The sequence below is a fragment of the Agelaius phoeniceus genome, chromosome 23 (genome assembly GCF_051311805.1).
Source record: "Agelaius phoeniceus isolate bAgePho1 chromosome 23, bAgePho1.hap1, whole genome shotgun sequence".
Classification (NCBI taxonomy): Eukaryota; Metazoa; Chordata; class Aves; order Passeriformes; family Icteridae; genus Agelaius; species Agelaius phoeniceus.
This window is the reverse complement of record NC_135287.1, coordinates 6,362,310-6,608,496: the sequence shown is the minus strand read 5'-3', so window position 1 is coordinate 6,608,496 and position 246,187 is coordinate 6,362,310. Positions and strand designations below refer to the sequence as shown.

Here is a 246,187-nt window from a genome sequence, read left to right as displayed (position 1 = left end):
ATAGCACCTGAATTCACTGCATGGTTGAGCACAGAATTAAACAATCCTGAATTATGGAGCACAGAAATGTCACAGCAGCTCCTGCAAAGAGCAAAGCAAAAGCAGCTCTGGAACTTGTGAATCATCCCTGGTGCACGCACAGAGAGGTTTTAAACTCATTTAATTATTTTGGGTTGGAATTCTGCTGTTTTTCCCCTGTGCTGGATTAATCACTGGTGTTGTCAGTCTCTATTACACAAGATTCCTGTTATTTTTACATGGTTTCGATTTTTATTTAGTTCTTATTTTATTTCTTATTTTATTTCTTATTTTTATTTTTTATTTTTAGTTACTTTTAAGCTATTTTTCGATAATTTTAGCTATTTTTATCTATTTTTCTTCCTGCCCATCAGGCTTTGAAATGATTTATTTTAATTCCACAGCAGGTGAACAAGCAGGCACTGATTTGTCAGTGAAACCCATGGCTAGCAAGTCAGATAAGCCAATTTTTTGTCTTATTTCTTTTTTCTTATGGTAAAATTTCAGAGAAATTTCTCAGCAAAAGGAGCCACAAGTGGAATATGCTGAGTGCAAATATTTGATGAGCCTACATTTGAATTAAATTGAATTTTACCCCACCGAATGGGCTGAAAGAACAGCCCACAAGCTCTTATTTTTCCCCACAGAAACTTTCCTCTCCGGGTTTCACTCAGAGCAGGATTTGGCTCTGCTGCAGGAGGTTTTTATTTACACAGCCCTGGGTTTACAATCCCGTGAGGAGGAGCTGTATAAAGGCTGAAATAATCTTTTATCATTTCTGGGGAAAGGCTGGGCACCAACTCTGGGACAAAGCCAAAGCACCTGGCTGGATTCCTGTGTCAGAAAACCAAAAAAACAGCCCCGAAGTTTGGTTATTTTGAGATAATCCTGAAAAGCAGCCGAGTCACAAATTAAATTTAAACAAATGAGGATGGAGGCCGAAGAGAGCTCAGAATTTCTCCAAATGCCACGGACAAGGCAGTGACTGGAAGGGTTTATTTAAACTTAGGCTTTGTAGTTGTGTTGTTACAATGGGAATGTTTAATAGATGGATAGATTAAAATACAAAAATAAAATAGAATATAAAAATAAAATAGAATATTAAGGTAATATTTTAAAATATACTCTCTATTATTTTAATATATGTTAAAATAATAAAAATAAAGTACAGTATAAAGATAAAATATAATATTAAAGTATTTTAAAATACTTATTATTTACATATATGAAGATAATTATAAGATAGAATATAAAAATAAAGTATGATATAAAATATATTAGGATCTATTATATACTATTTTAACATATGTTAAAATAACTAAAATAGAACAAAAAGATAAAATAGAATATAAAATTATATTGAAATATTTATTATTTTAATATATATTAAAATAGAATCTAATAAAAACATAAAAATGTTTTAAAATATGTTCTAAATTATTAGAACATATATTAGATAGTACTATACAATGATATATAATATATATATATGTATTTTCTAAATAGATTTTATATTCTTTATTATTATTTATCTATATATTTACATGTATATTTATAAATTATAAATCTATATATTTACATGTATATTTATAAATTATAAATATATATATTTATATTTATAAATTATAAATCTATATATTTATATTTATATTTATATTTATATTTGTCTTTGTATTTATATTTATATTCAATGATAAAATATAAATTTTATCTCTGCAGCTCTGTTTCTAAGGGAGGGGGTGATGTGGGGAGCTGAACCCCACAGTTTATTTTTCAGTGAGGGAATGCAGCTGAGGTTTTTGGGTTTGAGCAGACTGGAGGGAATGAACGGGAGGAAAGGAGAGGAGCGGCCTCAGTCCCAGGACAGGTCCCCAGGGTGATTTTCCCTGCGTGCACTCAGCAAACACCGGCTCGACCCCGAGCTCCGGGACCTGCTGGGTTCCGCAGAACTTTATCAGCCATAAAATCTCCCCAGGGGCTGCCCCGGGCTGTGAGCGAGGATTCCATGGAAAGGGCACAGCCCCTGGCGGCTCCAGCGGCGCTCCTGGGTGTGGAACAGAAACCGGGAGCCTCGGAACCCTGGGGATTCATTTCTGCTCCCTGCTGTTCCTAGAGCCTCTCTGTTCTTCATTAAAATTCATCGTTTCAGTGATTTCATCACAGCCTCAGCAGAGCTGCAATTAAAAAAACCCTTTTAGTCCTACAGATCCTCCAGAGAAGGAGCAGAAAGACTGGGCCCTGCAGTGCTTATACAGATTTATATATCGAGAAAAATGCCAATCACTTCTTTTTAAAATTGTAAAAGTTTAATGGTAATAAGATGGTTATAAAAATAGCAATATAATTAGAGTGATAATAATTTGGACAATTTGGATTAGGACAATATGAGACAATAAGTACAAAGAGTTATGGACAGTCTGGGTAACTTTTCTGGGCAAAATAAGCCCGAAAAAGGGCCCACATGAACAGAGGATTAACCCTTAAAAGCACCAGCCTGTTGCATATTCATACACCTCATCCATGATGCAGAAATTCCATTCAAACACAGGATTCTGGCTGGGCAGTGTCAGCTTCTTCCTCTGAATCCTGACAGCTCCTCAGGGCTGAGCAAGGCAGGCAGAAGTTCATTTCTTCTGATAAGGGAGCAATGAATTCCATTTCTCTGAAAGATTCAGGTGTCCTGTGGCTGCTATCTCAGTGAGAGTCCTTTCTTTAAAATAGTATCTTACACAGCACAGTTTCTATTTTAACATTTTGTTATAACCTAAAATTGTATTTAACAGTATAGAACACAGCATACCTTTCTAACACAACACACATAATATTCATTTGAATATTTGCAAAAAGCCAATCATAACATACCCATTTTTCACAGGGAATTAGGGTTTGGTTTTTTTTTTTAATTTATTTTCTTTTCCTGCCTGTGCTTTGCTTACAGCCCTGGCATTGTTCTCTGCCTGCCACGATCTCTTTTAGTGGGCAGCATCCCCCCTGCTCCTCAGCTGAGGATTCTGGGCTCTGGGAGGCGCAAAAATTTCTTTGAGCAAAATGCAGCAGCCTTGGGGAGGAGTCTTTGGAGCAGTAACTGAGACTGTGCAGCAAATCAGGGCTTCAAGGACGCTTTTTGTGAGGCTGAAAACCAAGCAGGGGCTGGGTTTGTGCTGGGGGTGAGGTACCAGGGGTGGGGATCCCTCCAGAACCTTCTGCCAGGAATTTGGGTCCTGTTTCCCCTTGGAGTGACAGGAGTTACTGGAACTGGGAAATATTGGAGTTACTGGAACTGGGAAATATTGGAGTTACTGGAACTGGGAAATATTGGAGTTACTGGAACTGGGAAATATTGGAGTTACTGGAACTGGGAAATATTGGAGTTACTGGAACTGGGAAATATTGGAGTTACTGCTGGCACTGGAGGATTTCTGCCACCCTAAAAACCAAACCAACAACAAAACCTGCCCACATTTCTCAGCTTCCAAGCTCTGCTTAATTTGCCTTTTCCATGGTGTCCCTTCTGCTGGGAGCTTAGTGTGAATAGAAGAGTACAGAAAAAAAACAAGTTACTGCATGAAATAAATGTATTTATTGACAGGAAGGAGCGTGAAACAATGTAAAGCAATTAACAATGCAATTAATGGCTAACTGTGGTAGAATATACTGTAGAAGCAAGTTTATCTCTGAGTATATTGAATAAATGATATCTATAACAATAGTTTAATACTCCTGTCCTTTCACCTGAATGGTTCCCATGACTACAAGATTAATGTTGGATTATTAAATGAGAGTTTTCTATGTTTTTTTTTAAGAAAAACTGTGAGAAAATTCAGGTTTTTTCCTCTGAAGATGTTCATGGCTGCTCTTCTCTTTGTTCCACACTCTGCTCCACCCTCGTGATGTGGGATTTCTGGGTTGGTTTATAATGAAAATAAAGAGCTGGGTCTGACCCTTCAATCCCACAAATGGAAGCTGAGCTAACCCCGAAGTTCCTCCTTAATTGTCCTCAAATGAATAAAAAGTTCAGTGAGAGTTAAAATGCAAACAGAAGGAAGGATGGGCAGTGGTGGAGGGACAGAGAGAAATATTCAGAGGGGAAAAACATCCATAAAACCTGGGACAAAAAGGGAAAAAGAAAATATTTAAGATTATTAAAACACAAGGGAAAGCTTTGGAAGGAGGTGGATGAGTTATGCAGCTCCTCATGAGAATAACAGATAATATATAGAATTTTTAATGAAATACTGAAAGATTATGAATGATTACGTCTCACTCAAGCTAAAGGAAATACAAAAGAGAACTCTTCAGCTGTTCAGGGCATCAGAATCATAGGATATGACCCAAATCCCACTGGAATTCACTTCAACACTGCCACTTCTCCAAGTTAATTCACCTTGTGCAATGTAGCTCTTGGAGCTTAACACTTAAGGAAACCCCATAACACAAAAATAACCTTTTTTTTTTTTTTTTTTACCACAAGAAACAAATGCAAAGGGTTCATTAAAATCATTCCCCAAAGATGCTGAGTACTTAACACTGGATCCTGCAGTGGTTTCACGTGGAAATCTCCCATTTTCCTCCACAGGAGACACGTGAGGAGCTGCTGGATCAGTTTTTGGTTTTGCTTTTAGGTTCTGTAAAAGTAGAATTGCTCCCTATGTAGCAAACAGGGAAGTTTCATAGAAACCAGCAAACTCGCAACCAGAAGTTAAAATTAAACGAGAATAAGTCTGGGAAGAAGTAATAAATAATAAAAATTATCTAGTTTATAATAATTCTACTGAATAACTTGGTTTTCTGGCAGTGCAGGATCATTTCAGCTCCTTGCTGTGCTCCCAGCTTTGTTTAAAGAAGTGATCCTTCAAGAGCTGTTCTAGATTTAAATTTTATAAAGGTAAAATTCTCTGTTAGATCAGTTGGAAAGGAGCTGATTCGAAACACTTTGTCCCAGACTTCACCTACAATCCACTAAGGGTGCAAAATTCTGATTGCATCAATAAAAAGCTTGATTTTTGTTGCAGAAACATGCTCAGCACGATGCTTGATTTTGGAAGGACTTCACCTTGAGACTGCTTTAAAGTGTGACCGCTCCAGCCTTGGCCAAATTCAGGGCCAGACTGCAGAAAATATGAAATATTTTTAATATTGAGGCTCTGAATTCCCAGAGCTCATGTTTAAAATCACTGAGATTTTCAGTCTATCTGAATGTTGGAGTGCATAGATCAGTTTTAGGCTGAAACCCCAAGATTAAACCCTGGATAGTCAAAATCTTTTTTCTTGGGCTAAACACCTGCATGAAAAATCATCAGAGCTTCAGACCTGAGCAGAGAAGCACAAATCTGTGAGAAAATGAAGATGCAATTCTTCCTGGAGCACCTAACACTGAATTCCTGCCACAACCTGCACTGAGGATTTCCCTCATTTATCAGCTTTTTTAATTCTGGGTCCAGGTGAGATCTTTCCAGCAGTCAGTTCAAGGTATAATATAAAATATTCTATATTTTGGTGTCTGTCCTCTGCAGCAGGTGGCCCAGCAGGTGCAGGTGGCGAGAGCTCTCAGCATTTCCCTGCAAGGCAACAAAGCAGCAAATCTCAGCCCAGTCCCAGCCCAGCTGTTCCTGCCAAAGCAGGAATAAATTCCCTCATTTTTCTGGCTGGTTTTGGGGGAGGAAGGAGGTTTGCAAGGAAAATGAGGGAATTCAAAGGCTGGGATGAGGTGCTGAGCGCTGTTTCCAGCAGCTCCATGCTGTGGAGGTTTGATCTCGATGATTTTGGGGTTTTTTTATCCATCCCAAATGATTCTGTGGGATGGGACAGGACTGAGCCACTCCATCCCAGCTGCTGAGACACACAAACCCCCAACTACCTGAACTCCACCTCCTACCACAAAATACCTTGGAGAAGGGCATCAAGGAGGTCTGAGGATGACAAGGAGCCAAGGCCAGGTGAGTTATCTGCAGCTGGGGGAGCGGGGATTCCTCTGGGAGCATCCAGCAGGCTGCAGCTCTGGGCAGTGAAGAGACCAGAACAGTCCATTTCCAGCTGAACTGCACTGAAATGATTTTATTTTTTTTTTTTCCTCTCTGCTGGGTTCTGGGAGAACCTCAGTGACTTGAAACGGGACTTTAAATCTGTATTTCTAATGGAAATCTTGTTATATTATTGCATTTATTACATGCACTCTGGTGGGAACTCTTATCTGACCGAGGCAAAAAAGACCTTGTAAAAGATAAAAGAGATGTAACATTTTTTTTTTTGTTTTTAAGCACTGAATATTTGCCTAATCCTGGAAATTAATCTTGGAATTAGACATTGCCTGTGTAAAGCAGCCATGGTTACCTCCTGAGGAACATCCTGTGCCTGGGCTTTATGAGTCTGAAGCAAACACATGAGCTCTGTGTTCTCCTCGAGCTTCAGGCAGGGGGTGGAGGTTGGACACGAGTGCAGAACCTGCAGATGACAGCAAATCCCGTGGTTGCACAAGGACAGGAACACTTAAGCCAGGCTGGAGATGTGCTGGGCTTGATCCTCACCTGCAGCTGGGGCTTTGCTCCCATCTGGAGCAGGCACAGAATCCCCTCCAGGATCTGGGCTCTCCGGAGCCTCAGGACCCTCCCGGCGCCGCTGTCCCTGGCAGAGCTCTGGGGCTCTGTCACCAGCACAGTGTGGGCAAGGGCAGCACAGAGCAGGGGGGTCAGACCTGCGTGGGACACCATGGCACAGTCAAACCCAGCGCCTGACCCCTGGCAAATCTGCATTTTAGGGATTTGGGATCTAAGCCAAGCCCCGTGCTGGAGCTGTGCCTCTCACCGTGGTGGTCAGGCAGATCCACTTCCACACACACCCCATTGCTCTTGCAGCTTTTCAGGACCTGAAATGAGGAATACCCAGGTGATTCCTGACTTTTGGCAGTGCCAAAAATACCCTTTCCTCCCCCAAATCCCTCATAAAAATACCCTTTCCACCCCCAGATTGTAGCCATGATATTTTCTGAAAAATCCTTTCTTTAGGATTTTTTTCTCCTGAGAAGCTGAGAGGCCTCAGGAACAAAATGCAAACATTGATTATCTGCTGCTGTGGAATGCAACAGGTGCATCTGGGATTGGGCTCATGTGGTTGTTTCTAATTAATGGCCAATCACAGCCCAGCTGCCTCGGACTGTCTCAGTCAGTCACAAGCCTTTGTTATCATTCCTCTTCTATTTCCTTTATTTTATTTCTATTTATTTCCATTAATTTCTATTTATTTTATTTATTAATTTATATTCCTTTATTATTTTTATTTATTATTTAAATATTTTTTTTTTTTTTGGCCAATCACAGCCCAGCTGGCTCGGACTGTCTCAGTCAGTCACAAGCCTTTGTTATCATTCCTTTTCTATTTCTTTTATTTTATTTCTATTAATTTCTATTTATTTAATTTATTAATTTATATTCCTTTATTATTTTTATTTATTATTTAAATATTTATTTATTATTTTATATGTATTATTTTATTTCTATTTCTTTTATTTTATTTCTATTTATTTCCATTTTCTATTTATTTATTAATTTATATTCCTTTATTATTTTTATTGATTATTTAAATATTATTTATTATTTATTATTTTCTGTTTATTATTTTATTTCTACTCTTGCTACCCCTTCTGATGAAATCCTTTTTTCTATTCTTTTAGCATAGTTTTAATATAATATACATCATAAAATACTAAATCAAGCCTTCTGAAACACAGAGTCAACATTGTCATCTCTTCCCTCATCCTGGGACCCCTGTGAACGCCCCCACACCAAATCCCTCTGTAGCCACATCAGAGCAGAGCTGCATGGAACACCCTTGGTTATTTCCAACACCAGGAGGTCCATGAGCTGCTTTTAGTCCACCTTGGCCCCAGCAGAGCCCCCAGTTTACCTGCAGAACCCTCAGGTAGCCATTCTCTGCACACAGGTGCAGGGGAGTTTTCCCAGCGCTGTCCTGCTCGTTGACGTTGGCTCCCAGGGAGATGAGGTCGCTCACCATCAGGTGCTGGTTCTTTTCTGCAGCAAGATGTAAAGCAGTCTGAGAAGGGAAGAAGGGCACAGAGTTGCAGTGGAAGGCAAAAAAAAGTTTAAAAACAACAACATTTTTTAGATAATAAAGTGAGGAGTTGGGATTTTGGGGTTCTGTTCCCACTTGTGCTCCATCACTCCCTCCCCATTCCCATTTTCCCCTCTTTTCCAGGACACCAGAACGATGTTTGGTGCTTGGCTGGCGTTTGACAGAGGCTTTCAGGGGATAAAAAATGACTTTTTTTCCATGGCAAATGAGCCTCCTACCCTTTCCTCTGCATCCTTCTCGTCAATCTTGTTGAGGGATGCAAATCTTCGGGCCAGGGCGAAAGTCAGAGCCCTCCTCCCCTGGGCAACAGCCTTGTGCAGCAGCCTGGAAGAGAATTCAGTTGGGAACAAGCAGAAGAGAAAGGAGGGGTTAAAACCCCCCAAAGGGAGGGGTAGAAACCCCCCAAAGAAATGGTTGAAACACCCCAAAGGAGTGGTGAAAACACCCCAAATGAGGTGTAAAAACACCCCAAAGAAATGGTTAAAACCCCCCAAAGAAATGGTTGAAACCCCCCAAAGAAATGGTTGAAACCCCCCAAAGAAATGGTTGAAACCCCCCAAAGAAATGGTTGAAAGCCCCCAAAGAAATGGTTGAAAGCCCCCAAAGAAATGGTTGAAAGCCCCCAAAGAAATGGTTGAAACCCCCCAAAGAAATGGTTGAAAGCCCCCAAAGAAATGGTTGAAAGCCCCCAAAGGGAAGGGTAAAAAACACCCCAAAGGAACAGGGAGAGTGCATTGTAAAGCATAAAATACTAATGCTGGAAAAATGCTGAAATTTTGGGATGTTTAAGGGTTTATTGCTCTCTACAGTAAAAGTGCAGTTGCTGATTTTGTCTGCAAAAAATGGGACAGAGAGGGAGGGGTAAAACCTGTTGCCATTTTCATCAGGAGCCAGCAGCTCTTCCTCTGGGATGTTCCTCAGCAAATTCTCCTCCCTGTGCAGCTGGAACTGGAAGAAGGAGAGGGCAGAGAGGTCCTGCCTGGTGAAGGAATTTGGGGTCGGCCTCAAATGTCCCTCCACATCTGGAGATCCCCTGGGAGCTTCCAGCAGCATCTCTGCCAAGCTGGGGACTGCAGGCGTGTCCTGGGGTGCAGAGTTCCTCAGGAGACATTCCTGGGGTGAAAAATTCCTTGGGAAACCCTTGTGGGATGGAGAATTCCTCAAGAAAGCTTCCTGGGATGGAGAATTCCTTGGGAAACCTTCCTGCAATGGAGAATTCCTCAGGAGACATTCCTGGGATAGAGAATTCCTCAGGAAACCTTCCTGCGATGGAGAATTCCTCAGGAGACATTCCTGGGATAGAGAATTCCTCAGGAGACATTCCTGAGATGGAGAATTCCTCAAGAAACCTTCCTGGGCTGGAGAATTCCTCAGGAGACATTCCTGGGATGGAGAGCTCTTCAGGAAACATCCCTGGGGTGCAGAATTCCTCAGGAAACATTCCTGGGATGGAGAATTCCTCAGGAGACATTCCTGGGATGGAGAATCCCTCAAGAAACCTTCCTGGGATGGAGAGCTCTCCAGGAAACATCCCTGGGGTGCAGAATTCCTCAGGAGACATTCCTGGGATGGAGAATTCCTCAGGAGACATTCCTGGGGTGCAGAATTCCTCAGGAGACATCCCTGGGGTGCAGAATTCCTCAGGAGACATCCCTGGGATGGAGAATCCCTCAGGAGACATTCCTGGGATGGAGAGCTCTCCAGGAAACATCCCTGGGGTGCAGAATTCCTCAGGAGACATTCCCGGGGTGCAGAATTCCTCAGGAGACATTCCCGGGGTGCAGAATTCCTCAGGAGACATTCCCGGGGTGCAGAATCCCTCGTGAAACCCTCCTGGCAGCTCAGGGCACCATCCTGCACCCACCAGCCGCCCCCATTCCCGCCTGTCCTGGAGAAGACCCCAGGCGAGCCGGACCTCTGGGTGCTTTCCTGCTGACCATGGAGGGCAGGCTCCGCCTGTCCCCTCAGCATGGGGTGGAAATCTCTCCCGGAGGAGCGGGGGTGAAGCTCTGCTGGTCCCTGCAGGCCCCCGTGTGCCTCCCTGCTCTGCCAGCGGCAGCTCTGCAGCTCCCGGCTGAATCCCTGCCAGAGCCCGTCTGGCACGGGGCGCTGGGGCTCCTCCCCGAGCTGGCTCTGGTTCAGATCCTCCTGCAGCACCTCCACCAGGATGTCGAGGTCCTCCAAGCCTCTGGGGCTTTGCCCAGCGCTCTGCTTGCTCTGAAACAGCAACAGGAGGAGGAGGGAAGGGGAGGGAGGCAGACATGAAGTGTCCTGTTCTCCCTGGGTGATAGAACAGGAATTCTGCCCCAGGAGCCTGGCACAGAGGGGTTCAGGGTGTTCTGCATACCTGTCTAAGCTGTTTCTCTGTATAAGGGTGAGATCTCCTCTTCTCTGCTGGAAAAAAAAAAAAAAAAGGGAAGGAAAGGAAAGGTTCAGAGCTGAGGAGAGGCACACACACAGAGCAGAGATTGCCACCAGTGCTGCCCCAGATAAGAGCCAGATAAGCCAGGCAGGGTGGTGATGCTCAGCTGGAGTGGAAGGGACCCAGCAGGGACCACTGAGCTTGGGACAGGAGTGCTCTGGCTCTTTGGGTACCTCACAGGGATGATCCTGCTAGCAAAGGAGGCTCAGTTACCAAGTGAGGCGTTTCCAAACCTGTTTTTCCTGAGGATCCTTTGGCTACCATCTTCACTGCTGAGGCTTCCTGAGGAGACAAAACCACCCAGCTTCAGTGTGAGGAGCTTACAGGGAGGAGAGATGAAACAGGGGCAAATACTGGGACATGAACAGGGTGCAGTTGCCTCCTGGGCTATGGGTTCTGCTCAGCAGGGGCTGCAGATGGACAGATTTCCACGAGTGGGCAATTCATTCATGGCAGCTTTAAAAGGATCTTTACAGCAGCCTGGGAGTTGATCAGCTCCTTGGGCTGCTTTTGCAGGGTCTGGAGCAATATTTTTGCTGTTTATTGGGCCATCTTTGCCTTGACTGAATGATGCACAGCACCCATGGCATGGATGGGTTCCTGCTGCCACTGCCTTGGAACTGCCCCTAGCCCAGCCCTGGTTCTGTTTGAAATTTGGTTTATTCTCCACTTTTAAAAGCATTGGTGGCTGGAAGAGGCAGCAGCTGCAGAACAGCCAGTGGGGTATGGCTGTGTGCCCCAGGGTGCTGCAGGAACCCTCCCAGCCCTGGGCATTTCTCACCTTGCCTGGAGCTGGGTCCAAGCCTTTGGACAGTCGGATTTTCCTCAGCAGTTCCCGCACTGGCATCTTCACTCTCACACCCATGTAGCGCTTCTGAGGGGGATCAGAGCTAAGTTCAGAGTCTGGAAAAGTCACAACACGATGCTGAAAGTGACACAATTGTCTGAGCTGCTGGGGAAGGGTGGGAGGGCGAGGGCAGCCTGGGGAATGGGCTCTGATCCCCGTGCTCATCATCACTTGTGGGAAATTTCCACATCTCCCTTGGCTCTGCTCAGTAACTCCTTCAATGAATTCCTTCTCAGTTTTCCTGCGTGCCACAGAGCGTGGATTTGCTTTTGGGGAATGTGGATTTGCTTTTGGGGAATGTGTCAGCAGTGTTTAGGTGTCTGCCCCTCTCACACTCTCATTTTCCTGTGTTGTGGTAAATCTGCCTTTGCACTTTCCTGTCCTGTGGTTTGTGAAATTGTTATCACTGCAACAAGGAGCAGAATTTGTTCAAAATGAAGATGGGGATGCTCTGTCCAGTGGCTTTGCCCCGTGGCTCTCAGTGTGTTTGGGAGTTTTTGTGTCCTTCAAAGTGAAACAATGATTTTCTGCACTGAAATGGAACAGTTACTTGAGAATATACCTCGTTGTCCAAACAGGCTCTCTCTCTGTCAAAACAAGCTGCTCTGTGATTGTTTGTGTTAGGTCTCCTTGCATCTGGTGCCTGCATCCCCAAACTTGAAAGACTTGCCCAGATTAGGAGCTTAAATCCATTGGCTTTTGAAATACCTTTTATGTAACTCTGGCATTCACATCCCTGCCTTGTGTGTCCCCCTGCCTGGGATAACCTTTATCTAAAATTCATTCAGTAACAGATATTACCATTAAAAAATTACAGATTTCATGCATCAGATCAGGGCTTTCCCAATGAAATATGAAAATGAACAATGGAGAGAGCCCCAGCTCCAAGGGAAGCAGAGCCTGGGATCCTGAGAGCAGGAGAAACTTTCTGCTCCCACTGCAGCTCGTGGCAGGAGGAACAGAAACAGCTGCTTGTGATCAAACACAATTCAGGATGAAACAACTCAACAGCCTGAAATGAAAGAGGTGCATTGGTCCAGAGGCTGCTGGTGCTGTTAAATCAAACAGGAGCTGCCTGGGCCAATATTCCTGACCAAAATCTGTGTGTGGGATCCCCAGGAGGGGAAGCAGGGGAGCTCAGCAGATGGGAATGGAGCAGCTCCTGGTGAGAGGAATGGTGGATTTGTCTTTCCAAACCAGCTGTGGGGCCACTGGTGGATAAAACCAGCACTGGGAGAGAAAAGAAACAATGGGAAGCATTCCACTGATTGGTGAATGGAATAAGAGATTTTCTTTTACAAATAAACTTTAGGTTTGCTGAGAAACGAAATGAGACATTGAGAGATGAAAGAAACAATGGGGAAAAAAAACTCCTAAATTCCCTAAGAATTAAAAATGAAAAGGGAGGGTTATACATTAGAGGGGAATCTTTGGGATCAGGTGTGGTGGGGAGTCTGAACCTCTCAAGTACCTCAGAAATGGGGAAAACCCCCTAAATTCCATAAGAATTCAAAATTAAAAGAGAGGGTTGTACATTAGAGGGGAATCTTTGGTATCAGGTGTGTTGGGGAGTCTGAACCTCTCAAGTACCTCAGCCAATGGGGAAAAACCCCTAAATTACATAAGAATTCAAAATTAAAAGGCAGGGTTGTACATTAGAGGGAAATCTTTGGGAAATCTCTGGTATCAGGTGTTCTGGGGAGTCTGAACCTCTCAAGTACCTCAGAAATGGGCAAAGAGAGAAGGGAAACGTGGCTGGAAATTGGGATAAAAAGGAGGCTGCATCCTCCAAAACTTGGAGAGACCCCAGGGGATGCCCCATGGCCTCTGCCTTGATTGGAATAAAGCCAAAGGACTCCTCTGTCTCCTGTTTGGACACCAACCTCTGGTGTCTGTGGGTTCATTTTCCTAACCTGGGATGGCAGAGAGCAGCAATCCTGGCAGGGGAACCAGCCCCACAAGATGTGGTTTCTTGTTGCGTGATTTTGTTTCCCAGCCCTCCAGCAGGAGGGAGCGATCCCCATCCCAGCAAATGGAGCCTTTGGAATGGAGATGGGGCTGTTGTTCTGTGCTGAGACTTCTGGCACTTCTCAGTGTTTAACCTATCACTGAATAATCAAAACACTGAACTCTCCAAAAGCAGAGTTTGTTTCTAGAAATGATTATTTTTTTTCCATAGATTGGTGTTTTGGCAATGAATTATTTACTGTTTGGAGAGCATTTTAAAGGTTACCTTGAGAAGCTTTATCACAAGCTGGTAAGATTGCTATGTGTTGTTATCTGGGAAGAGTTTCCAGTGACAGATCAGACATTTCCTAGGAACTGAGGGACTCTGCAAAGGCAGTGATTCACCAGCCACACTTTGCTGTGACTTTGAAATGTTAATAACTCAGAAGGTCACATCTATTACCCTGCTGTTAGCTCAGAGCCAAACTTGCAATTCAGAATGCAAATGAGCAGCAAAGCGCTGGAGATGGACAGAAAGGAGGGAACATTGGGCATCCTTTGGAATTTCTGACCTCAGCAGCAGAACACGGCAAAATCCAGCCAAGCCTGAGTGGGGGGAATCTGAACATCTCTGGGATTGCTTTGTGCTGCTCAGAGCCCCAGGCCCTGCCAGCTGGTGCAAGAAGCACAAAGTAGGGAAGGGGAATAAAGATTTTTCTCTTACCAGGAGCAGCAGGCATCCCTGGAGGGTTGCATGGAGGAGGAGGAGGGTGGTAGATCTTGGGGCTTGCCACGTTCAGCTCAGTTAATCCAGAGTCTGGCAGAGATGGGCTCTGCTGGAAGCAGCTCTTGGGACTGGCAGTTTCTCCAGGCAGGGGAGATCCCTGGCCTGGGCTGTAGCCACAGATTTCACCTTCTTCACTCATGTTTTGGTTGACAAGCAGCTCAGGGCTCATGCAGACTGTCTGCAACATCTCCACTCTGTGTGTGTTTGCAGAAAAAGATGAAAGAGAAGAGGGGAGGGGAAAAAAAAACCCTGTTCAGTTGTGTTAAAAAAAAAAAAATTAAAAATCAATCCAGTATCACATGGAGACCGTGGCAATGTAATTAATCCTCCAATGTAATTAGCTGAGTCCAGCTTCCCTCTTGTCTTTGGAGCAGCAAGTTCCAGCAGGGGAAGAATGAAAGCAGCCTTGGGATCCCAGCAGGCACTGGAAGCAGCTTTTGAGAGTTTCTTGGCTGCAGCTCTGCTCTTTATACTCAGGTATGGTTTGGAGGATGGCAGCCTGGGAAGGCTCCACCCTCTTTCCTTACAACCTGAGCAGCTGATGAGGAAATGAGTTTTCCCAGGAAAAAGCTGAGCTTCAAGTTGATTTTTTTTTCCCCCCTGCTGTGAGAAACAGAAAAAAAAAACCCCAAAAACTGATTTACTGGGAAGGGAAAAGCAACCTCTGACTTGGAGTTGTGCAAGTGAGTAAAGTGGTAGTAGATCCTCAATTAAATGTTTTGGGAATTCCCAAAAGTGCTTTTCTGGCATAGTGGGTGAGTTTTGTTCTCAGTAGCTGGTGCAGTGCTGGGTTTTGGATTTAGCAGGAGAATATTTGCTACCAAACTGATGCTGCTGTGCTTGCCCCAAATGAAGGAATTTTCCCAGACAGGAGGTGCAGGAGGAGTCCTGAGGGAGCAGCTGACCATGGCCAAAGGGAGATCCCATCCTGCAGGAAAATTACCCAAGATTTAAATTAAGGGACTGAGGCACCAGTCTCAGGGCAGCAGCTGGAGAGAGCTCTTGTGTTTATTGTTTTAATTGGAGTTTACTTATTTATCTCTCTGATAATGAAATTATTATAATGAAATTATCTCTCTGATAGTGAAATTATGTTAATTTCCTTCTAGTATTCATCTATTAAACTGTTCTTATCTCAACCATGGCTTTTTTACCTGCTCACAGCTCTCTCCCCACCCTGCCAGGCACTGTGGGGTGTGTAGTGCCACAGGGGTTAAGCCATGACAAATGGGGACACTTCCTATAGGAAATCTATTTCCTTGTCACCAGATCTCAGTGTCAGATCTCAGCTCCATTCCCATGTCCCTGGGAAATGTATTTCACCCTGTGGGCTGTGCCATTTCAACTGAACAAGCAGATATTTCTCTTAAGTAGCTAGATTGGAAAAAGGATTACGATGTTATCAGTTCCATCTCCTTCCCTGGCTGTGCCCTGGAAAGCATTTCAGATTTAATCCCAAACAAAATCATCTTTTCATCTTTGCCCTCAGCCTGGGCAGAGAGCAGCCAGACTTTCTGGGGCAGATTGAAAAGAACAAGATGACATTTGTGCTGTGGTTTAAAGTGGGCAGTGACTCCTCTCCCTGGCCTGGCCAACCCCATCTCCCGCTTTCTCTGCACCGGGAGCAGCAACCACAGGCTCAGGGATGTTGAAAGGATTATTCAGGTATTGATCAAAGGAGATTTGGTGCTTGTAGAACAAGCAGGGAATCAGGAGCTGATCTGCATTGCAGTGGCCCTTCCCTGGCTGCCTGCCCCACTGATTATTGCTGATTTAATTAATGCAGCTGGGAACGGGGACGGGTGAGGGAGAGGCACGGCTGGGGCCAGGCTGTGCCACCATCACATTTTCTGAAAAGTCCTCTCTGCCCAGGATTCTTCTCCTGGGAAGCTGAGAGGCCTCGGAGAAAAAGAAAAACAAGAATTATCTGATTTGCTTCTCCTGTGTTTTGCTGTTTTGGAATGTGGTTTGGACATTGTTTACCACCTGGTCATTATTTGATTGATTTTATGTTAATTGTTTTACCTTAATGGCCAATCATGGTCAGGCTGTGTCAGGACTCTGGAAGGAGTCACAAATTTTTCATTATTATCTTTTAGCCTTCTGTCTGTATCCTTTCTGTATTCTTTAGTATAGCAGAATACAATATAATACAATATAATACAATACAATATAATACAATATAATATAATACAATATAATATAATACAATATAATATAATACAATATAATATAATACAATATAATATAATATCAGCCTTCTGAGAACATGGAGTCAGATTTATCACCTCTCCCCTCATCAGGGTTGCTGCAAATTCCACAAGGCTTCACCTGCACCCTCCGTTATCCCTGTGAAATCCCTGCAGCTCAGGGCCTGAAGGCACAGGGAGCCAGCAGTGAGTTCCCTCCTCAGTTTGTCCCAGGGGAAGGGATTTGTCAGAGAAATTTTCACTTTTGGAGTGTGTTTGCCTGTCTGACACAGAGACAGCCACAAGGTGTCCCTTCCTCCAAGGGCACAGTCACTATAGGAAATAAATTCATTATATGGAATAAAATAATGTGGAGATGCTGCTGTTCTTAAGGTAAAATGAGCAGTTTAATTTCTGACTCCAACATTCATAGATTTCCAAAAGTGACAGTGGGTTGGAGGGTGACAGTGCCACCTCTCCAATGACACTGCACAAACCAACAGCCCATCCAATTTCTCCTTCTCCATAAAAGAATGCAAAACAATCAGTTATTTACAGAAAATGTGCGAGAAAGTTCATTACAAGAATGTCAACATCAGAAGGATTAGAAAAACTTTAAAAATCAGGGTGACAGGACACCTCCTGCTCTCTTTGGGGAAATATTTCCCTTCCATTCCCCCTGCTTTACTGCATGGATTGCATGAGTACAGGAGGAGCTGGAGCCAGGATCCAGAGCCTCAGTGCCACAAACCCCTGTGTTATCCTGGAAATACCCTGAAAATATCCTGAAAATACCCTGGAAATATCCTGAAAATATCCTGGAAATACCCTGAAAATATCCTGAAAATATCCTGAAAATATCCTGGAAATACCCTGGAAATACCCTGAAAATATCCTGAAAATATCCTGAAAATATCCTGAAAATATCCTGAAAATATCCTGAAAATATCCTGAAAATACCCTGGAAATACCCTGGAAATATCCTGTGCAAGTCTCTAGGACGAGGCACCAGTTCAGGAACTCCTCCAGTCCCAACTCCACCATTCAGGAACTCTTCCAATTCGAGGTGGGAGAATTTGGCCTCCTGCAAACAGGAAATTACTGCAGTGACTCACTGCATTTATTGGCCAGTAAATCACATCAGAGGTTGCTCCTCTTTCTATTCTCCTCCAGCCCTTATCTTTAGGGAGATAGTTTTATCTTCTTGTTTATAACTTGTGATTACATCCACAGTAAAGCAGGAATTGGCCGGGGGTTTGGCACAGGTGTTGACCTGCACTGGTGAGGAATTGACCTTTCTATGGCACAGAAAAGGCCAAAAATGCAATTTTCAGCCACAAAAAGAGAAGTGGATTTTCAAATCTGGTGAGGAACTGCCCTTTCTATGGCACAGAAAAGGCCAAAAATGCAATTTTCAGCCACAAAAAGAGAAGTGGATTTTCAAATCTGGTGAGGAATTGCCCTTTCTATGGCACAGACAAGGCAAAATGCAATCTTTAGCCATGAGAAAAGAAGTGGATTTTCAAACCTACCAACAAACCCCCTTGGAATGTGGACACTGCGAGGTCTCCAGGGCTTTGTATTTGTTTAACTGGGAATTTTGTGGTTCTGCTTCCAACCTCACCAGGTCCCTGGCGTTTTGAAAGAATCCTTTGTTGCTCTAATTTCAAACAGCTCCCATGAGCCTGGCTCTGCAAACAGGCACTGCTGGCTATGAGCTGTCCACCTCCAGCCCCATCCCTGGCTGCTCAATAGCAATTTTCAATCTGGACCCTCTAATAACGCTGCATGGAGTCCTCTTTCATCCACCAAGGCAGGGCAGGCTCCAGCTTGCACAGCAGGCACAGGGAGATCCCAAAAATGACTTTCCAGGATTTGTGGATGCTGCTTCAGCCAGTGCTGATTCCCACAGGGAGCTCCCTATGGGCTGAACTATTTCATTTAGTACCCAGTGAAACCTGGGCTGGGGAAAGTGGCTTTTACTCAAGAGTGTGGAATATTTTCATTATCTTCCACAGTTTTAGTGATTTCTTTCTTGTGTTTTTTTACACAAGAGTGCGGAATATTTTCATTATCTTGCACAATTTTAGTGATTTCTTTCTTGTGTTTTTTACACAAGAGTATGGAATATTTTCATTATCTTCCACAGTTTTAGTGATTTGTTTCTTGTGTTTTTTTACACAAGAGTGTGGAATATTTTTGTTATCTTCCACAGTTTTAGTGATTTCTTTCTCGTGTTTTTTTACACAAGAGTATGGAATAATTTCATTATCTTCCACAATTTTAGTGATTTCTTTCTTGTGTTTTTTACACAAGAGTGTGGAATAATTTCATTATCTTCCACAATTTTAGTGACTTCTTTCTTGTGTTTTTTACACAAGAGTGTGGAATATTTTCATTATCTTCCACAGTTCTAGTGATTTCTGTGTTTTTTTACGCTCTCCGTGCTTCTATTCTAAAAAAAGGGAGAAAATTTCAAGTATTAAAGGTGTAAGAAAAGAGGATATGATTGGGTGAGGGTCTTCAGTGGCAATCACCTGGGGCAGGGGTGAGGGTCAGGCTGGGTTTGGGCAGAAACAGAGCTGAGCTTTTAGCAAAGACAGGTTTGCACTGCAGGAAAAAGCACATCATCAGTTTTGTTCTGGGGTGGGATTTTTTTTCTCCTTTGTACATTCCTGACATCCTGATGGATTCCTGACATCCTGATGGATTCCTGACATCCTGATGGATTCCTCACATCCCGATGGATTCCTGACATCCCGATGGATTCCTCACATCCCGATGCAGGAATTCACATTCCTGCCGTAATATTTTCAGTAGAAATAACCAGCACCCTCTGAAGTTCTCAGTGAAAATTTAAAAACCCTGCAATGAGGTGATTTGTGATGGGCAGCTCTGCACAACGTCTCTCCCTGTGCAGTTCAGGCCGTGCTGCCCGAGGTTTGAGCTCCTTTTCTGCCTTTGGATGGAGGGTGAATCCCGTCTCTTCCCTGCTCCCTTGTTCCTACATGTTCCCGAGCACACACCCACTTTAACAGCCTCTGCCGGGGTAGGTGTTTGTCTGTCTCTCCCTCTGGATGCCAGCTCGGATCCCACCTGGCTGAAAAGCCTTTGTTGCAAAAGGTTTCCTTTATTAAAATCCTCCTTTGCATATTTGGGAGGGGGTGGGTTCGATTTGCACTGATGGAGAAAGGCAGGAGGAGGCTCTGCAGAGCCTGCTGAGGTGACAAACAAAATGTCAGGAGAGATTTGAAAGCTCGTCTTTAAAGAGAATTGTGCATCCCTAAAGGTGAACATAATCTGCGTGAATACACCCCGAGATAGGTGGATGGGGAGTGTTGAAAAGGCTGAATAATGGGGATATTTAAAATGAAGAACTGGAGCGGGGTATGGGTGGATTTTCCCCTGGGAAGCAGAGCAGGGATGTGGAGGCTCCATTTGCATGGCAAGCGCTGCAATTGAGATGTGACAATTGCGGCGGTGGCGGGGAGGGGGGGTGGTGACATCGCCGCGGGGTTTGTCACACGCTTTCGGAGTAAACATCCACCCGATTAATTACCCTGATTAATTACCCACGCCGGCACTGCCGCGGGGTCACCCGGGGTGGCTGGGAGCGGTGTCCTGAGCTGGGCGATGCTTCACAAAGGAGCAGAACCTTCTCTGGGGGAGCTGAAAACCCCTGCTGAAGGCAGGAGGGCACGGGGGGCACCGCTGTGACGAATCCCAGCATCACTGAGGCTGGAAAAACCCTCCGGGGTCACCAAGTCCAACCTGCGACCCATCCCCACCCTGTCCCCAGCCCAGAGCACTCAGTGCCACCTCCAGCCCTGCCTTGGGCACCTCCGGGGATTTTAAATATCTTCATTACTCTATATGTTATATTTTATTCTATACATTTTTCTATATATTTATTTTATTCTAGACATTATTCTCTATATTTATATTTTAAATATATTCATTATATCTTCATTATTCAGCCCTTTAAACACTCCCCATCCCCTTATCTCGGGATTTACAGATTATGTTCACACAGATGACGTTCACCTTCAGAGATGCACAATTGTCTTTAAATTGAGCTTTTCAACCTCTCCTGATGTTTTGTTGGTCACCTCATCAGGTGACACCTCCTTGGGCAGCTCCTTGCAGTGCCTGGCCACCCTTTCCATGGGGAAATTCCTGCTGATGTCCTCCCCTGCTGGAATTCGGGGCTGCTCCCTTCTCTCCTTCATGTCCCTGGATGAGATCCCAAATCCTCTGCTCCTGGCAGGGAGCTGTGCAGAGCCACAAGGTCCCTCCTGAGCCTCCTTTTCCCCAGGCTGAGCCCCAAGGTCCCTCCTGAACCTTCTTTTCTCCAACCAGAGGCAGAAAGTCCCTCCTGAGCCTCTTTTTCTCCAGGCTGAGCCACAAGGTCCATCCTGAACCCCCTTTTCCCCAGGCTAAACCACAAGGTCCATCCTGAGCCTCCTTTTCTCCAAGAAGAACCAGAAAAGTCCCTCCTGAGCCTCTTTTTCCCCAGGCTAAACCACAAGGTCCCTCCTGAACCCCTTTTTTTTCCAGACTGAGCCAGGAAGTCCCTCCTGATCCTCCTTTTCTCCAAGCTGAGCCCCAAGGTCCCTCCTGATCCTCCTTTTCTCCAAGCTGAGCCCCAAGGTCCCTCCTGAGCCTCCTTTGCTCCAAGCTGAGCCCCAAGGTCCCTCCTGAGCCTCCTTTGCTCCAAGCTGAGCCCCAAGGTCCCTCCTGAGCCTCTTTTTTCTCCCGGTGAGCCCCAAGGTCCCTCCTGGAGCTCCTTTTCTCCAGGCTGAGCCCCTTCCCAGCTCCCCAGGGCTTCTCCAGCCCCTCCACCCCACAGGTGAGGCTGACAATGGCCCTGTCCCCTGCTGGGTGATCCCCATTGTTTCATTTCCAAGAATTTCCTGCCCCTGACTCATCCCTGCTGGTGCTCCATGGTTACCTCCAAATGTTTTCCTTGGATCCACAGCTCCCTGGTGGCGTGTCCAGACTGTTTTTACCTCCCTGAAATGCTGCACCGTGACGAAATTCCTCCTGTGTGGGGCTGCTGGGAAGGCTCTGTCCCCCTCAGAGGGGAACTTTCCAGAGTTTTCACCTCTTCAGCACAAGCAAAGCTCTTCTCCCCTGGGATATCATTTCCTAATTTTAATGCGGTGATCAGATGCAGTTGATTGTGGATGACTTCTCAGCTGTGTGGTCTTGAATTGCAGGTGATTAAAGGTGAAGAAATTATTTTAATCTGCCCGGTTTTGATGCCTTGAGGCATCTGGGGATGGGATTTGGTTTGCCCTCGGTGCAGCCCTGGGAATTATCAGTCTCCACGGGGAATGATGCAGCTGTGGGCTTGATTTTTGGTGGATTTCTGGAAAGATGAGGAAGGAGAGGAGCCCTGAGCTGCCGTGGGAGGGGTTTGCTGGTGTTCCACGTTTAAAATGCGCCGTTCAACCTAAAACTGCCCGGTCTGAGCCGTTCTGTGCAGCAACAGTGACCTCCCCTGGGCAGGAGGAGCTGCCAGCGCTGGGTGCTCCTGTTCCAATCCAGAATGGAATTATCACCCTGTCCCAAATGGAATTGGTCATCTAATCCACAGTGGAACTGGTCACCCATCCCAAATGGAATTAGGAACTCATCCAAAATGGAATTGATCACCCCAGTCCCAAATGGAATTGGTCACCTCATCCCAAATGGAATTGATCCCTCAGTCCCAAATGGAATTGGTCATCTAATCCAGAGTGGAACTGGTCACCCAGTCCCAAATGGAATTATGAACTCACCCCAAATGGAATTGGTCACCCAGTCCCAAATGGAATTGATCCCTCAGTCCCAAATGGAATTGGTCACCCCAATCCCAAATGGAATTGGTTACCCCATCCAAATGGAACTGGTCACCCCAATCCCAAATGGAATTGGTTACCCAGTCCCAAATAGAATTGTCACCCAATCCTAAATGGAGTTTGTCACCCAATCCCAATGGAATTGGTCACCCCATCCAAATGGAACTGGTCACCCAATCCCAAATGGAATTATGAACTCATCCCAAATGGAATTGGCCACCCAGTCCCAAATAGAATTGATCCCCCAATCCCAAATTGAATTGGTCATCCCACCCCAAATGGAATTGATCACCCCAATCCCAAATTGAATTTGTCACCCAGTCCCAAATGGAATTGCTCCCCTAATCCCAAATGGAATTGGTCACTCCAATCCCAAATTGAATTGGTCACCCAATCCCAAATGGAATTATGAACTCATCCCAAATGGAATTGGTCACCCAGTCCCAAATGGAATTGATCCCCCCAATCCCAAAGGATATGCAGCACTTCCCAGCTTTCCAAATAACTTTGGATCAACTTTTTTATTAATCACTTTTCTGACAGGGATCTTCATCAATCTATACTGCACAAACATCCAGATAAAAGTTTAGATTTGGAGGCCTAATAGGGATGGAAAGACAAAAGGAATGAATCTTATTACTGTAGCATTTTGATGGCTTCTCCTTTTGTTGTTCCTCATTTAATCCATTTTCCACTAAGAAAGTTTTTTATTCAGACAACAACAACAACAACAACAACAACAACAACAAAAATAAAAATTCAGACATTTCCCTTCTTTTGTTGGGGTTTTTTTCTCCTTCTGATTTCTTTGCCAAGCAAACCTTTAGGAATCATCTGCTGTGGTTTCAAAGGCAGCCTGTGTGTGCTCCCTCAGCTGATCAGCGCTGGGTTCTTAGCAGAGCACCTGAAATGGGAGATGGAGAGGAAAATTCAGAAAATTCAGCCCTGAACTCAACCCTGCTGTGGGATGCAGCTGATGGAGCCAAACCTGCTGGTGGCTGCAGTGAGGACTTTGCTGAGCTCTGAGAGGAATAATTTGGATTTTGTGGTGTTGGAGGGGTTGAGTTACAGAAATTGCTCTGCATTTGCAGTGCTGTGGGCTCACATCAGAGGATAAATGGCTGGATTTGATGAGTTTTCAGTGATCAGGGAATCCTCTTTTATTATTCTTGAGCTCTCCCTCCTTCCCCAGCTGCAGAGGGGGAGATTCCTCGTTCCTGCAGAGGCTGGGGTGATAATTCCATGATAAAATCGCCCTTTCTCCAGGGCTGGGAATGGCACAGCCTGGCTCTCCACACCAGTTACCTCACTGCCCCTTGGAAATCAGAATATTTTTATTTTTAGCCACAATTATTATTATCAACCAAGGGAGGGAACTGAGTGGTTTAAGATGTTTCACTCTGCCAAATCCTGGGGCCACCTTCCTGTTAAATTTTAAAGGGAATGCTCAGGGTTCCACCTCCCTAGAACAGGGCTCAGGGATGTTTGTTCTTGCCATTATTTTTCACCCCTTCCTCCCGACGCCTCTGGAAACAAAGTGCACTCAGCTCCTGAGCTCAGAAATGAGAGGTGATGAGGAACAATGGCTCATTTCCTCAGGCTGGACTGGCTGCATGGAGGCAGACAGAAAAAATGGGAATTAAACCCATGGGGCTTCTTGGGGTTTTGCTCTTGAGGTGAAAACCAGACATTAGCGCGGAGGAATTGGCCACATCCATTTGTGCAGGCACTGAAGAGATCTGAAATAAATGTTAATTTATATTTACAAACTCTGAAAGGCACTGGTGGTTCATCTTTCAAACAAATAACCTTCAGTGCTGGCATCAGCTGCAGCTCCAGGGCACCAGGGCGAAAGCATTTCCAAGCTCAGCACTTTCTATTCCTTCTGAAATGCAGATTTTTTTTTTAGGCTACCTGAAGTGGTTTGGGAATTTCTGTGCTGTTATTTGGGTTGAAGGAGGTTAGAGCAGAAAGCACAGGGAAAAATTGCGATTTATTAAGTTTGGCTTTTGAGACGTGTTGTGAAATATTTTTGTAGAAATGAAACTGAATTTTAATTTGTGATGAATGAAAAGCAGAACGAGGTCAAGAAAATCGAGAGGAAGGTAAAAAATAAATAGAAAATGTTTTTCTATCCCGGGTTGTGTCACTAGATGGTGCTGGAAATCAGACCAAAAAAACCCTCAGCAGCAAAAAACCCTCATCAGATTCCAAACAAGTCCAGCAAAAGGGGAAATAGAGGAGAAGGAGTGGAAATTTAATGTTGGAACAAATCCGATGTTTGAGGATGATGTGTGAGGGCTTCCCTGTGGCTTAACACGTGCAGAGCACGGCAGAAATTCCATTTTTAATGCTTTTCCCTCCTTGCAGAGCTGATGTCCCAAACAGCTGTGTTGGTTTCTGGCAGCTCCACCGGGAGCTGGCACAAAGAGGGGGTGGGAGGGACAGAGCTGGGTTCAGCAGAGCTCGGGTGAGGGCTCAGGGGACTCACGGCAGGTGGGATTTAAATGAGGGAATTGTGGAACACAGCAGGGCCATGTCATTGTAAATGAGGGAATTGGAGAACACAGCAGGGCCACGTGGCACAGGAAATGTCCCCTTCTCCTGTCCCTGCAGCTCACTGGGTAACTCAGATCTCGTTTGATTTCCACCTATCCACACCAAACCCCAGTTTCAGCAAAGCTGAGGCCTATTCCAGGCCCAGCAGAGGACAAACTCAAATTTAGGATGCTCAGGGTTAACATTTTGGCAGCTGAAGCCACAAAACCACTTATTTTTTTTTTGGAGTCTGGGTGCTTGAGCTTCTCCATTTACAGCTGGGTGTTTTGAAGGATCGTTTCTCTGCTTTGCTGCTGCAATACAATGCCCTGGCCTGCAGCCAGGCCAAACAGGCTCCTTCCAGCTCTTGCACAAGAAATGTCTCCCTCACCTTTGAATTCCTGCAGCACTTGGGAGCTGCTCTTCTCTCCAGGGCCTCAAAGAGCTTCTCTTGCTTAAAGTGGGTTTTTGCACGTTGGCAAAATGGGGAATTTGGGCCCCAAACACCCGAATTTTCACATTATTATCATTTATTATTATTATTATTATTATTATTATTATTATTATTATTAGGCACCAAACCCCTGAATTTTCACAATAATAATAATAATAGAAATAATAATAATAATAATAATAATAATAATAATAATAATAATAATAATAATAATAATAATAATAATAATAATAAATAACAAGCTCTTAAATCAGGAATTTCAGGGCTGCAATGTCCCTCAAAACCTGCAATGTTCCTAAAAACCTGCAATGTCCCTAAAAACCTCCATGTCAGGGACTCTGGAGCCTGATCCTCAGCCAGGGCAACTGAATAAAACCAGAATTAAGCTGGGTTAAATTGCACCTGCTCTGTATTAAATCTGGCAGCAGGAAAATTTGCTTATTTGGGGTTAATAATTAAAGCCATACACAAGTGGGGAGAAGAAAATAAAGGCCCTAAATCCATTTGAGTCCTCTGAAAGTCACAAACAACAATGGGGTTTAATCTGGGCTCAGGTTTCAGAGCCCTTTCCCATCCACCCAGATTTTATTTCACTGCCAGTGGCCTCCATCCAAATTCCTTCAGCATCAGGGAAACAACTCCCACTGAGGTCACTCCATGGCTGCAGAAAAAATGGGGAGAAATTGTTTTATTGAGGCATAAAAATGCTGCTTATTCTGTGTGTGGTTGGGCATGGGGACAGAAAAAAGCCACGGAAAATAAAGATTTGGAGATTTGTGGGGAAAAACAGGTGAGGGCTCCCCCAAGCTGCTCCTGCAGGGATGGGAAAGGTCAGGATTGTGGTCATTGCTTGGGAAGTTATTGCACTTTGCCTGAAAAAGGAGTAAAAATATTGTTATTCTTTGTCCTCAGCCTCAAAGAGTAGCCTGGAATGGATAAATAATTTTGATTTCAAGAGAAACACAAAGCAAACAAACAAAAAAAATTCTGTAGAAATGGAATTTATTGGGATTCTGGCTGGTCAGAGAGGATGCAGCAATGAAAAATCCCTGCTCTTAAGGTCAATATCCAAATTAATGATACCCAAAATTAACTCTTAATTATGACATTTGTTCTTTGCATAATAACTCTGAATAAGAGCAGAACCCTGCAAAAGAGCCCTGTAAAACTTCTGAGCCTTCTGAGCTATTTGATTTGTTAAATGATGTGTATTTTATTGCCTTTTTGGTTTTCTTTGGTAATTGTGACAGCTGATATTTACCTCAAAATAAGGAAGTACATCCTGTTAATCAGCAAGGCTGAGAAATGCATTCAGAGGCATTAAATTCCTTTGTAGGGGGATCAGTGAATCTCCAAGGGTTGTGACAGAATTTTAAAAGAATTTTAAAAGCCAGGCCTTTGTTTCATTGAGCTGAGGCACAAAATTGAAGGAGAAACATCTCACCAAAGGCAGACTGCTGCTGTAAACAGATCCATTTTACAGAAATTGTGTTGTTTTGCCACAGGAGAGATTTCCTTGGGATTATTCTTGCTTTCATTTGCCTGAGCCATGAACAAATAAATGATGGCTCTGGCAGCTTTTGAGGATCAGCCTCTCTGCCCAAACCAGTCCAACCTGGGCATTGGTTGGGTTGGTTTCTTGCCACGTGTTTGTTTTTTTTTATTATTATTATTATTATTATTTTTATTCTTCTCGAGCGCTCAGTTCCCATGAAAGTGCCAACAGCTTCCCCTCCTTGCTGGGAGTTAATATTTCATTAGCATAAATCATTCTGTGTCTTCTGGAGCCTGACCTAATTTCTCCATGGCTACAAAGCTGCAGCTCATCCTTCCTTGCTGGGGAAATTCAGCACCACTTCCTTCTGCTAAATCCCTGAAATTCCTGCCCCTGAAAGATTTAACTCCTTAACATCAGAGATTTTACCTTTTTTATAGGAAATCCTTTTACCTGAGGTGCAGAAAAATGGGAACACAATCCTGAAAACCTGAGGTTTTTAGGGCCACGCTGGCCAGAGGATGGAAATACCCATTAAAAAAAAAAAAGTGTGGATGGAAAAAGAGGATGGAAATACCCATAAAAAATACCCCCCAAAGAAAAGTTTCATTCTCATAAAAAAGGTTCCAAACTCTCCCTTCAAACCACTGACTGAGCTGTTAAAATTCAGGATTTCAGCAGGGCTTTGCTAACTGAGCCTGTGCATGGATTGAGTGCTGAATTCCTGCAGGAAGCAGCATCTTGTTCCCAAAAAATGACATTTCTCATGCAGCTGAGGTGAAGGATGATGCAATTTTCTGGGGTATGCAGCTGGCAGAGGGGGACTTTGGGTAGGGAAATGAGAAAAATGCAAAAATACAGGTGTTGCTTGGAATTTGCTCCTCTTTATCCAGGGTTAAGAGGCTGATGGAAAACACAGCTCACACAAGGGGGATCTTGGCTAAAATAAAAAAAAAAGGCAAAGAATTCAATATTTACCCAGTGAGGGAAATGCCAATGGCCAGATTAAATATGCAGGTTCTCTGTTATCATTCCTATGATTCCAGGACAAAAAATCAGAGCTGAAGGAGGAGCAAATTCCTGGGACAAAGCCCGAAGGGAGAGCAGCGACCCCCAGGAGCACTGGGATTGTTCCCTTTCCATCCCTTCCCACCCCAATTCTGGCCTGCTCCAGGTCAAGTTTTATGTGGGATTTATGCCTAAGAACCACCAAAACCTAAAGGTTTTTTCCAGTGTTCAACATGAGCTCCAGTGAGTGGTGGATGCTCTGAATTCTGCGCTGAATGGAATTTTCTGGAGGAAGTTCTCAGATCTCTGGGTAATGCACAAGCCCTGAAAGGGGCAGAACCAGGTGAGAAGAGCCCTCAAATATTTGGGGTTTTTCCCCCTGGTTTGTTTTCCCCTGTTTTGATGTAGAAATAATTGCAAACCTCCATCTGGTATTTTTCCTCCCCATCAGATCACGGTGCTGGGAGGTGCCACCTGAGGGGGTGACAGCTTTTCATGACTCTGCATTCATGTAAATCATCTGTAGAGAGAAGCTGCTGCTCCGTGGAACCCCAGCTGAATTTGCATTTCCTCTCCACAAGCAGGCAGGAAATGATGAAGTCAGCAGAGCTCACCGAGGGAGCTCTGAGCTGTTCCATTGCTCGTGATCCAAACCTGAATTTAACATTTCAGAGCAGTTTTCCTGTGGATTTCTAATGCAGGGCTGGGAGGTTCCATTTGCAGGGATGGTCAGACATGGAAAACAATTGCATAATGCATATAAATATCTTAAATATTTCAAAATCCCCAATCTGATCCTCAACAATTGCCTTGAACTGACTATATTTATATTATTGAATTAAATTGATTGAATTTAATTATTTAAATTTATAGCTTATATTTAATAGAAATCATTTTATTATTTAAAATGTATTTATATTAAATATAAGCTATAAGTTTAAATCAATTCAATTCAATCGATTCAATTCAATTCAATAATTGTAACATTATAATATGAATATATAGATTTATATATATATAAATATAGTGCAGGGCTGGGAGGTTCCATTTGCAGGGTTGTTCAGACATGGAAAACAATTGCATAATGCATATAAATATCTTAAATATTTCAAAATCCCCAATCTGATCCTCAACAATTGCCTTGAACTGACTATATTTATATTATTGAATTAAATTGATTGAATTTAATTTATTTAAATTTATAGCTTATATTTAATAGAAATAATGTTATTATTTAAAATTTATCTATATTAAATATAAGCTATAAATTTAAATCAATTAAATTCAATCAATTCAATTCAATAATTGTAACATTATAATATAAATATATAGATTTATATATATATAAATATAGTGCAGAGCTGGGAGGTTCCATTTGCAGGGATGGTCAGACATGGAAAACAATTGCATAATGCATATAAATATCTTAAATATTTCAAAATCCCCAATCTGATCCTCAACAATTGCCTTGAATTGCCTATATTTATATTATAGTGTTACAATTATTGAATTTAATTAATTTCAATTTATAGCTTTAAATATAAGCTATATTTAGAAATAATAGAAATAATTTTATTATTTAAAAGTTATTAATATTAAATAGAAATAATTTTTATATTTAATATAAATCATTTCATTGTTATGATCCAGTGGAGATTCACCAAATTAATTAATCTTGCCTTGAGATTAGCAGGATTAAATAAACCTCAGTGTTTCTCATATTTGTAGTCTATTCTAAAACCTCAAACACACTCGAGCTCATGTTTGCAAGTCCTTCCCTGCAGCTGAAGTCCCTGGATTTGCCTTTTTTTTTAATAAATTAATTACAGAAATACTCTCACCCACTCCATTGCAGGTGCTGCTTCTTGAAGATAAATGTTAAATGTTAAAAATTTGAAAATAAACCAGAACAGTTGGAAGGGGGGGGGGGGAAGGAGGGAAAAAATGAAAAATCTTGGCACCTCAGACCTGGCAATGAAGTAGCACAGAGATATTTCAGTTTTTCACCCTCTTCTCTCCGAGAGTTGTTAATTTGCTCCTGATTGAGCAAATCCCATTTTTCCTGCAGGACAAGTGGATTTTGGGGTGAGTCAGGAGCTGCTCCTGCCTGGAGCCACATCCAAAAGGTTCCAGAAAAAGGAATGGTCCCCATAAAACAGGGACAGGCAGAAAAATGCCCATAAAACAGGGACAGGCAGAAAAATGCCCATAAAACAGGTTCTGTCCTGCCTGGCTGAGTCCTGTCAGGCTGAGCTCACTCCCTGCAGGGCTCTCTGCTCTTAACAGGGTGAATGTTTGGGCAAAAGCTCTAAAATTGGATTATTTGCTGTGTTTTTTTGTATTTCCTGGGAGCTGTGTTGGTATTATTGGAGGTTTAATTCACTGTTCTCCCTCAGAAAATCGAGAGAGGAGCCAAAGTCTCAGAAAATACAGGGCAGAGCCAGAGTCTCCTCTCATGTGGGAGGTGATGCTGGGCAGGAGTTCCAGGAAGAGCTTTGAAATGAAGTTTAATTAATGGATCCATTTCCTACTGAACAATTCCTAGGGCCCAGCCACGCCTGGCTCTGTGTATTCCGAAATTTTAGAGAATTCTTCCTTTAAATTTTCTCCCAAAGCAGCCAAGGCAGGAGATCACCCAGAAACCTCTGCTGGCCACAGGGGATGGGGGCCAGCGCTTGGAAGCTTTTGGAGCTAATTTTAATTAACTCATTGCCTAACGAGGAGGAGCTTTGTGCCAGGTTTGAGAGGTGGCATCTGGCAGAAATCTCTGTGTGCCTGCAGTGAAATGGCTCCAAGCACAGCCAGGCACCCCTGGAGGGCTCAGCTCACAGCCAGGACAGGGCAGCCTTCACCCCATCTCAATTTAACCATGCCCAGCCTTCGTGGAGAGGCAAAAATGGCATTTGGTGCCTTTCAAAAGAGGATTTGGTGCTTTTCAGATAGGGTTTGGTGCCTTTCAAATAGAATTTGGTGCTTTTTAAATAGGATTTTGTGCCTTTGAAATTGGGTTTGGTACCTTTGAAATAGGATTTGGTGCCTTTCAAATAGAATTTGGTGCTTTTTAAATAGGACTTTGTGCTTTTGAAATAGGGCTTGGTACCTTTGAAATAGGATTTGGTGCCTTTCAAATAGAATTTGGTGCTTTTTAAATAGGATTTGGTGCTTTTGAAATAGGGTTTGGTGCCTTTCAAATAGAATTTGGTGCCTTTCAAATAGAATTTGGTGCCTTTGAAATAGGATTTGGTGCCTTTCAAATAGAATTTGGTGCTTTTTAAATAGGATTTTTGTGCCTTTCAGTCTCTCTGTTCCCAGAGCCACGCACAGCAGCACTGACTCTTCCTGAAGGGTTGCAGGATGGAATTTCTTGGGTTAAAATGCACCAAAAAAATGAACTCTGACTGAGGTCTCTGTGGAAAGGAATCATCTCTGTCACAGGAGCAAACTGATTTTAAAACTTCAGGTGTTTTAGTGGATGCTGTTGTTATGTGAGGAAATAATTTCATTTTCTAATGTCTCATAAGGGACCGATTTTCACACAAAGCAGAATTTTTGCTTCCTGAGTCCTGAGATTTGTGGAGAGATGCTAAAATCTATGGCAGAATTTTGAAAAGATTCAGATATTTAGCAATATTACATAAAACCATTTTCACCAAGGGTGGGAAGAGCAGGAACCTTTCATCCCTGAGCCCTGACCTGGATGCTCTGTGAATTTGGGTTTGGTTGGTCTTATTTGGTTATTTGAGTTGGTTTTTGCTTTTTTTGGTGGGTGTTTTTTTTTTTTTTCAGACAGAAAAAATCAAAAAGCTCATTCATTTTCTGAGCATTCAGTGGTTCAATGGCAGGATGGGATTTATTGCTGTATTTTGCCTCTTTCTGCCTGACTGAAAAATCTGAAATGTTCCATTTGCTGCGGCTGCTGAGAAAATCCATCGAGTGTTGACAAAGCTTGGAAGGGAAACTGAAAAACAACATTTTGCCTTAGATGAAAACATGCAGCACCTCAGCTCATTTGTGTATTGGCTCCTGAAGTTTCATTTAGAAGTTGCAAAGCCAGAGGAAACATCAGAATAAATGAGTCACGATATTTTTACAACATCGAGAGATTTAGCAGGGAAATTCCACGTTTACCTCGCTTGCAGCAACTGATGGTTGAAACAGCACAATCTGATTTGTTTTGGTTTGTTTTTTGTTTTATTTTTTCCTCTGATTGTTATCAGAACAGAAAACTCCATGCAAATTTTGGAGAGCCCTCAGCAGGACGCAGAAATCGGTGTCCTGACCCTGCACCTTCCAAAGGCTGCAGATAAATTAATTATTGCTGAGAAAAGGCAAAGTTTCTTTTGCTGCCTGTCAGGATTTAGGGGATTTTCCCCTTTTCCATGTGAGGAAAAGCTGCTCTGCTGCATCCTCTCTGCAGCTGAGCACGAGGTGCTGTTTTTCCCAGGAGTGCAGAGGATGGCAGGCATGGAAAATTGGTGTTCTTGGCAAATTGTCCCCAAAAAACTGATTTTTTTTCCCTGAATTTATTCACCTGCCTGCCCTTGTGATGCACTTGAACTCACTGCCTGAAACTGGGAGGGAATAAATGATTTAAACATTGTTTAAGGTGTGATCCAAACCACGGGGAGCTCTGACCCCATAAGAAAATTCTGCCTTTTATAAAGAGAAAATCACATTAAATTTTTTTTTTTTTTTGGAAGTCCCATGGCCTTGTCTAATAGGAAAAGAAAAAGACTCAAAAACCCAACCACAAATATGTCCTAATCTTTGGGTTTAGGTTTCCCAAAATGTGACATTTGCAGTTTACAACCAGTGCTGATGGAAAAGTGGCCAGGCCACAGCATCATCCAGAGAGAATCTGGGTGCCAGGGGAGATCTGGGATTTTCATGGGATGTTGGTGCTTTTCAGTGACTGAATTACAAGGAAAAAACCCTCATTTTTAATGCCTGCAGGATTTAATTCCACTTTTGCCCACGAGCATTGTGATTTCCCCTCGTTTTCTGGCATCCCTGTAAATCTGACTCGTTGTAGAGCATGGAAAGGCAGAAGGGATTCCTGCAATTTGTGGGGTTTTTTTGCTAGAAGTGACGTTTTCTAGTAGGGAAAAAAAAAAAAAAAAGAAATCATTTAAGCCAGGTTTGTTCCAGTCTTGTTTCATTGGGTTTTTTACTTATTCAGCATTTTGTGTGAAGGGAAATCCCCAAATTCTCCTTGCAGAACTTGTGTATTCCAACACAAAATCCACCCGAGAGTGCAAATGAGCATTTAACAGTGATAGCCAGTGAAAGGCTCATTTATAACCTCCCACTGAGTGTGATAACCGAATTTATTCTGATTTTTTGCAGATTTGGGTCACCCGGGGTTGCAGGAAGGAGCTGAATGAACTCTGGCAGCTCCAGCTCACGGTGCAGGTGAGGATTCCTGAGGCCAGACTCCCTGGCAGGGTGAACTTCCCTCATTAGTCTCTCCCTGGCTCAAAGCACCCTCAGAGGTGAAATTGTGTGGAAAATAAATAAGTGCAGAGTGTGCAGAGTTGTTGACAGGTGAACAAAGGGGAGAATTAAATGGAAAATTAAATGCCTTCATTTGTTCTTGCAGCAGAATCATCCAGTTCAGTTCTAGCTGGTTTCTCTGCCTCGATTAAACACAATTAAAATTCACCCAGTGGGAGCTCCAGGCACTGAGAGGGGGAATTTTCACAGCTGAGTCCTCCAGAGGGAAAACCTTTATTTTTTTTTTCCCCTTTATTTTTATCATTTTTGTACATCTGGGGTAGAAGAAAACACCCTTATCTCTCTCTGCACTGCAAGAGAGGAGGGAGATTATCCAAAAATCTGCAGAAAGGATGGTTGGGGAGCAATCAGAAATTCAAATTGGGAATGTCTGGTTTGAACATTTTTTCTCAAATACATTCTTTGCTGCTGATGTTACTGCCATGATGATGAAACTTTTAAACATCTGTGGTTTAGATCTCCTTTTTTTTTAAAAGAAAAGAACAAATTGGGTTAAAGGAAAAGTGTGCAGGCAGAGCTGGCTAACAGAAAATTCGTGTCTGCAAATGGAATTTTTGCTTTCTGGGGTATTTTACGCAATGTGTGATAAATCTGCCTGTGAGTCCCGAGCAAAAACCAGAGCAGAATTCTCTGTTTGCCCCAGGATGCTGCTCTCACATCGCATCTTTCCCTTTGCTGCACTTTCCTTTTTTTTAAATCGTGATTTACTGCATGGAATGAGGGGGAAAAAGGTTGTTTCTAATTTATTTTTTTTTAGTATTTCCCCTGATTTTACAACTTAATCAGCAGCAGCAGCAGGGAGGGGACCAGCAGGTGGCAGCTTCACCCAAGGAATGCAATTCCGTTAAGATAAATGAATTTATATAGAAATCTATAAATGCCGACTGCAAAACTTCTGGTTTTAGCTAAATGATGGCTTTTGCTTGAGCTTTGGAGTTTGTTATTTGTCATTTGGAGGTTTTTATTGTTCCTGCTGGAGTCTGGGGACAATGACAGTGAGGAGGAGGAGGAGGAGGAGGAGGAGGCGGAGGCTCTTGCTGGGGTCGTGGGGATGCTCTGGGCTCTGGCTCAGCGCTGGGTGGGATTCGGTGTCCCAGGGTTTGTTTTTTTTTGTGGCAGAAAATCGAGTCGGGTGCTTTGAATGCTGTTAAACACCCCTGCCCCAAGGCTGTTCTGAGCTGGAAGCTTTGCCCTGATCACATCCACCCTGACAGGGAGCTGAGGCTTTCTCCTCAGAGCAGGAGCTGTTTTAAACCCCAAAATGCCCATTTGCCTCATGCCCTTCTCTCTGTGACTGTTGCAGGGCAGAGAAGGTGACTGAAGGGGCTGTGGCTGCTTTTTGAGGCCAGGAATTTGCTGTTTTGATCAAACACTACCAGAGCAACGGCAGAAATGGAGGGGAACATCTACGGAGTGAGTAAAACACAACGGAGTGAGTAAAATACAATGGAGTGAGTAAAATACAATGGAGTGAGTAAAACACAAAAGGAGTGAGTAAAATACAATGGAGTGAGTAAAGTACAATGGAGTGAGTAAAACACAAAAGGAGTGAGTAAAATACAATGGAGTGAGTAAAGTACAATGGAGTGAGTAAAACACAAAAGGAGTGAGTAAAATACAATGGAGTGAGTAAAACACAGTGGAGTGAGTAAAACACAAAAGGAGTGAGTAAAACACAAAAGGAGTGAGTAAAGCACAAATGGAGTGAGTAAAACACAAAAGGAGTGAGTAAAATACAATGGAGTGAGTAAAACACAAATGGAGTAAAATACAATGGAGTAAAACACAGTGGAGTGAGTAAAACACAATGGAGTGAGTAAAACAAAATGGAAAGAGTAAAACACAGTGGAGTGAGTAAAATACAATGGAGTGAGTAAAACACAATGGAGTGAGTAAAACACAATGGAGTAAAACACAGTGGAGTGAGTAAAACAAAATGGAGTGAGTAAAACAAAATGGAAAGAGTAAAACACAATGGAGTGAGTAAAACACAATGGAAAGAGTAAAACCCAATGGAGTGAGTAAAACCCAATGGAGTGAGTAAAACACAGATGGAGTAAAATACAATGGAGTAAAACACAGTGGAGTGAGTAAAACACAATGGAGTGAGTAAAAGACAATGGAGTGAGTAAAACACAGTGGAGTGAGTAAAGTACAATGGAGTGAGTAAAACACAATGGAGTGAGTAAAGTACAATGGAGTGAGTAAAACCCAATGGAGTGAGTAAAAACACAAAACTTTTCCTATTCCCCCTCTCCCCCAGCTTCCTAATGGAGCCTTAAAGGGCCGAGCCCAGCATTAATCTGAGAGCAGAGATGAGCTGGGCTCCGGGCTCAGCCCCGCAGGCAGAGCTGTCCAAGCCCTCCCACTCCTCATGTCCTGGGAAAAGTAAACCTCCCGAGCTTTCAGCAGCAGCTGCACCCTCAGGGGGCTTTCCCAGAGGTTTGGAGGAGACCACAGAAAAGTAAATGAAAGCCGGGGAGCTGCTGTGTACACTCCGAGCTCGCTATTGTTCTCTGCAGCTCTCTGCCCACCCCTCTGCAGGGATTTGGGGCAAGGCAGGCAGGGGATGCTGCCAGAGCTGCTGGGTCCTGTCCCCCCTCACAGCTCTCGTGCTCAGAGGGTGCTCTCAGCATGATCGTTTTCCAGAAGGTGCCCGACAAAGGGGATTTGACTCTGCTTGTGACTCGGCGTGGGTTTGAACTTTTGCCTTGGTGGCAGAGTCGATGTTCGGAGTCAATGTGTGATAAATGAAGCAGCTTGATTTTCTGACCTGATAGTGAAATATCAACCACTTGAGGAAATGCTGAGTGTTTAAAGGCTGGCATGGCCTGGGGGCTGCTTTGGCTGTGTGCAAACAAGAGTTTGTGCCATCCAGAGCAGCAGAAAGTGAGCAAAAATCATCCTTAGTGCCACAAGAGCTCAAAACCTTCCTGAAAGACCCTTTGCTGCTGCACAACCTTTCGCCCTGATTTTGCTTTTGCCCTGATTTTGCTTTTGCCCTGATTTTGGCAAGCCTGGGCCAGTTTTGGCAAGCCTGGGCCAATATTCGAGTGTGAAAGGAGGTGCTGGAGCCCCTGGGTTGCTGTGCTGGGTTGGGCACAGGGCTCGGCCGAGTGTGGCTTTTCTGGGAGGCTTTGGGATGGATTTGCTGCACTGTGTGAGCTGAGCACACAGAGGGTGAGCTCCAAAACGCCCTCCTAGGACTTGCCTTGGTGTGCTTCAGCCAAAGGTGCTGTTCTCAGAAGGCAGATTCGTGTCAGCAGTAACAGGAATTGGGAATGAAAACTCTTCTGCGAATGGCGAATGTAGGGCGTGAGAAGCAGCCCTGAGTTCATGTTACACCTTCCCTGCCCTTCAGTTCTGCTCTGAGAGGAGAAAGACACCATTAAAAACCCCTTAAAAAACCCTAAAAATCCTGCTGGGCTTTGGCAGACTCGGCAAAGAAGGAGCAAAATATTTTTGGGCAAAAAAATCTTTGTTCATTCAATGCAAGACGGGCAAAGTCTGCGAGCCCAGAGGGGAGGTGGAACTTTGTGCTGGGTTTATTTCCCAGCCCAGGCTCCCCTGAGGACTCACCCTGGCAGCTCCCAGAGCCTTTCAGTGACAGCCTTAACCCTGTTTTCCCTCAGTGAATGGTTTGTGATTGATTTCTGTCATTTCTCTTTGTTCTGGGGGCAGCTCTGTGCCCGTGATTTCCCAGCAGATCTCTTGGGATGGGGGCTCTGCCCAGTGTGTGGTGCTGAGCAAGGCTCTGGAGGCCAGAAAAGCACCAGGGGGATGCTGCTGTAGGTGGGGAAGTCACAGAGGTGCTGCTGCCCCTTCTCCTTTCAGCCCAGGTGCTTTAGGAGCCTCTGAGGGAATCACAAAATTCATTTTGACAGAGCCCCGAGGCCGTGCTGGGCTTGGGCTGTGAGAGCAGCAGGAGGGGAGAGGCAAGGGCAGGGCTGAGAGGAGGGGGTGATCACAGCAAACAGTGTCAGAAATATTTCTGTATTCTTAAATATTTCTGTATTCTTAAATATTTCTGTATTCTTAAATATTTCTACATTCTTAAATATTTCTGTATTCTTAAATATTTCTACATTCTTACATATTCTGTATTCTTAAATATTTCTACATTCTTCAATATTTCTATGTCCTTAAACCTTTGAGAAGTGCTGGGGTGGTTCTGTGTCCATCTGGTTCTGTTTTGGAGGGGGTGAAGCAGTCATCCCCTTAATATTTAAATATTCTTAAATATTTCTATGTTCTTAAATCTTTCAGAAGTGCTGGGGTGGTTCTGTGTCCATCTGGGCTTTTTTGGAGGGGGTGGACTGGTGGCATCTTGGAGCTCAGGGATGGACCAGATCATTTCCTAAGGATAAAAAACCCTGGGAAAAGCTCTTCTAGTTCTTGATGTGTGTTAAAACTCCCACAAGTACTTGCTGATGGGAAATTCTCAGCTCTCTGAGTGCAGACAAATATGGTTGAGTTGGATTTTTTTTGTTTTTATTTTCTCTTTTCTCCAGAACTCGTTACTCCAGAACTTTTTACTCCAGAATTTTTTGCTCTGAATTTTCTTGAGGATGTTTAGAAATATCTTCACTCAGGCAGAGTCCTGAAGGGTTTTCCCTTTAGAAATTCATATTATTCCCTTTGTGCCTGATGTGAGGGATAATGAATTGTGTGAAAAGATCCATGGAATAGCCCTGGAGGGGACCTGGGTCAGCTCCTGGCTGCCTGAGAGGGCTCGGGTGGTTTATTCTGCCCCAGGATTTCATCTCCAGTGCTGAGCACACCCCAGGGCTGCATCATTTGTTCCTTATCAGAGCTGAGGGATGAATCAGAACTCGTTTCAGAGGGTGCAGTGGGAGGTGTGAGGCTGATATCGATATTAAAAAACGAAAGAAGAAGAAGAAAAAAAACCCAACAAAAACTGAGTTTGTTGCACCACACTCGTTTCAATGTTCATTATGGGACTGAAAGAAAGGGTGATGCACTTCTTGGGAAGCTCAGGATCAGCAGGACCTTGCTCACAAGGCTCCCCCACAGTTTGGCCTCAGCTCCTGGCCCTTGCACAGATGTCTTGGGTGACTTTGAGCAAAGCAATTTTGCTGTTTGATCACCTCATCCCTTCCAGAGGGGTTCAGTCCTGCTCTGAGTCCTGCCAGGAGAGCTGAGGGCTGGGATTTGGGTTTTGCTCAGGGGATTCACCCCACAGGGCACGGTGATGCTCCCAAAGCAGGGCATGGATTCCCATCAGCTGGCTGGAGCACATCCAGCCCCTCTGAGCTCTGCCTCTGGGTGGTTCCCTGCAATATTTTCCCTTTCAATATCAAGCTACAAAGTAAAGACACAGATTGTAGAATTTGTGATCTGAAATAACAAATCCTTCCCAGTCTTATGTCAGATTTTGTTGCCTTAAATAAGGCTCAGGTTTCCATTTCCTCCATTCTCTCTCTTGATTAGGAAAGGAGTATGAGAACCTTCTCTAGGCATGGTTGTCCTGCAAACCCATCCAAAGATCTATTCATTCATTTAGGTTTTGTGTTCTCAAAGGTAAATGTTTGTGCTTGCAGACCACAAAGCTTTCTGAAATGTCAAACTACTCCTTATATACTCCTACCCTCTCATAAGGATTGAAATGTTAATATTGACTTGTTTAAAAACAAAGGAGAATGAACCCCACACCCCACAACAACAACAAAACCCAACACTTCTGTCAACAGCATTAATCCACCTTGGGGAGAAAATCACTGATTCCCTGGAGCTGGGCTGGGGAGACAACATCAGAGAGATGAGGAGTGAACGAAAGCTCAGGTTCACATGGACAGAAAATCATCGGGATATTTCTATTTGTCACTCAGAATTCTTGCAGGGCCAGGCCAGACTGAGCAGGGCCAGCTCTTGGTTTTAGTTCCCCTTAGGAGCAGCATCAGCTCAGAGTATAAACACGTTTTTTGCAGAGAGCTTAGATGCAAAAATCGCCAAAAATCTGCTTTCTCTCCATGACTTCAGCCTCCATCTGCACTGCTGTGCTGAGGAGAGGCAGTGGCAGGAGGGATGGGGGCTGGAGGGAGGGTTTGCCATGGAAAAAAGGGAAGGATGGATGGTCTGCAACAGCTTTGAGGCTGCAGACTTATTTATAGACCTAAAGTTGATAGTTTATAATCATTACATTCACATTTATAAGCCTGAATCATGAATTGCAGAGTTTTCAGAGGAGGAGGCAAATATGATGGTTTTGATCTTTCTCTCTACTTTTGTATCTTCCTTTGCACCTCATAAATAAATGGTGCTTGACTAAATTGCATTTATAAAATGCATTAAATGAGGGAAAATCCATATTTTTTACTTTGCTTGGTGTGGGGTGATGTGGCCCTTCATATCTTAATGTACAACTGAAGTTACTTTTTGGAGATCAATTCTTTGTTAAACACTTCAAAAGTTAATCTAGAAACTATGTGTAATAGATGGAAATGGATGATTATCAGCCACCAAAACAGTTTTATCTGAGGAACACATGCTCCTTTTCTGCAACTTCCTCATTTTAGATGTTTATTACAATAAGACTTTATCTGCCTGGCTCTGTATTTTTAAATTATCAAAGAAAAGACCTGAAAACCGGTTTAATCCTGAGTTATTTAATGTTACCCACAGCTTTTCTAAGCTCAATTAAAGCCCAGTTAAGGGCAGGATGATAAGCACATACAGATTCTTTTACTATGAGCCTGTATATTTACTTTGGGCCCTGCCTTCAGCTGCACTCAGACCCTCTGTGTACAAACCTCAGCCTGCGCTGCTGCTGCTCTGCAGGGCCCAGCTGTGCACAGACACATTCTCTGAAAAATCCTTGCCTTGAGATTTTTCCTCCTGAGAAGCTGGGAACAAAATGCAAACAATGGTTATCTGCTGCTGTGGAATGCAACAGGTGCATCTGGGATTGGGCTCGTGTGGTTGTTTCTAATTAATGGCCAATCACAGCCCAGCTGGTTCAGACTCTGTCTGAGCCACAAACCTTTGTTATGATTCCTTCTTTTTCTATTCTTAGCCAGCCTTCTGATGAAATCCTTTCTTTTATTCTTTTAGTATAGTTTTAATATAATATATATCATAAAATAATAAATCAAGCCTTCTGAACCATGGAGTCAGATCCTCATCTCTTCCCTCATCCCCAGACCCCTGTGAACACCATCACACCCAGGTGTGCACAGAGGGAGCTCTCAGGGTGAAAAACCAGCCCAGAGTCCTGGCTGAGCCCTTGAATTCAGGCTCTGGCCAGCTAGGAGGGAAATGAAGTGATCTGGTAAACAGAAAAAGTAATAAATGTACCAGTCTGAGAGTGAGCAATTTGTTCGGTCAGATCCTCCTAATTGATGATTTCCTGGTGCTGCCTGGCAGGGAATGTTCCAGGAACAGAAAGCTCAGCACTGACAAACATTGACAATGAGATTCTTCTCCCCACACAACCCCTCCAACAAGCCAGGCAGGGAAGCACGAAGGATTTCACTGAAAATTGTACTGCTAGGAAACATGAACAGCAAAAAGAAACAGGGACAAAGATATTCCTGATTCTGTGGTCAGGTTTCCATCCTGGACTTTGCTCTGTCCCAGTAGCTCTGTGCTGTCAGAATCCACAAGAAAACTTCAGCAGAGATCACTTCAAACCCCCCTAAATTTTGCTCCAGCCAAACTCCAGAAGTTCCCCCTGGCATTGCCCTGTCCTTCAGGGCCCTGCCTTTCAGCTGGAATTTGCCAGGAAGAGATGGTGCTGCTGCATCATCTTAATTCTACAGACGTAGGAGCTTTCTAAAATGGAGTTTCATTAGGTTGGGGAGAAACACGACATGGATGTCTCACAGCCAGGAGAGCCCACAGCTCCCTTGTGCCCTGGGGTGGCTGAAATTCCAGAGAAACCAATCTCAGGCTTTTCCTGGCTTGGCTGGGAGCTCTGGGCCAGGCTGGCTGGCTGCTTTTGCAGTATCAGCTGTTACTAAGCACTTCAGCAGCAGGGAGGATGTCCCAGCGTGGGGCTGGTACTCAGCAATAATTCAAATATGCAAAATGTGGCTGAACAATGCCCTGGTGCCTGAGAGCAGAGCAGCTCGGGGCTGCTTTGGAGGGCAGACAGGCACATCCCTTAATTCTTTCCACTCCACTTGCTCTGGGGTTTGCTTCTTGTTTGGGTTCTGGACAAGTCTTTGAAGTGGAGCGAGTACAATGAAGTGTTCACCTGATTAATCTGTGTTTCCTCACTAAATGCAGTTTGGTGTGTCGTGGGATGGTTCACAGAATGGATCTGTTCCCAAGAGCTGCCTGAAACACCTGAAAACATAAAAATTCCTTCAGCAGAATCCTGGCCAAAAACCCCAGCAGACCCTGCCTTGCTCTTTTTATGGGAAGAGAAATTTGGGAGAGCAAATTTTTGGGGAATGATTAAAAACTGAACAGCAACATGGGAATGACAAGATCCTGACCTCACTGTGCAACTCCAGCAAACATTTCTCTGGGAATGAAGCTCCTGAGTCAGTATTAATTGTGAAAATTGATCCCAGGGGTTTGATTTTTAGAGGGAAGAGGATTGGGTTCATGGTGTCATTAATGCCAAGAAGTTCTCCAGGCTTTTGTGGCCTTCCTCCAGCTTTTCAGGCTCCTTTGGAAGGGCTGCTTCTCCCTGGGTAGGAAGTGTTGTATTTTGAAAAAAGCAAAACAGAAAAAAAAGGGGTTTCTTTTTTAAATGAAGGACGCCCTGGCTTAATGGGGCTTGAAGTGTTTACAGGTGTTTCCTCACAAGTTCAAATTTAGTGGCCCTGGGGAGTTGAGATTCTCATAAGGCAGGAGCAAACTCTCAAATTCTGGGTTTTAGAAGGGTTGAACATTTAAAGGGCCAGGCTGGCATGGCCTGGGGGCCGCTTTGGCTGTGTGAAAACAAGAGTTTGTGCCATCCAGAGCAGCAGAAACTGAGCAAAAATCATCCTTAGTGCCACAAGAGCTCAAAATCTTCCTGAAAGACCCTTTGCTGCTGCCCAACCTTTCGCCCTGATTTTGCAAATTTGTGGTGAAAATCCCAGGAGAGGCAGGTTCCACCTTTGGCCGTTCAAACCCATCTTGGTGACACCTTTTGTATGCAGAACATCTCCTCAGAGGAGCTGCTGAGCGTGGGGAAGGAGGAGGAGAAGAAGAAGAAGAAGAAGAAGGAGAAGAAGAAGAAGAAGCAGCAGAGAGCAAAGGGAAAATGTAGAAGTGGCTGTGGTTGGAGGGGTGATGATGTCACAGGGCTCAGCGGGAACACTGAGCTTTTAAAAAGCTGAAAGAAACATCCTGACCCTCACTTGTCACATCCCCACCCAGGAGCCACGCACACACACTCACAGCCCAGTTATCCTCAGCCAAGAAAGGGGGGAAAAGCTCCATCCCACCACAGAATGCACTGGCAAAAATGTAAGTGAGCTCTGATTTGCTTCTCCTACCTCTGGTGGCAGCTGAGGGTGCTGAGGGATAAATCAGCAGAGGGTGGCAGGGGAGGGGATGCTCAGGGATGGCTCCAGTGAGGCCGGTGCTCAGGTGTGATGCTCATTTTCCAGCAGGGATATGAGCTCAGGGCTGCTTTGTTGGCTTTCATCACTATGAATCAAGTGGAAGACTATGATTCATAAAAACAATAACAGGATGCAGGTATTATATCAAAGGGTACGGTGGTTACGTAGCAGAAAATTTTCCTTTTGAAAAGTGAAACCTGTGAGAAATCTTATTTCTGTGCCTTTTTTTTTTTTTTTTTTTGATATGTACTCCTTTCAGCTAATTAAAAAAGATAAGGAACAAAGCAGTTGAGGGCAATACAGATATGACTTTACAGGAAATCAGTTTTCTTGTTTTCAAGATAATTTCACTCCTCTGGGCCCACCTTTGCTGGAGTAGTTTACTGATCCTGCCCCAGGTAGGTGTTTGCTTCTTGCAAGGTTTTCATTCTCACTCTTATCACCATCATATCTCACTTGTCATCAGTAGGGGATGCTCATTTTGGCACCTGTACCACCACCCTTTGCCTCTCACCGTGCTGTTCCATTAGCATACAATGCTACAGCACACCTGAGTGGAAAAATTAATTTCTTAACCCCTTGCCAGTGACTTATCTGACATTACTCATCTTTTATCTCAGCTTGTAGGTTGTTGTACTGCGTGTAGTAAACCAACCATGCGCCTTTGTGAGCTTTGAAATCCGTTTCCTCTGTTTTTTTCCCTGCCTTCTTTCTTTTCAGCTGAACATTTTGGAAGCTCAAATGCGTATTTGGGAAGTTTGGTTTGTATTTCCCCCTTCACCTTAGCACTTTTCAGGAGAAGATGTGGAAAAAACTGCAAGATGATTACATCCAAATCCAGATTCTAATCTTACATCTCAGAAGTCCCTGAATGGTTTATTTGGTTTGGGTTTTTTTTATTCCTGCAGTGACAAAGCAATGCTAACAACAATGCTTTGGGTAGGAGGAAATTTGGAACTGAATTGGTGTTTTTAGTTTGCTTTTTTGCCTTTGACACTTGCAGGAATTACAAACCAAATGATGTCAGTCATTCCCTGATAATGATTTGTAGACAACTCCTGGCCCCTTGAGCTTGTTCATCCTTGGATCTCCCTCCTTCTGTAGTTTTGTCAGAATTCCCTTTTCTAACACAGAACTGCTGGAAATCTGATTGATGCTGCTGTTTTTCCAATCTTGGAATCTTGCTTGGATCTCCCTCCTTTTGTAGTTTTGTCAGAATTCCCTTTTCCAGAATGTAACTGCTGGAAATCTGATTGATGATTCTGCTTGGAATCTTGCTTGGATCTCCCTCCTTTTGTAGTTTTGTCAGAATCCCCTTTTCCAACATGGAACTGCTGGAAACCTGATTGATGATTCTGCTTGGAATCTTGCTTGGATCTCCCTCCTTTTGTAGTTTTGTCAGAATTCCCTTTTCTACCACAGAACTGCTGGAAATCTGATTGATGCTGCTGCTTTTCCAATCTTGGAATCTTGCTTGGATCTCCCTCCTTTTGTAGTTTTGTCAGAATTCCCTTTTCCAGAATGTAACTGCTGGAAACCTGATTGATGATTCTGCTTGGAATCTTGCTTGAATCCCCCTCTTTTTGTAGTTTTGTCAGATTCCCCTTTTCTAACATGGAACCGCTGGAAATCTGATGGATGCTGCTGCTTTTCCAAGGCACTGCAGTGTGTTGGCTTTGAAGGAAGGCAGGAAGGGAATCCTGGGGACCCCTGGGTGACCCCTGGGGACCCCTGGGTGAGCCCCGAGCCCAGGGCAGGTCCCAGGTGCCAGATCCCACAGGTTTCAGTGGAAGCTGCAGTTCCCAGCAGCTCTGAGAGTCCCCTCTGGTGTCAGCCCTGTTTCCTGCAGCACCTGCCTCAGGCCACCTGTGACCCCAGGGATGTTTCCCCAGCCGTGGCCTTGCTCTGGAACAGAAATCGAGGCAGAGGCAGCTCAGGTGACCTGGGAACTTCCCAAAGTGAAACCCTGAGATTTGACTCATCTGGTGCTGACAACACCAAGGTTTTGGGTTCAATCTCTGTATGGGCCACTCACTTCAGAGTGGGTGATTGTGGGAATGTTCCTCACTCGGGGTCACCAGTTGTGGTGGTGTTCTCAGGATGAGGGAAGAGATGAGAATCTTGACTCCATGCTTCAGAAGGCTGATTTATTGTTTTATCATATATATTCTATTAAAAGAAAATTATATACTAAAACTATACTAAAAGAATAGAAGAAAGGATTTTATCAGAAGGCCAACAAGGAATAGAAAAGAATGAGAATAAAATCTCATGCTTGACCAGAGAGTCCGAGACAGCTGGGCTGTGATTGGCCATTAATTAGAAACAACCACATGAGACCAATCCCAGATCCTCCTGTTGCATTCCACAGCAGCAGATAACCATTGGTTGCATTTTGTTCCTGAGGCCTCTCAGCTTCTCAGGAGGAACGATCCCAGCAAAAGGATTTTTCATAAAATATGGCTGTGAGAGGTGATCCAGGAGGGTCCTTCCCAGCTCAGAACATTCTGTGAACCTCTGAAAACCCAGAAGTGACACAAGAACTCACTGCAGCAGCGGGTTAGGGTTAGGGTCAGGGTCAGGGTTAGGGTTAGGGTTAGGGTTAGAGTTAGGGTCAGGGTTAGGGTCAGGGTCAGGGTTAGGGTCAGGGTCAGGGCTAGGGTCAGGGCTAGGGTCAGGGTCAGGGTTAGGGTTAGGGTTAGGGTTAGGGTCAGGGTCAGGGTCAGGGTTAGGGTTAGGGTTAGGGTCAGGGTTAGGGTCAGGGTTAGGGTTAGGGTTAGGGTCAGGGTTAGGGTTAGGGTTAGGGTCAGGGTTAGGGTCAGGGTCAGGCTTAGGGTTAGGCTTAGCAGGTGACCTCACCTGAGGCCATTCTTAGGGCACCTCAGGGTTAGGGTTTCCTGCTCCTCCAGGGGACATTTCTGCAGCAGCACAAGGCCAGCTGGGCCCCTTGGCTGGGCAGGGAGCCTGGCCAGGCTGGCCCTGCAGGCTGGGGCTGTCCCAGCTCACAGCACTGTGACTCCCCTGCAGGACTGGGACCCCGGTTCCGCTCAGCGCCCGGGGCTGGCTCAGCCCGAAAGCCTCCCCTCCCACGGCCCCGGAGAAGTGACTGGTCGGGGCTCCCCAGGATTCTGCTGAACAGGAGCAGCCCCAGCAGCCCCTCAGGGATGGGGAATTCATGGCCTGCACCAGCTTTTTCCTCTTGATTTGCTTCTATTGTGACCTCTGTAGTGAATTTTTTTAAATTTACCCGAACGTTCCTTCCGTAACAAATTATTTGTGTTCTGCGAAGTGTGGAACCAGCTTGGGCTTGATGATCTCAAAGGTCTTTTCCTGCCTAATTATTTCTAATTCTGCAGGAATCTCTTATGTAGGCGCTGGTTTTGCCTGTGTCCACGTTTTTTGGGTGCTCAGCTGCAGTCACTGGCAGAGATTGAGCTGCTCAGATTCCCTTCACCACAGAGAGATGTGAATTCACACCTCTGCAAATCCCTTCCCAAAAGCTTTTAAAGTGAATAAAAAACCTTTTCTGCCCACAACAGATGTGGGGCTGCACAGAGCCACCCTGAAAGTATCAGCTAATGAGACTGAGAGGTGAAACTGCAGCATTCTGCACCTTGTGAGTGCTAATTTTGGTAAAACCCCACCAGGAAAGAGGGATAGCACAAAAGTTGAGCCCATCCATGCTTTGCAAAGCAGGTGTCAAACTCTACGAATGACCACAGCAGCAATTAAATGGAAAGCTTGCATTACTAAAATGGAAAGAGTATTATGGGCTGGGAGGAATTGGGACCTGAGGGTGAGACTTAAGGTTAAAGGCACTTTCTGTCTATCTCAGCTTCCCCTTTGCACCAGGGCTCCTCTTATTCTGAAACAGAGAATTTTTAGTGGCCCTCACCACTACATGGCCAAAGCATCCAACTCTCATTTGGCACTTGAAAGTTTATTGTTTTTTTAATTAGAATAACCAGAGCAGCAGGGATTAGCCAGCATTTTGTGTGTCCCCTTGATTTTGGTTTCTGTCCAAGTGGAAAAATCTAAAATCCACTCTGTATTTGTTCATCTGAAATACCTTCCTTGTGTGGGAGCAAAATGTAGGCTCTGCACAGTGCTCTCCAATCATTTAGATCCTTTTAGGTGTGAAGGAAAGAATTTTTAAAGGACGTTTTAAAGTTATAACTTTTTGATAACTTTTTAAAGTTATCAAAAGCATTCCTCAAGAACAACATGGGACATGGATTTGCCTGAATCCAAGGCTACTTTGATTCCTGGAAAATCTTCCAACACTTGAAGATGAAGATATTGAGCATTAATATCTAAAATATTCTTCTGTCAAATGAAGAACAGACTGACCACAAAGCAGAGATAAAGATCACCCTGGGGTTTTTTGAGGGAAACTTTAATTAGCCAGGAAATAAGGACAGGATCATGACCAGTGTTGATTCCTTTGCAATGGGCTTGGAGGTAAAAAGGTTTTGATTTGACTCTAAGCACACAAGCCTATGAAACGAAGCCTCTTTCTTCTTTTATTAGCCAAAGTTCACCGTGTCTGATAAAAATGTGATTTGGTCTCCAATATCCAAGCCATTAACTCAGGGCTTTGCTAATTGAAATCTAAATTTTTCTTGCTACTTGCAGTCAGCGATTGCTTTTTAGTGTTACTGCAAACAAGAGAAACTACTGGGCTTCTTTTCAATTCTTTATTACAGTGGAGGGTGAGAGGAGAAAAAAAAGGGGAAACTATTTGCAGTGTTAACACTGATCAATTGATTATTTCATCACGTGGTTGTGAGCACAGAAATCTGTGAGAGGGAGCAGTGGTGTGGTGTTCACATGGCCTCTGAACAGAGATTTAGTTTTCTCAGGATTCTCCTGAGAGAAGCAGAGAAAAGAATGATCAAAACAATTCTTATTTGCTGCTGCTGCTGTGTTTGTGCTCATGTGGAATTTTTCTGGAGATTGTTTACCTGAGGTGATTGCTTGGATTTGGTGATGCTGTTTTGGATTCACCGACCAAAATTGGATCCACGTCTGTGTGTTGGGACTCTCGAGCAGGAATCCTGGGTTTTCTAGTTAGTTAGTTAGTGATAGTTCTTGTTAGTGTAATATAGTGTAAAATAGTGCAATATAGTGCAATATAGTGTAAAATAGTGTAATATAGTGTAATAAAGTAATTAATTAGCCTCTGATACCATGGAGCTGTGCACAGACATGGGGCTCTGTAGCCCGGCTACAGCAGGACGCTGCTGCAGGACCAGCAGGGTGGTTCAGAGTGCAATCTGCCTGCTGGGAAATGGCAGTGCCTTGGCTGGGAGGCTGAGAGCGAGCTGCAGCTCCTGTGTGTGTGTGAGTGAGTGTGAGTGTGTGAGGGGCAGCCCTGCTGGGTGAAGCTCAGTGATCTGGAACTGTCCGCGCTTCGCTGCCCGCACCCTTCCAGCAGCTGCTCTGCCTCTCTTCCCTCCCGTTTCTGCAATGGTTCAACCAAAATGCAGGGGGGGAGGACAGAGATTGCATTTTTGGTGATGTCCTGGCGTGCTTTCCCTCCTGTGGTAGTCACATATCCTCTGAACTGACAGACATGGTCTCCCAGGATTTTCCTAGGAAGCTGAGAGAAAGCTCAGAGAAAGAATTAAACCAATCATTATCTCTTTTTCTGTAACTGTTGTTTATAGATCTGGAGAATGTGCTATTCATAGTTCACCAATAGTGTGAGAGAAGATTCCTAAAGGGCAATCAGGTCCTAGATCCACCATCATTTCAATAAGAACTGTAGATTTCTAAAGTGCTTTTTGTGCCTTCTGATGCTGAAGTCTCTGTATCACCTTTGGCTGTCCCTGACACCCCTTCAGTGCTACAGATCAATATTTTTGAGGTATTTATGCAGTCTGTATCTGCATAGATTGAGAGTGGCAGATCCCTTGGAACATTTTTGGGTGCTTCCAGGCTGAGCTGCAGCATGGTCTGGAATCCAACATCTTCCTGCTGCCCTCATTTGATGTTTTGAGCCATTTGGTGCCTTTCCAGCAGCTCTGGTGTTCAGCAGCAGCTTTTAAAGATTGCCCACAAGTCTTCAAGGCTTTTGTGGACTTTTAGCAAATACATCAGGTGATAACATTGATGGAGGGAGCCTGGGGCTGAGCACACACCAGGGCTGGAGGCAGCCGGGCCAAAGCTTTGAAATGGGCCCCAGTGAAATGTGGAAATCATTGCAAAGGGGTTGGGTTTGGATTCCTTCTCTTCTTCCTCGACTGGGGATGTCTCAAACGGCCCCAGCTTCACAGAGCAGGTGAAAATCAAAATGTGCCTGCATCATGTGGGTGTTCTGTGGTCCTGGAATTGCAGGAGACCAGACAGGACCCTGCTGCTATTCCTTTATCTCCTTTAGCTCCATTTTATGGAAAGGAACTTGGGCTCTCGCGACTAAAATTAAAATAAAATGGAATCCTGGTCCAAGCCAGCTTCATAGTTTGTTAAAACCTTTCTCTAAGGATGACTAAATCCAGGTTCTTAATTTACAAAGATATTTTAATTATCATTATTCCTCCAAATGCTGATATTTGTAACTGGCCATGTGTCTACAGCTCGATGAGGAATTGCACCCTGAAGCCCCAAAGCCATTTTGCTGTGGTCTGTCTGTGATGCTCAGACCCCACAGGCCCCTGAGCAGTGGAAAAGCAGCTGTGCTCACATTATTTTTATTTCTGGAGGTCAGCTTGGGGGAACCGAAATATGATCTGCAGACTTTGGTTTTTAAAAATTTTTTTTTTCTCTTTATTTTTTTTCTTTTTTGGTTACTCTGCTTACTTACACCGGAAACTCTGAATAGGTATATTTGTCAGCTTTTACAGTAAATTTCTTCTTTCCCATCCCCCAAACCTGGAGCAGAAACCACCATCCTTCCCCACCCTAATTCTGCAGGGAGGCCCTTTATGAGTTGGGGATGAGAAACTCCCCAAAATGTTCATTTCTGCCACTCCAGATTTGTGGAGTTGATGTTTTCATGCGCACCAAGAACACCAGAACTCTTTATTATTTGCACTCAAATAAATTAATGCCTACTAAATTGAAAAAGCAAAATGTGAATCGTATTAAAAGCCCTTGTGGGTGTTTGTGTGGAGACTTGAAGAACCTTTATTCTCTTTTAAAATTTCATTTTGAAAGCCACAGGATTCATGGGAATGCAAGAAACCTGATTTAAAGAGCCACAAAGGATGTGCACAGAAAGCAAAGGTAGATCAGGCAAAGGCTAGAAAATCATCTTTGCTTCAACTACTGATTAGAAGTAAAATATTTCCTTAATGCGCATAACAAAGGCAACATTCAGTGCATAAATGGAGTCCTGTCTAATCCTAAAAGGATTTATAGTGGCCAATCAAGATTTCATAATTAAATTATGTATAATGAGTTAATAGAAGAGCCAAGCTGAAGGGGAAAAAGTATTTTTGAAAAGAAATTAGAGCAGAAACGTTTATTCCGTTGAGTAATTTCTGTGGTGGATTTATGATCTCTGGATTTAGAACTCCATTTTCCTCCTCCCTGGAAGGTGCAACAGAAACATCTCAGTGTGCTCAGAATTAAATGTAGCTGGGAGAGATGATCTGAGGTGAAGTGATTCATTCTTGTAGGATGTGAATCTAAATAAATGCTCCTGGGGTGGAATAATAGTTTAAAATCCAGATTGGAGCTGGACACCCACCTGTACCTCCACACCAAAGGCCAGTTCCAATCGTTAAAAATGGAAAACTTATCAATTTCTGTATTTACACATCCAAGTGCAGTGGAAGGGGCAGGCAGCCACCTCTGCTATCGGTGCCTTTACAAACAGCAGGTTTTGATATCCCTGCTTTCCTTCTGCTATCGATTCCCTCAAACACTGCAGTAAAATATGAGCTGTTAATTCTGGCTCTGGCAGAAATGTGCTTCCCCTGCTTTTGCTGCTCACATGGCTTTGGGAGAGGCTTTTGGAGCTGTACACTTAAATTTTCAAATTAATTCTTAATTAAATTTAAAATTCTGGCTGTAAACTTAATTCTTCAAAATGGAGCAGATTTATGGGTGGGAGCTGGGAGGTTTTTGGGTGTAAGATCTGTCATGTGTTGTCTCCTGTTCATCAACCTCCTGGGACTGAAATACAGCTCTGGTGTAGTTGGGAGTTCAGCACCTGCCTGACCTCAAAAAGAGATATTTAAGTCAAATTAATGATGTTTAAATGGTTTTTCAAGTGAGGATGTTTTCTTGATTTGGGTTGTTTTTATAGCTTCTGCCTAAACAGTGAATCTTTTTCTTTTAAATATTTAATCTCTGCTTTTTTATGTCCCTGCCTGGCCAACAATTCTGGTGTGTCACTTTTTGGGTATGTTTGGTCTGATTTTCCTTTTGGGGAGTGTGTGAAGCTGCTCTGCAGGTCAGTGGCTCTGAGGGACACAAAGGGAAGGAAGAATAAAACAAATTTAAAGAAGAATAAAATGAATGTGTTCTCCTACAGCCACCAGGCTGCCGTGGGGATCTGGGATCCCTGAGAGGAAAATAAATGTTCCCTAAATTTTTAATTCCTTTTTCTTTTTCCTCAGCTTCTGCCCCAGACCAGCAGCCACAGCCTCGCCCCTACCAAGGTGTCCGAGTGAAGGAGCCAGTGAAGGAGCTGCTGAAGAGGAAAAGGGGGAATGTCCAGAATTCCAGTGCAACTGCAGCTACAACGGTAGGGAGAAGCAAACAGGAGGAAAATTCTCCCTCGGGAGCTCAGTGCTTGCCCAGCCCCAGCACTACTGAGCCAAGGAAAGAAACCTTTGCATCTCTAAAGCATTTTGAAGGCCCTGCTGTTACCTGTTAATGCCATTAATATCTCTTTAGCTGGGGTGCTTTTATGTGCTGAGCACCTTCCACCACTTAATGGAAAGGGGAAGTGCTTTGCACTTGGCAGGATCTGATTGCTGGGGACTGAAAATGGCTCGGGAGGGAGGCAGCAAGAAACCATCCCCAGCCCTCCCTGGCTGTTTGCTGCTTCTTTCAGCCTGGATTTGCCCTCCCAGCAGGCAGCAGCTTGGCTGGCTCCTCTCTGGAGGGGAATTCTCTCTGCTGCATGAGATTTAAACACATTTTGGGGTCCCCTTGAGCTGAGGGTGTTTGGGGTGGTGTGTCCTGGCTGTCTTCTGGCTCTTGTGTGGGGTGGGAGAGTTCAGACCCTGGCATTGATAACCAGCTGATAATACCTGGAATGCTCTGTGGGACTGAATTTAATGCTGATGGGCTTCACCTCTGATTTTTAGTTTTTCTCTCTGCTACATGAGATTTAAACACACTATAAGATCCCCTTGAGCTGAGGGGTTTGTGGGTGTTTGGGGTGGTGTGTCCTGGCTGTCAGGTTCAACTCTCTGGCCCTTGTGTGGGGGGCCAGAAGAGTTCAGCCCCTGGCATTGATAATGAGCTGGTAATACCTGGATTACCAATACTCTGTGGGACTGAATTTAATGCTGATGGGCTTCACCTCTGATTTTTATTTTTTTCTTCTCTCTTCCAGGTTGTTCTGCCCCATCAGCCAGTCCCTTCCTACTCAGCCATGGGTAAAGTATCCCTGACCCTCTGGGGCTCTCCAGGGAAGACTGTGCTGAGCTGGGCTTTGATCCTGTCCTGTTTTCCAGGCCAGCCTTGCATTGACATGGACACTGCTGCCCCTGCTCTGCCTGGCCCAGAGGAAGGAGCTGTGGCCTCTGGGTGGATCCCCCAGGCCCCTGGCACCCCCTTGCAGCCCCTGGCTCAGTGGAGCCCTTACCCTGACTACGTGTCCCACGAGGCTGGCAGCTGTCCCTACTCAGCAGATATGTACGTCCAGCCTGTGTGTCCCAGCTACACCCTGGTGGGACCCTCCTCTGTCCTCACTTACACTTCCCAGCCTCTCATCACCAATTTTGCAGTAAGTCAAAAGCACCAAGATGGAAATGATGTTATTTCCCTCCTTCTGGCAAGAGCTGTGGGGTGGGTGGAGTTAGGCTGATTTATTTAATTACTGTAATGTTGTGTGTCTTTGCATCCATGCCATGTAGTTGCCAGGACAGGAATATGGTTTGAGCTGGGCAAAAAGTTGTGTTGTGCTGGAATCAGGCAAAATTCACAACCTTTTCCAGCTACACCCTGGTGGGACCCTTCTCTATCCTCACTTACACTTCCCAGCCTCTCATCACCAATTTTGCAGTAAGTCAAAAGCACCAAGCTGAAAATTACATTAATTCCTACCTTCTAGCAAGAGCTGTGGGGTGGGTGGAGTTAGGCTGATTTATTTAATTACTGTAATGTTGTGTATCTTTCAATCCATGCCATGTAGTTGCCAGGACAGGAATATGGTTTGAGCGGGGCAAAAAGTTGTGTTGTAATAATACTGTACTATACTAAAACTATACTAAAGAAAAACCCATGACCCTTTCAGACAGTGACAACACAGCTTTGACCTAATTGGTGAATCAATCCAAAACAACCAGAGTCCAATTAACAAATCCCTTGTTGGTGGACAACCTCCATAACACATTCCACATGTGCCAAACAACAGGGGCAGCAAGCAGAGATAAGAATTGTTTTGTCTTCTTTCTCTGAGCTTTCTCAGTGTCTTCCCCAGGAGAAATGCTAGAAGAGAGAATTATGTCTCTCTCTGCTCAGAGAAACACGTGAGTTGTAGGAGTGTCGGGGGTAGGATGGTCAGGATGGATGAAGATGAGAGATCTCTGAAGCCAGGTTGTGGAACTTGGGGTTTATTGCAAAGGGCCAAGTGCAGGGCCCTGCTGGGAGCTGCCAGGCACAGCTGGAGCAGGACTGAGAGAAGAGAGGGGAGAGAGGATGAGAGACAGAGAGAGAGAGAGAGTAAAAGAGGATGAGAGAGTGACGTTCCCATTACAACACCATAAATCTTCTGTGTTGAATATTCCAATTCTCACTAACCAATCTAGTCCAAGATACAAATCCTACAGCATTTCCATACAGCCTATAAGAATCATTACATCACCATCCTGTGTTACATTTTAAACCCTACAAACTCCTCTTTGGGCCCCTTCTGCCAAGCTGCAGGGTCTGCTCTGCCCCTTGGGGCTGTCTGCAAGCAGAGGGTGTTGTTCCATCAAAAGGGGATCACCTTCAGTGGCCACACCATTGTTTTCCAGTTGTTCAGTAACTGAGGGATCTCAAAGCTTGCTTTCATTGCAGTTATAGTTTCCATATTCTCCAAACCTTTTGCCAGGCAATCATATTTATAAGACTTTCCTGTTTCACCTTCCCCAGCAGTGAGCACCACCCTGCTTGTCTCACTTTGCTGTGTCTCTGTCCCCTCCCAGCCCCGCAGCAGCACCCCGGCCGTGGTGCCACCGCTGGAGGTGACGGAGCAGCAGCCGCCCCTGCCCTACTTCCCGTGGGCACAGCCCCTGTCTGCCCTGCCAGCCTCCAGCCTGCAGTACCCTGCAGCCTCCTCCTCCTCCTTCCCCGGGCCCCAGCTGGTGCCCGTGCCCATCTCCATCCCCGAGCCAGCCCCGCAGGAGCTGGAGGATGCCCGGAGAGCCATCGGCGCCCTGCCCATCGAGAAGCTGCTGCTGGAAGATGAGGACAATGATACGTACGTGTTGAGCCATGCTCTCTCTGTTGAAGGGATTTAGGTTGCACGTCTGGAGCTCCACCCAGCAGCTCAGTGGGTTTTGGATCGGGCAGGGTGGGGTGGGAGTTTTAGCACGCTGTGATTTGTGTGGTGAGGGAAATTTGCTTTGTCCTGGCGCCCAGCACAAGGTGCCTCTGCTGTCCCAGCTCCTGCTGCCTCTCCCAGGCAGGTTTGGATGCTGCACACTTGTGCTCAGCACCAGCACAAGGTGATTTTCACCCTCATGGCCTCAAAATGACAGATTCCACTGTAGCCACAGCCAGCTGTAGCATTTGGCGAGGGTACAATTGTTCCTAAATGTTGGCAAACCCGATTCAATAGGGTTGCTTTTGTGTAAATGCCTTGTCTGTGTGTCTTTGAGCTGTCCAGGGGAGGAACTCACCAGATTTGGGCCACTAGAAAACATTTGGGTGGGCCTAAATTGACATTTTTCTCTCCTAAATTTTGCAACTCCTTTGGAAATCAGGAAAACATAAAGCGTAGCTTTGTTCTGCTGGTGCAGGTAGGTGCAGTAGTGTGAAAATAAAGCTGAGCTCAATGCCAGAGCAGTCAGAGATCCCTGTTTGCAGAGCAGGAATTCACACCAAGGTGTACCTGGAAGCTCTGTGCCCCTTGTCTGCCCCTGAGCCCAGCCTGCAGGTGTAGAGCAGAGGGTAAATCCGTGTTCTTTCAGCTGCAGGAGGGTTTGGGGCCCTGAAATATCAGAATTTGAGGTGTGGGGCTGATGCAGTGGCTGGCTGCTAACGCTGCCAGTGCCAGTCCCACTGAAGTCTCTGGGAGTTTTGTCTGAGTCAGGACTGAATTCATGGCCCTAGATCAGGAGATCATTGAGAAAACAGAGATTTTCCAGAGCCTGGACTGCAGCCCAACAAGGACTCCATGGCATTGCTGTTATCTGGCAATATTTTTGCTTTTCTGTAGTGTTTGAGTGTGATGTGCTGAGCCAGGGAACTTTGGTGACCTCTCCTTGGAAAGCTCCCCAGGCCCAGAGGTACACACAATTCCTTTATGGCTTTCTGATTTCCTTTCCTGGAGAATGAGTAGCTTCACTTTTCCCTCCCATGAGAGTGTAAATATTTTGGTTGAGGCTCAGGAGTGCCCTGGCACAGGCAAATAAATTGATATATTTCAGGAGTTACATCCCCTTTGAACCTTGTTTATTGCTTTCTTGACAAACAAGAGGCTCTTGGCTGGTGAACACAATTTCTCTGGGTTTTTCTGCTTTCTAAAGCCCAGGATTGTTAGATGGTTCTGTTATTTATTAGACTAACTGAAAAAATAATTTCTTGTACTCTTTATTACCTGGAGTCCAGCTGCCACCCAGGCAATATTTCAACTGACCTTGAGAGTTCATGCCTGGGTGAGGTTTGAAAACCCAGGTTGAAAGTCTTAAAGACTTTCCAAGAGTATTTTTTAATTGAATATTGACAAATGTGGAAGACACGAGCACTAGATCATGTAAGTGATCATAAAGTTGTTGGAAAAGAGCAGCAGTTGAGGCTGGCATTGAAATTAGTGGCTTATATTTGCAGAAAAACCCAGCAAAGAAATTAATTCAAAGGAGCTTAATTCACCACTGCTTCCTCCAGTTGTATGAAATTCAGAGATATTCCCTAGGTCAAACTGGGACAAAGCAGTTGTGAATCAAGCTCGTGGTTGCTCTGATTGCTTTTCAATTCCTTTCACTCCAATGTATGTAAATTCTGTGTGTGAACATAAAACAAAGATGAAACTGTTTCATCATTTCTTTCTGGGTTGTTCTGGTTAGAAAAAAAAAAAAGATAATTTTTTTTCTTTTTTTTCAATAAAGATCTACAGTAACTTTGCTATGCCTAGAGTGTTTTATTTCCTACCCACAAGCCTTGGTTTAGCAATCAATTAGTTCAATAACATATGTACAGGCTAGAACCAGAGGTTAGCTGTCAGACTTTGTGCTAATTTTACACATTAAGCAGACTAAGAAGGAATTCCTTGATCCAGCTGTGGCCTGGAGGCATTTCCTGCAGCAGCCCTTGCTCCTGCAGTTCAGCTTCAATCACTTTTATCCTCTCCTGGCACCCTTGGGGATGTGTGGGTGTGCAGCCACAGCTAATGCTGAGCTTGACTGAAAATCAGATTAGCCAGAAAATTGTATTTCCACTTCCTGAGATTGTGAGGGGTGGCTCTGGAGAGAAACTACCCGAGGAGAGAAACAACTCCCACCACCTTCTGCCTGAAAAGCATCAAATATTTCTGTCTGCAGCAGAATAAGCCAGGGGTTGGTGTGACTGTGTGGGGGGTGGGTTCCTCCTGTTTTACAGGGTTGGAATTTCCTTCAAGTGGGAGCTGGGGGAATGGAAGTGGCTCCAGCCAGAGCCAGATGACCAAAGTGAAGCAGAGAAATGTTCTCTCCATCACTGAGGGCCACCATCCACTCCCACGGGCTGTGCCAACTCTTTGTCTGGTGCAAAATATAAGGACGGTAAATAAATAATAAATAAATAAATAAAACTCCTCTCACCAGGAGTTTTGATAGAAATTAGAGTTCAACAAGTTGATATATTACAAATATATCAATTAGGGAGTTTAACAGGTTGATATATTACAAATACATCAGTTAGGGAGAGGTTGTTACCCCGGATGCTGAGGTTTCACCCACACACTCAGAGCTGAATCACCCCAAAAAGGGATTTATACATCCAATTCCCCAACCTGGGAATGGTGGAGGACTTTGCCACCTCCCAGTGGTGAATCTCAGCTGCAGGATGGTGCTGGAGTGGGAAGGAGGCAGCAGGCAAAGCTCAGGAGCGCTGAGGGCTCTTGGACTCCGCAGCTCTTCCCGTGAAAATGGGAATTTTTGGGCTCGTGGCATGGATTTGTGAAACCCTGGCTGTAAAACCCCAAAAGTGGCAGTGCTACCCTGTAAAACTGTTTGCTCCCAGCGAGGTCCATGGTCCATCAGTGATGGGTGTCTTTATTTATTTGCTGTCTTAGAATTCTGCATATTTATGCAGCTAAAGGCCTGCGGGCCCACACGCTGGCAGCCGCAGAGCGCATGAGAGCCCTGAGGAGACTCGATGCCAAGGAGCACAGAGGAAAGGTAAAAAGGGGAAAAAAGGGAAAAATCTTTCTCCTGCAGACAGCAAGATTTGGGATGGGAACAGGCCTGGCATGACAGGCAGCAAGGTACCCTAAAAATCCAGCTCTGCCCCTGCAAGGAAAGCTTGGCACGGATGGGCCTCACTCGGGGGCAGGATTGTAAAATTCAGTGGCAGGATTGTAAAATTCAGTGGCAGGATTGTAAAATTCAGTAGCAGGGTCATAAATCAGGTGGGATGAGAATGAGCCCATTCTTTTTTCAGCCCATGAGTGATGTGAGAAAACACTGGTCCAGTAAAATGTTTGTGTGCTGGCATCAGTCTCTGAGGCTGAAGGGTTTACAGCCAACTGACTTGTGCTGGTCCTGACGCAGTTGGGGTTTAAAAAATGCTGAGTTTGGGTTGCCATCAAATTAAGGGCTGAAGAACAGCAGAGGGAGTTCAGCAAGAGCTGGAAATCCCCATCTCAAGTGGGATTCCAAACCATCCTGTGAGCTGTGCTCATTCCTGGCACCACAATCCTTGGGATTTCAGCCAGCACTTTCCCCACTCCTTGTTTTACAACAGCAGCTGCTGCTGATGCCTTAGGATTTTAGCTTTTATATCTTTCATATATGTATAATCCTGCAATTCTCTGGTGTGTAACTCTAAAGCTCCATAGCCTGTCAGCTACTGTTCTCACATTTTATTCAGACAAAATAATTCCTCTCCAGGCCTGGAACTCAAGAACACCTCACTGTCTCAGGCCCTAAAAAGTATAAACAAAAGTGGGTTGGGGAGAGCAAATTGGGGGTAAATTACTTCATTATTTACAGCTGCAATTAGAGGATTAAACCCTGAAATGATCAAGCTTATAATTGTCTGAAAAACCCATGACCATCTTAGGTGGAGCCTCTGGGAGGCTTTGACTGCCCAAGTTGTACCTATTGAAGGGCTTTAATAAAAGCCCACACTTTTATTCTGTTAATCTTGTCTAGCCTCTGTTTTAGGCAGCCACTCCAAGGCATGCCTGGCAGGCTCTGGAGTTAGGCTGAGCCCTCACAGCTCTCTGTGCTGCTGTTGCAGACTCCCCTGCTGGTGGCTGTCACCGCCAGGCAGGCAGCCATCGTCCACGACCTCATCCAGGCAGGAGCAGATGTCAACGCTGTGGACAACAAGGGGCAGTCAGCTTTACACCTTGCTGCAACATATGGCTACACCCAGGTCCTCCAGGTAGGGGAAGCTGGATGGTTTTAATTGCTGATGAATAATAGAAAGTGTGTATATTGTGTGTGTGTATATATATATATATATATATATATATATATATATATATATATATATATATATATATATATATATATAAAAAAGTGTATATATATATATATATATATATATAAGTGTGTATATATATATATATAAGTGTATATATATAAGTGTGTGTATATATATAAGTGTATATATATATTTTATATATTTATATATAAATAAAAATACAAATATGTATTTTTATATTTATATATAAATAAAAATACAAATATATATTTTTATATAAATATAAATTGTGTATATTTTATGTATAAATATATATGTATGTATATATCTAGTATATTGTACATATAAATATTGTATATGTTTTGTATATATCTATATATATACAATATATATGTTTATATATATACAATATATAAAAATATATATAATGTAGATACAATATATATGTTTATATATATACAATATACACATATAAATATATATAATGTATATATAATATACATGTATATATAATACATATATACATGTACATATACATGCATATTATATATACATGTATATATTATATATAATGTATATATAATATAAAGTGTTGATGTTGGTGTCTTCAAGTAAAAGCAAGAGCTCAGTGAGAGATGGAGGCTGAGCAAAGGCTCCTTGTGTCAGGGATTGACACAGGAGTGGCTTTTATTCCTTTTTTAGGGCTGTACTTGCAGCCTGCTGTTACAGAGGAAAATTCTTTAGTGGCTCTGTGGGGAGAAAGAAATTATTTCTGCAGATCACAGCTCTGAAAGTGCTGGTGGCTCTGCTGAGCTCCCTGAAGGCAGGGGACATGGGTGAGGTGTCCAGAAAATGAAATTAATTAAAAAACCTGCCTTGACCCATATCAGGGCTGAGCACAGGCAGAGTTTGGTGGCCCTGCTGAGCTCTCTGAGGGCAGAGGTGCGGTGCCAGGGTGTCCAGAAAATGGAATTAATAAAAAAACCTGCCTTGAGGCCTGAGCACAGGCAGAGTTTGGTGGCTCTGCTGAGCTCCCTGAGGGCATGGGACATTGGGACAGGGGTGAGGTGCCAGGGGGTGCCCGTGGTGCTGGCACCACGTCCAGCATTCGTTAGCTGTGCCCAGGCTGAGCCCTGAGAGGGCAGTTAATGTGTAACACAGCCAGTTCTCTGGAAAACAGGTGTTTCCTTAAGTAGGAAAAGGGGGTTTAGTCCAGATGATGCCAACAAAGCCTCTCAGAGTGCCTCGTGGTGGTTTGGATTGCAAGGTTCCTTTGTTTGGTTTTTCTTTTGTGGGTTTCTTTGTTGTTTTTTTTTTGTCTTGACATAAAAAGGGACAACGGGCAGAGACTTGCTCCTCGATGTGGTCAAAGCCATAAAAGGCTTTATGGTTTGTTTGTTTATTTTATTGGAGTTTTTTTTTTTCCTAATGGATTAACTATCTAATCTCTAATAAGCACCTCAGAGCTAGGTGTCAATATTTGATCTGGACATATTTTATTTTTGTTAGAAGATAAGTCAAGCCCTAACCGTTCTGGGTGATCTTTCAGTGGGAGGATTCTGTCCTGAGCCTTGTCTGGCTTGACACAGATGAGTCACTGCAAAAATTCTCAGCTATTAATGTGAACAACTTGCTTTATTCAATCAAAAGAAAGAAAGAAATTCTCTGTAATAATGTAGACCAGGAGCCACTTAACTTCTTCGTGTTAAATCTATAACTTTCTTATATTAAAAAGTTTTAAAGTTGAGATTCTCTGCTAAGTCCAAGAAATTCTCATCTCCAGATCACAATTCCTGGTGTTTCTGTAGCCTCATTGCCACAAGCTGAGGCTTTAACTTCACACACTGCTGCACACTGAGAACAAAAAGTAAATAAATCCAGCCTGAGAATTGTCAATGCTGGCAAACTTTTAGGCCATAAACTTTGGCTACACCTGTCAAGGAGAGATTTTCATTTGTCCTTGTCAGGGATCACTCAGAATGAACCTGTCCTGGTGTCACTGGTGGCTTTGCCTAACCCAGGGTGAAAGTGAGGAGTCTGGCACTCCTGAGCTGGGGGCAGAGGCTGAGTTTTACTGTCCTGAACTGAGAACCTGAAAGGATCATTGGGTGTGACTTAGGAAAGCAGGGAATGTGATCACCTTGAATGTCCCTGTTGGGAGCATTCACAGCACTGGGATCTAGTGTCAAATAATGGTTTGTAATTAAAATATCATTATCTGATGTTGTTTGGTTTTACATTTTGTTGGTTTTGGCTTGCACAGTGTTCTGCTGAACTAAAATTCTGCATTTCTCTGTTGCCTCCAGGTTATCCTGTCACTGGGTTTCCCTCTGGATTTGGAAATGAAGGATTTTGAAGGTAAAAACCTTTGCACAAGTGGTTTGAAAACCTGCATTGGATATTTCATTGCCTGATGCTCGTTGGGTTTTGGGGCTGTGCTGGGAGACCAGAGCAGGCTCAGAAAATTCCTGGGAGGGAGAGAGTTGTGTCTGTGCACTCAAATGCCACAAAACTCAAAGGTGCTGATGGCTCAGGGGGGATTAAATTGGAGCTAAAAACAAAAACATGCTGGAATGCCCCAAAAAGTGCCCAGAGAGACAGAGAAAAAACCTGAGAAGGGCTTGTGCCTCAACAACACCTGCAGAGATTGGATGAATGGTGGAATAAATGATTGGGTGAATGGTGGAATGAACGATTGAATTAATTGTTGGATGAATGGTGGAGTGAATGATGGAATGAATGATTGGATGAATGGTGGAATGAATGGTGGAATAAATGATTGAATTAATTGTTGGATGAATGGTGGAGTGAATGATTGGATGAATGGTGGAATAAATGATTGAATAAATGATTGGATGAATGATGGAATGAATGATTAATTGTTGGATGAATGGTGGAGTGAATGGTGGAGTGAGTGATGGAATGAATGACTGGATGAATGCTCTCTGTGCCAGCCCTGCCTCCTCTCTGCACATCAGTATTTTCCCTGCACTGTCCTCACCCCCATCCCACGTTCCTTTTCCAGGCCATACCCCTCTGCACTGTGCTGTCCTGGCCCACAACGCCCTGCTGAGGGAGCAGGGCAGGCAGGCAGTGCCAGAGGAGCAGCACAGGGAGCTGCAGCAGCAGAGCAGGGAGCTGGAGTCCTGCATCCATCTCCTGGTGCAGACCGGAGCCTCCATCTACAGCCGGGTGAGGAGGGGCTGGGCTGTCCCTGGGTTTGTCTGGGAATTCTCCCCCAGTTCTCCTGCTCAAAACCCAGGATTGGAGAAGGAATGAGCTGCTGGCACAAGGGCCAAGCCTGTTCTCCTTTCAAGGGACTGCTGGCAGGGTTAGGTGCTTGTTGTATGATTATTTTTACTATTATAACAGTATATTATAATTAAAATAGTTAACCTCTAGTTGTAATAACATAAATTATAACATCTGGGTTATCTCACCCTTCTCATAAGACTAAAAATCAGATAAAAGTTTTTAAAATACCTCTCAATTACCCCATTTCTAAGTCAAGAAAAAAATATTATCCAACAGGTGCTGCCTTTTGGAGCTCCTGAAGCAGACGTGGACACTCAGAGGGTCCCTGAAGGGAGGGAGATGCTCCCCATCAGCTGCAGAGCTGGCCTGGGCTCTCTCTGTTGTGTTTATGGGATCTCTCCAGCTTGTCCTGCAGAACATTTCTTATTTGGCTTGGGTATTTTACATTCTTTTTCTCTGTTTTGAAATAGGATGTGAAAAGCAACAAGACAGTTCTTCATTACACAGTGCAGGATGGGAACGTCTCCCTGCTCAGGTACTTCCTGGAGCTGAACGCTTTCAAGTGCAAGGATTTTGTCAACAACAAGGTAATTTTTATCAACAACAGGGGTTTTTTTTTACAAAGGGAAAGGGCAAAAGTTGCTATTCTGAACTTCTGTTCAACCCCAAACTGCATTTTCCAGTAAACAGACAGCTCACAGAAAAACAGCACCTGGCTTGAACTCTGTCATGAAAAGCAGGAGAGGAGAGAATGAGAAGGAGATAAGCAGGGAGGAGGAAGAACAGGGGAAATGGTTGCTTGAGGAGGAACGTGAACTTTAGATTAGGCTGAGGATTGAGCAAACAGCCCTGCAGTGATGCAAGGTCTGACAGCAGCATGACACTGAGAGGTGGCACTTCAGGGCAGCCAGGTATCAATTCATCTCTGCTGTCAGATGTGGCACCACAGGAAGGACAAAGTCCCTGCTTCTGTCAAGGGCCACGGGGATTCTTTCTGCCTTAAACTTTATTTGCAGATTTTCTGGCACAGCCATCCCTAGGTTGGGTAAAGCAAGCTGGAAACCTCCCCAGAGCTGCCCCACAGCTCACCTGGGAGCAGATCCTGGGCAGTGACCATGTCCCACAGGTAGCAGCTGCTCCCTCCTCCCAAACAAAAACCTGACATTCCTGGGAGCCTCAACTGAGCCACCAGTGCCCAGCAGGCAGAGCTTTGGGACAGGCTGCCCCTCTCAGCAGGGCTATAATGGGGAGATTCTGGCTGCTTCCCCCTTGTCCTCCTTTGGGGAGGGGGACAAACCTGGGGGTCCCTGTTTGATTCATTTGGGACAGGCTGCCCCTCTCAGCAGGGCTATAATGGGGAGATTCTGGCTGCTTTCCCCTTGTTCTCCTTTGGGGAAGGGGACAAACCTGGGGGTCCCTGTTTGATTCATTTTGGGACAGGCTGCCCCTCTCAGCAGGGCTATAATGGGGAGATTCTGGCTGCTTTCCCCTTGTACTCCTTTGAGGAAGGGGACAAACCTGGGGGTCCCTGTTTCATTTTGGGACAGGCTGCCCCTCTCAGCAGGGCTATAACGGGGAGATTCTGGCTGCTTCCCCTCTGTCCTCCTTTGGGGAAAGGGACAAACCTGGGGGTCCCTGTTTCATTTTGGGACAGGCTGCCCCTCTCAGCAGGGCTATAATGGGGTGATTCTGGCTGCTTCCCCCTTGTCCTTCTCCTTTGGGGAAGGGGACAAACCTGGGGGTCCCTGTTTCGTTTTGGGACAGGCTGCCCCTCTCAGCAGGGCTATAATGGGGAGATTCTGGCTGCTTCCCCTCTGTTCTCCTTTGGAGAAGGGGACAAACCTGGGGGTCCCTGTTTGATTCATTTTGGGACAGGCTGCCCCTTTCAGCAGGGCTATAATGGGGTGATTCTGGCTGCTTCCCCTCTGTCCTCCTTGAGGAGGGGGACAAACCTGGGGGTCCCTGTTTGATTCATTTGGGACAGGCTGCCCCTCTCAGCAGGGCTATAATGGGGAGATTCTGGCTGCTTCCCCTCTGTTCTCCTTTGGAGAAGGGGACAAACCTGGGGGTCCCTGTTTCATTGCAGCACCTGCAGTCTCAGCCTTGCTCCCCAGAGTTTGTGCCCCTCAGGAGGGAAGTGAATTTCTCTGTCAATCCATTGCTCACCGAGGCAGACAAAAGGCAGCTTCGCGTTTTTTACCCCTCCAGATTTCTGTTGGGCTGCAGAAAAAACCTATTTTGGGTTGTGTTTGTGGGCAATGGCGCCGAGCTGGTGCTTTTGTGTCCACTGAAGGGCTTTTCACTGCATTCCTTCTGTATCTTTAGAGACCCTCAGGCAGGTGAGAGCCTGTCCAGGGGAGTCTCTGTTGTCTCTTGATCACAATCCTGGGACAGCTTCCTCCTGTGATAGGATCACTCAGAGTCCTCTGTCTTCTTGCTGAGCTGTTTGGGGCAAGGAGATATCCTGGATTTTTTAGCTCTTCAAAGCATGAAGAAGCCAAGGAAACAGCCATGTTTAGGTTTCCCTGGCTCACCCACTGCTTGTGCTTGTCTCACTCCAAATCTGTCTCCACGGCATTTTCACAATGAGAAAAATATTGAAGCCTTGGAGGTGTTTTCCATCTGGAGGATTCCTGGAGCCCACTTTGTCTCAAATGAGACCTATTAAAGTCAGCCTGAGGCTTCAAGGTCAGGCCTTGTCAGATTGCCTCATTATCTTAGCCCATGCCTGGATTTGGAATCTCTCAAGTGCAGATCTTTCCATTTTAACAAGAAATCCTGTAAAGAGCTTGTAACCATCCCTTGACTTTCTGGGATAATAAACTTGACAAGGATCTGCTTGTTCAGGGCTTGTAAAACATGCCTTGTCTGAGAAAAACTGTTTATTTTCTGCAATTTTATTTTCTGCAATTTTATTTTCTGCAATTTTATTTTCTGCAATTTTATTTTCTGCAATTTTATTTTCTGCTTCAGTCCTCCCTGATGTCTCAGTGGTTAACAGGAGTTGAAAATCACATTTTTCATTTCCCATTTGAACAACTGGAATATTAACACAGGCTGCACTTTGTGTCCAACCATTCCAATGCCATGGCAAACCCATGATTGTTTCTGAGAGTAAAAAACCAAGCAGCTGCCTCAATGAGACTCTTGCAGACTAAAAATACCTCACCTTGTGCTTTTGTTTATCAGCTTTTTCTCACTTACAACCGTTACCAGTCATACCTGACCAGACAGGGCACAGATTTCTTCATGGTCTGGTGGCACCAGAGCTTCTGCAGCCCCCTCCATCCATGCCTGGCTCCACAGCCAGCTCTGTCCCTCCTGTGCCAGTCCTGGCACTGCAGCCAAGCCATGCCTGGCCTTGGGAACTGGAATCTCCCTGGCACTTGGAAGTTTTGGGAAAGGGGGAATGTGTGGAGCACAAACGGGACTGGTGCTGTGGAGCTTTGTGTGGTGGGCAGCACTGTGATGTGTTTGGTGTCTATAATCCAATGTTATTTATTATATTGCTATAATTTAGTGCTTCCCAGTGAAATATTTCCATGCCTGTTACAGCCTTCTCTTTTTCCAGTAACTCCCCAGGTCTCTGCTTCCATGAGGCTGTGATTTAGGGAGTGATTTTTTAATGAGGGATTTCAGTGGAATCATACCTGAGGTTGTGATTTAAGGGGTGATTTCAGAGAAGTCTTGGGGGAAAATTTCAGTGCAATCATACATGATGCTATGATTTAGGGAATGATTTCAGAGCAGTTTTAGGGAAAATTCAGTGCAATCATACATGAGGCTGTGATTTAGGGAGTGATTTCAGAGCATTTTTAAGGGGGACTTCAGAACAACCAGGCTATGATTTAGGGGGGGTTTCAGCAGCCAGGGAATGTTCCTGCTTCAGGGCTATTAATTACCTACACCCAAAGCATCAAAGCTGCCAATTTGTGGTGCTCTAGCAAAGAAAAAGAATCTGAATCCACAAACCTCCTGCCTGGGAGAAACAGAGCAGAGATCCTCCCTCAGCTCCTGATGACAAATCCCATGAGGATTCTTCTCTCATTTCACACCTCCATCCATCTCTAGGATGATTCTGGGGAGATGGCACAGCTCACCAGGGAATTTATCTGGGTTTTTTACTCCTTTTTGTTCCCCCTTGCCCCTGCTTTAGGCCCATGGCAACACAGCCCTGCACATGGCAGCTGCTTTGCCTGGGGACAAGAACCAGAAGGAAATGATCCAGCTGCTCCTGGAGCACGGGGCAGACCCCAGCATCAGGAATTTGGACAATGACCAGCCCATCCACATGGCCCCTGCTGGGATAGCTGGGGATCAGGTATGGGATCCACACTGCTGCTCTCCCCTAACACACCTGCATGCTCCAGGGGGGCTGGGTTTTGTGCTTGTGAATATAAAAATATTCCTGATGTATTTGGGTGTTTATTTAGGTCCACGTGTACGTGTCAATAATTGTGTGTGTGAGTGGTTTTGGTGGCTCAGATGGTGCTCCCTGAAATTCCACGTTTTTTGGCAGGTCAGGAATTTGCTGAAGAAAGGGAAAGTCACACCTGCATTCAACTCCTGCCACAGAAGTGCCAGATCCTGATTTTTATCTGCAATTTATAGAACAGCTTCAACTCCAGCTTCTGCCTCTGATAAAAACTGTGAGGGTGGTTCTGCAGCACATCCCTGCTCCTTCAGGCTTCAGCCAGGCTGGGCTGGGAGTGCTTCTCAACCTGTGGCCACGAGCAGCACATCAGACAGCAGAAGATGGGCTTTCAAATGGTTGAAAACTCAATTTTGGTAACAGAAAATGTGAATAAACCTCCAGCAAGGAGGTGAGCAAATCCAGGAGCTGCTACATAAATATTCCAAATAAGTTCAAAGCACAGCCAAGCTTTGAAACCCTTGGAGGTGACAGAGCACAAGGTGAGAGTTTGGCTGTAAAAGGTTGAGAAATGCTGCTCTGAGACACCCCCAAACTGTGCCTCTGGCTGGGCCTGTGCACAGGGACTGCTGGAAATGCTGCAGCCTCTGGAATGTGCAGCTCCCACTGACCCTGCTCCCCTGGCAATGCAGGATCCCGAGGAGGGAGAGCCTGGATGGAGAACTTGAGCCAGCCCTGGCTGGATTTCACCCCAGGGATGGACATGCAAAGGCAAGAGCCCCAGGGGAGGCTCCTGCAAGCTGGAACTGCCATTCCCAAACTTTGGGAGGGTTCTGGAGCAGCTGCCCATGGCCAGCCCAGGGAAAGAAACAGCTGCTGTAAGAACAAGGACATGGGGTAGGTTTGTGTGGCTGCTGAGGGGAGGATTCCAATGCAATGCAGTGCAATCCAATCCCATCCCCTCTGATCCAATCCCATCCCATCCAATCCGATCCCATCCCATCCCAGTCTCCAGCTCTGGAAGCCCCTCAGGTGGGAGCTCACCTCACCTGGGGGCAGACAGAGAATCCCTTTGGGTCTCCCAGAGCCTTTAGGGCAGCAAACCCGTGTGGGTGTGTGCAGGAAGTGCTCCCCTGCTCCCTTTCCCACCTGAGGGGGGTTTGGCCCATTCCTTTTAGCGTTTCTGTGAAATGATTTGTGGATTGCTGTGCAATCTGTGGCTCTGCAAGGCCGTGTTTTGGCAGAGGCTGGGGCTCACTCTGAGCTGTATTTTGGATTTTGCTGGCTCCTCAGTGTGTGCAGGTGCTGCTCTCCAGCAGGGTGAGCAGAGAGATGAAGGGCAGAGTTCTTAAATCACTGCAGCCACTCCCTTGAGCACCCACTGGCTGCTGCCTCACTGGGATTTCCTGAGGCACTGGCAGGCCTGGAGTGTTTAAACAACTGACAGGAGCAAAAGCTCTTAAGAAATGCAGAGACCTCGGTTTTCCAGCCCTCCTCTCTGCTGTTGGGCCATTGCCTCTCACTACACGTACCTGCAATCCCGCTGACAGAGAAGCAGACGTGTATTTGCATGTGTTTGCATAAATTTTCATGTATCTGAGCACAGGCCAGCAAAAGCCAGTGCTGTCTCACTTGGAAGGATGCTACAACGAGCCCTGAATGGAGGGAGAAGGGTATCAGGGAGGTAATACCGTGTGTCAAGGCAAAACGATGGAAAAAATATCAATTTCTGGATTCTGCAGCAGCAGAACTGTCAAACTGCGAGCAATGTGAAAGTGTAAAAAGCTTTTTTCCACCTAGAAATGTCTGTGAGGTGACTGAATTCCTTTGGAAGTGAAAAAATACAGGAGCTTTCTTTCCTTGAGTGGCTTTTCCCTTTGTTGTGTCATCTCTTGGGTGTTTCATACAAACCAGCGTCAATGGGAGCCTGCAATCCTCACCATCTCCAGAATATCAGGGAAAATGTCCTTTTAGGGGAGGAATTAAAGCATCCCCCTGGAAGCTGGGAGCTGATGGATGAGGTTTGCAGAGGGAAGAGCCCGTGGCAGCCCCAGGATTCCTCCTCTCTGTGCTCAGCTCCCCAAAGCTCAGCCTGCAGAGGCCTCCCCTAAAGCAGCCACCATCCACAAGCTGCTCCTGTTGGCTTTGGACTGGAGCCACCAGACTGTTGGAAGCTGCTGCTTCCCCCTGTGTGTAAAACAATTTTCTCTTTTCCTTTCCCGATTCCTGGCCTGGCTGTGGAGAAAATCACTTTTAAATCTCAAACCTGAGCGTCTTCTCTACTTCTCTCACTGATTTAAGCAGTTCACAGCTCACTCCTCAATTTTTTATTGCTCTTTCAGGGCAAATGTAACTTCTCAAAGCTCAGCTTTGCTGGCAGTGTGTGATATCCCTTTATTTGCACAGTTTATCTCTTCCTACCTGTGGCTTTGGATAAGTTGTTAATAACAAAGGCTCGTTATCACCAAGCAAACGTTCTGAAGTGGCACCATAGAAAAGCTGTCAGTCGGTTGGCAAGGGAAACTTTTAGATCAAATTCTCAGGTAGAGAAGCTGAAAATAAGAACCTTTTCTCGGTAACTGTGGGTGACTTCTGGGGTTATTCATGGCTTTGTGAGCATGAGATGATCCTCGGGTTTGTGTTTATAGAGGCAGTCAGGGCTTCACTTGGCAGGGACTGATGAAATGCCAGCCTTGCAGCAGAGCCAGCTCTGCTTTAGGTATTTCCTTTAACTCCTTTTTACTTTTGGGAGGGATGAAAGAGGGAAATAATACATTTCTCACAGAAAACGCACAAGCAACCTTTGAATGGCTCCTCTGTTGTGTTTTTTCCCTTTCTTGTGTCAACAAGGCCTTGTGTCAACAGCCAGCAAGCTTCTACTTGTCCTGAGTGTGTCCCCGGGGCTGTTGACAGCATCTCAAACCAGTTTCCAGTCTGGCACAGGTGGGATTGCAAAACCACTGCAGGAGGAGCAGCAGGGAAGGAGGAAGAAGCTGCCAGGGATGGAAGTGGTGTTGCTGGTGTGATGGAAGCTGGTACAGCCCCGAGGTTTTGGTCTGTAGGAATATTCTGCTGGAAATATCTTGGCCTCCTCCACTGAGGAGGGGTTTTCTGGCCTGGATCAGGCATCACCCGAGGATCAGGATGGGATTTAGGGTGGTTTTAGTGCTGATGTTGCTTTGTGGCTGTGCCAGCAGTGGGATCAGGGGAGGGCACAGATATTGATGAGTGTGCAATCTGCTGAAACCCTGTCAGAATTAAACATCCACCTCAGCTGGAGGTCAGAAATATCTTGTCAGACTCCAACACTTAAACCCGTTCTGAAACCCGTATTTATCATTTCATGGTGCCCTTTCACTCCCTGAGAGCATCTCCCTGGCTCTGCTAAGCTCAGGCCAACCTTGGGGAGGATGTGGGCACCCCATTTCCTCTAGAAGCCTCCAGTTTCTTGCCTCAGCCTCATTTTCTGGCTTTTTCTTGCTGCTGATAAGGGGCTCTGATGTGTGGCTCCAGGTGTGCCCGCTCCTGAGGCAGGAGCAGCTGGCACTGGGTGAGCTCTGGGGTAGAATTCCAGCCCTTCAGTGCCCCAAAGGATCACCCAGGGGCTGAAGCAGCTGCCAGCACTACTGAAATGACACTTGGTGGGGTGTCCCTGCCCAGGGGTGATCACACCTTCAACTGCTGCAAAGTTACAGCTCTTTAGTATTTATATAATAATAATATATATATTTTGCTGTGATCTCCTGCATTTATCACTTGGGCCAATGCTGAGATTAATCAGGGGAGAAGGAAAGATATTATTTGAATATTTTTAAAGCACGTTTTGGAAAAGAAACCCCTGGTACCTTACATGAGGTAAAGGAACTGGAAAGGTTTTCAGTTCAGCATGGAAGTGTCTGGGTGAGGTGAGCAAACAGCTGGATAGAATTCATATTTCTCTTTACAGGTGTAGTTATTTCTCTTTTTTGGTGGAATTTAATATGGAGAGATGCTTCTTTCTTTCTTTCCAGTTTGCCTCACCAAGAGGAGGCAAGACAAAATGTTAGGAAGCTCTGGGTTTATGCAAGAAGCAGGAAATCCTCAGGTATTACAATTTTCCTATTATCTACTCTAAAAAATAAATCATTTAGCTCCTGTTCAGCTGATTTTGCTGAAAACCTTTTACTTCTGAGGAGCCAGGGCTGAACCCTGGTGTGGCAAACATCAGCTTTCCTTTTCTGCCAGAACCACTGGGAAATGTCACCAGGGCAGCCTGAGCAGCAGCAGAGGTGAGGAGCTGCAGATCCAGCTCAGAGCTGGGTGATGCACAGAGTTCTCTGGGGAAAAATGGATTAAATATGGACTTTTTATCTGCTGGAAAAGGTGAGTGAGAGCTTTTGTGTCACTGAATAGGCTGCTCAAAACCTCATCCTCACCTCTGTGAGAGCAGGGTCAGCAGCAGAAGAGAAAAGCACTGACCTGTTGCACATGAAAAATGAGCAGGCTTCAGCATTTGCACCAAATGATTTATTTGTATCAAAAAGAGCTGGTTTAATAACAAGTGTCTGATAAGGCAGCTTCAGATTTATTTTTAAAAACAGCAACAATGAAAAAAAAAAAAACACAGGGAAAAAAACCCCACCAAACCACCAACAAACCCCCCCTAACCATAGATCAATGTAGTGACAGCATTGTGTAAAAAAAAGTGTGAGTAGTGAAGAATAAACGGGGCTGTGTTAGGCAGCACAACTTTGCATAGTTCATGGGCAATTTAATCTGATTTGGATAGAGTGGATGTGTGAAACCACAGCCCCCATTAGCTGTAGCAAATGTCCCAGCTCCTGTCCCTCCTGAAGAAATCCTCAGCCACGGCCAGGGGGGGCAGCAGCTCCAGGCAGTCCGAGCTGGGGCAGGGGCAGCACTGCGGGCCCCTGCTGTCCCTGCCCTGAGCCCCACAGGCTGGGCAGCAGCACGCAGGGCTGGCCAGGGGACACGGGGGGTGGCAGGGCCACTCCTCCATGGGGCAGCTGTAGGGTGGGCTGGGGGTCAGCGGGGTGAGGGGAGACAGCTGAGGGGGAGAGCAGCTGGAGTTCCACGGGCTGGGCAGGTCTGCTGAGCTGGGAGAGCTGGCAGCCTGGAGATTGAGAGAGAAAAAGGGGAAAAAGGAGATTTCAGGGAAGTATGGCCAGCAGGCAGGATTGCTGTGCTGTTGCCTTTCTCATGTGGCTGCCCAGGGAGATCCTGGAGGTGTAAACCCAATGTTAGTAGGGACAATCCCTGCCCAGGGAGATCCTGGAGGTGTAAACCCAATGTTAGTAGGGACAATCTCTGCCCAGGGAGATCCTGGAGGTGTAAACCCAATGTTAGTAGGGACAATCCCTGCCCAGGGAGATCCTGGAGGTCTAAACCCAATGTTAGTAGGGACAATAGGGATTGGGACCCAGGGAGGTCCTGGAGGTGTAAACCCAATGTTAGTAGGGAGAATCCCTGCCCAGGGAGATCCTGGAGGTCTAAACCCAATGTTAACAGGGACAATCTCTGCCCAGGGAGATCCTGGAGGTGTAAACCCAATGTTAGTAGGGACAATCTCTGCCCAGGGAGATCCTGGAGGTGTAAACCCAATGTTAGAAGGGACAATCTCTGCCCAGGGAGATCCTGGAGGTCTAAACCCAATGTTAACAGGGACAATCCCTGCCCAGGGAGGTCCTGGAGGTGTAAACCCAATGTTAACAGGGAGAATCCCTGCCCAGGGAGATCCTGGAGGTGTAAACCCAATGTTAACAGGGACAATCCCTGCCCAGGGAGGTCCTGGAGGTGTAAACCCAATGTTAGTAGGGACAAATTCTTGCCCAGGGAGATCCTGGAGGTGTAAACCCAATGTTAACAGGGACAATCCCTGCCCAGGGAGATCCTGGAGGTGTAAAACCCAAAGGCAGTTTCTGTTAGTAGGGACAACCCCTTGCAGGAGCTGTGCTGCTCTTTGCACAAAATCTACAGGACCTCTGGTAGGGACATTCCCCATCCTGCAGCCTCTCCCAGTTTATTTGGGGTTCCCCATGGGAAAAGAAGGGACATTCCCCATCCTGCAGCCTCTCCCAGTTTATTTTGTGCTCCCCATGGGAAAGCATTCAGAGCCCATGAGCATCTCAAGCTCCTAAGAGCAGCCAAATTCCCACATTGCTGCTGCTCTGCCCCAGGAGGTGACTCCCTCTCCCCCTGGGGACAGCTGTGGCTGCTCCCCTGGGTCCCAAAGCTCACCAGGCCCTGGTTGAAGCAGAGCTGGACTGGCTGGAAGGTGTCTGGGGTGCAGTGTGGGGGTGGCTGGAAGGCACTGAAGGTTGCCTCAGAGGGTGCATCTGACTGCAGGCAGGAATCTATCAGCTGCTCCAGGTAGCCAGGGCTTTCCTCACAGGACAGGCAGCTGGAAAACTGCCAGGATGGGCAGCAGCTGGGCACAGGAGGGATGGGTTCTGCTTCAAAAGGCTCTAGGAGAGAAAGGAAAGCAGACAGCAGCAAATTAATCAGTGCCTGTCTTCACAAAGGGCAGGTCTCAGTGCTCTCCCAGGCTCAGTAACCCAGTGAATTCAGACATTAAACGGGCTCTCAAGGGCAAGGGGATTTTGTAGGAAAGCAGAAACCACGAGGGAGATGCTCCAAAGCATGTGAATAACTCAGGGAAGGCAGCCCCCTCAGCTCTGAAGCTCTTTAACTGCTGGAAACTCTTCTGGCCCCAGGCATTTTGGACAGGGATCCAGCTGGAAACTCCCTCAGACTCTCGACCCTCTGGCCTCCCTTCTGTGCCCTGTTTGCAGCCCCAGAAGGTGCCAGGCAGTGATTTGTGCTTCCCAGCCTGGCAGATGTGCCTTTGCCTCATCTCCAGACCCGGGGCAGCTACACCTGCAGGAACAAGGGGATAACAGGAGGATAATTTGCCTTTTTTTTATCCTCCAAACAGCCAGACAGGAGCAGAACAAACAGAGCAAGGCAGGGCTGATGTGGCATTGTGACCATGTAGTGTTGCTGGCCAAAGGGTGAGTTCCTGGAAAGCCCACAGCAGATCTGGCTTTTCAGAATTATTATATTTTCACACCAAGCTCAAACATGGTTTAAGCCCTGTCCACGTGAAGGGCACAGGTCTGAAATGCACATTGCAGGGTCAAAGGTGGCAGTGTTTAGCTGGCTCTGGGGAGTGAGAAACACCCAAAATACATAAACTGATGGAGACCTTCCAGCCTGAAAAGGCTTTGGCATGCTAGCTTTGGCGTGTCTCACGTTTCTTTATTAACATAAGCAAATGGATTCCCAGCTATCGATGATTTAACAATTTCCTTGTCCATGCAATGTGTGCACTCACACCTGCCCAGCCTTTCCTCTGTGCTTTGGCTGGGGATACCTGAAGGATCTGCGAGCCCAAAGTGCCCCTCCCCTCACCCCTTCCCCCTTTTCCTTGGATATTCGCAGGCAGGAGGAGGAAACTCTTGGTGGTGTTGAAAATCTGGTATTTCTCTCACTCCTGTGGATGCTGGCAGGAGAGGGAGGAGAGAACAGAACCCAGCCAGGGGCTCCAGGGCACTCTGACCCTCAGTGGCCCCCAGAGCCTGGGGAAGGCGATGCTGTCCCCTCGGGATGAGCATCTTTTCCCGAAGGGATGGAATTCCCTGCTGTGGGATGGATAAGCTGGGAAAGGAGAGCCCCGTGCGCTCTCAGCTCCTCATCTGCATCCTGCGGGCTCCCTGCAGGTGCTGATTGGCCCCACCGCGGGCACTGCCGGCCTCAAACAGGGCTGGGAAGGCTCGGGGCGGTGGGAAAAATTGGGAATGGGGCGGGAAGGGCCGCGTGGATGGGCTTTGTACCAACCTGGGTGAGGCGGAGACACAGACTCTGCAAACTGGATGCTGCTGCTGCTGCTGCTGCTGCTGCTGTCCCAAGGAACCTGAGCAAAGAGAAGGGAAGGAGGGGAGCTGCGGCACAGAGCGAGGTGAGTCTGGATTCCAGAGAAAACTCTTGAAATAAACCTTATTTCCCTCCTGGCTGTGGCTGGGAAAACCTCGCTGGCACTGACAGAGCATGAGATGAATGTGCATAACAGGGTTTTTGATGGGCACAGCACCCACCGGGGTGAAGCCCCTGAATCAGCTCTGTGCTGAGGGCTCTTTTTGCTGCATTCCCCATTCTACAGAGCTGCCTTTGAAACTGGTGTGTGTTAATTTCCAGGAGCGTGAACTCCACACTGGAGGGAAGCCCAAGGAGTTCCTAGGAATGGATATTACTGGGAATGAGTCATTAACTAAAGACCAGTGCAGGTGTCCCAGCAGACTGGATTGGTGTCGTTTGAGAAGCAGCTCTAGCAGTGCTCCTTGAAAAGGGACAACTTCGTTTTTTAAGGAATGCTGGAAGCTGCAGCAAGACAGATCAACCACTTCTAGGGACCTGACCTGCTGGAAGGAAGAAACCCACCCCAAAAGGAACGGGAGTTTTGCTGCTTGGGGGCCAGGATTTTACTCTGCAAGTACAAATACTGGTGGGATTTTTCCCCTCAGGTTTAATTCATACAGCCCTCCACTTCATTTCCTTTATTCAAGCTGCTCTCGAGTGAGCAGCTCATTTCCCTGGCAACAACTTCCTGGACATCCCGTGCATTTAATTCCTGAAACAGTGGCTCTTCTGGGCTGAGGGTGCCTTTTGTCCCTTTTTGCTGCAGACGTGACAAGGCAGAGATGGAGTCCCCAGGCTGAGCTTTTCTCAGCGCACATCCTGCCAGCCCAGAGCCTCGGGGCTTTTGGGGCAGGCCATACCTTGTGCAGGTCACCGAGGTGACTTCCCTCACCGCCGCTTTTCACTTTTTCCTGTGTGGGCACCACAGGGGTTGTGTGAGGTGCTGGTGGGAAGTGAAAACCGGTTCCACACAGCCCTGGGACACCTGGCTGTGATGAAGAGGCTGCTGCTCTTGGGGCTGCAGGGGAGCAGTGACCCAGCGTTTCCAAAACCTGACAGTTCTCTTCACCCAGACCCTCTCTGCCCCTGGATCTCAGGCTGATTTTTGTGCAATCAGCTGCAACAAAGTGCAGAGGCTGAAATCTGAAAAGCTCCAAGAGCTGCAATGTCACGAACCAGGAAGAAATAATGATTTGCCAAGCTCTTTATGCAAATCCCCCGAGTGGCTGGAGCTGGAGGAATCCTACAAAGGCTGGAAGAGGGAATGAGAGGGAATGTGCAGGTGTGTGTGTGCACTCAGAGCTCAGCCCCTCCTCCAGAAGGGATGGGGCTGCCCAGGTGTGCTTCCATCCCGGAGGCAGTGACTTTTCTGGGGAAGCAGCTCTGCTTTCTCCCTGTATTCCTCAGATTCTCACTCCTTTAAGTCACTGCTGCAGCTACTCTGACTGAATGTTCCTTTCCCCCATCCTCACCCGCCTGTTACACTCAGATTTTGGCCCAGAAATTACAGTCCTGGCAAAAAAAAAAAAAAAACCCAAAAAACCAAAAAAACAAAACACAAACATTGAAAGAGAAGCTACAAAGCCAACACCACAATATTTTCACTCACTGCTGAACCAGTGGCTGCTTGTCGTGCTCTCCTCTGCTGCAGCAACTCCTTGACCGTGATCTTCACCCTCACGCCTTGGTACACCTTGGGCTTTCCTGGAAGAATTTGGGGAAAAACACTTTGCAAGGAGGGAGAATCTCAGAGCAAACAGCAAATCCAGCAGCTTTTCAGGTGTGCTCTATGTGGAGAACAGTTTTAGACTTTACATGACTAACTTTTTAGTCTCTGTTTGCAGTCCCACTCACAGCCCTCTTTAACACCTGCTATTCCAGCTTGGGACAAGCAGGCACTCATGAAAATCTTGCTGTTGATAATATTAAAAACCCACATGTTTATTATCAATCTCCTCCTTCCCCTGCCCCCTTCCAGCTTTCCCAATACCAAGCTCCATCTGGTGCTGCTGCTGGAATCATTTAAATTCCTGACATATTTGCCTCCCTCAGGACCTGAAAATAAATGTGGGAAGTGTTTCATCTGGCAGATGAAGCCCAGGAATAAAACAATGGAAATATGTGGGTGGTTATTCAGAGAGCTCAACAAAACACCAATAAAATGACTGTTTTCTTGCAAAGCCTAGATTATCTCTTTATTCTGCTCATGTACAGCCCCTATTTATTTCAAACAAGAATTTAGGGTGTGTTTAATCCAGCCAAAACCAGGCAGCAATCACCAGCCACTACCAAATGAGGGATTTTTAGGACAAGAAATTATAAAGAATTTACTTCTCCTGAAAAACCACTTTCACTTGTTGCGCTCATGGTAAAACACTCAGCTCCTCTGGCAGTTGTCCTAACTTTCTGCTGGTGTTTTAATTGAAATCACACAATAAAAGGAAACACACCCAGACTGGTCTCTACACTCAAAAAATGCCAGAGCAGGGAGCAGACAGCCCTGAAGGAGGCACCAAAAATAAATTCCCAGCAGGAGAGCAGCAGTGCCAGAGCTAAACCCGGCCTTCCAGTGCCACCTCTGGGCACAGAACACCTTCTCCAGGGCAGATGCACAGCACCAGGAGATCCTGGCACAGAAACAACGCTGGGTTTGCAGGTTCTGCCCACACAGCCAGGGAATCCTGCACTGCAGGCACTGTCCTCTTGTGCTGGAACCTCTGCTGCCAGTGCCCCTGGGGTGATCTGGGGGAGGACAGGCTGGGACAGGCACCCCGGGCCCTCCAGAGAGTGACAGGGCTGCCCTCAGGGCGGTTTGCTGAGCTGGGCTCAGCCGGGGATTATCCAGCTCGTGTTTTGGCGTTTTGTTTCTGTTCAACAAGCTAAAGCTGGGCAAAATGAGGGAGGGAAGAGTGGGATTTAAGGAGAACACGCTGTTAGCAGAGCTCCCTGCAGGCAGGGAGGGCTCTGAGGTGGCAGGGCCAAGGGTGGGATGGTGAGGGTGGGCACAGAGCAGAGCGATGGGGCTGGGGGCAAGGGTGGGCACAGGGTGGGCAGGGCAGGTGGGGAATCAGGAGCAGGGTGACAAGGACAGGATGGGGTGGGGTCGAGGAGCAGGATGGTGAGGGTGGGCTGGGGGCCAAGGGCAGGGTGATGGATTTGGGAGTCAGGGAGGAGGGTGGCCAGGGTGGGTCACGGGTCAGGGAACAGAGCGATGATTCCAGGGCACAGAGAGCAGCGTGATGGGGCTGGGGATCCAGGGGCACAGTGATGGTACTGGGCACCGAGGGAAAGGCTGGGAGGGTGGGCTGGGAGTAGGGTGACAAGGACAGGGGGTGGACTCGGGGTCGGGGAGTGGGGCTGGGATTCAGGGGCAGCGTGGCCGGGGAGGAGTGTGTGGGGTGGGCACAGATGCAGAGAGGGCACCCAGAGGTGTGGGGTGGGCACCCAGGGATGCAGGGTGGGCACCCAGAGGTGCAGGGTGGGCACACAGAGATGCAGGGAGGGCACAAAAGTGCAGGGAGGGCACAGATGTAGAGAAGGCACACAGGGATGCGGAGTGGGCACCCAGAGGTGCAGGGTGGGCACAGATGCAGAGCAGATACTCAGAGGTGTGGGGTGGGCACAGATGCAGGGTGGCACCCAGAGGTGCAAGGTGGGCACACAGAGGTGCACGGAGGGCACAGATGCAGAGAAGGCACACAGGGATGCGGGGTGGGCACAGATGAAGAGGGGGCACACAGGGATGCGGGGTGGGCACAGAGGTGCAGGATGGACACCCAGCTGTGCGGGGTCCCCCGTGCCCCCCGGCCGGGTGTGCCAGCCCGGCAGCAGCGCCGCTCGGAGCCCGCGGAGCCCCGTGCCCAGCCGGCACCCGGCGCTGGCACCCGGCGGGCAGCAGCCGATCGTGCCGTGCCTCCTCCCTCCCTCCCTCCTCCCCGCCCTCCCCGCTCCCTCCTGCCTTGGCAGGCGGCATCGCCTCGCTGCCGGAGTGACCCCGGCGAACCCCGAAACGGCCCCAAAGCGGGGTGCGGGGGCGGCGGGGGGGCGGACAGAGCGGGGCTTACCGGACATGCCGAGCCGGAGCGGGCAGCGCCTCGCCAGGTGCCCGGTGCAGCAGCAGAGGTGGCCCCGGCCCCGGCCCCACGAGCTGGCCAAGGGGGCAAGAGGAGTCAGCCTTGAAATTTGGGGGCGAGGGGACCTGCCTGCCCGGTGCCAATGGCAGGTGGATCCCGACAATATTATTGTTTTATCCCTACGGGTATAAGTTTGAGTTTTTCTCTCCTAATGCCAAGTATTTAAAACCTCTAGAAACCAATGATTTGACAATCAATGATTGCGCGATACTTTCAATTTGAATATTCAAAGGCTCCACAAAATGGGCTATCTTTTTGTGAAACAGAGCACATCCCCATCTAGCAGAGGGTCTGGGGGAATAGGATTTGGTGGGGTCACTCTCCCCACCCTTTGCTTTTGGGACATTTGCAGGGTTTTATCCATCTTTCCCTGAATGAAGCAGATGCCTCCAAAGCAGCTCAGTGTTTTCCCCTCAGATGCACAGGCTGGGCTCCAGCCCTCTCAGATTTCATTTGCTACCTGCACTGAGCACTCTGCAAGGGGCCGACTTGCTTTTTGCACATTTTTTCACGTTTTAAGGCTAAATTCTGAGGTTTTGGGGCCAAAACGGCAGTAGGCAGTGTGGCCTAACAAAGAGGCTGCCCTGGGCACCCGGGTGGCTGAAGTTAACTGAGCCCCACTTGTCCCCACAGCATTCCCTCCCTCTGCCTGGATGCTGGGCTCACACTGGGATTTATTTGTGCTTTCCCCCAGTTCAGGCAGTTTTCCTGTGCTGCACAAATCGGCCTTTTCCTCACAAGGCTCAGTGCTGGCCTGCCCTGGGAGCTGCAGCTGTGGGGTTCAGCGTGTGGCTCAGACTTTTGGGATGAACATCCCTTCCCAGCACTGCTGGAATTGGGTTTTTAGGCTGCCTTTAAGCTTTTCCCCGGGGACCACAGGCTGAGGCACGGGCAGGAGTGAGGCAGAGAGCAGGCCAGGCTGTTAATCTGTTAATCATCTACCAGCAGCTCAGGCTGGCTGTCGTCACAGCCGAATCTTTTTTTTTTTTTTTTTCTCTTTTAAGTTGAGCAAATAACACTTGATTTCTGTGGGGAGTGAGGCCATTCCTGGCTCTGAAATGTGCCCCTGCAGCTCCTGGTAGGCCAAGCCTTGCCTGGGACAGCTTTATAGGGACACAACCCACCAGGAGAGGAGCCCACCTGCCCTGGAGCACAAAGGAATGCGCTGTGCAGGGAGGGGAGGGCGTCTCACTGAGGAGTTTGGGATCTGAAACCCTTCCCTTAGTGGGGCTGGAGCTGCTGTGGGTGGGTGCAGGCTGCAGGGAGCTGGGGTGATGAGAGCAGAGCCTGCAGGCTGCCCAGCTCCAACCCTGGGGGAGCTGGGTGCCCTCAGGAACCACGAGGCAGCAGAGTTCTGGCTCTTCCTGGGATTCAGAGCCTTTCCAGGCTGAGGAAAACCCTGCCTGGGTTAGGAGTGAGTACCTGAGTGGGTCAAACCCCTTAAAGACACCTCCAAACCCTGTCCCTGCTTCTCCCCAGGGCCTGAGGGCAGCACAGCCACCATGGCCTGGTTCAGGGCCTGGCTTTCAGCCCCTGGCAGAAGGAACAGCTCAGATGGTCACAGCCCAGCAGTGACACCTCCACAGGTGCCAGGTTTAACATTTTCCAGCCACAAGCTGAGAGCTGAAGCAGGATGGAAGGGCAGCTCTGGCTGTTCCTGGGCTGCAGAGTCTTTCCAGGCTGAGGAAATCCCTGCTGGATGCTGGAGTCAAACACCTCAAAGACAGCTCCAAACCCTGTCCCTGCTGCTCAAACCCCCAGCAAACCCTGCCTGGGTTAGGAGTGAGTGCCTGAGTGGGTCAAAACCAGCTCAAAACCAGCTCCAAACCCTGTCCCTGCTTCTCCCCAGGGCCTGAGGGCAGCACAGCCACCATGGCCTGGTGGCCCTGCTCGCCTGGCAGAAGGAACAGCTCAGGTGGTCAGTGGGGCTCAGCCCAGCAGTGCTGTCAGCTGTGGGGTGGAAAAGGCTCAAACTGGGCTCAGGTTTGGGGCAGCAGGGCTGTGTGTGGGGCCAGGAGAGCTGCACACACCCTGAGGGGAAGGGGGAACAGCTCTGGCTGGGCAGGGCCACCCCTGGAGGCTCCACAGCTGCCACTCAGGGTGGAAGGGGCTGGGAAAGCTTCAAATGCCCCAGGATTTGAGGAGGAAAGGCAAGGAGGGATTGAAGCATCCATTGAAAGCGCCTCATCCCCACACATTCCCTGGGGCTGGAATGCTCCAGAGCCTCCTCCTGCTGCTGCTGGGGGTGCCCGGTTTCGGGGTGAGCTGGGCCGAAGGGGGTGACCCCCTCTGGGGACAGAGCAGGGTGCGCTGCTCTGGGAGGGCCCCATGGCGGTGTTCGTGTGTGCAGAGCTACCTCTAGCGGCCACGGGGCTGGCTGCCGGCGCCATTGGCACTGCCAGCCCACCGGCATGTCCCCAGAGCTGGGTACCGGTGCCATTGGCACTGCCAGCCCACCGGGATGTCCCCAGAGCTGGGTACCGGCGCCATTGGCACTGCCAGCCCACCGGCATGTCCCCAGAGCTGGGTACCGGCGCCATTGGCACTGCCAGCCCACCGGCATGTCCCCAGAGCTGGGTACCGGCGCCATTGGCACTGCCAGCCCACCGGCATGTCCCCAGAGCTGGTCCTATTGGCACTGCCAGCCCATCTGAGTGCCCCCAGAACTGGGTACCGGTGCCATTGGCACTGCCGGCCCACCGGGATGTCCCCAGGACTGGGTACTGGTGCCATTGGCACTGCCAGCCCACCGGGATGTCCCTAGAGCTTGGTACCAGTGCCATTGGCACTGCCAGCCCACCGGGATGTCCCCAGGGCTGGGTACTGGTGCCATTGGCACTGCCAGCCCACCGGGATGTCCCCAGGGCTGGGTACCGGTGCCATTGGCACTGCCAGCCCACCGGGATGTCCCCAGGGCTGGGTACCAGTGCCATTGGCACTGCCAGCCCACCTGGGTGCCCCGGAGTTGCCCACCAGGTGGGTGTGGATCTGCTGTGAGCTCATTCAGGGTAAAAGAGGTGTTGGGGAGGGGGTATTTGGTGCCCTGCAGGGGTGGTGAGGCTTCCTCGGGCACAGGTCAGTGGGCAGGGCAGTGCCCACACCCTACACAGCCCCCAAACCATTCAGGCTGGAAAAGCTGATCTGAGGAGGGGTCCTTGTTGCGAGGGAAAACCTGCAGAGCACAGAGGTTTTTCACTTGGTATTTTACTTGTGGTTTTTCAGGCTGAGTGTTTTACTTGTGGGACTGAGAGAAATCCCTTTCTGGAGGCACCAGAAGGCGCCACCCCGAGCTCAGTGTGGGGTGTCCAGTGATTGTGTTTCTAACCAGGGCACAAAGCATGGCGCTCGAAGGAGCAGTTTTAGGAAGGTGCCATGGACATATTTTCTGAAAAATCTTTTCATTAGGATCTTTTCTTCTGAGAAGCTGGGAAGCTTCAGCTTCTCCATGTTTTGCTGCTTTGGAATGTGATTTGGAGAATTGTTTACTTAACATGTGAAATTGTTTTTACTTGATGACCAACGACAGCCACCTGTGTCGAGGCTGTGAGCAGTCACAAGATTTTATTATCATTCTATTCTTTTCTTTTCTAGCTTTCTGATGAAATCTTTTCTTCTATTCTTTTAGTATAGTTTTAAAATATCATTTTCTTTTAATATATATAATAAAAGAATAACTCAGCCTTCTGAAACATGGAGTCAAGATTCTCATCTCTTCCCTCGTCCTGGGACCCCTGCAAACACCACCACAGGAATGAGTGTAAAATTTGCTTTATAATGGTCTGCCTCTCTTTCCTCCAGCTCTTCTCTCTCCTCAGTAAGTTCTCCTGCCTTCATAAGTCCCCCAGAGGGCACTTCCATCCTCTTTGGCCCAGGCAGAGTGCTCAGGAAGGTGTGGTGGCTCTGAGGGTGGCTCTGGGCACAGGTGGCTCATCCTGGAGGGCTCGCTGGCCACGGCCATGAATGGGGACAGGCTGTAGGGTGAGGTGGCAGCGTAGCTGGGGGAGTAGTGGGCGTCTTCAAGGGGGTGCAGAGGGTAGGGCTGGGCTCCAGGGAGGGCTGGGCTCCAACCTGAGCCTCGGAATGGGGAAGCAGCTCCAGGTTCGGGCAGGGAGAGGCAGCTGGAGGTGGCAGGGAGCGCCTGCAGAGGCTCTGAGCAGGCACTGTCAGGCTGGCCAAGGCTCTCGGGTGAGGGCTGCTCCCAGGGCTCTCTCTGCAGGGAAACAGGGAGAGAAGGCAAGGAATACACTTAGGAACAAAAGCCTGTCTTGGAGAGAATGGAATTTCTATCCCTGGGAATGCCCAAAGGGTTTCTGTGGCTCTGGAGCGGTGTTTGGGGTTTGAACTGTGAAAGGGAACATCCATCCTATCAGCAGTATTTGGGATTTTAAGTGTGAAAGGGAACATCCATCCCATCAGCAGTGTTTGGGGTTTGAACTGTGAAAGGGAACATCCATCCTGGCAGCAGTGTTTGAGGTTTTAAGTGTGAAAGGGAACATCCATCCTATCAGCAGTGTTTGGGGTTTTACATGTGAAAGGGATCATCCATCCTATCAAAAGTGTTTGGGGTTTTAAGTGTGAAAGGGAACATCCATCCCATCAGCAGTGTTTGGGGTTTTACGTGTGAAAGGGATCATCCATCCTGGCAGCAGTGTTTGGGGTTTTACGTGTGAAAGGGAACATCCATCCTATCAGCAGTGTTTGGGGTTTGAATTGTGAAAGGGAACATCCATCCTATCAAAAGTGTTTGAGGTTTTAAGTGTGAAAGGGAACATCCATCCTCTCAGCAGTGTTTGGGGTTTTACGTGTGAAAGGGAACATCCATCCCGTCAGCAGGCCCTGGAGCAGGGTCCCAGTAGGACTGACCAGCTCTGATCCTACAGGATCCAGGGGCTCTGTGGTGGGGCTGTGAGTGAAGCTGGGATAGGGAGCCTGGACTCACCAAGGGCTGTTTCTAGAACCTCAGGGAGGGAGGGTTTCATAAAACCATAGAATCACAGAGTTATCCTGGGTTGGAAGGGACCCAGCAGGACCATCAAATCCTGCTCCTGGCCCTGCACAATCCCACCCCGAGCCTGGGGGCAGTGTCCTGCTCAGAGCAGAATGGGAGTCCCCAGGGATGTCTCCAACAGGAACAGGGGACATTTAGATGGAACCAAAGAGAAAAACCACATTTCGATGGAACCAAAGAGAAAACCCCTCCCCACAGAGTCCTGCCCCACCTGCCACGGCTGCTCCTGTGACAGCCACATCCTTCCCCCACAAGCCCCCCTGACTGAACCCCACATTTAGAGGAGGTGACCCTGCCCTGGGGACAGAGCCATGGAGGCACTCACGAGCAGGAAGTGCCCTGTGTCACTGGGGAAGGACGGCAGCAGAGGGGACACAGCCGGAGCGCTGAAGAAGGAGCTGGTGGCAGCTGGGAGAGGAGGAGGAGCACGGTGATCCCCGAACTGCTCGCTGAGATAGGGCTCCAGGAGGGCTGGGCAGCCCTGGGGGGCAGAGGGGTCGCAGGAGAAGGGCTTGGAGGCCAGAGGGGAGGGGTAGGCATCGCTGACAAACTGCTTGGGGCTGTGGAAATCCAGCTCGGCCCCAAAGGGTCTGCGGACGCCGTAGTAACCAGCCATGGTGGGAGAGCCTGGGGACAGAAAATGGGGTGGGAAAGTGAAAAGAAAATTCTAACAGCTGCCACAGAATGATGGACACCCCTATGGGTGCAAAGCAGAGCCCTTTTCTCTCCAGCATCACCCAGGAACCCACCCTGTGTCACTGTAGGACACGAGACAACACGAGCGCACACCGCTGCTCTCTAGGTGAAGAAAAGGGGAGTTTATTTTCTGATTCCAGCTTTTATAGATTTCCAAAAGTGACAGTGGATTGGAGGGTGACAGTGCCACCTCTCCAATGACACTGGACAAACCAACAGCCCATCCAATTTCTCCTCCTCCATAAAGGAATGCAAAACAATCAGTTATTTACAGGAAGTGTGTGAGAAAGTTCATTACAAGAATGTCAACATCAGAAGGCTTCAAAAATCTTAAAAAATCAGGGTGACATCCCTGCCTTGACACAGGTGTGTGAGCCCAGAGGTGCTATTGGTTCCACCTGGTGACTCCATCTGCAGCAAACCCAAAGTGTTGGGGAAGCTTTAAATAGGAGGGCAGAGAGGTGGAGGTTAGCTCAGCCAGGCTGTGCTTGCTCCTTGCTCTGCCACAGCCCCTGGGGAGGAGGTTCCAGCCTCACTCTGCCTTCCCTGCCCCAGAGCCAAGGGATAAAACAGGTCAGCTCCTGGGTTTGTGCTTTCTCTCTGCAGCTCCGGGGAAAATGGGAAAACACAGGAGGAAAAGGAGGGGTTCTGTACAGCTCCTCTGCTAAAGGAGGTGGGAACTGCTTTAATTACTCAGTTTGAGGATTTTATACAAATTATTGCTGTTCTTTTTTTTGATTCTTTTAATTACTTTCCTCCTGGGCTCCCTCTGAGGGGTGGCCCTGCTCTGGGGCTTGTTCCACATCCTCTGGAGGAGAACAGAAGGGCTGTGCCAACCCTCCCATCCACATGGAAGGTGTTTAGCAGTGGAGGGAAAACCTCACCTGGCATTTGGCCGAAGGGTGACTGTGCTGTGCTGGTGCTGCCCTGCAAAAGATAAAGAGATGTTTGAAAGGATGACTTTTCAAAGCAAGGCAGCTCTCTGAGTGGAATTCACACACACTATTTGAGCCTGGCTGCTGTGAAGGGTTTAACTCCATTATTTCCTCATGGGAATTAACAGATGTAGGCTAAGCAGAGACTGTGAAGGTCTTGTGCAGAGCTGCTAAGAGGAGGAGTATCAAGATAACTGGCTTCTTCCTCCTGTCCCACAGAGTCCCTCAAGGCAGGCAGAGTGCTGAGGAGTCCTTTGGCTGTTGGCACAAACCAGGCAAGGTGAGATCTGAGCCCTCGAGTGGCCAAAAGGGGCAGATTCCAGCCCATGTTCCAGCTCAGCTGGGCTGGCTCTGCTGCCCCAGGGCTGCTTTACCTGCCCCTTCCTGGCAGGGTGGGTGGAAAGAGAGTTCCTAAATCCTATTTGGGTCCTACAGCAATGGTGATGATGATGATAATAATAATAATTTTATTAATCATCATCCTCTCCTCTTGGTCCCCAGGTAAAAGAGAATTACCCCTGGAGTGACCCTCCCAGTGCCTAATTCCTTCCAAGGCACCTGGCCAAGGCACCTGCTCCCCTGGAATCCCCCTGAGCTCTGCTTTGGGGAGCTCCAGAGAGGAACAGAGAGCCCCCAGCTGCGCTGCTGTCACTCTGCTGTCCCTGGCCCTGCTGGTGGCACGCTCTGTCCAGTTTGCATAGTGCAAACAGGAGGTTCCTGCCACAGCAGGCAACCAAATTTAGAGGTTTAGATTTGAATTAAATTTGCCAGCTCTGAGGACTTCCTTCTACTGCAAGGGAAGGTTTGCAGCTGCTCCCTGCTCCACCATGGAAATGAGCTCTGAGCCTGCACAGGCCACACGGGCTGCAGAGGTGGCAGGAGATGACAGGAGGTGTCAGGAAGGAGCCCCTGGGCTTGTGGACAGAGGAGTGTCCTTGTCACACGGGCAGGGCTTACACCTGTCCCCAGCTGAAGCCATCACATGCAAATCCAGGTCACTTTTGAGGAAAGAGCCAAGCTGGGAGGTTCAGATGCTGCCCAGAGGACCAGGGGCTGCAGGGATGGGAGCTGGGATGCTCTGCCAGCTCCCTGGGCACGGCTGGCAGCCTCCAGCAGGGATCATTTCCAGTTACCAGAGCATTTAATCTTTGATCCTGTCTGTTCAACAGCCACTGGAACTGCCTGCCTGTGTGTACACACCTGTGGTGAGGAGTCCCAGAGGTGCCAGGAGCTACCAGGGCTTTGCCTGCGCCCGAATTCAGTGCAGGAGCCTCTGCTGCAGCCATCCTTGGGCTCCTCAGAGCAGAGCCCTGCATTTCATTCTCCTCCTTGCTCCTTATTGGCCTTAATTGAGACCCATTAATTCATTTCCTCCCTGCAGTGCTTCCTTTGCCTGCCATGGCAATGGGGAGCCTGCATCTCCTGCAGCTCTGCTCAGCCTCCCTGGGGCCCAGAGTGTGTCCAGCTGCTGATAAGCTGGGCTCAGCCTGCCCTGCCCATGGCCAGGCACAGATCCTGCCTGGGATTGCCCCAGAGAGCTCTGCTGCTTCACTGCCTCCTAACTCCCCTACAAATCTGCCTGAATTTAAGGATTCAGCTCCAAATGATGACCTGGCCCTGCCCTGTGGCAATGCTTTGGCTTCAGGGCATCCCCTCTCTGGGCCCAGTCTGTAGTGGAGCAGCTGAAGGAATAAAAATCCTCCATAAAAGCAAAGGTGAGCCTGGGCAGGGCTGGCTGAGTGTCCCTGCTCTGGGAGTGCTGCTGGGCACTCAGCAATGGATCCTCTTTAAACCCCAGCCCTGCCCTGCTTCACTGTGCAGGCACCTCAGAGAAGACAGGAATCCTTTCCCCCTGCAGAGAACAACTGGAGGCTCACACCTGTGCAAAGGAAAATCCAGAGCCTCCCTAAAGCCCAGCCCTGAGCCCTGATTTTGGGTGGGTTTCCTCACAGCACACCCTGATTTCCATCACTCCATGTGTGCAAGGCCTGGCTGCCAGGAAATTGTTGAAACCTCATCCCAAAGCTCTGCTCTGCTGAGGGTGAAGGCTGAGTAGAAGCTTAGATGGAGGTAGGACATAAAGAAAGTTATAGGGTGGGAGCTATAATTTGTTGAATCAAAACCAACTGTCTTAGACTAACTTTCTGTTATCCTGCTAATTCTAACCTGCCTTGAATTCATTCACAGACTAGTCCTGGGGTAAGGAGGAAGATGAGTGAGGAGGTTTCAGGCTAGGGTGGTGGTAGAGGCCTGGCACCAACAACTGCCCAGGGCTGGTTTAATTCTGGAGCAAAGATCACCCTCAAACAAAAGATGCAGCTAAATTACCCTGCATCACCAACAGCCAGAGGTGTGTTCAGTTATCTGCCCCTGGCTTTGATTCTGCCTTGTTTTCTGGGTTATATTCTGCCAGACAAACAGAGCTGCACTCCCAGCTGCTCTTTTCATAATACATCCGAGCAAATACGGATGTTTGCCCTGCACAATCCTTTTTTGTCTCTCGCAGGGAATGAGCAGCAGGGCTGGTTTTGCATCAGGTAGAGACACACACGCAACTGCTGGGCCCTGAGCACAAAGCCCAGGGCAATAAAGGCAGGAGGATTTTACAGTCCCAGGGCGTTTCCTCTGTGGCTGTTGAAGCTGCCGCCTGCATAGAGGTAGTGGGTCACTGCTGATAGCACCAACTGCAGCTGTTGTCTCAGCTGCTTCCCAAGAATTCTGTCAGGACCCAGCACATCCCTCTGGCTGTCCAGGATGGCCAGGACACCTGCCAGGGGGCTCAGAGACCCTGGCACAGAGCCCAGAATGCCCCTGTGGGTTTGATTATGACCTGTGGAGCAAATTACCAACCTTATATGAACATCAGCAAGCCATGACAGTTTAGGTAGAATAATAGTGAAGTTATCACAGGGTGGAAAAGTAGATTTTGGGGTTTTTGGTATGGGGGTTCAGGGGGCAAGATGGAGGGATCTGGGCATGTCCAGCCTTTTTCCTTCTTCTTCTTGGCCTCCATCTTCTGCTGTGATGGTGGCACTTTGGGATTGGTTTAGAGTAGAAGCTCACTGTCTAACACAGGTGATGGGTATTGGACAGTAATTGTAAACATTGCACAGGCAGTTTTTAGTATAAAGACATAACCCTGCCCTGGGGGCAGGCAGAGTGCCTGGAACTGTCCTGCTGGATGGACCTCGGCAGGGCAGGAGAAAGAATTTTATAGCTAAGAAACAAATGAACAACCTTGAGACTGAGAAATGAAGAGCCCTGACTCCTTCTTCAAGCACCAGGCTGGGAAAAGAGACTTTGGAACTTTTCTTGGGGTCACTGTGAGCAGCCAGAGATCCTGACAGAACTCATCCTAAATATCTGCCTGCTGGGAGTGTGCCTGCCCCAGTGGCTCAGGGGGCTTCTGCCTCCCTGCAGCAGCTGAAGCTGTGGGGAGGGATGAGTGCCTGGATTTTGCTGTGTTTGGTGATGCCCAATCCTGGTTTGGTTTGGGTTTTTTTTTCTGCCTGTTTTGTTGCAGGGTTAATAGGCCTGAAAGTCACAGCACGTGGGTCACTGTGAGGCCTCTCCAGCATAAAGAAAAGCCAGAGGAGAATGGTTTTGAGGGAAAAAAGCATCAGAACTCCCAATTTCTGCTATCAGTGATCCCAGGCTCTGCTCCTTCTCTCTCCCTGCAGGACCAGCTCCTGCTCCCCCTCCTCTGCCACTGTCCCAGCTGGAGGTGAGGAGCTTTGCCCAGCACAGGTGAGTGCCAGGAGCACCCAGGGAAGGTTCCTCGTGCCACTGGCTGCCACCACATCCTGCCATCACAATATTTTGTCCCCTTCTGGGACAGCCTCCCTTTGTGGCTGACAATTGAGACATAAAACCAACGTAGTGCAGCAGGACTTGGGTTTCCTGTTGCCATAGAAGCACTTTAAGAGGAAATCATCTCTTCCAAGCTGATGCTTGGCCTCTTTCCAGCCCATCACATCCCTGCAGCTCCCCTGGCACCCTGAGAGGAGCTGGAAGGAGCTCAGCATTCGGGGAAGAACTCAGATATTTTCGGGGCACTGACTTGTCCAAGTGTAGCTGCTGGAAAAGGAAGTTGGCTTGAGAAGGTGTCACACGTAGGATGTGAAAGGAAAGAGGAATTTAACATCACTGCCATGCTTGAGAAAGGAAAAAAAAAAAGGGGGGGGTTGAGGCATTTAAGGTTGACAGATATGAAAGTCAAGGAGACATCATGTTTTGGAGAATGCATTATCTTAATTATATTAATTATGTTAATATTGGCAGTGCCCCAAACTGTTTTTGAGGCAGAGGATGGGATGAGGGGATTTATGGGGTTAAAAAAGCGGTGGGGGACGGGACGGGACTCACGCTGAAGCGGGAGCCGCTGCTCTGCCGGGATCGCTTTTCAGCCAGGAGATCCTTGACCGTGTGCTTCACTCGCACCCCTTGGTACACGCGTTTGCCAAAATCTGCAGGGACTGAGCGAGCGCAGAGTTCAGGGAGAGCACAGAGCAGCTGGGAGAAGCAAATTCAGCACCTCTGTGCATCGGGTTGGGAGGGGAAAATACAAATCTGCAATTCTAACGTCTAGAAATGTAGACATATTTGTAATCTAGAAATAGATAGCTTTCAAGATATATAAATTATCTATTATATATTATATATATAATTATCTATTTTATACATAATATATAATATGTATATTATATATATTATCTATTTTATATATAATATGTGTATTATATATATTATCAATTATATAGATAATTATCTATTATATACATAATAGATAATATGTATATTATATATTATCTATTTTATATATAATATGTATATTCTATATAGTATCTATTTTATATATAATATAGTATATATTATAGTATATGGTACATAATATATATTATATATAATTATCTATAATATATGGGAATATATAGAATATATCTAATATATTCTATATATTCCCATGTATAGAGATAAAATATAGAAAATATATTTAATATAGAAATATATAGATAATATTAATAAAATATTACTTGTTGATATAAATAGAATATTATGTTGGGAAGGCACAGAGGGTCCCTGCCCTGGCCCCTGCAGGGTCTGGCTCTGGTTTTTTGCCCTGGAGCCCAGCCCAGCCTAAACCAGCTCTGGGTGGCTTTGGCACGAGGCATCTGCCCTCCCCCTGAGCCTGGGGTGGGTTTTGGGGTTTGCACGGAGGTTGTGGCACAGGTGAGAGCTGAGGGACAATGCAGGGACAGCTCTTTTGTCCTGCCTGAACCCAGCTTGCACCTGTGGAGCCAGGGAGGAGCTTCCACGGGGGCTTTTATTGAATTATCCCGGAAAAAACCCTCCCTGCCTTTGAAGCTAATCCTTTGGAAAACACACAGGCACGCTCTCCCGAGGCAGAGCAAACTGCCAGGGCACAGCTGATGTGTTTGATCTCCAGGATTTATCATTTGGCTCTTCTGCCCCTCAGGATGTGTCCCTTGGCTCTGTTTCTGGTGGCATTGTGGCTCCAGGTGCACACACACACACCAGGAGAGGTGGGAGGGTTTAAACAACACACTGCTGCCTTGGCCTTGCCCCAAATGGGGTTTTTTTATTATTTTTGAGGTCGTAGCAGCTGCAAATTTAGGCTGGTAGAATTTTATTTTGGTGTTTGAGCCAAGGCCAGGCACAAAGCAAACACAAAGCAAGGGACAGATTCCCAAAAATGAGATGAGGTGAAGATGGGAGTTCCAAGAAAAAGGCAACAAAAGTGGCCAGAAATGGACATCAGCTCTCACAGGTGGAGGAATTCCAGCAGGCCTGGTGCTCTGCAGCTTTCCTGACACCTTTGCTGTGCTCTAAAGGCATTAGAAAATCATTTCCACACCCCTCTGCTGCTCTGGGCTGTTGAGATCACTTCACTCACATCCTCCCTTGTTCCTCTGCCCAAATTGTTTTAATTTAGGATCACTCAGCCCTCTAACCCTGGGCTGAAGTTGTCACACAGCTGAGCCTGTTGCTGCCAGTGGATTATCCAAAAAACTTCAGATAACTTTGCCACTGGCAGCACTGGGGAAGAAAATGCTAATTCAGGCCTGAGTTTAAATCATTTCCAAGCAAATTGAATCCAATTTCACATCACTTTGATCTAACTGCCTTTTGAATTAAAAAAAAAAAAAGAATAAAGCATTGCTCTGTGAAGGAATATAAATTCAGTCTGGAGAAGGCAGAATATTAATTGATACTATTTAATTCTTGGGACATTTAAGATGTCACATGTCTATTCTAGACAAATTTTTTGGGGTTTTTTTTTTCTCAATAGGAGCCCAAGGACAGCACAGCCCTGATATTGCCATGAAGATTCCTCAACTTGGGAAGATCTGAGCTGCTGCAACTCACCTGCTTCCATTGTTGGTGCTGCTGACGAGTCCCAGCTCCCAGATCCTGCAGGAATTTGGGGCAGATCTGTCCCTCATCAGCTTCCCAGAGCAGAGTGAAGCCTGTGCTCATAATTCCCTGGGAAGGTTCCAGCTGAGCCTGGCGGAAATGGGTTTTTAGAATTTAGGGATGTCTCCAGCACCATACCTCGTTTGGGATTTGCTTAAATGCAAATCCCTGGATCTGTGTTTGGCTCCACTTTGCATGGTCAGTGTGGGTCCTTCCCCAGGAGCCTCCTTCCTGACTGAGCTGATATTCCATGGAAAGGAAAGGAAGAGGAAAGGAGAAAAAGGAAGGGGAAAGGAAAAGGGAAGGGGAAAGGAAAGGAATGGAGAACGGAAATTTTATAACCATTTTATTACTGTTAAACTTTTAAAATTTTAAAAACAAGTGATTGGCGTTTTTCACAAGGTTAAATCCCCATCCTGTGGCTGCTCAGTGCAGGTGTTTTCTGTGCTGGCTGCAAAGCAATTCCATTGAAAACAGAGAGAGAACAAAAGCTCAGCCAGGCTTCTTTGAGATGGAAACCTCTTACCTGGTGTTTTCTATTCAAAAATCATCACACCCACATTTTCTGGGTACTTTGGTGGAGTTGGGCACTTGTTTGCCACTCACATCAGGGCAGAGCTGGGGCTGTGGTGGGATTTGCAGAGGCTGTTGTTTGTTGTCACAACACACTCTGGGTGTCACAGACATATTTTATGAAAAATCCTTTTGCTAGGATCTTTTGTCCTGAGAAACTGAGAAGCCTCAGAAACGAAATGTAAACAATATAAAATGGTATTTTATGATTGGCTTTTTGCAAATATTCAAGTGAATATTATATGTGTTGTGTTAGAAAGTGATGCTGTATTAATTTTCTTAAGTAGTGTGTTAAATATAGTTTTAGGTTATAACATAATGTTAAAATAGAAACTATGCTGTGTAAGGTATTTTTTTAAAGAAAGGACTCGCACTGAGATAGCAGCCACAGGACACCCGAATCTTTCAGAGAAAGAGAATTTATTGCTCCCTTATCAGGAGAAACGAACTTCCTGCCTCGCTCAGGCTTGAAGGCGCCGTCAGGATTTAGAGGAAGAAGCTGACACTGCCCAGCCAGAATTCTGTGTTGGAATAGAATTTATGCACCATGGATGAGGTGTATGAATATGCAACAGGCTGTTGCTTTTAAGGGTTAATGCTCTGTTAATGTGGGTCCTCTTTTGGGCTTAGGTACCCAGACTGTCCCTAACCCTTTGTTTCTATTGTCTCCTTGTGTCCTAATCCAAATTGCCCAAAATTTTTATTACTCTAATTATATTTCTATTTTTATAACCATTTTATTACCATTAAACTTTTAACATTTTAAAAACAAGCGATTGGCGTTTTCCACACTGCCATTACCCACGGCCCTAAACAGCCTGGGAACCTTTGTGCCACAGCACTGCTTCCCGGCAGGGCCTCTCTGCCGCCGAGCGCAGTCAGCGAGTTCCTGCGCGCTGATTGGCAGGCGAGCGGGCAGCGGCCTCTGTGATTGGCGGGCGGGCGCGCGCGGTGCGTCGCGTTGCGGGGCCCCCCGCGGGGCCGAGGCGGGTGGCGGCGCCGCTCTCCCCGCAGCCCGTGGGTCCCGCCGGGCTCGGCGCCGGTTCCGGGCGGTGTCGGCAGCCCCGGGCGGCCCCGCAGCATCCCGGCCATGCCGCCCGGCCGTGCGGGCGGTAAGGCGGCCGTGGTGCTGCAGTGCGAGTGGCAGCAGTGCTCCTTCGTGGCCTCGGACATGGAAGAGTTCTGCGCGCATGTGGCGCAGCACCTGCAGCAGCACCTGCCCGGCTCTGGCGGGCAGAGCGCCGAGATGGATCCTCTGGGTGAGGCACTGGGGAAGGGGAGGCTCAGGGGTGCCCTTGTGGCTCTGCACGAGCCCCTGACAGGAGGGGACAGCCAGGGAGGTCGGGCTGTGCTCGCAGGGAACAACAGGACGTGGAAAATGTCCTCGAGTTGTGCTTTGGGATGTTCAGCATGGACATGAGGGGGAATTTCTGCATGGAAAGGGGGGTCAGGCCTTGGCAGGGGCTGCCCAGGGAGGTTTGGAGTGCCCACCCCTGGAGATGTCCCAGGAAGGGCTGGAGGTGGCACTGGGTGCCCTGGGCTGGGCTCAAGGTGGGCATCGGGCACAGCTGGGACTCGCTGGTCTTGGAGGGATTCACCAGCCTAAATAACCCTGGGATTTTCTGGCCAGAGAGAGCTTCTGGCCTTTGTTCTCTCCCTGAGCAGAGCAGGGCTGGGTGTCAGGAGAACACCTGTGGTGTTTGTGCAGCTGCACCAGCTGAGCTGCACTGGGAGAGTAAAGGGACTTGGAGAGACCTTCGAGCTGAGCTTGTGTGGGGCAGAGGGGAGGCCTGAGCTCCAGAGGAGCAGTCTGAGTTGCAGAGGATTTTTTTTTTGTGTTGCAGAGGAGTGGTTTGAATTGCAGAGCAGCTGTCTGTCTGTGTTGCAGAGGAGTTGTGTGTGTTCCAGAGCAGCTGTCTGTCTGTCTGTCTGTCCCAGCAGTCTGTCTGTCCCTTGCAGAGGAGTACACGTGCCTGTGGCAGGACTGTGGTTTCTGCTCCCCGGCGAGCTCGGCCGAGCTGGTGCGCCACGTCTACTTCCACTGCTACCACACCAAGCTGAAGCAGTGGGGGCTGAGGGCCCTGCAGGGCCAGGCAGAGCTCAGCCACTGCCAGCTGGACTTCCAGAGCCACAACATCATCCCTGAGATCCAGGAGAGCTTCCTGTGCCTCTGGGAGTACTGCGAGGTGAGAGCAAAGGGGAAGGGGAGGGGGTGCTGTGTCACCGTGGGGTTGTGAGGGAACCCAGGATGGGCTGGGACAGGAGTGAATCTGACTCCATGTGCTCAGAGGCTGATATGTTACCCTTCTGATAAGGTGGAGTCAGATGCATCATTCTCTCCCCTTGTCAGGGCAAAAATACCATCTCTGCTGCACAGCTAGAGGCTCTGTCTGGAGCTCTGTGGGAGCATCTGGGCTTGTTCTGGTCTCTCTCACCCTGCCCTGTGTGTCCTTGTCCCCTCAGAGGTCGTTTGACAACCCCGAGTGGTTCTACCGGCACGTGGAGGATCACAGCTTCTGCTCTGAGTACAAGGCAGCAGGGAAGGAGAACCACGTGCTGCTCTGTGGCTGGAAAGGTTTGTGGGAGCCTGCAGGGCCTCTCCTCAGAGCTTTGGGCTGGGTGGCAAACATGGGAACAGGTTTCAGAGAGCCCCTTGGCCTTCAAAAATAGGTGTTTTAATTCCATGGTTTTGACTGTGAAATATTCCTGCAGTAGTTCCCTCAGGGAATCCAGTTGAGTGCTCAGAACTTCCTATTTATGTGTAATCAGTACCTTGGAGAAAAGGCTACAGATGGTTTATTTTTATTTTTTATTATTTTTTTTCAATAATTTCTCCTGTGTTTGTGCAATTGCCCTAACTGCCTGGGGGGGCCACACTGGTTGTAGTGTGGTAGAACCAGTACCACACTGCTGATCTCACCTTGCTGATCTCACCCTTCTCTGTGGGGATTTTGGAGCCTTGCTGACCTAAACAGGGTGAGGAATCTGCTGTTCAGTGAGGCTGTGTCCCTTGGGAGGGCTCTCAGCTGTGCTGTCTCTTCCCAGACTGCAACTGCAGCTTCAAGGGCCGCTGCAAGCTGCGGGAGCACCTGCGCAGCCACACGCAGGAGAAGGTGGTGGCCTGTCCCACCTGCGGGGGGATGTTTGCCAACAACACCAAGTTCTTCGACCACATCCGCCGCCAGACCGCCCTGGAGCGTAAGCCCTGGGGCTGGGGAGGGCTGGCCTGGGCTGCTGGGGTTGCTGGAGGTGCCTAAACCCCGTGAGCCAAGGGCAGGGTGTGCTCGGAACAGCCTGGCTTGGCTGCTGAGTGATGGCAGCCATAGAATCCCAGAATCATTTAGAGGGAAGAGACCTCTGAGATTGATCCTCACCTTGTAAGCCAACCATGAGGGGTAGGGACTCTCCCACCTCCCTGGGCAGCGGCAGCGAGTGGGCGGGGCCTCAAAGGGGAGGGGGCGGGACCTGGCAGTGAGTGGGCGTGGCTTGGCAGTCCCTTCCAGCATCTGACCATCCTTTCCATGAAGAAATTCCTCCTGAAGTCCCACCTGCACCTCCCCTGGCCCACCTTTAGTCTGTGTCCCCTGGGAAGTGTCTCTTGGCAGAGGCAGGATGGAGGCTGTTCCTCCTGTGGGGACCCAGGGCTGCACACCAGGGTTTCCAGCCCCCTGGAACACCTCTCCTCACTGCTCCCTGTGCTGTTCTCCCTGCCCTGGTGTCCCCTGTGCCCTCCCTGCCCCCTGGTGCAGAGCAGAGGTTTCAGTGCTCCCACTGCTCCAAGAGGTTCGCCACCGAGAGGCTGCTCCGCGACCACATGAGGAACCACGGTGAGTGAAGGGCCCTGCTCCCAGCTCAGCCCCTGGGCTGTGTGCTCTGCCCTGCCCTGCTCTGGGCTGACATTTCTCCCCGTTTTTGGCCCAGTGAACCACTACAAGTGCCCCCTGTGTGACATGACCTGCCCGCTGCCCTCCTCGCTGCGCAACCACATCCGCTTCCGCCACAGCGAGGAGCGCCCCTTCAAGTGTGACTACTGTGACTACAGGTGAGGGCCAGGGCTGGCCCCCTCCCCAGGCCTCCCAGAGGCCTCTGTGTGTGTGTGTGCTGCAGCTCTGTTCCCTCACCTTGTGCTTCCAGCTGCAAGAACCTCATTGACCTGCGGAAGCACCTGGACACACACAGCAAGGAGCCGGCATATCGCTGCGAGTTCGAGGCCTGCAGCTTCTCTGCACGCTCCCTCTGCTCCATCAAACTGCACTACAGGAAGGTCCACGAGGTGGGAAGGCAGCAGGGCTTGCATTGCTCGTGATGCCCCATGTCAGTCTTCTCAGAGAGCTTTCTGTCTGCTTCCCTGCAGCCTGCTGGGGTGCTGACGTGGCTCTCTGTGTCCCTCAGGGTGACTCCGAGCCCAGGTACAAGTGCCACGTGTGTGACAAGTGCTTCACACGGGGGAACAACCTCACTGTGCACCTCAGGAAGAAGCACCAGTTCAAATGGCCCTCAGGACATCCTCGCTTCAGGTACTGCTCCCCTTCAGCTCCTCAGTGTCCCCTCTCCAGTGCATCCTGCATTGTGCTGGCAGTGCCTGGGCTCTGTAAATGTGTTCAGGACCCTTTTCCCAGTGGCTGGGAGGCACTGGGCAGTAAATGTTCAGTGGGATCTGAGCAGTGCTGGCTGGCAGCTCCAGGGCAGTGGTACCATCACTGCTCCCTCTGCTGGGACATTTCTAAGCTTGGCCGGGTGTCCCCCTCTGGATAGATCAGTCTTGGGACAGAAGCCTCTGCTGCACCCCCTGTAGGAAACTCCAGAGGTTTCCAGAGCCTGAAAGCTGGGATGGGAAGAGGATGGACTTGAAATGGTCCCAGTGAAGCAGAGTGGTGGAAGGAGATGGGCAGGGGAGGGCATTGAGCCTGGCACAGAGCTCAGAAGCTGCCACACGGGTTTGCCTTTGGGAGGAGAGGCTGAAACAGCATCTGTGCAGCACGGGGACTGAACCTTGGCTGTTGTGCCCTTTCCCTGGCTGTTGCCCATCTCCTGGGAAGGGGGGTGGGCCTGGCTGACCCCTCCTGTCTGTGCCCAGGTACAGGGAGCACGAGGACGGCTACATGAGGCTGCAGCTGGTGCGCTACGAGAGCGTGGAGCTCACAGAGCAGCTGCTCAAGGACAGGGAGAAGCGTGGGGAGGCTCTGGATGGCTCCAGCGAGTGCATGGTGCTGCCTGAGGGCCAGGGCAGCCTGCAGGGAATCCTTCTGGAGCCTCCAGCAAACCCTGCCCCGGCAGAGAACAGCACATCAGAGCTGCCTGTGCCCCCAGCCCTGTGCTCTGCTCCCAGCCCTGAGCCAGCACGGCCCAGCCCCTTCCCAGGAGCTGCCTCCTCCTCCTCCTCAGAGCAAGGAGCCAGCAGCAGCAGCAGCAGCCCCATCATCCGTGTGGTGAGCAGGACCAACGAGCAGGGCCAGAGTGAGACTGTCTATTATGTGCTGGCCAGCACAGCCTCGGAGCAGCAGGGCACAGCAGGCCTGGAGCTGGAGGAGAACGTCATGGACAGGCTGCAGAAAACAGCTGAGGAGCTGGGCATCCAGATCCTGTGAGGGGCTGCAGGGCATCCAGGTCCCCTGAGGGGCTGCAGGGCATCCAGATCCCGTGAGGGGCTGCAGGGCATCCAGATCCTGTGAGGGGCTGCAAGGCATCCAGATCCTGTGAGGGGCTGCAAGGCATCCAGATCCTGTGAGGGGCTGCAAGGCATCCAGATCCTGTGAGGGGCTGCAGGGCATCCAGATCCTGTGAGGGGCTGCAAGGCATCCAGATCCTGTGAGGGCCTGCAGGGCATCCAGATCCTGTGAGGGGCTGCAGGGCATCCAGATCCCCTGAGGGGCTGCAGGGCATCCAGATCCTGTGAGGGGCTGCAGGGCATCCAGATCCCCTGAGGGGCTGCAGGGCATCCAGATCCCCTGAGGGGCTGCAGGGCATCCAGATCCCCTGAGGGACTGCTGGGCATCCAGATCCTGTGAGGGACTGCAGGGCATCCAGATCCTGTGAGGGACTGCTGGGCATCCAGATCCCCTGAGGGGCTGCTGGGCATCCAGATCCCCTGAGGGGCTGCAGGGCATCCAGATCCCCTGAGGGGCTGCAGGGCATCCAGATCCTGTGAGGGGCTGCTGGGCATCCAGATCCCCTGAGGGGCTGCAGGGCATCCAGATCCTGTGAGGGCCTGCCCCTCTGCAGCAGGAGAGCTTCAGCCTCCTGGGATGTGCTGCTGGAGGAGTGCTTGAGGATGTGCTGCTGGTTCTGGCAGCATGGGGAGAGGGGAGGGATGCATCCCCCAGGTGTGAATCAAGTGATCTGAGTGGGAAGGAGCTCTCTGCCTCCTCCTTTTGGGGACTGGGGCTGTCAGGGTTCTCCCACCCTTCTGGGAGGTTTGGCCTAGGCCTGGCAGGGTGGAGTGCTCACCAGTGTGCCCTTCTGAGCCTGTTCCCCAGGTAGGATGTGTGTGGAGCACACTCTGGTGCTGAAGCCTCTTCCCTGGGAACACGTGTGGCCCTTGGCAGGGCTGCCCTGCCCCATCCATGCCTTCTCCAGGGGGTATCATGCCTTCATCAGCACTTCCTGCACACCTTTTCTGTCTCACCTGCTGCTGCTGCTGGTGGTGTTTGCCCCCCTGATCCCAGAAGCAGCACTGGGCTCCGGGAGGGCAGTGCTGGAGCTGCTGTCCCTTGCAGGCCAGTGCAGCACTGGGACATTGGGAGCTTCTTGCTGCTTTTGGCATCCCCTGGGTGTCCTCCCCACATTGGGGTTTGGGCTCCTGGTTGGGCAGAGTGTACTTTGGCAAGACAAATAAACATCAGGCTGCCAGGCCCAGCAGTGTCTGGTGTTTTTCTGCTCAGCCCTCCCCGTGCCAGCCGTGCTGTGCTGGGAGGAGGGCACTGGGATGCTGCAGGGTGGGAGGTGGGCACTGAGGAGCTGCCAGGCTCTCCTGGCACTGTGCAGCTGGCACTGGAGTGTGCTGCTCCCCAGAGGTGGCACTGCGGGGCTGGGTTTAGCTCTGGCACTCTGTTCCTGCTGAGTTTTGCTGCCTCCCCAGGGCTTTGGTTGAATACAGGGAGCAGCCTGGGTTTGTGAGCAGAGCCAGCTCATCTTTGTTGAGTGGCTGGACAAGGACAGTGTGAATTTGGGGTCCCTGGAGTGCCCTCCCTGCCCTGTGTGTGGAGGTGATGTGCCCAGGGGGACACAGTGCTGCTCTGCACTGACTTTTCCCCCATTGCTCTCTCTCAAGCAGCTGAGCAAAAGCTGCTGGAATTCCGGGGTGTTGGGGGAAACCCCTTGATCCCAGCACCTCTGGGAGAGGCAGGAGCTGTCCCTGAGAGCCCCCACTGCTGGGGGAGGCTCTTTGCTGCAGGCAGAGCATCCCTGCCCTGGGCACTTGCCTTGCCCGGCCTTCCCGTCCCTGCCCTTGGCACTTGTCTTGGCAGGGCTGGGCTGAGCTGCCCTCGAGGGAAGGCCAGAAGGGCCCCGTGCCAGGTTTGCATTCGCAGCACTTTGGCCTGGCCCCGGGCAGGGCTGTGCTGCTGCTGCTGGCTTTGGGGCTGGTGCTGGAGTGTCCCTTTAAACACTGCCTCGGGCAGGCTCATCTGCCAGGGATTATCTGCTGGGGAGAGGATTGGCATTAAAGGCAATGTCTCCTCCCTTCCCCCTGTCCTGCAGCATCCCCGGGCCTGAGGGGGTGAGTGCAAACCAAGATCACTTTCTCCTGGGTGAGCACAGAGGGCTCTGGGCTTGGAGGGGCAAGGGGAGGAGGCAGATGATGGCACTGGGCCTCCTCTTCCTCGCCGTGCTGGCCACGCTCACCTCCTGCCAGGACCCAGAAGGTAACAGGGGGCTTGGGGCATGAGGGGCCTTATGGGGTGCCCCAGAGCTGGCACCAGTCCTGCCCAGTAAGGAGCAAGAGCAAGGCTTGGCTCAGGGGAGCTGAGGTCTGAGTGGCTGCACTCACAGCAGGGCTTGGGGAGGGCTGGGATGGCTTTTGTGGGACTCTGAGGGCCGGGCAAGGGCTGGCAATGGTGTCCTTGCCCCCGGTGGCCCCAGGAGACCTGGACACGTACTGGTCTGGCACGGCTCCCATCTGCCTGGGGGGCTGCAAGGGGAGGCACAAGGAGCTGAAGAGGAGCCAGTGTGGGAACGGCAGCTGCTGCTGGCTGGGCTACAAATCCTTCTGCAGAGGTAAAGCCGGGGGATCCCGGGGATGCTGCGGGGCTTTGTGCCACACTCGGTGTGAGCGCCTCCCGCAGCCTGGGCCGGGCGGGGACACAGCCTGGGGCACGCTCAGCCCTGCCTGGTGACCCCTGGGGCTGTCCCCAGGGCCAGCAGCCTGCCAGCCCCTGTCCCCCCAGCCCAGGGCACAGCCCCTGTCCCCTCCCAGCGCAGGGCACAGCCCCTGTCCCCCCTGCCCAGGGCACCCCTGGGCCCCCTGTCCCCCTGTCCAGGCTGCCAGCCCCGGCTGCATCCCTGTCCTCAGTGAACTGCGGGCGGCCCGAGGCGGATTTTAACTCGGTGGTTCACGGCAACGATTGGTGGGTGGGCTCCGTGGTGCGCTACAGCTGCCGGCCCGGCTTCGTGCTGCTGGGGGACCCCGCCAGCGCCTGCCAGTCCGACGGCCAATGGAGCCCCAAGCCCTCCTGCCTCCGTGAGTAACCCGGGGCTGCCAGCGGCTGCAGGCACGGCCCCGAGCCCTCCCGACGCCCGTGGGCTCCGGGTGAGCCCCCCGTGATGGGCTCTGCCCCCGCAGGGATCTGCCTGCGGGGCCGCATCGAGATCAGCGAGCGGGACCTCACGGGCCGGTGCTCCTCGTCCTGCGGCAGCCAGGAACACCTGGGAGCCTCCCCCAGCCGCGGCTGCATCAAGATCTCGGGCTGTGTCACCAAGCTGTCGGGCTGGCCCCGCTGGCTCCAGCGCTGCGACATCTGCGAGTGCGACTGCCACGTGCCCTGCGGTGAGCCCTGCGGTGGCGCTGCCCAGCTGCGGGGCCCTGGTGCCAGGGCAAGGCTGGCAGTGGGAGAAGGGAGCTGCAAACAGCTCAAAATCCGCTGCCTTTGCTCTCCTCAGGTTCCTCCAGGTAGAGCTGGGCCAGCCGGGGCTGTGGCCGCTGTGCTGAGGGACGTTCCCACCCAGGCTCCTGCTTCCCTTCGCCAGAGTCTCCATTGTGCTCCCTCCGTAAGCTCTGTCTGTCCCAAGGCTGCCATCTGAGCTGTTCTGGGCTCACTCTTGCAGGGTGGCTCACCCCAGACTCTGCAGGGCCAGGGGGTGCTCTGGGAGCAGCAGGTGCTGGAATCTGGGGGTGTCATCCTCCATTTCCCTGGCTGCTTCTCAGAGCCCCTCTTAGAGGAGAGGCAGCACCTGTACCCGTACCTGGTGCAAAATACCTGTCCTTCAGTGCTGCAGGTTGGGATTTCTCCGTGTCAGGGGATTCCAGGCCCTGAGCTGGGAGGTGGAGCTGCCCCCTGAGCTCAATGGGGCCAGCAGGAGTGTGGCATCTGCCTCCTGTCCCCATGGCAGGGACAGAGCGGCCTGGCCAGGGCTGCAGCACCCACTGCTGAGGAGCCAAACTGCCCTGCAGCCTCCCTGGGAGTGCAGGGGGGGAAAGGTCTCATGCCCCAGGTGGAAAATCTTCCCTACAGGCTGCTCCATGCACTGGCTGCTGGTGCTGCTCCTGCCAGGGGCTCTGTGGTCCTGCCCTGAGAGCCCCTTCCCACAGGGGCTTCTCCTCCCAGCAGCTTGGGGCCACAAAGGGGGAGATGTGGCTCCAGCCAGGAACAGCTTTGTGGCCCTTGAGGACATCTCTGGCCCCTTAGGAAGCAGCCATGGAAGCAGTTTTACTCCCCCGGGGAAGGAGAGGGTGGCCTGGAGCACAAGTGATGGCCCTGCTGAGGGTGCTGTGGAGGACCAGCCACGGGGCATTAAAAATCTGTTTGCAGGGAATCCCACAGGTTTTCCTGTCATGCAAAGAGGTTCTGCTGCCTGCTCTATCCCTGCAGCCCTGAACACAGATGACAGAACCAGGACAGGCTCCCTCTGCCGCTGTCCTGAGTGGGGACACAGCTGTGGACAAGGCCACTTTAGGAAGGTCCCAGCTGGGGATTAGAGGGATGTGAAGGTCCCCATGGCACTGGGCTCCATCCCTGCTTCCTCCCACCTTGAAATGACTCCCCAGCAGCTGCTGGGTGCTTCATGGCCACCAGCTTGGGCCCAGCTGAGCAGAAAGGGGGTTAGGGGTGTCATTCCCTGCAGGGAGGAAAGGCTGTGGCACTGCCCAGAGCAGGCCTGGGCTGGCACCTGCACACAGGGAGTGCCCCAGGGCTGGGAGGCAGCTGGGTACAGAGAGAACCAGGTGAGCCCCACGTGCCTTTTGCTCCAGAACAAGATGACTTCAGATCTCCATGAGGAGCTTGGCTCCATGGACAACTCCTTGTGCCCTCCCCTGGTCTCCTCTGCCTGGATCCTGCCCTGAGCTCTGTCCTAGCCCTGAGCTGGCAGGGGGTGGGGAAAGCTCTCCTTGGCTCAACAGATGGTTTTTTAATTAATACTCCTGCTGGTGCCACTCATTTCCATATGTCTCTGGTGTTTAAGTGCTGTGGTGGGTGAGAGGTGTGAGTAACAGCGAGGAGAGAGCCAGGCGTGGTGCTGGGGAGGTGCAGGGGGATCCTGCAGGACCGGCTGCACCAGGGAGGGTGTGCTGGGGGTAAAAGCCTGGAGGGACACCCCCTGCCACCCCCTTTGTGACCAGCTGTCCCCCCACTGCCTGTCCCAAGCCATGGCTGCACACTGTGCCCGTGCTGGGGGCTCTGCACAGGGGCCTGGGCAGGGCTGAGCGGGGCAGGAGCAGCTTTAGGGTGTGTGGGGCTCCCTCAGGGGGGTTTGGGCTGAGGGGGCAGTGCGGGGGCGGTGCCCCAGATGCGGGCCCTGGGGTGCGGGGGGTGCAGAGGCAGGGCTGGCAAACCCGGGCGTGTGCTCAGGGATGCTCAGGGCCTGCTGGCAGGCGGCGAGAGGAAATAGGGCCGGTCCCTTTAAGAGGATTTTTCGCTGCCTGGCAGCGCTGCCCGCCCGGGCAGAGCCCATCCATCCATCCATCCATCCATCCATCCTGCCGCCCATCCTGCTCCCCGCCCGGCAGCACCGGCCACGGGGCTGGGGCACAGCGGCGCCCCGAGCAGCCCGGCCCGGGGGGCTGCTGCCCACTGCGGGGCTACCGCTGCCCACTGCGGGGCCGGAGCGCCCCCGGCCCGCCCTGCCCACCCAGCCCCGCGGAGGGATGGGGAGGAGACCCGGGCCGGGCACCCGCGGGGGCAGCGCCCAGCCCGGCTCCCGCCGCTGAGCACCGCGGCCGAACCGAGCGGAACCGAACCGAGCCGAACCGAGCGGAACCGAGCCGAACAGAGCGGAACCGAGCCGAACCGAGCCGCCCCCCGCCCGGCCGGGCCCCCCGGGCATCGCCCCTTTGTCTGCGGAGGAAGCGAGGCGGGGGCGCTGCGGGAGCGGAGCCGCCGCCCCGCACCCTGCCAGGTGAGCCTGCGGGAGAGCCGGGAGCGTCCCCGGGGCCGGGCGGGGCTGGGGATGGAGGGGGCCGGCGGGGAGCGGGGATGAAGGAAGAGCATCCTCGGGCAAAGCCTTCCCGTCCCCACCCCGCGCCTCGGGGCTGGGCTAAGCCGCGGAGAGCCGCTTGCGGGATTTAGCGCTCCGTGAACGCCCAGCCGGAGGAGTCAAGGTGAGCCCGAGGGCGCTCCGAGCCCGCTGCCCCCCAGCAGCACCCCAGAACCCCCCGTTCCTGCACCCCGCGGATGCCGGGAGGGGACCCTCGGGATGGGAACCCCCACCCCTCCTTCCCCGGGGCTGGGCTGGCTTCATTCCAGCCCCGAGCGGGGTCTGCCTGCGGCAGGGCTGGGCTGGGCTGGGCTGGGCTGGGGGATCTCCCGCAGCTGCCGGCGCCCCTCGCAGGGGCTGTCTGTGTGCGCTGCAGCCGCAGCGAGCCGCTGCCCGCATCCCGCAGCCGAATGTAGGTTAGCGAGGCGGTGGGACCCCAGGCTGGGAGGAGAGCTGGGTGCAGGGCACAGCTCGCTCCGGCACAGCCCGAGCTCCTTTTCCTGCTCCTGGGGGGATCCCCGACCCCCCGGCAGCCTCGGAGAGCCGCGCTCCCCGCCCTGCTCGCTCAGCATCCCCCAGCACCGCAGAGCCCCCGAGCCGAGCGGGGCTCGGCCGTGCTGCAGCCGGCTCTGGAGCACTGCGGGCACGGCAGGGCTGGGGCAGGTGTACCAGCGTCATGGCCCCGGCTCCGTGCTGGTCTGGCCTCCGAGGCTGTGCTGGAAGAGCCCGGAAGGTGAAATGATGAGCGAGGAAGGCAGAGAAGGAATGGCACCAGCAGGGCCCCCTCCCTGTTCTGTTAAGGCTCTCCCAGCAAGCCCAGGGGGACCCTAGGCACTGTGTGAGGGTCTGATGCACCCAGGACTGCTCTGCCCCAGGAGCACGGTGTGCTTTGTCCAGGAAACCAGCTGGAATCATCTGCTTGTTTAGGGTTTCATACCCGTGTTCCCCAAGGCCAGGGCAGGGCTGGCTCCTGGTGAGTCCTTGGGGACACCCAGGCACAGGGCAGGACATCAGCCCCCCCTCCTCCCCTCCTGCACCCACTAGGACAAACGGCACCGGGGCAGGGCCCCCAGGGGCTGGGGGAGCTGAGCAGCTCCGGCAGCAGAGCCGGACCGAGCTGCAGGAGGTGCATGAATTATTGACTGTGGAGCTGAAGCAAACCCTGCTGCTCTCGCCCCGAGCCCCTGGGCGCAGGCTCGGCTGGCTCCATCCTCGCAGCCAGATGTGGGTGCCGGCCCCAGCTGGGCGGAGGGGACAGCGAGGCCCGGAGCCAGCAGGAGCAGCAGGGACAGGACTCGCTGTGGGCTGGTCCCTGCAGTGCCTGGCAGAGGAGCCGAGCCCCGTGCGCTCCCCACAGAGCGGCAGGATGGCGGAGAAGGGCATGGATCCCGCCTGCGTCTCCATCGCCCTGGAGGACACGGTGTGCCACGCCGGCCCTCCCGACGCCCCGCTGCTCACCACCCACTTGAAGAAGGTGGAGAACCACATCACAGAGGCCCAGAGGTTTTCCCACCTCCCCAAGCGCTCGGCTGTCAACATCGAGTTCATCGACCTGTCCTACTCCGTGCGGGAGGGATCCTGGTGGAGGAAGAGAGGTAGGAGCTGGCGGGTGGGGAAGGGCAGGGAGGGGAGGGCTCTCCCAGCCCGTTCCCGTTCTGCACACCATGACCTCACCCTGCTCTGAGTGCCAGGGGCTCTTTGTGCCTGGGTGTTTGTTCTGGGTGCCCGTGGAGGAGGAGGCAGAGGCTCATGAACCACTGTGCTGGGCAATGCCAGGGGAAGGCAGAGCGCATTCCAGGGAAACCTCTGGCCTGGGCAGACACCCTGGGCCAGCTGGGAGGGGTGGGATGGGGTGGGATGGATTCAGCACTGCTGTTTGGGGTATGATGGATGGGATGGATTACCCCAGCACTGCTGTTTGGGGTATGATGGATGGGATTACCCCAGCACTGCTGTTTGGGGTATAATGGATGGGATGAGTTACCCCAGCACTCCTGTTTGGGGTATAATGGATGGGATGAGTTACCCCAGCACTCCTGTTTGGGGTATGATGGATGGGATTACCCCAGCACTGCTGTTTGGGGTATGATAGATGGGATGGGATTACCCCACTACTGCTGTTTGGGGTATGATGGATGGGATGGGGTTACCCCAGCACTGCTGTTTGGGGTATGATAGATGGGATGGGTTACCCCAGCACTGCTGTTTGGGGTATAATGGATGGGATGGGATGGGTTACCCCAGTACTGCTGTTTGGGGTATGATGGATGGGATGGATTACCCCAGTACTGCTGTTTGGGGTATGATAGATGGGATGGGGTACCCCAGCACTGCTGTTTGGGGTATGATGTCTGTGTGGGCTGCAGCAGGACACCCCAGCTCCCAGCCTGGCCAGGAGAAGTGTGTGGTTTGTGGGGGATTTCCTCTCCCTGTGAGCCCAGGCCGGGGCCCCTTCCCTGTGTGACTCTGGCCGGGAGCTCAGGGAGGGGAGAGGGGAGGCAGATGGCGGCTGGTGGGTGGCAGTCTGCTTTAATTAGCGCTCTCAGTTAATGGGATGCCAATCAGGCAGCCCGTTAAGATGGAGGGTGAGCTGATCTGCAGAAACTGAAGGCAGGCGGGGACGAGCAGGGACCGGGGTCACAGGGCTCGGTGAGGGGCTCTGCCAGCCAGGAGTGCCCGGTGGGGCTCTGCCCCGTCCCCAGGCTGTGCAGCTCGGGAATCCGAGGCGCTGAAACACCCTGGGAGCAGCCCTGATATCGGCCGGGATGGTGCCTCCCTGTTTACCCGGGGCGCTGAGGAATCATCCCAGAAGGATCCACGGCACAGCCGCGGGCTCGCCAGGGCGGGTTGTGCCCTAGCACCCAGGAGGAACCGGCTGCTTGCCAGCGGCCCAGTGCCTGCAGGGAGGCAGGGGGGGAGGCTCGGGCAGCTGGGCCAGGTGGGAGCAAGCCCAGGGGTGCGGGGGTCCCTGGGGTGGCGGTGGGAGGGGGCCTTTTCTCCCTCCGTTCAGGCAGGGCTGGCAGGGCTATCGGGGGATCTCGGTGGCTTTGGCGACATCCCCCAGCCCGGCTGGCCCGCCGTGCTGAGCAGGAGGTTACTGGCAGTCAATGAACGTGAGTAACCGCTGCGCAAGCTGCAGTGGCGCCGACGTGAGCAGCATGCGCGGTGCGGAGCCGTGCGCGCTGCCGGGGGGGGCTGCTGGCCCTGCTCGCCCCTGACCACCCTGAGCAGCACCCCCGGCCTCCCCTGCCCGCCCCCTGCCCGCGGGACCCCCTCCTGCCGCGGGGGTCCTGACCCCGAGGGGCGCGGAGGGGGAACGGGGGGCTGGATGCCCTTCCCTGGGGATGGACGAGCCACGGGGCTCCCCAGAGAGGCGGGACTGTCACTGCCCTGCCCCTGGGCTTGCCCCAGCTTGGGTTTGCTGCCCTTGCCCCACAGCGGCTGTGCCCGTGGGGCACAGAGGGGACGCAGTTCCATTAGAGGGATGCTCAGGCTCGGTCCATGGGGTTATCAGCCCCCAAAACCAATTCCTGTCCAGCCAGGGCTCCATTTCAGGGGCAGATCCTGAGAGCCCGAGGCTGTGCTTGTTCCTTACTCCCGACACATCGTGTTCCTTCTGCCAGAAAATGCTAATCAGCCGCGTTTAAAGCAGAGATAATTCCAGGTCTGATTAGCAGCGGCTGCTGCCGGGTGCCACAGCGTGAATGCCAATGAAGGCAACAGCCGGATCGGGAATTCTGCCTGCCCCCTGCTGCCCCGCTCCGCGCTGGCCCTGCCCCTGGCCTTGGGGATCAGCATCTGAAGACAAACCCAGGAGCAGCCTGGTAATCTCCCTCAGCAGCTCTGACCTGACCCGGGCATTTCCCTGCTCTTTGCTGTGATCCAGGTCAGGAGCTTCTTCAGCGCCGGGAATCAGTGGGATCAGCCAAGGACCAGGGGCAGGGATGGTGCTGGAGGGGGCAGCTGCTGTGGCCATAGCCCCGGGGGTGCTGATGGGGCACACACAGCTCCTCCATGGCACACGGGGCTCCTGAGGCGCCCCAGGAGCTGGGGTGGCATGGCATGACCCTGCTGCTCTCCCCCTGCAGGGTACAAGACTCTCCTCAAATGCCTGTCAGGGAAGTTCTGCCAGCGGGAGCTCATTGGGATCATGGGCCCCTCGGGAGCTGGGAAATCCACACTAATGAACATCCTGGCTGGCTACAGGTGGGTCTGGGGGGGCCCAGAGGGGCTGGGGGTGCAGGGCTGTGCTGCATCCCCCCACCCCTCCCTCCTGCAGGGAGACTGGCATGAAGGGGCAGATCCTGGTGAACGGGCGGCCGCGGGACCTGCGCACCTTCCGCAAGATGTCCTGCTACATCATGCAGGATGACATGCTGCTGCCACACCTCACCGTGCTCGAGGCCATGATGGTGAGCTCTGGGGACATCCCGTGGGGCGAGGGACATCCTCTGGGGACGTCCTGTGGGCTGGCTCCTTGTGGGCACTGAGCCCACACCAGCACTGGGCATTTCCAAGGGCTCTGGGATGCAGGAACAAAATCCTGCTGTCCGTGCTCCCTCCATGCTGAGCAGACAGGGCTGCAACCACGGTGCAGCCAGCTCTGTTCCCTACACCTGACAGTCCTGTCTCCGTGGCCATCCTCTCCCTGCAGGTCTCTGCTAACCTGAAGCTGAGTGAGAAGCAGGAGGTGAAGAAGGAGCTGGTAAGGGCTGGGGAGGGTGGGCCCAGACCCCCTCAGCTCTCCCCAAGATGGGGACAAGGGGAGCAGGGGATGGCAAGGGTGAAGGGAGGGGGATGAAAGCCCATGCAAACCCTTGGCTGTGTGACAGGTGAACGAGATCCTGACGGCCCTGGGGCTGCTGGAGTGCTCCTACACCCGCACCAGCTCCCTGTCGGGGGGGCAGCGCAAGCGCCTGGCCATCGCCCTGGAGCTGGTCAACAACCCGCCCGTCATGTTCTTCGATGAGCCCACCAGGTGAGCCCACAGGGGCTCCCAGCACTGCCTGCCCAGCTGGGCTGCCCCTGCTGGCCTGGCCAGTGCCCTCTGGCACCCACCTGAGCGCGGGACGGGACCGTGCCCCTGGGGCTGGTGCTGCTCTGCATGGATCTGAGGGGAGGGTGGCCACAAGCGGGGCATCTTCAGGATGTTCTTGTCCCTCTCTCAACTCTCCCCTTGTCTCTCTGCTGTCTCTCTCTCCTCCACTCCCTCCTGCACGGCCACAGCGGGCTGGACAGTGCCTCCTGCTTCCAGGTGGTGTCCCTGATGCGCTCCCTGGCTCAGGGCGGGCGCACCATCATCTGCACCATCCACCAGCCCAGCGCCAAGCTCTTCGAGATGTTCGACAAGGTCTGGCCTGGCACAGGGTCCCTCTGGCTCCAAGAGCCATGAGAGGGGTGGGCTGCAGGCTTTTGTCCCGGGGCTCGTGGCAGGAGTGGGTGACAACCCCCTGGCTGCCCTGCACCTGCCACATCCTGGTTTTCTCTTGCAGCTCTACATCCTGAGCCAGGGCCAGTGCATCTTCAAGGGCGTCGTGACCAACCTCATCCCCTACCTGAAGGGCCTTGGCCTCCACTGCCCCACGTACCACAACCCCGCTGACTTCAGTGAGTGCCCCCAGCCCAGCAGAGGGTGGCAAGCTCCAAACCCAGTGCCCAAGCCCTGGGGGCTGCCCAGGATGCCCAAGGGAGCTGCCTGTGCCCTTCCTGCTAGGTGCTGGTGGCTCAGCACCTCTCAGGGGTCCTGTCCTCCTCCACAGTCATCGAGGTGGCCTCAGGGGAGTACGGGGACCTCAACCCCGTCCTGTTCCGCGCTGTCCAGAATGGGATGTGCACCATGGCTGAGAAGAAGAGCAGCCCTGACAAGGCAGACTCATCATGCCCAACGTGTGGGACGGTGAGTGGGGCTCAGAGGAGCCTCCTGTGCCAGCAGGGGCCCCGTGGTGAGAACCTGACCCACGTCCCTGTGCTCCTGCAGGACGTGGATCACATCGAGAGCCACACATTTGCCACCAGCACCTCAACTCAGTTCTGCATCCTCTTCAAGAGAACCTTCATCTGCATCCTACGGGACACGGTGAGGCCAGGGAGGGCTCGGGGTTGGGCTCTTTGGGGTCTGGCAGCGACAAGGAGCTCCACGGGCTGTCCTCTGCTCCCTTGGGATGTTTTTGGGGTGCAGCCCTGCCCTGCTGAGCCCCCTGTGCCCACAGGTGCTGACCCACCTGCGGTTCATGTCCCACATCTGCATCGGGGTGCTCATCGGGCTGCTCTACCTGCACATCGGCAACGACGCGGGCAAGGTCTTCAACAACACCGGCTTCCTCTTCTTCTCCATGCTCTTCCTCATGTTCGCTGCCCTCATGCCCACCATCCTCACCTGTAAGGAGCTCCCTGCCCTGAAATCCCCCTGTTGATCCCAGGGGTGCTCCAGCTGTGTGGCACTGTGGGTGTGCAGGGCAGGGTGTGGGGAGCCAAAGGCAAAAGGGGGAAAGTAAGAGAGGAGAGAAAAAATTAAACAGGGAAAAGGCTCCTGTTTGCCTGTATTGCAGTTTTCCCTTTGTTTGGCTATAATCTGGTTATTTGACCCCTGTTGGCTCAAAGTAGAATGCTAGAATGTCAATATTTTATTTTTTTAATCTTTGAAAATGCGTGTAAATCTGTAAAAAAGCCCCACCCAAGCTGACTTTTCCACGTGGAAATTCCCCGTATCAGCCACTCATTTATTTTTTCCCCCAAGGAAAGTTTGGGCACCCTCTCATGATGCAGCTGGGGGGGGTTACCTGGTGCATCTCCCACCTGCAGGGTGGGTGTGAGAGGGGCTGGAGCACCCCAGGGCAGGGAATTTCTGGCTGCTCACCCCCTGCTCCCCTGCAGTCCCCCAGGAGATGACCGTGTTCCTGAGGGAACACCTGAACTACTGGTACAGCCTCAAAGCCTATTACCTGGCAAAGACCATGGCAGACGTGCCCTTCCAGGTGAGCTTTGGTGCCTTTGGTCACCGCCCTGATGCTGCTGTGCCACCCCTGGCACAGCCACTCCCTGCCCAGTGCCCCAGGCTGGCTGTGGAGGGGTCAGTGGGTGGGGATGGCCATGGGTGGGGTCAGTGGGGTGGGGATGGCCGTGGGTGGTGTCTGTGGGGTCAGTGGGGTGGGGATGGCTGTGGGTGGTGTCTCTGGGGTCAGTGGGGTCAGTGGGGTGGGGATGGCCGTGGGTGGTGTCTGTGGGGTCAGTGGGGTGGGGATGGCCCTGGGTGGTGTCTGCAGGGTCAGTGGGGTGGGGATGGCCGTGGGTGGTGTCTCTGGGGTCAGTAGGGTGGGGACGGCCCTGGGTGGTGTCTATGGGGTGGGGATGGCTGTGGGTGGTGTCTGTGGGGTCAGTGGGGTGGGGATGGCTGTGGGTGGTGTCTCTGGGGTCAGTAGGGTGGGGACGGCCCTGGGTGGTGTCTATGGGGTGGGGATGGCCCTGGGTGGTGTCTGTGGGGTCAGTGGGGTGGCAATGGCTGTGGGTGGCGTCTCTGGGGTCAGTGGGGTGGGGATGGCCCTGGGGCCCAGCAGGGCTGTGTGTCTGTCCCTGCAGGTGATCTGCCCCATCGCCTACTGCAGCATCGTGTACTGGATGACGGGCCAGCCCCCCGAGGCCACGCGCTTCCTGCTCTTCTCCGCCCTGGCCACCGCCACCGCCCTGGTGGCCCAGTCCCTGGGGCTCCTCATCGGAGCTGCTTCCACTTCCCTGCAGGTCTGGCAGGGTTTACCTCTTCCGTGGAGAGTTGCAAGGGTCCCCGTGGCAGTGTGGGGTGCAGTGCTGCCCGTGGGTGGGCAGGGAGGTGACCCCCAGTGGCCTCTGCTCCCCAGGTGGCCACCTTTGTGGGACCCGTCACTGCCATCCCCGTGCTGCTCTTCTCGGGCTTCTTCGTCAGCTTCAAGACCATCCCCACCTACCTGCAGTGGAGCTCCTACGTCTCCTACGTAAGGTGGGACCCCAGCTCTGGCCAGAGCTCCCTGTCCTGGGCTCCCCTGTGGCCCTGGTGACCCTCAGGTGTGCTCTGCCCTAGGTATGGCTTCGAGGGGGTCATCCTCACCATCTACGCCATGGAGCGCGAGGACCTGGAGTGCCTCGAGGACTTCTGCCCTTTCCAAAAGCCCATCAAGATCCTGCAGGAGCTGGACGTGGAGGAGGCCAAGCTCTACCTGGACTTCCTCATCCTGGGCATCTTCTTTGTCATCCTGCGGCTCCTGGCTTACCTGGTGCTCAGGTACAAGGTCAAATCTGAGAGATAAGGGGGCCGTGGGGCCCCAGTGCCGTTCCCGGGCCTGGCCTGCTGTGAGAGATGTTCTGCAGATGGACACGGTGCTCCTGCAGGTCCCAGACCATGGTGGAGGCACTGGGAGGTGCCAGCCGGGCCTGGCTCAGTCGAGAAGGGTTTTGAGACATCTCGGAACTGTTTTAACCTTTCCACACACACTCTTCATTGCAAAACGTTTTGTACAGCCCTGGCATGTGCCACTCTCCCCCCCAGGACTGACAGAGCTTGGGTCCCCTCTTGTTGTCCTTGCCTGGCTCTGCCCTGGGGACAGCAGGGACAGCCCAGCCCCGGTGTTTGTGCCCAGCACGGCTGGGAGGAGCCTGCCCTGTGCAGGGGGAGCGGCACTGGGGCTGGGCTGGCCTGGGAGGAGGGAGCTGCAGAGCTGGAAGTGCAGCCATGGCCCCGTTCCTCGTCCTGACCAGCAGCGTGGGAGTCGGCGCTGAGAGGAGCCCAAAGATGCCATAGGTGGAGTTGCACAAGGCTTTAGAGTTTCCTGTCGCTGTAGCCACAGAGATTGCTGCATCCCCCTTTTCTTTCTGTCCAAACCCTCCTTCTTTTTTTTTCCTTTTTCTTTATTTTTTTTCCCAAAAGCCCCACTGCATCCCAGTCTTCAGCAAAGGGAGCAAACAGGCAGAGAAGGACTTGGGGCTCTGTCTCAGACGCCTGCTGGGACATCATCCTCAGAGATGGGATCTTCAAGCCAGGGTCTGTGGGAGCAGGACAGTGTTCTCAGACCTTAGGGAGTCTCACATTCAGTCCCTGTTGTCTCTGGGATCTGAGACAGGAGGATCTGAACCAATTTAACCAACATGGAGAGAAGTGACTGGTCCCTTGCATGGAGCAAGGAGGATTTGGGTTCCCACACCCTGCCCATGCCAGGAGGATGGAAAACGGCTGGGCTCAGCTGGGTCACCACTGGAGGCTCTGCTGCAGGAGGAGAGCTGGCCCTGAGCCCTGTCCCTGCAGCCTCTGTCCCCCAGCTCCACCGGGGCTGTCTCAGCAGGACGGGGCGGACGAGCCTCGCTCAGCACCGACTGTGCAGGGAGGGGACACCAAGGACACCCAGCCTGTCACAGTGCCAACCCCCCAGGGTGACACTGGGCATGAGGGGGTCCCAGCAGTGCCTGAACTGGAAACCAGGTGAGATCCCAGACTGGTTTGTTTGCAGCAGGTGACCCAGACACTGGGATGGTACCAGAAGGTCCCTTTTGGTGTCTCTGGTGGCTGCTCCAAACTCGCACACCTTGCAGAGGGAAGGCAATTCAGCACCTTGCTGGCTCTCCAGAGGAACTGAGCCGAGCCCAGAGCTGCTGGGGCATGTGCAGCTGCTGCTGTGCTGGGATCACAGCACCCTGCTCACCTGCCCAGCACAGCTCCGTGGGTGTGCTGGCACTGCTGGCACCGGGCTGCACGTGGCACCCACAGACGTGGGAACCTGCGGGATTTTGGCAAGCACGGACGTGGGGGAGGCAGCCCTGCCCCACCCTGGCAGGCTGGCCCTGGCTCAGGTCAGCCTGGGGATCCTGCTCCTGGCCCTCTGAGCAGCCAGGGATTGCAGGGCAAACGCCAGATTCCAGCAGAATCCTGGAGACTGATCTTTGGTCTTGCTGGCTTGGGCTGGGGCTGCACAGCAGAGTCTGGCTGGCCTGACACTGATGCTGGCACTCAGCAAAGCTGAGCTTCCCCTGCCTGGAGGGCATCGAGGAATGTTTGGCCATGGGGCTCTCTTGCACTGAGGGTCTGCAAGCAGGACCCACCCTGCTGCCCTTTCCACGCTGAGCTTGGGGTTTTCCCCAGGGGCTGCTGTCTGACTTTTCACCGTCCCTCACAAAATTCCCCTCTGCTCCTGGCTCTTCCTGCAGTGCAGTGGAGCTGTGCCAGCTGCAGGGCTGCCAGCCACAGCCACAGGGGCACGGAGGAGTGGGGGGCAGCCCCTGTGCCTGCTCTGTCATGAGGTGCAGGGGTGGGCAGGGAGCTGGGGGATGTGGGGCTGTCACCCTTGTCCATCTCCTTGTCCCTGGAGCTGGTGGGATGATGCTCTGCTTCTGTCCTGCTCTTGGGCTGGGACTAGTCCCTGCTCTGCTGGGCTGAGGCTTTTCCCTGGATGGATCCTGAGATGCAGGAGGTGTCAGTGGGGCAGCTCTGCACAGCTCCTGCTTCCCCCCTGGCATTTGGGGCTCTCGTGGTGGGTCCTGTCTTCTGCACCCTGGAGGTGCTGCTGTCCCCAGCACATCTGGACAGCCCTGTGCCATCACAGCCAGGGCCACCACCGCTCCCAGGCGGGCCAGGACAAGATGGAGTAGCTTGTGGAGCAAAGGGGCCACCAGCAGGCACCAGTGACTGCCACTGGCCGTGTCCCCCATGCCCAGGGAAGGCTTTGCTGAGCAGGCTCTGCTGCTTGCAGAGAAACTCCATGGCACAGGCTTCTCCAGATCAGAGCAGCACTACCAGGGCAGGTGGCTCCCACTGCTGGGCCCAGCCTGCCTGGGATGGGGCAGCACCCTGGGACACCCAGGAGGGCTCAGCACAGCCTGTGCCTCCTGTGCCCGTCAGCTGCAGTGTCCCAGCCCACCAGGTACGTGGACACTGCAGGGCAAAGGGCCAGGACAAAGCCTGGAGCTGCAGGATGGCTGTCCCCGAGCTGGGCAAGGGCTCTGGGGAGTGGGGGTGATGGGGCAGGCCCTGGGGCAGCAGGACACGAGTGAATGTGTGGGGATGAAGGGGCTGATGAGTGAGGGAAGTGGCACAGGGCAAAGGCACCCTCAGTGCTGCCTGAGGAGCTGAGCCAAGGTGCCACTGTCCTTTCCCTGTCTTCAAGGACAGCCCCAGGGGTGGTGGAAGGTGCAGGGAAAGGTGAGGAGGTGAATCACATTTGCACTGAGCCCCCAGGCTGGCGGGGCTGGGCTGAGCACCCCGGGCTTTATTGCCTGGCTGGTCCCTGCCCTGCCCCTGGGGTTTTCTCTGCCCTGGCATGGCAGAGGGATGGGGTGCAGCCATCCTGCTCCAGGGGGCCCCGAGGGAAGCAGCAAGGATGCACTTTATCAGAGCAGGGGAGCAGAGCCGTGGGTGCTCCTGGCTGCAGGAACCCCACAAGAGAACGCGTCCGGATAATCCCGAGGAGTGTGATGGAGGAGAGCAGGCTTCTTACCCCACACCTCCTCTCCTGCCCCTGCCCTCCCTTGTGATGCACTTTGAGTGGATGAGGGTGGGGGTCAAGCTGTGGCTCTGGCTCCCTGGGAACACCAGCTGAGCCTCAACACACCAAAAACTGCTTCAGCCCCTTCGGCCCATGGCTGTGTCAGGCTCTGCCTCTCACGGGTGCTCTGATGGCAGGCAGGCAGGCAGGAGCATGGCCACTCACCTCCATGCATGTCCAGGCCACCTTTGTCACACGCACAAGAAGAGCAAATGCTTCATCACCTGGCTGGGGTTTGCTGGAGGGGAGACTGGGCTAGAACAGGGAGGGGATGGGGCTTCTCCCAGGGTTTCATCCCTCTCCCAAATCAGGCAATAAAACAGTGTTTCCTTCTCACTGTGTGTGTGTGGACACCATTTGTCCTGTCCCCCTGCCATGGGCTCTCTGTGTGTGTCCCTGCCATGCTGGACCCTGTGGTTTTCCAGCCTTTGCTGTGTCAGGACACCAGGCTGGACACTGTGGGCATGTGTGATCCAGGGGGGCACCACGCAGAGAAGTGCAGGCATTGAAACTCACACTTCCACACGGCCACAGGTGTGAGCTGCTCCCTCCCTGGGACAGCTTGCCAAAATAAGGTGCAGGTAGCAGCTCAAAGGCCGAGGGAGTCTGCTGGCACAGCTCTGTTGTGCCAGCTGCTCCGGGGGGATTTGCCCAGGTCTCTCTGCCTTGCTGGGAGGAGGCTGTGAAGCAGGAGCAGGGCACTGCTGCCCACAGCTGCAGCCTGGCAGGAACCAGGCAGGGTGGAGGTGAGGCCCTGGGCTCTCCAGGCTGGGCTGCACAAGCAGGTAAGTGCCCCGCAGGGCCGGGGTGCCAGGTGCCAGCTTGCTGCCCACCAGTGCCCAGAGGGTGCCGGGAGCTGCTGGGCAGGAGGAGATGTCCTGGTTTGTGTCGGTGTTTCTGAGATGCCAGCTGTACTTGTTGGACTTCACACATCAATAAAACTTATATTTATAGTGTACTGCCTGGGTGTCTCCTTTCCTGAGAGCCTTGAGGGCACAGCTGGGATGTTGAATTTGGAGTGAAAATACACAGGTGTGACCCCCTCAGTCCCAGCCACCCCTGAGTGAGCTGGCATTTCCTGGGACAGCACCCAGGCACTGAGAAGAGTGCGTGTGGCCCCAGTGACACAGCTGCCACTTGCTGGGTGGCCAGAGCGGCTCTGCCGGCAGCGAGAGGGCAGGTACAGGTGTGCGTGTTTGTGTGCGTTCAACAGGCACAGCCTCCCCCAGCTCCTTCCCCCGCTCGGGAGGATCCTCTCGGCAGCAGAACGCGTCCTGCAGGCTCCGGTTGCACGGCCGGGCAGCAGCTGGGGACGCAGAGCCGCCAGATGTGTCCGGAGGCAGCACATCTGGTAAGAGCGCGGCTCCCGCAGTCCTGCCCGTGTTTGGGAAGCTGTGGGGGTGAGGGTGATCCTGCAGCCTCCGGCCGCTCTCCGATCGTGCTCGGGGAGCTGGCAGAGCCCGGTGCGGGTGCTCCTGGCAGAGCCCGGTGCGGGTGCTCCTGGCAGGCTCCAGCCGCTCTCCCGTCGTGCTCGGGGACCTGGCAGCGCTGGGTACGGGTTCCTCCAAGCCTCCAGCCGCTCTCCAATCCTGTTCGGGGAGCTGGCAGCGCCGGAGCGGGGCGGGACAGGGCAGGATGGCGTTGCAGGAAGTTCTGCCTGCGGAGCAGCCGCCTCCGCAGCGGAGCCGTGCCCGGGACAGGCACGGCGAGAGGCGGATGGGCAGCTCGGGGCTGCGCTCCCTGAGCCCGGCAGGCCGAGCACGGGCAGTTCCCGGCTGGAATCCTGCAGGACGAGGTAACCCCAGCCCCGGGCTCCGGCCCCTGCACCGCCACGGCCTCGCCATGAGCGGGGAGCCGGGAGGGCACAGGGGCCACCAGGACACGGGGGTCCCCAGGGGGGTCCCTGGAAGGGCTCAGCAGCGGAACGGCAGCTCGGGGCCCTCGGCTCGGCAGAGGGGCTGGGAACCGGGCATGGGACAGCGTGGGGTTGTTTCCTGCGGGGGCACCGAGGTCGGGACACCTGTGCTCAAGGTCAGCCCCTCTGCCCCCGCCCCTGTGCCTCAGTTTCTCCACCTGGATCACGTAAAAAGGGGCTGTAAACAGCGTGGCTTGTGGGACGTGAGAGTGAGTGAGCGAGTTGTCACCCTGCTCATCCCTTCCTCTCGGCTGGGGTTCACTTATATCTTTCTCCCCCGTGCCTCAGTTTCCCGGGATGCTGGGGGCTGTGAGCACCGCCCGGGCTCCTGAAGGATCGCCCTGCTGAGCCCTGCTGGGGCGGGAGCCTGAGTCAGCGCCAGCACAGCCGGTTCTGCCGGGCTGGACCACGCTGGGGCAGGTAAGGCTGGGCAGGGCTCTGCTGCACCACATCCCACAGCCCCCGTGCTCTGCTGAGCCCCCGGAGCCCCTCACCCGCCTGCCACACCCCTGTGTTTCAGGTGGAGGATGTCCCGGGCCATGCAGTGCCAGGGCTGCCTGCCCTGGGGCAGCTGGGCGCGGCTGCCGCGGTCCCTGGCAGGGACAAGGGGGACCCGCAGCGTGTCCGTGTGTGCTGCTGCCGTGCCAGGTGAGCCGGGCTCGGTGCCTCTGCGCTCAGCCCTGTCCCCCTTGAACATCCCTCCCCAGCTGGGCAGGGGTGGGGGCACCCTAGCGAGGTGTGGGGTTACCCTGCTGGGCTGGAGAAAGCCATCCCTGACCATGAGCATTCCTCCTCCCCACCAGGCGGTGCAGGCAGGAGTTTCCTCAGGAGCATCCTTGGCACAAGCAGCATCTCCCTCCCCAGGTACAGTCAGTGTCACATGGCTGGGGCTCTTTGTCACAGCACCCGGGTGGCTGAGCTGGCTGCCTTGGCACCAGGGACACTGCTTTGCTTCCAAACAAACACCCAGACCCACCTCCCTGCCTGCTCTGACTCCAGCCCACCTGCCCTGCCTCTCCACGGGTTTTCTGGGAATGCACAGCCTGTGGCTTGCTGACCTGCCTTCCCCTCCCAGCCGTGCCCCTGCCCTGGCCCTGCGCTCTGCCCTGGTGTGGGGGGAGGAAGGGCTGAGCTGGCTCCTCTCAGCACTTCCCACAGCCTGGCTGGGGATCTGCCCACCCTGACCCAGGTGGGGTTTGGGGCTGCTCCCTGTGGCACTCTCCCTCCTCCTGCAGGGGCTGTGTTCACTACCAGGGAGACTCCCAGGAGAAACCTGCCCAGCCCAGCTCCTCTCACCATGGTCAGTCCCAGCTGAGGAAAGTGGCCTTTTCTGGTGAGTTTGCAGCTCTGGTTTGGAGGGAGGGTCCTACACAGTGGGGTGGGGGCAGCTGCTGTCCTGGGCAGTGTGAGGGTTCCCCATAACTGGTGCTGTCCCCTCTCTGCAGTGGCTTGGGGCAGGCAACTTCCCCAGTGCCCTGCCATTGCACAACCCTTGTCATGTCCAGCACCTTCCTCCTTGCAGGTGCCATCAAGAAGCACCAGAAGAGCCTGTCTGCGTGGTTCAGCCACCAGCCCAATGAGGAGAGGCAGTTCGGCCCTTCCTTCTCTCTGGATGCCGTCCACGTGGACCCAGTGATCCGGGAGAGCTCCCTGGAGGAGATTCTGAAGCCCTCCCCTGATTTAACCATCCAGAACCAGCTCCAGCAGCCCTCCAGGAAGGTTATCAGCCTCCACAACCTGTTCGACGTGGACGCCTGCGGGCGGCAGGTGAAGAACGTGGTGCTCTACGGCACCGTGGGCACGGGCAAGAGCACCCTCATCAAGAAGATGGTGGTGGACTGGTGCCACGGCCGCCTGCCCCGCTTCCAGCTGGTCATCCCCTTCTCCTGCGAGGACCTGTCCCACAGCCATGCCCACGTGTCCCTGCGGCGCCTCGTCACCAAGAAGTACCAGCACCTCCGGGACGTGGTGCCGGTGCTGGAGGCTTCCAACCTCAGTGTGCTCTTCATCCTCAACGGCCTGGAGCGCCTCAACCTGGACTTCAGCCTGGCTGGCACGGAGCTGTGCTGTGACCCCAACGAGCCCGTGCCTCCCTCTGCCATCGTGGTCAACCTGCTGCGGAAATACCTCCTGCCCGAGGTCGGTGTTGTCCTGCTTTGTGCTGGGAGAAGGTTGGGGTGAGCCCTGAGGCATCACAGAGCTCTTGGGATCATTATTTGCAGTCCAGCTTGGCTGGGAGAGCAAGCAGGCAGCCTCTGTTCCTGGAGGAACTTGCTAAGGTGGCCTCATGTCACTGGTGGGATCTTTTGGGGGGTCTGGTAAGTAATGAAGGCTGTGATCTTCCAGATTTTATTTATGTCTAGGAGGTCTGGTAAGGTAAGGAAGGCTGTGATTTTCCAGATTTTATTTATGTCTTGGAGGCCTGGTGTGACCGTGTTCACAGGGGTCTGAGGATGAGGGAAGAGACGAGGATCTGACTCCATGTTTCAGAAGGCTTGATTTATTATTTTATGATATATATTATATTAAAACTATACTAAAAGAATAGAAGAAAGGATTTCATCAGAAGGCTAGCTAAGAATAGGAAAAAAAAAAAGAATGATAACAAAGGCTTGTGTCTCTGCTAGAGAGTCCGAGCCAGCTGGACTGTGATTGGCCATTAATTAGAAACAACCACATGAGACCAACCACAGATGCACCTGTTGCATTCCACAGCAGCAGATAACCATTGTTTGCATTTTGTTCCTGAGGCCTCTCAGCTTCTCAGGAGAAAAAATCCTAAGGAAAGAATTTTTCATAAAACACGTCTGTGACAGCCTGCTAAGGTAATAAAGGCTGTGATCTTCCAGACTTTATGTCTAGGAGGGAATGGGGGAAGTTCTTCTGTCCCCTCTGCCTGGGCCAGGTTTGATCGAGCACCTTTGTGAACCACACCCTGTGCATGGGGTTATCCTGGTGCCCCCCTCAGTGGGTTACACCCTGCTGGGCACCCCAGACTCACCCAGCCCTGTGTCCCCAGGCCAGCATCATCGTCACCACGCGCCCGTCTGCCGTGCGCCGCATCCCCGGCAAGTACGTGGGGCGCTACGCCGAGATCTGCGGCTTCTCCGACACCAACCTGCAGAAGCTCTACTTCCAGATGCGCCTCAGCCAGCCCGGCTGCTCTGGGGAGGAAAGCCAGCAGCGCCACTCGGCAGAGCAGGAGAACCTGGTGGAGATGCTGTCGAGGAACTTGGAGCGCCACAACCAAATAACGGCCGCCTGCTTCTTGCCGTCCTACTGCTGGCTGGTGTGCACCACCCTGCACTTCCTCTACTTCACCAGGGCGGTTCCTCCCAGCCAGACCCTCACTGGTATCTACACCAGCTTCCTGAGGCTCAACTTCAGCGGGGAGGTGCTGGACAGCACCGACCCCACCCACATCTCCATGATGAAGTACGTGGCCAAGACAGTGGGCAAGCTGGCCTACGAGGGGGTGATGTCCCGCAAGACCTGCTTCTCAGAGGAGGACCTGCGGCACTGCTTCGAGGTGGAGATGAAGACTGAAAGCGAGCTCAACCTCCTGGAGGTTTTCCGCAGCGATGTGTTCCGCTTCTTCCTGAGCCCGTGCGTGCAGCCGGGCAAGGAGCACACCTTTGTCTTCACCATCCCCGCCATGCAGGAGTACCTGGCAGCCCTGTACGTGGTGCTGGGCGAGAAGAAGACCCTGGTGCAGAGAGTGGGGAAGGAGCTGTCAGAGGTCCTCGGGAAGGTCAGCGAAGACGTGGCTGTGGTTGTGAACATCATCTCCAAGGTGCTGCCCCTGCGCTTCCTCCCCGTGCTCTTCAACCTCCTCAAGATCTTCCCTCGCTACTTCTCCCGGGTGGGCGGCAAGGACAGGGATACCATTGCCCACACCATGGCAGAGGAGCTGTTCAAGGAGGAGGATTACTACAATGATGATGTCTTGGACCAGATCAACTCCAGCATCCTGGGCGTGGAGGGCCCCATGCGCCACCCCGATGAGGCCCCGGATGATGAGGTCTTCGAGCTCTTCCCCATTTTCATGGGTGGGATCCTGTCCCGCCGCAACCGCGCCATCCTGGAGCAGCTGGGCTGCTCCATCAAGAACCTGGCAGCCTTCGAGATTGCCAAGGCCATGAAGAAGACGGTGATCAGGAAGGGCCGCAGGGGCCTGCCCCCCTCGGAGCTCATGGACTACCTGTTCTTCCTGCACGAGTTCCAGAACGAGCGCTTCACGGCCGAGGCCATCCTCTCCCTCCGTGCCGTCAACCTCTCCTCCGTCAAGATGACCCCTCTCAAGTGCTCTGTGCTGGCATCTGTCATGAGCACCACGTGTCACGAGGTGGAGGAGCTGAACCTGACCTCCTGCAACCTGGACAGCGGCAGCTTGAGGACCCTCTTCCCTGTCCTGCTGCGATGCAAAGCTCTCCAGTGAGTACCACCTCCTCCTGCCTTTGGGCACTGCTCAAAAATCGGGTTTTTTCTCACCTCTGCCCATCACAGGGATGCTTTAGGAGCCCAGGTATGGAAAACTTAGGAAAGGGCATGTTTATTCCCAGTGCAGACCTAGGGAACTACAGCTTCCAACATGCAACACTCCTTGAGCAGCCTTTCTAGGGCACTGCATGCTGGGATTTGCAGTCCCAGCTCACCCTCCCGCAGGAATTTTTGGGGAGTTCCCTGCAGCTGGTACAGGCTGGGCGGGCTGCCAGCTGTCCTGACAGACCCGAGTCCCTACGGGAAGTTACCCGGCATCCCCGTGTCGTTAGCTCTGTGAGGAGTTTGCAGTCCCAGAGGTGGGAGTCTGGGCTGTGCAGATGTTCCCACAGACGTTCCAGAACGTTTGTGGAGCTGCAGGTCTTCCTGCTGCCCAGGTGGTGGCGAGACGTGCTCAGCACAGATGGATCGGGCTGTGCAGCTGGGCTGTGCCGCACTTCCTTCCTCCAGATGCTCAGGAGGGCTTGATGGAGCCCTGATCCCTCCTCTGACCTTCGCCCACCTCCTGAAGACTCCGCCATCCCCTTCCCCTTGCCCCGCTCCTGCTGGCACCGGCTCTGCTGGCTCATGCTCGGGTGCGGTGTCACTGTGCTCCCTTTGGGAGAGGAAACCTGGAGTGGCCTAGTTTGGGGAGCCCAGGGAGGATGGTGATGGGCAAAATGGAGCGGGCAGGGCTGCCAGGCTCCCAGGTAACAGCCATTTTGTTCCTGTCACACCCGTGTCTTGCTCTGCACCAGTCTGCAGCTCAACAGCCTGGGCTCCGAAGCCTGCAAGGAAATCCGTGACCTGCTCCTGCATGACAAGTGTGTGGTGAGCAGCCTGCGGTGAGTACGGCCCCCGCCCTGCATGACACTGCCACTGCTGTCCCCCACGTGCCGGGGCACTCCCTGAGCTCCGTGTCCCACAGGCTGGCCAACAACCCCGTGGGGGAGCAGGGCGCTTGCTACCTGGCCGAGGCGCTGGCCGGCAACCGCTCCCTGACACAGCTGTCCCTGCTGCACACCTCGCTGGGGGACCCCGGCGCTGAGGCCATCGCCCAGCACCTGGCCCAGAACCAGCACCTGCAGGAGCTCAACCTGGGCTACAACTCCCTGACGGACACGGCGGCCCTGCGCGTGGTGGAGGTGGCCAAGAGGCACGAGACGCTGGACAAAGTGCAGTGAGTCCACTCTGCTGCGCCCCTGCCCTTTTACCCACACAGCATCCCTGCCCTGCGTGCCTCTGTCCTTCCCCTCAGCCCTCACCAGCATCTCCTGCTGCTTTCCCAGTCTCTACTTCAACGACATCAGCGAGGATGGCAAGAGGGCTCTTGACTCCCTGCGCATGGACCGGGATGGCGTCAGGGCTCTGGTTTTCCTCACGGCGGGCACCGACGTCTCCGATTACTGGTCCCACATCCTGAACGTGGTGCAGAGGAACCTGCCCTTCTGGGACCGCGAGCGGGTCCAGCAGCACCTCACCCTCCTCCTGCAGGACCTGGAGAGCAGCCGCAGCCAGACTGCCAATCCCTGGAGGAAAGCCAAATTCCTGCGAGTCGAGAGCGAGGTCAAGAAAATGCTGGGGAAACTGCAGGATGGGAGCCTCTAACCTGCTGCCCATCCACCAGCCAGGGGTGGGGCAGTGGAGTGTGCCCAGCAGCACGTTCCCTGCACCCTCACCCACCTGGAGATGCTGGCTGGATGGTGCTGTCAAAGGTGCTGGGTGTGTGGGGCTCAGCCTTATCTGCAGTGTGGGAATGGGACAGAAACCAGGCCAGGAGCAAATGGGACTTGTTCTTCTGGGCTTGTGGAAAGCCAGCCCCTGCACCCCAGCCAGAGTGCTGGCAGGGAGCAGGATTGGGGCTTGTCTGTGAATCTTTTGGGAGCATTAAAGTGCACCTCTCTATTTCCACTGAAGCACACTAGTACCAAGACTTGATCTCCTCTTCGGGCCCTTCCTGGGGAGGAATGTGGAGCAGCTGGAGTGGAGGGTTCTGCCTTTCCCCATCTCCCAGCACTGGCATGGAGCAGCCCACCTCTGCTCCAGTGCTGAACCAGTCATTCTCCCCTCACTGTGTGTCCCCCTGGAAGCCACCAGGAGCTGTCCCCAAGCTGGGTGTCCCGGGGTGCTGGTCCCTGCTCCCAGCTCTGGCTGGCAGTGCCAGGGGCTGGGAGGGCAGGGGAAACTCGAGGCTGTTTAACCATTAAACCTGGGGCGTCTTGGGAGAGGCGGGGACACTTCCCTGCCACTTCACCCTGTACCTTGCTCCCTCTGGCAATCCCTGCAGCCATGAAGCAAACAAAAGGTATGTGCCTGCTGGGGAATCCTCTGCAGACCCTTCCCCACACACACAGGCCCTGCTGCCAGGTGGAGCAAGGCAATGTCAGAGCCCAGGCAGCCCATGGAAGGAGCCAGAGGCATGCAGGAAAATGTCTCCTTGTGGGGATGCTGGGGAGGCATCCCCTCTCCCTGGGTTTGGGGTTCCTTGTGCCCAAAGAGGAGTGGAGGGGTTTGATGGGGGGGTGTGTGACAGGGAAGGTCTCTGTTTCATTCTCCTGGCTCCAGCAGCTCCCTGGGGTCCTGGTGAACCTTCTCAGCCCTCACTGAAGAGCCCTGTAGACCCCCAGGACTGAGCCCAAGTGCTTGGCCCCTCTTTGCCCCAGCAGTGAGTGCCCGTGGGACCTGAGCAGCAGGTCCTGCTGTTGGGAAGGCAGGAGGACAGTGGTGGCAGGGCCAAGGGACAACCTGTGCTGAGAGACAGAGGGGCTTGGGAGCTGTGTGGGCTTGGCAAACCCCCTCACCTGCATGGCAGGCTCAGCCTGTGAGTGCTCCAGAGTGTGGGGTCTGCTCCCAGCCCACCACCTCCCGTGCTGACCTCTCCTCTCCCTCTGCAGGACTCGAGGGAGACAAGATGTCCATCATGTAAGTGCTGATCTCCCCTTGACCAGGGGCTTTCTGGGGCCCAGGAGAGACTTGGGGAATGGCCCAAGAGGGAAATCTTGTCTGTCTTTCCCCAAGGAAAAAGGAGGCACAGGCCCCACTTGGCCCTTTCTGGGAGGAACAAGCTCCCCAAAGCAGGGGGAGGCAGGGACAAGGCCACCCTGCACTAACGTGGCCTCTCCTGCCCTTTATCATTTCAGAAAATTTGAATTTAACCCCAAAGTTGGGATCGACAACCCAGCCTTGACCCTGACTGAGGACACGGGTAAATACACGCCCTCATCTCCCAGGGTGTCCCTGTGTGTGCAGGGGGCTGTGGCACCAGGGTGTCCCTGTGTGTGCAGGGGGCTGTGGCACCTGGGTGTCCTTGTGTCTGCAGGGGGCTGTGGCACCAGGGTGTCCTTGTGTCTGCAGGGGGCTGTGACACCTGGGCACTGCTGGGGTCCTGAGCTCTCTGCCACACTGGGGACCTGTGGGAGGTGAACACAGGAGGGATGAGCAGACCCCCAGCCCAGGATGGGGTGCAGAACTTGTGTGAGGATCCCTGCAGGGCTCTGCTCACGGGCTGTGCCCCCACACAGATGGTGAGGGCATGGGGGAGCCCCGCTTCTACCTGCTGACCAAGGAGAGCACAGAGACCTTCGGCTTCTGCCTGCACGAGGAGCTGGGCTGCCAGGGCCACATCATCCGGCAGATTGAGCTGGGGGGGGTGGCCCAGCGCAGGGGGCTGCAGGACGGGGACCGCCTGCTCCAGGTCAATGGCCACTTCGTGGACCACATGGACCACCTCAGGGTAAGCTGGGAGCAGCCCATGGGAACACCTGGGTCCCTGGGATCCCAAATTCCTGATCCCTGATTCCCATGGGAACGCCTGGGTCCCTGGGATCCCTGATTCCTCATTCCCATGGGAACGCCTGGGTCCCTGGGATCCCTGATTCCCATGGGAACACCTGAGTCCCTGGGATCCCAAATTCCTGATCCCTGATTCCCATGGGAACGCCTGGGTCCTGCCCAGCCAGGGGCGCAGAGGATGCATGATTCAGCTTGGACTTGAAGCAATGAACTTTTTTTTGCATTGTTTTTGCATTTTCTTATATTGTAAGATTGTTTTAGTGATATGATAGAATTTGATGTTCTACAGGGGAAGAATTTCCCTGATCATTCCACATCAGCACTTGATTGAGGTTTTGATTGGCAACAGATAACCTCTCAAGTGTTTGTTCTTTCCTCTGCATGGGCCCAGCAGACAAAATTACAAACACTTTTCTTTTTAATTTTATTAAAATAAAAAGGGTGATATTTCACAGACATGTTTTTAAAAAATCCTTTCCTTAGGATTTTTTTCTCCTGAGAAGCTGGGAGTCCTCAGGAACAAAATGCAAACAATGGTTATCTGCTGCTGTGGAATGCAACAGGTGGATCTGGGATTGGTCTCATGTGGTTGTTTCTAATTAATGGCCAATCACAGTCCAGCTGGCTTGGACTGTCTCGGTCAGTCACAAACCTTTGTTATCATTCCTTTTCTATTCTTAGCCAGCCTTCTGAGGAAATCCTTTCTTCTATTCTTTTAGCATAGTTTTAATATAATAAATATCATAAAATAATAAATCAAGCCTTCTGAAACATGGAGTCAACATTCTCATCTCTTCCCTCATCCCGGGACCCCCACAAACACCACCACATGCATGAGCCCTGCTGACCCCTGGGACCCCAGCCCATCAGAGGGTTCCTGCTGAGGGCTCCTGGGTCCTTCCAGGTGGTGCAGAAGATCAAGGCCAGTGGGAACCAGGTCCTGCTGGCAGTGCTGGATGGTGACTCCTACGAAGCAGCCAAAGCCCTGGGCAGGGACCTGTCCCAGATGCTGCCCGAGGACATCCGCCCGCGCCTCTGCCACGTCACCAGGGACAAAAGCGGCTTTGGCTTCAGCGTGTCGTGTCCAGAAGGTAAAGCAGGATGCTGCCACCATGAGCCCCCCTATTGTAGCGCCTCACTCACCCCAAAATGCCCCTTCTGCTCCTCCTGCAGGCACCAAGGGCACCTTCCAGCTGTCGGTGCTGCAGGATGGGCCAGCGGACAGAGCGGGGGTGCCACCGGGCTGCTGGCTGCTGGAGCTCAACGGGGACAGCGTCAAGAGCTACTCCCACACCCAGCTCACCAGAAAGGTGCCTGCTCCTGGCATGGGGGGTGAGGGATGGGGCTGAGAATGTCACTGAGCACCTGTGCTTCCCATCCAGCTCAAGCAGAGCGGCAACAAGGTGACACTGCTGGTGGCCTCCAGCGCCGTGGAGGAGTTCTACCGCCTGCGGGGCCTGCGGGTCACGGCTGCCTTGGCTGACACCTCCAGGCTCCCCTTCAAGGTCCGGGAGCTGCACCTGGTGAAGGGTCCTGCTGGCTACGGGTTCCTGCTCAAGGAGGATGACTGCAGCTCGGGAGGAGTAGGTGAGAGGGCTGAGAGGGGCAGTTTGTACCTGAGCAAGGCATTTCTGAGGGTTGGGAAGAGCTGACAGCTCTGTGCCTGCAATAGGACCCTGTCCCCACCTGCACACAGGGGTCAGCAGAGCCAGTTCCCCTCTGTGAGTCTCTGCCCCCTCCCTGTGCTGTGGCAGGCCAGTTCCTGTGGGACGTGGATGCGGGGCTGCCAGCAGAGCAGGCAGGGATGAGGGAAGGGGACCGTGTGCTGGCCGTGAACGGGGAGAGCATCGAGGGGCTGGACCACGAGCAGACCGTGCACAGGATCCGCGCCCGGGAGGATCAGGTGACGCTGCTGGTCATCGACCCCGCTGGGGACGAGTTCTACCACTCGGTAGGTCCTGGGGGCACGCCCCTGCTCTGGCTGGGGAGCCCTGGGGTGCTGTGAGGCTGCACAATGGGATGGGTGTCCCCCACAGGGGCTGTGTGTCCACCCCTCTCCTGCTCTTCCAGATCGGGCTGTCCCCCCTGCAGTTCTTTGGGGACGGTGACCCCGCCTCAGGCTCCTGCACGCCCTCCCTGCCCTCTCGCAGTGGCTCCCCTGCACTCTGTGACGTTGAGGTGGCACCCAAGGGACCCGTGTCCTGGCTGATGGCTGCTGCCAACAGCATAGAGATCATACAGGTAACTCCTCAGGGCAGTGCTCACAGCCCGGCAGGGCTCTGAGTGCTGCCACCCTCCTATTCTGCCCATCCTAACGTTTCCTGGCATCTGTGGTGCTGCCAGAAGGAGGCTGTGTGGTCCCCTGGCCACAGGGGCAGGCACAAAGACCCCTCCAACCTGTGTCCCCGCAGAGCCAGCGCCAGGAGGAGCACACAAAGCTGTGCCAGGCATTCTAACAGCCCAGGAGCCTCTGGACAGGCTCTCCCACACAGCACCTGCACCCAGGCCACGTGCAGCCCCTCGGGGCTCAGCACTGCTCAGCATGGACCCTGCACACGCAGCTCCTGTGTCTCCATGCCTGGCTCACAGCACGGCACTCCCAGGGACTCGTCTCTGCTCACCCAGGCTGCCTCAGAGCTTTTATCAACCACAGTGGCAGCTGCTCCTAACCTGACCACAGAGCTGTGTCTTTGCCTGCCCAGCTACCTCCAGGGATTCCTCAGGACATTGCACTGAAGCCCTTGCCCAGCTCCAGGCTCTGGGAGTTCCCAGGAGAGCTGAGGCACTGCCCTCTGCACCATGACCCAGGGGACTCGAGGGTTGGCTCAGATCTGCACGTGCATGGACATCTCTCCTGTGCTGCTCCTCTCATCCCCTCTCTGAAGCCAGCACCACCTTGCTCCTGCACCACCTTTTTGGGGTGATTAAAGGACAAATCCACGCTGCTGTTTGTGTGGGTGATGTTATGGACAGCACTGTGACTGGGCAGCACATCCCAGGGCCAGACCCATCCTCTCTTCCCAAGCCTGGCGTTGGGCAGTGGATGTAGGAAGCTCTCCAGGTGTGCTGCTGGGAGGGTGAGGGCTGAGAGCCATCCTGAGAGCCCCTGGGCACTGCACCTGCAGGAATCTGACAGAAGACTCCTGCAGGCATCCCTTGTGCTCCACAGCAAGGGTTTTTCCTGAGGGTTCCCCTTGCAGGTGACACATCAGGAGCATCCTCAGGGTTCCCCTTGAAGGTGACACATCAGGAGCATCCTCAGGGTTCCCCTTGCAGGTGACACATCAGGAGCATCCTCAGGGTTCCCCTTGCAGGTGACGCATCAGGAGCATCCTCAGGGTTCCCCTTGCAGGTGACACATCTGTTCCTGCCCTGCCAGGGCGGTGGCAGTGCTGGAGGAGGGTGGCAGGGGGGGATCCCAGAGGGGAAATTTCACCTCTCTGCCGAGCGTGGGAGAGTGAAAACGAGCACAGAGTTTTGCATGTGGCCAAGAACCACAAACCTCTGGCTGAGGTTTTACCTCGGCCCCTTCTCGAGCGTGAACAGAAGCACCACACCGGAGTCCCTGCCTCTGTGTCCTCTGAGCTCAGTGCAGGCAGCTGGGGTGCAAAAAGTCCTTGTCCAGAGCTTTTGGGAGCTGACAGCTCGGGAGGGAGCAGGGCTGGCCAGCTGCAGGCTGGTTTGGGGGTGAGCAGTCAAGGGAGAGGTGGGAAAAGCGTGGCTGGGAGCCCCCAGCAGCACCAAGGTGTAGGGTCCCTGCATCAGCCCCAAGTGAAACCCTCCCAAGAGTCCCAGGTGAGACAGTCACAACAGTCTCAAGCAAAATCAACCTTTGCTTGAAGTCTCACAGCCCCAGCTCGGGGTGAATCATGCCCAGAGAAGCAGATAGTCAGGAATGCAATTACTCAAGCGTGTTCCCTGATCTCTTTGGATCAGAGCCATGGTGATTTTTGTACTTGGCTCTCACAAAGGCAGTGTTGCCCTCCCCAGTTCTCTCCCCAGGTACTTGTGGTAGCGTGGAGCTGGCCAGGGCACCTGCTGGTGGTCAACCCTGCTTGACTATTAGCCAGAATCCATTAGCACCTAATGGGAAAAGCCTCAGGAACACGGCCTCAATAAACGTTGACATATTTGAGGTCAATATAATCCTTAGGAAAATTTGCCCCGGTAATTAAAGCCAGACAAGGAGTTGCCTGTCTCAGAAATATTTACCAAGCTTTACCAAAGGCAATAAAATAAAGGCAGAGAGTTTTATAACCAATCCATGCTGGGCTCCCTTGTTGTGTTTAGTGCTGCTTCCTGCTGTGCTGTCCATTTGGCTCCTCAGCAAGTGGGTGCCACAGGGGAGGCAAAGCTCCCTGGAGGAGGCTGGATCCAGAGGTTGAGGCTGTGCTGTCCAACCTCCAGGCCCGAGTTTGGGGTGCTCATGTTCCCCAAACTGCTGTGGGCAAACCCAGTTTGCCTTTGCCTGGTTTCCTGTCGCAGCCCCTGTAGTACCAGCCACAGCTGGTTTTTGCAAAAGGATGTGTTCTTCTGCCTGGAGAGGAGATGAAAAGAGGATCTGAAGGCAGCAAAGAAACAGAACTCAACTGACTTTCAAGCCCATGTTGTAATTTTTAAAAAAGTTTGGTGGTGTCAGCTCTGACAACCTCACTCCTTACTTAGTTCCCTTTAGATTCCCTGCTCCCCTCTTCTCTCCCTGGTCCCTTTTCACTCCCTGGTTCCCTTTTCTTTCCCTTGCCTCCTTTTAACCACTGGTTCTCTTTTCTCCCCCTGATCCCTTTTTCTCTCTCTGGTTCCCTTTTCTCTCCCTTGCCTCCTTTTGACCCCCTGGTTCTCTTCTCTCTCCCAGGTCCTCTTTTCTCCCCTGGTTCCTTTTCTCTCCCTGGTCTGCTTTTCACTGCCCCATCCCCTTTTCTCTCCCTGTTGCTCTCACTGCCCGGCTCCTGCTCCTTCTCCCGTTGGAGCCGGGATGCCAGGAACGGGGACTCAGCCCCGGTGGGCTCTGCCTCCCCTGCTTTGCGGGGAGAGGCCTCAGGTACCTGCCAGGTGCACCGGACGCTCTCCCGTTGCCATCCCCTCCCCGCCGTGGGGACGCCGGTGCCGCTCCTGCCTCGGGCACATCCCTCTGCGGGAATGGCGGTGTGCAGCGCCGCTTCCCCGCGTCGGGGCCGTTCTTAGAAAAGGGAACGCGTGTCCGGGAAAGGGGAAGCGATGCGGTTGCGCAAGCCGGGCACGGGAAGGGCCGCGAAGACCGCGGGTCCCTCCCGGGGGCGGCGGGGCGAGCGCGGCCCCCGCGTTCCCATGGCGACCGCGCCCCGCCCCGCTCCGCCCGCACCAAGCATGGCCACCGCTCCGCCCTCACGCCGCCACAGTGCGCATGCGCTTCACTCCGCGACCAATCAGCGCCGGCTCCACCCCGGAGGAGGAGGCGTGGCCGGGCGCGCGGGGGGGCGGGCGGCCAATCAGCGCCGGCGAGGAGGGCGGGGCCTCGCTGGAACCGGGCGCCGCCGCCGCCGCCACCGCCCACGGCCGCCGCCGCCGCCCTGCCCGGCCCGGCCCGGCCCGGAGCGCCCTCAGCCCGGTCCCCTCCAGGGCCGCGGCCCCGGTGCCGGACGGGCCCCACGGGCCGGCTGTGGGCGCCCCCATGTCGGCGCCGCTGAAGAAGGGCCCCGGCGGGCTCATCGGGCTGATGAAGGACGCGTTCCAGCCGCACCACCACCACCTCGGGCCGCACCAGCCCGGCGCCGTGGACAAGAAGATGGTGGAGAAGTGCTGGAAGCTCATGGATAAGGTGGGGAGGGCGCTGGGGTGGCTGTGGCACAGGGCTGGCCTGGGGGGTTCGAGGCTCTGGGGTCAGGGGGGATCTGGGATGAGCCTGGAATTTTGGAGTTGGCTGGGCTGGGAGAGAGGGGTCTGGGGCTCCAGGGGGGATATTTGGGGGGTTCAGAGGTGCCTGGGCACAGAATGGGGTGCAGCGCTGTGGGGGAAGGATGTGGTGAGCGTGGAGTGACAGGACAAGGGGGAATGGCTTGGCACTGATGGAAGGGAGGCTTAGATCGATATTGGGAATTAGGAATTGTGCCCTGGGAGGGTGGGCAGGCCTGGCACAGGGTGCCAGAGCAGCTGTGGCTGCCCCTGGATGTGCCCAAGGCCAGGCTGGACAGGGCTGGAAGCACCCTGGGGTAGTGGAAGGTGTCCCTGCCAGGGACAAGATGGAATTTGAGGTCCTTCCAACCCCAACCTTCCTGTGATTCCATGTGGAACCTGGTGGAGAGGTGAGCCATGGAGGAGAGGCAGCCCTGGAATGGGATGCCAGGATGGGAAGGCGTGGAGGGAGATCAGCAGCTCTGCAAAGAACAAGGTGGAGGAAGAGGGGGCACTTTGGAATGGAGGATTTGGAGCTGCCTGAGAGGATCTGGGATGCTTCCCCAGGGCAATGGTCACAGCCCTAAGGGCTGCCAGAGCTCAGCATTTGGACACAGGGATTGTTGGGGTGTCCTGTGCAGGGCCAGGAGTTGCACTGGATGATGGGTCCCTTCCAAGCCAGGATTTTCTGTGATTTCTGTATTAATCATATGCATGTATAGATAATTCCAGTCCTGTAGGTGCTGGGCTGGGCACTGGTGGTGCTGGGAAGAGGTAGGGGCTGGTGGGGAGCTGCAGGTGGTGACAGCAGCAGGACAAGGAAGAAGTCCAGGGTTTGCTCCTTGGAAGCAAATAGAGCCTGGTGTGTGGGTAGTGGATGGTGAAGCTTTGTGGCAGGCCAGGTTATTCACTTTTGGAATGAACAGGAATGTGTTGCTGCACTCAGGGCAAAACCTTTTCCTTAAAACTGAGGAAAAACTGTAAAAGCCTGAATAAACCCTTGTGCAATAAGTAGTTAGAGGAAGATAAAGTATCAAGTGGTGTTTAACAAGAAAAACTTGTGGCGTGGGAGCTGGAAAGGCCTTCTTCCAGCCCCACACCTTTAGGAGGGGCTCTCTGGGGTCATTAAGACTCTCCACTCCTCCTCCTCCTCCTTTTCAAATGCCAGGAAATGGCTCTTGCCGGGGGCAGGACACCAGACCTTTTGGCCTGTTGGTGTGATGGGATATTTGATTTACTGGCCTGCCTAGGTGTGCTGGTCAGTCCAGGGTTTCCAGAAACGCTGGGGGGTTGTCAGGGAACGATCAAGTGAGTGAAAGCAGGCGCACAGAAGTAGGCACAACATAAAAATCGAACATTTTGGTGGAATTTTCATTGATAATTACTATTCAGCCCTGAAATCAAGGCTAGGCTTGGCATGCTGCAGTCTGAAATGTGCAGTGCATTTATGACACTGAGTTTAGGGCCCTACAAGTGGTGTAGAGTAAGAGCATCACCCAAGTTGCCCCCAGGCCTTGGGGACTGTCACCTGGCCACCTCCTTCCCCTCTGGGAGCAGAGCAGGCAGGGATTTTGGGCATCCCTCATCCAATTGCCCCTCAGGCTTGTGCATTTTCCTTCTCTTTCCCCTGCATTGTTTATCCATGCAGTGTCTGAACCTCCTGCAGTAAGTGCTAAAAGCAGGCAGAGCAAATGACTTCTTTAAAGGAGTATTAAATTCTGTTCCTGCCAAGAAATCACTCTGTGTTGGCTGGCTCAACAGAAGGCAGGGTTTATGGTTGTGCCTTGCTGTGCCTGTGATGAGCTTTGATCACCTACAGAGACTGGGCCAGAGGAAAAAAACCCTTTTGAGAGGTGCCATTGGCTCTGTTACAGACTCTGAGGGCCAAGCACAAGTGCTGATGTAGGAAAGGCAGCTTGGGCATGGAAACAGGACCCTAAATAAGTGTAAGCTGTAAGAATGCTTATTTTCATCTATAGAATGTGTAGATATAGATGGCAACTTGTGTTTGAGCTCATAACCTGCTCTGCTCAAAGGAAAAGATTAGCCTGAAAAAAAGCTGATTATTGTGGCATTTTAAAATGGAGCAGGATGTTTTTTTGGGGGGGAATTTCACAGCTTTAGGTCTTTGTAGCAGGTTGGGTGTGTTCTCTCTCCACTGACAGAAAAGCCAGGGCTGCTGCTGTATTTGTCACAAGTTACATCAACCTCTTTTGACTCCAGGTTTACTCACAGGCAGCATCCAGAAGCTCTCAGGCTTGAAGTCTTGTTCAGTCTGATTTGTACAAAAGGAGAGATCTGGCTCTGAAAAGCCTTTCAGATTTCAGTTAGATTTCAGCTGTACTTATGCACACTCAAAGAGCACATCTGAATTAAAATCTCTTTAGCAGTGTAGCAAAAGCCCAGAGAAACTCCTGGTGAGGAGTGCTAAATGAATGGAAGGTGTTGAGAATGGGTTAGGTTTCTGGGCCAGGAACATGAAATTCCAGGTGCAGATAAAAACCTGCTTGTGTGCATGTTGAATAGATGATGTTTTTGCCTCTCAGAGCTGCGTGCTGTGTCTGTGTGGGTACACTACACTCACGACCTCATTTGTTAGTCTGCATAATTAGCTGCTGTTGTCAAAGCATTCGTGCATCTCTGCTTTGGGATGTGACTGATGAATTTCCTATGCAAGTTGATTCTTGTCCAAATATTTTCCCTGTAATGCTCTCCTTAGGCTGCCTGACATATTTATGTCTTTCAGATTCTTTCATTTGAAGCCCTAATTTTTTTGTCAGTGCCATTCCTCCCACAGCTACACGTGGTCACACAGAGCCTGGACATAAAATAGCCCTTCCCACCCCGTTGGATGTTCCCCTTCAGCTGAACGAGGTGATATTTCTGCATTTCTCTGCAGAGCAGAGATGAAATGCAGCCCCCTGGCTGGAGTTCACTGCTGTGGGTGGTATTTGAGGAATAGGTGGGTTAGTCATGAGCTGCTTGGGATGGAGCAGAGTGGAATAAATGTGGGAAGGCACAGAGGAGGAAGAGGAGCTTTGAGATAAAGCTTCCCTAAAGGGTTTCCTGATACCATTCAGTCCCTAGAACTGATATAGAGAAGTGCCACTGAAGGTCACCTTCATTGTGGGGGGAAGAAAGGCCAAGCACAAATCTAGCAAGAGATAAGAGATGTTTGAATAGGTTTTGTTTTGCTGTTGGCTTGCACTGGAATGCACTGGATCTCAGTGCAGTTAGCTGTTCAGCTGCTAAAGGAAGGAAAAAATGAGTTTTCAGAACTGCCCTGGGAGGGGAAATCTTACCTGGGAGTAGCCCCTGGATGCTCGTCAGGCTTGGGACTCTTAAATCCAGAATTAGTCAAGGCAAGCTGCAGATTGTTGAGGGGAAAGATTCAATTCCAGGCCTCAAAGATGTAGATGAGATTATTTTTCCTAGAATGAGTACATAACAGATTCTTTCCTCAAAGCTCAGTTGGGGAATTGATTTTCGACTTGCATTTGGAAAATGGAAATGGGTGAAGTCAATTTTCAGGTTCTTCACAGGCCTACCTCTCTTCATGCTGAGCTTTATTGCTGTGTCTGAAAACCCAAAAATATCTCCCTAAATGGTTTGTTCCTCAGAGAACACAACACGAGCCAGGCAAATTTTGGATGATAATTTAAAACCATGGATTGCTTCTGTTCGTTGCCATCACACCTAAACAAAAAAATATTTTTCTGCTTTTTGCTCAATTTCCTTCCACGTTGCTGGTCCCTGTGGAAGGCTGCTGAGGGGCAGCTGTTCCCAGGGCTGGGAACATTCCTTTGGATGTTGTCATGATGCTGCAAGTGCACACGTAGAGAAACAAGGAAAATGCCACAAAATGCTTTTGTTGCTGCTGTGTTGTAAGAACCCCAAGTTTGCTCATGAGGCAGCAGTTCTTAGTTATGCAGTTTTGTTTAACTGCTCATCTTAGCTCATTTTAGTCTGCTTGGTAAATAAAGAAGCTGATTTGATAATAAAATCCCAGCAGTTTTGACCTTTCTGTTAACTGTTTGAGGTATTTACTTCTTGGGAAGCATTTTACAGGGGCTCTGAGAGTGAGCAGTTTGCAGAACTCTCTGCTGCTGTGGGGGAATTGTTTTGATTGATATCAAAGTCTGAAATGCAGCAGGTCTGCTGCTCCCATAGCTGGGTAATTTCAAAGTGTAACAGCCAAATTGTTCTCTATTTCCAGCAGGCTGAGGGAAGTGCAGGCTCTGCTTGCTTCATGTGGCTTCCTCCTCTGAGCTGACTGTGTTTGTTAACGTTTTAAACCCACTGTATAATAAACAATTTCTGCTGAAAAGGTTTTGCTGCCCAGAGCACAGCTCAGCTGGGTCTGAGGAGCAGATTTAGAACCTATTCATGCTCGTAGTGGAACTATTTTTTTTTTTTTTCAGGGGACAAATGTGTTGACTCAATTTGTTGATATGGTTCAGTGTACAATGTTCACAGGCTCCAAGGAAGCAGCAGTTGAGGCATCAGCATCAATTGACTAAATCAGCTGTCTGGCCATCCATCTCTTTATCTTAAGGCCTTGGCAGCCTCCTCAAAATGGAGGGAAAGTTTTAGTGGTTTGTTTTTCCCATGTATTCTTGCAGAGGCTTTTTTAGGTGTTTATTTTTTTTTGCCAGCAGTCTGATTTTTCTGGTTGGAGTTTTGATACACTGTGTGCCTTTCTCTTGGCTGAAATTGAACCTTTCTCAGGTCAGCTCTTGGTACAGGCACTGCTGTAAGTCAGATAAAATTGGAGGTGTCACTTCACAAGGTTGCTTTTTGCACTTACCCTAAATGGCAAAGTGAAAAGCTAAAGCAGTGTTTCAGAAGGAATGACTCTGTTTACCATCTATATTTAAGGGAAGTAGGTATTTAGGCCTGCACTGTACGGAACTGCTCAATTCCTCTTGAAGGTTTCACAAGGTTTTGTGGAAATGAGATGCTGCAAAAGGATGTTAAACTGTTCTTTTGCTTTTTCTTATCCACTTTACTTAAGTTCTGCATTCTGCACTGTTTGATATCTGTAATTTCCTCAGTGACATGAGTTTAGACCTCATTTATATGCAGGGTGTTAAGCAGCCAGACAATATTCATTATAGTGAAAAACTTTAGCAAAGTGTAGCTACATTTTGTGCTCAGGTTTGCTGGAAATCACAGAATACAGAAGTGTCAGACTGCTGCTTCTTACCTTGTAAACTTGATCCACAACTGACCTCACAACTCTAACTCCAGCCCTTTCTAGAACTGAAAGTTCACTACTTAGTTTTTTCAAGTGGCTGCTTTGCCATTAACTCTCCCTTTAATTCTCTGAGTTTAGATAATGGAAACATTTGGCTATGGCGGATGGTGAAGTGGCTTCCTTTCCCCTCCCCTGTCACATAAATTTATTATCATGAGTTTCATCAGTCCACATGCACTTCAGCCCAGAAATTGCATTCTTTTATGGTGGCTGGGCTCAGTATCTGGAGAAAAGGAGGCTCAGGGGAGACCTGATCACTCTAGAACTCCCTGAAAGTTCTGGTGAGCTGGGGGTTGGGCTCTGCTCCCAGGATGAGAGGAAAGGACCTCAAGCTGCACCAGGGAAGGTTCAGGTGGGACATCAGGAGGAATTTCTCCATGGAAAGGATGGTCAGGCTTTAGAAGGGACTGCCCAAGGAGGTGGTATCCAAGGAATGCCAGATGTGGGTGCTCTGGTTGGATTGGTGAGGTGGGGACCAGGTTGAACTCGATCTCTGAGGTTTTTTCCAGCCTCAGTGATTCTGGGATTCTGTGGTTCCATCTGGACTTGTCCCACAAATGCGATTTGTTGCAGCAGATGAGTTTGTGAGTTGTGTTTGACCCCTGATCCTGCACCTCTCCTGGAGTTTTCACAGAGCTGCTTTCTCCAATCCCTCAGGTGGTACGTCTGTGCCAAAACCCCAAGCTGGCCCTGAAGAACAGCCCTCCCTACATCCTGGACCTGCTGCCTGACACCTACCAGCACCTGCGCACCATCCTGTCCCGCTACGAGGGCAAGATGGAGACCCTGGGCGAGAACGAGTACTTCAGGGTCTTCATGGAGAACCTGATGAAAAAAACCAAGCAGACCATCAGCCTCTTCAAGGAGGGCAAGGAAAGGATGTACGAGGAGAACTCCCAGCCTAGGTAATGGAGAGAAAGGGGTTCAGGTGTTTATTGGAGGAATTAAATGCGTTGGAAGCTTTGTGTTTAAGGCAGATCTGTTGTCAGCTCGTCTTTCATTTTGTACAAAGGCATAGCTGAGGTCAAGGGGCATCTTCAAGTTGAACAGCATTAAAAAAGGGATAGGTGGAGGTAGAAACTGAATATAAGGTTCTCTTGAGCAAAATAGTATGAACTTAATGTACCTAGAAGGTGTTTCCTCATCCAGCTTTAAGAAAAGGAAAGACAAAGTGAATGAAGAGTAGAGTAAAGCTCTGGGAAAGATGAACCTTACACATTTGTGCAAGGTCTAACAGGAGAGATATCTGAGGCATACATTTGTAACACTAAACTCATTTCAGGTTTTTGGAGTAGATGTTGAATTTCAAAAAAAAAAAAAAAGGTGGAAAAAATGTGAAAACCACCCAGTGGCTGAACATAATTGCCCTGGGGAGAATGTGGTTAACGGCCTGGCAACAGCCTGGAAGTACTGGAGGGGGGAGAAGTGTTGGCACATGTTTCTGGTTTAATATTGAACTCTGTGGAGCATATTCCATGATATTGAGCTCCAAGCAAAGGCTGTGACAGTGGCTCCAGAAGGCATTGCTGGTGCTGCTTGCCTTGCTGCTGCCTGTGTTGAAGAATGGGTTAAGAAATGGAAGTTTCTTTCTGGAGTGCTGTTAACTGTGTGTGTATTGTGATCTGTCATCAATCTGGAGCATCTGATGGGTAAATGGTGGCTGTGTCAGTCATGAATCCAAAATCCCACCTCCAGTGCCTTGGTTTTTCAGAGAGGAGCAAAGAGAAGTAATTCCAGGGGGTTAATCATCCTAGTTGGTTTGTAATCCAACTAATTGACTGGAGGGAGCAGGGGAAATCCAGATTGATAGATGGGAATGTCAGGGCTGCAGCAGAGGCTGCTGTTCTCACAGCAGGCACAGGAGTCCTGGGGGAATTGCTAATTGTCCCATTTATGAATAAACAGCTTTAGCAGGGAAGGAACTGTGGGGAGACTCGTGTTAAGCACAAGCATTAAAACAGCATCACATCCTGGCCACTCTCATGGCATCTTCCTCTGCTTCTGCACAGCCCAGGAAGCAGCAGTGGCTGTTTGCTCCTAGAGGGGTAACACCAGAGAGCCTTTTCCTTGTGCTGAGCTTGGGAACATTCTCAATTCTTTAATTTGCCACAAAAAAGGACAAGAGCAGAGCAGCCAGTGCCTGTGATTTGTGTACCAGCTCAAGAGATACCTACACAAAGAATGAGGATTTTGGTTTAGGGGATTCTGTTAAATGCTGCATGGCCAGTGCCAGATTCCATGGTTGTGGGAGCTCTTGGAACCCAATACTTCTATTTGTTAATTAAATTAAATTAATTTAATTTGTTAATTAAATTAAATTAATTCCTGCTATAAATGCACCCATAGATATAAAATATGTATACTATAAATGCAGAAATTTATATCTATACCTATAGATATCAAATATATATACTAATCTAAAGGGAAGAAACTGAAATTTTCTCACCTTGCTAGGAGCTGAAGAAAAATACTAATCTTTTTTAGTTAGAATCAATACATTCAAAATTAATAATAATTTATTAATACACTAATAAATTCAAACACTTCAAGTGTGGGAGAAGCTTTCTGGAAGGTGGTTAGCAGTCTGTAAAGCAAACAAATAGAACCTGAATCTGGTATTCACTGGGAATGTACTCATGGCAGTGGGTATATGTGTGTATATATATATATATGTATATGTATATATAAATATAAAAATATATAAATATATAAATATATAAATATAAATATATGTTTTAATTATTATATATATATATATATATATATATATATATATATATATATATTTAAAATCTAGTTTGCTCTTGATCTCATGCAGGTTTGTGGCCATTAGTCTGCAGTGTTTTCAGAACAGGACTTTAAAAGTTAAATGTGTTGTTTTGACTTTTCTGACTTTTTTGTCCCTGTTGTTCTTGAAGCTTTTTCCCTCCTCTCTTCCAGACTTTGCATTCATTTTGCTTCCTGTTGTGTATGACCTTATTTTCTCCCCCAAATGGCTCCTGGTGTAGAGCAAAAGGCACAATTTTGACATCTGCATAAGCAGTGTGAAAGGTGCAGTTTGCTCCTCCAGCCCAGTCCTGAAAAATGACTGGAGTAGGATCAGAACTGCCCTGAGCACTTGAGCATCCCCCCCTATTCCTGTTATTTCCAACTTGCTCTTTGTGTACTTCCCCTCAGACATTTGGGAGGTCTCTGTGGCTCTGTGGTGTCGGTGTACAGTGGTTCAGACTAGAAATATATAAATTAACCATGCTTGTACCTCTCCTGCCTTCAACTCACGCTGTGATTTTTGTCAGGAGAGCTCACTTGTTCTGTTAGGAGAGCTTTCAGGATGCTATTTAAATTCTGCTTTAGCTCACTTCCATGTCTGTTTAAAAATTCATGCTGCTGAGGGTGCTTTTAAAGCTCTGTGTGCATTTCCTGACTGATAGGTAGGAGCAGTAACTTCTGGCTACTGTTTAAAAGTGAATTTTAGCCGGTAGATCAAATGCAACTTGGTAACTTTGGGGTTTTTATTAGAGATACTGTGTTGCTCCTCTGAGTTTTGATAGCTAAAAGTAACATCTGCAGGCTTGGAAACAAGTAGTGTTTGTAGTTAATAATTGTGGGTATTTTGTTGTACGCTTGTAATAAGGTAAAGGCAAAAGATCCAATGATTTGTTGGCTGTGTGCAGTAATTCGAAATTCTGAGGGTTGAGCACATTTCCAGAGATGCTGCTTCCTTTTATTTATAGATTCAGTGGTAAATAAGTGACTTCTCTATTGGGAACTTCCTCAGTTTCCTTTTTAATAGCAACAAAAAGATGAAATAAACATTTTCCCCTGCAATGTGATGGTTGCACTGCTTGGCAGTGCTGTTCTTACTCTGAACATGCTGAACCTGCCTCAGGTCTCCATTTCAGTTTCATTTAGAAGCTTGGTGGGTTTGCTGGACTATTTTTTTTTTCTGTTTCCATTGCAGGAAGCTTTTACTTCTCAGCCCTCTTGCTTGCACAGAAGAGCTGCAATTTGTCAGCTTTCCACACTACATAAATTACTTCTTGCAGCAGTGGTTTTGCAGTTGTGTAAATAGATTATACTTGACATGGCAGGAGTGAAAAATAGCTTGTTGATCAGGAGACAGGTAGAGGAATTGTCTGTTCCTTGGGAAAGGATTAATTAGGCTGAAGAGTCCATTTTTCACCAAAGAATCAAATTTACTAATTATGTTAAACTAGTCTATAAGGAGGGAAAATTCAGAGAGGTTATTTTCTAAATAAAATCAGAGCACTGCAAATGTTTCCACATTAGAACACAGCTATGGAAGCTGCAGGGTGAGTGAGGAGAAAAAATTTCTCAGGATATGGACTGGATGTTTAAGGAGTGGCACAAGATATTTTTCTAGTTCAGCTGTGGGAAACAAATTGTTAACAAAGCCAGTTAAAATAGAAATATATCTGTAAAGAAAATGGGGTTAAGCAGGGAATACAATAAACTTTTTCCATGGAGCATGGAGGTGAAAAAAAGCTTTGGGAAGCTGGTCCATGTTTAATTGTTCTTCTGACAAGAGCTTAGGGGATGCTGGCTCAGCAGGATTTCATATTCTTCTCCAGCTCCAATGTTAAGACTCACTAATTTACACAGGAAAAAGCTACCAGTGTTTAATGTCTCCTGGAAATGACCATGAATATCTCTGAAGGGGAAGGAAATGCATGAAGAATGACTTGGAGAAATAAAAAAAAAAAAAAGGAAAAGGTTGGAATTTAAAGAGGAAAAAGTTGGAAAACACTTGTGTTAAACCCTGAACCAGAAAACCCTCTGGGACGAGGGGGGCTGGGGCTCTAATCTCATCTTTGAGACCTCTTGCACACATTCCTGCCCAGGGAAAAGGAGACAGTGCAAAATGTGGAGCTCAAAATGGTGTGTGTGAGTCCTCTTTCTGTCACTTCCTTCTAATACTGCAGCACTTTTTTTTTTTTTTTTTTTTTAAACAAAACCCACTAGTGTGAAGTCTACATCTGCATTTAAATTAGAACATCTTAAAGAAAAGAACAGGCTCCAAAGCTGCCCACAAGAAAGGTTTCCTTGCCAGGCTCCAGCATATGAACACTAACTAACTGCTTATTACCCAAGAAGAAATTCATTATCATGCAAATGTTGTTGGAGGGGAGGAATGTGAATTATTTCTTTCTAATTTGGTTTTAAATTGCAGTTTAGGTGATAGTTTTGGAACTTAAGTAACACTTAGCATAATTGGCTTAAGCTTGCATTCATTCTACTTTTCTTTCTGTCTAAAATTGGACCAACCGTCTTGAAAATCAATTTGTGGACAAATGCAAGATTTCAGATGATTGCATAATAAGGAAGGAAGATTTTCATTCTTCTTTCCTCTCCGAGCCTATAAAACTGGAGAGTTTTATGGGAGGCTGTGGACTCACTGTTGTGGGTGGAATTACAAGCATTGGTTCATTTGTAGTAATTATCATTGGAAATGTGATGGATTTCTCCATGCTGGCAAAAATCTGCTGCTGCTGCTGCTACTTGGCAGCTGTACCGTGTCCATTGGGGGCTTGGCAGGGGTGCTGAGGGCTGGGATGCCACATTTGGGATTTCTGGGGTTGGATTTTAGCCCATCCCACCCCCTGCCATAGGCAGGAACACCTCCCACTGTCCCAGGTTGTTCCTTGGGCACTCCCAGGGATGGCAGCTGAGCCAGGGCCTGCCCACCCTGAAATAAAGAATATTTTTCCTTAGAACAAAGATATTTTAAATATCTACTCTGAACCTGCCCTAGCTCCTTGTCCTGATACCACTTGATATCCAGTTTTGAGATGGTGAAAATGAATCATGAAATATGGGATGTTCCTTGATTTGGAGTCAGGGTTTTTGTGCTGTTTTTCTCTTTAACTACTGCAAATAGCCCTTGAAATACAAATTTTTATTCCAGTGCAGAGAGCCCAAATTTAGGCAGAATGAGAAGTGTCCTGAGTAGTAGGTTTGTTGTGTAATCCCCTGAATCTGCTTGGCTGGGGTGCTGAGGGCTGGGATGCCACATTTGGGATTTCTGGGGTTGGATTTTAGCCCATCCCACCCCCTGCCATAGGCAGGAACACCTCCCACTGTCCCAGGTTGTTCCTTGGGCACTCCCAGGGATGGCAGCTGAGCCAGGGCCTGCCCACCCTGAAATAAAGAATATTTTTCCTTAGAACAAAGATATTTTAAATATCTACTCTGAACCTGCCCCAGCTCCTTGACAATCCCACTTGGTATCCAGTTTTGAGATGGTGAAAATGAATCATGAAATATGGGATGTTCCTTGATTTGGAGTCAGGGCTTTTGGGCTCTGTTTTTCTCTTTAACTACTGCAAATAGCCCCTGAAATACAAATTTTTATTCCAGTGCAGAGAGCCCAAAATTAGGTATAATGAGAAGTGTCCTGAGCAGTAAGCTTGTTGTGTAATCCCCTGAATCTGGTAAAATAAATGAATCTGTTACCTAAGTGAGAGTTTTATCCTTTAGCTTCTCAGTCCTCTGAATATGTGCTGAACTCTTTAAAGGCTGTTAATAATACCAAATGTATTCCTCTCTTTAAAGCATAATCTCTAAAATTTAAATTTTAGAGGTGGATTTTTAGCTTCTTAACAGCGAAAAAATAACGTAACACCAACACTTGTGCCAAAAAGAATAATTCCAGATCCTTTAAAGGTCAGTGGGTTTGGTCCTTGTGGTCAGCACAGTGGCCTGGTGTTCTTTCTGCTTCCCATCAGTCACAGCCATACTGATAGGAATATATGATGGTTTTGGGTGGTTTTTGTGTTTTGTGTTACCTTTTGAAGTGAGGGGCAGGCTCTGCTCACAGAACTCAAGGTGTTAAAATATATTTATGTGACCTGAAAAGTGCCAGGGTTCAGCAGAGCCTAAGGAAACTGCCCTGTAATACCTAAAGCACGGAAAAAGGAGGAGCTGATGGTGAAAAATCCTATAGAACAAGTAATAAATGTAATGTTAATCCATTCTTTTAGTTACTCTGAGGAAATCCTGTGAATGTTACAGAGCCTGGCTCTGTAAGGTGCCTTCTGTTGAGCCAGCAATAGTTAAGTGGAATTTCATTCACTTCCTGTGTTGCAAGTTTTGTTGAAAGTAGTTCCGCTGTTTCTATTTTTACCCTGATCAGAGGAGCCTGAGCTGCCTCGGGGTTACAAAAGACAGCTTGGGATCACCTCGAGCATTTCCACTCACTGCTTCTGTGAGCACCAGCACACAGAAAACTCCTGGCTTGGCTGGGAGCACAGCATCACACAATTCTTCTTTTTGAAGCCAGGCATATCAAAATCTCTGCTGAAATCAAACTGCTGGTGCATCTGAAAGCCCCTGTGACATGAGAACCTCACATCTTTGTGGTTTCTGAAAGGTGCATTTTACCATTTTACTTGTTGGAGTCGTTAAAAGAGCTGTTTGGATTTTTTTTAAATTTTTTTCTTTTTTTTTTTAGCTCTTCAAGTATAAAATTGTAAGATGTAGTTATAGGAAAAAAACTGTGGGTTTGTGGTTGATGTTTTCATAAGTAGTGGAGCTTGCACTTTATCCTGTGGATGCTAACTGTGTCACCTGAACTGAATCTGGTGGTAAGAGTGTAAAAGTAAGAAATGAGGACAGTAATTACAGAGAAGTGAAGCATTTTGAGGTTGGTTTCTTGTACTACAGCTCATAATTCCTCTGTGTTTGTAACATGCCTTCAGCAGAATGAGCTTTACAGACATGACAGCGTGTGCACGTCAAATGATGGCATGTGAGCACAATATTGTGACTAAATCAGCCTGTGGAGCTGATCCTTGCTACGTGTGAGGAGCTAAATTATATTGTGTCAGCTGGGTGCCTCTGAAGGAGGCAGGAAATACTGGAAGAAAATGAAAAAATCGTAGCTGGCAGTGGCAGAAATGGTTGTGCCACGTTAACATTGCCTTGAGGGGAAAAGGCATTTAGTCACAAAGCACATTAATTAATTTAACTAATTGTGTCAACGTGGCTGAGAGACACATCCCTGATTAAACCAAACCTTTCATGGCTTTCCAAGATGGAGCCCATACAGGAAACTGGGAAAGAAAAATCTGCTGAGGGTCTGGGGGAGGGAGACAGCACCACCAGAACCCCCAGCTCAGTTTGCAGCTGGAAGTTTCTGCTCAGCCTCCTGGAGCCCACAGCAACGTGTGGAGCAAACCCAAACCCGTCCTGGGGCAGGAAGGAAGAGCAGAACCACAGCAGAGGGGCTCAGGGCAGGAAGGAGGGGGAACCTGTCCGTGGGCATGGGGTAACTGAAGGAACACTCTTGCTTCATGCTGGTTTTGGTTCCCCAAAGTTCAGAGCCCGGTGGGTGCTGGGGTTGGGCAGCAGGGGCTGAGCTGAGCAGGCTCTGGAGCTGAGCCTGGCTGGTTCCACAGCCAATTCCCAGCTCACTCCCTGTGCACAGGCACTGATCCCTCCGTGCTCCAGCTGCAGGTGTTCCTCACCATGTGTGAAACACTTGGCTACTGTACACAGTGGAAAAAATATTTATCTTTTGACGTTTTCACATGTTGATTCGTTATTTCCAACCATAATAAACCGAGAGCTTTGCACGTACGTGTGAAAGCACTCGGGGCTGTGAAATCCCACCTCAGCTGGTGCTGTGAGCACACAACAGAGTCAGCTCTGGCTCTTTGAAGCTGGCCCAGGTGTTCCTGCAGCTGTCTGCACACTCTGGGGACAGCTCTGATGTGGCCTGAGGTCCCTGGGTAACGTTTTCAGCACTGCTTGGGTGGCAGGTGTTTAAATTCCACAGCAGCAGGATTTAGGTGCTGCACTCAGCTCTTCCCAAACTGGGCTTGGCATTTCAGTCTTGAACTTGTGAGGTTTAATTTTAATTAATTCTTGTAGGATTTAATTTTAACTTGTAAGATTTAATTTTAGCTTGTAAGATTTAGTTCTTTAACTCATAACTTGTCTCTGGTGGAGCCCTCGCTGACAGTTTTCTGTGCATTACTGTGTTGAGGTAAAATTTTAAAAAGTGGGACATTGCTGGAGGTCTGTGGCCAAAGCTGTTTGGCAATCTCCAGTCTAAGAGCCATAAATGTTCTTTGAATATGTGCCCCTTTTTCTGAGAGTACATTCACATCTGCTTAGTTGAAGCAATAGCAATAAGGACAGTTCTGCTGTTACTAAAAATAAAGCACAATCATCAGTAAGCTTTGACATGCCAATAAAAATATTCTCTAGAATTGAAAGTGTTTATTTGATCTGTATAAATTTACAAATATGTAAATTGTTAAAATAAAGGAAATATTTAGCCCAGGACTGGTAACTATTTGCTGTATGTAAGAGTCAGTAACACAAACTATTCTGCAATTTGCTGCTCTTGATGTTCACTTCCTGTGGTTTTTCCTGTTATTTACTCACAATATAGCTGGATATTTATAAAAAATATGATAACCTTGAGAATTTAAAATGTTCAGCTGGTTTTGGAAACCAAGTCCTTCAATGTGTGTGTGTAAAACCGTTTGTTTATCCATCCTTAAGCCTGAGGAAGTTCTTATTTCTCTCATTAACTGATGTGCTCAGCTGAGTGCAAGCACTTCCTGGAGCTCAGCTGAGGCAGAAGAGATAAACAGCTGGGCCCAGGAATATTCCCTGGCTTCTTGCAGTGTTTTGTTTAAACCATGCACTTGTTCAGGGTCAGAAATGCATCAAAGTGCTTTTCTGTCATACACAAATTTCCCCACATTGTTCTGGGCAGCAATAGGAGAGTACAAAATCATTAGCAAGTTTATTAAAGCCTCTATTTTTATAAACTCAGTAAAAAAAAAAGCCCATAATTTTTTGCTTGGGTTGTAGATTAAATGATTGATAACAGCCTGGTGTTTGCTTTTTCTTTTTGCACAAACACAAACTGTCCTCTTTTATTTTTTTTTGCCTTTTTATGAGTGAGTGCTTTCAGAATTCCACACCTCTGATTTGCAATTTTTCTAATATTTCTCAGAAAAAGGCATTGCAGGGACATGGTGGGAATCTCCATGGGAGGGACCTGGGGTGGGAATTTACAGTTAAATCATTTTCCCCTTACCACAAGCTCAGAATCCGAGCCTTCCCCAGAAGTGCAAGGAGAAATACACAGCTTTGAATTACTTAACATGCCAAACCCAGACTGTAAAACTGCTTCAAAATACCCAGTTTGAGTGTGTGACACATCCAGAGACAGCTGGGGAATGGGGCAGCTCGGGGAAGAGCAGCTGGGGGCTTTTCCTTGTGTTAATCCCAAGCACCTGCTGTTGTTGGACACGTTTGAAATGACAAAAAACCAGAATTCTTTGTGTAGCTGGTGTTTTCCATAAACACTTTGAGCAGCTTTCATTGCTGCACACAAATGAATATGTAGCTGAATAAAGAAGGGTGAGAAAGAACTGCTGTCAGAGAAAATTTAGAGTTTTGGGCCCTTCTAATCTACCCAGACTGTCAGGGTATAGGGAAAGGGCTCATGAGGGGCTGAGGAAATACTAGAATATATGTCAAGCAATATGGTCACTTCCAGTTGAGTCTGGACTCTGGGAAAATATGGGAAATGTCCCAAATGCCCAGGGAATTTTTGTGGGAAGGCTGGAGGTCAGTTCTGCAATCAGGCACATTTACAGGATAAGTCCTTCAAGTGGCAATATCATGTTTGGAGCAACTGGTATCTGAAAAATGTCCAAGATGAAGTGAACAGGAACCAATCCAACCAGAGCACCAGCAACTGGTGAAAGGCTGGAGCCTGGGACAGTGGAGTTTGCTGCCAAACACAAATGTTCTGCAACAGCAGCAAACTCAGGGAGAAAGATGGGAAAAGAAGAGAATCCAATGTGGCTGGGGATGTTCCCTCGCTGTGTGGTTCAATATTTCAATAATCAGTGCCATAAGTGAGTCTGTGCCATGCCTGGGTGGTTTCTGAGCAGCTCTGGTGTGCTGGGCACTGCTCACAAGTTGTTCTTCCCCACATGATGCCAGTTCCTTCTTTTACCTTCAAGCACATGATGTGGGGGTGAGAAAAAACCCTCTGGCCTAGAAATATCCCTGTGTCTTTTCAGGAACTTGTCCTAGCAGTGGAGTGGAGGAGAATATTCAGAATATTTATTTGGATAAAGGAGTGAGAGAGAGGTGTCTGTGGTGAATAGAATAGCAGAAAATATCTATTCTCTTCTCCAGCTTAAAAAAGGGCATTTCCTGTGGGATAGAGCACTCCTGATGTCTCAGTGGCACCAGGCAGGGAAGGGACTTGAGGTCCCAGCTGTAATTCAAATTGGATAATTAAACACAATGTTTGAGAGCTTTTGTGTGTAAGTTGTGACCTTTTTAGGAAAAACCTGCAGGTGTTTTTGCATTCCCTTGGGAGCTTGGGCCTGTTAGGATCAAATAGAGATTCCCTGAGCAAATCTATTGTGTTGGGAGCCTCTGGAGACCTGCAGAGACATTCAGCTTCCATTGTCTGGGGTAGGAATAGTTTTATGTGCTCTCAAAAGGGATTTTCAGACCCAAACCTGATGAGTTTTTGTCTTCAATATTTGGTAGGTGAGGTCTGAGTATTGGTTTTGCACATTTTCTGTGAATGTGTTTCTCCATGGGAGGATTTTTGCCTGCCCACCTAAAAGAGATTATACAGATTTTGTCATTGTGGAAAATGTCTTGAGAAACACAGACCTTTCTGGTAGTTCCCATGTTTTGGATGTTTGCTGGGGAAACACTTGAAGGAGAGCCCCAGATCAGAATTTTGCATGCTGGGATCATTCTTGAATTGCAATAAATGCTGAATCTGCTTTACTTGGAATGCTAAACTCTTTTTTTCCTAAAAGAAACAATTTCTGTGGTCCTTTGCAGGAGGAACCTGACCAAACTGTCCCTGATATTCAGCCACATGCTGGCAGAACTCAAAGGGATTTTCCCCAGTGGCCTCTTCCAGGGGGACACGTTCCGGATCACCAAGGCAGATGCTGCAGAATTTTGGAGAAAAGCTTTTGGTGAAAAGTAAGTTCCTAACTCTGCTTAAAAACAGGTGTGGGAGCAAACTGCACCTGGTATTTTTTAAGAATTCTGTTTGGCCCTTCAGGAAGGGCTTTGTCAGGTTAAAATAAATGATGGGAGAGACCTACTGCTCATATCTACATTACATTTCCCAGTTTTTGTCCTGTCTGGTTTTAAATGTGTCAAGTGATGAATCTTTCCCCAGTTTCCCCAGGAGACTCTTGTATTGTCCCAGTGTTTTCCTTGATTATTCGGCTTTAATTTTCCTCTCCTTGATTTAATTCTTTAACTTTTAAGTAAGCTCTACAAGCTATGCAAAATAATCCTTTCTTCTTCCAAAGGTTACCATGCCCCCAACATGGGTTGTTCTTTAGCTAAGCCATAATATTACATTCTTTTCATCTTCCCTCCAATTAGTCTTTCCAATCATTCACTCACCTCTCTTCTTCTCTGAATTTCTGTGTAGAAAATGGCTTTGCTAAGAGTGAAGGGGAAAGGGAAATGCAACAGTCTGTGTGTGCAGACTGCTGAAATGTCAGGTTTAATTTCTGTATCTAATGAAACACTGGCTAAATGAACCATGGAGGTGTTCACAGCAATGTTTGGGGATTAAAGTTAATGGATTGGGTACTGCTTTCAAACGGAGGGAGCTGAGGTACTTCACCTAAAGAGTTTAATTAGTAGCTGTCAGAACAAAAAGCCATAATGTATTTACTCATGAATAGCACAGTTGTCTGAAGTGAGGCATTTTCTTTCTGTGTTTCTATGCCACTTGATTTATTAAAAAAAGGAAAATATTCCTTTAAACAGGAGCCTGTGTTTTGGCTTCTGATTATCTTCCTTCTCCAGTTAATCCTTCTTTAGAGAGTTGGTTGCAGCTTTTTTTTTTAACCATCTAGACTTAACTTCTTCTCTGCCAGCTGCAGCACTGTGAAATTATTATCAAGTGATGCTATGGTAGGACTGCAGAAAGAGGGAAAAGAGAAACCAGAGGGGGGCTTCTAATTCCAAAATTTTGCATGTGCAGAGAAAATTGCTATAATTTCATTTGGCTGCTGATTTCCTGCAGTACCAAGAAATCTGGTTTTTTGTGTAACATGAATAAATCTCGTGTGGCTGTTTTTGATTTTCCTCTATTATCACAACATGGATGCTGACAAAGACAAGGTGTGGGTGTGTTCATGGTGTGGTGCTCAGCCATTTGCCTTCCCTGCTTTCCCCAGGACCATTGTTCCTTGGAAGAGTTTTCGCCAGGCCCTGCACGAGGTGCATCCCATCAGCTCTGGCCTGGAGGCCATGGCTCTCAAATCAACCATTGACCTGACCTGCAATGATTACATCTCAGTGTTTGAGTTTGACATCTTCACACGACTCTTCCAGGTGAGGACTGAGCAATGGGAATCACTTCAGGTGTTTTGCTCTTCTTTATCCAGGCCAATATTTTACACTCATTATTTGTGCTGTATGGGATTTGCTTGCCTTGCCCTCCATCCCTTCAAGAGTATTACTTAAGACCCCATATTGCAGTAAATGTGAGTAATATTTCTGGCTGTAGAATAAGAAAAATCCCTAAATATACCCAGGCACATTCAGCATCCTGCCATGAATCAGGATTTCTCTTTCAAAGGTCACTTTGAGACTGAAGCTCTGACACAGCTTCTGCAAGCCAGGAAATGTGAAGCTTAGTTCATCACTCTGTCTTCCCTTTCTTTATTGTCAGATTTATTTTCCATGGAGAGGGGGGGTATTCAGGATGGAGCTCAAGCATGGAAATTTGGGTTTCCTATCTTTTGAACTGCCCCAGCCAGGATGTTGTGAACATGTCTGTGTGTGTGAGGAATCTCTGTATCACTGAAGGGATATTAACAGTAGGTGAAATTCTTCCCCACAGTCTCTAATAGTGCTAAATTCAAAAACACAGCTTCTGATGGTACAATTGGGTATTTACAAGAACAATCACTTACTTCTTTGGCTCTGACTTGCCTTTTCCCATGTGATGGGGTGGGTTGTAATTAAGATATGTCTAGATGAAAAATTCCCATGTTTGGTGTTGCAATGTAGCTGATCTCATTCAGCACTTTTTCCAAGTGTTGTTCATAAAGAACAAGTCAAGAGCTGCTGCAAATTCCAGGGGTTGCAGAGTTCTTAGGGAATGCTGATACCTTCCTGCAGACAAGTTAAAAAACTTGGAGAAATCAGGGGAGATTTACACAGCCAAGCCTTTCTCAGGACTGTGAGATTTCAAATGGTTGTTATGACTTTGGGGGCATCATTTTAAGCAATATTTGAGATGTGTGTGCTGGTTTCTTCATTCAGATCTGAGCCCAGCCACAGTCCTTGCCACACCCTGGTGAGGTTGGGTTGGTGAGGAACAGTCACAAGTTACAGACAGTGAAACTGAGACAGAGGGGAGGCCACTGTCCCCAGGCCATGCAGGAAGTCGGTATTGGAGAGCAGAGCAGTCATGGTTCCTGGGCTCTGCATAATCTCATTAAACTCCTGCCTTTATCCCTGTCTGGGAATGACTCATTCTCTCTGCAGAAGCAGCACAATTGATGGCTATTCTTAAGCTGTGACCTCAGTGACTTCTCCTTTTGTATTTATTAAGGGAGTTTTGATTAAGGTCTGTCTTAGGTGATAATTTGATCCCCAACAAGCGACAAACTCAAATGCCACGTGCTGCATGGGAATGAATGTTTTCATTTCTCTACTGGCTTTGTGGTGGAACAGAAACATGTTTCTCTGACTGCAGAACCCTTTGATTCAGGAACATTAACCCTTTCCAGAAGTGTGTGCTTAATTTGTTTCTTTGGTTATTCCCCAGCCCTGGTCATCTTTGCTGAGGAACTGGAACAGCCTGGCAGTGACTCACCCTGGCTATATGGCATTCCTCACCTATGACGAGGTGAAGGCCAGACTGCAGAAATTCATTCACAAACCTGGCAGGTGAGAGGGAGCTCAGCCAGCAGGGAGGGTCTGCCTGCCATCACTGATTGCAGCAGGGCTGACACAGATTATCTGTGCTCCTTTCTGCAGCTTGTGTGGTCACTTCTGGGCTGCTTTTAAACAGGGAAGCCTCCTGTAGTCTGTTTGTTTGTTGGGCTTTTCAAAGTTGATTTGAAACAAATGGTTTTAAGGATGTTAGCTTCTCTTACTCTGGATTCTGGGTTTAATTTCACCTGGAGGCCAGTTGGATTCTTTTCTCATTTTGTATCATATTGCAAAGTTCCCCTTTGAACCGCCTGGGCCTCAGTTGAGGAAAGCTGCTACAAATCATCAAGTTATTCCTACTAATTTTATTTACTGTCTTGATATGGCCAGACAAAGGCTGCCTACTTGTCACTGAACGTTTTCAGTCAGTTCCAAGCTGAGGTTTCTTTCCTTTGTGTGTTTTTAGTTACATTTTCCGACTGAGCTGTACCCGCCTGGGTCAGTGGGCCATTGGCTACGTCACTGCAGATGGGAACATTCTCCAGACAATCCCCCACAACAAACCTCTTTTCCAAGCACTGATTGATGGCTTCAGGGAAGGCTTGTAAGTAACTTTAGGAAAATTAGGACAACAAAGCAGTTAAGATTTGAATAGCCCCATTGCTGTCAGTGGAATAAGTCATTGCTGAACTATTTTGGCACTCAGGAATTACTGACAGCTGTCTTTGCACTGTAGAGCTGTGCAAGAGCAGATGATAAATGTGCACCAGTGTTTCCCTTCTCATAAATCCCTTTTTTTTTTTTTTTTGTCAAACCCTTAATTTGAACCAATACTTTTAAGAATAACGTGTTTAATTTTGGAATTTCTGGAATAAAATTCCTCCAGAATTTTAGATTTCAGAATACCTTGACTTCCCACCCCTTGCTTCTCACCTTCATTCTTTCTTCCCTTCCCACCTCCAAAAGAAACCTTAGCTCTGTGTACAGGCATTTAGAGATATTTTTTCTCCCAACTCCTTCCAGTTATTTATTTCCTGATGGCCGGAATCAGAATCCTGATTTGACTGGCTTGTGTGAGCCCACACCTCAGGACCACATTAAAGTTACACAGGTGAGTAAAGTATTCCATAAAAGATTCCATTCCATGCAACTCTCTGCCTTTCTCCCTGATTTCCACCCTCCTTAGCTATTCACCCAGTTCTGTCAGAATTGTTTTTAGTGCTGCAGCATTTTACAAAATGCAGAAATCTTTGTGTGATAGGGATGGGCAGATAAGATGGCAAAACCAGATTTTAAGGGTTTATTTTTAGAATGTTCTGCCAACATTGATGCTTTTGTGCCATTCAACATCAACACGTCTTGAACCCTGCTTTTCTTGGGATGCTTAAATGAAAATTATTGGATCATTTGAATTCCACTTTTTTCAGAGCTTGACAGATGCATCTAGCACATAAAATGATGGTGAAATCTTTGCATTTATGCTGTGATTTATGCTGGCTTTCCCTCAGGAGCAATATGAGCTGTACTGTGAGATGGGCTCCACATTCCAGCTGTGTAAAATCTGTGCTGAGAACGACAAGGACGTGAAGATTGAACCTTGTGGGCACCTGATGTGCACCTCCTGTCTCACAGCCTGGCAGGTGAGCCTTGGCCTCTTCTTTATCTGGCTCTTCTTTATCTCTCTGAGGGCAGCTGCTTGATCTTTTACAGGTATTCTCTTCTTTGGCAGATTCTTATTCAGAATATCTTTTACAGGTATATTCTTTTCTCAGAACTGTTCAGGTGTGGAGAGAACATAGCAGAAACATTGTCTCATTATGTCACAGCATCAGAAGCTGTTTAGATGCCTCATATCTTAATATGGAACAAGGAAAAACTGTGAATACTTCCTAAAGTGCTGTTTTTCTGCCTCAAGGAGAAAATATTCCCTATTTCTAGCCCAGTTTTCCTTTGTTACTCCTCTCAGTTGAAAGCTCCCTGCCAAAAAGCAGGTTACAAGCTGATTGTTTCTGGAGCAGGTGATAATTGTGCCCCCCAGAGGCTGCTGTGACAGATCTCTTGTGTCCCCTGCAGGAATCTGAAGGCCAGGGCTGTCCCTTCTGCCGCTGTGAGATCAAAGGCACGGAGCCGATCGTGGTGGATCCCTTTGATCCCAGGGGAGGAGGAGGATTGTCCAGGCAAGGGGCAGAAGGAACTCCCTCTCCCAATTACGATGATGATGATGATGACAAAGCTGATGATTCCCTCTTCATGATGAAAGAACTCGCTGGTACCAAAGTAAGTTCATAAATGATAAATGAGGCAGGGCCTTTTCTGCAGCAGTTTCAGTGATTTTTAGTGCCTGTGAGGTTTGTCAGACCATGTAGCAGTAAACATCCTGCTCCCTATGGAAAACAGGGGTTTAGGTCCAGTTTTGTGAGCTCATTTCACACTGAGTTTGGGATCACAATTTAAAGCCTTTGATCTCTTGTGTGTAGTCTTGGAGGAATCCCCAGAGGGGTGAAAAAGCTGGACTGACCTGTTGGAATGGAAGGGCTGGGTTTGGAGCTCTCCTCTGTGTGTTAGATTTTGATTTTCTAGCCAGAATTCACCCAGATCAGCAGAAATTCATCCATTTTTCCCCAGTGATGGATACAGCCTTCCCAAGGTCCTGATAAATAACAGGGCAGGCTGTTCTGCTGAGGAACTCAATTGGGCTGTCATCTTTTTATATGGTGGCTGATAAATCTGTCTAATAAAGGTGTGATAACCCTGCTTCCCTCCAGGAGCTGTGTACAGGCATTCTTTGTGGATCCCTGTGTGACTTTTTCATTTCATTTCCATTTCTCATTTTAAAATCTGATTGCTGCTCTTGCATTTTTTTTTACTGCATAGGGAAGTGGGTTTGAATTTGGTTAATTTTTAATAGCTGAATCAACTAAAATAAGCTGCATTTCCTAGTCAGAAAAAATCTTCACCTCTGGTTTACCTGGAGTCTTTTTTCCCTTTATCTTCCATCCTGTGAAAAAATATACTAATCTGTAAACACTGTTCCTGGAGGGCTTTTTTTTACATATTTTGGGGAAGCAAAGCAATTTTCTTGGTGTGACATCCTGTCAATGTTGGCTTTAGTGAGCTCAAACATACGTGAAGCTTTTCAAAATGCAACAGCACTAACTTTGATTGTAAAAAAAGAGAAAATAAAGAGAATAACAGGCACTGTGCTGCTTTGTTAAGTGGAAAAGCAGCTTTCCAGAGACAAAAATGGAGGCTTTGGTGCACACCAGTGCTCTGTAGTGAAAGCAGTTTGCACAGGGACAGGAGGCTTTGCAGCAGATCGTGCCCTCTGGTGTTGAAAAGCAGGTCCAGGCCCACTGAGGCAGCTTTGTTACTCCATGAGAGCAGCTCAGCTTGGGTTTCTAAGTTGAATTTTTGTTACTCCATGAGAGCAGCTCGGTTTGGGTTTCCAAGTTGAATTTTTGTTACTCCATGAGAGCAGCTCGGTTTGGGTTTCTAAGTTGAATTTTTGTTACTCCATGAGAGCAGCTCGGTTTGCATTTTTGTTACTCTATCAAACAACTTGGTTTGTGTTTCTAAGTTGCATTTTTGTTATTCCATCAGGACACCTTGATTCCTGTCTCTAAATTGCATTTTTGTTACTCCATTAGGACACCTTGGTTTGTGTTTCTAAGTTGCATTTTTGTTACTCAATCAGGAAACCTTAGTTTGTGTTTCTACATTGCATTTTTGTTACTCCATCAGGACACCTTAGTTTGTGTTTCTACATTGCATTTTTGTTATTCCATCAGGACACCTTAGTTTGTGTTTTTAGGTTGCATTTTTGTTACTCCATCAGAACACCTTGGTTTGTGTTTCTAAGTTGCATTTTTGTTACTCCATCAGGACACCTTGGTGTGTGTTTCTAAGTTGCATTTTTGTTACTCCATCAGGACACCTTGGTGTGTGTTTCTGAGTTGCATTTCAGTGGTGTCTCACTGCTAAGCTTGGATTGCTCCAAGCTCTGGGCGCTGCCTCCATTCCTGGAGGACAGCTGTTACCCCCAGAGCACTTTGTAGCTGGAGAGGCTCTCCAGAGGGCAGGAACTCCTGGCCTGAGCCCTGTGCTGATGTCCCATGTCCCTCTCTCAGGTGGAACGCCCTCCCTCGCCGTTCTCAGTGGCTCCTCAGGCCGCGCTGCCCCCTGTGCCGCCCCGGCTGGACCTGCTGCAGCAGCGAGTGGCCAACCCGCCCGGGGCCTCCAGCCCTGGCACCGCTTCCAAGGTCAGACACAGCCCTCTTTTCTCTTCAGTGTGATCTCAGTGGGGCAGAATCAGACACAGCCCTTTCTTTCCCTTTCAGTGGGGCAGAATCAGACACAGCCCTTTCTTTCCCCTTCACTGTGATTTCTGTGGGGCAGAATCAGACACACCCCTTTCTTTCCCCTTCAGTGTGATTTCTGTGGGGCAGAATCAGACACAGCCCTCTCTTTCCCCTTCAGTGTGGTTTGAATGGGGCAGAATCAGACACAGCCCTTTCTTTCCCCTTCAGTGTGGTTTGAATGGGGCAGAATCAGACACAGCCCTCTCTTTCCCCTTCAGTGTCATTTCAGTGGGGCAGAATCAGACAGCCCTTTCTTTCCCCTTCAGTGTGATTTCTGTGGGGCAGAATCAGACACAGCCCTTTCTTTCCCCTTCAGTGTGATTTCAGTGGGGCAGAACAATCTGGGGACCCCAACATGTTCTCTCTGACATCCCCAAGTACTTTCTTCTTTTTCTGTCCTGCATCCTGAACTACCAAATTATTATTACTGCTATCACATTCTCTGTTTTCAGCCTCAGTCCCTGCTCCCTGCACCCTTTGGATTTTCCTCATATTTTGTTCTAGCTGATACAGAAGGTATCATATTTCTCTCCCCCAACTTTTCTGCACTCATTTCTCCATCAAGCATTTTTTACATAGAAAATGAAGGAAGGAATTCAATGTATGTATGTGACTGGGAGAAATGAACTGGCTTTCTGATTGATCAGCAGAAGGCAGGAGGATGATCTTGGTGGCATTAAGTTAATGGTACTTGAGATGCAGCAGCAGTTCTTCATCTGGTTCAGATGAAATAATGAAATTAGGAAAGTTCAGGCAGAAGAAAATACCTGTTTCTGTGAATACTTATCACTGACTGAATGTTAACTTGTACAAATAACCCACAACTGAATCATTTTTTAAAATAATGGGGAGGCTCTGTTTGGATTCCAATCCAAGGCTGCTGTAAGCTCATGTCTTCCCTCAAGAAGAGGAATCTGGGTGTTGCTATAGGACACGAAAGAGCACAAGCTCACACTGCTGTTCTCAAGGTGAAGAAAAAAGGAAAGTTTATTTTCTGACTCCAACATTTATAGTTTTCTAAGAGTGACAGTGGATTGGAGGGTGACAGTGCCACCTCTCCAATGACACTGAACAAACCAGCAGTCTGTCAACTTTCTCTTCTTTCATAAAGTAATGCAAAACAATGAGTTATTTACAAAAAGTGTGTGAGAAAGTTTGCTACAAGAATGTCAACATCAGAAAGCTTAGAAAATCTTCAAAAATCAGGGTGACAATCTGGGGTGTTCAGAGCCTGGCTGGAGCGCACATAGTTCCTGTGTTATCTCCTCAAGCCTGTGCAGAAGGTGCGGAGATATCTCGACATTCTTGAGATGATGTACTAATACCAACAGATAAACCCACCCCAAACTCTCCCTCCTGTTTATCTCTTCTGCCTGGCCTGTCTGTTCTAAGCACTGTTTCTCTCCCTGCTCCTCCCAGGCTGCTCCAGGTGCTCTGCACAAGGACAAACCTCTGCCGATCCCCCCCACGCTGCGGGACCTGCCCCCTCCACCACCCCCGGACCGCCCGCACCCCCTGGGCCCCGAGAGCCGCCCGCAGCGCCGGCCCCTGCCCTGCACTCCTGGCGACAGGGACAAGCCACCCCCGCTGCCCTCCAACCGCCAGGGCGACCCCTGGCCCGCCAGGCCCATGCCCAAAGCCCCAGCGGAGCCCTGGGCCGGCAGGGAGCTCTCAAACAGGCACTCGCTGCCCTTCTCGCTGCCCTCGCAGCTGGAGGCCAGGGCGCTCGGCAGCACCCTCAGCCTGGACAGCCCCGCGGTGAGTAGCTCTGGAGGGAGCCTGGAGAGGCAGTCTGGGAGAAAAGGCACCTTCTTCTCATGCTGAGGAGTGGGATTTTGTCATGGGAGAGATGGAAAAGAATTGGTTCTAGCCAAGGGAGATGCTTTCATTCCTTTTGGGAACAAAGCTGAAAGCCCTGTGGTGAGTAGCTCTGGAGGGAGCCTGGAGAGGCAATCCGGGGGAAAAGGCACCTTCTTCTCATGCTGAGGAGTGGGATTTTGTCATGGGAGAAATGGAAAAGAATTGGTGTATTCCAGGCAAGAGAGATGCTTTCATTCCTTTTGGGAACAAGGTTGAAATCCCAGTTGAAATGCCAATTGCCTGATTGTGGCATTCACATGTCCTCTGAACGTGCTCTTGGCAGCACACTCATCCTGGATAGCCCCACAATGAGTAGCTCTGGAGGGAGCCTGGAGAGGCAGTCTGGGAGAAAAGGCACCTTGTTCTCATACTGAGGAGTGGGATTTTGTCATGGGAGAGATGGAAAGAAATTGGTGTGTTCCAGGCAAGGGAGATGCTTTCATTCCTTTTGGGAACAAAGTCGAAAGCCCTGTGGTGAGTAGCTCTGAAGGGAGCCTGGAGAGGCAATCCAGGGAAAAGGCACCTTGTTCTCACACTGAGGAGTGGGATTTTGTCATGGGAGAGATGGAAAAGAATTGGTGTATTCCATGCAAGAGAGATTCTTTCATTCCTTTTGGGAACAAGGTTGAAATCCCAGTTGAAATCCCAATTGCCTGGTTATTGTTCACCTTTCAGTGCTGAAAAGCTGAGGATGTCTTCTGTTGTTCTCTTGTCACAGACATATTTTATGAAAAATCTTTTTGCTAAGATCTTTTCTCTTTTCTCAGCTCTGGAGAGAAGCTGAGAGGCCTCAGAAATGAAAAATTAGCAAAAAATTATCTGCTGCTGTGGAATGCAGAGGTGTATCTTTGATTAGTCTCATGTGGTTGTTTCTAATTAATAGCTAATCACAGTCTAACTGTCTCAGACTCTTTAGTCAGTCACAAGATTTTATTATCATTTTATTCTTTTCTTTGCTAGCTTCCTGATGAAATTTTTCCTTCTACTCTTTAGTATACTTTTACTATATCATTTTTTAAAAATATAATATATATCATAAAATAATAAATCAACCTTCTGAAACATAGAATCAAGATTCTCATCTCTTCCCTTGTCCTGGGACCCCTGTGAACACCACCAAATTCTCTGAAGAATTCTGATTTACTCTGCTGGCTTTTCAGCCCTGAGAAAACCACCATGCCAGCTGTGAGGAGTTTGACTGGATAAAACCTGAGTTCAGTTTGGGTCTGTTCACCCACAGGACACTGTTACCAGTGAACTGATTAGTTCAACATTTTGTTGTCTAAAGGAAATTTCAGGCAGTTTTGCTTTCCTTGATTCCATTTCCTTAATTTTTCCTTCTAATGCTTCCAGCTTTCTAAAATTGAAACAAGCACAGTTTTTGCCAGATTTTCTAAGAAAATGGCACGTGCACAGTTTAATCCTGTCTCCAATTCTGTCTGTTTATCTGCATCCTTTTCCTCTTGGCTCCCATCTTGGCCTGTTTCAGCTGAATTTGCCAAGGCCATTGGAACCTCAAAATGTGAAGTTCTTCCTGCAGGAAAGTCCCTGCAGTGTCCCCAGTGAGGGGAAGCTGTCAGAGAATTCCTAGATTTCTGAGGTGTCAGTAGAAGAAATGAGGATACTTCATTCCCACAGAGGCTGTACAAGGAGTGGCTTTGCAGCTACACTGGGCCATGAGTTGTTTCTGATTCCTGGTTTGGAATTTTGTCTTCCAGAGCTCCAACAGTGGTCCAGCAGCAACCTCAGAGTGTGAACACCCCAAAATCAAACCCTCCTCATCTGCCAATGCCATCTACTCCTTAGCTGCCAGGTCTGTTGGGACTTTTATACCTTACAGAGTGGGAATTGCTGGGTGCTGTGCCAGGAACAGAACTGGCACAACCCTTTCAGTCTTGGTTTTAAACTCTGACAGATTCAAAACACAATTTAGAGAAAGCAGCTGAAATCAAGGAGCTGTGGGGAATGGTGGGAGCTCCCCTGGGCTGTGGCAGTTGCCATCAGCTCTTTAATAAATTCACTTTTGAGTGGGGCTTTGTGTGATATAAATGTGCATGATATTGTCACTTCCTTTTGCATCATGACCTTGTGCTGGTGTGACCTTGTGGGCTGCATCCTGAAAACCAAATTATTTCTTTAGACAGACTTGCTGTGAGGTGACTGTGGATTTTAAAGGGCACCTTGGTATGAATTAGATTTGGTGTAAATGTTTTATATCTTGTTTCTCCTGCCTCCAGACCACTGCCTGTACCAAAACTGCCTCCTGGGGAGCAGTCTGAGAGTGATGAGGACACTGAATACATGTCACCATCCTCTCTGCCTGTGGTGCCTCCAGGTCCTGCTGTGCAAAAACCAGAGCTCAAAATGCCTTTGGAAATGACTCAGAGTTTACGGTGAGATTCTGGCTGGGTTTGCACTCCCTCCTCCCAGCTCTGGGGCAGCATATTTGGGACATCAGGGTGGGAATTTCGCTTGCTCAGATTTCTGAATTCCCCCAGTGATATTCACCAGATCTTGACTAAAATAGCAATAAAGGAAATGTGACCACTGCTCTTTGCAGAGTCCTTGTACAGTATTAAAGGACTCAGATATCCCCTTCCTTCCCACTCTCTCTGCCAAGAACCTTTTGAGAGCAGAAACAACTGAAATTCAAAACTCTTACTAAAATGTAATTTTCAGTGGTATCAGTTTTGGTGGTATCATTTTAACTCTTTTAAGCTGAGGTACTCTACTGCAATAAACATTAATAGAGCATTTTCTAGAACAAACATTTCACAGAGCAGTGGTGATTTCACCTTGAAACAAGAAGCTGTGCACAAACTCTGTCACAGAGGCAGGGTGGAGGTGGTGGCCACTGTCACCTGTGTGATGGGGAATGTCTTCTCTCCCTCAGAGTTTTGGACTGTGACCAGCAGCCCGAGGGCTCCATGTATGAAGCAATGTACAACATTCACTCTCAAGCAGCATCCTCTGCTTTCGAGGCTGTCAACACTTCTGGTGAGTGGGTGTGCTAAAGAACAGCTGAGAACTGGCCTACAATGAATTGCTCCCAGTGGAACAGCATTTTAGGCTGAATTAGAGGAATTACATTTGGTTTTGTTGTTAAAATAGCTGGGATGTATGTGGAAGTACGAGTCTGTACTTCATGCACACTGAATCTATCAAGTATTTTTAACCTAATCACAGAATCACAGAGTCACAGAATCACTGGATCACAGAATCACTGGATCACAGAATCACAGAATCAGAATCACAGAATCACAGAATCACAGAGACACAGAATCACAGAATTACAGAATCAGAATCACAGAATCACAGAGACACAGAATTACTGAATCACAGAATTACAGAATCACAGAGACACAGAATTATTGGATCACAGAATCACTGGATCACAGAGTCACAGAGACACAGAATCCCAGAATGATGAGGTTGGAAGAGACCTCTAAGATCATCCAGTCCAACCCATGCCCTCACACCTCAACCAGACCATAGCACCCAGTGCCATGTCCAGTTTGTTTTTAAACACATCCAGAGATGGTGATTCCACCACCTCCCTGGGAAGAGCATTCCAGTGCTTTAATTTTCCCATCTGGAAAGAGCTGCCATTAATTGTGAGGTTTTAACAGCAAAACTTTAGTTCGGTGTCCTGTCAGTGCTTGGGAAATGAGGGAGTGGAGTCTGCCTTGAGAGACAGCTCAGCCCCAGAGCTCAGAACGTGCCTCCTCTTGCAGATGAAGGGAGCCTGGCAGCAGCCCCTGCCAGCAATGGCCCTGAGGAGTCAGAGAATGAGGAGGATGGCTACGATGTGCCCAAGGCTCCGCTGCCCGTGGCCGTCGCTCGCCGCACCCTGTCTGATATCTCCAATGCCACTCCTGCCTTCAGCCGAATGTCCTTGGAAAACGACCCTGTCACAGGTCAGAGAGCTCTCCTCCCTCTTCCTGCTGCTGCTGCCTGGCTCTGCATCTTTGAAACTTGTGTCATTCGCTGAAGATTTTGGATGTAAGGTGTAAAATCAGGTTTATGAGGCAGAATTGGTTCTTAGGTATTTTGTTTGATTTATTTTAGCTTTTGTTTTGATTTTGTTTGATAGCTTGGAATGTGCTGCCTTGGTCATTTAATCCCCAAGCTTGCAAATCACACTGGAATCTCAGTTAGGAAAAGCTTTTTTCAGCTTAAAGTATATTCCTTAAAAGTTAGGAAAAGCTTTTTTCAGCTTAAAGTATATTCCTTAAACCACTGTTTCCTACAGAGCATACACTGTTTTGGTACCATGGTGTACCTGGTTCTGAGACAAGATTTCCCATCCCTGGAAGTGCCCAAGGCCAGGTTGGATTTGGGGTTGGAGCACCCTGAGATAGTGGAAGGTGTCCTGCCCATGGCAGGGGGTGGAAGGACCTTTGAGGTCCCTTCCAACCGAGACCATTCAGGGATTGTGTCCCTGTGCCAAGTGGAAGATGCAGGGTTGGCCTGGCAGGGTTTGTGGCACTGCCAGTGCCTGCAGATGGCACAAGAGTTCTGCACACAGCTCCTGATGCTCTGAACTCCTCTGAGCAGGGACCAGTGGCTCAGCAAGTTCAGCTTTTTGTCCCTGGGGAATAGAGGACATGGTGTCCTTCTGGCTGCAAGGCACATTCTCTGAGGGAAAAACTAAAACCTCGTGTCTCCAAGAGCCTTTCTGAATAATGATTGACTTATTTCCTGCTCAGCAGCTCTTAAGGAAGCTCTGAAACTCTTTCTGTTGGGGGTTTTCAGTCTGTGCTGGTGATTTGCCAAGGAGCAGGAATGAGTTTCTTGTTCCTTCTGGAAGCAGAACCTCCTGTACCCAGAACCCCTTCCCCCAGTGAGTCTTCTCTTTTCCTGCTTCACCATTCCACTTCCCTGACCTTCTTTAGCACAGAGAAGAGTTTCCTAGTGCAGAAAAGTTCATTATTTTTGCCCCACCTCCCTTTTTCACTTTTAAATCTGTTCCTGCGTCTGTAGAATTTGGCTGAAAGGGATAAAAAAGAAACAGAGCAAGTCCCACCCCCACCTCCCAGATGAAGTACTGAGTTTAATCATTGACACTCTGTTTCTACAGCCCTGAAATAACACTGCTGTTGTCCTGCTTTAGGGCTAGGAAAATGGAAAATGTGGAAAATGCTGATTGTTACTGCTGTGGGAAGCAAGGCACTGGTGCAGGCAAGCCTGACTGCTGTGGGATTCATCTTGGCAGATTTATGCTCTCAGGAGCTGGACCCTGCAGTTTTAATTAATGATTTACCAAAATAACTGTCTTAGCAGTTGTCCTTTCAGACTGACCCGTGGTCTCTGAAACTTGATCCAGCTCAAGCTGAAACAGCAATTCCAGAAGGCAGTCTGGGGCAGAGGAGGGGGCAGACCTTCTTCTCACATGTACAAAAAGCTTTTTATGTGTGAGAAACTTCAGTTCTGAAGATGAGGGAGCTGGACTGAGCTGTGGTCGGTGAGGAAGCTTCAGGGAATCTGGTTCCTGAAGAGCTTTCTCTGTCTCAGGGCTTTTGGGGCAAGTTTTTGAGAAAAACCCCACAATGCTGCTTCTCTGAGCAAGCTGCAGTGCTCACTCTTAGAAAGGAATTGTGTGGACGTGATTTGTCTGTTGTACTCCAGTTCTCTGCCAGAAAACTCTGTGAAGTGCCCTGAGGACTTTTTCCGGGAGACAAATAAATCTTTCTTTAAGGTGATGTCAAACATCCCTGTAGAAAAGTTTCCTGTGATTGGCAGAAAATGCTTTCTGCAATGATACAGGAGGTTAAAACTCAGAAATGTCAGATGCTGGGTGAGCACATTAAACAATGTGTTTTTTCCTTGGCGAGTTTGGTGACTTGTTTGGTTTATTGGCTGTTATTTCCTCTTCCCAGCAGTGCATGATGTGGCTGCAGGGCAGTGTCACATCAGAATGACTCAGGGAAAAGCAGAACAGGCTGAGCTTTATTGATCAGCCATTAGGCAGGCAGAGCTTCAGCAGAGGAAGAGGAGAACATAATTCAGTTGCTGACCCTTCAGAGAGCATAATTCAGTTGCTGAGCAATTGTGGTGGGACTGAGTTTGTGCGCACAGAGATGAGGGAGCATCCTCTGGGCAGTTAAACTGGGGGGTTCTGTCTGCTTCTGGAAGGAAATGAGGTGTCTGGTGCATTGAATATTCACTCTGTCATTTTTTCTGATTCTAAGGCTGCTATCTGAGCTCTGCTTACACACATAGATCCTATGCCATTTTTTATGTGGTTTTATCTTACTAAATGAGCCTGATAAACCTTGTTAATTAAGAAAAACCTCCCCAGCTGTTTTTGCACCCAGGTGGGGAAGCTGAGCAGCTTGGGAAGGAGGATAAAAGGGCTGGAGAAAGCAGCAGAGCTCAGTGACAGCTTTTTTTGAAGTGCCATTTATCTCCCTGCTGTCATCTCAGCTTCGTTCCAAACAAAATTTCCACATCTTTCTGTTGAAGTGATGCACTTGTTTCTCCTGCCAGGTTTTTCAGACGGCTCCCAGGTCCCCGAGCGGCCGCCGAAGCCGCTGCCCCGGCGGATAAACTCGGAGCGCAAAGCCGGGAGCTGCCAAGCAGGAGGAGCCAGCAGCGGGGCCAGCTCCTCCCTGCACCTCTCCAGCGAGATCGAGAACCTCATGAGCCAAGGCTACTCATATCAGGACATTCAGAAAGCTCTGGTCATTGCACATAACAATATCGAGATGGCCAAGAACATTCTGCGGGAGTTCGTGTCCATCTCCTCCCCGGCGCACGTGGCCACATAGCACACGGGCACCTCACACCTGAGCTGCTGTGGACCAACTGCCTGGGCAGCTGCTGCCCAGCTGTGCACCAAAGGGGAAGGGGGTTCCTTTAGAGACTTCGTGCTGAGGTCAGTCCTGCCTCTTGAAGAGAATCAGTTATCAGGTTTTCGTGGTTCCAGATTTCAAAGCAGTGGGATGGAGCGGAGCGGTGTTTTATACAGTGTATGTCTTGGAGTCCTTTACCCCTACCTCTTGTCTGAGAGAACAGATTTATTTCCAGGGTGTTGGTAGAGAAAGGTATCGTGAGGAGGGATCCCCAAGCCGATGCCCTGGAGGCTGGGGGGAGTTGTTTTGTGCTGTGAATTTTAAGTGGATGCTCAGAGAAACAAAGTCTCGAGGTCGGTGTGGTGTGTCCTGTGGTTCATGGTACTAGGTTTGGATCTGTTCGCTGCTGTGTGTCTGGCTCAGGCTTTTCAGAGAAGCTGGAAGGTCACTTTCTGCTGGGAATTTATAGGAGACCTTGGAAGAATCCTTTGATTGCTTCCTGTTGGCCGTGGTGTGTCCCTCTTGCCTGTAATAATAGCAGTTATTGCTTCTGATTCCAGTCCTCCCTTGCTGCCTGGAGATAGCAGGACGAGTTTCTGTCAGGGGTTTTGATCCTGGCAGTTGGATTTCTCTCATGTGTGTGTGTGTGTGTGCTCTTGCACTGGCAGCACCAGATTCCAGGAGCAGGAGGAGCTTGGCGTAGTTTTGAGGGGTGGGAGAGGGGGGCAAAGAATTTGAGCAAGAGCAAAGAACTGGGGCTGCTGCTTCTCCTCTCTTAGCCTTGAGCATTTTGTGCTTCAGTGCTCAAATTTGATTTGTGGCCCTGCTGGGCTGGAGCAGCCGTCACTGGACACTCCCATTGCTCTTCCCTAGGAATGTTGCACCTGGTAAATAGGATGTTTTATTTATCTTCATTGCATGGTGGCTGTTGCAGACTAGTGGCCTTCACACACATTCCTCCAGAGAGCTTTTGCAGGAGCCATGTCGTGCCAGGATGTTCTGTGGAATTGGTAGATGCAGCTGATGTGTTTGTTGGAATTTCACCTGCTTTGCAGTCCCAGAAGTGCAGCAGTTCTCTGCATGGCTGTCCAAACAACATGGGGGCTCTCCTTTCCATTTCCATTTCTCTAAGGTGTTGCCAGATCTGGTGTTAAAACAGACCTGGGGAAAAAATTCTGTATTTGTGGAGTGATCACATGGTTTTAAAGGTCAGAACTCAGCTGTTGCATTGGAAAAACCTGGCTTGCCTACTCAGCTACTTAACTCTGTTCATATTAGAGGAGTGGATGGTTCCTTTGGAGAAGATTTAGATCCAGGAGGCACAGACAGATCACAGCCTGTCAGCCTGAGAGGCTCTTGGCCTTTGGAGCGTGTCCAGCATTATTTGCCTCTCCCTGAGGTCAGCAGAGGTCACTGGGCTAAGGGCTGCAGTTGGAATTTTGCTGGAGTGATTCTGGCACTCGGGGGCACTCTGGCCTTTGAGGAATCCAGGGGCTGGGCCAGATGGCCCCAGTGGCAGAGAGCCCTTCATGAGTGCTGTTAGCAGGGCAGGAAGTGGATTTGAATTCAAGCTGAGGTTTCTCTCCAGACCTAAAGCTTTCTGAATTGCTGCAGGACACTTCCAGGCAGGCTGAAGTGTCTCTCTTTACTCCTCTCCTCTCTGTAGTGGAGAAAACACTCAGACAGCTTGGGGAGCTCTCCTGCCACGTCCCTGACCCCTCCCTTGGCTGCTTTGGGGTCAGGGCTGGCACTTGCCAGGCCTGGCAGTGGGCAGGGGGGTGCTCTGCAGGGCACAGGGCTCGGGCACAGCCCTGGGCTCAGTGCCTGGGGGACGAAGGAGGGGAGGAAGAGCTGCTCTTCCTCCTGTGCCCCCAGTGCAGCTGCCAGGGGTGCCAGCCCTGCTCCCTGTGGGATGGGTGGGAGCCTCTGCAGGAGCAAGGCCAGCACTGGTGCTGCTGAGGCGGGAGCAGGGGACAGCAGGAGCAGGGGACAGCTGTGGCTGTCAGGGGACAGGGGACAGTTGTGTCACACTGGGCAGCCTGAGCAGCCGCAGTCCCTTGTCCTGCAGATCCAGGTGCAAACCCTTTAGTGAGGGGTTTATTTCCCTTTTTTCCACACTCCCACTGGGCTCTGTGTTGGTTTGGAGCCCTTTGGTGTCTGTCCTGCTGTGTGAGCTCAGTGTGACTCCTGCCATGGCTGAGCCAGGCTGACCCAGCCAGCTCCAAAGCCTTAACTCTTGTCCTGCCCAGCGTGTGTGGCACCAGTGACTCCCTGTGCCCTCCAAGCCCCTCAGGGCAGGCTGGCTGTAATTTCCATGAAATCCTGCTTGCAGAGCTGTTCCAGGCCTGTCTTTGGGGTCTATGTGCCAAGAGATGTTCCTGTGGGTGTTGTTCTGGGTATTAGAGATTAGAGAGAGCAATCTTTGTGGCATGTATCGCTGATTTCTCTGCATGTGTCCTTTCTGTGCACTTGTTTATGTCTCAAACTGATTTAAGAAACTTAAGTCTTGCCTTTTCTTCCTTAGACACGTTAAGAATTTGCTGATTCCACTGAGGGCAGCAGAGTCCTGGCCATGTCTTGTGGCTGTGCTCTGCCAGCTCGATCCAGGCCCTGCCCAGTGGATTTTTCTTGTTCTTTCTAAGCCCAAGATTGATTGCTCTTCTTTCCTTTCACCTCCCTCTCCTTTATTCTTAAGAAAATTACCTTTCTGATGCTACTTTAAAAAGGAAAAACAACCCAAATGTCTAGTGCCTTTCTTAAGGGGATGCTGCGTGGCCAGGCTGGATCTGAGGATCCATCCCTGTGGGGAAATGAGCAGAGCTGGACAAGCAGCACCAAACTGCTTTGGGAAGGGTGCAGAGGAGGAGCAGGAGAGATGGGCAATGCTCCCTTGGACTCTGACACTGTGTTTTGTAGCATTTCAGCCGTGGAGCTTCCATGTGTGGACTGGAGCTGAGCCGAGCTCGGGGCCAAGTCAGGATCGTGGGATGGGGTAAAAAATGCTGGGGGTGTCCTGCAGCTGTCCCTGAAAGGAGTGGGGAACACTCCCAAAAGGAGTGGGGAACACTCCCAAAAGGAGTGGGGAACACTCCCAAAAAGGGTGAGGAAACACTCCCAAAGGAGTGGGGATCACTCCCAAAAGGAGTGGGAAACACTCCCAAAAGGAGTGGGAAACACTCCCAAAAGGAGTGGGGAACACTCCCAAAAAGGGTGAGGAAACACTCCCAAAAAGGGTGAGGAAACACTCCCAAAAAGGGTGAGGAAACACTCCCAAAGGAGGGGAAACTCTCCCAAAAGGAGTGGGGATCACTCCCAAAGGAGGGGAAACTCTCCCAAAAGGAGTGGGGATCACTCCCAGAGGAGTGGGCATCACTCCCAAAATGAGTGGGGAACACTCCCAAAGGAGGGGAACACTCCCAGAGGAGGGGGAACACTCCCAAAGGAGGGGAACACTCCCAGAGGAGTGGGGATCACTCCCAAAGGAGGGGGATCACTCCCAAAGGAGGGGAACACTCCCAAAGGAGGGGGATCACTCCCAAAATGAGTGGGGATCACTCCCAAAATGAGTGGGGATCACTCCCAGCAGGAGCTGTGGGAAGCAGGAGGTGCCCTCCTGAGCAGGATCCAGGTGATTTCCCGTGTCCAGAGCCGAGCAGGAATCCCCAATTTTCCCCTTTTTTAGTGCATGTCCTCAACCCCAGCCCTCCCCAGGGTCAGACAGGCTCAGGGCCCAGCATGTGGCTCCTGCAGCAGACTGGTGACATTTCTGTAGCTCATCCTGAGGCAGGCTCCTTGCTGTAAATGTGGTTTGATTGGTTGCTTTGTTGGGTTTTTGTTCGTTTTATTTCTTTTTTTTTTTTTTTCAGTTGAGCAAGAAAAAATGCAACTCCCAGGGCACCTTCTCAGAGGTGCCACTTTAAAGATTAGTGGGGAATAAGGACATTTATTTTTAAAGTTCCTCCTAGAAATCTTTTTTGTTTGAAATTCCCAGTGGAGGAAGAACTGCTGTTACTGTTGTTCTTTCTCATGGACAAATACCAATTTGTAAAATATCAGTGTTAAAAAATGTTGAGATTTTCACGAGATATTTTAAAAAAAAAAGTATAATAGTGTCATTAATATAAAATTATAATAGCAGTATTTAATCCTTTCAGATCTGTAAAGAATAAGGAAAAACAGAAGGTAAATATTCTTACAGAGAGTAGCTGAGCTTTAAGGTTCACTTGGTTTAAAGTCCTCATTTTGTTTGCAGATGCATTGTTAATGTTTAGAGGTTATACTAATGTTATTTATTAATTGTTTCCATCCTTGTATGCTGCCCACTAAGAGCTTCTTTGTTTGGGATTTCATTCACCTGTGTCAGTAAGAAAGAAAACAAAACAAAGTTTTATTTTTAAATAAAATTTCCTTTGTTGTAGCAGATGGTGTGTGTGTGTTGTGGTGCTTCTGTAAGTGCTGGAAAAAGAAAATTTTAGGATTTCAATCTCCTGGATCCTTTGCAGACTGACTTTGGAGTTATTTTATAATTATCACCACAATTATCTGGTAAATTCAAATTTAAATTCTAGCCACTGACAGAGGCCAGGAAAGATTTATATAAAGATTATAGTGATTAAACATATTCTGAGAGATTAAATGAATAAAGGCTCTAAGCCATCAGGACCAAGAAGAACATGAAGTTACCACCCAGGAAGAGAATCCAAGGGAATATTCTGCAGCCTTTTAAAGTTATTGCATGGAAATTATAGAAATAAATAAATATCTCACACAATTCTAGAATTACATGTGTATGAATTACAATTCTAGAATAGAGTTATTAGAATGTATTATTAATAAAGATAGGAAAAGAATGACATATATTTGAATCCATTCATTGAATACTCATTGGTTTCTATTCATATATATCAATCTATGAATATTTTACATAGAAAATAGATTAAATAAATCCAGGCTGTGCCACACTCCAACCTTCCAGAGGGGCCCAGAAATGGAGCAAACAGGGACACACTGGTCCAGGGGACAAAGGGGACATTCAGGAGCCAGGGGAGCCCCCAGAGGGTCAGGGAGGGTGACTGGGGCCTGGACTGGGGAGAAACCTCGCACAGAAACCACCACTGAGGGGTGAAATGAGGGCACTTGGGGTGAAATGAAGAGAAAAGGTTACCTGAGGTCATTTGAGGCCCTGTTCGGGGTTACTTTAGGTCATTGGGGTCGTCCGAGGTCATTTGAGGTCCTGATCGGGGTTACTTTAGGTCATTGGGGTCAATCGAGGTCATGATCGGGGTTACTTTAGGTCATTGGGGTCAATCGAGGTCATGATCGGGGTTACTAGAGGTCATTGGGGTCATTTGAGGTCACAGGGGTTACTTTAGGTCATTTGAGAATTTTTTGGTTTTCCAGGGGTTACTTTAGGTCATTTGAGACCCTGCTCGGGGTTACTTTAGGTCATTTGAGGCCCCGATCGGGGTTACTTGAGGTCACAGGGGTCATTTGAGGTCATGATCGAGGTTACTTGAGGTCATTGGGGTCGTTCGAGGTCACGATCGAGGTTACTTGAGGTCATTGGGGTCGTTCGAGGTCACAATCGGGGTTACTTGAGGTCATTGGGGTCGTTCGAGGTCATTTGAGGTCCTCATTGGGGTTACTTTAGGTCATAGGGGTAACTTTAGGTCATTTGAGTCCCCAGTAATGAATCAAGGGCTCAGATGAGGACACAGGAATGAATTCTTGTGAGCTGGGCCACAGGAGCAGGGACACTTTGGTGTCACCCATCATTTACCCTCTGTCCTCTCAGGGTAGTGACAGGGGGTGGTTATCAGCTTTATTAATACTTTTTATTAATTAGTAGTGTTAGTTTATTAGTGTTTATTATCATCTCCAGTATGTACAGACAGTATTGGTGTCAGCTACTGATTCAATTATCAAAAAATTCTAACAGTCAATTTTATTTACAATATTATTTTTTAAGATCCAGTGGTACAATCACCTATTGCAGCCTAAAACTAAGATTATGTAATTTGAAATTTTTATTATTATTATTTTTTATTTTTATTATTATTTTTATCAATTTTTTTATTTTATTATAAATATTATTTTATTATTATTAGAATGGACATATTTATTAGCATTTATAGTAATTAGTGTATTATTAGCAGCCACAGGAGCATAAATGGATCCTCTTGGAAGCTCCATGGGATTATGGAATGCCCTTCCCACCCTTCTGGCTGTGGGAACAAACTCCACCACTCAGCTTTGAATCCGTACTTTATTTTCACATATATAAAAAAAAAAACCTTGCAAGTATCGGACAACCAAAAAAAAAAAAAAAAGAGAAATAAAACTCCTGGAAATGTACACACAATCCAACAAAAATATATATAAACCAAAGCTTTTGCTTTTGGACACCACGTGGAGCAGGCGGGGACAGGTCCCCTCTGGCACCCGGGGGACGAAGCCTTGTGGGCAGCAGAGCTCAGAGGAGGGGATGGAGGGGCAGGAGGGGCTGAGCCCTCTGGGATGAGGCAGGGGAGGCTGGCACTGAAGCTCATGGAAGGTTCTTGCCCTTCTCCTCTCCTCCCCGTGGGGCCAGAGGTGGCAGCGGAGCACAGAGAGGAGCTGGACCTGGGGCTGGCAATGGCTGAGCACAAAAAAACCCTGAGACGTCACTGACTGGCCCTGTCCAATATTGAATTTCAACCTGTGGGAGCTCTGGGTCCTGCTGTTGCAGCATTCCTACAATGAACCAAATTCAGAGAGAGAGCCCTGCCCTCGGGTCAGCACAGCTCCAAACCAGACACCCTCAAACCTTCCTGGAGATTGGCACCCCCTCCTTGCTCTGCCAGGTCCTCTCCTCCTGTGGCATCACTGCACCACTGGGATAAACCGACCCAGGAACGCTTCAAAGACAAAGCCAAGCACTCAAACCCTCTTGGAAGCTGCAAACACCTCTCTAACACACCCCCCTTCCACTCCCCTCTCCTCCAACCTGCACTCACTACAGCTAAGGTGCCTCAGACATCCCAAAAACCGAATTCCACCAGCCTCTCTGAGCAAGGTCAGGGTAAAAAGAACATGTCAAAACCTTCCCACAACATGTACAGAACAGATTACCTGAAAGAGCCTCAAATCCTTCCACCAAGTAGGGATTAATGGGGTATAATTCTTCCTAATATTGCTGTGGCTTCTCTGGAGTAGTAAAGCGAGTCCAGCTTTGCTGCTAAGGCAACACCTGCGAGCCCAGGGCTGAGGTAGGGGCCAGGTGAGTCAGGGAGGTGTCCCCAGCACGGTGACACTCGGCTGGTCCCTGGCCGTGCTCCCCAGGGGCTGGAGCAGGGGTGGGAGAAGGCAATCCAAGAGCAGGAAAGGTTTGAAGGAAGAAAGCACTTAGGAGGTTTCCTCTCTAGTTTCTCAGATCGATGTATTTCTCGCTCTTCAGTTCCACCAGAAGAGAAAGGGAGAGGGGGAAGACACAAGGTTAGTGAGGAGCACAAACCCAACCCTCTGCTGCAGTGACACACACAGAGGGGTGGGGACAGCTGGGGCAGCCCAGGGTGGCACCCAGCCCGAGGGGAGGGGAGTGTGAGCTGTGCAGAGCCAGGCAGGGGCTCTGGCCTGGCCCGAAGCAAATAAAAACCACAGCGGGCTCAGGGGCTGCAGCTTGAGGTGCCCAGCAGTGACCCTGAAAAGCTGCTCCATCCCAGGTGAGGGGCACACACATGTCCCAAAAGACTCATCCCAAGCTCTCTGGCTCAGAGGACCCATTCCTGCAGCCTCTGCTCTGACTTCTGGCCAAACATCTTTCTATTTTAGCTCCTTCTCCCCTGGGCAGCCTGGCTGCTGCTCCACGGAAGGGGCAGAGCCAAGCAGGGCACTGCAGGAGCAGAGCTTTGTCACCTCCCATTATTGTCCCCTCCCCTCCCTCCCACGGCCCCCCCGAGTGCTGCTGATGGATGATGGAGCCCGTGCAGGGTGGGCAGTGCCAGAGGAGGGGAGCAAAGGGGAGCAAAGCTTTACCTGGTGCAGCCCCGAGCTCGCTCCTACCTGGTCAGCTGCAGCTCTCTTGTCGCCGTTGGCGCCCTGCAGGAGCCCCGCCTCTTCGGGAAGTTTATCTGACTTAACTTCAACTACAATCTTGTCTTTACGGGCCTCTGGCTTTGTGCTAGGGGAGGGAGGTGACAATTTTTGAGACGCGTTGGGGATACCCAGGAGGGCGCGTGGCTGGCCGAGCACTGGGGCTCCACCTCAGGGGACCAGAGCGCTGGGGTCAGAGACTCCAGCTCACAGAAAGCTTTGGGCTGCCCAGGGAGGGGGCCCTTGGCTGTTCTACCACTCTGCTGTCTCCTCCCTGCATGGCAGTGCCCTGTGGGAAGCTGGAAAAGCCGCGGAGCCCCTGAGGCCGTGCTCCCGCCCGGGCAGGGAGAGCTGGAGCGGTGAGATGGGATGGGATGGGAAGCATGAGTGATATCAGGCACCCCCAGCCCCACAGGCCCCTGGGGATAGGTGACAGTGCTTACATGTCCTGCTTCCCAGCACGGCCACACGGGAGCTTGCCTTTCTTGTGCAGGAAGTAGATGACAGCACCCAGCACAGCCACCACGAGGATGGCCACGATGATGGCCACGATGATCACCCCTTGGCTCTCTGCTGTTGACTTTTGATCTAAACAGAACAGGGAGAGGAAGAAATTAATGCCTGTCCCACCGTGACACCCTCCAGCTTCCCTTCTGTGTTAGGAAAGGGCCCCTTCTCCCAGAAAAGCTCCGGTGCTTCCCCAGCTGCCTGCAGGATGCAGATTTCAGTACAGAAATGCTCCGTTGGGGCAGTTTCTGTAGGAACACAGAAATTCTGCTCTGGGCTGCCATGCCCCATGTGCCACAGGAGGGTGGATAACAGGAATTCCTGCAAGGAATTCCTAACCCAATCCACTCTGCTTCCTTGCCCAGCAGGTTTGGGCTGCAAGAAGCTGGACTGGGTGGCCTCGCTGAGGACAAGCAGGCAGCGTTCCCCCGCTGGGGACAGAGCCTCAGCCTCCTGCCTGGCTTGGCAGGGAGAGAAACAGCAAGAGAAGCAGTGCAGAGCCAGCAGCCAAGCTCCCTCCCCAGGCTAGAGGTGAGCATAACTCATGTCCTGACGGACACCAGCAGCAGACTGACCTTTCCTGATGGAACCATCTGGAAGAGCAGGAAGGGAGGGAAACACACCGAGCTCAGCCCCCCCAGGGCAGCACGGCACAGCCGGCGCCTGGGCCAGGGGGGCCTGACACTGCTGGGGGGCCCTGGGACAAAAAGCAGGGCCTGACACTCACCCACCAGCAGCTGGATGCGCTCCTCACTGACACCCAGCCTGTTGGACACCCGGCACAGGGCTCCTGCCCGTAGCAGGTCGTGGCTCACCCTCACTGTCAGGTTGCTGGCGACGTGCTGGTTGTCCACGTACTCGTGAGCCTGGGCAGGGCAGGCAGGGCAGGGTTCAGTGCCTGGGCAGCCCCTGGGACCTGCCAGGCTGGTCCCTCCCGGCTCTCACCGTGCCGTTGATGCTCCACTGGACGGTGGGCGGGGGGAAGGCGATGGCCTTGCAGGTCAGGTTGATCACCTCGTCCTGGCGCACGTACAGCGGGGAGCTGATGGCCACGATCCGCGGCTTCCCTGGGGGCAGGCAGGGGACATCAGCACCCACAGCTCCCAGGGAATGGGTACAGGGCAGGCAGGGGACATCAGCACCCACAGCTCCCAGGGAATGGGTACAGGGCAGGCAGGGGTCAGCCTGCACCCACAGCTCTCAATGGAATGGGTACAGGGCAGGCAGGGGTCACCCTACACCCACAGCTCTCAATGGAATGGGTGCTGGCCAGGCAGGGGTCACCCTGCTCCCATAGCTCCTGGGGAATGGGTATTGGGCAGACAGGAGTCACTCTGCACCCACAGATCTCAGGGAATAGGTGCTGGGCAGGCAGGGGTCACCCTGCACCCAGGGGTCACCCTGCACCCAGGCCAGGTCTTACCCTCGACAGCCACAGACACCTTCTTGCTCTGCTCCAGCCCAGGCACGCTCGGGGCCATCACCTTGCAGCTGAAGGTGTTGGACTTTTCAAAGGTGAGGTTCTTCACAAAGAGCTGGTTCCCTTCCACCAGCTTCTTGCCCTGTTGGGAAGGAATGTCCCCAACAATGAGCCCTCTGTGCCCACATCCCAGAGGGGTTCAGCTCTCCCACACACAGTGAGGGAGCCTGCAAGCACAGGAACCTCCCTGCAGTCCTGGCCAGGAGGTGACAATATTGGGGTGGACAATGCAGGTCCATGAAAGAGGGATTCCTTCCCCTGGCCTCTCAGGAGAGACAGAGCAAGATCCTGACTCTGCCTGATTTGCTGCAAAGCCCAGGCTGAGCCTGAGCACGACAGAACTGGGATTCCTACTCACCTTGTCATCCCTCCACTGGTATTTCAGGCCCACGGGGCTGTAGGCATCACAGCTCAGCATCACACTGTCCCCTTCACGAAGGGTCGAGGACGGCTCCATCTTCACATGGACCCCTTCAATGTCTGGGAGAGGAATGGAGACCAGGGCAGGGTGAGCAGGAGGGACAAAGCACCCAGCACGAGGTCCACAGGGTCCATTCCCTTCTCTCTTACAGTTCACAACAAGATCCACATCCTTCTCTATCTGTGACAGGTCATCCAGGTCCAGGGACTGGCACTTGTACGTGCCATTGCTGGTCTTGTTCACATCATGCAGCCTCAGGATGCCGCTGTCGGGCTCTGCCAGCGATGTCAGATCCTGCCACTCATCCAGCTGCAGACCGTGGGCACAAAGCAGAGTGTCACAGGCATCATTTATGAAAAATCTTTTCTTTAGGATTTCAGAGGATTCTTTCCTCTGGAGAAGAGGAGAGGCCTCAGGAACAAAATGCAAACAATGCTTATCTGCTGCTGTGGAAAGCAACAGGTGGATCTGGGATTGGGCTCATGTGATTGTTTCTAATTAATGGCCAATCACAGTCAGCTGTCTCAGACTCTCTGAGCCACAAGCCTTTGTTATCATTCTTTCTTTTTCTATTCTTAACTAGCTTTCTGATGAATTCTTTTCTTCTATTCTTTTAGTATAGTTTTAATATAATATATATCATAAAATAATAAATCAAGCCTTCTGAAACATGGAGTCAGATCCTCATCTCCCCTCATCCTGGGACCCCTGTGAACAGGGTCACAGCAGAGTCCTTAGCCCCACACAGGCCCCCTCCCACCCAGCCACTGCATCGCCTCCCCAGGACTCTCTGGGCAGAGGACAAAGAGCAACCAGGAGACGTTTGGTGCCCTGGTCCCCTCCAGCCTCACGTTTTTCTTAAAGAAGCTGAAGACAGGTTGTGGGTTCCCATCAGCCTCGCAGACCAGTGTCACGTTGTCCCCTTCCTTCACCAGCGTCGAGGACGGCATCACCTTCAGCTTCAGGTTCTCGGCGGGGTCTGGGCGCAGGGACGGGCAGAGTCAGTGCCAGCCCCTCTGCAGGGCACCGGCGCGGCCCCCCCGGGCCCAGACTCACAGAAGATGTTGACCTGGACGGGCTGTGAGTCCAGGGCATGGCGCTGTCCCCGCAGCCAGTAGTGCACGGTGCAGTGGTAGCGGGAGTGGCGGTCCTGGCGCGTGACGGGCGCGTAGAGCGCGCTGCTCACCGTGTACAGCCCGCTGGACTCGCGCGTCAGCGTCGATGGCATCGTCACCTCTGCGGGGGACACGGCCGCACGGAGGGCTCGTCACTGACATGTTTTATCAGAAATCTTTGCCAAAAAATTAGGATTTTTTTTCTCTTGAGAAGCTGAGGAGCTTCGGCTTCTCCGTGTTTTGTTGCTTTGGAATTTGATGTGGAGAATTGTTTACCCAGCATGTGAAATTGTTTTTACTTGATGACCAACGACAGCCACCTGTGTTGAGGCTGTGAGCAGTCACAAGATTTTATTATTATTATATTTATTATTATTACTATAATTATATATTTTATATTATATTATATTTTTATTATTATTATATTTATACTTTTCTTTTCCTTGCTAGCTTTCTAATGAAAAGTTTTCTTTTATTCTTTTAGTATAGTTTTAATAGATCATTTTATTTTAATATATCTTTTAACCTATATATATCTTTTAATCTCTATATATCTTTTAATCTCTATATATCTTTTAGTATAGTCTTAATACATCATTTTCTTTAAGTGTATCTCTTAACCTATATATATCTTCTAACCTATATGTATCTTTTAATCTATATGTATCTTTTAGTATTGTCTTAATAGATCATTTTCTTTTCATGTATCTTTTAATCTATATGTATCTTTTAGAATAGTCTTAATAGATCATTTTCTTTTAATCTAGATATATAAATTGTGATTTTTAATATATATATTAAAATATATTTAAAATATCTTCATATATATATGTGTGTATATATATATGTGTGTATATATATGTGTGTGTATATATATATACATATATATATATATATATATATATATATCACAAAATAATAAATCATAGAGTAAAGATTCTCATCTCTTCCATCATCCCAGGACCACCACCACCACGTTGGCTCCCTGGGGTTCTCTGGCTGCCATCCAGCCCCCAGCCCCTCTGCTGACCTGGCTGCCATCCCCACCAGACTCACGGTTGTCCTGGGCGTGCAGCTGCTCCCCGTTCTTGTGCCACGTGATGTTGGGAGGTGGGAAGCTGTTTTTGCTCACACACCTGGCAATCTGTGTGGCAGAGACAGCCGTGAGCACAGGGCAGGGTTAGCAGGCAGCCTCCCTGTCCCCTGCGTGTCTCCTCACCTCTGGGATTTTACCGCTGTGCACAGAGATGCCTCCTGAGTTGGGCTCAATCTCGGGGGTCGTGGGGACCTCTGGAAAGAGAAGCTCACACATGTTAGGAGGGATGGGTTGGGATGGGATCCCCGCCAGCCCCCAGAGCAGCTGCCCGGGAGGAGTCACTCACTGTAGACGCTGAGCTCGGTGCTGTTCTCGCCCACGCCGTAGCTGCCAGCTCCAACCTGGCACACGAAGGTCCTGGGGTCCTGCAGCGTCACTGCACTGATGGACAGGGCCTTGTCCTCCCCCAGTGACAGACGCTTCTTGTAGTCCGTGTCATCCTCCAGGACCCCGCTGGCCGTGATGTGGTACAGCCTCACCTGCTTGTTGCTGCGGTCCACCTGCAAGGGCAGGGCCAGGCTGGGCTGGGGGCCGGGCAGGAAGCCCTGGGCTCGTTGCCACCCCAGCCCAGCAGCCAGCGCTGCTCTCCCAGGCCAGCACTCACGTAGAACCAGTCGATGTAGGTGTAGGAAGCATTCTCAGGGATGTAGAAGTTGCACTCGATCCTGGCTGTGCCCCCCACCTCCACTTCCACCACCGGTGGCATGGAGATCTCCAGCTTGCTGGCTGCAGCTGTGGGACAGAATTTACTGTTAGGGGCAGGAAGAATGGGGAATAATGGGCTGTCCAAGCACAGCCTGGCCCCATCTCCATCCTCCAAAAGCTGTGGGGCAGAGCCGTGCCTTGTGCTCTACACACCGTGTCCCAGCCCAGCAGGAGTGACAGCCAGGACCTCACTGCCACACTGCCCTCAGCATCCACAGGGAGCCCATGGGCTCAGGCCAGCGATCCTGTACCCAAAGGGGGCACATGGCATGTCGTGCCCCCACCAGCTGTGTCCCCAGGACACCGTTGGGAGGCAGCACGTCCCCAGCCACCACAGCCTTGGCACTCCCAGGTCCCTCCACAAGCTCGGACCCTGCCACCCCGGCAGGAACCCAGCAGTCAAAGCATCCATGCCTGCAGCATTGCCAAGGCTGCCCCTGGCTGCTGCTCTGCTCCTGCCCTGCTCTGCCCACCCACGGCACAGGGCCCATCACTGCACCCCACCTTCCTCCCTGCCCAGCCGCCCACAGCAGTAATGGAGCTGCTGGCCCTGCTCCAGGGAGGATGGGAAGGTAATGGCTATTGATTCAGGACAGGGCACGGAGCAGCTTCCCAAGGGATTGGGAGAGAGCAGCCCCAGCCAGGCACAGCAGAGACAAGGGCGGCACCGCAGCAAGGCTGGGAGCATCACAGCCACCATCCCTGCCAAGGCAAAGGGGGCTCTGCACGCCCTGGGCTGGCACATGGCCCTGCAGAGGGGACAACAGCCTGTCCCCAAGCAACAGAGCCAGCCCAGGTACGGGAGCTGGGGACAAGAGGCTTGGAGGAAGCAGCTGTGTCAACATCTCCCTTGATAGCGCCCGCTCTGTAACAGCCACCACGGGGCAACTTCAAAGGGCAGCACCGTGCCCACAAAATGCTCTTTGTTTGCAGTGGGTGTGCGGTGGCACAAAGCCAAAACACAGCCAGGAGCCCTTCTGCCACAGCAAAGGCCCCGACACGCAGGACCAGCCGCCTCAGAACTCCCAACACCCAGGGTTTGGCCCTTGCCCATCCCCTCGGCGTATCGCAGTTGGCACAGAAAGATGAGCAAATCACAGCACGGGAAAGAAGGGGCTGGAAAAACAGGTGAAAGTCCCAGAGATAAGCACGCAGCAGGGCCAGGAAACTGGCTGAGAATACAAAGGAAAAGATAACTTTGCACAGGAGGAACTGCCCACCTGTACAGCCACGACCTGGGTGCGTGCTGCAGGAGGGCGCCTGCACCACCGGGCAAGCCTGGGGCTGGGGTGTGTCCCTGCTGACCCCACACAGCCTCCCCCGAGCCCTGGCACTCTGGACTGCAGGCAGCCAGGCCAGACTTTGCCTCTCCATCATTTTCAGAGCTTCGGCAAGGGCCCCAGGCAGAGGCAGCCCCGGGGAGAGCAGCCGGCCCTCCCCCTGACCCGCTCGGCATGAGAGCCCTCAACCAGGCAGCGGAGCAAGCGAAACCATGAGCTCAGAGCTGGAGAATGGCTGGCATCCGGGGCTGGCATGAGGATCACAACCCTCCCAGCCATCCACTGCCCTTGAGGAGGCTGACACGGTCTCTGCAGCCCCCACCCCGCCTGGAAACAGGGCTCACTGCTCCCCACCTCCTCCGGGACAGGCTGGAAGAGGACACAAGGGGACACTCGCAAGGTCCCCCACAACCCCGGTGACACGAGGCTCGCTTCTACAGCTCCAAGACCTTTTGCTCTGTGCGTGGGCAGGCTAAAGAGGTGCTGGGCACAGCCAGCCTGGCACAGCAGGCTCCGAGGACTTGGCGATCCTCCCTTGTGCCCAGCACAACTGCAGGTTCGGTGATGGGACCTGGGCACATCCATCAGCCGCGCGTGGAGCAGCCCAGCTGCAGCACCGAGCCCCATCCACCCCAAGTGCCTGGCACAGCTCCAGCCAGAGACCTCGAGATATGGAGCGGGCGTCTGCAGGGAGCGAGCAGGGAAGGAGGAAGGAGAGCCCCCGTGCCTTTTCCATCTGGCTGGCGGACAGCCGGCCGGCAGCCAGGGCTCCACAAGAACAAAGATTTGCTTTTAGAGCTGGGGAAGGGGGTGGGGAGCAGCACAGTCCCTCGCCAGCCTCCTGCAGAGCCGAGGTGTGCGGCGAGAAGGCGAGAAGTGCGGCTGCGTTGGCGGCACAGAGCCCCCGGCCCGGAGCGAGAGGAGACAGAGGCACCGCAGGGCTCTGGAGCCGCACATGGGATGCCTGAGGTTTCCGTGGGTTTGTGTTCCCCTCTCAGGAAAACCAGCTGCGGCCAGATCCCGCCTGCTGCCGGCACAGCCGCACATGCTACCCTCCTATTCCTTCAGAGAGCTGCACAGATCCACCAGCCGGGGTGCCCCAAAAACAGCACCACCCACACCTTGTCTTCTTCACAGAGGGAAGAAAGAGGGCGCAGAGCCCCAGCCCCGCAGGAAGCAGCACCAGCAGCAGCGCCCGACACCTCCTGACACCAACAGCCCCCGCCCAGCCCGCACCCTGCCCGGGACGGGGACCGAGCCAGGGCTCTGCTGCAGCGGGGACCAGCACCTTGCACCCCAACACAACCCCACCACCCTGTCAGGACCTGTCATGTGCAGCTGGAGAGGCAAAGCTCTCAACCCCACCCCGCAGCTGGGTGACAACACGCAGACACCTCTCCAAGAGCCAGACCGCGGGGCACAAAGGGATGCGGTGGCTCAGGCAGCCCCGGGGTGGGCTCAGCCCCCCGTTCCAGCAGCTCTGGCTGGCCTGGGAATGTCTTGGCCGTGGCCCCTTGTGCTTCTGGGAAGCATCAAGCCTTTCACGTGTCTGGGCTTCCAAATACACCGACGCCGCCAACCATTGAGAGACTCCTGGCTCGGCACACGGGCTGTGGGAAGGGGATCCCGGCACGGGACGGGGGTGGGAGCAGCCTGCTCTAGACTCCGCTCTGAGCCTGACTTTGGCTCCAACACCTCGGCCTGGGCAGGTTCCCAGCGCCGGGGCCACCTCCGCAGCTCGGCGGGGCTGGGAGCAGCCAGCGCACCGGGAGCGCTCCCGGGCTCCCGGCGAGGGGAGGGCGGGATGCGGGGAGCGGGGCAGGGCAGGAAGCGCAGCCACCCCCCGAGGGTGAAAATGGACTGGAAAGTGGATAAAAAAAGAAAGCGCGAAAAAAGCCAAGAGAAACACAGCGCTCAGGGGAAAACTCCTTAGAAGGAAAGGGGTGGATGTTTCCTAACAACAAGCAGCTCACCCCAGTGCGCGCTGAACGCACGTGGGTCACCCCTCAACCTGCGCGGCGCTGGGGGGGCTGCAGAGGGGCCCCCAGAGCGGGACGGGGCACGCAGACCCGCCCCGCCGCGGATCGCGGGGCCGCCCGGGCGGGGACACACGCTGGGAAGGGCCGATCCCACCTGGGCTGCCCCGACCCCGCGATCCGAGCATTCCCGGAGCCGCGCCAGGCACCGCCCGAGGGGCGCAGCGCTCCCGGCTGCCGGCGCCGGCCCCGCCGCGGCTCCGCGGGGACCCCGCTCGGGCTGGCACCTCGGGAGCTGCGCAGAGGCCAAGCGCAGCCCCAATGCAGCCCGGTGTCCCCCGGGGCGAGGGACATCCCCGCCAGGGCTCCGCGGCACCCCGGGGCGCTCCGCAGGTGCGCGCACCGCCCGCCCCGCACCGCCCGGGCCCGGCCCCGCGCTGCCCGGCCCTGCCCGCAGCCACTCACCGCAGCAGAGCAGGAGGCAGCAGCCCCAGCCCAGGGCGAGCCCCGCCGGCCGCCGCCCCCCAGCCATGCCCGCCGCCGGCCGCCCGAGACTGAGCGGGGCCGCGGGCTGACGTCAGGCGGAGGAGGAGGAGGTGGAGAGGAGGAGGAGGAGGAGAGGAGGAGGAGGAGGAGGAGGAAGGCGCGGTGCCTGCCCACCGCCCGCAGCCGCTTATCACCCGCAGCAGCAGCCGGGCGGGCGCCGTCGCCGCCCAGCCCCGCAGAGCCGTGTCCGGCCCCGCACGGCCGCGGGCAGCGCTCGGCCCGGCCCCCAGCCCAGCCCAGCCCGGCCCCCGCCCCGCTCGGACCGGCCCCAGCTCCGCCGGAGGGGCTCGCAGACCTGCCAGCTCCTGCCTGTCCGGGCGTGCACGGGCTGAGGCAGGCAGACAGCCGGGCGCTGGAGGTGGAATCGCTCACAGACCCAGAGAAGGGGGCCGAGGCGTGGGATGTGTTTTTCAGAGCGTTTGGGGAATGCCGGCGGTGCGACATTCCCTGAGAGTCCAATGTGCAGGTAGCAGTGGCGATAACCACAAGTGACCTAGTGCCCTGCTCAGCCCCACACTGCCCTAAAGCCCGACCACAGCCGGGGGCCACCTTTGAACCCACGCCAAACAAGGACAGACTCAAAACACGCAGGCAAAACACTGTTTGTCATTGTCTGGGCTCCGACGGACACCTGGGGGCGGCTTGGGCTGGGGGCGGAGCAGGCTCGTGTCCAGGCGGGCCACCAGGGTCTGCAGGGTTCGCACCCCAGCCCCTGCTGAGCCTCGGTGTCCCCCAGCCCCGTGCTGTCCCCGAGGCGGGGCCCCAGGGTATCGCAGCGATCCGCGGCCGAGCCCCCGCGCAGCTGTTGCTGAATGGGGCGGCTGTGCAGGAGCTGTTCCCCGCGGTGGCCGGGGCAGCGGCCTGGCCAGGGGCCGGCCCGGGGGCGGGGGACTCGCCGAGCTGCACAAGGCTCCCATTATCCAGGGGTAATCACCCAGCCCGGTCCCTCCGGCAGCCCGCGGCAGAGCCGGGAGGAGCGCAACGAACCCCGCCAGGTGCTGCGAGTGGCCCGCTGGCAGCCACGCAGCGCACCCGGCCCCAGCGCCCCTGCCCTGTCACAGCCTGGCTCCGTGCCTCAGTTTCCCCGGGTCAGTCACAGCCAGGAGGGCTGTTGGAGGACAAGGGTTTTCTTCACCTTCAACGCCGTTTCGCTCCCCCATTCACAGGACAGCCGAAACTCACTGGTTCAGATTCATCACACATGGGGACGGACCCAGGGCTGTGACAGTGCCCTCCTCCCGCTCTCAGCCCAGACGCTCTGAACTTTTGCACATCCTTTTCTCTCCTCCACTTGCTTTCCCTGCAGCATTCCCGTCCTCCGGCAGCAGGGGCTGCATCCCTCCGACCCTCCCTGAGCCGCTCCAGGGCCGGGCTACAGCTCTCCCGAGGCACAGAATTCCTCCTGGGAATGCCCAGGCACCCGCAGCCGCTCCAGAGCTGGGCTGAAGTTTCCCCTGAGGCACAGAATTCCTCCTGGGAATGTCCCTGAGCCTCTCCAGGGCCGGGCTGCAGGTTCCCCTGAGGCACAGAATTCCTCCTGGGAATGCCCCTGAGCCTCTCCAGGGCCGGGCTGCAGGTTCCCCTGAGGCACAGAATTCCTCCTGGGAATGCCCAGGCACCTCTCCCACCATCAGCCCCCTGTGCTGGCCCCCAGCCCCAGCGCTGCTCCCCGGCTGGTGCCATGCAGCAGCCCTTCCCATGCCCTCCTCCTCCTCCTCCTCCTCCTCCTCCTCCTCCTCCTCTGCATGGCTGACCAGCACCAGCACCCCCCTCACAAGACTTTCCCAGCCAAACACACTCAGTGATTCATCGGAAATGATTAAGTTTTTTCCCCAGGAGATCAGTTGCTTAAAATGGCAATGCTGGGCAGCGATAAGGCTGAGAGCCCTCGAGCTGCTGCTGGACAGGGGAGGCCTCCTCCCTTTGCTGGGAAGAACAAGTGCAAGGGAGCTGTGCCATCATCCACGGGATGCTCAGGAGCTGCTCTCCGGCCTCACAGCCTCACTTTTGAGATGCTCTCACACCTCGTGGCAGGAGCTCCCTGTTTGTGCTGGGGAAATCCGCCCTGAGTGGGTACCCCGGGCTCAGGGACTCCCTGGCAATGTTCTCACTCTGCCCCTCCCTCCAAAGGGTAGGATGCAGCACTGGAGGAGCCTCAGGCTCTGCTCTCCTTGGAGCAGGGAAAGGGATTTTCCACTTGGCACAAAACACCCCTCAAATGCCACCCTGAGAAGGAAGGAGGCCCACGGGAAAGCATCCACCGAAGTCAAACAAACAAAGCGGGAGAGCTCGGCTGACACGCCCCTGGTGCATTTTGTTCTGGGGCTAACTTTTATTCCGTGTTAAAAATAAAGCAGAACGTTGCTAAGAAAACCTCTGCAGAAAATTCCCAGCAGTTGGAAAGGGCACTGCCACTCCCTGGGGAAAACAGGCTGGGGAGCATGCCACCCTCAGGCAGCCCCTGCTCTCACTGCACGGCTCTGCCTCCAGCTGCTCGGGCCGCAGCCTGCTTCACTTTGAAGAAAACTTGTGCTTTTTCCCCCAAATAAATGAATAATTCTGGGGAAGAGGGGCAGGATTGGAAATCAAGGCATGAACAGATGGCATGAAATCGCCCTGCCACGCTGTGTGTGGCACCCGGCGGGCTCGGGGACTGCGTGGGGAGCGGGGCAGGCTGGCCACCTTCATCTTCCCTCCCTGCTGCCTGATCTCACGCCTCCTTGTTTATCTGCTGCCTTAATGGATTTGGCTGCAGTCCCCGCTCACAGCCATGCACACACACCGTGGATGAGGCTCCTGTGTCACACCCCACGCACACAGCTGGGGTGGGGAAGCCAGGGAGCAGAGCTCTGGCCCCACCTGAGGCACAGAGCAGCTCCCAGAGCTCCAACCCTCTGGCACTGGAGGGATTTTGGTGCCTGGGCCCCCACAGCTCCTGGCACTCTCCTGCTCCATCCCTCCTGCCACCTCTCAGATGAGGCTGTGCCTGGGCAGGCAGTTCTGCCCCTGGCAGAGGTGAGGCTTTGCCAGTCCCTAGCACAGCTGCTGGAAATCTGGGATGCACAGGACCCTGCCCAGGGCAGGGCTGATTTCCCGGCCTTATCTGAGCATCGCAGGCTGCGGGAATGATCTGCAAGTGTGCAATTGCATTTACCTCCCTCCTCTGGCTCCTGCTGGGCCTGGCTCTCTGCAGCCAGAGGGGAGCCATGGCCAGCACAGAAGCCAGGCCTGGGGCTGTGCATCCCAGCACACACCACAGCTCTTCCACCTTTTCCTGCACTCCCAGATGGATCCCTGCTGATGTGGGGACCTTGGGATGCTGCCAGAGGGAGCTGGCTCAGCGTGGGCTGTGCCTGTGCCTGTCCTGACAGGCAGCTCGTGTGTCCCAGGTGGGACGGGGGCCCTGTGCCTTCCCTGGGCCCTGCAGCCAAGCCCAGAGAGGCTGGCGTGGGCTCTGGGGGGTGCTTGGGGTGCTCTGTGCCAGCTGCCCCCAGTGAACCCTCAGCAATGCCCATGGGCTGGGGGCTGGCCCAGCTCTGGTGCCCATGTGCTGGGGGCTGGCCCTGGTGTCAGCTTCCCCTGAGGCACAGAATTCCTCTTGGGAATGTCCCTGAGCCTCTCCAGGGCTGGGCTGCAGCTTCCCCTGAGGCACAGAATTCCTCCTGGGAATGCCCCTGAGGGAGGGTGGCCCTGGTGCCCATGACCTGGCCCTGGTGCCCATGGGCTGGGGGCTGGCTCTGGTGCCCATGGGCTGGGGGCTGGCCCAGCTCCCTGCAGGTCTCTGGGGTGGATGCAGGGCGGCTGTGCAGAGTGGAAGCCTCTGGCTGTGTCCAGCCAGGCCTGCACCTCTTCACACAACACTGTCAGGGCCGCCAGGGGCCCTGTCCCCGGGGAAGGGAGGGGATTCAGGCCAGCTCCAAGCGTTCCCACACTGCCCAGGAGCTCCAGCTGCTCCCCTGCCTCTGCTCCCCTCACCCTTGGGGCACCTCCTGCCAGTCCCTGCTGCTGCATTTTGGGGGGCTCTGGGGCTTGCACAGGGCTTTGCACTCTGGGGTGAGTACAGGAACCCTCCTGGGCTGCCCAGCCTTTGGTTCTCTGCTCCCTGGGTGCCGTGAGGTCACTTTGGGGTACCCCTGCCCTGTCTCTGTTAACCTCTGGGAGCCCTCTTGGAGTTCCATGTCCTCCTCAGCTGGAGGAAAACGCCTCCTTCCAGCCCCCTTCCTCCTTGGCTTGGCTCCCAGTGGCTCCTTTGTGTCTCCTCTCTCCTTCCTCTGCTCTTGTGCAGGGCCTTTCTGAGGGGATTATTAACCATGGCTACGGGGCCTTTGTTCAGGAGGGGCCGAGCGGGAGCCTGGAGGAGCCGGGAGGGTGGAGAAAGGAAGGACAGGAGCGGAAGGGGGAAGGAAGGTGGGGGGGGGAAAGGAAGGTGACATCTGGATGTCTGTCACAGAGGAGAGCAATTTTTGGAGCAGCTGTGCGGGGGTGGCCGGGGCTCAGCGGATGCAGAGCGGTGGCAAAGCCCCAAAAAGGAGCTGAGCTGGCAAGGGTCGCCCAGCCCAGTGCAGAGAGAGCTCAGCATCCTGCCCTGGTGATGGTGCTGCTGCCGGCAGAGGACACGAGCAGCACCCCAGGGCTCCAGGACTGCCTTTGAGGGCTGGTCTGTGGCTCACAGGGGTGGCAGACAGGGCTCTGGAGCTTCCCTTGCTCCCTGCCTCGGGAGCTGCGTGCAGGGTGGATGGACAAGGACAGCTGGAGAGAGAGGGAGAACCTTATCCAGCTGAGAGCCACTGCCAAGGAAGGCATGTGGAGAGGGAGCCCTGTGCCCAGGGCTGTCACTGGACATCCTGGGGCTGCAGGAGCCCCAGGGCCCGGAGCAGGTGCAGCCCTGGGACAGGGTGTGACAGCCACGTCCTGCCCCGGCTCACACACGGGCTGGTCACGTCCGTGTCCCAGCCTGGGAGCGCTGCAGCACGGAGTGAGGGCAGGATGTGGGGATGGGCGCTGATGGGGCGGCCGGGGGAAGCCAGGAGCTGTTTATAAACCGTGCTTTTCCTTGGGAGCACTTCCACACCGGCCGGAAAATGGCCCCATTGTGCCGGCGCCGGCGGGACAGGGCTGGGCACTCACCCACACAATGGGGCAGAGATGGGCCCAGAGCTGGGCACTCAACCACACAATGGGGCAGAGATGGGTCCAGAGCTGGGCACTCACCCACACAATGGGGCAGAGATGGGTTCAGAGCTGGGCACTCACCCACACAATGGGGTAGAGATGGGTCCAGGGCTGCCCACACAATGGGGCAGAGATGGGTCCAGAGCTGGGCACTCACCCACACAATGGGGTAGAGATGGGTCTAGGGCTGGGCACTCACCCACACAATGGGGCAGAGATGGGTCCAGGGCTGGGCACTCACCCACACAATGGGGCAGAGATGGGTCCAGGGCTGCCCACACAATGGGGTAGAGATGGGTCCAGGGCTGGGCACTGCCCACACAATGGGGCAGATGATGGCTCAGGCTGGGCTGCCCAGGGGACAATGAGGGGTCCTGGCCACACTCATCCAGCGCTTGCCAACACCGTGGCTGCCCAGGGGAGCAGGCAGGAGGAGCAGCCCTGCCCTCTCACCTGGCTTTTCCGGCTCCCTGCTGCCAAGGAAGGGAGGAGAAGCTGGGATGGGGATGCAGCATCAGTCCCTGGGCTTGCCTGCAGGCATCTCTTCCTCCTGGCTGTGTCTGCAGGGCTCCCCCGGGATGCTTCATTAGGATCATTTGTGAGAAAACCTAATGAGAGATTGGCCCTGGGCTAAAGGCCCAGCTTTGGGGGAGCCCTTCTTGCAGGGGATCCCTTTGGAGGACTTTGGGAAGGTTCCCTGTGGAGAGGGGTGGGGGTAAACTGGGGACTGATTGGGACAAGGCAGCAAGCAGGGCACAGTCCCACCAGGGCCCTGGGGAACGGTGGGGCTGGGCTGGCCAGAGAGGAATTCCTTCTTGCACGACTTTCCCATGGAAGAGGACTTGTCTTTCCCAGGGCTGTCTGGCCAGGCTCCAGGAGGAGATAGACATCCCAGCTCCTGTCGTGGGGAGACACAGAGCCCTCCAGAAACGCGGCGAGCAGCCCTCGTGCTCCTGCTCAGTGCTGCAGGGTGAGCAATATGAGGGAAGGTTGTGGCTGCTGGGGACAGGGCTGGGCTCCCTGCAGCTCCAGGTCCTTCCTGAGGGCTCTCCCCAGCAGCCTCGGGGTGTTCCCTGCCCGCAGGGTGTGGGGGATCCTTCAGCTGCCCCTCCAAGGCCAGAGGAAGAGCGAGGCACAGCGTCCTGGAGCGCAGCCCGAGGGGGGCCGGGGGATTTTCCGCAGCGGATGCAGCGCAATGAGCCATTATGAGCCATTGTTCCCGCCTGGCCAGCGAGCTCGGGGCTGCCGAGCGCTGGGCAGGGCTGGCCTGGGGGCACCCGGGCTGAGGCAGGGCCCGCAGGACTGTGCAGCCTGGCCTGGCTCTCGGGGCTGCCACTCGCCCTGCGTCTGCAGGGGAGGGCACCCTGGGCATGGTGCCCGCTGCTCAGGCAGCTGGGAGCTTACTGGGAGCACACTGGGAGCACTGGGAGTGCTAGAAGCACACTAGAAACACTGGGAGCGCTGGGAGCACACTGGGAACACCGGGAGCACACTGGGAACACACTAAGAGCTCTGGGAGCACACTGGGAGCATTGGGAGCACACTGGGAGCGTTGGGAGCACACTGGGAGCATTGGGAGCACACTGGGAGCACTGGGAGCGCACTGGGAGCACACTGGGAGCACACTGGGAGTGTTGGGAGCACACTGGGAGCACTGGGAGCGCACTGGGAGCACTGGAGTGATGCCAGCAGGACCCACACTCCATAAGTCCCCTGGGGATGTGCCCAAGGATCAAGGGAGGCAGGACAAGATGCTGGGGCTGGGGAACCCCCCCAGGCACGCTGGGCTCCAGAGAATCCCTCGCTCCTGGGACACGCAGCCCTGGAGCTGGTCCCTGCCTCCCTCTGCTTCCAGATAAATCCAGAAGGGCTCGGGGTGAGGGCTGAGGCAGCCCTGGCGTCCCCTGGCTGCAGTTTTTCTGGAATGCGGGGTGAGCTCAGCTCGGTGATGGAGCCGTGATGCAGCAGCCCCGGGGCCGGGCTCGGTGCCAGCCCCGCCGGCGCTGCGCTGCCCCGGGGCTCCCGGCAGGGCAGGGCTGCGGGAGCCGCACTCGTGCCGGGCTCTGCGCCCTCAGGGCGGCCTCGGGGGGTCCCCGATGGCAGCAGAGTCTGTGCCCAGTGAGGATGAGGAGGGGAGGAGGCTCACAAGGGGGGTACACCCCGTGTGCTGCCACAGCTCCACAGCTGGGAGTGCACCCCATGAGATGAGGGATTACATTTTGTTCGTCACGAAAAAGAGACCAGTGTGTTACAAGAGTTGTCTGCTGACTATTTCTGTACTACTTCATGACATATGAGCTACAAGGATACCAGGGAAGGGGTTGCAGGAGCCCACACATAGTCCCACCCAGCAAATGGTACAAGCAGATAACTCACAGAAATAACGACCAGGGAAAGGCTGGGGAAGGGGCAGGGGCAAATAAACAGTCTGCAAGGCAGGATATTTGCTTGCTTAAACTTGATAGGGCACATATTGCGTTAATCATAAGATTTTGGTAATTTTCCACGGAGAAGTCACCAAATAAAGACATAGGGTGAAGAAGACGCAGCTGAGGAAGACTCCGCAGCCTTTTATCACCGACCACCAGGAGACAGAAGGATGACCCTCTAGCAACAACCAGCGCAGGCGCAGAGAACTCTGAGATAACATGGACTCCTGAAGGATGGAGAGGATAAAAGGACTGAATCAGAAACTAGTTGGGGCGGCAGTAGGTGGAGCGGAGACTCCCCTGTCGCCCAGCGCTGAGCCTTTGCTTACGTAGTATAACTGCTTCAATAATTAATAAATTCTTTGATTGGAAATTACTCGTTTTGAGTCAATTTTATAACACCCCAGACTCCAGCGAGTGCATCAAGAGCCGGGGACTGTCCTTGTGAGGAGGGGTCCCGCCCCAGCCTGGCTGCCAGGCACCTCGGTGGGCAGCTCTGTGTCCCCGCGGAGCCCCGGGAAGGGTTTCCATCCAAAGGTTTCCCCTCTCTGCTCCAGCCGAATCACTGTCCCAGCCCCCTGTGCCTCTCTCCTGCAGGTCGGGACGCCCTGGGGCTGGACATCCCACCGGAATGAGAGCGGGCAGAGCTCCCCTGCATCCCACGGAGCACGGAGCAGCCCTGCCGTGGAGCCACGAGCCCTGAACGCTGCAGCCGCTGCCCCCCGGCCCGGCGGTGGGAGCCCACCAGGGTGCCCCGGGCACGGCAGGGCACGGGCGGGCACCGGGAGCGGGGAGGGCGAGGCAGGTGCACAGCCGGGGGCAGGGAATGAGCGGAGCACGCCCAGCCCTTGGCTCGGCTCTCTTTTCCCTTCTCCTGTTTGGGAAAGCGATGAGAAACCCAAACATTACCATAAATGCTGAAAGCATCCTGACTCCGTCACTGGCGTGCGCTCCCTGGGGATGCAGCAGCGCTGCCTCGGAGCCACAGCGCCAGACAGCACGACAGAGCCCGGGCACGGACAGACAGACACCAGCCCCCGCCCTGCTCAGGGAGCCACCTGCAGGAAGGTGGCCCCGGCTCCCTCGGGGCTGGTGCCTCGCTGCCTGGGCTGTGGTGCTTCCCCCCTCGGCCCCGCGCTGGCCGGAGCCTCCTGGGCTGCACACGGCTTTCCCGTGGGTCATCAGGCACTGCACTCGCCCTCTCCTTCCTTAAAAAGCCTTGGGCTTCAGGGCTGCATTTTCCTGAACTTGTCATCGCCTTCAGGGCAGCAGGGCTGGACCGTCCCCTGGGGCACGGCAGAGCCAAGGCTTTGACAGCCCCACGCCCTGGCTGGGGTCCAGCAGGGAGGGCAGGACCTGCTCCAGGGCTGTAACCTTGGTGTGAGCCATGGCCATGGCTTTATGTTCAAACCTCCTGCAGGAAACTGCTTGGCCGGGTGACCCTGGGCTGACTCTGTCCCAAACAGGCCCAGGGGATCCTGCTGGCAAGTGCAGAGCTTCCCTGTGCCAGGGCTCAGGCTGGCACAAACCCCACTCATGCATGGCCACTGCGGGTGGTGGGATCCCCCTGTGCTGTTTGGAACCAGCTTTGGGGGCTGATATCAAACCCTGCCCATCCCTGCACTGTGCCTGCTCTGTCCTGGCTCCTGAACCCCATCCCATCACTCCATCCCTTGTGCAAACTCCTTCTCCAGGCACTGGAAGGGGCTCCAAGGTCTCCTGCTCCTTCTCTTCCCCAAGCTGGACACCACCAGCTCTCCCAGCCTGTCTCCAGAGCAGAGCTGCTGCATCTCCTGAGCATCCCTGTGCCCTCCTCTGGGAGTGGTGGGACAAGGGGGAACAGCTTCCCACTAACAGGGGGCAGGGTTACGTGGGATATTGGGAAGAAATTCCTCCCTGTGAGGGTGGGAGGCCCTGGTAGAGTTTGCCCAGGGAAGCTGCGACTGCCCCATCCCTAGAAGTGTCCAAGGCCAGGTTGGACTGAGCTTGGATCAGTCTGGGGTATTGGAAAGTATCCGTGTGCTATGAGCTTTTCCTCTTTATGTACTGGCACAGGTTGCTCACGGAAGCTGTGGTTGCCCCATCCCTGGGAGTGTCCAAGGCCAGGTTGGATTGGGCTTGGATCAATCCTGAATATTGGAAAGCGTCCCTGTGCCATGAGCTTTTCCTCTTTATGAAGTAGTCGGGCAGATTCACAAAGAGATCAGGAATTGCATGGACAGTGTTCATTCCGCAGTTAAAACGCTGCAAAAACCGATGTGGCTCGCGGTGAACGCTCCGGGCTAACGGGCGCTGCTGGCCCTTTAAATCACCGCAGTGGGCGTGGCCTCTGCTGGAAGCCGCGCCCCCGCCGCGCCCCCGCCGCATCCTGCGAATCGACCAATGAGCAGCGAGTCCGGGCGGAGCCCCCGCCGCTGATTGGCCACGGGGCGCACGGCGGCGGGTGCCAAGATGGCTGCGCCCATGGCGGAGGGGTCCCGCGGCTGAGCTGCCGTACGGCCCCGCGGGGACCATGGACGTGCTGTTCGCGCTGCTCCGCGGGCTGCGCCTGCTGCTCGACCTGCTGCTGCTGGTGCTCGACCTCAACTTCTTCCTGGTGTCCTCGCTGGTGTCCGCGCTGCTGTGGCTGCTGGCCGCGGCCTCCAGCCTGCCCGCGGCCGCGGCCGCCGCGGCGGTGGCGTGCTGGGATGCGCTGGTGCTGGTGCGCGGCTGTTACGGGGCCATGGAGGGCATGCGGGCGGCCGGGCACCTGGTGTCTCACCTGGCGTCTCACCTGGCGCTGCGGGGCCGGGAGCTGGCGCAGCGCGGGCTGGGCGCCGTGCTGGGCTGCGGGCAGGCGCTGGGCCGGCAGCTGTGCGAGGCGCTGGCCATCGGCTCCAGCCTGCTGATGTACCTGGCCAACAGCCTGGTGAACGTGTGTCTCATCGGCACGCAGAACCTCTTCACGCTGCTCGCCGCCCTCTGGGACTCGCTGGCCGGGCCCGTGGTTAGGCTGGCCGAGCTGCTGGCCGCCTTCCTGGCGCACGTGTCCAGCGGAGCCATCGCCGTGTCCATCCTGCTGTGGTCGCCCTGCCAGATGGCCTTCGAGCTGCTCTGCTCCGCCACCGAGCTCTTCATCAGCGTCTTCTTCGTCAACGTCTACGGCCTGGGCTTGCTGCTGCTCATCGTGCTGGTCAGCGCCTTCGCCTTCAACCCCGGGCTGCTGTGGACGCTGACGGGATACCTGCTGGGCTACCTGCACACGCTGCCCTCCCTGCGCCGCCTGCACAGGGACGTCTGGCGGCTCTACCAGGTGGCCGTGCTCACCCTGGGAGTGGCCGTCACCTCCCAGCCCTGGCGCAGGCTGGTGGACTGGATCCAGCAGGTGACCAACTGGAGCCAGGGAGGGAGGATGGTGAACCAGGGCAGCGACCAGCGACGCGCCGTGGGTGCCCCCAGAGCCCCGGCCGCCGACAGGGTGACCCTGGGCCAGCTGCTGGCCGGGCTGGAGGAGCAGCTGGATGCAGAGCAGGGGCCGCAGCCAAGGCCTGCTCTGAGCCGTGCTGGGGCAGGGCAGCGTCCCCAGACACCCAGGGAGGAGCCAAGCACGTCCTGGTGGAAATCCCCGAGGAAGCAGCGGCTGAACGCCGAAGGAGCCCCGGACGACGACCCCTGGGTGCTGCTGAAAGAACAAGAGGAGCGTAAGAAATGTGTCATCTGCCAGGACCAGACCAAGACAGTCCTGCTGCTGCCCTGCAGGCACCTGTGCCTGTGCCAGGAGTGCACAGAGGTGCTCCTGCAGCAGGACATCTACCAGCGCAACTGCCCCCTGTGCCGCCAGGTCATCCTGCAGACCCTCAACGTCTACCTGTGAGCCCAGGGGGGGCTTGGGCTGTTTTTCCCAGGAGGTCAAGGACACCCCTGTGTGCACTTCCCAGGGCTGCCTTGAGCAGCTTCCAAAGAACTGTGGATGGTGCTGGAAGGGCAGCACGCTGTGGGGTGTCTGCTGGTCACATTTGCTGCCTAACTAGGTTGTAGCTCTTGCTAGCAAGCACAATACTGATCTCTGCAGCGGGCTGGAAGAGTTACCTGGTTTTTTGTTGACAACTTTTGCTGTTTCAGGGCCTGTTGCCTCGAGCCTGCAGCCTGAGATCCAAAGCAGAGCGCAGGAAAATGCTCTGGTCCCTCCTAGCCAAAGCTGATGGAAGGTTACAGGCTGTGCCCTCCTGGCAATCACAGGGGCTGGTGCAAGGCAAGGGAGATTTTTTTCCCAAGGTCTCACTAGAAAATTACCTGGCAGGCTGCATCCAGGCCTGGAGGAGCTCCATGGGAAAAGGGAGGAGTGCCCTGCTTGCAAGGCCCAGGGAGAGCCAGGAGCACACTCGAGTTTTTTAGTGTTTGCTGAGCCTGGCTCTCAGCTGGAGAACAGGGATTTTGGGGTACTTCATCACCCCAGGGCTTTGCTTTTTGAGGGATCTCTCTTGCCAGGACAGCGTGGAGCTGTGATGGACCCGGGCTCCCTGCAGAGCTCAGTGCTGCTGCTGCTGCTTCCATGCATCACCTATGCAAGACTAGCAAGCACACATCAGGTTACCTGCACGGGGAGGCTGCAGGGATCACTCCTCCTGCAGGGCTGCTGCTGCTGCTTGGGGAACTGAGGAGTGGCCCCCCAGGCAGTGCTCCCAGCCCTGGCAGCAGCAGCAGCAGCCCAGATTTGAGCCAAGGCTGGAGAATCCTCTCCAAAACCCACACATTTGCAGGCTAAGAGTGCCATGGAGCAGGGAGGGTCACTCCAGAGCTTGCTGGCTCCTTCCCAGGCCGGGCTGGTTAGAGGGAGGAATTCTTTAGGAGAAGAGGGAGCACCCCAAAGCTCTTGGGAGCTCACAGACATTCCAGCTCCAGGCACAGTTTCTGCACATCCATGCTGTGGATCTGCAGTTGTGTGCGTGGAGCAGTACCAGGACCATGGATATCTGGGATTAGGGCAGGGCTGTACCTTTGTTTTGTCTTGTTGTTTGTCACCAATGTCGTTACTTCCATTCAGAAGTGTCCCCTGGAGCCCAAGGTGTCCATCCCATCCTGGCTGGGGCAGGCCTGAGATGGCTCATCCCAGCTTGGGCACCCAGCACCATTCCAAGAAATTGCTGGGCTGCAAGAGGGCCTTGCACTAAAAAGCTTTTCCTTCTCCAGCTGCTTGCCTGAGGTCAGCCACACGCCACAGCCAATTTTGGCTGGAGCCAGACCGGAGAGAGTCTTGACTCTGGACTGCAAGCCAAGAGCCTGAGGGCAGCTGGCATGCTTCTCCTTCTATTTTCCTTCTTGATTAGCAATTTAAGCCAAAACAGAGGCAGCAGAGAGGCCAGGCCGTGCTGGGAGATGCCTCTGAGCTGCAAAGCTGAGCTCTAGCAAGGAACTATGCTCTTGTTGAGTGGCTTTGCTCAGAAAGGCACTGCCAGGGCTGCTTGCTCCCACATTTCCTGGGAGCTGGAAGGATTCCTGGCCCAGCCAGGCTCCTGAGCACTACTGGGTGTTAGAAGGGCTCTCAGCTGCTTCCACTCCACTCCAACGAGATGCAAAGCTCCCCATTGCTCAAGCTCTTGTCCCTGTGCCTCCCCACACACCTCCCTCATTCAGCTGCCTCTCTCCAGCCACCAACACTTGGGGGCAGCCAAACCCTCACCAGAGGAGTGTGAACCCAGGCTCTGCCATGTCCCAGGCACTTGCAGGGGAGCCAGGGAGCTGCAGCTGGAGTCACTCAGGGGTGGGATTGTGGCCCTGCTCCACAGGCAGCAGCATTCCCTTGGGACCAGCTCATGGATCAGAGGGTGCAAGGTTCCCTACGTGGGTTACAGGCTGGGGGGAAAGGACACCTCCCCAGAAGTGCAGTTTGTTCCCTTAACCCCTTTTTTTTTATATTATTATTATTATAGCAGTCACGCTTGTTTGTTTAGGGCCTGTTTGCTGTTTATAAGAGAAGGCTTTGCCTTAAGTTTAACTCTTTGCACTATGGACTAGATACTGAGCAGATTAAAATCTCCTTTACCAAAAGCTGGGCTCTGCCTCGTTCTTGGGAAGGGTTTTTTGGGGGAATGTGTGTTTGTGTCTCCTACATTCACCCCTGGGCTCCATGCAAAGCCCATCACTCCCCTCAAAGGGTCAACATCACCTGCAGGCTCGGGGGTGTTTGCCCCCAGAAAAGCAGTGCTGTGGGATACCCTGGAGCCGGGGAAAATCCAGCACCCAGGAGATGAATTCACACCCAAACCCACTCTGGGTGGGCTTCTCAGAGCTGGCAGCCCCCAGCTCCTGCTCTGCCAGCCCAGCTGAGAGGAGATGGTTGTGGATACAGCACACCAGGGGCCAGGGAGGAGGGGCTGGGGGCTCCCAGTGTGTTCCAGGCTGGCAGGAACGTGCTGGGACCTGTTCCTTCCTGTTCCTGCGCATTTCTGAGGCCTCAGACTGTCCCAGGGATGGAGGCAGCACGGGGCTGGGTCTTGCCTTGCAGAAAGGCTGTGACAGGCTCAGGGTTACCCTGAGCAGATGCATTTGCTGCACAAGGAGCTGCTCCCTGGCTCGGATCTGAGCTCCTGGCAGGTTGCTTTGTGCTTTTAAGCACTCTCTGCTTCCCCAGCATCCTCATAAATTGTTTGGAAAAATGGGTCAGGACCCTGATGGGCAGAGACTCCAGGAGTCCTGCTTGCCCTGCCCTGGCAGGGCATTTCAATCAGGATGGCTCATTTCAATCAGTGGCTCATTTCAATCAGGATGGAAAGCAAGAGAGGGGAGGCCAGAAAGAGGCAGGTATCTGCTCAGGCACAGGGAGGAGGGCAGTGCTGGCAGATGCCTGATAAGTGGGAAACTGAGGCACTTCTCGTGCTCCTAGGGTGTGACCCGAGGCTGGCTGGGCCCCTGGGGAGGCTGCAGAGGGGGCAGGAAGGTGGGATCAGCAGGGGAATGTCTGCCCTGCCCTGCCCAGGCAGCTCTCCCAGCCCGGCAGCCCCGGCAGGGGATGGGGAGGGTGCTCGGCCACCTCGGGCCACTGCAGCCCAGCTTTCCCAGCGAGGACAGGATGTGCAGGACACAGCCCTCCCCCGGGAGCCGTCCTGCACACGCTTGGCTCAATCTCTGCTCCAACAGCCAGCGATTGCAGGAGGAAAATGCAACCGGCTCCGTGCTAAGGGACCAGCTCCGTGAGCCCTGCCTGCCCTGGCACTTCGGGTCTGGGCCACTCCGGGACAGAAGATTTGGAGTCCTCGGGGTATTCCCTGCTCCTGAACATGCTTGGGAGGTCCCACACAGCCCAGCAGGCTGCTCTCAGCTCATCAAAGCGCCCAGACCCTTCCCCAAGGAGGGAGGAGCGTGCTGCTGCCGGGTGAGCCCGGTTTAGGAGCGCTGGGGTGGTCGGCTCTGGCAGCCCGCTGAAAGCAGGAGCCCCCAGGCGCTGGGAAATCCCTTTGTCAGCCCAGCTGCGGCTCCCCGTCCCTAACGAGCGGCTCGGCACAGCCTGGGGACAGGAGGCACGGTCCCCTGCCAGCAGGGAGGGGACGCACAGCCGGGAGCGCAGATGGGCACAGCGGGAGCGGGGATGATACCCGGGCGGCAGGGAGGGAGCAGGTGAGGATCAGCGGCAGAACCGCGGGGAGCCTTTGGGATGCTGCGGGAACCAGCCTGGGCTCTCATTATTGATCCAGCACAGGGAGCCCCAGCAGCTGCCCGGGCTCAGCAGCGACCCCGGAGGGGCTGAGGTTGCTGGGGACACCAGCCCAGAGCAGCGTGCTCGGGTCTGGGGACAGCAGGGTTCCCAATGTCTCCATGGGGGGAGGCTCCCCTGCCTCTCTGAGCAGCCCATGGCGGGGTTTGATCAGCACCTCGCACCCCTGCTCGTAGGGATGGGCCTGAGTTTGGGGAGCTGACCCTTCATCCTCCTGGACACCTCTCCAGGACATGGGGCTATCCCAAGGACATCCCTGAAGGAGCCGTGTCTGCTCTCCTGAGCCTTTTTTTGGTCCTTTTCTTGCCCAGCCCACCCCCACGTGAGCAAGGATTGTCCCTCCCCTGCCATTCCCAGGTTGAGGGGCTCCTTACCAGCTCAGCAGTCCTGAAGATGCCTGAGAGCGTTCCCTGCACCTCAGCAGCGATTAGACCTCTGAACCTGGGCCATAACCAAACTTTTGGGTGGAGCAGGAGCCATTCTGCTGCTGCCAGGAGCCACCAGGCCACCCTTCACCACTGGGGCATTCCCATGTGCAGCTGCAGGGTCTCAGACACGATCCAGTGGATCTCTTTAATCTCTGGTGCCTGCTGACCTCCTCAGGTGACCTTGGAGTGCCAAGGACACGAGTGCTGCTCTGCAAAGAGGTGCTGACGTTTATTTTTGTTCCTAAAAACCCACAAAGCAACCACAAAAACCTCAAAAGAAACAAAACAATCCAACTGCTGCCTCTTAAGCTGCACTCAGCACCTGAGGGCTCAGCCTGGCTCTTATATAGGCTCCTCTCTCAGCTTGGCTGAGGGCTGCTGGCCCCTCCCTACCCTGGGCTCTGCTGGGACAGGGTCTCCAAGCTCTCCTAACTCGGGGAAGCTGGCAGAGCTCATCAAAAGCACCTGGAGCTTACTGGGAGCTTGTCAAAGTCTCCTGTGGCTCCCTTTTCCTTTTCCTTTTCCTTTTCCTCATCCTCCCTAGGCAGCAGCAGACACCCTCACATTCTCACAGGGGTCCCCCTGACCCCAGACAAAGTGTCCACACAGCCAAGAGCATCCCAAAGGCAGCAGAACCCAGGAACTGCTGTGGCTGCCTGTGCTGAGCCTTCTCCCCCACACGGTGACAGGGACCAGGGAATGCTCCCAGCCCCCACCCACCTCGTCCCGAGAATTCCCTTTCCTCCTCCCAGAATAGCCATCGATCTGCTCTGCGGCGTTGTTTGCCCCCCGAGCAGCTCTGCTTGCAGAAAAAGCCATCTCCAGCCCAAACAGAGACTTCTGCTGCAACCCGGCCCCGGGGCTGCCCTGCAACAGGGTCCCCCTGCCCCCCAAAAGGGACACCCAGCACCTCCACAGGTCCCCACGGGCCGGGGGTGGCCCGGGCAGGCTGCAGTGATGTGCCCGTGGTCCTCAGTGCCAGGGTGGGGGTGCCTTTGGGGTGGCACACGGTGTCCCCACGGCCGGTGCCAGCTGCTGCAGCCCCTGGTGAGCAGGGACACGGGGTTTGCCCATCCTGAGGGGCACAGCTGCACTCCTGGGGGTGCATCCGGCACACATGGGGGATCCGGGGCAGGGCAGGGGTGCCTGTCCGGCTGTGTTCCCGGTTCCTGGGCTGGGAAGGGCCGGTCCCAGCTGGCGCCCTACAGCCGGGCAGGGCAGCGTCCCAAGCCCATTAAGGGGTTCGGCCGCTGGCCAAGAGCCCCCTCCCCGGCTGGTCCCCTCAGGGACCTATTTTGGGCAAGGAATGAGGAAGCTCTTCATTCCCCTGCTAAAAATAGCGACCTTTCCCAGCGGCGGGTCACCGCTTTCGCACTGGGGCGGGGGGCGGGCGCGGGGGGCTCCGCCAGCCCCGTCCGGGGACCGAGGGCCACCCCCGGAGCCGTGGCTCTGCTCGCCCCGGGCAGTCCGCTCCCCCTATGACAGCATGGGGACCCTCGATCCGCCGGGACTCGGTCCCCGGGGGGACCCCGGCGGTGCTCCCGAGCCTCGGGAGGTGCCGGGGGCGGTCACAGCGCTGCGCTCGCCGCTCAAGGACGCCGATGCCACCATCTAGCGGCTCTCGCTGGCCCTGCGGGGACAGCCCGACACGGTGGCCCCGGCCCGGAGCCCCCGGGCAGGGCTGCGGAGCCCCCTCCGCCCTCGGGGCGCAGCAGGCAGGCGGCACACGCGGAGCTGAGCAGCGCTTTATTGAGGGGAGGGATGGGGCAGCACCCCCGGGCCGGGCTCCCGGCCGCTTAGCCCGGCTTGCCCTGCCCTGGGGGTGCCCGAAATAACAGCGAGCTCTGCCCCAGCGCTGCTCCAGGGGTGCTCCGCCATCCCCGCCCTGGCACAGGGAGCGTTCCTGCGCCCCGAGCAGGGCAGGGGTCCCGCTCTCCGGGAAGGGCCGCACCCGCAGCCGAGGTGAGCTCAGGCGAACACGGCGGAGTTTTGCCAGTAGGAGTAGACGAGGAAGCCGGTGAAGGTGCTGTCCGTCTTGACGCTGGCGTAGAAGCCGATGTAGTCCCCCACGCCCACCTGCACCCACACCTCGTCCTCGGGCTCCAGGCGGACCAGGGTGCCCCCCGAGAGCGAGGCGGGCTTGGGCCAGTTGCCGTAGTACTGGAAGAAGGAGGCGATGGAGTGGCCGTTCTTGATGATGTCGAACTGCAGGCTGGTGCGGTACACGGTGGCGTGCACGGCGAAGTAATAGAGGCCGGGCACCTCGCAGGTGAACTTGCCCGTGGCCGGGTCGTAGTGGCCCTGCTCGTTGATGAGCACCACGTCGAAGAGGATGGGCTGGTCGGCCAGGGGAGGGCTGCGGGACTCGGAGCGCTTGGCGCTGAAGGCGGAGCGAGGAGCAACGGCGCACTCGCCCTGAGCTCCCTTCTCACCGTGCAGCCCGTCCACGCCGGGGCTGCCCACCTCCCCGCGGGGACCCGGCACTCCTGGGGCAGGCGGAGGGGGACAGGGTCACCCCGGAGTCACCAGCACAGCTCCTCCATCCCTCCTGCCCAGTCCCAATTATAGCAATTCCCTGCCACAGCAGGGCACCGCATGGGGGAGCAGCACGAGCGGGGAGGGCTGGGTGCGTTGATTAACTCAGCATCAACAAATCGTTGGAGAAACCCTCAGAGGTGGGGGGAAAGCCCAGCCCAGGAGCCAGGGCAGGGATGATGGTGGTCCCTCCTAAAGCAGGGCTGGGAGAGAGGGGCGGCATTGGGGATGGGGACAATGCAGCTTCCCCAGTGACAAGGAGCTGCTGGTTTTACAGAACACAGGGGCACCACAGGCAGGGCCAAGGGGTGGTGGTGGCATGGCAGGGGCACTTCTGCAGGGTTCACTCTCCATTTGGCCATTTGTGCCAGCATGCAGCACTTACTCCCTGGCATGGGGTGTTCCCCACGGGCAGGGAATGGCAAATCCCCCTCCCCAGATGGGATCTCTCCTTTCTTACCAGGAGGGCCCATGTCACCCTTCTCCCCTGGCATGCCCATGGCTCCATCCCGGCCGTCTCGTCCGTCTCTGCCTGGCAAACCCTGCCCCCCGTGCAGGCCCGGCGTCCCTGGGATGCCCGGCTGCCCTGAGCACAGCCCAGGGATCTTGTTGTCTTCGATCTGCAAGGACCTGCTGATGAGCCCGAGGAGGAAGAGGAGGAAGAGCTGCTTCATCTTGTCCTGGAGGGGCTGGAGGGGGGCAGAGAAGGATCACAGCTCTGGGGACCACAGGGAGGAGGGTTGGGACTGCTTGGTGGGGAATGTAGGGGGGTCAGCAGGGGACATTCCCCCCCTTTTTCCCCATTACCTTTTGGGGCTGCTCCCTTCAGCGAGGCCCCAGTGCTGCCTGCACCTGCCACAGCATCCCCATGTGTCCCACCACAGCATCCCTGTGGCCTGTGTGCCACCACAGCATCCCCACATGTGCCACCACAGCATCCCTGTGGCCTGTGTGCCACCACAGCATCCCCACGTGTGCCACCACAGCATCCCCATGGCCCATGTGCCACCACAGCCTCCCCATGGCCCCCGTGTGTCACCACAGCCTCCTGCAGCCCCGGGGCAGCTCAGGACGTGTGTGGGGTGTGGATTTAGGGCCAGGGCTGTGGCAGAGCCTTTGTGGGTGTGGCTGGGGGCTCTTTGGGGTGGGCACTGCCCCATGATGCCCAGCTATGGGGCAACGGGCAGGGAGGTTTAAGGCTGGTATCTGGAGAGCTGTGAGCGTGCCTGGGGCGGGGTTCTTGCCTCGGGAGGGGTGTGAGGTGGGGCGGCAGCTCGGGGAACGCGGGGCCGTGTCTGGCCCTGCCCTTGGCACCATCCCGGCTGCCGGCGGCTCTGCTCCACCCCCGGCCGGCTGCAGCATCCCCGGGCCCACCCTCCTACCGGGACCACCCCCCTGCCCGGGCTGCCCCCAGCCCTTCCCACAGCAGCACGACGAGGGCTGAGCCCCAGGGCCAGAGCTGGCCCCATCCCCGTGGCCTTGACCCAGAAAAGCTGCTCTCTTCCCCCTCCACGACGGCAACAAAGAGGAAAAGGAGGAGAAAAGGAGGAGAAAAGTGTCTCTCCTCCGCCCAGGCGCCGGAGGCAGGAAGGCAGGGAGTCCCAGCTGCCCCCGGCTGGGTGTCCCCACTCACTGCGATCCCGCGGCTCCAGTCCAGGACCTCACCTCGCTGCTCACCGCTGTGGAAGGGCTGAGGCTCTTCCTGGCCACTTGGCTCTGACGAAGGCCCTAAGAGAGGCAGCCTCTCCCCCCCCCCCCTCCTCCCCACGTCTCTCCTCCCAAACTCCAAAGGAAATCAAGGGCCTTGGGAGCCAAAAGCTACAAGACAAGGGGAAAAAGAAAAATAATCCCGTGATGTCGGAAGTGCTGTAAGCAGGGGGAAGGGAGAGCGCTGCAAACAGCCTGGCTGAGGGAGAGGAGGCACAGGCTGGGCACCACCTCAGCTGGACACAGCTGGGCAGCCGGGTGGAGGGGGGGAAAACAAGGAAAACAGGCAGCAGAGGGAAAGGAAACAAGATAAAAGCTGAAGGGGGGAAATCCAGCGAGGCAGAGAGAGATGGGGTGGCAGAAAGAAGAGGGAGCTCTCAGGGTGTGAGGGTGCCCTGACTGGCAGCAGAGCTGAGGCCAAGGCATGGCAGAACACACTGTGCCCAGCAGTGCCAGCCCTGGGAGCACGCAGGGGAAGCTGCAGGATCCATCTGGGCAGTCCCAGCACGTTGGGCTGAGCGTGCAGGGCAGGTGGAAGGGCAGGCAGAGCCGTCTGTGCCCGTGCCAGGAGGCAGGGCCGGCCCCAGGGACCGCCGAGCGCGCGGCGAAGCTTTCGAGGCGCTCCCAGCCTGCCTTTAACTCGTTCCAGCGCCGGGTGCGTCCAAGGGACACGGTCACATGCTGGCCACAGGGGCGGGCCTGCGGCTGGGGACGTCCCTGTGCCCAGCAGCAGCTGGGACATGCAGGGACAGAAGGAGCTGGGTGGGCTCAAACCCCCCGGGCTGGGTGGGAGCGCCAGGTCCGTGCTGGGCACAGGGGCAGAGCGGTGCTGGCACAAGTGGGTCCTGAGCCCGGCGACCCCAGCCAGGCTGGGGACTTCTCCACGTGCTCAGGGCAGTGGGAAACACGATGGCATTGCTGGCTCTCTCCTCCCCGTGCCAGAGCCTGCAGTGGAGCTGGGGACGTTGCCAAGTGCTCCTTCCAGGCCTGGACACCCACGGGCAGGCTGGCTGGTGGCAGGGAGCCACCTCTCTCCTCTCCCCCAAGGTGTGAAGGAATTGTTGTTTTTGGCCAGCTGGACGCTGGTTTGTGGCCATGGGTGTTGCCAGGCTTGTGGCCACCAGGGTGGCCTTCAGCCAGCACAGCCAGCACAGCCAGCAAGGCCACCACTCTTGATGGCACAGGATCCCTTCCCTGCACCATGGGGCCACCAAGTGGACCCCTCTGAGGCCCATCCATCTCCCTGGGAGCCTGCAAGCCCCCAGCCCAGTGAGGGCACAGCCAGCTGCCCACTGTTCCCTGCAGTGTCCCCTGTGCTCCTCCATCCCTGCTCAGATCCCCCACCCCATCCCTGGCTTCCCTCCCTCCAGCCATTCCTCAGTTTCCCCAGGATCTGGCAGCACCCACACGTAGACCCCAAATGAGTCACCTGCTGCTTTGGGGTTGTCAGCTGCTCACGCTGTTTTATTCTGCTGGCTTTGGGGCTGTGGGACACGGGCAGCCCTGGGCTCCTGTCCCTGCAGCCTGGCTCACCTCTGCCCAGCCTTGCTCCGTTTGGGGAGCATTAACCCTTTCCCTCCTGCCCCTCCAGCACAAGCCTTTCCCTATGGGATATGATAGGGAGATGGAGCTGTGGGCAAGCCTGTGGCATCCAGGCACCAAGCCAAGCACTGGGCACAGGGGCTGAGCCCAGAGCAGCTGAGGGGCCACCCAACAGCTGGGTATTTACTCAGGAAGAGCACAGGAGGGACATTTGGGGTGGGGAGGGTGGCTTCAGCCCCTGCTGCTCTCCTCCGGCCGGCTCAGGGCTGGAAGCACTCCACGGGGTCGCTGGAGTCGGGCAGGATGTTGCAGTTGATGGGCCAGAGGATGCCGAGGAGGCCGAGGGACTGCTGGCAGCGCAGCTCCGCCGCCAGGCACACGGCGCGGCAGGGCTGCAGCACGCCCCCGTCTGGGGTGCACTTGGGCACGAAGAGGCTGCAGATGAGCAGGCGGAGGTGCTGATAACACGCCAGCTCCATCAGCGTCTGCGGGACAGCGGGGACAGCGGGGACAGCGGTGTGAGGCCGGCGCACCAGGGGAGGGCAGCTCTCACAGCTGCGGAGCGCGGCAGTGTGGGGACAGCCCCCGGCCAGCTCACCTGGTAGTCCTGCAGCACCTCGGCAGCTCCCTCCTGGTCCGGGATGGCCAGCCAGATGTTGGGGAAGGAGGTGGCGTTGTAGCCCAGCCCCAGGCACATCTCCACCTCCACGGGCTCGCAGACAGACCCTGCCGCAGGGAGAGGGGTTGTGCCAGAGGCAGGGCTGCCCACCGGCTGTGCCAGCTGGGCTCAGGGCGGGCTGGGTGCTGAGCGGGGCTCCCAGGGGTGCTGGCACTCACCGAAGGCCGGGTAGGACACCCCGGTGCAGTTCAGCTCGTCGGTGCCATCGGGGCAGTCGTGCCAGCCGTCACACACAGACTCCAGCGCCCGGCACTCGCCATTCCCACAGGAAAACTCTGCGGGGCTGCAGGTCTCTGCAAGGGGAGAGGGCAGGGCAGGGCTGGGAGCCACTGTGCTCCCATGCTGACCACCCCTGTCTTGCTCACTGGCCAGGGGATCTGGCAGATCCAGCTTAGGGAGATCCCAAATTCCCTGGGGTATTTGGGGGCAGCCCCGGGGTCATGGATCACACCTCTGTGCAGGCGAGCCCTTCCAGGTGCCATCACCACGGCTGTGATGTTATAGGATAAACCAGGTGAGAAACAAGGTGAGAAGGGGCCCTGGGGGCCTTTTGCTCCAAGCAGGGCCAGCTGTGGTACAAGAGCTGTTTTTCCCAGGTTTTTATCCAGCCTGGCCTTGAAGCCCCCCAAAGATGGAGGTGGCATCACCCACCCTGAGCAGCCTCTGCCCCCACTTAGCCACCTACTCTCTGTGGCATTGCGGGCTTGGTAGGTGGCAAAGAACCCCTCATCTGCAACTCCCTCGTCTGCCACGAAGAGCACGGTCATGACGTGCCGCGAGGAGGTCAGGGCGGGTGGCAGCTGGTGACCACAGAACCTGCCGAGGTCACAGGACAAGAGATGGGCTCAGGGGGCTGACCAGCACCTCCCCAGCCCCTGCCTTCTGGCGGCTCCTCCCCACCAGCCAGCCCCGTGCCTCAGTTTCCCCGGGCGAGGCACGGCCCCAGTGTCACCAGGGTGGCACAGCAGGACTGGGGGTGTCGGGTACCTGCCCATGAGGCTGGCAGTGCCCGTGCCCGCGCTGTCGTGCACCTCCACGAAGTCGAAGCTGCAGTCCTCGTGCGACTCCAGGCTGAAGTTGTGGAAGTGCAGGTCGATGACGTGGCCCAGGGGCACCGAGATCTGCCAGAGGCACAGCTGCGGGGCGGGGGGGGCAGCCGGCAACACCCGTGAAGCTGGGCAGGGGCACCCCCAGCTCTCCCTGGGGCAGGGGCTGCCTTCCTCCCTGCCCAGCCTCACCCTCACCGCGCTCCCACAGCGCCCCTTCTCTCACCTGCTGGTGTGGGTATGGCTGCGGGTGGTTCGGGGTGGACAGGTGCCCCTCCAAGGCCGTCAGCGGCCCCCCACATTCTGGAGGGACACACGCACACACACGAGGAGATTTCCCCCTGCCCCTCTCCCTTCCTTCCATCTCCTTCTCCCACCCATCCCTGGCGCCGCGGGGGCCGGGGGCTGTGGGTGGGGGTCTGGGGATTGCGGGTGGGGGTCTGGGGGCTGTGGGTGGGGGTCTGGGGATTGCGGATGGGGGTCTGGGGGCTGTGGGTGGGGGTCTGGGGATTGCGGGTGGGGGTCTGGGGGTTGTGGGTGGGGGGCTGGGGGCCGCAGGTGGGGGTCTGTCCCTCTCACCTTTGTGTTTCAGGCTGCAGTTGGCCTCGTCGCTCCCGTCCGTGCAGTCGTGGAAGCCGTCGCACAGGAAGCCCAGCTGGAGGCAGAGCCCTCGGTCGCACAGGTGCTCGTCCCAGGCGCAGCTCTCTGCACGCAGCACAGACACCCTCGCTGGAGGGGGGTTCCGCCGGGCACCCTCCCCTCCCTGTGCTGGCTCTCCCCATTCCCTGCCAGCAGGGAGGGACCCTGGCAGTGCCCTGGGCCGGGGCACTCACTCTCTGCAGGGAGCACGGCTCGGTAGCGGGCGCTGAAGCCCTGGGCGCCCACGCTGCTGTCAGACACGAAGGTGACCCGCAGGCGGTTCGAGTTGGAGTTGAAGGTCGGGGGGGGCACGTTGCCACAAAACCTGGGGGCACAGCAAGGGCTGGCACCGCTCTCTGCCCCCGCACTGCCCCGCTCCACAGGTGTGAGGAGCCCTACCTGGTCGGGCTCCCCCGGGCCGGGGCAGGGGCAGTGCCAGCCGTGCCCTGCTCTTCGTAGAGCTCCAGGCGGTCGAAGAGGCAGGAGGCCGTGCCCTCCACGCTGAACGTCTCCATCCTCAGCTGGATGGCGAGGCCGGCGCCCACCTCGATGTGCCAGATGCAGAGGGCGTTGGGGGGGTAGGGGCCGGGGTAGTTGGGGGAGCTGAAGGAGCCCTCGGGGCCGCGCAGGGTCCCTCCGCAGGCTGAACGAGGCAACAGCGTGGGCATGAGCTGGAGCAGGGCAGCCCCATCCCAAAACGCTGCCCCGCTCGGCGCTTACCCGGTGCTGCTGTGCGGGCCGTGGGCAGCCGGCTCTCGGTTGGGGTGGCAGCGGTTTTGGGGGCCGGGGGGTCCCTTCGGATGGGCGCTGTGGCGGTGGTGGCAGTGCCACGGGCGGGCAGGGCCGTGGCTGGGGCACCGGGTGGGTGTGGGGCCGTCAGCTCTGTGGCCAGGGAAGAGCGGGGATTGCTCAGCCCCAGCGGGGAGGGACGGCTGCGGTGCAGGGAAAGGGCTCAGGAAGCCCTCCCAGCACTGTGCTCCCACCCCACCCACAGGTGTGCAGCTCCCCGGGCATCTCACACCGATGGGACACATCCCGGGGACACGGAGATCCCAGCCTCTCCCCACTACGGGCAGACCCGGGGTGTGCTCTGGGTGCCCCTCTCCCCCTCTGAGCCGGTTCTGTGTCCCCCACCCCAGCCAGAGCCACCTCCCGGCTCGGCACTCACGGTGGATGACGATGCCGAGCAGGAGGGCGATGAGGAAGAGCAGGATGGTGCTCATCAGAGCCACGCAGAGCCAGGTGAACTTGCAGTCGGCGCGGTACCTCCAGCCCACCTGTGCCCAGAGCTGCTGGCCTGGAGGCGAGAACAGCGGGCAGAGCGCTGCTAAACCATTCCCCACCTCCCTGCAGGGCTGGCTCAGCCCTCGCTGGGCACGTCCCCGTGGTGCCGATGTGTCCCCAAATAGCCCCAGCGCCCCGCTCCTGCAGCCCCATGGGCCGGGGCTGTGTACAAACCCCCAGGCTGGTACCGAGGGTGGCTCAGCCCTTGCTGGGTGCGTCCCCGATGTGTCCCCAAGCAGCCCCAGAGCCCCGCTCCTGCAGCCCCATGGGCCGGGGCCGTGTACAAACCCCCAGGCTGGTACCGAGGCCGTCCCGGCGCCGTGCGGGGCCGGTCCCATCCTTGTCTGGCGGGTGCTCCGCGCTCGGTGCCGCCCGGGGCTCCTCGCCCTCAAAAACGGGGTTGCAGAATTCTGTCTGTGGGACAGCGAGAGCGGGTGGCACCCTGGGGACCCGCGGGGGGACACGAGGGGACCATCAGCGGCACCCACACCCCCAGCCCTACCTTGCTGCCGTCCAGAGCCTCGGGGCAAAGCGTGATTTCGGTGAAGTCTTTCATGGCAGCGGGCGGTTCCTGGAGCAGCCTGGCTAAAATCCTGCCCAGCGCCCTGTGCCCCCCAGCCCCACCGCCCGCTCCTCCCCAGCTGTCCCCATGGGCCCCGGGGCGGCGTGGGGACCCCTGCTCCACGCTGTGGGGCGGGGAGGTGGCAGTGCCAGCTCTACAGGCGGCAGCCCAGCGCCGGAGCCCACCCGAGGGCCATGCCCGCCGTGCCGGGAGTGCGGGGAGCCCCGGGAGGCGGCCGCAGCCCCAGTCCCCTCCGCAGGCCCCTTCCCCCTCGCCCCGTTAATCCAGCTCAGCTGAGGATGCCGAGGTCAGGCTCTGGCACGGAGAAACAGCGTCTTAAAGGGGAACGAGTGCTCGCACCCGTCCTGCCGGGAGCCCATCCCCAGGGACCCCGCTGCTGGGGTCCCCACACGGCGCCTGGGCTTTCCAGCTGCCCGCAGCTCCTCTCTGCTCAGGGCAGCGCTGAAAGGGCCGTGCTGGGGACCCCGGGCTGAGCGTGTCCCTGCTGCCCTCGCTGGGTGCCTGGGCCCTGCCACCTGCATTCCTGCTGCCCCTTAATGCCCGTCTCCGTCCCTAAGTAGGGGAGAAAGGAGCCATTGTTCAGGGCTTTTGAGGGACGAGTGTGGGCACCGGGGAGCTCCGTGGGGTTGAAGAGGCTCCTTCTGCCACCTGCAGCCACATCTCCCCTGCTGCAGGCGAGCCCAGAGTGGTTCTGCTCCATGGGTGCTCCTGGGGCTCCAGCAGTGGCGGCTGCCCACCCTCTGCCAGAGCACCCGGAGACAAAACACACGCACCCAACGCCCTGTTCAAGCTCAAATTTATTCCTGCACGAGTCTCCCTTGTATGAGACACTTCCCACCCGTCTTGCTTACACAGTAAACAAGCCACCTGCCAAGCAGCATCGCTGCCCCAGCCCAGCTCCTGCCGCGGGCAGCCCCCCGTTCCCATCCTGCCCCCCCCGAGCCCCGCTGGGATGCCCCAGGCTGGGCAGGATGCTGGTGCCAGCGCTCAGCCCGTGCCCGCAGGGCCGGCTGTGGGTTGGATGGAGCTGCCCCGAGGGCTGGGATGGTGCCCGTGTCTCCTCCCGCTGCACCTCAGGCAAGGCAGGACGGGGAGGAGAATAAATTAAAGGCTAAAAAGGCCACTGGCATTTGCTAGCTGGAGGACAGAGCAGCAGGGCGGGTCCCCGGGCACCCAGGAGGGCTCCTGATCACAGGGAGAAAAAAAAGCCCCGATTGCAGATGGTCCCGGAAAGCCACCGTCCTCCCCTCCCTCTCCGTGCGACCCCCGCGGCCCCCCCTCTCCCCTAAATGGTTTAAGGCACCGTCGTTTGAGGAGGCAGGTAAAAACCTACCCGGAGCAGCCCCGGCACAAGTCCCTGGAGAGGCAGGAAGCAGCGGGGGGCTCCAGGTTGAAGCAAAGTCCATTATAAATACATAGAAATTCCACAAAATGTTCTCCTCCCTCCTGTCCGTGGGTCTGGGCTCAGGCTGCTTTGAGGAGTGTGTGTGGGGCAGCTGCAGGGGTTGTGCTGCCTGAGATGGGGCGGAGGCCACCAGAGGGCTGGAGTCCTTTGCCAGGAGGTTTGGAAGTGCCGGGAGGAGATCGGGAGCAGTTCACGAATCCTCTGGGACGGCCAAGCAGATACAGGAGTGGCAAGAGGTCAGGAGGGATGTGTGAGGCTCTCCTGGGTGCTGTCCCAGGGGAGAAGAGGTCCTGGTTGAGTCAATGGGACAGGTGGCCCCATTCCTGTAGAGTCCCTTGCTCAGGATTTTTATTACACACCAAAAAAAAAAGAAAAAAAAAAAAAAGAGAAAGAAAAAGAAAAAGAAAGAAAAAAAAAAAAAGAAAAAAAAAAGAAAAAAAAAGAGGAAAAAAAAAAAAAAGAAAAAGAAACTAAAACCCCGAGGTAAAAACCAAATGCCAGCAATCAGAAGGTGCCTGAGCTGGAGCTGCCTGAGCCCCGTCCTGTCACGAGTCCCTCCTCAGTTCAGAGCTGGGATGTCCTTGCCCGGGCTCTGCTCCTGGCTGTCCCCAGCCTCCCTCTGCAGCCACCTCGGGGGTGTCTCCTCTTTGCCTCCCCCTCGCTCTGGGGGTGCCAAACGCCCGAACCCTGGTGGAGCCGGCTCTGAGGGGTGGCCCAGGGCTCCCCCAGGGAGGCAGGGCTGGCTACATGCGGGAGGACGGGCTGGCCAGCTCATAGAAGAGCAGGTAGGCATCGCTGCTGCGCACGTGGCTCGAGGACATCGGGGTGACGCTGCAGAGAGGGCAAGGGGACAGCTGTGAGCAGCAGGGATGGGACGCCCTGGGCAGGGGGGTCCCTGCTCGCCTGTCCCACCCCAGGCTCACCGGGAGTCGTTGAAGGTGTGCCACTCGCTGGACACGGGGCTCTTGCAGTAGGCTGTGTAGTGTCCCCCCATGGTGGTGCCCGAGTGGTTGGAGACGGCGTAGAGGTTGTAAACGGCGTGGTCTGTGGGGAGCAGGGGGGCTGCTCAGCCCTGCTGCCCCACAAAGTGCCAGCACAGAGCCCCCCACCATGCCAGCAGCTCCAGCAGCTGAGATTCTGTGCCTCCCACCCCTCACCCCTCTGCTCCTCACCATGCCAGCAGCTCCAGCAGCCTGGATTCCGTGCCTCCCACCCCTCATCCCTCTGTCCCCACCATGCCAGCAGCTCCAGCAGCCTGGATTTTGTGTCTCCCACCCCTCACCCCTCTGCTCCTCACCATACCAGCAGCTCCAATAGCCTGGATCCTGTGCCTCCCACCCCTCATCCCTCTCTGTCCCCCACCAGCTGGGGACACGAGGAGCCCAGGAGGCCCCAGGAGCTCTGGGTTGGGGTTAGAGGCAAGCAGGGGCTGGGACTCACTGCAGCTCTGTGAGGCGAATTCCCTCAGGTCCAGGTCCTTCAGTGGGAAGTTGACGAAGGTGGTGAGTTTGCTGCTTCGTATCCTGGACTCGGAGAAGCGCTTCAGGTCTGGAGGGTCACGTCAAGGAGCCAAAGGGACAAAGGGGAGCCTGCAATAACCCATCTCTGCCCCCTACAACAGCCCCTGTCCCCACCCTCTGCCCGAAGGATACGAAGCACCAGGATCTTGGGGAACTTCTGGATGCTGAATTTTTTTGTGCACCTTGTCCTGGCTTTGCAGCGACAACACGTCTGTGGGAGAAAACAGCACGAGCAGGAGGGTGAGGGCACTGCCCACAGTGCTGCCAACACAAACACAGAGGGGAAGGGGCCCAGCCTGCCCCAGGGAGCCCCCCTGCCCTGTACCGGTTTCTCGTCCCCATCCAGCACGTCCTCTTTGGTGAAGAGCCGGAGGCAATCCATGAGTGTCACCTCCCCGTAGCCTTTCTGTGGGAGTGCAGTGATGGTTAGGGACAGGCAGTGTGGGACAGGCAGTGGGAAACAGGGATCACTGGGCTCCCCCTCACCTTGGGGATGGGCAGGGACAGGTCCCAGAAGGGGTCGAAGGCTGTGGAGCAGTAGCCGCACTCGCTGCAGGTCAGAGAGCTCTTCAGCTGCCCAACGAAGAGGTCTGGTGGGGTGGGACAGAGCAGGGTGAGAGCCCTGGTTCCCCCTTGCTCCCAGCCCAGCCCTGTCCTCCCTTCCCCAGCCCTGCTCACCGCTGATGCGGCTGTCCTCCCTCTCCTGGTACCTCCTCCACATCTGCCGGCTCTTCTCGTCGTCACTGCAAGGATGGGGACACAGCGGGGCACTGAGCATGGCCTGGGGGACAGCAGCCCCGCCACCCAGCCCAGAGGGACCTGTGAGGTCACTGTCCCCGGGCTGGCCTTGCGGGCAGCGAACTCTCCTAGGGCTTGTGCAGTGCCAGCACTTACGGGAGGTGATCCAGGGTGTCGGTGCTGGCCCGGGGCCGCACCAGCACGCGGTTCACCTCGCTGTGCAGCCCGTCCAGCAGGAACCGCAGGAATTCCTGTGCATCCTGCTGGCTGCAAGACACGGGGCATGGCCAGTGAGAGGCTGCAGGGGGCTCAGCTGCCCCCACCACCCTGCAGCCACCCCCCCTTACTTGTAGCCGACGAAGCGTGGGGCGTATCTCTGGATCTGTGTCTTGAACTCGGAGGGGCTCACGCTCTCGTTGGGGGACGAGGTCCAGAGCAGCTGAATCAGCTTTGCAAACTCTGCAGGCAGAGAGGCGGGCTCAGCAGAGGAGGTGGCGCGGCCATGACCCCATGGGGACAGCTCAGGGGTCTCACAGCCTGGATCCTCCGCTGGCTGGGCAGCCCAAGGAGGAGCGTGGAGCTCTGGGTGGGGGTCCCGCAGGATGTGGGGTGCAGCAGGGATGTGCTGCAGGAATTGCTGCAGGAATTGCTGCAGGGAAGCCCCCGCAGCCACCAGGGCTGGGCAGTTACCTGACATGAGCGCCGTGCGCATGCGGCTGTTGTTGTTGAGGTCCCGCAGGTACTGGTTCTGCAGGCAGTAATCCCGCAGCTCCTTGGTGTTGCTCAGGCACTGCAGGATGGAGTTCATGAAGCACTGGGGGAGGCAGAAGAGAAAACCATGGCAACGGGAAGCAGAGGGAGGCAGGCCATGGCAGGGGGACACCTGGGCTGGGCACAGGACAGGGGAAGCGCCGTGGGAAGAGGGGTGCAGGGAGCTGCCAGGGTGAGGGTGGGGTTTTGGGGGTGAGGTGAAGGGACAGGGCTCCCCCTGCCCCACAGATGTGCCCGGTGTGAGCTACAGGCCTGGGGACACACTCACCGTGTTGCCGAGGTTCCGCAGGCCGGTCAGCCCCTGCACGGCCTTGGAGCTCTGCAGAGAGAGGGAACAGTGCTGGGAGGGTGGCGGGCTGGCCATGCCTGTGGGCAGCCCAGCGAGGCCATGGTGCCACAAACCTGCCTGTGGAGCAGACCCTCGGGTGCAAGGAGAGGCCCCATCCCGCTGTGACATCATGGGCAGAGCCAGAACTGGGCAGCTCTCTGGGCCAAGAGCCTGGTGACAAACCATGGCTGGCCTGCCCCATGCTGCTGGACCAGGACTATGCACAGGGCTCAGGGTTCTCCCTGCCTGGCAATGCCTTTGCCCCATGCCCTGGACTGCAGGTCAGGCTGGCACCCAGGGCCATGGCAGTGCCATGCTGCAGGAGGAGCACAGTGCCCTGTCACTGCGTGCCTGCCTCATGCCAGGTGTCCATCCCCTCCAGGACACCCTGCACAAGCGCAGCCCAGACTTTGGCACAGCTGTCTTGCAGGATAAAGTCCACCTGCGAAAGTGCAAGCCCAGCCCTGTGACAGCCAAGCTCAGGGAACAGGGCTGTGTGCCCAGTGGTGCCTTCCCAGCCCTGGCTGTGCTGCACCTGTGCCATGGGGTGACAATTCCAGGTGCTCCAGGTGCTCCCTGAGCCAGGAAAAGCAAAGATGGGCATGGGCAGCTGGATGCTGGGGCTGGGAACCATTATCACTCTTTGCTGGAGAGACCAAGAGCACAGAGGGGTTTAGGGGTGCCACCACCCCTCTGCCAGCATGCAGGACAGGATGCTGGTGGGGGGCACTGCTGGGGGCCCAGGAGTCCTGCTCCCAGCCCTGCACAAGGGAGCAGCAGGATGAGCCTCCCCAGAGCAGGGTGGGGGTCTGACAGGGCCTGCAGGGGCAGACTGCTGGTGGTGCTGCCAGACCCTGGTGCTGCGCAGGATTTCAGGATCCTTAGGCAAACGCCCCAGCTGCCCACCTGAGGCTTGAAGAGGAGGAGAGGAGGCGGGAGGAGAGGAGGGGGCCCAGCAGCTCTGAAATAGCAGCAGCTGGTGTGTGTGTGGGAGGTGCTGAGCACCCAGCCCTGACAGCAGCCCAAAATAACCCAGATCCAGTTACATGTGCTCCTTAGCGACGGCGCAGGCATCACCCACCGCGGCAGGGACGGGCACCAGCGGGGACCCGGCCGCCCTGCGTGGGCACACGTGGCTCTGAGTGGCTGCCCTCGGTGCCATCGGGTGCCCCCACAGTGCCCAGAGCACAGGGATGTCCCCAGATGTGGCTGCCCATGGCTGTCAGTGCCAGGGCGCTGTCCAAAAGTGCCAGGTGCCTTCTTGGGCTGGGGGCAGGCTCAGCTGGGCACAGGGTGCCAGCAGGATGTGACAGGTCAGTGCCATGCCACGGCTGGAGGAGCTGGCCTGGCTCTTGTCCATGAGCAGATGGCAGCAGGAGAGGTGGGCCAGTGTCCCCACAGCCTACATCCATCCCTTGGAGGATGTGAGCCCCAAGGCCCCGCTCATGTCCCCACCACTACCCCAGGGAAGGTCACAGTGCCAGGGGTGAGCAGCAACCCCTGGGAGCTGCCCCAGTGTGCCCCAGCCCTCCCCACCAGGACGGGCTTGTCCAGTTGTCCTGGTTGGGCAGCTCCTGCCCTGTGCCAGGAGGGACCGGCCAGTCCTGCCCATGTGGGTGCAAACCTCCCCACAGATCCTGCATTCCCCCACAGCCAGGTCCTCCCAGAGCCTGGAACAACCCCGGGGGAGGGCTGGGGCTGAGGAGGGGGTGTCAGGTGCTCCCCTAGCCTGCCACAAGCCCTGTGTGCACCGAGGTGTTATTTCCCCCTCTGGATTTCCCTCCCCTGGGTGACTCAACTCCAGCTAATCCCCCTCTCCCGTACAGGGCTTTAACTAGGACACGACATGCTCAGAGGCGCTGAAGGAGAGCTGGCTCACGCGGCGGGGCTGGGGACTCCCCGAGGCTGCACCGCAGGACGGGGACAAGGGACAGGCGGTGGGGACAAGGGACAAGATCCTGACCGTCCTGCCCCATCCAGGTCCACATGCCAGGAGCCTGTTGGGGCAGCAGGAGAACCAGAGCAGCCAGACTTACATAAGTGCTCAGACCTTGCCCTCCTTGCCCCTTGCTCTGCCATCTCTGCAGGAGAGATCTGTCCCAGCACTGTGGCTCTGGGGACAGCCAAGTTCACTCCCATGGCACTGCCGAGGGGCTCAGCGTGGCCAGCAGACCCTTCCTTGTGGTGGGACACGGGGACCTGGCCAAGGTCACTGCAAGGGCAGGGCTGGGAGAGGAACCCAGGTGTCCTGACACGTGCAGTTCACCTGCTCCCTGCCACCCTGTGGGACACGGGGACACGCTGTCCCCACGGGCAGCTGGGAGGGCACCCACCCCCTGCCGCCCCATCCTTGGGCACGGGGGATGGCACAGGGCACTCCACGCTCCCCAGGACGGGCAGGGGGTGCCCCCTTCTCTGCCCCCAGGCGGGGGGATGGGGGCTGCGGGCATCTCGTACCTTGGTCTTGTTGAGGACGAGCCCGACGAAGGTGGAGACCAGCAGGGACCCTGGCATGGAGGCGCGGGGCCGCAGGTCCTTGTGAAGGTCGGGGAGCGCGGGGGGCTCCTCGGGCAGCGTCACCGTGTAGGAATCCCTCATGGTGGCCCCGGCGGGCACCGCAGGACGGCGGGGAGCAGCCGGGGGCAGCGGGGAGCCAGGGGACACCGGCCGGGCTGCCCCAGCCCGGGGCCGGCTGCAGCCGGGGGCGCGGGGTCAGGCGCGGAGCCCCCCGTGCTGGGCGTGCGGGGCCGGAGCCGGTGCCGGCTGCGGGGCTGGCGGCACCTGAGCGCCTCTGACATCAAATGGGTGGAGAGGCGGCAGCCGGGCTCGGTGACGGCTCGGTGACGGCTCGGTGACGGCCAGCCCCCGCGCACCGCGTGGTACAGAGCGCCGGGAGCCAGGGGGGCCCGCGAGGGGCGGCTCTGCCCCGGGGACACGCTCCGGAACGGGGCGGCGACACAGCCCCGGCTCCGGGGGGCTGCGGGGGGGCCGCGGTGCCCCCATGGCGTCTCTGTCAGCGGGGCTGCCCGCGCTCCCGTACCCCGACACGGGCACCGTGCGCGCACCGCGGGGGCAACGGGGAACTGGGGAGAGACGGGAGAGACGCCGGAGCAGCGCCTGTCCCCCCCAGTGCTCCCCCCTGCTCGCAGCTCGGCGTGCCCAGGGCTGGTGGCACCGGCTGTCCGGCCCCGGGCACGTTGTGCTCCGGGCAGGAACGGGGCAGCGAGCGGGGCTCCCCAGCTGGGGGTAACTCGCCAAAATTGCCGGGGTAAAAGTGGGACAGTCCCACAGCATGTGGGTGCGTGGGGTGCCTGTAGCCAGAGAGGGTCTGCAGGCTGCCAGACAGGGCTGTGGGGCTCCCGGCCATGTGCCTTTCCTGCAGTGCCAATGCCAGGTTCCTGCAGTGACATTTTGGGGGAACCCCCCTCTTTGGGGGATGCATTAGAGCTGAGCTCAGAGGATATTTCAATGCCTTGCGCTGGGGAAAAAAAGCTCCTCGCAATTCCTACGTGGAGCAAAGACCCCACCTGGCGTCTCCCCTCGGTAAACTGAGGCACGGCACGGGCAGGGCTCCAGCTCTTCTCCTGCAGCAAGGGCAGATGCGGAGACTGGCAGGGAGCCCGGCTGTCCTGCGTCCTCGTCCTGCGTCTCCCGCTGCTTCACCCCTCTGACCGCGGCAGGACGAGCGCCGGAGCCCTGCGCCTGCTGTGCGTGCCCAGGTGTTTCTCTGCTGGCTCAGGGAAATTTCCATGGGCAACCAGGGCAGGGAATTCAGTTGGGCTGCTCTGACAGAGCCACAGCCTCCAACCTCACCGAGAGGGCTCTAAGCAGAGCCTCCTTTCCTCCCCTGGAGCCCCCAAAACTCCCCCATCCAGAGGCAGGAGCTGCTGAATCCTGCTGGCTGCAGATGCAGCCTCTCTGTCAAGCGGAGCTCGGCACAGCCAGCGGAGGGGCTGACTGGGGACGGAGGGAGGGGAGGGAGGAAGGGAGGGAGACTATTTTTGGCACCAGCAAAAATATCTGAGGAGGCATCTTGCAGCGTTATTCATCTGCAGGGCTCTTTTGCATCACAACGGGAGGGCTGTCATAACCGGGGCCTGCGCGTGCTCACACGTGTGTACATGTACACACCCCGCGCTGTGTACGGCGTACACACACGGGGACACGGTGTGCACGGCAGGGCACACACCCTCCTGCCCTGCCTGGGTGCCCTGCCGTGCCCAGGGGCACAGCTCCCTAAAATCCCGGGCTCCTGCCACCCTGCCTGGCAGTGCAGGTGGTACCACGGGGGCAGGATGGGCACAGCCAGCCCCGAGCGCTGCGCAGGGAGCTGGGGCAGCTCTCCCCGTGGGGATGCACCGTGCTGGCTGAGCCGGTTCCATGGCAAGAGGGCGGCTCAGCCACATCCCATGCTCAACCTCGTGCCCCGGTGACATCGAGCGCCCCGGGCCAAGGACCAAATTCCCCTCCAGCCAGAGAGCAGCTCACAGGCTCTGAGGGCGAGGCTGGAGCGGCAGAGAGAACGGGACACCTGGTGGGATGGCATCACCCAGAGCAGGTCCCTGCCCTCAGCTGGCCCCTCTGCAGCGATGACCTTCTGCCGGGCGGGCAGAGGTTGCCACAGGCCCGGTTGGCACCGAGGCAGCAGGCAGGGCCAGCCAGCACTGGCTGTGGGCCAGGGACGTCAGCTGCTCAGGATGGGACTGCGGAGAGCTGCCGGCGTTTTGTGGGTGGCCCTGGCCTTCTGACCCTATGTACACCCAGGGTGGTTAATGGGCCGGCACAGCCCCAGCCCTGCCCCTCACCACACTGCCCTTCCCAGGAGCCAGCACGGCCCTGCAGCTCCACAGGCACAGCTCCTCGCTGGAAGCGCACCTTCACACAGCTCCCTTTACCCATGGGGTAAACTGAGGCACGAAGTGATGGTGAGGGTAGGGACACATGGAGACACCCTCCCTCCTGGCTGCAAACCCCTCTGGATGGCGGTTTCCATGGCGCACAGGCAGGAGGTGGCGGTGGAAAAAGGGATGGGAGGAGGCGTGGGGCCAGCCCCGCTGTGGCCTGGCTGCGTCAGGAGCGGCTGCTGCTGACACTGCCCTCGGGGCTGGGCAATGGGGCAGAACGGGTGGCAGCTCCGGGGCTGCAGCCTGCGCTTGTTTCCGGCACCTGGCACGGCCGCAGGCAGCCAACTCTGGTTTATGACCGGGACATTTGTGTCCCGGCTTGGGAAAGGGAGGGAATAAACCACAGCAGTGGAAAATAGCAGGTGTGCCCATCAAAGCACCGAGGAAACCTAAGCCAGTGTCACTGACCTGGCCTGCCCTGGCATGGGTGTCTGTCCCAGCACCCTTTGCCACCTTTGCCACACATCAGCCTAGGCTCTGTTCATGTGCAGACTGTGGGTTGGGACTTGCACAGTCCCTGCTGCCCCACAGGCACCCCATGGGATCAGGCTGGCACCCCACACAGCAGTGTGTGGGCCATGGGGTGGGAACCTTGCAGTGGCACTGTCGGCTTTAGCGAGAGCCAGTGGCTGCAGCAGCCGCTGGATCCCCCCTTGGAACCCCCCAGCAGGGCCTGGTGTGGGAGGGGGAGGCAGGAATTCCCTTCCACAGCCATGATCCTCCACTGCCCTGACTCCACAGCCTGCTCCCTCACCCCAGGACTGGGGCCAGGCATGAGGCAGGGGGGCACAGGGGGTCCCACACCACGGCAGGGCACTGCTGAAGGTGGTTCTGTGGGAGAAGGCACTGGGGAAGGGGCACAGGGAAGGATGTGGGGGCACTGGCTTCAAAGGGAAAAATTTCTGGGGGATTCTTTTCTGCCTCCTTTTGAGCAGGACAGGATTTCTCATGGTTTGGCGGATGCAGTGGGACGGAGACACAGGGAAGCAAAGGGCAGGTCAGACCATGGGGGAATGGAGGGCGACTGGAAAGACAGCGGGAGACAATGCAGGCAGAGCCTGGCCAGATCTTGGAAGGAAACCTGAGTGGAAAATTACCAGGCTGCTCCCCTGCACGGGCTGTGTGTGCGGTGCCTGCTCCCGGCCTGGGCTGGGGCTCTGGGGACGCTGCAGCACTGATGGGGACACGGGGCACAGAGTTACCTTCCAGCACGTGTGGTGCTGCCCAGAGCAGCACTGCCATGGGGAACCCCCTGCTGCCACACAGGCTGGGGCACAGGGCCCCAAACTGGCAGCAGTGGCTGGTGCCAGGGAGCTGGCATCGCTGGGCACCGAGTCACTGTGGCAGAGCCAGCACCAGCCAAACCAGCTGTCCCAGCAGGATGAGCGCCCAGCCTGCTCGTGTCACCTTCCCTATCTGGGATGAGGCAGCAGGAAATCCTCGTCAGCCCCACATGGGAGCCATCACCTGCTGTCACATGCATGCAGAAAATGCAGCGGGCACAATCCTGGGCACAGGCTGGTCCTGCCTCCTTGGGGAGCGTGCCCTGCGGCACAGCCCCTCAGAGGACACCCGCCCGCCCGCCCCCTGCACGCGGCTGCCTCAGCAGCTCCAGCCGGGACTGCTGCGCTAGCAAGGGCATCTCAGAGGGTCACACACAGCAACCGAGGCACGGAGCAGCACGCCCAGGTTCTCAGGCACAGCGCGAGTGCCTCGGGCTCCTCAGCTCACCACAAGCACTGCCCACATCCCTCCCCATCGCAGCTGTGTCCCCCACCCCCAGGCAGCCCCGCGTACCGTGGGGTCCTGGGAGGACGCGTCGCAGTGCTCATCGCTCCTCTCGCAGGGCTGGCTGGCACAGCGGCTGCCCGACGGTGGCAGCGTGGCCTGAGAGGGGCTGAGGTGGCCGCTGGAGAGGCTGCCGTGGTGGCTTTTCCTGCCGTAGCTCTCCAGGTAGCCACGGACATAGTCGGAGTGAGCGGCGGCCTGGTAGAGACCCTGCAGGTTGCCGTGCTCGGGCCGGGCGCGGGTGCTGAGCGCGCCGGCCGCGGGCAGGTAGGCGCTGTCTGAGGTGTGCAGCCCCGAGAAGTCCCTGGCCAGGTCCGAGTGGCTGATGGATTTGTGGCGGCTGAGGGGCGCTGCGGAGGGCAGGTAGCCCGTGGGGCTGCCGGGGGTGCCGCTGAAGGTGTAGCAGGCGCCCCCGCTGAGCCCGGCGCCGGGCGGCCGCGGCTGCGTGCGGAGGTACGAGGGGCTCAGGCGGATGCCGGGGTCGGGGTACAGCCGGCCGCTGTCATAGCCACCGGTGGGGGACAGCCCCCCGGCGTGGTGGTAGCGAGGGGAGGGCAGGTAGCTGGCTTTGAAGCCGATTTTGTCGCTGTCTGCGTAGGCGGTGGGCAGGGTGGATCCATAGGAGCTGTAGGAGCTGTAGCCGCTGGGCACTTTGCTGTAGGTGCTCTCGGCGTAGCGGGAGGAGTCCACGTATCGCTTCAGGGTGGAGGAGAGCTGGGACATGCTGCAGGCTCGGCAGGCTGTCCTGGAGGCATCGGCTGCAAGGGAAGAGCCCAGGGATCAGTTCCACAGGCCCTGGTCAGCACAACAGGGCACCCAGCAGCTCCCACCCAGCAGCTCCTGCCTCCCCTGGAGATCCTGGGAGACAGAGGGCATCCAGGGGCTGTTGGTGGCAGTGTGGCCATGGCTCCTGCCACCTGCCAGCTTTCCTGGAGAGCCTGGGACAGCAGGACCCGGCTGGCACTGCCACCCCCATGCCCCCAGGCACCTCAAACCACAGAAGGGAGCCCCAGGGCACAGCCAGATGGGCCCAGCATCCCCATAGACACCAAGGAATGGCAGCAGTCACCTCTGCCCCAGCTCTGGCATCCCTGCTGCACCATCCCGTGGCTGTCCCACTCCTGGGACTGCAGAGATACCCCCAGTGCCTCCTCCAGGTGGGAGGCAGTGGCCTGGTCACAGGATGATGCCCAGGCCCAGCTCTGGCTGAGACAGGGAGCAGGCTGAGACAGCCAGCCCAGCACCTTCCCCTGGTTACTCACAGGGAGTGCTGGGGCTTGACAAGGGGCTAGCACTTCAGTGAGAGGGAAACTGAGGCAAGATCAGCATCTGAGCATCTTTCCTGTCTCCCTGCCATGGCTGTGCCCTGTGTGCCCCCATCAGTAATTCAAACCGAGAGTCCTCCTGGTGAGGTGGCAGCCATGCCCCTGCCAGCCGGGCAGAGCCAGCACTCGGTGCCCACAGAGAGCTGGTGGCTCCTGCACAGGGCAGGGGAGGAGCCCACAGAGACAGGGACAGAGGCCCCAAGAGCACACACAGAGCCAAGCCGGAGCAGGGGCAGGGCAGTGTGGCAGTCCCCAAACGGGCTGTCAGGAGCTGGAGGAGAGCTTCCCCTCAGTGCCCTGGCTGGCAGGCTGAGGCTGGATCCCTACCTGTGCTGGGGCCGTGGGTGGCACTGGGGCAGGCAGGACCCAGCCGAGCTCCTCTGCCCTGGCGCTGCTGGTGCTCAGCTCCCGGGGTGACTGGTGTCCCTTCCCTGGCAGAACAGTGGCTCATGTGGCTCCGAGAGTCTCCAGTCACCCGGGAGATGACCCTGATTCAAAGGCTTTTCCCAGCCCAGCTGGGGCGGGCTCTGGCCCGGCTCCAAGCCGGGAGGTGCCGGAGTCTGTGCCTGGCCCGTCCCTTCAGCACCGAGGGTGCACCCGGGCTTGGGGACGGGCGTTGGACCGCGGCACGAGGAGCCCCCGCGGGTCACTACCAGCCTGGCCCTGGGGGACACAGCCTCCTGCTCGGAGCCCCGCAGGCTCAGCATGGAAACACCCCCGGAATGCTCCTGGCAGGGGGCGGTGAGAGACAGCAGCCAGCCCCCGTGGGCTCCTGGCGAGCAGCCTGGCTTGGCCGCCAAGCGGCAGCGTCCCGGGCGCTGTTACCGCCCAGGGAGCAGCCATCCCACCCCGGAGAGAGAAATATTTACAAGCAGCAGCGAGGTGGAGCGCACAGACCTGTTTGGGGACGGAGGCTGAAGGGTGAATAATCTGCTCCCGGGCAAGGGTGCCGCGAAACACCCGGCTCGGCTCTTCCCAGCCTGGCTGCGGCCGCCCTCACCAGGAGCGGGGCTCTGCCAGTCGGGATTTGCCAGGGACAGTGGGGAATTTCGCTCACAGGGAGTGGGACCCCAGCCAAGAGACTGGCACTCGAGTGCCAGCATGGGAATGACGGAGCCCCTGGGCTCCCAGGGAGCAGCACATGCCTGGCTGCCTGCCCTGCTGGGGCACGGAGCAGCCTGGCACAGCGACTGCCCCTGCTCTCCATCCTCCTCGCCAGCAGAGATGATCTTGGTTTGGGACAGTGCCAGGACAGCCCCACGCCATCATCCCCTGCCAGGTGCCCACGCTCTCTCCTGGCACCAGCAGCATCAGGAGAGCAGCACTTTGGGAGGAGGAGGGCAGCAGGAGCTCCTGGCAGCAGGACAGGTCTCCACAGGGCAGCACCTGCCCTGGGGATGCGGAGCAGCCGATGGAGGGATGCAGGGTCAGGAGCCAGCACCGGCCCCAGACATGGGAGCTATCCCATTCCTTGGGAAGAGAGGCCTTACCATGGAGGAATGTCACATCAGCCAGGCTTGCCTGTGCTTCCAAGTCCCCATGTCCAATCCGAGCAGACCCCAGGGCGGCGGGAGAGCGGAGCGTGCCAGGAGCCAGAGGAGCCGAGGGGGTGTGAGAAAACCCCGGTTCCTCCCAGCGCTTCCTGGGCTGCCTGGCCCCTCCCTAGCCGTCATTGTGCTGAGCTTTCCTGCTGCCTGGTAAAGCCCTGGAGCCGGCACGGCTGAGTCAGGCCTCCTGCACCCTCATCATCCTCCCGGGGTGTCAGGAGAAGCTGAGGCACAGGAATGTCCGGTCTGCGCTCACGGGGCCGGGCAGGAGCGGTGCCACCACATGGGAGAGGGACACCAGGGGGCTGCTCTGGGCACTGGGGAGTCCTGCCTTGGCCTTCCCTGGGAATCTCTGCTCAAAGTGAGGAGGCAAAACCTTCACGCTGAAGGCAGAGAAGCAGAGCCCTGCTCTGTTCCCGGCTGCTGTCCTGCCCGTGCCCAGTGGCAGGTGTCCCCTCTGTCCTGCCCGTGCCTGGTGCCAGCTGTCCCCCTCGGTGGCCACGGAGCCCCAGAGCGGGCTCAGCTCAGCTTACACAGCGCTGGCTCCATCCAAGGAGTCACAGCACAGCTGCTTCTCGCTTACGCAGGCTCGGAGCTGTGTCCCCTGTCCCCTGAGACAAAATGTCCCAGCCTGGAGGTTACGTGGGAGCTCCCAGGACTCAGCGGAGGCAGAGAAGGGACCCTGTGTGAGACACTTTGCACTCTTCAGGGTACAAGTGCTTTGGGGTTGAGGGGCTCTGTGTCCAGCTGAGTGTGCCAGTGGGGTGGGACAGCCTCCTGCCCATTCCCCAGGGGAAACAAGGCACAGAATCCTCCTGGTGTCCATTTCCCTCTAGGAAGGGTGACCCCAAGCAGCCCTGGGGGGAATGTGCCACAAAATGTTTGCTCCCTGGAAGGGGCTGGAGTGACCCTTGTTGACAGATGGGGACTGCAGTGCCTCTGTCACAGCCCAGCTCCTGCCTTGCCCCCCACCACTGCCACCCCCCAAAGTGACAGGCCCTGCCCAAGGTGACTCACCCAGCTGGGGCCAGCCTGGCCAGGGCCCTTCCCCTGCCAGCCCTGGGCCTGAGAACCCCCCAAGCTCACCCCACACGGCCAGGAGTCACCGTCCTGGCCCCGCTCTGTGCTGCTGACACATCCCCACCCTGCTGCAGAGCCTGCTGCTCCCGGGCCACCCCCAGACAGCAAAACTCAAACCCACCGGGGACCCTGACATAAGAGCCAGGGCACGAGTTACTGCTTTGAGGTCTGTGGGTGGCAAAAAAAATGAAGGGACCCTCGGGCAGGTGCTCTGCCCACACCAGGGGATGAGGAGGGTGCCAGAGAGGGCTCAAAGCCAGGATTTTGTGTGTGAACTCGGAACCACCTCTCCCCCGTGGTGTTCTCCAGCTGAAGGAAGAGGGGGACAGTTTTGTCTGTCTCCGTGTCCCCCTGCCCCGGGCGGTGTCCCCACCTGCACTCACCTGCATGTGGCGCGGGCGGCCGATGGCTGCTCAGGGCACGGCGAGGGGCGAGCAGCCAGGCATTTGGTGATGCCCTCGGGGCTGGTCCTGCCTCCTCGGGGAGCTTCCCCCGGCACCGGAGACGGGCGATGTGGAGACGGGCAGCAGCCGAGCCCTTCGCAGGGGACAGGACACCCCCGGCTCAGCCCCTCCACCCTGGGAGGGAGCGCAGTGGCCGGAGGGGGCCGAGCCCGAGGGCTGTGGGGCCGCGTAAAAACACCACCGCAGAAATTCAGGGCTCAGGTTACCAGCCAGATAAATATAGTGTCTTTATCTGACCTCACAGGGCGCTGAAATGCTCCTCTCGCATTCCAGCTTGGGGAGGCTTAAAGGGGACGCGAACCCGGGGGGGCTGGTGGCCCACGGCAAGGGGGGGCCGCGAGGGGAGACTGCGGGGGTTGTGCCAATGGAGAAGGAGCACTGAGGGTAAGCGTGAGGGAGGGAGAGGTTTGGGGAGGGACGTCGAGGTTCAGGAGGGAAAGGATAGAGGGAGGGTTAAGGGAGGGAGCCGGCGGGTGGGACGCGACCTGGTGCGTGGGGAGCAGGGAGGCACAAAAAAGGGGTGGTCGTGGCTGCCAGCAAGGTCTGGAGTAGAGCATCAGGGTGAGGGGAGGAGCTGGACTGCGTTTTGCCCCCCTTGGGGTGAACTGTAGGGAGAGGAGCCCCCTAAACCTTCAGCAGAGGTGGGCAGGGGCCAGCTGGCATGGCGTGGCCACCCCTCGTGGGTCCATGGGGACACTGGGGCACCGCTCCGGGACGCCTGACCCGCCCAGCCTACGGCATCTGCGTGGCCGTGACTCAGCGAGCACCTGCCGGGGATAATGGGAGGGATGTAATTAGGGTGGCATCTTCCTCCCTCCCTCCCTCCCTCCCTCCCTCCCTCCCTCCCTCCCTCCCTCCAGTCTGGCTCCAGCCCTTAAACAGGGAGGGACGCGTCGGGGCGTTGCTCTGGGAGGTGGCGCAGGGTCACCAATGGTGTTAGGGGGTGGTGGCAGGCTCTGCTCGTGACTCCTGGTGCCAGGGTGGCATCTTGACCCTGGGCAGGGCAGTGTGTGGCTGCTCCAGAGGACACGGGAGCCCTTGGCAGCCCCCCGGGCAGAGTGTGGGCATGGGGGCTCCAGTAGGACCCCGGTGTGATGGGCACAGGAGCTTTGGGACACGTGCACACCCGGGCCCCCTCCCATGGCCACTTCCATCCCTGGCAATTCTCTCCCCAGAGGATGGATGGGCCAGCACCACACCTGGTCTCCTGTCTTGCCTCCCTGCCACCACCGTGGGCAGTTGGTGGCCTCTGGGACGGACTGGGGGTTTAGGGACAGGGATGGGGACAAAGGGTCTGGGGGCAGGGGGCCACGGTCCAGGTGGGCAGGAAGGGGTTGCCCTGCCCAGGAAAGTCGAGTCTTGCCCCTCTGCCTGCTTCTCTCCCACAGACACTGGGGTGCTGGAGGCACAGGAGGGTTGCCTGGGGGGCTGCACCCCTTGGCAGGGTCCTGGTACCCTGCCCCACACAGCCCCTGTCCCCACCGCCGCACACACGGGCGCCCGTGGCTCCAACACACAACCTAGGTAGGGTTTTATTGTGCAGACAGAGGAACACTCCTGGATGGTAAGGTGTTGTTTTTTTGTTGTTGTTGTTGTTGCTTTTCATAGGGTTCTTTTTTTCCGTTTTTTTTCCTTTTCCCTTAACAGAATTTCTTTGATGACAAGCTGTGGAAACAACTACAAATGTTCACAAAAAAATGAGACTCGAGCCGCGTCCGCGCTCTGCCGCTGGGCTCTGCGCCTGCCCCGGCGCTCACCAGCACGCCCAGGGAGCTGGGCACAGCCAGGCCTCAGCTGGGCACGGCCTCAGCAGCACTAGACAGCAAGCAAGCAGGCAGGGATGGGCAGGGGACGGGCACGGGGGTCGGAAGCAGCTCTGGAGAGGAGCAAGGAGTGGGGAGCAGCTGCTGTGTATTGCTCTCAGCCGTGGTGGCACAGCCCGGGCTGCACGGGTGGCACAGCTGGGGTTCACCCCATGCACCTGGATGCTCCTGCCTGCCTCTTCCTTTCCCTGTGCCCTCCCCTGGGTGAGGCTCCTCGGGGTCCCGTGGGCATCTGGGCAGCCCTGGGCTGGCAGATCTGAGCTGTGCTGGCCATCCCTGTCCCCGCTCTCGCCAACCCCTGGCACCATCCTGGCCTTACCGAGGTTGTGGGCTGCCCTTCGGTCCTTTGCTGCTCTTAAGGGGAGACAGGGAAATGCTGAAAGGGAGGAGAGAGAAGGGAGGGGGCACACAGGCTCCTCCCAGGAGCACGGTGGGATTGGAGGAAGACTGCTCTGCCTCTCCATGAGGAAGGACTGGGGTCCCCACACGTTCCCTTAGGGAAAACAAGGTGCCTGTGCAGGGAAGTCCCTATGGAGACCCTGGGGTCACACTCCCAGAGGGGAACCCCCTCCCCACCAGCCATCCTGGGTGCAGCTCTGAGGGCCCTGGGGAGGGCAGTGGGGCTGTGGCTAGCTCAGAGAGGCTCTGCTTGCCTCCACTGGTGCTGGCAGCAATTCTCTCGTCACAGCTAAGGGCTGGTCCCCGGGGAGAGCGAGTGGTGTCTGGCTCGGGCAGCCCAAAGGTACCAGATGGTGTCTGGAGGAGGCCTCACTTCCAGCTCAGCTGTAAGAAACAGATTAGGAAAAACTTGTTGCCAAAGCACGTTTGCACTGAGCCCATTCCCAGGGCCCCAGAGGAGCCCTCAGGAGGAAGGGGGGGTTCATGGTGTCTCCTAGACCTGCTCCCCTCTCTCCTCCCAGCCTGCCAGGCTCAGCAGCATCCCATGGCTCTCCTGCTCACTGAGACAGGAGTAATTTTGTGCCCTCTCTCAGCCGTGGCAGCTCAGGCTGAGAGGAGCAGGGTGAGGAATCAGTCACCTGGGTGGCAGGCAGGGTGGGTGGGGACACCAGGAGCCCTGTCACCTGCAGGGGCCACGGGCACAGCACCCACCATGGGCACAGCACCCACCACGGGCACAGCACCCACCACGGGCACCCTCTGCATGCTCTCACGTCACCCCTCTCTCTTACCTGCCAATCCAGCTGTCTTTCCCCGGTTGAGAACAGGCAAACCCCAAGAGTTAAAGGGATGGGACAAGCGAGGCTGAGGCCTCCAGTGCTCCCAGCACAAGCAAACCAGCCAGCCTACGGAGCGGGGAGGCGCGATGGGAGAAGCAACGCTGCCTAGCAGAGCCACCATGCTTCGGAGCGGGGCGCGAGTGCGTGGGATGGTGAGCCTCGGCACGGGACGGTGGTTAGCATTAATATACGGCTAAATAGAGATAACACAGAGAGGTTTCACGGCTTCCAGACGCTTCAGCTTCTCTTTCCAGGGGCTGCGAGGAAGGCGGGGTGGCTGGGGTGCTCGGTGTGTGCGTGCGTGTGTGTGCGAGCGCTGTGAGTGTGTGTGCTTCGCCTTTCACAGGGACACGAAGTCCACGGCTTGCAGGAGAGGCAGGGAAAGGAGCAGCAGCAGGAGCCACGAGGTGTTCTGGATCAAGAGGCTGAAGCCGGCGCATTTCTCCAGTTTGTCTGTGAGGAGAAGGAATGGGGAGGGAGAGAAGAGAGGCAATGAAATCCCTCGGGAATGGGGCTCAGGCTGGGAGTTCCAATGGTACTGGAACACAGCTTCTTGCCTTTGCTCTGTCACAGAAATGCAGCACGCCCCATCCTGGCCTGTTTCCCTCCCAACGTGTAGCAGCAAATATTTTTGGGACTCTGAGAAGCGTAACCCTGCCTGTGCCTGACTGAGGTGACAAGTGGATGGGCACCAGGTGAGGCAAAGGTCTGCATCTGGAGGACTGCTCCTGTGTGCTGCAGGTGTGAAGGATCCCCACTGTCCTCTCTATGGGAGGATACCTAGGCAATGTGCCCGAGGTGGGACCCAAGAGAGGCAGGAAAAGCTCTGTGAGATGGGGTAGAGTGAGTCCCACCTGAAGAGCAGGTAAGGGTCAGGACACATTTATGGAGCTCAGGGAGTTGTGGTGCTCTCTGCTGGCCCTGCCAAGCCAATGAGCAGGTGGGAAGGGCTGAGGCCAGGTGCCACTGCCTGTCTCACCTTTGATAACAGTGATGTTCTTTATCTGATTGCCAGTGTAGTCGTTGGTGGCCTTCAGCTCGCACATGTAGATGCCCTCATCGCTGGTGGTGAAGCTCTGCAGGTGGAGGCACACCAGGTTCTTGTGCATGGTGACGTTGGCTCGGCTCCGGTAGATGTTCTCGGAGACGCTGATGGTGCTGTGGATGACGTGCTTCCTGTTGTCCTTGGTGATGCTGAACTCGTAGGTCAGGGGGTTGTCGGTTTTGTTCTCATAGCGACAGTCCACGCGCAGGTTCTGGCCCAGCAGGCAGGCACTCAGGTCCTTGATCATCTGGCAGTGGGCGGCCTGGAGGACTGGGAGAGGCAGGAGGGGGTTGGGCAGGGAACAGCGAGCTCTGGGGAGGCCCATGCAGCCTCCAGGCTGCTCTGGGCCGAGCAGGGAGCAGGGAGGGATGTACCTGTCAGGATGACGGCGATGCCCACGGTGGGGTTCATCTTGCTGCTGAGGTGCCCGGTGGGGGCTGTCTCTGGGAGGGGAACCTGGGCAGGGGGAGAGAGAGGCAGTTAGCCAGGCCACTGCCCCATGGGCGTGGGCACTCGATGGTGCAAGCTTCCCTTCTTGCACAGACGATGCTCGAGCATCTGCTCCTCCGCACCAGTGCCTGATTCACTGCACAGAGCTGGTGCTGCACCCAGCTGGGGAATCAGGCACTGTGTGTCTGCCCAGCATCACCTCTGCACATCCCCAGGCAATGCCCCATCCACACATTGTTTTCCCTGTCCAGATCCCCCCAGAAGACATTAAATGAGCATGGCCAGACCTGCAGCAAGGCCTGCATGTCCAGCCTCCTCCCCCTCCTGCCCCATGGCCAGCCAAGGTTTGGACAGGTGAAACCAGGCTGTACCCCAGTGCCTGCACACCTTGACCAGGGGTCTGTGGCTCACGGTGAGGGGGCTGCCAGCTGAGGGACCCTCTTTGGGGGCCAGTGGCCGCCTGCCCTGCCAGTCCTCCAGCAGCTCCAGCGGGTGAGCTCAGCAAGGATGAGTCATTGCGATGCAGTGAGGGAAAGGGGCCAAGAGCAGTGAGGAAGAGGGACACAGCAGCTGGACAGCGAGCCAAGACCACTGAAGGATGGCATGAAACCTCCAGGAGCTGAACTGAGCCTGCTTGGCCACGGGGTGGAAGGGGTTTGGGTGGCACCATCCACTGCCTGGGTCCCTGCCCAGTGCCTGTCTTTCTCCAGGCTGTGTGTGTGGGTAAGGGGCCCGTGATGAGCCATCCAAACAGCAGGGCTGCTGATTCCAGTTGGCCCAATGCAGCCACAAGGAATCAATTAAAGGTTTGCAGCCTGGCCAAGCGGCCGCGTGGGGAATCCAGCCGCAGACATGCGGAATGGAGGGACAGCGCGGGGGAGCAGCGAGGCAGCCGGGCTGAAGGACGCACCGAGCGTCCTGCAGTCAGCCCTCCAGGCTGGCCATGGAGGGCCAGGTCCAAGAGGGGGAGCTGGTTAACCAGCCCTTCGTGACCCCAGGCTGGCAGAGGGGACAACAGACCCTCAGTTTGCTCCCTCTGAGCCTGGCAAAGCAGCCAGGGAAGGGCTAGGAATCGCCTGTACCACAGCCAGCTGCATTTTTCTATTTCGCAATTTTTGTGTTTTTCATATAACGTTCTAAGAGGAAATACCAAACCCATTTGCTCACCCTGAAGCTCTAAAAAATCTCTTTATCCAGAACCCTTATGCTTGGCCAGGAAGAAAAATTCTCTTCTCTCTGATCTTGACAACCGAGAGGTTGCCAATGGGGTAAATGCTTGAACCTCTGCATTCCTAGAAACTGTCCCTCTGTCCCTTGCTTTGTCATTTCCCAGCACCAACCTGCTCCCTTTTGAATGTCCTGGGACACTATCTAGGTCATAGCCTGTCTTTCCTCCCGAAAATCCATGCAAAGAAGCTCCCAGAGAGCAGGTTTTCCTCCCATCTACGTGCCCAAACACTCAGATTTTCTAGGCTCTGGGTTGATAGCCCTTGGACCCCTCTTCTCCTGCCAGCAGTGCTAGGAGCAGAGCAATCCAGGTAACTCCTGCAGGATCCCAGGGGTTTGCGTAGGGACAGGGCTCAGGGGGACAGCGGCACTCGAGGGGCTCCAGCTCTCAGAGGGCAAAGTCCCAACCCCCTCGGGGTCACACCATGGCGGTACCTACCCCCTTTACCCACCGGCGTCACAGGCTCAGGGTGACAAACGAGCTGCGGGGATGGGGACGGGGGCGTGCAGAGCCAGGCTGGGGGGCTGGCAGGAGCCTGGCTGTGCCGGGGGGTGGCTGCCAGCAAAGGGGGTGCACGGGGACGCGGTGCGCAGGGAAAAGCGATCGGGAGACCCCCGAGAGGGGCAGGAGGGCTCGGGGTGGGCGAGCTCCCCCCCTGCAGCAGCGCGGAGCGGGAGCGCGGCTGCGGTGCGGGCGTGCGCGGGCGCGCCCACCGGGAATGCCGCAGTCCCGAGCCGAGGCTGGGGGGCACCGGCACCGGGGGGTGGCGAGAAGCTGAGCCCGTCCCCTCCTCCGGCGCGCTCCGTCCGGCCGAGCATCCCCCGGGCGAGGGGCGAGATGCCCCCGGTGCCACCGCCGGTGCGCCCGGCGGCTGCGGACCCTCCCCCGCCCGCAGCCCCGCGCCGCGCCCCGAGCCCGGCGGCTGCTCCCGGCCCGGCAGCGTGCGCGGCGCTCGGTGCCTACCTGCGGGCGCTGTCCGGTGCTGCCCGCTGCCTGCGGGGCTGCCGGCGCTGTCCGGGGCTGCCCGGCGGGCTGTGGGCGCGGCGCTCCCGCAATCTGGGCAGGGCTGGGCGGGCGGACCCAGCGAATGGGGACCAGGAGGCGTCACTGAGGCTCGGCCCCCGGCCCTGCGGCGGGGGGCGGTGCGGGGGGGGCCCTGCCTCTGCGGGACTCGGACGCCCCCGCCCCGGACGAGGGGCGCGCACTGATGCGGAAGGTGCGGTTCGCCCCCCTTGTGTTCCTCAGGAAGGGCGACACATCCCCATCGCCATGGGAACATCATTTTGCGGAAGAGCTGCCAACCCGCAACTTCCGCGGCAGCGTGGGAGGTGTTTTGCTGAGAAAGGAGGGTGGTTGTGAAGGGGAAAAGGAGCTTGGTGTGGGCTTTGCTGAGGAGGGGGCAGGTACCATCCTCTGCCACCAAATGAGTGCAGCTCAGGTGCTCCAAGAGGCCGCTCTGCACCAGGTCACCACTGGTCTCCTCCATGTGGGAAATCCTTGTGAATCAATGATTCACAATGCTGAATCAAAGAATCACACAATCCTTTAATTTGGGAAGGATCTTTAACACCATCGAGTCCAACTGCTGACCCAACACTGCCAAATCCACTGCTAAGCCATGGCCCCAAGTGTCACATCTACAGCCTCTGTCTGTGATGGCACTGGACACAGACCTTCAGTTTTCAGCCCAGGTCTGGTGACAATGAGGACACAGCAAGGTTTTGCTCCCCACAGGCTCCCATCAGCATGTTTGGGAAGGGGATAAGCAGAGCTGCTTCTGCCCAGGCAAAATGGCTTTGGACCCAGAAAGCAGCATGGGACAAGGCCTCTTCCCTGCTCTTTGGCAAGGTCATGACAGCAGAGGAAGGCAGCAGCAGGGAGCTGTTTTCCCTGTGAGTTTGGGTCCAGAGGTATCCCAGGAAGGCACAGAGACACAGGATGGTCTGCCCTGCTCTCACCTCCTCCCACAGCCCTGGCTGGGCCCTGCTAAAAGGGCTGACACTGGGAAAGTTGATATAAAAGTCATTTTCTCCTCCAGCAGAACCTGATCTCAGGTGACACTCGAGTGCTGAGGTTTTGCAAGCTGGCTGTGCAGGGGCTTTTGCTAATTCTACAGAAACTTGGCTCTGGCTGCTCGCTCACTACATGGGCTGCAGGTGTGCTGGCCCAAACAGGGACAGCCCCCCAAGCTGGCCAGGGGGCCTGTGGTGCCTGGGAGTGTTCAGCAGGGTCCCAATGTGCTGCCATGAGGAGAGCAGAGGGCTGACCCTTGTGGCAGTAGGGTGTTGAAGGCACTGGGGCAGCATGACACACCACACTGCTGGCTCAGGCTGGCAGGGCTGGCTATGGATGGGAGGAGAGGCAAAACAACAGGGAAAGATACTGAGACTGGGAGCAGATGGATGCAAGGCAAAGAGACAGACACGAGGCATGCTGCAGTGTTGTCAGGGGGGAAGAATTGCAAGCACAAGGTCTACATCCAAACACAGCTGTGATGTGGGGCAGCACATGCAACCACACACACACACACACACATGGGTCCTTTTCACATTTATCCTCACATCTCCACAAGCTGTGTCTCCTCCACATCCCCACCCTCCACCGCAGCTACTGCACAGTGAGCCAGGGAATTCAAGCTCCAAGGACTGGCTTCTAGAGGCATGCAGGGGCCCAAGTCCCACTGTGAGAGATTTGGGCTCCCTTTCAGCCTCTGGATGTAGAGGCAGGCGTGAGTGTGCAGTATCTGGGCAGTGCTGGCAACCACTGCCCTGCCTAGCTATTTGCAGGAGGCTCCTTGCAGAGGTTTTCCCTTTTGCTGCAGATTGCAGCCTGGCTGCTGTCCCTAAACCAGAGAAAAGCACCTAAATCACACCTAATGCAGAGGCCTCTGGATAGCAGCCAGAGGAAAGGGGTGGGGAGGAGAAAACCTAATAGAGAGGGGGGCAGGCAGTGTTTGCAGTGGCAGATGTCAGTCAGGGAGACAGACAGCAAGAGGGACGAGGAGGCAGCCAAACAGGCTCAGTGCAGCACAGCAGTGCAGACACCAGCAGGAGAGAGTGGATGCGGCAGGACAGACAGACCAGCAGGCAGAAGCAGGGCACAGACAGCTCCCCTGGGAGCCCAGAGCAGCCAAACTGCCCCTGGATCCTCTCTGGAGAGAAAGCCAGGGCATGTGGGAGTCCCTGGGAGGGAATTCACTGCTCCCAATAGCTCAGTAGCTGCAGGAGGCAGGCTGGGAGCAGAGGCTCTGAGGGGCACCATGACTCGGGTGTCTGGTGATGCTGCAGCAATTAAAACCTGGCCTTGCCCAAGGACATCCTGCTGCAGGAGACACCCTTCTAGGAGAAAGGTGGATGCACATCCTTCCCAAGAGGAACATCTCTGCCCTGCCCTCAGCCTATCCCAAACACAGGAATTGGAGAGTCTCTCCCTTTTCCTCCTGCTCATGAATCACAGCACAGCAGCACACCCCAGGTCCTGCTCAAAACAATGCCCACACAGCAACCATTTGCTCCCACACTGCCAGTTGCAGGGGAGAGGTGATGTAAGGACATGGACAACAGGACCTGGGGGCAGCCGTGCTGTGGAGAGACCCCTGACACCCTCTCCAAGGCTGTTAGAGCTGGGGAGTTGCAACATGGAGGAGGTAAGGGAGGGCATCTGGGAATTGGTGGTGGAGCTGCAGAGATCACAGCCCAAGGAGGGACTGATGCTCACCTGCATCTCATGGCTCAGCCCCTGCCCCAGAGACAGTAGGGCTGCAAAGGGTTTGCTCCTCACTGCATGTAGCTAAACCCAGGCCCTTCCCACCCCATCTTTGAGGGACAAGGAAGGGAGGCTGCAGAAGAGCTGTGCCCTTGATTGGAGGGACAGAATGGCCCTCGGGAGCCCAGCGAGGCCCCACAGATGCTAAATGTAGCACGGCCCAGATATGAAGCCCCTGGGCTTTGTGGCAGTGCTGCACAGAGCAGGGGTGGAGGAGACTGTGCTCCCCTGCTTCCTGCAGGCAGCCCAGAGCCAGGCAAAACAGGGGCAGGCAGGACTCCTGCTGCAGCACTGCCTGGGGTCACATCAGCCTGGCAAAGGAGATGGCTGGCACAGAGCCCCAGCCCTGGTAGCCTGTGCCTGCTTCGTGCCTGTGTCCTGCATAAAGAGAAGCCCCAGAGAGTGAAGATCTCTAACAGTGATCAGGGCCAGGGAGTGCCTGTGAGCAGTCAGCTCCAGCCCTGCACTGACACACTTGCCAGAGGAACATCCCTCCCCTTCCCTCCCTGTTTGCCGCACGTTGTATCCTGGAGCTGCCTTGTAGCTCCCGGCTCTGTGCTTACAACCAGTGCCCCAAGGTGGGAATGTTTTCAAGGGGCTTCTCTGGGAGGCTGCCAGCACTGAGCATTCCCTGCAGTGTAAGATCCTCGCCAGTAAATCCTGCATCTCCTGCACTGCTGCCTTCCCAGCCCACTGAGATCCACCAGGCAAGACCCAGCAGAGCAGAGCCATGGTCCCTGCAGCCTGATATCCATCTGGAGGAGGGTGTGACTACCTCTGCCTCCAGCCAAAGGCCACTGAAATCTCTTTGCAAGTCTTAGGAATCCTTGTGGGAGCCAGCCAGCACGCGAGGAGCCAGCTCAGCCTGGAAGAGGAGGTTGACTGAGGTAGAGAGCTCTTAGTTTGCTCCATCTGCTCTCCAGACTGAGTGGGAAGGGTGCTTGGCTGCCTGCTCCAGCCTCCTCCTCACCGCCTCCCATCACATCCTGTTAGTTCTCAGCAGGGGCTGGGTTTTTTTTGGGAGAGCTGCTTTCTGCAAACCTGATCTCTGCTGAGCTGCCAGGGAGACTCATCCCTGCGGGCAGGAGAGGCATTTCTGCCAGCTGAGCTGGGCAGGTCTGGCAGGTAACTCCTGGCTCAGTTTGCAGACCCGTTTCTTACCTGCAGGGTCAGTGGCCACAGGGCCTGTATTCCAAGCTCTCTGCAAGGTGCCACATCCCATGGGCTCTTTGGAGGGGAGTGAACACGGACAGGGCTAGGATTGGGAAAAGGTGTCACTTCAGATGGTGAAACTCCCCTCTGCCACCTGCTGAACACCTGTGACACCACCACCCTCACTTCCTTTGAAACGGGGAGTACCTGTGGGACTGACACAGGACGTGCAGGATTGGAAGCCCCAAGAGGGAACTGATTCCCAGATAAACCTTATGCCCCTTTGTTTTAGAGAAACTTATGTTGGAAAGGAGAAGCTGGGGGTCTCCAGGAGGTGCTGGACAGAAAGAGAGGTGTAGAGCACAGCAGCATTTCTGCTGCCCACCCCCAGCCATGCCTTCCCCTCTGTCTCAGGAGAGATGACTAATGCAAGTTACAGAAAGTGGAAATAGCTTCCTTGAATATTCTCCTCCTATCTGCTGGGCCTTAAGGAATAGAAAGTATTTATTAACATTCCTTATTTATGAGGGAACCATTAGGCCAAGGTGGTTAACTCTCACCACACAGGTTCCTAGGGATAGCACCACAGAGGAACCACAGGAAGCAGCTGCCTGCAGGGTCTCCCAGCACTGGGAAGCCCCAAACACCAGAGAGAGGCAGGTGAAATCCAGTCCAGAGTTAAATATAGTCTACAACTTCCTCCTGAGGGGCAGCACCAATCTCTCTGCCCTTTGATGACCAGGGACAGGAGGTGCAGAAATGGCTGGAGCTGTGCTAGTGGAGATTTAGGTTGGATATTAGGAAAGGATGGTTCTGGGGCACTGCCCAGGCTCCCCAGGGAATGGTCAGGGCCACAAGGCTGCCAGAGCTCCAGGAGCATTTGGACACTGCTCTCAGGGATGTACAGGGTGGGACTGTTGGAGCTGTGCTATGGGAACTCAGTGACCCTCCCAACTGAGGATATTCCATAATTCCATAAGCAAAGGCAGTTCTGCCCCTTTCTAGCTCTGCACAGGGCTCAGTCCTACCCTGAGGCTGCCGGGAGCCCCGGCTGGGACCCGGGCAGTGCTGGCAGGGCAGCGGCTGTGGCTGCACACACAGAGCTTCCCTTGAGCAGCCACCAGCTGCTCCTGCCCGGGGTTTGTGTCACCAGCTCCAGCGCTCCCGCCTCTCCCCATTGTTCGCAGGGACAATGGCACATGTGCAGGGCTGAGGGAGAAAGGGCTTCCCCTGCTCTCAGGAGCCCTCCTGCCCCAGCCGAGTGCCTGGAAGAGGAGGAGGCAGCTCTGCCTGCCCACACGCCGGGCTCTGGCTCCTCCAGGCCAGCTTTGTTGTTTCCCTTCTCTCCTCCAGGCCAGCTTTGCTGTTTCCCTTCTCGGCATCACAGCCCAAACACCAGCAGCCCTCCAGCCTCATCAACCTCTTCTGCTGCACCTGGTCACTCAGGGAGTCCTCCCAGTCCATAATGACAAATTGTTTGGAGCAGGGGGGGATTTTCAAGTGCTTCCCAGGCAGCTCCACACCCCTTTGTTGTCGACTCCTGCTCAGGCTGGAGAACCCACAAGTGTCTGGGCTCTCACAGCAGAGCTGGGAGCCCCAGTCCCCCATCCCTTGCCTTCAGGGACAGCAAGTGGCTCACTTCACATCCCTGGGGAGCAGTTTTGCCACAGAAAAAAACACCCTGAAGAAATTCCTTCCTTTTTTTTTTTTTTTTTGAGTCCAGGCCAACCGCTCTGCTTTGAAATATTAGTATAGGAGAGATTGTGGATATAGACAGCACTGTCATGAAGAGGCACTGAGCTATAGAAAGGAGAATCCTAATGTTAGAAAAAAGTTAGAAATGAAAGAGGAAAAAAAATCAGGATTGTAGCAGTGGGAATTGGGAATTTACCCAGGCACACAAAGAACTGTGCTGGTGAGTGCTCATCTCTCTGAGCTATTACTTATTATCCATTATCATTAATTATTTATTATCTTTTGTTTTTATCAATTACGTACCTTTTTATTAGTTATTATTATCTACAGAACCTAAAACTCAGCAAGTGGAGGCTCTGCCATGTGGAGACTTCTTTACGTTTGGCCAAGAAGCACAACAAACATGAGTAAAACCAGGTTTTGCTGAGTTTGCTCTCCTATTGCTGAGGAATTCACAGCTGGGAACACCGGGAATAAACAAGAAAAGGCAACACATGCTTAATAAATCTCCCTTAAATGTTGAGATCTTCATTGCAAAGAGCAAACACCTCCTGTCTGTATTTTATGGAAGAAATGTCTCCCTGTGGCTGAGGGAGCTCGAGCATGTTCCAAAGCAGAAGCCACACAGCATCTGCTGTAACATTTATGCCTAAGGGGTTTGAGATCCTGCCAGTCAGCACTTGATTACAACTCACTCTCACATTCTCTTCAGATAATTCACAGAAATCTGCCCATAAGATGTCAGCTGTAGCAGGGTAATGGCACCTGCCTGGACACCAAAGCATGGCAACAAACAAGGGGGGATAAACACCCCATGACATCAAAATCTGAAAATCTGTGGCTGCAGGGGAAAACGTTAAAGAAATACAGGACAAGTGCAAAAGCATGAGAGAAGGAGGTGTATGAAAAATTGTAAACCAGAGGCTGAAAAAGCATTTTATTGAGGGAAAAGAAGGTGGAGGAAGAGAAAAAAAGAAAGTCACAGCTGCTGCTGCTGGGGAGAGAAAAAGAAAAAAAGAAGGATTTTGTGAAGGCTGAGATAAAGAGGTTTTCTCCGCAGTAAAACTGCTGTAAAAACCAAAAAACAGATTGAGAGACGAGACCACCAGAGCCTTTGTAAAGATGGGCTTTGCTCCAGCCGCTCGGAGCGGCTTCGGCCTGCAGGCCCCTCACGGGCCGCGGCGCTGAGGGCGCTGAGGGGAGCAGCGGGAGGCGCCCCCTGGCGGCGCGGGAAAAGCGGCGCAGCCCCGCCCCGCCGATCGAACTAACGACTAACTAACCATCGATCTAAACAACTAACCATCGATCTAACTAACTAACCATCGATCTAACTAACTATCGATCTGAATAACTATCGATCTAACTAACTAAACATCTAACTAACTAACTAACCATCGATCTAACTATCAATCTAACTAACTAAACATCTAACTAACTAACCATCAATCTAACTAACTAACAATCGATCTAACTAACCAAATATCTAACTAACTAACCATCGATCTAACTAAACATCCATTTAACTAACTATTGATCTAACTAACTAACTAAACATCGATCTAACTATTGATCTAACTAACTGACTAAACATTGGTCTAACTAACTAACTAAGCATCGATTTAACTAACTATTGATCTAACTAACTAACTAAACATCGATCTAACTAACTATCTAACTAACTGATCATTGATCTAACTAAACATCGATCTAACTAACTAAACATCGATCTAACTAACTATCTAACTAACTGATCATTGATCTAACTAACTAAACATCGATCTAACTATCTATCTAACTAACTGATCATTGATCTAACTAACTAAACATTGATCTAACTATTGATCTAACTAAACATCAATCTAACTAACTAACTAACTGATCATCAATCTAACTAAACATCAATGTAACTAACTATGGATCTAACTAACTAACCATCGATCTAACTATCGATCTAACTAACTAAACATCAACCTAACTAACTAAATATCAAACTAACAATGGATCTAACTAACTAACTAAACATCAATCTAACTAACTAACTAAACATTGATCTAACTAACTATCGATCTAACTAAACATCAATCTAACCAACAAGTTATTGTTAGATGTAACTAGCGTTAGACATGTAACATTATAAAACAAAGTAACTATAAGTTTCTTATTGTTATCTTACAGTTATGAATGTTAAAATTTTAAAAGTATGTGTTGTATGGATTTATGAAAATGCAGTGATTTAATTTATGAAAGTATTACAAACTTAAAAGAGAGAGTTAATTACTTAAAAATAGATAACAAATAGAAATAATTAAATATTTTTTTCAAAAGTTAAAACATTATTAAATAAAGTTTTATTGAAAACAAAATTGTTAATTTTGTTAGTAATTGTTAATATTAGTTTGTGGGGTTTTTTTGTTTGCTTGGATTTTTGTACTGAGCTTTGATAAAACCCTTTGGAACAAGTATGTTTCTCAGCTTTTTGTCCAAGGATTGACTTATTTACTATGCTTATTTACACATGAACATAAACTATATTTATGTAGTTCTTTACTGCTGGAAGAGTGGAAGGTGTTTGTGTGAGTCAGTTATGACATGATTTTTCATTTTATTCTTTCCACGGAATAGAATTTTTTATGCCATTGTTTGTTGTTTTGTTTTTTTCTTTTTTTTAATATCATGAATCTGTTTTGAAGAGATTCAGATTTCAGTTTAAAAATGTTGGGTAAGATACTCCTAATGCAATGGTTTTTTTTAACTTGAAGGACGTACTGATAATACTTACTTATTTCTGAGGTTACACATTGGTAAATTTTTAAAAAAACCCTTTTTTGCAACCAAAGGAAAACCAGAAAATTCTGTTGGTGTAAATCACAGGCAGGGATAAAAAGAAATAATAATAATAAGAAAGGCAGGGAATGAATTAGATGAAAACCAGAGGAAAACATTGCCATTATAATCATGCTACACACACACACACGGGGGAAGGCTCTTCTTGCAAAACACACACTCAAGAAAGTGGGGATTTACTAAGCACCACAAACAACATAACCTGCTGCTTACTACAAGAAGAGTAAACAAACACTAGGAACCAACCCACAGCTTCTTTTCATGCAACTCCTCTCTCTGCTGGCGGGCCAGGGCTGCATTTCTGAAAATACATTGGACATAAATCACAAGAAGCTCCTTTCAGATGAAGCAAAGCGTTGTAAATATGAATTAATCACATGTGAAGGGCCAACAAAGACGGCCCGGGTGTCCCCCTCACGCAAAGCAATGATTTGATGGAGCCAGCCTCTTCCTCTTAACAATACACGGATTGCTTTTGCTTGGGAGAGACACGAGGGAATGAGAATGCCAGAACGGTTTGAGCTGGAAGGGACATTGCCCTCGTGGGGGTGTCTCCATCCAGGGAATTGAGAGCCAAAGCAAAGGCAGGGTGTTTATCCTGCTGGGAGCCACGAGAGTGCAGCATTGCCCTTCGCTAGGCTGCTGCTCACGGGCACAGGGACAATGCTGATTCCTTGAACACAAATTACTCAATCCACGAAGTGGAAAGAGGAGAACCCTGTGCTTTCTTGACAGAATGCAGGCCGTTGGTAGGGCGGGTTTTGGTTTATTTTTTTTATGTCTCAATGGTTTTTTGCTTTTCAGAGCTTAGCCCGGTGTTCCCTGGTGGGGTCAAAGTGAGCCTCATGAGCTGCACTGCTCTGTTTTGTGCACGTACTCTTAGGCCTGACTTACTGAAGAGGGGTTTTAGTGGAGATTTCAGTGGGGAGGAGCACTCCCAGCTGTATGGAAAGTAGATGGGAATAATAATAATAATAATAAAAAAAGTTAAAATCTGCTGATCTCCCAGCAGCTTAGTAGATGAAATGATGAAAACAACTTCTGAATTCTGGCATTAGTGTGCATGGAGTGTGCCATGGGCTGCTCCAAGCTTTATGGTTACATCAAAGGGGTAAGGGAAACTCTAGAGGAGAATGCTGGCAGGGAAAGAGAATAGAATCACTAGAAAGCCAGACTGCTAGAGTCATTAAATAACATACAAGTCTCCCTTCTCTGTCCCAGGCTTTCCAGAATCAGCAATATTGCTGGCTGGCACATCTGTGCGTGGTGGTGAAGGAGTGAGTGGCTTAGACCTGGGAGCTCTCCTGGATTGTTTTTCCAAGCCTGATATGTCCATCTTGTGCAGGTGTGGACATTTGACCCTGTCTGGATGGCTGTAGACCTCAATGTTGTGCTTCCTGCCTGGCTGCAGCTCAAACTATCTCGACCTACAAAACAATTTCCAGCCCCTTGCTAAACACAACAAAGAACTGTCCATTGATCACTTAAATGTTTTCCAGTCCCCCATCTAGCCAAACTCTCTCTCTTTGGCACCACTTACCACTCAGTAAACCTCAGCCAGCAGAAAAAAAAAAAGTTTCCTTGTTTACAAAATAAAAAGAGTGATTCTCTGCTTCAAAGGCCTGGGGACCTTGTTTACCCTCCAGCCTGGAGTGAGTTTTTATGGGCAGGTTTATAAACCCCTGCACAGCCAGCTCTGTAGTGCTGACAGACCTTTCAGGGTAGCTGCTTTAACACCTCTGCTCTGACAGGAGCAGCGCTGTGGATCTCAGGGATAGCAGCTGAACAGACAGGACAGATATTTTTGGGAACTGGCAGGCTCCTGTGTACTGCAGAGACCTTTATCTTGCTAAGGGAGTGGAGCCCTTTTAGTGTCTCGATGTGGAGGGGACAGGAAACAAGGCAAACCCATTCCAGCCCTGCCAAAGCTGCTGTTTTGCCCTGAGTTTTTGAGACAGAAACGTGGTACAGTGTGTAAGGGAAAAGTGCTGGGCTGAGCCCTGTTCTAGAGCTGTCACCAGCAGTGTTCTGTCACCAGTGTCACAACACAGGACCTGCAAACCCCTCAGTGCTCCCTGTGCCCACTCTGGCACGTGCTCTTCTGCAGCCTTTGGTTCTTCCTTATCATAAATCCTGTAGGATTTAACTTCTAGCTACTGATCCTTTTGACAGTAATGGACCATTAACTAACTAGACATAAAATTGAAAGTGTAAATCCCTCTGCCTTGGGGAATTGGAAAGCAAGTTTAGGATGCAGGCCATGAAACACAGGAGTTCATTGTAATGGCAAATGAGGCCTGATTAACTCTGCCTGCCTGGCACCCTGATCTGTGCCAGCTGATGAACAGGGGACCAGGAGCTGAGGCTGGTGCTACAGAACATTGCAAGTGCCAGGGGAAAGCCTTTAGACTTGGTGCTTGAGCTCCTTTGTCCCATTGCCTTCCCTGTAAGACAGTGAGGGAGTCTGGGCTGCTGAGGAGTTATCTCCAGACCCTGATGCTGCCCTGATTGGAAGTTTGGTGTGTTTTCCTTTGTTGGGATAAGGAGAGAAGGGAAGGCCGGATGTGAAGGTGCCTCTGCCCCTGGGGAACAGCCTCAGGGAGAAGGATGAGGTGATGGAGCAGCTCTGCAGGTGGGTGTGCACCAAGTCCAGCTCCCAGCCCTTCCTGGGGCCCCCAGTGACATCACAGGGCTCTGCTCTGAGTCTGTGGGAATGAGTTTGCTTCTCTCTCTCTTTTCACCAGACCTTCAGATCAGTGCCCACTGATTAAAAAAGTTAATTACCTTCCTCTTGCAGAAATGACTCTGCTTTCAAGGTCTCCCAGGCCCTTAATTGAGCATCTTTCTTTGACAGAACTTTTGATTGAATTGCAGTGAGTCACCATCAGAGCCAGGACGGCCAGGTCAGAGAAGGATGCCTTCAGGGAGCCAGCATGTGCTGAACGGAGTGGTCCCAAACTCCTCAGGAATCAGTGACTGCATCAGAGACAAGAGAGGGAATCGGGTTCAAAAGCAGGGCTGGGTGGAGTCTGCACTTCTGTGACCTCCTGGGAAGTGAAGTGCCTGGTGGCCAGTGGTCCCTGCACACCAGAGCCAGCCCCACCACCTCTGTGTGCCTCAGCATTTTCCTCCTTACCCTGGATCCCATGGCCATGCTGCTGAGTGCCTGTGCCATTCATCATGCCAGCAGCACAAGAGCAACTGGAAAAAGTGTCTGGAATTTATCACCCATGGCAGGAGCTTTTGTCTGTAATAAAAAACATTTTCTCCCTCCTCTCTTCTAGAGCTTTTCTCCTTCCCTTCTCTCATTATTATTATTATTAAGAAGCTTAATGCCATATGTCTTGCTGTTTCATAAATAACCCCTGTAATCAAACAGCACTGGGTAAATGGGCAGTCCAGCTTGTGCAATTTGTTTGACAAAATGAATCCAGAAGAATATGAGTCTGTGGAGGAAAGACAAATAGAGCAGCTTGGATGAATGTGTTAACCAAGAGAAAAACGGCTTGGCAGAGAAGCTGATGCTATTTTTATCCATGCAAATGAAGTTTGGGGCTAATTTATTAAAAATACAGTACAGAACTTGCCAGAATGGTCAGTGTCTCCTGGGATGGAGAGCAGGAAAGGTTCTCTGCCTCCTGAGGGCACAGGGGGCGCAGCTAAGGAGGGAGTGAGATGCAGCCTGGTGTGTGCTTAAGCTACCAGGAGGAGAACTGGGCCTGGAGCATCACCCAGGAGGCAGGAAGGGAGGAGAAACTGCCCTGGGCTGGTGGTCCTGGTATCCATCCATCCATCCATCCATCCATCCATCCATCCATCCATCCATCCATCCATCCATCCATCCATCCTCCTCAGATCACAGGGAGATCCCAGAGCTACCTGAGGCTCAGCTCTGGGCTGGGTGTGACCGTGATAATCCCAGATAGCCAGGGTTAGATCTGTGCCTTCCTGAACAACCGGGCTGCTGCTCCCTGTACCCTTCCCAAGATGTACCTGAGTGTCCATGTGAGCTTCCCTGGGCAGGAAAAGCTGCAGGCAGCTCCTGCGAGGCTGTCTCTGCAGTCTCTTCCATGGGAAATCCATCCCAGAAGGCAGTGAGAGCCAGTCTCAGCCTGGGAGGTGCTGCAGCCTAGAGGAGAAATAAATCCCTTCATTCTGCAGCAGGGCCCTGCCTGTTCCTCACCATCAGGCGGCAATGCTGGCTCTGGTGCCTGGCCGGGCTGGGAAGTGCAGACGGAGGGGAGCATTTTTCATTGAGAAGTATCTCGGCTGCTGCTCCCTGCAACTCACCTTTGGTGGATCTGCCCCGTGGCCAAGGCAGCTGAAAAGCTGAATTTTTATTCAAAGCAATGGATTTGTTTGTAGGGATTGCGTAGAGGGGGATGTTTCCCTCCTCCTCACCTCCTTCCTTCTCTCAGAATACCTGAGATACCTTTGCTCTGAGCTTGCAAGCACAACATTGTCCTGTGGGATGATGTGCACATGGGGATGCAGGGGACAAAAGCAGAGGCTGGGCCTGAGCTGTGTGCTGGAGGCAGGCAAAGCTGCAGTGCAGGTGACTCACGTGTTGGACTGCACATCCACAGCCAGGGATGCCGGCTCATTAGTTGAGGAAACACCTCTCTCCTTCCTGGCTGCTTCCCTCCCCCTCCTGCAAGTGGGAATGCAGCCCCCATCCTTTTTCCCCATTCCTGGTGTGTATGAGTATTCTTTTTTAAGTGGCAAGCTGAATATTTTAAACAAACACTGCTTAAAATCTATAATTTATGGGCAAGGCTTCAGAAGAGGAGATCAGTCATTTCTTGGTGCTGAGGGTGTCTCCATCTGCAGCAGCCCCCACTACTCTGTTCCCAGTTAACTGGTGCAGCATAAGGGATTAGGCTTGAGCATGGCAGGCACTGAGCAACACCCAGAAAATTCCCAGCTCTGAATGAAGAAAAACCAGACTGCTCTTGCAGGCAGGAGCAGCTCCAGGCCCTCCACCAGTGGGACAGCTCCAGCCCTCCTGCTGGCCCACCTGGAAACAGCTGGCTGGGCCCCACATTTGGCCCAGAGCTGGGCTACCTGGCACAGGTCTTGGAATGGGTGTTAGGAATCTGCAGCTCCCCTTCAGCTCCTACTTCACCCCTTACCTAAAAGCCGAGGGAGCCAGGGCACAGGTGAGCAGTCTGAGCTGGCAGAGGCTGAACTCCCAGAGCTGGCAGGTCAGACATGATGAGAAGCTGAATCAGGATCTGAACTCCAGCTTACAGGCACTGCTGGGCAGTGGGAGACCCCAGGTCACCGGCAGAAGACCCTCCCTCTGCTGTCCTCCTCCTCTCTGTGCCCCTGCATGTTCTCCAAGCTGAGCTGCATGAGGGAGGATTCCAGGCTTGTTCGTTAATGGGAGCAGAGAGACTTTTGCTTCAATTAATTAATTTGCTGCTCTTCCCCATTTTCAGGACCATCTTTTATTCATGGCCAAGTAGCTCAGACACCGCTGCTTGCTGCCTGTTCAGGATGCTGGCATTAATATTTCATCCCAGAGCCTGCTTGTGCTGAACAGAGCTCATGTCCCACGTTCCTGCCTCTTCCCGATGTTCTCCTGCCCTGGCCCAGTTCATATTCCCCCCTTCCAGCCCCAGGCTGGGTCTCCCTGTCTCTTCACCAGTTGCATGGATTCTCCTAGGATCCTATTCCCTGGGAATTAAGCGTGGCACCCTTGGAGCTGGGGCTTGGAGCTCACTGCCTTTGTCTCCTGTGGCTCTGGGCAATCAGCCCTGCTCAGAGGGTGTTGTGCTCGCTGTGGGAATAATGGGCTCTGGGAGCAACTTGTGATACCAAGCAGCAGGGAGAGGGGAGCGACTCTCACCCTGCTGTCCCCTCCCAGGAAAGCAGGATATCCATTTCAGTTGCCAGAGGAGCAGTGTGGTGCTGTGGCTGGAATCTGGGAGAAAAGAAGGCTGCTGAAGAGGAAAACCTGGGCTGTACCTTTCAGGGCAGCAGCAGAAATGAGGAAATGACACTCTCCCTGCTTCTTCACCTCTCTCCTGGCTCCTGTGTATGCACTTTCCAGCATTCCTTAGTTCTGCAGAGCTCCAAGGCCAGGAGCAGCCTTTGCCTACAGCTCTGCAGCCCCAGCAAGGCACCGTGCCTGAAGGAGGGCAGGCCACAGTGCAGCTGTTTGGAGTGGCACTTCATTTACTGAATGGCAGCTCCATAATCCTCTTCAAATAAAAAGACTGTGGAGTCTCAGAACTGGGAGCTGATGGAAGGCTTTGCTTTCAGGCAGGTGGCACAAAGGGAGTATCTCCTTGCTGCATGTAGGAGTTCCTGGGTTTTGCTTGGGCTTTGTTATTTGATTATTTGTTCTCTCGTTTGTCACTGAGGCCAGTGGATATGGTTCATTCTCCCTGATTAAGGCACTTGTTTTGGCAGGGAAGCATTTCCCAGGTCTCATGGGATGGGATGAGAGGCCTTGCAAGGCACAATCTGTGCCCTTCCCTCTTCATCCCAGAGCTGATTCCTGGTACATCTTCTACCTCTTCAAGAACAAAACAGCACAGCAGCTGATGAAATGTCTGGCCCCACCCCCCTGGCTCAGGCTACAGAGCCACCAAACCAAAGCATCACCAAAGCAGACTGGACTGGGAAAAATGTGGAGTTGGGAGGAAAGGGTGGAATTGTTGGAGAACACAGGAACATGCCTGTGCATCCAGAGGTGTAGTGAGGACACATTCAATTGAAGGAATGTGACTGCAGGTTGCAGGATGTGGAGGCTGCAAGTGGCAGAATCTCCACAGCCTCATTAAACTCTCATGTCCAAATTAAATGTCAGATTTGCATATTGGTTCTGTGTTTACAGGCCCATTATGCAGCAGCCAGGAGGAAGCTGATCATGGGTGGGGGTGCTGAGGGAATCCAGATTGCAACCTCACTCCTGAGAGCCCTGCTAAGCCAAGCACCTGAAATTTTAGGGGGAACTCGGGATTAAACTTGGTTTTGCAAGAGTCAGGGCTCTGTGCCTCAGTTCCTGCAGGCAGAACAGAGAACTGCATGTGGTGGGCAGCGTTGTGTTGTCCAGGTTCCCAAAGCACCTTCGGTGGGTTCTTCACTACCCCCTTTCTTTCAGAAGACAGAGGAAGGGCAAAGCACTGCCTGGACTCTGGTTGTAGAGTTTCACCTCTGGGAAGCCCTTTACAATTTTTCTCAGGCTAGATTCCAGTCAGATCATGTTCTAATCCAGGTTTAATTACCTGTGAGGACAGACAAGCCTCTTTCTTGCCTCTTGGGAAGCCCAACCAGCAGGCTGGCATTGGGAATTGGGACAAAGCCAAACTACAGCCCAGGTTGGGGAGCCTCCAATGTGCACAGGAATGTCCATTGTGGCCAGAGACAGATAGGGACTGAACTAAGCAGCACTGAGAAGCAGTGATCCAGCACCTGAGAGAGGCACATCCCTGCATGTGGGTAGTGAGAGCTTTCCCTGGCTCTGTAGTGGAATGCTTATTATCCATGGAGAACCCTGCCAGTGTTTTGGCTGCAGATCCATGGGTGGCAGCAGCAGGAAGGTGCTTCCCAACAGCATACTGGAGAAGCTAAAAGTAGGAAAAGATTCCTGGTCACCTGGGTACACTGTTGGGTTCTGCTCCAATATCCCTGCTGGGCCCTGCAGGAGCCATACAGCCCATATGCTTCAGTCCCTGCAAAGAGATGGGAAGCAAGGAGGAAGAATGAGGTCTCTGTTGCTCTGGGAAGCCTGTGCCTGCTGCCCTGCACAGCTGTGAAGCATGTCACATCCCTGACGGGCCAGATGCTGAAAGATGCTGAACATCCTTA

General features: G+C 52.9%; 15 protein-coding genes and 1 long non-coding RNA gene across 30 annotated transcripts; 8 read left to right on the top strand and 8 right to left on the bottom strand.

Moving 5' to 3' along the window:
- Window positions 1–3,575: 3,575 nt before the first annotated feature.
- Window positions 3,576–21,698, bottom strand: LOC129129631 (uncharacterized). Its single transcript, XM_077190031.1, has 14 exons — window positions 21,247–21,698; window positions 14,044–14,300; window positions 11,307–11,428; window positions 10,759–10,807; window positions 10,451–10,497; window positions 9,942–10,320; window positions 8,972–9,461; window positions 8,322–8,427; window positions 7,918–8,064; window positions 6,820–6,880; window positions 6,543–6,709; window positions 6,349–6,459; window positions 5,904–6,015; window positions 3,576–5,576 (listed from the first exon to the last, which is right to left on the bottom strand). The coding sequence occupies exons 2-14, from the start codon at window positions 14,291–14,293 to the stop codon at window positions 5,566–5,568; spliced, it is 2,052 nt and encodes a 683-aa protein (XP_077046146.1). The 5' UTR covers window positions 14,294–14,300; window positions 21,247–21,698; the 3' UTR covers window positions 3,576–5,565.
- Window positions 21,699–42,476: 20,778 nt separating this feature from the next.
- Window positions 42,477–56,096, top strand: POU2AF1 (POU class 2 homeobox associating factor 1). Its single transcript, XM_054647488.2, has 5 exons — window positions 42,477–42,570; window positions 51,236–51,363; window positions 52,183–52,225; window positions 52,304–52,575; window positions 53,981–56,096. The coding sequence occupies exons 1-5, from the start codon at window positions 42,555–42,557 to the stop codon at window positions 54,293–54,295; spliced, it is 774 nt and encodes a 257-aa protein (XP_054503463.1). The 5' UTR covers window positions 42,477–42,554; the 3' UTR covers window positions 54,296–56,096.
- Window positions 56,097–57,301: 1,205 nt separating this feature from the next.
- Window positions 57,302–67,270, top strand: LOC143695636 (NF-kappa-B inhibitor delta-like). Its single transcript, XM_077189926.1, has 7 exons — window positions 57,302–57,373; window positions 58,437–58,583; window positions 60,932–60,983; window positions 61,651–61,817; window positions 62,351–62,467; window positions 66,037–66,201; window positions 66,400–67,270. Exons 1-7 carry the CDS (start codon window positions 57,329–57,331, stop codon window positions 66,469–66,471), a joined length of 765 nt encoding a protein of 254 aa, XP_077046041.1. The 5' UTR covers window positions 57,302–57,328; the 3' UTR covers window positions 66,472–67,270.
- Window positions 67,271–70,827: 3,557 nt separating this feature from the next.
- POU2AF3 (POU class 2 homeobox associating factor 3) lies at window positions 70,828–78,139 on the bottom strand. The gene is made up of 5 exons (XM_077189832.1): window positions 78,027–78,139; window positions 75,776–75,893; window positions 74,089–74,164; window positions 72,490–72,716; window positions 70,828–71,365 (listed from the first exon to the last, which is right to left on the bottom strand). Exons 1-5 carry the CDS (start codon window positions 78,137–78,139, stop codon window positions 71,048–71,050), a joined length of 852 nt encoding a protein of 283 aa, XP_077045947.1. The 3' UTR covers window positions 70,828–71,047.
- Window positions 78,140–92,938: 14,799 nt separating this feature from the next.
- HINFP (histone H4 transcription factor) lies at window positions 92,939–98,801 on the top strand. 3 transcript variants are annotated; one of them, XM_077190071.1, is made up of 10 exons: window positions 92,939–93,205; window positions 93,906–94,132; window positions 94,410–94,521; window positions 94,992–95,144; window positions 95,696–95,773; window positions 95,868–95,988; window positions 96,081–96,219; window positions 96,339–96,463; window positions 97,024–97,553; window positions 97,694–98,801. In XM_077190071.1, exons 1-9 carry the CDS (start codon window positions 93,037–93,039, stop codon window positions 97,532–97,534), a joined length of 1,635 nt encoding a protein of 544 aa, XP_077046186.1. In that variant the 5' UTR covers window positions 92,939–93,036; the 3' UTR covers window positions 97,535–97,553; window positions 97,694–98,801. The 3 variants fall into 3 exon arrangements, with proteins under 3 accessions (XP_077046186.1, XP_077046185.1, XP_077046184.1); XM_077190070.1 differs by having other exon boundaries at window positions 97,610–98,801; XM_077190069.1 differs by having other exon boundaries at window positions 97,024–98,801.
- Window positions 98,802–99,511: 710 nt separating this feature from the next.
- Window positions 99,512–102,213, top strand: LOC129129450 (C4b-binding protein-like). Of its 2 annotated transcripts, XM_054647292.2 has the most exons (4): window positions 99,512–100,160; window positions 100,456–100,623; window positions 100,726–100,929; window positions 101,043–101,172. In XM_054647292.2, the coding sequence occupies exons 1-4, from the start codon at window positions 99,998–100,000 to the stop codon at window positions 101,054–101,056; spliced, it is 549 nt and encodes a 182-aa protein (XP_054503267.2). In that variant the 5' UTR covers window positions 99,512–99,997; the 3' UTR covers window positions 101,057–101,172. The 2 variants fall into 2 exon arrangements, with proteins under 2 accessions (XP_054503267.2, XP_077046187.1); XM_077190072.1 differs by having other exon boundaries at window positions 100,726–102,213.
- A 750-nt stretch (window positions 102,214–102,963) lies between these two features.
- On the top strand, window positions 102,964–116,030 carry ABCG4 (ATP binding cassette subfamily G member 4). Of its 3 annotated transcripts, none has more exons than XM_077190066.1 (15): window positions 102,964–103,496; window positions 104,932–105,169; window positions 107,663–107,780; window positions 107,854–107,986; window positions 108,229–108,279; window positions 108,407–108,552; window positions 108,801–108,924; window positions 109,067–109,181; window positions 109,334–109,470; window positions 109,552–109,650; window positions 109,784–109,952; window positions 110,448–110,548; window positions 111,150–111,308; window positions 111,425–111,543; window positions 111,625–116,030. In XM_077190066.1, the coding sequence occupies exons 2-15, from the start codon at window positions 104,941–104,943 to the stop codon at window positions 111,848–111,850; spliced, it is 1,926 nt and encodes a 641-aa protein (XP_077046181.1). In that variant the 5' UTR covers window positions 102,964–103,496; window positions 104,932–104,940; the 3' UTR covers window positions 111,851–116,030. The 3 variants fall into 3 exon arrangements, with proteins under 3 accessions (XP_077046181.1, XP_054503422.1, XP_077046182.1); XM_054647447.2 differs by lacking the exon at window positions 102,964–103,496 and adding an exon at window positions 103,539–103,698; XM_077190067.1 differs by lacking the exons at window positions 102,964–103,496; window positions 104,932–105,169 and adding an exon at window positions 106,562–107,460.
- Window positions 116,031–116,850: 820 nt separating this feature from the next.
- Window positions 116,851–125,063, top strand: NLRX1 (NLR family member X1). Of its 3 annotated transcripts, XR_013185073.1 has the most exons (13): window positions 116,851–116,867; window positions 117,276–117,407; window positions 117,508–117,635; window positions 117,791–117,851; window positions 118,223–118,320; window positions 118,510–119,126; window positions 120,007–121,421; window positions 122,225–122,311; window positions 122,395–122,646; window positions 122,756–123,032; window positions 124,361–124,388; window positions 124,607–124,671; window positions 124,988–125,063. XR_013185073.1 is itself a non-coding variant. In XM_077190065.1 (11 exons), exons 3-11 carry the CDS (start codon window positions 117,515–117,517, stop codon window positions 124,397–124,399), a joined length of 2,967 nt encoding a protein of 988 aa, XP_077046180.1. In that variant the 5' UTR covers window positions 116,851–116,867; window positions 117,276–117,407; window positions 117,508–117,514; the 3' UTR covers window positions 124,400–124,577. The 3 variants fall into 3 exon arrangements, 2 of the variants coding, with proteins under 2 accessions (XP_077046180.1, XP_077046179.1); XM_077190065.1 differs by lacking the exons at window positions 124,607–124,671; window positions 124,988–125,063 and having other exon boundaries at window positions 124,361–124,577; XM_077190064.1 differs by lacking the exons at window positions 124,361–124,388; window positions 124,607–124,671; window positions 124,988–125,063 and having other exon boundaries at window positions 122,756–123,382.
- Window positions 125,064–129,447: 4,384 nt separating this feature from the next.
- On the bottom strand, window positions 129,448–130,583 carry LOC143695652 (uncharacterized). The gene is made up of 2 exons (XR_013185074.1): window positions 130,301–130,583; window positions 129,448–129,795 (listed from the first exon to the last, which is right to left on the bottom strand). It is a non-coding gene; the product is annotated as an uncharacterized LOC143695652 (long non-coding RNA).
- A 156-nt stretch (window positions 130,584–130,739) lies between these two features.
- CBL (Cbl proto-oncogene) lies at window positions 130,740–167,451 on the top strand. Its single transcript, XM_054647511.2, has 16 exons — window positions 130,740–131,052; window positions 137,041–137,288; window positions 148,243–148,389; window positions 149,610–149,766; window positions 151,211–151,332; window positions 151,784–151,921; window positions 152,341–152,428; window positions 152,826–152,957; window positions 153,391–153,594; window positions 155,445–155,576; window positions 157,095–157,433; window positions 159,254–159,348; window positions 159,773–159,928; window positions 160,429–160,532; window positions 161,270–161,452; window positions 164,025–167,451. The coding sequence occupies exons 1-16, from the start codon at window positions 130,906–130,908 to the stop codon at window positions 164,303–164,305; spliced, it is 2,673 nt and encodes an 890-aa protein (XP_054503486.2). The 5' UTR covers window positions 130,740–130,905; the 3' UTR covers window positions 164,306–167,451.
- A 999-nt stretch (window positions 167,452–168,450) lies between these two features.
- MCAM (melanoma cell adhesion molecule) lies at window positions 168,451–181,723 on the bottom strand. Of its 5 annotated transcripts, XR_013185084.1 has the most exons (16): window positions 181,445–181,722; window positions 177,623–177,750; window positions 177,305–177,518; window positions 177,142–177,212; window positions 176,970–177,066; window positions 175,864–176,043; window positions 175,659–175,786; window positions 174,957–175,116; window positions 174,745–174,866; window positions 174,330–174,468; window positions 173,852–173,973; window positions 173,634–173,772; window positions 172,843–172,987; window positions 172,370–172,487; window positions 171,440–171,758; window positions 168,451–168,683 (listed from the first exon to the last, which is right to left on the bottom strand). XR_013185084.1 is itself a non-coding variant. In XM_077190082.1 (15 exons), exons 1-15 carry the CDS (start codon window positions 181,509–181,511, stop codon window positions 171,729–171,731), a joined length of 1,860 nt encoding a protein of 619 aa, XP_077046197.1. In that variant the 5' UTR covers window positions 181,512–181,722; the 3' UTR covers window positions 170,576–171,728. The 5 variants fall into 5 exon arrangements, 4 of the variants coding, with proteins under 4 accessions (XP_077046197.1, XP_054503489.2, XP_077046199.1 ...); XM_077190082.1 differs by lacking the exon at window positions 168,451–168,683 and having other exon boundaries at window positions 170,576–171,758; XM_054647514.2 differs by lacking the exon at window positions 168,451–168,683 and having other exon boundaries at window positions 170,576–171,758; window positions 176,979–177,066; window positions 181,445–181,721.
- Window positions 181,724–191,541: 9,818 nt separating this feature from the next.
- On the top strand, window positions 191,542–195,153 carry RNF26 (ring finger protein 26). Its single transcript, XM_054647519.2, has one exon. The coding sequence runs from the start codon at window positions 191,639–191,641 to the stop codon at window positions 192,977–192,979; it is 1,341 nt and encodes a 446-aa protein (XP_054503494.2). The 5' UTR covers window positions 191,542–191,638; the 3' UTR covers window positions 192,980–195,153.
- A 3,822-nt stretch (window positions 195,154–198,975) lies between these two features.
- C1QTNF5 (C1q and TNF related 5) lies at window positions 198,976–202,086 on the bottom strand. 3 transcript variants are annotated; one of them, XM_077190038.1, is made up of 3 exons: window positions 201,445–202,086; window positions 200,240–200,468; window positions 198,976–199,730 (listed from the first exon to the last, which is right to left on the bottom strand). In XM_077190038.1, the coding sequence occupies exons 2-3, from the start codon at window positions 200,451–200,453 to the stop codon at window positions 199,213–199,215; spliced, it is 732 nt and encodes a 243-aa protein (XP_077046153.1). In that variant the 5' UTR covers window positions 200,454–200,468; window positions 201,445–202,086; the 3' UTR covers window positions 198,976–199,212. The 3 variants fall into 3 exon arrangements, with proteins under 3 accessions (XP_077046153.1, XP_077046152.1, XP_054503495.2); XM_077190037.1 differs by having other exon boundaries at window positions 200,240–200,459; window positions 201,413–202,085; XM_054647520.2 differs by having other exon boundaries at window positions 200,240–200,459; window positions 201,445–202,083.
- Window positions 202,087–202,954: 868 nt separating this feature from the next.
- MFRP (membrane frizzled-related protein) lies at window positions 202,955–207,319 on the bottom strand. The gene is made up of 13 exons (XM_054647518.2): window positions 207,179–207,319; window positions 206,979–207,090; window positions 206,561–206,689; window positions 206,113–206,274; window positions 205,792–206,035; window positions 205,587–205,717; window positions 205,333–205,458; window positions 204,980–205,056; window positions 204,695–204,843; window positions 204,393–204,523; window positions 203,866–204,000; window positions 203,627–203,754; window positions 202,955–203,513 (listed from the first exon to the last, which is right to left on the bottom strand). Exons 1-13 carry the CDS (start codon window positions 207,230–207,232, stop codon window positions 203,289–203,291), a joined length of 1,803 nt encoding a protein of 600 aa, XP_054503493.2. The 5' UTR covers window positions 207,233–207,319; the 3' UTR covers window positions 202,955–203,288.
- A 1,953-nt stretch (window positions 207,320–209,272) lies between these two features.
- USP2 (ubiquitin specific peptidase 2) lies at window positions 209,273–220,494 on the bottom strand. Of its 2 annotated transcripts, XM_054647516.2 has the most exons (13): window positions 220,366–220,494; window positions 218,723–219,471; window positions 211,962–212,012; window positions 211,613–211,736; window positions 211,270–211,381; window positions 211,079–211,189; window positions 210,863–210,927; window positions 210,671–210,774; window positions 210,510–210,590; window positions 210,317–210,395; window positions 210,105–210,212; window positions 209,588–209,708; window positions 209,273–209,495 (listed from the first exon to the last, which is right to left on the bottom strand). In XM_054647516.2, the coding sequence occupies exons 1-13, from the start codon at window positions 220,487–220,489 to the stop codon at window positions 209,408–209,410; spliced, it is 1,917 nt and encodes a 638-aa protein (XP_054503491.2). In that variant the 5' UTR covers window positions 220,490–220,494; the 3' UTR covers window positions 209,273–209,407. The 2 variants fall into 2 exon arrangements, with proteins under 2 accessions (XP_054503491.2, XP_054503492.2); XM_054647517.2 differs by lacking the exons at window positions 218,723–219,471; window positions 220,366–220,494 and adding an exon at window positions 214,479–214,859.
- A 4,529-nt stretch (window positions 220,495–225,023) lies between these two features.
- THY1 (Thy-1 cell surface antigen) lies at window positions 225,024–230,144 on the bottom strand. The gene is made up of 5 exons (XM_054647521.2): window positions 229,877–230,144; window positions 227,610–227,691; window positions 227,170–227,505; window positions 226,143–226,643; window positions 225,024–225,735 (listed from the first exon to the last, which is right to left on the bottom strand). The coding sequence occupies exons 2-4, from the start codon at window positions 227,644–227,646 to the stop codon at window positions 226,531–226,533; spliced, it is 486 nt and encodes a 161-aa protein (XP_054503496.1). The 5' UTR covers window positions 227,647–227,691; window positions 229,877–230,144; the 3' UTR covers window positions 225,024–225,735; window positions 226,143–226,530.
- Between the last annotated feature and the right edge of the window lie 16,043 nt (window positions 230,145–246,187).

What these genes read in the sequence shown, in the direction of transcription:
- LOC129129631 (XM_077190031.1), bottom strand. Translation starts at nt 14,293, where the DNA reads ATGTTGCAGACAGTCTGCATGAGCCCTGAGCTGCTTGTCAACCAAAAC. An exon ending in AGGGATGCCTGCTGCTCCTG is followed by an intron (nt 11,429 to 14,043) that starts GTAAGAGAAAAA and finishes TGACTTTTCCAG; the next exon opens with ACTCTGAACTTAGCTCTGAT. An exon ending in GCTACCTGAGGGTTCTGCAG is followed by an intron (nt 6,881 to 7,917) that starts GTAAACTGGGGG and finishes TCCTCATTTCAG; the next exon opens with GTCCTGAAAAGCTGCAAGAG.
- POU2AF1 (XM_054647488.2), top strand. An exon ending in GTGCAACTGCAGCTACAACG is followed by an intron (nt 51,364 to 52,182) that starts GTAGGGAGAAGC and finishes TCTCTCTTCCAG; the next exon opens with GTTGTTCTGCCCCATCAGCC. An exon ending in CCCTTCCTACTCAGCCATGG is followed by an intron (nt 52,226 to 52,303) that starts GTAAAGTATCCC and finishes CCTGTTTTCCAG; the next exon opens with GCCAGCCTTGCATTGACATG.
- LOC143695636 (XM_077189926.1), top strand. Translation starts at nt 57,329, where the DNA reads ATGAGAGCCCTGAGGAGACTCGATGCCAAGGAGCACAGAGGAAAG. An exon ending in GAGCCTCCATCTACAGCCGG is followed by an intron (nt 61,818 to 62,350) that starts GTGAGGAGGGGC and finishes GTTTTGAAATAG; the next exon opens with GATGTGAAAAGCAACAAGAC. An exon ending in CTGGGATAGCTGGGGATCAG is followed by an intron (nt 66,202 to 66,399) that starts GTATGGGATCCA and finishes GTTTTTTGGCAG; the next exon opens with GTCAGGAATTTGCTGAAGAA.
- POU2AF3 (XM_077189832.1), bottom strand. Translation starts at nt 78,139, where the DNA reads ATGCCGCCTGCCAAGGCAGGAGGGAGCGGGGAGGGCGGGGAGGAGGGA. An exon ending in TGTGTCTCCGCCTCACCCAG is followed by an intron (nt 72,717 to 74,088) that starts GTTGGTACAAAG and finishes TTTCTCTCCTAG; the next exon opens with AGCCTTTTGAAGCAGAACCC. An exon ending in TCTGCTTCAACCAGGGCCTG is followed by an intron (nt 71,366 to 72,489) that starts GTGAGCTTTGGG and finishes CTCAATCTCCAG; the next exon opens with GCTGCCAGCTCTCCCAGCTC.
- HINFP (XM_077190071.1), top strand. Translation starts at nt 93,037, where the DNA reads ATGCCGCCCGGCCGTGCGGGCGGTAAGGCGGCCGTGGTGCTGCAGTGC. An exon ending in TGTGACTACTGTGACTACAG is followed by an intron (nt 95,989 to 96,080) that starts GTGAGGGCCAGG and finishes TTGTGCTTCCAG; the next exon opens with CTGCAAGAACCTCATTGACC. An exon ending in ACTACAGGAAGGTCCACGAG is followed by an intron (nt 96,220 to 96,338) that starts GTGGGAAGGCAG and finishes TGTGTCCCTCAG; the next exon opens with GGTGACTCCGAGCCCAGGTA.
- LOC129129450 (XM_077190072.1), top strand. Translation starts at nt 99,998, where the DNA reads ATGGTGTCCTTGCCCCCGGTGGCCCCAGGAGACCTGGACACGTACTGG. An exon ending in CTACAAATCCTTCTGCAGAG is followed by an intron (nt 100,161 to 100,455) that starts GTAAAGCCGGGG and finishes CCCTGTCCTCAG; the next exon opens with TGAACTGCGGGCGGCCCGAG. An exon ending in CCCCAAGCCCTCCTGCCTCC is followed by an intron (nt 100,624 to 100,725) that starts GTGAGTAACCCG and finishes CTGCCCCCGCAG; the next exon opens with GGATCTGCCTGCGGGGCCGC.
- ABCG4 (XM_077190066.1), top strand. Translation starts at nt 104,941, where the DNA reads ATGGCGGAGAAGGGCATGGATCCCGCCTGCGTCTCCATCGCCCTGGAG. An exon ending in AACATCCTGGCTGGCTACAG is followed by an intron (nt 107,781 to 107,853) that starts GTGGGTCTGGGG and finishes TCCCTCCTGCAG; the next exon opens with GGAGACTGGCATGAAGGGGC. An exon ending in TCTTCGAGATGTTCGACAAG is followed by an intron (nt 108,925 to 109,066) that starts GTCTGGCCTGGC and finishes TTTCTCTTGCAG; the next exon opens with CTCTACATCCTGAGCCAGGG.
- NLRX1 (XM_077190064.1), top strand. Translation starts at nt 117,515, where the DNA reads ATGTCCCGGGCCATGCAGTGCCAGGGCTGCCTGCCCTGGGGCAGCTGG. An exon ending in GGAAATACCTCCTGCCCGAG is followed by an intron (nt 119,127 to 120,006) that starts GTCGGTGTTGTC and finishes CTGTGTCCCCAG; the next exon opens with GCCAGCATCATCGTCACCAC. An exon ending in CTGCGATGCAAAGCTCTCCA is followed by an intron (nt 121,422 to 122,224) that starts GTGAGTACCACC and finishes GCTCTGCACCAG; the next exon opens with TCTGCAGCTCAACAGCCTGG.
- CBL (XM_054647511.2), top strand. Translation starts at nt 130,906, where the DNA reads ATGTCGGCGCCGCTGAAGAAGGGCCCCGGCGGGCTCATCGGGCTGATG. An exon ending in GCTGGAAGCTCATGGATAAG is followed by an intron (nt 131,053 to 137,040) that starts GTGGGGAGGGCG and finishes CCAATCCCTCAG; the next exon opens with GTGGTACGTCTGTGCCAAAA. An exon ending in GGAAAACGACCCTGTCACAG is followed by an intron (nt 161,453 to 164,024) that starts GTCAGAGAGCTC and finishes TTCTCCTGCCAG; the next exon opens with GTTTTTCAGACGGCTCCCAG.
- MCAM (XM_077190082.1), bottom strand. Translation starts at nt 181,511, where the DNA reads ATGGCTGGGGGGCGGCGGCCGGCGGGGCTCGCCCTGGGCTGGGGCTGC. An exon ending in CCAGGACAACCGTGAGTCTG is followed by an intron (nt 176,044 to 176,969) that starts GTGGGGATGGCA and finishes TGTCCCCCGCAG; the next exon opens with AGGTGACGATGCCATCGACG. An exon ending in TGTGGATCTTGTTGTGAACT is followed by an intron (nt 174,867 to 174,956) that starts GTAAGAGAGAAG and finishes TTCCTCTCCCAG; the next exon opens with ACATTGAAGGGGTCCATGTG.
- RNF26 (XM_054647519.2), top strand. Translation starts at nt 191,639, where the DNA reads ATGGACGTGCTGTTCGCGCTGCTCCGCGGGCTGCGCCTGCTGCTCGAC.
- C1QTNF5 (XM_077190038.1), bottom strand. Translation starts at nt 200,453, where the DNA reads ATGAAGCAGCTCTTCCTCCTCTTCCTCCTCGGGCTCATCAGCAGGTCC. An exon ending in GGGTGACATGGGCCCTCCTG is followed by an intron (nt 199,731 to 200,239) that starts GTAAGAAAGGAG and finishes CGCCTGCCCCAG; the next exon opens with GAGTGCCGGGTCCCCGCGGG.
- MFRP (XM_054647518.2), bottom strand. Translation starts at nt 207,232, where the DNA reads ATGAAAGACTTCACCGAAATCACGCTTTGCCCCGAGGCTCTGGACGGC. An exon ending in ACGGCGCCGGGACGGCCTCG is followed by an intron (nt 206,690 to 206,978) that starts GTACCAGCCTGG and finishes TCTCGCCTCCAG; the next exon opens with GCCAGCAGCTCTGGGCACAG. An exon ending in GCCCGGGGGAGCCCGACCAG is followed by an intron (nt 205,718 to 205,791) that starts GTAGGGCTCCTC and finishes CTGTGCCCCCAG; the next exon opens with GTTTTGTGGCAACGTGCCCC.
- USP2 (XM_054647516.2), bottom strand. Translation starts at nt 220,489, where the DNA reads ATGAGCCACTGTTCTGCCAGGGAAGGGACACCAGTCACCCCGGGAGCT. An exon ending in CGTCCTCCCAGGACCCCACG is followed by an intron (nt 212,013 to 218,722) that starts GTACGCGGGGCT and finishes CTCTCTCTGCAG; the next exon opens with AGCTCCAAGGCCGTGCAGGG. An exon ending in CCACGCTTCGTCGGCTACAA is followed by an intron (nt 211,190 to 211,269) that starts GTAAGGGGGGGT and finishes CGTGTCTTGCAG; the next exon opens with CCAGCAGGATGCACAGGAAT.
- THY1 (XM_054647521.2), bottom strand. Translation starts at nt 227,646, where the DNA reads ATGAACCCCACCGTGGGCATCGCCGTCATCCTGACAG. An exon ending in CATCGCCGTCATCCTGACAG is followed by an intron (nt 227,506 to 227,609) that starts GTACATCCCTCC and finishes TGCCTCTCCCAG; the next exon opens with TCCTCCAGGCCGCCCACTGC. An exon ending in GAACATCACTGTTATCAAAG is followed by an intron (nt 226,644 to 227,169) that starts GTGAGACAGGCA and finishes TTCTCCTCACAG; the next exon opens with ACAAACTGGAGAAATGCGCC.